General features: G+C 45.6%; 7 protein-coding genes across 16 annotated transcripts; 3 read left to right on the top strand and 4 right to left on the bottom strand.

Moving 5' to 3' along the window:
* The first annotated feature begins 2781 nt into the window (after positions 1 to 2781).
* Positions 2782 to 35850, top strand: IPP (intracisternal A particle-promoted polypeptide). Its single transcript, XM_004598940.4, has 9 exons — positions 2782 to 2845; positions 8717 to 9051; positions 13697 to 14128; positions 24595 to 24750; positions 25932 to 26099; positions 27084 to 27221; positions 28373 to 28495; positions 32485 to 32705; positions 34639 to 35850. The coding sequence occupies exons 2-9, from the start codon at positions 8760 to 8762 to the stop codon at positions 34861 to 34863; spliced, it is 1755 nt and encodes a 584-aa protein (XP_004598997.2). The 5' UTR covers positions 2782 to 2845; positions 8717 to 8759; the 3' UTR covers positions 34864 to 35850.
* Positions 35851 to 42880: 7030 nt separating this feature from the next.
* TMEM69 (transmembrane protein 69) lies at positions 42881 to 51916 on the bottom strand. Of its 8 annotated transcripts, none has more exons than XM_058680551.1 (4): positions 51757 to 51915; positions 49564 to 49856; positions 47566 to 47703; positions 42881 to 43664 (listed from the first exon to the last, which is right to left on the bottom strand). In XM_058680551.1, the coding sequence occupies exons 3-4, from the start codon at positions 47605 to 47607 to the stop codon at positions 42960 to 42962; spliced, it is 747 nt and encodes a 248-aa protein (XP_058536534.1). In that variant the 5' UTR covers positions 47608 to 47703; positions 49564 to 49856; positions 51757 to 51915; the 3' UTR covers positions 42881 to 42959. The 8 variants fall into 8 exon arrangements, with proteins under 8 accessions (XP_058536534.1, XP_058536516.1, XP_058536555.1 ...); XM_058680533.1 differs by having other exon boundaries at positions 49564 to 49726; XM_058680572.1 differs by lacking the exon at positions 51757 to 51915 and adding an exon at positions 48737 to 48791 and having other exon boundaries at positions 47566 to 47648; positions 49564 to 49800.
* On the top strand, positions 51298 to 105157 carry GPBP1L1 (GC-rich promoter binding protein 1 like 1). The gene is made up of 12 exons (XM_058680527.1): positions 51298 to 51488; positions 72464 to 73453; positions 74019 to 74133; positions 75462 to 75588; positions 75918 to 76207; positions 89863 to 89935; positions 91158 to 91351; positions 98977 to 99117; positions 99534 to 99674; positions 101507 to 101628; positions 103306 to 103408; positions 104255 to 105157. Exons 3-12 carry the CDS (start codon positions 74074 to 74076, stop codon positions 104405 to 104407), a joined length of 1404 nt encoding a protein of 467 aa, XP_058536510.1. The 5' UTR covers positions 51298 to 51488; positions 72464 to 73453; positions 74019 to 74073; the 3' UTR covers positions 104408 to 105157.
* Positions 105158 to 108069: 2912 nt separating this feature from the next.
* CCDC17 (coiled-coil domain containing 17) lies at positions 108070 to 111551 on the top strand. Its single transcript, XM_058680504.1, has 13 exons — positions 108070 to 108333; positions 108421 to 108489; positions 108667 to 108772; positions 108863 to 109025; positions 109135 to 109221; positions 109321 to 109439; positions 109669 to 109782; positions 110006 to 110121; positions 110212 to 110309; positions 110447 to 110653; positions 110808 to 111018; positions 111095 to 111205; positions 111428 to 111551. The coding sequence occupies exons 1-13, from the start codon at positions 108136 to 108138 to the stop codon at positions 111542 to 111544; spliced, it is 1716 nt and encodes a 571-aa protein (XP_058536487.1). The 5' UTR covers positions 108070 to 108135; the 3' UTR covers positions 111545 to 111551.
* A 1940-nt stretch (positions 111552 to 113491) lies between these two features.
* On the bottom strand, positions 113492 to 142953 carry NASP (nuclear autoantigenic sperm protein). 2 transcript variants are annotated; one of them, XM_058680497.1, is made up of 16 exons: positions 142647 to 142953; positions 142321 to 142418; positions 128736 to 128786; positions 127029 to 127139; positions 125769 to 125849; positions 123586 to 123695; positions 121930 to 122925; positions 118983 to 119062; positions 118515 to 118600; positions 118334 to 118407; positions 115943 to 116131; positions 115675 to 115841; positions 114919 to 114975; positions 114750 to 114827; positions 114090 to 114218; positions 113492 to 113681 (listed from the first exon to the last, which is right to left on the bottom strand). In XM_058680497.1, the coding sequence occupies exons 2-16, from the start codon at positions 142377 to 142379 to the stop codon at positions 113601 to 113603; spliced, it is 2349 nt and encodes a 782-aa protein (XP_058536480.1). In that variant the 5' UTR covers positions 142380 to 142418; positions 142647 to 142953; the 3' UTR covers positions 113492 to 113600. The 2 variants fall into 2 exon arrangements, with proteins under 2 accessions (XP_058536480.1, XP_058536482.1); XM_058680499.1 differs by lacking the exons at positions 121930 to 122925; positions 142647 to 142953 and having other exon boundaries at positions 142321 to 142500.
* A 13070-nt stretch (positions 142954 to 156023) lies between these two features.
* LOC131483164 (aldo-keto reductase family 1 member A1-like) lies at positions 156024 to 167714 on the bottom strand. Its single transcript, XM_058680494.1, has 9 exons — positions 167610 to 167714; positions 160888 to 160977; positions 159020 to 159139; positions 158697 to 158848; positions 157967 to 158162; positions 157489 to 157688; positions 157224 to 157296; positions 157004 to 157090; positions 156024 to 156116 (listed from the first exon to the last, which is right to left on the bottom strand). Exons 2-9 carry the CDS (start codon positions 160969 to 160971, stop codon positions 156051 to 156053), a joined length of 978 nt encoding a protein of 325 aa, XP_058536477.1. The 5' UTR covers positions 160972 to 160977; positions 167610 to 167714; the 3' UTR covers positions 156024 to 156050.
* Positions 167715 to 185586: 17872 nt separating this feature from the next.
* Positions 185587 to 200553, bottom strand: LOC101526623 (aldo-keto reductase family 1 member A1). Of its 2 annotated transcripts, none has more exons than XM_058680486.1 (9): positions 200306 to 200553; positions 193621 to 193710; positions 191804 to 191923; positions 191481 to 191632; positions 190773 to 190968; positions 190295 to 190494; positions 190030 to 190102; positions 189810 to 189896; positions 185587 to 185742 (listed from the first exon to the last, which is right to left on the bottom strand). In XM_058680486.1, exons 2-9 carry the CDS (start codon positions 193702 to 193704, stop codon positions 185677 to 185679), a joined length of 978 nt encoding a protein of 325 aa, XP_058536469.1. In that variant the 5' UTR covers positions 193705 to 193710; positions 200306 to 200553; the 3' UTR covers positions 185587 to 185676. The 2 variants fall into 2 exon arrangements, with proteins under 2 accessions (XP_058536469.1, XP_058536474.1); XM_058680491.1 differs by lacking the exon at positions 200306 to 200553 and adding an exon at positions 199600 to 199622.
* Between the last annotated feature and the right edge of the window lie 14836 nt (positions 200554 to 215389).

The raw sequence follows: 215389 nt of genomic DNA, 5'->3' as shown, positions 1-215389 counted from the left end.
TAAAATTATATGGCTCCAAAAAGTGAATTTATTGTATGTTATGTAATTTATGCCTCAATAAACTCATTTTTTACATAGGTGCTTTGGGGGCACTGTGGCATAGGGAGTTAAACCATCTCTTCAAAACCAATCCTCTGTATGAGCACTGGTTTGAGTCCAGGCTGCTCCACTTCCAATTCAGCTCTCTGCTAATGTGCCTGAGACAGCAAGATAAAATGATGCTTGGGTCTCTGAACCCATGCGGGAGAATTGGATGCAGTTACAAGCTCTTGGCTTTTTCCTGGCCTAGCCTAGCCCATTGCAGTCGTTTGGGGCAGAAACCAGTCGATGAAATATTCTCTCTCCTCTCTCTGTAACTTTGCCTTTCAAATGAATATAAATAAAACTTTAAAAATAACCCTCTGCCTTTTGATAAATAAATACAGAGATCCTTCATCTACTGGATCACAACTCCAAATGATAATAGCTGTGGTTTTTCAGGCTGAAGCTGGGAGCCTGGAATTCCAGGTGCTTTGGTAAGTAGTTGGATCAGAAGTGGAGCAGTTGGGAAAAGAACCAGTGTCCATATGGGATGCCAGCACTGCACGTGGTAGCTTACCCTGTTAAGTGAAAATGCTGACCTCTTCCCAGTATGCCACTCTTTATCCTCTTATTTATTCTTCATGATATCATCCCATGATATATCATAGATTTCATCATTTGTTTATTTTCTGTCTCCCCAACTAGAATGTGATTCCACAAGAGCAGGAACTTTGTTTCACATCTCAGTATATTGCCACAACTACCAATGCTGTATTGCCACCTTCTACGTTGTTGACACTAAGCACTTGTTGAATAAATGAAGTTCACTTTCAAATCAGCCTCTTCCTTTCTCAGTTTATTTCAGAAAAAAAAAAAAAACCTAGAAATTGGTAAAAGGAGAATATAGGCAAATAGTAGTCTTGAGCCACAGGCTCATCTGAGGCAAGTTGGCATGTTGCACTGAACACATTTTTGGGGGGCTTTTCAGGATGTCTCTCTTAGTCCATCACTTCAATCACTGTGTTTATAAAATCTTTGGCTCTGATCTGTCTTTCCAATGACAATAAATAAATATTTTTTAAAAATTTAACTGACTTGGGCCCGGCGGCGTGGCCTAGCGGCTAAAGTCCTCGCCTTGAAAGCCCCGGGATCCCATATGGGCGCCGGTTCTTATCCCGGCAGCTCCACTTCCCATCCAGCTCCCTGCTTGTGGCCTGAGAAAGCAGTCCAGGATGGCCCAATGCATTGGGACACTGCACCCGCGTGGGAGACCCGGAAGAGGTTCCTGGTTCCCGGCTTTGGATCGGCGCGCACCGGCCCGTTGCGGCTCACTTGGGGAGTGAATCATCGGATGGAAGATCTTCCTCTCTGTCTCTCCTCCTCTGTGTATATCTGGCTGTAATAAAATGAATAAAATCTTAAAAAAAAAAAAAAAAAAATTTAACTGACTTATGTCTCAGTGTATTTGAACTATTCTAAGAAAAGAGTGCTGGCTTACACAGCAGAGAGTTCTCTCACAGTTCTGGAGACCAAGATATCCAAGACAGGTTTCTTCCTGAGACCACTTCTTTGCTGGTTGGCAGCTATAATCTTACTGTGTGCTCCCACGATATCTTGTCTGAGAGCAACAGACAAGCAAAGCAAGCAAGAAGCTGGCTGTATTTGTTACAGGGCATCAATGCCATCATGTGGGCCCTACCTTCATGAACCCGAATTACCTCCCGAGGGTCCAGTCCCCAAATGCCATTACATATGCTGGGGGCTTGAGTTTCATAAAGTGATTTGAATTCAGCGCATAGTATCCTGTAAATACCTTTTTACTGTCCAACTTCATCAATAATCAGGGAGTACAAATGCAGATAAAAATGAAACGCTACCTTACACCTGCCAGGTCGTACAAAATTGAAACATCTGACAGGAAGAGTATAGAGCGAAGGAACTGTCCCCGGTGAGCATGAAGACTAGAACAACTGGCAAAGAGCTAAGTATTTTCGAGAGCAACAGAAGATGCAGCTACCCATGTTACTTAGTGTTTTAAACTAATGTTTTTCAGATTGCTCATTACAACCTAACAGGAAATCATAAAATTAATGTTAGTGGTGCTATAGTTTTTTTGGGGGGAGGGGGGAGAGATTAGCATCACGGCTTTCACACAAATATAAATACATAACACATTTTATTTATCTCCTTAATGACGGAGCCAGGATAATGTCTCCGGAATGTTTATACATTTTATAAGAGTCAGGAACGTTGAATTAGTTAAGAGCAGTCAAATAGAAAGCAAAGGCTTGGTGTTGTTTTCTACTGGAGGGACAAGAATGAAATAACATTTATTTTCTTGTAAAACAGCTAAGAATAAAGTCATGGCCTCAATGGATTCAAATCCTCCCAGCGTCTACTATACCATGCCAACCTTCTGGTGATAGGAGGGCACCGGGTAATCTTTTTCGTTCATTTCTAAATCTTTAACATGGCTTCCCGCCCTGAAGCGATGCAAAAAACGCTCTGAGACAAGCCCCGCGCTTCAGATGAGGCGATACCGCGGCGAGAACCTAGGCGCAATGGCGAACGCAAGCCCCGGGGCCGCAGTAATGACCAACCCGGACGTGCCCGCGGTCCCGCTACCCGCGAGCGGAAGAACCCCGCACACGCACGTACAGCAGGCCCGGGCAGGCCGAGCGCACGGACACGGCTCCCAAGGCCCGGCGGCGCCTCTGTCTTCCGGGCACCCCGGGAGGCTGAGCCCAGCCCTCTCCGCGATCGGGAGGCTCGCGCCTGCGCACAGAGGGCCTGAGCGGGCGCCCGCGGAAAGGGGCGACAGCGGGTAAGGAAGGCCTGCGGCCCGCGCGCGCGTCTGTCACGGGGGTGGGAACTTCCCTCTTCACCTTTCCCGGGCTCTCGGGACCCTTAAGGACGAGAGAAGAGCCCCCTTGGAAGTGGTTCGGCCTTCTGCCGTCTCGGGCGCTGCTCAGGCAACCGCAGTGTTTTCGCCCTCACGGAGCTGACTGTGCTCCACGCCTCCGCGGCCTCTCCCGCCCCCGGCCATGACTGGGGATCCCGGAGGCAAGGTCCCCGAACCCCGTCACCCTCGACCCCTGTGCTGAGACTCGCCCTACCCCCACCCCGCCCTTTAGTAGCCTAGGGCGGCTTTTTAGTGTAGCAGCAGTTTAGGACAGCCTTCTACCCACCCACCCCCAAACCAAGCACAAAACCCGGGGTGTTTTGCAGCTCCTCCTGGGAATTCTTTCCGACATCTTTGCCGAAGCAGCTTCCAGAGGCTCTCGGCCGCGAGTTCAAGGTCACACACCCAACAGATGGCCTTTGGTTGCTCGGGACATGCCCACCGTTTCGTAATAATCCACTTCTTCAAATTCGGGTGCCATAAGTCCCTGTGCAATTCCTCCTAGCAGCGGGATCCTATCAGCAGCCAGTGAGAGGCGGGATATCAGACTGGGAGGTCAGCTGGCAGAGTGAAGGCTCAGGGAACCTTGGTTAGTGTAGCAGGAGGCTGCATTAGTAGCTGCAGGTTCTCTTTCTGTGTGGAGACAAATACACGGTCTTTGTAAGCGAGTTAAATGTAATATGCTGACACTCTGGATGCTCAAGTTTTAGCAGCTACATTAGAACCTCGCGGATTTTCCCCCCATTTTTTCTTTATTTTTGGTAATTTTTACATAGTTAATTAGGGCACAAAGGTTCAAGGGCTATAGGAAAATGAGTAAGAGTATTATTTCCGCTTTTTTCCCCTGTATCTGGAGTACAGGGGGAGACAAAGGAAGAAGACCCACCCAGTCTCCCACCCATCCCAGGTCCCTGATGTGGGGCATGCTCTGAGGGGCTTGCTCAAGTGCTTTTGGTAGTTCAACAGTTATGAATTGCTGTCAATCTTGCCATTCCAAGCACCTTGAGGTCGCTGTAGAATCCACTGATTGACGTAGTCCATCTTAGAGTCTCTGTTTGCCCTGTTTTTCATTGCCAACATATGGCTGGGGTAGTTGATTGATTTGTTCTGTCCTCTGTTGTGGTGCCAGGTATCCTCTGCAGGTTCCGATAGACTGCCATATCTTCCATGTGCACCTGATTGTGCTGTCCACTGCTCCATCTGAGCCTCTTAGGAGGCTAGGCTCTGGCACTTGCATTCCATGGCAGACCATGGAACCTGCACTTCTCTTCATGGTTAGGGTTCTGAGTCCGGCAGTTCGATTGGGGAGATCCCAAAAGAAATTTTATTTGAGGTGATCCCAGACCAGATTCATTTTTTTAAAAAAATTTATTTATTTTTATTGGAAAGTCAGATATACAGAGAAGAGAGACAGAGAGGAAGATCTTCCATCTGATGATTGACTCCCCAAATGACCACAACGGCCGGTACTGCACCAATCCGATGCCAGGAGCCAGAAACTACTTTCCAATCTGCCACACAGGTGCAGGGTCCCAATGCTCTGGGCCGTCCTCCACTGCTTTTCCAGGCCACTAGCAGGGAGCTGGATGGAAAGTGGAGCTGCCAGGATTAGAACCGGTGGCTATATGGGATCCCGGCGAGTTTAAGGCGAGGACCTTAACTGCTACGCTATCCTGCTGAGCCCAGAGACCAGATTCTTTTTTTTTTTTTTTTAAGATTTATTCATTTTTATTACAGGAGAGACAGAGAGGAAGATCTTCCGTCCGATGATTCACTCCCCAAGTGAGCCTCAACGGGCAGGTGCGCGCCGATCCGAAGCTGAGAACCTGGAACCTCTTCCGGGTCTCCCATGCGGGTGCAGTGTCCCAATGCATTGGGCAGTGCTCAACTGCCTTCCCAGGCCACAAGCAGGGAGCTGGATGGGAAGTGGAGCTGCCGGGATTAGAACCGGCGCCCATATGGGATCCCGGGGCGTTCAAGGCGAGGACTTTAGCCGCTAGGCCATGCCACCGGGCCTAGAGACCAGATTCTGGTGTGTACTTGCAAGTACAGGGCCCGGCACAGTCCATCTCCCCAATCAGCTGGTGGTTGCAATTGCTAGGTCAAGAAGCTCGCAGATTTCTCAACATTCCTTCTTTGTCAAGACAATCAGCTTAGCTGTTTTTGAGTTTGATAAACTTGGATGCTCATAAACTTAACCGATGTTTCTCTAACATCACCTCCACACAAATTGCTGTCAGTTTTGTTGCCTTTTTGCCTTGATGCCTAAATTGTGAAACTGAAGTCATTTTAGACTTCTCCACAGCACAATATTACAGCATCTTCTGGTTTCTTTGTCAAAAGGTAATTTGGATTTATCTCTTTGATCCTCATTGCTGAAGCTGTACGCTGTTTAAAAATACTGCATTACCCTGTTCCTCATCCCCCCTGAAGAACTAAGTACAAATTCTGAAATATGACTGTTGAATTTAATCTTGAAAATCTATGAAGATGCAGGGCCAGACTTCTATGCCTAAGTTGCAAGATGCCTCCCCTTTTTTAATAGCATAGCATTATAATTCCTATGCAGTATGATACAGCAGAAAAAGCCTTTGAGGGCCTGGCGGCGTGGCCTAGCGGCTAAAGTCCTCGCCTTGAGAGCCCCGGGATCCCATATGGGCACCGGTTCTAATCCCGGCAGCTCCACTTCCCATCCAGCTCCTTGCTTGTGGCCTGGGAAAGCGGTTGAGGACGGCCCAATGCATTGGGACTCTGCACCCACGTGGGAGACCCGGAAGAGGTTCCAGGTTCCCAGCATCGGATCGGCACACATCAGCCCGTTGTGGCTCACTTGGGGAGTGAAACATCGGATGGAAGATCTTCCTCTCTGTCTCTCCTCCTCTGTGTATATCTGGCTGTAATAAAATGAATAAATCTTTAAAAAAAAAAAGGCCTTTGGTTTAGAGTATTAGTGATATTCAGGTAGTGTGGCTGTCATTGTAATAAAGTTGTCTCCTTGGGGAGCACAGTGATCTGGGACAAGATTGTCCTATTTTCTTGCCTCTTAATTATGGTGAGAAGGACATAGTTTGTGGAAATGGTAATGATGTAAACATGTTTATTATTTTTCATCCATTTCACAAATGTCTGAAAACCTAAAATATGTTAGAGACTGGTGTTATAACTATGAAAGATAGTCTCTGATCTCAGGGTTTGGGTTTTCAAGGAGCACGTGTGCTGCACATAGGATGCTAGTGTCCAAAAAAGGCAGGACGTTATAGAGGCTGTAAGGTAAGCTTAGAGTAAAGTAAGCCCCAAGTTCTGCGAGAGGAATAAGGCAAGGTTCCTGGAGGGAGTTACGTTTAGACGGAGTCTGGAATAATAACAAAGATTCAGAAGGGCTGTGTGTGCTATAGGAAGCACACAGTTTGAAAGTTTTGTTTTTTATTAAAGTTTATTTCTTTTTTTTACAAAGTCAGATATACAGAGAGGAGAGACAGAGAGGAAGATCTTCCATCCCATGATTCACTCCCCAAGTGAGCCGCAACGGCCGGTGCTGCTCTGATCCGAAGCCGGGAACCAGGAACCTCTTCCTGGTCTCCCATGCGGATGCAGGGTCCCAAGACTTTGGGCTGGGCCCGGCAGCGTGGCCTAGCGGCTAAAATGTCCTCGCCTTGAAAGCCCCAGGATCCCATATGGTCGCCGGTTCTAATCCCAGCAGCTCCACTTCCCATCCAGCTCCCTGCTTGTGGCCTGGGAAAGCAGTCGAGGATGGCCCTATGCATTGGGACTCTGCACCCGCGTGGGAGACCCGGAAGAGGTTCCTGGTTCCCGGCTTCAGATCAGCGTGCATGAGCCCGTTGCGGCTCACTTGGGGAGTGAATCATCAGACAGAAGATCTTCCTCTCTGTCTCTCCTCCTCTGTGTATATCTGGCTGTAATAAAATGAATAAATCTTTCAAAAAAAAAAAAACTTTGGGCTGTCTTCCACTGCTTTCCCAGGCCACAAGCAGGGAGCTGGATGGGAAGTGGAGCTGCCAGGATTAGAACCGGTATCCATATGGGATCCTGGCGTGTTCAAGGCGAGGACTTTAGCCTCTAGGTCACGCTGCTGGGCCCTATTAATGTTTATTTCCAACGCAGAGCAACACATACAGAGATGTTCTGTCTACTGGTTCATTCCTTTAATAGCTGCAACAGCCACGTTTGGACCAGGTAGCAGGAACCCAAGCACCAAAGCTGTCACCTCCTGCCTTCCCAGGAACATTAGCAGAAAGCTGGATGAGAAATCAAATAGCTGGACTTGAATTTGAAGCAGCACTCCAATATGGGATGTGGGCATTACAAGCAGCGACTTAATTAGGTGTGTCACAACAGAATCCCTCTCCCTGCAGCCAGTTTGAAGGATTTTAAGCAACTGAGCTGGTAACAATTACTTTTTTTTTTTGAATTTTAATTCTGGCTGTGATGTTTGCTTGCTTATTACAGTGTACAAAAAGTTTTTTGTGCCATTTTGTCAAATATTCTTTTCTGTATCCACAAGGATGTATGACCTCTCCTTGTGCTTTAACTCTATCTTTTTTAGAAATAGCTTATTTATTCGAAAGACAGAGACAAATAGAGGAGAATAAGAAATAAAGACCTTCCATCTGATGGCTTACACTGCAGATGCTGGGAACTCAATCTGGGGTCTTCCAGGGAGGGACCCAAGTATTTGAACTGTCACCTGCTGCATCCTAGGGTGTGAATTAGCAGGAAGCTAGAATCTGGAGTTTATCTGGGACTCCAACCCAGATACTTCTGTATGGGTCATGGTTCCCTAGCTGCTTAACCAAACACCTGCACCCATTTGTCTTTTAGTAGTCGTTTTAGATCTCATTTCTTCTCTGAAGCATCCTCCAATTTTTTTTTTTTTTAAGGTTGCCTAATTTGAAAGGCAGTGTTATAAAGAGAGCTTGTGAGGCCCGGCGGCGTGGCCTAGCGGCTAAAGTCCTTGCCTTGAAAGCCCCGGGATCCCATGTGGGTGCCGGTTCTAATCCCGGCAGCTCCACTTCCCATCCAGCTCCCTGCTTGTGGCCTGGGAAAGCAGTGGAGGATGGCCCAAAGCCTTGGGACCCTGCACCCGCGTGGGAGACCCGGAAGAGGTTCCAGGTTCCCAGCTTCGGATCGGCACAGCACCGGCCCGTTGCAGCTCACTTGGGGAGTGAATCATCAGACGGAAGCTCTTCCTCTCTGTCTCTTCTCCTCTGTGTATATCTGGCTGTCATAAAATGAATAAATCTTTGAGAAAAAAATAAAGAGAGCTTGTGGTTGGGGGGAGACAGAGAGATGGAGAGGCACAGAGAGCTTCCATTCACAGAGTCACTCCCCAAATGGCTAAAACAATCAGGGATGGGACCAGCTGAAGCCATGAGCCAGGAATGGCATTCAGGTCTCCCATGGAGGTGACAGGGGTCCAACTACTTGGGCCATCTTTGCTGCTTTGCTAGATGCACTGCGAGGAAGCTGAATCAGAAGTAGAGCAGCTGACTCTCTAATCAGCAACTTTCGCATGCAGCAACACAGGTAGTGGCTTAATCCATTACATCACAACACCAGCTTTTCCCCCTTTCTTCACCCTCGAGTGGTTTAACTTCCACTATTTAATTTCTTCTCTGAAGCCGTATTAGATTTCTCATACCTTATTTGTTTCAAGTATGTTTTATGTCCATAGTAGACTGTTAAGAACAATTGATGTTTGCTGCGTATATAAGTAGACCTTTTCTTTTTAACATGAAAAAATGTTACTGGGCATCTTTGTATTTTGTTTTTCAGGTGGAAGCAGATTATGGATAATAGTCTTTTATAATCTGTCATCATGGCTACTGAATGTTGTTCCAAGGCTACTGATAGTCCTTTTTCATCAGATAAACATGCCCAACTCATCTTGGCTCAGATCAATAGAATGAGGAACAGACAGAATTTCTGTGATGTGCAGCTGCAAGTTGGACAAGAAACTTTTAAAGTTCATCGGCTGGTTTTGGCTGCCAGTAGTCCTTACTTTGCAGCTTTATTCACTGGAGGAATGAAGGAATCCTCAAAAGATGTCGTTGAAATTCTAGGGATTGAAGCTAGAATCTTTCAGATACTTCTAGACTTCATTTACACAGGTATGTTATAAGAACCTGTTGCTGCAAATGAAGAATGACGCCATCACTCATGCACTACCGTGTGACCATAAATTGATCTGACTTATTTAGATGGTAATTGAGCAACATGTTATAAGGAGACTTTGAAAAGTTTGTGTCTTTAATGCATAACTCATTTTTCAGTAATCCTAAAGAATTAATTGATGTAGGTCAGGATTTTGTACTTGTTGCTTATAATAATTTTTTCTAATAATTTGTAACAATACAATCAAACTGTCTCAATAGGTTATAGTTAAATAATGACACCTGTATAAGTAATGGAATTTTTTTAGACCTTGTGAATAATTATATGCATATAATACACACTATCATAGAGAATATTCATAATATGTTAAATTTAAAAAGTGGAACAAAACGCAATTCAATGTTGTAAAAAAAAATAAAATAATTTATATGTATTTATGCATAAAAAGGACCTAAATGATGAGACTGTTTATCTTTCAGTAAAGGAATATAGGAGCTTCTTTCTTTCTTTTTTTAAGGTTTATCTACTTATTTTCTAAGTCAAATCCGTTTGTTGATTTATTCCACAAATGGCCACAAAAGCTTGGGCTGGACCAGGCCAAATCCAGGAGGCAGTCAGGATATCCCACATGGGTGACAGGAGCCCAAACACTTGGGCAAACTTCCCTTTCTTTTCTCAGCATTAGCAGGGAATTGGGTTGGAAGCAGGGCAGCACTGTGTAGGATGCCAGTGTCACAGATGGTGGTGTTACTAGCTATACCACAGGTCTGGCCACAGGGCAAATTCTTTTTTTTTTTTCCTGTTTTCCTACTCCAAAATCGTTATAATTAGCATATATTATTTTAGCCAAAATATTTGTTTTTCTGTTTTATAAAAAATTTAGTAACATTAGGGCCTGGCAAAGTAGCCTAGTAGCTAAAGTTCTTGCCTTGTATGTGCTGGGAGCCCATATAGGCACCGATTTGTGTCCTGGCTGCTCTATTTCTCATCCGGCTCCTTGCCTGTGGCCTGGGAAAGTAGCCGAGGACAGCCCAAAACCTTGGGACTCTGCAGCCATGTGAGGGACCCAGAGGAGGCTTCTGGGTCCTGATTTCTGATTGACTCAGTTCTGGCTGTTATGGCCATTTGGGGAGTGAACCAGAGGACAGATCAAATCTCTCTTGCAAAGTCAGAGATATACAGAGATGAGGAAAGACAGAGAGGAAGATCTTCCATCCAATCACTCCCCAAGTCACCGCAATGGCCGGTGCTGCGCAGATCTGAAGCCAGTAGCCAGGAACTTCTTCCAGGCCTCCCACACGGGTGCAGGGTCCCAAGGCTTTGGGCCATCCTTGACTGCTTTCCCAGGCCACAAGCAGGGAGCTGGATGGGAAGTGGAGCTGCCAGGATTAGAACCAGCGCCCGCCCACATGGATCTCAGTGTTTTCAAGGTAAGGACTTTAGCTGCTAGGCCACTGTGCTGGGCCTGATGATTAGGACTTTCATCAAAGAAGTAAAAGTGGTAAAACATAGTGAAATGAAGCCTCATGAGCATATTCTGGGAGAAATAACATTACAGAGAATTGGCATTTAAGGCAAAATTGATATCAGCTAAGAACAGCATTTGGCTGCTAGACATAGTTACTATATGGTTTAACAAGATAAGAGTTTATGTTTCCATAAAAATTCGTAAGTTTCTAAGCCTCTATAGTGGCTTCATAATATCAGTCTGTGTCCGGTATTCTTTCAGTATTTTGTTCCATAATCAAGTTTTTAGCTGCTGATCTCATGCTCACTGTGCTCCAGCCAGGGGAAGGAAGAAGTTAGAAAATCAAAAGGGTCTGTCATCTCAGGCTGTCGTTAAGCATTTCTGGTCCTCTGTGACCACTGCTTACACCCTCCTGACCATACTCAGTTCAGAGTTTACTGCTAAGAAATGTTATGTTCACTAAAGCACACATGACACCCATAATAAAATCAAAATTCTGTTGTCAAGGGTGAAAGGAAAGTGAATATTGGGTGTTTATTGGGCAGGAAAATTTGTAATGGGGGTAGCAAAACCTGTTATTCTACTTATCTCTACTTTAGATTTGTCATTAATTATTAACAGTTCATTTATCACCTTAGTTTCTTTTTCTTTTATTTTCCTTTAAGACTTATCTATCTGGGGCCCGGCGGCGTGGCCTAGTGGCTAAAGTCCTCGCCTTGAATGCCCCGGGATCCCATATGGGCGCTGGTTCTAATCCTGGCAGCTCCACTTCCCATCCAGCTCCCTGCTTGTGGCCTGGGAAAGCAGTCGAGGGCGGCCCAAAGCTTTGGGACACTGCACCCGCTTGGGAGACCTGGAGGAGGTTCCAGGTTCCCGGCTTCGGATCGGCGCGCACCGGCCGTTGTGGCTCACTTGGGGAGTGAATCATCGGACGGAAGATCTTCCTCTCTGTCTCTCCTCCTCTCTGTATATCTGACTTTGTAATAAAATAAAAAAATAAATCTTAAAAAAAAAAAAAAAAGATTCTCCAGGAAATAGAAGATCCTTGTGAGTTGCTTGGCATTGACTGCAATGTCTTTAAAAAAAAAAAAAAAAGACTTATCTATCTGAAAGGCAGAATTACAGAGAAGCCAGGAGAGACAAAGAAAGGGAGATCTTCCATCTGCTCATTCATTCTCCAGTTGGCCACACATTCAGAATCAAGTTACATGGATTTAAAATCAGGCTCTGCCTTTAATTGGTTGTGTGACACTAGATATTTTATTTAACTTTAGTCATTTTTTTTTTTTGAAATTTCCTTATTTATTTGAAAGGCAGAGTTACAGCTGGATGAGACAGAGAGATCTTCTATCCATTGGTTTATTTTCCAAATGGCTGAACAGGCAGGCTGGAGCCAAGAAGTTGGACTTCTATCCTGGTCTCCTGGCTGGGTGGCAGGAACCCAAGTACCAGGGCCATCTGCTGCTGCTTTCCCAGGCACAATAACAGGGAGCTGAATTAAAACTATAGCAACCAGGACGCAAACCAGTGCTCACGTGGGATGCTAGCGTTGCATGCAGGTAGCTGCTTAACCCCTTGCACCACAGTGTTGGCCCTGGCCAGTCTTTTTTTTTAACAGACATTTATTTAGTCCTGTTTTTCTTTTTCTTTTGATTCAGATATTGGTGACATGACAGTGAAACAGATGGACATTGTCTCTGTCTTCACAAAGCTTTATGAATGATACAGGTTAGATACTTATGAAAGAGAAATAAATGGAAATAGCACTTTATAATTCATGTGAAAATGAATTATAAGAATAAAGAAATTATAAGAATTATAACAATGAAGTTTTATAAAGAATTATAAGAATAAAGTTAGAGCCAAGTATAAGGTCTAAAGAAGAGCTTATCTTTCTTGGCAAGAGAATTATAGTGATTTTTTTCCTTTTTGTCTATTTGATGTTTTCCTAAATTCATCATATAAATTATGAAATGAAGCCCTCTGGGGGGAGGACAGGAAATCAGTGTGTGTAACTTAAGATTTTAGTAGCTTCTACTATGTTTTCTTCCTTTAAAGATTTATTTATTTTTATTGGAAAAAAAGATTTACAGAGAGAAAGAGACAGGAAGATCTTCCATCTGCTGGTTAACTCCAAGTAGCCACAACAGCTTTAACTGAGCTGATCAGAAGCTAGGGTCCAGGAGCTTCTGGCTCTCTCACGTGTGTGCAGGGTCTCAACACTTCGGGCCATCCTCTATTACCCTCCCAGGATCAAGCAGGGAGCTGGACTGGAAGTGGAGGAGCTGGAATACGACCCCACCCCATATGGTATCTCAGTGCGTGCAAGGCAAGGATTCACCCACTGTCCTCATACTTGAACAAATAGCTTCTATTATATTACAGACTTTTAATATTAAAAATGAAATTGTGCCATAGTAGGCTAAGTTTCTGCCTCTGGTGCCAGTGTTCCGTACGAGCACTGGTTCAAGTTCCAGCTGCTCCACATCCAGCTGTCACTTATGACCTGAGAAAGCAGTGGAGAATGACTCAAGTCCTTGGGCCCCTGTTACCCATGTGAGGAAGCTGCTGGCTCCTGATTTTGGATCAGGTTGGCTCTGGCTATTTTGGGTAAACCAGCAGAGGGAAGACTCTCTCTTTCTCTCTCTCTCTCTCTCTGTATGTATATATGTACGTATGTATGTATGTATATGTCTCGTCTCTGTAACTCTGCCTTTCAAATAAAAATTTAAAAAAAAAACTTCTAAAATTGCAAGTTACTTTGACATATTGAATGATCTTACTCTCCCCTGTGCCTCAGTAAATCTTTATATATACAACCTTATGTTAAAAAAGCATGAAGTTTGGTGTCAATCTCTATCCTGCAACGTGCTTAACCATATGACCTGAGAACAAATTAATTAAGTTTTTTGGGAAAAAAGTGAATATCTATCATTTGGGTTTGTAGTGATGATTGGATTAATGTATAAAACAATGTTGTGTATAGTTTGTTGTCACCATTCCATAAGTGTTAGATATGTTATTGAATGTGCTCTTTCCACAAATTCCTTGTTGCCTTTTTACTTTAATATCTGTCTACCCTGCAGGCAGGAACTTATCCAGTATACGACTTTTGAGTGGGTTAGGTGCAGTGTCTTTATTCTGTGGACATTTTTGTCTCCCCACTTCCCTAGGTATCGTGAACATAGGCGTGAATAATGTCCAGGAGTTGATTGTTGCAGCTGACATGCTACAGTTGACTGAAGTTGTTCATCTTTGCTGTGAATTTTTGAAAGGACAAATTGATCCTCTGAACTGCATTGGGATCTTTCAGTTCGCTGAGCAAATTGCCTGCCATGATCTTTTGGAATTCACAGAAAACTATATTCATGTCCATTTTCTGGAGGTTCATAGTGGGGAAGAGTTCCTGGCACTTACAAAGGATCAGCTGATCAAAATTTTGCGCAGCGAAGAGCTTAGCATTGAGGATGAATACCAAGTCTTCTTGGCTGCAATGCAATGGATTCTGAAAGATCTGGGGAACAGAAGAAAACATGTGGTGGAAGTGCTAGATCCAATTCGATTTCCTTTATTACCTCCTCAGAGGCTTTTAAAGTATATAGAAGGTAACTTTTTTTTTTTTTTTTTTTTTTTTACTGTTTTATCAAATTAGTTGATTCATTGTCCAAGGGCTTTTTCTCTGAAATGTAAGAGTGCTTTGATTTTTTGATTTAGTAAAATTTTGTGAGTGATAACTGTATACAAGATAACTTAGGGTTTATGTGTGAATATTAGTATTTTAATATTAATGCCCATTACTTTAATCAGAATTCTTTATGATATTAATGACTAAGGCAATTAGTGTTATAGGTGAAATTACTGATGAACTTAATATAACTACTGCTATTGTTTTTTTTCAAGATTTATTTATTTTATTACAAAGTCAGATATACAGAGAGGAGGAGGAGAGACAGAGAGGAAGATCTTTCGTCCAATGATTCACTCCCCAAGCGGCCACAATGGTCGGTGCTATGCCAATCTGATGCCAGGAGCTAGGAACTTCTTCCAGGTCTCCCACATGGATGCAGGGTCCCAAAGCTTTTGGCCATCCTCGACTGCTTTCCCAGGCCACAAGCAAGGAGTTGGATGGGAAGTAGCTCAGTTGGGATTAGTTAGAACTGGCGACCATATGGGGTCCCGGCATGTTCAAGGCAAGGACTTTAGCCGCTAGGCCACGCTGCCGGGCCCCTGCTATTATTGTTAATACTGATTTCCTCTCAGGATAGTCATTTGGGACAGTGGTTAAGATATTGCATGGAAATTCTGCATCCCATGTTGGAATGTCTACTTTGAGTCTTTGCTTTTTAAAAAATTTTACGTCCTTTTTATTATTATTATCATTTCATGATACAGTTACATAGACCCTGGGATTTCGCTTATCCCCTCCCTCTCCATTGAGTTCTCCTATGTTATTACCATAACATAGTTCTTCCTAAACAGTTGTTAAGTCCATCGTTGAGGGCATGGACAATGGCAGAGATTCCAGTATCGTTTTGTCAAGTTTCACTGGGAGTTCATCATTCATCAGGAAGTAGAGATGCATACTGCATTGTATCCTCACATCTGGATATGATAACCTCCATTACACAGTTACCATGCATCCCCTTAAATAAAAAGTCACAATATAAAATCAAAAACAGGAAGAAAAAAGGAAATTAACAACACCATGAAGTTGAATAACATGCTATCAAATGACTAATGTGTCACTGAAGAAATGAAAAAAAAATCAAGAACCAATAAGAAGAAAATGTTGTTGCTGTATGACCTAGGACAGGGGCTAGGGTGGCTAGACAGAGGCATTCAACAACATCCGTGAGGGCTGGATAGCAGAGCTGGTTAGATGGAACTAAGCTTCAATACCCATTGACATGTACGAGAGCCAAATGGGATGTGGGACAGACTGAACTAGTCTGCTCTACATACTGGCAAACCAGGGTAGGGGGTGGGCCTGGTGGGGGTTATTGTGGGTCGCTCCGACTAGGCTGCAGCTCCCACTGGTTTATGTGAGGGCTGAGCATGTGCTGGGTAGAACCAGGCTGGACTGCAACACCCATTGGTTCCAGTGAAAGTCGGGGCTGAAAACAGAACCAACCCAGCAATTGCAACCACCAGCTGATTAGGGCAATGGACTGTGCCGAGCCCTGTGCTTGCTAGAACACACAAGAATCTGATCTGGGAACACCTCAGACAAAGTTTCTTTGGGGATCTCCCCAATCGAAATGCCGGACTCGAAACCCTAACCAAGAAAAGACGAAAGACAGAACAGGTCGATCAACCACCTTAGCTATATGTTGGCAGCGAAGTATCGGACAAATGGAGATTCTATGATGGATTATGTCAATCAGTGGATTCTTCAACGACCTCATTGTGCTTGGAGTGGTGAGATTGGCAGCAATTCATAATTGGTGAACTATCAAAACCACTTGAGCAAGAATCTCAGATCATGCCCCACATCAGGGACCTGGGGTGGGTGGGAGACTGGGTGGGGCTTCTCCCTCAGTATTCCCTTTACTTCAGATATATGATGGAAGCAATATGGAAATAATAGTCTTTTTTTTTTTTAAGATTTTATTATTATTGGAAAGCTGGATATACAGAGAGGAGGAGAGACAGAGAGGAAGATCTTCCATCTGATGATTCACTCCCCAAGTGAACCGCAACGGGCCGGTGCGCACCAATCCGATGCCGGGAACCAGGAACCTCTTCCGGGTCTCCCAAGCGGGTGCAGTGTCCCAAAGCTTTGGGCCGTCCTTGACTGCTTTCCCAGGCCACAAGCAGGGAGCTGGATGGGAAGTGGAACAGCCGGGATTAGATCCGGCGCCCATATGGGATCCCGGGGCTTTCAAGGCGAGGACTTTAGCCTCTAGGCCACGCCAGCGGGCCCGGAAATAATAGTCTTGCCCACTTTCCTATAGCCCTTGTACCTTTTTACTCTAATTAACTATGCAAAGGTTGTCAAAAATATAATAATAATAATAGAATTTTTAAAAATATTAAAAATAAGAAAACGTTGTTACTGTATGACCTATGAGTCAGTGAAGAATTTAATGAGAAAGTGTTTTGAAGAGATGAAACTAAAAAACGAAATGAAAATCCATGAGATATAGTTTCTGCTGATCTTGTTGGTGATATGTGTCTCCTGTAGGCAACAAATAGATGGATTTTGTTTTTTTAATCCAGCCTATTAATCTGTGACATTTGATTGATGAGTTTAAGCCATTTACATTCAGGGTTAATATATACGGGTAGTAATTTGGTTCTGTCATTTCAGCAATGGGTTGTTCATCGATTTAGTCTTCTGTTGTTATTTCACTGGGATGTTCGTCACATTTACCTTTTGTTTTGCTGGGTGTTATTCTTTTCTGTCAAGAGACTATCTTTAAGTAATCTTGGTAGGTCCGGTTTCAAAGAGGCATATTCAAGAATGGAAAAATTTTATTTCATTTTCAAAGACAAAGTTTTGCTGGTACAATATCCTGGGCCGACAATTTTTTGCTTTTAGAATCTGGAATATGTCACTGCATTCTTTTCTTGCCTGCAGAGTTTCCTGTGAGAGATTAGCTGCAAATTTAATTGGCATTCCTCTGTATGTCAATTAATTTTTTTCACAAGCACATTTAAGGATCTTTTCCTTATGTTCAATTGAAGAGAGCTTGATTATCATATGTTGTGGTTAAGATTGCTTTTGGTCAACCCTGATGGGAGTTCTGTGCCACTCCTGAGTGTTGTTTCCCCATTCTTTTTCTAGATTAGGGAATTTTTTTCCTTATTATTTTATTAAATACATTTTTAAAGTCAGCTTCTCTTTCTGCACCTTCTGGGACTCCCATAACTAACTCCTATATTTGGTCTCTTAATATTATCTTTTAATACTTGAATATTTTTTTTTGTAAGCTTGGCCCAGCTCTGATTCCAGCTTTTTGTTTGTTTTCCCATTGGTGACAGGAAATATCTTCTAAATCTGAGATTCTTTCTTCTGCCTCCTTCATTCTATTCACTCTCCACTGTACTTTTAATTTGTTCCATTGTATTTTTCATTGCTGATATATGAGCTTTCATTTGATTCATTTCCTGTGTGACATGTTCCTTGTATTTCTTGAACTCCTGTGTTATGTGCTTCTCATTGTTGATAAGAAGCTTTATAACAAGTGTTTTGAATTCTGTATCCCCCATTTTCTCGATGTCTTCCTCAGTTAACCCTGAGGTTGGGAAAGGGTTTTGCTCCTTTGCAAGGGGAGTCTTCAGTAACATTCATTGTGCCTCTGTCTCTTCTTTTGCTCTTGATCATTGTATCTGGTTATCAGATTCTTCTCCTTGGGACAGATTTCTTAGCTGTGTCACCAGCAGGTTTACAATTTGATTTTACTTATTGCATTTGGTACCCAGTTCTTCATTTGCCATCACTTGTTCCACTCCCTCTAATGAGTTCTAGGTGTGGGTTCTTATGTTAGATTTCCACCATGGTCTCCGTAGCCCCAGCTCCTGGCTCACCACTCTACCTCCTGTGATACCATGCTGAGGCTGCACCGTTGTCTGTACAACCTTTCTCCCTCTTCCGATTGGAGCAGGTCCCAGGATTAGGGAGACATCAGGAGTCCAATACAGATAGGTTGTGTTTGGGGCTAATCTTGCCAGAACCTGTTGGCTGTTAGTTCTGAGGGCCACACAGACATATTTTGACCCATACTATACCTAAGTAGGTATCATATTCCCTGTGGTACCAGTGCAATGCACTGAACTCAGTGAGTTCGCTCCGAGCTCAATGCATGTGCAGTTCAATGTTGTCCCTGCAGTCAAAGTTTTTGCCTTGCTTTACAAGAGGGCACCTGATGTGCCACTACTAGAGTTCTTGATTTGCTGGTAATCAGGTCTGAAGGCTACCCAAAGCTATCTTGGGTGGAACCGGTAGGATGCCATTTTGTTGCAGTTCACATAGCCAGAAATGAGTTCAGTCCCAGCTCAGTGCATGCGCAATACTGTCCCATGGCTTTTGCCTCCTTAAACAAAATGGCACCTGATTCGGGTTTAGGGGGCAGACTTGGTTGTGAAATCCACCCTGTTCTTGCACTGCTTGCCTGTCTGGGCTCTGTGTCTCTGCTCCTGGTCAAATCAAACAGACCAGCAGGATGGGTGGTTCTTTGTCTTTGTTCACCTCCTGAGCTCCTGGTGAACACACATTTCCACCTTGTTGCTGGTGGAATTTTGGCCACTGGTGCAGTTCAGATTGCTGTTTGCTGAATCCCTAGGATCTTGGTTACTGCAACACCACACCGTTATGTCTGCTGCTTTCCTGTGTCTGTCAGCCAACAGGTGCCCATCTGCTGTTCTTCTGTCTTCTGTTTTCTAGAATGTGCCCTCTCTGTTTCACACTGGCTGTTGTGTCTCCATCTGTTTAAACGTGTGCTTACCCTATTCCACCATCCTGATTCTTTGCTTTGCTTTTGATTATAGCTTCGTTGCTAATGCATCACTTGAGAGGCCGAGGGTGATGGACTCAAGTACTTGAGTCCTTGACACCTTCATTGCAGACCTGCTTGAGTGCTGAGTTCCTGGCTTTGGCCTGGCCATCCCCAGGTTGTTGAATATGTTGGGGAGTGACCCAGCAGATTAACGATCTCTGTCTCTCAAATAAAATGAAGATAAATAAATAAAAACTTAAATACTTAGTGGCTTAAAGTGATTTACAAACATTTATTTCTTTATTTGGAAATCAGATCTATAGAAAGAGAGAGAGAGAGAGAGAGAGAGAGAGAGAGAGACAGACAGACAATGCACCAGAAAGGACTCCCATCTGCTGGTTCAACTCCCCAAATGACCACATCAGTGGGGGCTGAGCTAGGCCAAGAAGTGGAGCCAAAAGCCAGGAGTTTCCTCTGGTTTTCCCATGTGGGTGGCAGGGCCCCAAGTACTTGGGCTATCCTAAGTTGGTTTTCACAGGCGATTAGCAGAGACCTAGATTGGAAGTTGAACAGCTGGGACAGGAACTAGTGCTAATATGGGGTGCCTATGTTGTAGGGACAGCTACACCCACTATACCACAATGCTGGCCCCTAAATTGTTTATCGTTTTTATTGCAAAGTCAGATATACAAACAAGAGGAGAGACAGGAGGAAGATCTTCTGTCTGATGATTCACTCCCCAGGTGACCACAATGGCTGGTGCTGAGCCAATCCAAAGCCAGGAGCCAGGAACTTCCTGTAGGTCTCCCACATGGGTGCAGGGTCCTAAGGCTTTGGATCATCCTCAACTGCTTTCCCAGGCCACAAGCAGGGAGCTGGATGGGAAGTGGAGCTGCCGGGAATTAGAACCAGTGCCATATAGTATCCCGGTGTGTTCAAGGCAAGGACTTTAGCCACTAAGCCACCACATTAGGCCCTAATTTTTAATTTTTTTAAAGATTGATTTTATTTTTAATGCAAAGTCAGATATACAGAGAGGAGGAGAGACAGAGAGGAAGATTTTCTGTCCGATGATTTACTTCCCAGGTGACCGCAATGGCTGGAGCTAAGCCAGCCAGGAGCCAGGAGCTTCTTCCAGGTCTCCCATGCAAATGCAGGGTCCTAAGGCTTTGGACCATCCTTGACTGCTTTCCTAGGCCTCAAGCATGGAGCTGGATGGGAAGTGGAGCTGCCGAGATTAGAACCAGTGCCCATATGGGATCCCAGGTGCGTTCAAGGTGAGGACTTTAGCTGCTAGGCTACCATGCCAGCCCCTGTCCTGAAAATTTTCATTAAAATCCTCTTTGGCTTGGCATGGCAACATTTGCCCTCTCAAACCTTTCCTCTACATCATTAGTTTGATTTTCAGCCATTTTGGTGTTTCTTGTTTCTACTCTCTTAACTGAAAACACTGTTGGTCAGTTCTCACACTCACATCTTTCCGTTAGTAAGGCGTATCTTTTTTTTTTTTAGCTCTTGTTTTACAGGATTTATATTTTTTAGTAATTTTATTATGTGAGGCACTCACAGAAAATCTATTTCTGTCTGTAGCTAAGATTTTCTTCTATACTGAATGCTTTCATCTCTCTTTTCCCTTGGAATGTACTTTTTTGTTTGTTTGTTTTTTAAAGATTTATTCACTTTATTACAGCCAGATATATAGAGAGGAGGAGAGACAGAGAGGAAGATCTTCCGTCCGATGATTCACTCCCCAAGTGAGCCACAACGGGCCGGTACACGGCGATCCGAAGCCGGGAACCTGGAACCTCTTCCGGGTCTCCCACGCAGGTACAGTGTCCCAATGCATTGGGCCTTCCTCAACTGCTTTCCCAGGCCACAAGCAGGGAGCTGGATGGGAAGTGGAGCTGCTGGGATTAGAACCGGCGCCCATATGGGATCCTGGGGCTTTCAAGGCGAGGACATTTTAGCCGCTAGGCCAAGCCGCCGGGCCCATGGAATGTACTTAAAAGGATGTGATGCTTACTGGAAATTCTACTTGTTCATTAACAGGGCAGCTCCATATGCATTCTGGCCTGATAATGTAAGAGCTAGCTCTCTATGGCATCACTTATACCTTAGTATGATTACTTTGTTTTCTGTAGTATAAAGTTTGAGGGCTATATATAATATTTCCATTAATTTTTTTTTTCTAATTGAGATTGGGGGGTGGTAAACCCCAGATGCCTACAATGGCCAGGATCAAAGTCAGGACCCAGGCACATAATTTAGGTGTCTCATGAGGGTGGTACGAACCCAATTATTTATATATACCCATCATCACTAAACTCCCGCTGGAGTCAAAGCTGGAATTGGAAACTAAACTAGGCAGTCTAATATGGGACACAGGAGCCTTGCCTGTTGAGCTAAATAAATGCCCATTCTGGACTTTTACTTTTAGTAGTTGTTCCTCAGCCTCTCTTAGTTTTGCTTTCACTGTCCATTTTGTATCTCTCCAAACTGTTAATATTCATGAAAATTCTAAATATTTTTGTTATTGACCATCTTTCTTCATTAGTCTTTTTGGAATATAAAAATAAGGCTATGGTTACAGGGACAAATTTAAGAGCTAGGAAGTATATCCCTTGTAAGCATACATAGTACTTGTGTACAAATTGGAAAATAGTACCCAGGGTTAGGACTTGTATCATAAGACAGATAGCTTTTCATTCCCAATTCACTTCCTCACCTAAGCACCCTTGAACAGTGACAATCTACCTAACCATACTTGATGTCCTTTGTTTATTTAAAATCTATCTGAAAGCCAAAACTAGAGAGATTTTCCATCTGCTGGGTCACTTCCCAGTTGGCCACAATGGCCAGCACTGAGACAGGCTAAAGCCATGCTAGAAGAGTTTCATCCAGTCTCCCACACTTGGGCCATCTTTGATATCATTAGCAAGGAGCTGGCTTAAAAATTGACAGCCAGGACACAAACTGTTGCCCATGTTAGATGCTTGAATTGCAGGTGGCCACTTTACGTGCTATGCCACAACCCTGGTCCTTTGGTCTCCTTTCAAAGGACAATCCTGGGAGAATCAAGATGGCAGAATAGGGTAAGGACACATTTAAATGGAAAAATATTTAATCAGGATGAAGCAGAGAGGACATATTTCAGGAAATAGGAAAGGACAGAACAACAGCAGAGGGGTACCTGGAGACTGACAGACACAGTAAAGCAGCAGGCACAGCAGTGTGGTGTTGCACTGACTGATACTCCAGCACGACGATCTGAATGCCACCAGCAGCCAGAACTCCACCAGCAGCCAGGTGGGAAGGGACTTTCACTGGGAGCTTGGGAGGTGAACAAAGACAAAGACCTGTCCGTCCTGCTGGTCTGTTTGATTTGACCAGGAGCAGAGCAGGAGATCTCAGACGGACAGTGCGAGAACAGAGTGGATATCATAGCCCAGTCATCCCCCTAGAGCTGAATTGGGCGCCAATTTGCGTAAGGGGGAAAGGGCAAGGGAAAGGACTGAGCATGCGCTGAGATGGGAGTAAACTCATTTCTGACTGGGTGAACTGCAACGATGTGGTATTCTACGGGTTCCACCCGGAGCAGGTCTGGGTATCCCTCGGATCTGACGGCCAGCAGATTAAGAACTGTAGTGGTGGTACATCTGGCGCCATTTTGCGCACTGTGGCAATAGCTTTAGGACAGCAGGCGACAACAGTGAACTGCGCATGTGCTGAGCTCATGCGAAGTCACTGAACTCAGTGGATTGCACTGGTCCTGCAGGAAAATAATACTGACTGTGGCATGCCACCGGCCAAAATAGGTCCGTGTGGCACCCAGACCTAACGTCCAACAGGTTCCGACAAGATCAGTGCCACCAACAACCTAATTATATAGGACACCTGGAGTCTCCCTAATCCTGGGACCTGCTCCAACCGGAAGGGGGAGAAAGGTTACAGAGATAACAGTGCAGCCTCAGCACAGTATCACAGGAGGTGGAGAGTGGTGAGCCAAAAGCTGGGGCTGTGGAGACCACGGTGGAAATCTAACATAAGAACCCAGACCTGGACTCGCTGGAGGTTGTGGCATAAGTGGCTGCAAGCCAAGTGTTGTGTATCAACCTCAATAAGCAAAATCACATTGTAGACCTGTGGGTGACACAGCTTAGAAACCTGCCCCAAGGAGAAGTCTCTGCTAACCAGAAGTACAATGATCAAGAACAAAAGAAGAGACAAAGGCACAATGAATATTAATAAAAACTCCCCTGCAAAGGAGCCAAAACCCTATGCCAACCTCAGAGTTCACTGAGGAAGACATCGAGAAAATGGGAGACTCATAGATCATGCAGTGGCATCATTTTCTTCAAGAAGGTTCTTTTTTTTTTTTTTTAAGATTTATTTTTATTACAAAGTCAGATATACAGAGAGAGGAGGAGAGACAGAGAGGAAGATCTTTCGTCCAATGATTCACTCCCCAAGTGAGCCGCAATGGGCCGGTGCACGCCGATCTGATGCCGGGAACCTGGAACCTCTTCCAGATCTACCACGCGGGTGCAGGGTCCCAAAGCTTTGAGCCATCCTCAACTGCTTTCCCAGGCCACAAGCAGGGAGCTGGATGGGAAGTGGAGCCACTGGGATTAGAACCGGTGCCCATATGGGATCCCGGGGCTTTCAAGGCGAGGACTTTAGCTGCTAGGCCATGCCACCGGGCCCAAGAAGGTTCTTGATTTTCATTTCTTCAGCTACACATTAGTCATTTAATAGCATATTATTCAACTTCTTGGTGTTGTTAATTTCTTTTTTCTCCCAGATGTTCATTTTATTTTGTGGCTCTTCATTTAAGGGGATGTATAGTAGCTGTGTAATGGAGACTGTCATATCTAGTAACATGCCATTTAACTTCAGGGCATTGTAAATTTCTATTTTTCTTTCTATTGTTGATTTTGTATCATGACTTTTCATTTAAGGGGATTTACAGTAGCTGTGAAATGGAGACTAACATCCAGATATGAGGCTGCAGTGTGGTATGCATTTCTGTTTCCAGACAAAGATGGACTTACAATGAGACTGTTTACTGTATCTTGACAATAGGATTCTGGACTCTCTGCCATTGTCCATGCCCGCAATGATGGACATATGACTGTGTATGAAGAACTATACTTCAGTAATGATATAGAGGAACTAGGTGGGGGAGAGGGAATTAAGGAGGGGATAAGGGAATATGGAGCTGTATCATAAAATGACAGCAATAACAATAAAATATATATTAAAAAAATACAAAAAGGACAATCCTTATCCCATCAGAATGTTAGTTTCTTGCTTTGTAACTCTGTCTTTTTATAACTAGGTTGTAAAGATAGGATTTTTGACTATTTTTTTATTTCATTAGACAATTGCGGTTACTTTCATTTTACTGTATTTGGAAATCCTCATATTTATGTTTTCATATTATACAATATTTTCTAAAGATCAATAATTGATGTAAGGAAAGTATGCTTTTCATTAGCAATGACAAATCTTTGGTGTTATAGGAAACAAACACCATTGTTTAATGATGTGTTTTTATTTCTTAATTGTTTAATGGATCTTATCTTTAGAGAAATGTGACTTTAATATTTTATGTTCTTGAATATTGCTTTTAGGGGTATCTGATTTTAATCTTCGTGTTGCCTTGCAAACACTTTTGAAAGAGTACTGTGAGGTGTGCAAATCTCCCAAAGAGAGCAAGTTTTGTAGTTTTCTACAAACGTGGAAGGTTCGACCTCGAAAGAAAGCAAGAAAGTACCTGTATGCAGTAGGTGAGAGCCTTAAAAAGTATAGACATTTGAAGATTAAAGTCTTCAATATTTTGATGTTTAACATGTTGGAATACATAGTTGCTTCAAAGAATTATATTTAATTGCATATACTAACTGACAATTTTATAAATTATGTTTATATATTAGGTTAAAAACATCCCAAAATAGTTACTTGTTAGACATCTATTCCAATAGATGTGAGCTAATTCTCTGAGTTTTTTAGAATATATAGTCAAATAACTGACTAAAGAAATGGTGAAAATGACAGCATTTTAGAACATTCCAAACCACTTGGACAGAACCCTTGGAATATGTACACATTGAGACTCTGGGTTGATATAAGGTGGCAGTTCCTCATCCCTGGGTACTGGGACGTGTGGAAAGTCATGAGCGGTTTCCCCCTTTGTCTCAACAAGAAGAAATAGCAAATTTGGAAGCAATGAGTTCACCCAATTTTCCCTAAACCTCAATCCTTCCCACTTGATCAACCATGTAATCATAATTTAAAAATAAAATTTAAATATATAGGAAAAAGAAACACAGCTTTAAAAGTTAGAAGTTGAAATCAGGTGAAAAATAAGAAAATCAGATCTCTAAGTTTTGAACTACTCTCACTATCTTAGAGGGTCATTATGATTGATAGGAACCAATGATCTACAAAGTGTCAGTGTGCAGAATGGTCCATGAGACTATCAGAGGAATCCATTACAACTGCTTTTATTTCTATTATTAATATATTATAGCATGTAAGTTTATAAGTTTTAAGTTTATACCATTTTTATCCAGTTGGGTATACAGTCACAGCAAGGATTTTAACTCTTTTTTCATTGGAAAAGATATTAGGAAAATCATAGTGAAACTTAGTAAGTACACAGATAACTAGTGGCTAGATTCTTTTTCTAACATTCTATCATAACCAAGGTCATGTAGTAAAAACACTGAAGTTAGCCTACTCTTTTTAAGCCATAATCTTATAAGACTTGATTCATTTAATAATGTGATATTTGCACACATTATAAATATCTCATATATGTATGCCATAAGTAAGTGGCAGAGTCTAAATCATTTACTTCATGATATATTATAGTTTTATGAAATGTAATTTGAGAGGGCTAGGTTTTTCTCATTACTACTATGTCCATATTTCAGTGAGCGGTTTGTTGTGTTCTTCCTTTGTTTAGGTGGATACACTCGGCTCCAGGGTGGTCGTTGGAGTGATAGCAGAGCCCTCAGCTGTGTAGAACGTTTTGACACCTTTAGCCAGTACTGGACCACTGTGTCTTCACTTCATCAGGCTCGAAGTGGGCTGGGAGTAGCAGTCCTAGGAGGGATGGTGTATGCAATTGGAGGTAATGGTAGAAACATTTTATTTCCATTATTAGGCTAGTTGGTTACATTCTCACATGTCTTTATTGCTATGTGCTATGGTACATTGTTTTGGTGTGCTCAATATTTATTAAATAAATGAGTGAATGAAATTGGAGCGTATGATGTTGAATATTTCATACCAAAGCAATATGCAAAGTAGAATTCTTAAGGTATTTTTTTAAAGATGTATTGTATTATGAATCTGAAATATTATATACTATAATATTTAACCATGACTTACTATAAATATGATTGAAACAATTGTTTAGCTGAAACATCCTGTGCTCAGGAATATATGAAAGTAAATTCTTCAGTTATTTGCTGGCTCAATAACATTTTCAATTAAATGGAGTTTAAGAGGGGAAAAAAAAGATGTATTGTATTGTATTGTATTTATTGGAAAGGCAAATTTATAGAGAGGAGAAACAAAGATTTTCCTTCTGCTAGTTTGCTCTTCAAATGGAGCTGAGCTGATCCGAAGTGGAAGCCAGGAGTTTCTTCCAGTCCTTACATGTGGTTGCAGGGTCCTAAGGCTTTGGACCATCCTCAACTGCTTTCCCAGGCCACAAGCAGGAAGTCGGGTGGGAAGTGGGGCAGCTAGGACAGGAACTGGCACCAATATGGGATCCCGTCACCTGAAGGTGAAGGATGAACTAATTGAGCCATTGTACTGGACCCGGTTGTTTAACTTGGCATTGTGGCCTGGTAATAGCCTATACTGGAGTTCCGATTCCAGTCCCAGGAGCTCCACTTTCAATTTTACTCTGTGCTAATATGCCTGGCACAGCAGTGGAAGATACCTCCAATTACTTGGGCCTGTGCTACCCAAGTCGGAGACCAGAATAGAGTTCTGGGCTCCTGGCTTTGACCTTGCCCAGACTGACAATTACTGCCTTTTGGGAAGTGAATCATTGTAATCAGAAAAGATGACTAAACCTGATGTATAACTCTTTTATTTAACTCAGGTGAAAAAGATTCGATGATCTTTGACTGTACTGAATGCTATGATCCAGTTACTAAGCAGTGGACAACTGTGGCTTCAATGAATCACCCTCGCTGTGGTTTGGGAGTGTGTGTATGTTATGGGGGTATCTATGCATTAGGTAATTATACTGTGTAAAGTAAGAATAGTTAATATATTTTTTAATCTTATATATAATTGCATTACAGGTGTTTCTTTCCTCCTATAAGAAATGTTTGTCTCTTCAGTTCTGCAAATTGTTATATAATATGTGGGAGACATTGTCAAGGATACAGTCTTTAAAAGGAGATGGAACGGTCAGCATTGTAGTTGTGGGTTAAGGCCGCCTCCTGCAACACTGGCATCCCACAAAAGGGCAGTTTTGAGTCCAAGTTGTTCCACTTCCAATCCAACACCTAGCTAGTGCGCTTGGGAAGACAGCTCCTGCTACCTACATGGGAGACCCCGGCCCAGCCCTAGCAGTGTTGCCATCTGGGGAGTGAACCAGCCAATCAGGCAATGGAAGCTCTTACACACACACACACACACACACACACACAAATATAAACAAATATTTATTTATTAAACTTTTAAAAATTTTTGATGATGTTTACATAGCTGATCAGGGTGGAAAGGATCAAGGGTTAGGGGAAAGTGCATGAGAGCATTATTTCCAAATTTTCTTTTTCTTCCTTTTGTGTCTGGGGGAAGGGAAGAGATGAGGGGAGAAGCCACACCCAGTCTCCCAAGCTTCAGTATCAGGGGATGGGGAACAACCACCCGATGTCCTCCCAGGGTCCTTGATGTGGAGCATGCTCTGATGGCTTTGCTTAAGTGGTTCCGATAGTTCTGAAATCCTATTGATTTAATTTTAATTATTTCAACTTCAAGAATTGGAGAGTAATAAGGGAATGCTGTTTTGGGGTGAAGGGCCTTTTTGAAGATCCTAAAGTCACTCTGTACAGTTTACTCTGATTAGCATTGAAACTATCCTTAAATAGGATAATCATTATGAACAGATGAAGTTGTTTTAAAAGGGGGTTTTGCAAAATACTATGTTCCCCATGTGGTAATGCAGAAGTTTTGTTTTGTTTTAATCTCTAGTGAAAACTAGACAGAGAATTAAAACACTTGAGTTCTATTCCTGGTCAAATTATAATTCTTCCTGTGATTGTAGACAGAGAACCCCCACGTGATTCTCATCTGTAATATGAAGTGTTCATATTGGATATATTCTTAGGTCTTTGTCAGTGCCATTTTTTTAATCCACATGGTTCTCCTATTTGGTTACAGGTGGATGGGTTGGAGCTGAAATAGGGAACACTATTGAACGATATGATCCTGATGAAAACAAATGGGAGGTTGTTGGCAACATGGCTGTGTCACGCTACTACTTTGGATGTTGTGAAATGCAAGGTAATTATTTCATAAAATATTTTCCTCAAAATCTATTTATATATTTATTTTCCATTTTTTATTATAGTTTTGATAATTGTTACATAGTTAAAAAGGTTCAAGGGCTACAGGAAAGTGGGTAAGTTTATTATTTCTGCCACCTCTGTCCACATAAACCTGCCGACTGCACACCTATGGGTGCCACGAGCTGCCAGGTGCCACTCTGCCTGCCACCCCTGAGTGTCTATGTGATCAGCCTTTTGGGGCAACCTCCAACAACCTCTGGTTGCACGCCCCTGTGCTCTGCCTGTGCCCTTGGCCAGCAGCTGTCAGCACTGCCTGTCCCATGCACCTCCCGCCTGCCACTGCTGGGCACCAATATAAGACCCTTCCTCAAACTACCACCTGCCACCTGGGACCCTGCCACCTGGGACCCGGCCACTGCTGCTGCATGCCTTTTTTTTTTTTTTTTTTTTGTAGTTTTCTAGTTTTTTTTAATATATTTTTATTTGGAGTTTGGAATTATGTGATACAATTTTGTATAGGCTGGATTCCCCGCCAAACTCCCACCCCCATCAGATTTTTCCCATTTTGTTACAATAGTGTAGTCCTTCATGAGGAATCATAATTCTATCAGTCTCTTACTTAAGTGTACCCTGACATTGTTGGTACAATGTCAGACAGTCCAGCATCCCATTGTCTACACATGTCCAACAGTTTCATTGGGAATCCTTCTTTCATCTAGATGCAGGGATGCATGTTCCATTGTACCCCCATGTCTGTATATGATAGATCCCAGTATTCCATCACTATACCTTACTATATGTGTGAAGCCATGAAACAAGGTCAACAAATGGTATGAGTTAGAACAGCCACAACAACAACAACAACAACATCAACAACAAATTACAGCACCACAAAGAAAAATGCACCACTGAGTAACCAACACATGAGTGACCAAAAGGAAACACAGAAGTCTCTTGGGAAAAATGATGCCATCGTATAATTCATGAGCCTGTGATGAATTCAACTAGAGAAAAGAGATTATTTAAAATGAAACAAACTGAAATAAAAAACATCAAAACACATGGGATACAGCCAAAAAAGCAAACAAACAATCAAAAACAGTATGGATTGGACTATTGGAGTTACACTTTCCATGTTGGTTTCCTTTTATAAGAGAGAATATATGGTATTTGTTCTTTTGTGATTGACTCATTTCATTGAGCACAATGGTTTCTACTTGGGACCACCTGGTTGTAAATAGAATAATTTCATTCTTCTTAATGGCTGAATAATATTCCATGGAGCAGATGTACCACAGTTTCTTTAACCACTCTTCCTTGGAAGCACATCTGGATTCTTTCCATGTCTTTGCTATTGCAGATTGCGCTGCTGCAAATATAGGATTACAGATCCTCTTCTCACATGCAGATTTCACTTCTATTGGGTATATTCCTAGGAGTGGGATAGCTGGGTCATATGGCAGGTTTATTGCAAATTTCCAAGCATTCCCCATATTGAATTTGAAGGTTACTCAAACTACCCCCTTCCACTATTTTCCCCATACTATTGCAATAATATAGTCCTTCAGCACCAGTCACAAGTCCAACATTTTGCATTTAAGTGTATCATGGCATCGTAGGTATAGGCAACGGTAGAAAAATCTAGTATCATATTGTAAAAGTATATTTAACATTGGGGTAGAGAAGAATACCTTTATTATCATGGAAGATAATAATGAAAGAATTATTTATTGAAAAGAAGTCAATACTTTTCAGCAACTCTAAATTCTTTTTTTTTTTTTTTTAAGATTTTTATTTTATTTTTATTGGAAAGTCAGATATACAGAGAGGAGAGACAGAGAGAAAGATCTTCTGTCCGATGATTCACTCCCCAAATGGCCACAGCAGCCGAGCTGTGCCAATCCGAGCCAGGAGCCAGGAACTTCTTGCACGTCTCCCACACGGGTGCAGAGTCCCAAGGCTTTGGGCCATCCTCGACTGCTTTCCTAGGCCACAAGCAGGGAGCTGGATGGGAAACAGGACTGCCGGGATTAGAACCGGCGCCCATATGGGATCCCGGCATGTTTAAGGCAAGGATTTTAGCCACTAGGCCACGGTGCCGGGCCCCAGCAACTCTAAATTCTATGCTTTTTAGTTGTTTCAGTTTTCTGGAATGTTTTTTATAAAAAGACTCCTGCTGATTCACCATCAGACGTTTGTGAATTGCTCCTAAATTACCTGTCATTCTTCTAGGAACTTCTTCCAGGTCTCCCAAAATAGTTGAATTCTCCCAAAATAGTTGAATTCTGTCCCCCCTAATAAGCATATCTAGAATTAAGAATTCCTTGTAGCTGGTTAGGAAAATAAATATTTGAGATATCATCCATTATTGTTATTTTCCCTTCTGTAAACACCTGAGTTGGTATTTATAAGCAGGGAGAGGGTATCAAGACTTGTTTTAACTGTCGTGTGGACAGGCTTTCTTAGGATTTTATCTTCAGTGTTTTTTTTTTCACCACAGCATGTGGAAATTCAGACCACATAGAACATAATCCTATGGCAGATTTGAAAAATGCTGAGTGTGTTTTAACATGGTGTCTGGACCTTTTTTTTTAATTGTCTGCTACTCAGAGAAATGAGTAATGGAACTGTCAAATAGAATGCAGTTCTCTGTCCTGTGTGAGGGAGTTTCATATGCACCCGTGGAATAAAAATCAGTCTGCCCATTGTTATAAAATGGCTCTGTTTTGTCTGCTTTCAGCTCAAGTTCCTTCTGCTTTTGGGACACTGTGCTTTCTCTTATTTCCACTAGCATATAATTCCATGAGATTATATTTTATTGTTTTATGTTATAGTATTCTTTGGTTATTTTTATTTAACATTTCTGTTTTTCACATATAAAGTTGCAAAGCTGGAGAAAGATCTTGGAAATGATCTATTTTAATCCTGTTCATTTGTAGATAAGGAAGCTACAGATCAGGAAGGTTTGAGTTATTTTTTCTCACAGTTGATTACTGGCAAAGCTGGAACTAGAAAACAGGTTTGCTAACATTTAGTCCTTGCTTCTTAAAAATGTCATTTTTTTTAATGACTTATGACTTCTGCTTTTAGAATATGGCAAACAACCCTAGGAATTCAAAAAGTAAGCATAGCTTTTCAAAAGCATTAATTTCAAATCAAATTTAATAAATAACTCTGTAAGTTCATTTGTTGCACTCTACTAATTGATCTTTATACCATATTCTGGCCCCATGATTGTTCTAATTTAAATTTTCTACTTTATGCTTGAACAACAAGTACTGTTAAAGAGGGCAAGGCAGCTTAACTTCATGATTTCTCTCTCTCTCTCTCTCTCTCTCTCTCTCTCTCTCTCTCTCTCTCTCTTTAACCTATGGGTAGTAGTGATAGATTTGGAACCTGAACCCATCAGGCAGATAATAAAATAGAAAATTTTTGTCTGTGGGCACACTGCTGTGGCACAGTGAATTCAGCTCTTGCCTACAATGTTGGCATTCCATATGAGTTCAGCTGCAAGTCTTGGCTACTCCGCTTCTAATTTAGCTACCTGCTAATGTGCCTGGGAAGGCAGTGAAGGATGGCCAAACTGGGCCCACGCACCCATGTGGGAGATCTAGAGAAAGCTCCTTGATTTTGCCTGACCCAGCCCATCTGTTGAAGCCATTTTGGAAGTGAATCAGTGGATGCAAGATCTCTTCCTGTAACTCTATTTTTCATTTTTTTAAATTATTTTTTTGTTTGTTTTATTTTGATTTTTTTCTTTTTTTAAAATTCTATTTGTTATTTTACTTATTAACTCTACTTTTCAAATAAATAAAATAAATATCCCTGTTTCTTTCAGCATTCTGCATTGTGAGATATGATAATCTAGTTAGAAATTTTTCTCTTACACTAATAACATGCTCTAGAATATTGTAAACCTATAACAAGCTGATCACAACTGTTACATTTAGCTGCTATTAATGTTATTTTCCATTCCATTTCCAGGTTTAATTTACGTAATTGGGGGTATCAGTAATGAAGGACTAGAGCTTCGTTCTTTTGAAGTTTATGATCCCCTTTCTAAGCGCTGGTCTCCACTTCCTCCAATGGAGACCAGGAGAGCCTATCTGGGGGTGGCTGCGCTCAATGACTGCATCTATTCTGTTGGAGGGTGGAATGAGACACAAGATGCTCTTCGTACTGTAGAAAAATACTCCTTGGAAGAGGTAGGTTGATGGTCTCAACATTTAATATGCTTTTAAAGCCTATAATATATGTGGTAGTAATCTCTCTCATTTATAAAAGTAGTCATTTATTGTTTTAAATTTTTTTGCCTTTTGCAAAAATCCAAATTTTGTTCTTTTTCTACTTATTTTCTACTACTTTGATTTCTATAATTTTTCATTCTTATTTATTTTATGTTGTTTACTCCTCTTTCTTTAGATATTTTGAAGTGGAAACTTACATGATTTTTATAATTTAATTTTTCTATGATTATAATCCTTAAAAGCAAAAGGTTTTCTCTAAGTAATGCTTAAATGGAACCCCACACATGTTATGCTTTAATCTGCATTTATCTAGAAACATTTTCTAATTTCCCTGATAATTTATTCATGGGACAACACATTGTTAGTAGTATTTAATATGTAACTATATTGGGACTTTCCAGATATATTTTAGCTATTGATTCCTAATTGAATTCTTTTATGGTTAGAGAACATATTCTATATTGTTTTTGTCTTGATAAATGTTTCATGTGCATCTGAAAAGAATGGGTATTCTGCTGCTGTTGAGAATGGAATTTAATGTACGTTAAGTGAAATTGGTTTTTCATGTTGTACAAGTCTTCCCTAGTCTGATTTGTCCAAATATTCTTTCAGTTACTAAGAAAGGAATGTTTAAATCATCATTGGTGACTATGTATTTATTTGTTTCTCCTTTCATTTCAGTCATGTTTTGCTTTATGGATTTTAAAGTTCTGTTACTAGCTGTGCACACATTGAAGTTAGGAGTCTTTTTTTTTTTTTTTTTTTGTAATTCTGTGCTTATCTTTTGTTTTTAAGGATTTATTTATTTATTTATTTGAAAGTAGAGTGACAGGAGGGGAAAGAGGGGGAGGGAGAGATACTCTCCATCTGCTGGTTAACTCCTCAAATGGCTGCAGTAACCTGGGATGGGCTTGCTGGAAGCCAGGAGCTGGGAACTACATGTTGGCCTCACACATGGGTGACAGGGGTCAAGGTACTTGAACCATCATCCACTGCCTCACCAGACACAAACCCGGGGAGCTGGCTCAGATGTAGAGTAGAAAGGACTCACTGAACTGGTACTCTGATATGGATAGCAGTGCTACAAGCTGCAGCCTAACCCACTATTTTTGAATGATACTTTACTGAGTACAGACCTTTAGATCGACTTTTTTTTTCCTTCAGTACCTTGACGATACTGTTCAGTTTCTTTCTTTTATTTTTTTTAAGATTTATTTCTATATTTACTTTGAAAGTTACAAATAGAATGGGAGAGACAGAAAGATCTTTCATTTGCTGGTTCATTCCCTAAATGGCCATGGTGGCCTGTGCCAGAATGAAGCCAAGAGCTTCACTGAAGTCTCCCAAAAGGTTGGCAGGGACACAGACACTTGAAACGTCTTGCATTATTTTCCAGAGAGCTGGAACCAAGGTGGAACAGTTGGGACTTGAACTAGTGCAATGCCAGCCACAACACTGGCCCTCAGTTGGTCAGTTTATTTTGCATTGTTTCTAATCGGAAGTCAGCAGAAATTTTTATCTTCCATGTTAATGTGCCTTTGTATCATTGGAAGCCTTTTAAGATTAATTCCTTTTCCCAAATTATCAGTAACTTGATTGTGATGTAAATTGCTTGAGTTTTATGTTTAACCTGTTTGCAAAGTCATTGAAATTTCTTAGATGTATGGGAATTCTTCAAAAAGTTTATGGGAAATTGGAGCTGGTAAGATGTCTCAGATGACTAATCCTCCGCTTATAGGTGCCAGCAAGTTCATTTTAAGATGTTCTCTAGACTTCTCTGGGGTTGTAAGTTTTGAATTTAAACACATGAAAAGAACCAGGGTATTTGTTCTCTCAGAGATTTTCTCTACTGTCATTTTATGAGTTAACATTCTTTTTCCTTCTTTACCAGGAGAAGTGGGTTGAAGTTGCTTCAATGAAAGTGCCTAGGGCAGGCATGTGTGTTGTGGCAGTCAATGGCCTTCTCTATGTTTCTGGAGGTCGGGCTTCCAGTCATGATTTCTTGGCCCCAGGCACCTTGGACTCAGTTGAAGTTTATAACCCTCATTCAGATACTTGGACAGAAATTGGTAACATGATCACCAGTCGCTGTGAAGGAGGTGTTGCTGTGCTATGAAACAGAAAGCACAATGGAGCATGATGAACATTCAGCAGATGCAATATTTTGCAAATCAACCATGTTTGGTAATAGGACCTCCTGATTCTATTTGAGTTTTATATGAATTTGGTAGATAAATGACGAAAGAGTGATTTTTTTTTTTTCCTAAAAAGTCAGAGGACCTATGAAATATATCCTACATTAATAAAGAGGTCACACAAACTTGCCAATCCTACAAACAATAGAAATGGCCTTCTGGACTAATAAATTTTCAAGCAGTCTTATTTGTAAAAATTATTTGTTAGAGGCTGTGTGAGAAATATTCCCTTTTACATAACATAAATGATGTAGGAATACAGTTTTCAAACTTCTGATCAATTTTCCATGGTTATGCTACAGAAAATTTAGCCAATGAAACAACTTCTTTTATTTCATGACAGGAGTTTTTACCAGGTACAGACTTTTTATTGCTTGCAGATATACTTGTGCGAGTTGTGAGAAATGTCTAGCTATTTACATAGATGACTGTTTGCTTGTTTGTAACAGCCTGCAAAAAGCTTTTGTTCCCTTATTTTTGTTTTGATTCTGAGAATTCAAGAAAAGAATCAAGAGGAATTTCTTAGCGACTTAATTACAACAGAATATTGTAAAGGGTAATACAGCCCAGCAGGCTGTACTAAGCATTTAGAAATTTGCTTTTGAGATAGTCACCAAAATTATCTGTATGTTTTAGGAAGAGGGCATTTTATTAGATTATCATACTTTGTGAAATTTACTTGAACCTGGGCAAGCTTGAAAACTGGTTTACTACAATGCTATTTTGTGGATTGGAGAAGGCTGTTATAGGAGCATATTGAATATCTCTAATCCAAAAATCTGAAATGTGTAGGCTTTTAAGTGTCAATATGATGCCAGAGTTCAGAGCGCTTCATTTGTTCAACCAGTGAAGTCTATGCAAATACTCCAAAATTTGAAAAATTGCTTCCTAAAACTTCCTTTCCCCCCTAGAAAACCTTTCCATTTCTGTGTGTGACCACTAACTATGAATTATTCATACTGGCCAGTCACAGTATATGAAGGTTTAACTAGCTGACTTAAGAACTGAGTTCTCATTTACTTCAGCATATTGTTGGCGGCATCAGCAATTTAGCTAGAAAATCATTAGATAACATTGATAACTCAGGTAGCAATCATATCCAAAGGATCTGTTTTGGCCCATAGGAAACATTCATAAATTATCATTTACATGTATTAGGAAAAACTTATGTAGCACAGAAAGCAGGAGTACCCTGGATGTTAAAAGGGCCACTGATACGTGCTTGGAATCTGTTAAGATGTCAGATAATGAACCATCAAGAGAATCTGTACACAATTTAAGCTCTCACTTATGTGCCTTTAATATTTCTAGTTACAATCTGTATTTTGCTTCAAAACAGATTTACAAAATATAATTCCATTCTCATTATCATATAGCACTAACCTAAAAAGGCACTGTGAAGAGAGCCGTTTTGCACTGCCATGACAGAAATGTAATGCCAGGACAATCAATGTTTGGGTTAAATAAATCCAGATCTCAATATATCCTATGTAATGACTAATGTTTTTTAAAAGAATGTATTAATAAAATATCTGGATTTTTTTCTTTACCTAGTATTATTGACTTAGTATTAGCAGCATCCCTGAATTACCAAACTGTGGTACGATACTATAAAATATTGTGTGTGTGTGTGGTTTTTTTTTTTTTTACTATATATTTTCCTTTAACTTTAGGAAAGTTTTTTTTTAACATTTAACTCCATTTTCTGAGCAACCATTAGTGTCCTTTCTCGAATATGTGTGACAGTTCAATGTTTCAAAATTATTTAATCAAATGAATTTTCACATTCTGAAAAAAGTATATCCTATGATCTACCTGCAAAATAGCAGTATTTCTTTTTTTTTTTTATTAATTATTTTGCATTATGTTACAGTTTCATAGGCTCTGGGAATCCCCCCCATGCCCCTCCCCCCTGGTGGCTTCCTCCACCTTGATGCAGTATTACAGTTCAAATTCAATCAAGATTCTTTCCTTGCAAACATATACCAAGTATAAAGTCCAGCTATTTATTGTCCAGATGGGTTGAACAGTCTCTTGGGGAGACCATTTCTGGTCCGTTGTTAGAGCTGGCAGAATATCATCCCATTCAACCAAGAGTCCCGACATAACATCAACAGCAATTTGCAACATTATGGAATTGACATGGTTGTGAGTAACCAGCGTGTTACAAAAAAAAAAAAAAAAAAAAGAAAGCAAGTTCTTAACCACAACCCATGATTAGCCCATTGACATTTCAGTTTTAGTTTTATATACAGAACCGACTGCTATATACCTTAAAATGGCTATAAGGTACCATTCAGCTGTCTCGTGTCTATTTCATTTTAGTATTTAGCCATTTGTTGTGTTGAAGTATAATTTTGCTGATCTTGGCAGATTTTAGGGTAACCTAGACTGGCTTGTAACTCTAACAAGACATTTGTCGACAATTAAGGTGCTGAACATTTTTTTGTTTGTTTGTTTTTTGGGGGGGTGTGCAGGGAAATCCCCAACACCATGGTGAGGAGTAACTAATTTTTGAGTCCCACCCAGCGAGGCATGAGCCAATCCATGCCAGCTCTTTCCTGTCAGATTCCAGGCTCTACTTTTTGTTGTTTGAATATTTATTTTAGGTTTTTTTAGTTTGTGTGATTGTTTGCTATGAGGGGTTTTCGAAGCGATCTCGATGGTCATCGCGAGAGAGGGTGGGGGTCCAGAGGTGGAGCCAGGTTCAGACCAGAGAAAGCTCTCCTCCCTGGTCCCGAAGGACGTTTATCGTTCTTCTGTTTCTGCGAACTGCTCAGGGCTTCTGGTTGTCTTTCCGATGACGTTGGCTTCTGCACGGTAGTGTTTGGACTTCTTCCATCCCCTGCGGAAGCTCCGGTTGAGGGTGGGTGACCTCAGAGTACTCGGCCTCCGAGGGCATCCAATTCCCTGTGGTCTCCTAGGCAGTTGGGATATAGTCCTTGTTGCTCGTATTAATAGTTTGTGGTGAAGGTCTGGGAGTCTTCATGGTTGGGATCCAAGCTTCCTCCTTACCACCTGCTCCATCCTGGAGTGCCCCCCTGCTCCACGCACATGACCTCCTGTTAAGAGGTTGTCAGGATCACACCCGATTCCCCCCTCATGCATTGGTATAGTAGTTTTGCTATTGTTTTAGTGCCGCTTTGAGTCTGTTGTCTATGAATTACCAGATTTGATCTTGATAGGCTATATTGTACTTTTTCCTCACTCTTTTTATGGTCCTGAAAGACTTCCCTAAAATAGCAGTATTTCTTATGAAACAGAGAAATTAGCCTAAATATGTACATTGGCCCTATTCTGGAAAATAATGCATTTAATTGAGATTAGGAAAATTAGAAACAAATAAATGAGTTTCCTTAAAAAAAGAGTTAACCTGAAAAAGATTTGGAAAAGTTGGGCTTTCTTTTCTTCCTTATTAGCCTGTAGTGGACTATTTTCTTCTTTTTTTTTTCCTTAAAGATTTATTTATTTATTTATTTATTATTATTTTTTTTTGGAAAGGCAGATATACAGAGAGGAGGAAAGACGGAGAGGAAGATCTTCCGTCTGATGGTTCACTCCCCAAGCAGCCTCAACAGCTGGAACTGAGCCAATCCAAAGCCAGGAGCCTCCTCCAGGTCTCCCATGTGGGTGCAGGGTCCCAAAGCTTTGGGACTAGGGGCTAGCTAGGTCGGCCCAGCTTACAATATCCAAAGGCAAAGGCTAAGACAGATGAGGGTCTATGCCAAGCCAGGTCAGAGCAACCACAGGCATGCACGAGATCTGTGGATGGGTTCAGGCCTAGTTGGGGAGCAAAGAAGATGCCCTGGTCGGGGCGTGATTCCCACTGGAGAGCGAGAGGGCTGCGGTCTGGTCTCGATGTGGCTGCAGGATCCCTTGGCATGGGTGTGGACTGAGTATGGGATACGCTGAACTGGGCTAGACCCTATACCTACTGTTGCTCATGAGAACAAGAGTGGGTGTAGGACTGGCTAGGCTCGGTCTCTGCCCCTGCTGAGTTATGCATGAGCCATGTCTGGGTGTAGGCCAGGCATGGCTGGGCTGCAGCACCCAGTAACAACTGGAATCAGTCAGGAACAACAACTGAGGGCAGGTCAGGAAAGACCACTATTCCTGTGAGACAGGAGGTAAACTAAGTAACACTGGCCCATGGATCCAATGGTGTGCACGAGATCTGGCATTGGGAGACTTTCTGATGGAGGAGCTTGGGGAAATTCTCTGTTGGGACACACACCCTGCAGGTGAATGCAAGAACCAAGGCATGGGAGCAGCCTAGACCAGGCCAAAATACGGTACTCACCAGCATACATTTGGCGCAGGTCAGGGGCAGCCCAGGCTGGGTCAGTTCATATCACCCACTGGTAAATCCAAGCACTAGAATGGAGTGTGGGTCAGATCAGGTTAGGACACAATACCAGCCGGTCCACATTAGGGCCAGGACTGGGGGATGGCAGGGTTGGGCTAAGCTATAGTTCCCACCAGCATGAGCTGAAATTGGGGTTGGGCTGGGCTCAGGCTACAGCACCCACTGGCAAAAGTTGAGGTGAGGCAGGCTGTACCAGATTGGGCTGCAGCACCCAACCAGCACATGTGAAACCTGGGGGAGGGGTGGGGACGGAACCAGTGGGAGGGGAGTCCAGGGACCCTCCTACTGGGCCACTACTCAGTGGGAGCCATGATAGCTAAGATGGGGGCAGATCAAGCCGGGTAAGGCTACAATACCTGGTGGCCTGTAAGTGAGCTGGATCAGGGAAAAGCCAGGCTAGGCTGACTGTATCTTTTGATTTATATATATATATATGTATATGTATATATATATATGTATATATATATGTATATGTATATATGTGTGTGTGTATATATATATATATGCCAGAGTGGATGTGGGTGGGTTGCTGGCATGTGGAACAAACTGTCAGGCGTAGGCATGGCTAGACATATGTGGCACTCTCTGAAACCAGTGTGGACTGGAGAGTGAGGCTGGTTGGGATGAACTGGACTTCAGTGTCCATTGACATGTATGAGAGCCGAATGGTATGTGGGACAGATAGGACCAGTCTACTGTATATACTGGCAAGCAGGCTGACCTGGTGGGGGTTATTGTGGGTCACTCCGACTGTAGCTCCCATTGATTAATGTGAAGCTTGAATATGTGGTGGGCAGGATTGGGCTGGACGCCAACACCCTTTGGTTTGCATAAAACACGGGGCTGGAGACAGAACTGACCCAGCAATTGCAACTACCAGTGTGTATGTAGGCCAATTTGGGTGATGGACTGTGCCAGACGCTGTATTGGTAAACACACACACAAGAATCAGGTCTGGAATGGCCTCAGATGAGGTTTCTTTGTGATTCTCTACCAACTGAACCGCTGGACTCAGAACCCCAACCATGGAGAGAATTCCAAGTTCCCTGGGCTGACTGAGACAGTGGATGTGTCAGAGCTGGGACTCCTCAATGGCTCAGAGGAAGCAGTGGATGGCATATCTAGGTGCCCGTGGATATATACTGGAGCCTCCAGAGGACACCTAATACCATGGCAGAGGACAGAAGACAGAAAAATTGATCAACTACTCCAACCAAGCATTGGCAATGAATATCTGTGCAGATGGAGACTCTAAGTTGGACCATAGCAGCCAGTGGATTCTGGAGAGATTTCATCATGACTAGAATGACAGGATCACTAGCAATTCAGGACTATTGAACTAACGTAACCTCTTGAGAACTTCATGGCATTGAAATTTATATTTTTCTTTGTTTTACATTGTAGCTTTTAATTTAAGGGGGTGTATAGTAACTGTGTAATGGAGATTATCATATCTAGATGTGAGGATACAATGCAGTATGCATCTCTACTTCCAGAACAAAGATGGACTACCAATGAAACTTACTATATCTTGACAATAGGATACTGGACTCTGTCATTGTCCATGCCCACAATGATGGACATATAACTGTTTTTTTTTTAAGATTTATTTATTTTTATTGGAAACACGGATATACAGAGAGGAGGAGACAGAGAGAGGAAGATCTTTCGTCCGATGATTTACTCCCCAAGTGACCACAATGGCTGAAGCTGAGCCAATTCGAAGCCAGGAGCCAGGAGCTCCTCCGGGTCTCCCACGCAGGTGCAGGGTCCCAAAGCTTTGGGCCCTCTTCCACTGCTTTCCCAGGCCACAAACAGGGAGCTGGATGGGAAGTGGAGCTGCCGGGATTAAAACCAGTGGCTATATTAACAGTTATATGTGGGCCCGGCGCGATAGCATAGTGGTTAAAGTTCTCGCCTTGCACACGCCAGGATCCCATATGGGCGCCGGTTCTAATCCCGGCAGCCCTGCTTCCCATCCAGCTCCCTGCCTGTGGCCTGGGAAAGCAGTGGAGGACGGCCCAAAGCCTTGGGACCCTGCACCCGCGTGGGAGGCCTGGAAGAAGTTCCTGGTTCCTGGCTTCAGATCGGTGCAGCACCGGCCATTGTGGTCACTTGGGGAGTGAGTCATCGAATGGAAGATCTTCCTCTCTGTATATCTGACATAGTAATAAAAATAAATAAGTCTTTTAAAAAATATATAGAACTATACTGGGTCTGGCACCGTGGCCTAGCGGCTAAAGTCCTCACCGTGAACACCCCGGGATCCCATATGGGTGCTGGTTCTTTTTTTTTTTTTTTTTAAAGATTTATTCATTTTTATTACAGCCAGATATACACAGAGGAGGAGAGACAGAGAGGAAGATCTTCCGTCCGATGTTTCACTCCCCAAGTGAGCCGCAACGGGCCGATGCGCGCCGATCCGCGCCGGAAACCTGGAACCTCTTCCGGGTCTCCCACGCGGGTGCAGTGTCCCAAAGCCTTGGGCCGTCCTCAACTGCTTTCCCAGGCCACAAGCAGGGAGCTGGATGGGAAGTGGAGTTGCCGGGATTAGAACCGGCGCCCATATGGGATCCCGGGGCTTTCAAGGCGAGGACTTTAGCCGCTAGGCCACGCTGCCGGGCCCTGGGTGCTGGTTCTAATCCCGGCAGCTCCACTTCCCATCCAGCTCCCTGTTTGTGGCCTGGGAAAGCAGTCAAGGACGGCCCAATGCTTTGGGACCCTGCACCCACCTGGGAGACCCGGAAGAGGTTCCTAGGTTCGGATCGGCTTTGAATTGGCATAGCATCGGCTGTTGCGCTCACTTGGGGAGTGAATCATTGGACGGAAGATCTTCCTGTCTCTCCTCCTCTCTGTATATCTGACTTTGTCATAAAAATAAATAAATCTAAAAAAAAAAAAAAATATATATATATATAGAGAGAGAGATAGAGAGAACTATACTATACTTATAGGGGAACTCCATGGAGGGAGGGGATTTGGAGAGGGAGAAGTAAAATATATCCCAAAGCCTATGGAAGTCTATCATAAAATGATAATAATAAAAAAATTGTAGGGTCTGGGGCAGTGGTCTAGTGGCTAAAGTCCTCGCCTTCATGTTTTGGCAGCCCTACTTCCCATCTAGCTCCCTGCTTGTGCCTTGGGGGAGCAGTTGAGGGCAGCCCAAAGCCCTGGGTTCCTGCACCTGCCCGGGAGACCTGGAAGAAGCTCCAGGCTCCTGGTTTCGGATAGGCGCAGCTCCGACCATTGTGGCCATTTAGGGAGTGAATCATGGGACGGAAGATCTTCCTGTGTCCCCTCCTCTCTGTATATCTGACTTTGCAATAAAAAATAAAATACATCTTTAAAAAACAAATTGTAAACACGAGTAAGTCTTAAAAATAAATAAGTGACATAATTCATTGAAAGAATAAATGTAAGCCATGAGATATTTAAAGATCCTGGAAGGGTTTTCGTGTTCTTGTTCAACTAATTAGTATAAAATATTTTCTAGAAATGAAAAATAACCTATGTAGAATACACTAGCACTCGTGGGGTGGAGGGGCAAAGATCCGAATAAAAAGCAAACAAGGTGATGCCAAAATACAACTTTATAAGGCTTATAGACAATACACTAACGTTATCAACAAAGTAGTTTTATATTTCTTCTATTTAACCAGCTCTCTTGGGTCCCTTCTCTGGATAAATATTTTCAACTACTAAAGTTATTAAAAATGATAAAAAAGCCACTAAAGTAGCCAGTAACCTCAGGGCTCTGAACCACTTGGGATAATGTGGCAGGAGAAAGAGTTCAGCGTGTAATGCCATGCCCAAACCTATCATGACAGTGACTATGGCTACATTGAGCCTTTCAAAAGTAAGGAAGGCCAACCAGGAAAACACAACAGGACCCATACTATTAGCTAAATTCAAGAAGTCTGGTTTGGCTGGACTGTCTTGTGGCAGAGCAAAACCCCATCTGACCCCTCCCAAGAAAGATAGGAAACTGGCTCCATAAGCCATCTGTGTTAAAGCTAATATGGGAATATAAGTCTTTGTCATCACCATGACCAGTGGGGGAGCAACAAAGGGGATTAGTCCTGCCAGAGTTATGTATAAGGCTGGTTTGGGGCTGTCAGTCAGGTAAGCGATAGTGCTTGGTGGCCTGGGGGAGAGTACTGCTTGCTTCTCCTTCTTAAAGCTGCAAGGGGATGTATGATAACAGTGTGTCTTGTTAATATACACTGGAAATGATGAGGAGACACACCAAGACCTTGAAAACAAAGAGGAAAAGTTCTGCTGCAGAGATGACTCCAGGGCAAGTTTTTCTATTTTCCTGCTGGTTCCTACTCCCAATGTAAAAGTGTACTTAAGCATCTGTAAAGAAAACAGAAACAAAAGACAAAATAAAATAACCACCAGATATTTTTTTTAAGATTTATTAATTTTTTATTACAAAGCCAGATATACAGAGAGGAGGAGAGACAGAGAGGAAGATCTTCTGTCCAATGATTCACTCCCCAAGTGAGCCCAACGGCCGATGCTGTGCTGATCCAGAGCTGGGAGCCAGGAACTTCCTCTAGGTCTCCCACACGGGTGCAGGGTCCCAAACCATTGAGCCGTCCTCCACTGCTTTCCCAGGCCACAAGCAGGGAGCTGGATGGGAAGTGGAGCTGCCAGGATTAGAACCAGCACCCATATGGGATCCTGGGGCATTCAAGGCGAGGACTTTAGCCGCTAGGCCACGCTGCTGGGCCCCATATTTCTTAATTATTCCAAAAATGATACAGTAGGAACAAAACAAAAATCTGTTAGCACATCAAAGTTCACTTTACTACTTCATGTATTTTTTTTTTAATCTATGTGAAAGGAACAGTGGCAGAGAGCCAAAAATGACAATTAGAACTATTTTTCATGTGCTGGTTCATTCCCCTAATGCCCACAACAGCTAGGGCTGAGCCAGGCTGAAGCTAGGGGCTCCATCTGGCTTTCCCACATGGGTGGCAGAGACTCCAGGTACGTGAACCATTATCTGCTGCCTAGGATACACAGCAACAGGAATGCTGGATTGGAACTTGAGATGGGACTTCAACCCTGGCAAGTAACGTGGAATGTAGGTGTTCTAAGCAGTGGTTTAACCCACTGTACCACAATGCCTGTCTCATAGCACATCAAACTCTATAGACAGGCTCAAATGACTACAGAGTAATATCAAATAGTATTATAGCCAAATAGTATAACCACGTATTATTAAGATGCATTGGTTAGGAATAAAGAATAAGTGTGGGTGTTTGACACACCTGTTAAAGACACCTCTTGAGGCACCTGCATCATATTGGAGTTCCTGTGATACAGTCTTGTATCATGCAATTGCAGCTGACAACCACGTGGGTCTCTGCCACTCAAATGAGACCTGGTAAGTTAGCCTGGCCCAGCATCAGCTGTTGTGGGCATCTGAAGAGTGACCCAAAGATAGATGTCTCTCAGCATTTCAAATAATTTAAAAAATAAGAACTAAAAATAGGGCCCGGCGGCGTGGCCTAACGGCTAAAGTCCTCACCTTGAACGCCCCAGGATCCCATATGGACACCGGTTCTAATCCCGGCAGCCCTGCTTCCCATCCAGCTCCCTGCTTGTGGCCTGGGAAAGCAGTGGAGGAGGGCCCAAAGCCTTGGAACCCTGCACCCGCGTGGGAGACCTGGAAGAGCTTCCAGGTTCCTGATTTGGATCGACACAGCACCGGCCCGTTGCAGCTCACTTGGGGAGTGAATCATCGCATGGAAGATCTTTCTCTCTGTCTCTCCTCCTCTCTGTATATCTGACTTTGCAATCAAAACAAATAAATCTTTAAAAAAATTTTAAAAAAGAACTAAAATTATATTACTAAAAAAAAGAAACAGCTGTAAAACATGCAAAGCAAAATACTGTACTGAATTGAAATCAGCCATACATACACTAATCTTATCCCACAAGATACATACCTGAAAGAGGAGCAGGTAGAGTTAGGTTCTTAACAATATGGCTTTTTTTTTTAAAAAAAAAGATATACTGACTTTGGGGCCCGGCAGCGTGGCCTAACAGCTAAAGTCCTCGCCTTCAAAGCCCCGGGATCCCATATGGGCGCTGGTTCTAATCCCAGCAGCTCCACTTCCCATCCAGCTCCCTGCTTGTGGCCTGGGAAAGCAGTGGAGGACGGCCCAAAGCTTTGGGACCCTGCACCCGCGTGGGAGACCCGGAAGAGGTTCCCGGCTCCGGATCGGCTTCGAATCGGCATAGCATCGGTCCGTTGCGCTCACTTGGGGCGTGAATCATCGGACGGAAGATCTTCCTCTCTGTCTCTCCTCCTCTCTGTATATCCAACTTTGTAATAAAAATAAATAAATCTAAAAAAAGAGGAGTAGAAACAGAAAAATCTTCCATCTGCTGTTTCACTCCCCAAGTGGTCACAATGGCCAGAGCTGAACCAATCCAAAGCCAGGAGCTTCTTTGGTGTATCCCAGGCAGGTGCAGGGTCCCAAGGCTTTGGGCTGTCCTCGATTGCTTTCCCAGGCTACAAGCAGGGAGCTGGAAAGAAGTAGAGCAGCTGGTACACAAATGGGCACCCATATGGGATCTCGGCGTGTTTAAGGCAAGGACTTTAACTGTTAGACTACTGTGCTGGGTCCAACAATATGGCTTTTTTTTTTTTTTAAGATTTATTCATTTTATTACAGCCAGATATACACAGAGGAGAGACAGAGAGGAAGATCTTCCGTCCAATGATTCACTCCCCAAGTGAGCCACAACGGGCTGGTGCTGTGCCGATCCGATGCTGGGAACCTGGAACCTCTTCCGGGTCTCCCACGCGGGTGCAGGGTCCCAATGCATTGGGCTGTCCTCAACTGCTTTCCCAGGCCACAAGCAGGGACCTGGATGGGAAGTGGAGTTGCCGGGATTAGAACCGGCGCCCATATGGGATCCCGGGGCTTTCAAGGCGAGGACTCTAGCCGCTAGGCCACGCCGCCGGGCCCCAACAATATGGCTTTTAAATTGCCTATTTATTTATTAATTGGAAAAGCAACATCCCTGGGACTGTTGTTTTTGTGTTGTGGTATAGCAAATTAAACTGCTTCTCTATGGCTGCTGGTTCCAGTCTTGGCTGTCCACTTGTGATCCAGCTCCCTAATGCACCTGGGAAGCAGAAAGATGATCCAAGTGTTTGTGCCCCAGCCACCTACATGGGAGACCTGCATGTTCCTAGATTCAGCCTGATCCAGCCCTGGCCAATAAGTCGTTCGTTTGGGGGAATGAATGACTGGATAGAAGATGCCTCGCTTTGCCTTTTAAATAAAGTAAAAAAGAAAAAAATCTTAATTAAATAAAGGGAGGATGGCAGGATATTGGCTCAACTGGTTAATCCTCTACCTCCAAGTGCTAGCATCCGATATGGGCGCCAGCTGCTCCACTTCCCATCCAGCTCCCTGCTTGTGGCCTGGAAAAGCACTCGAGAATGGCCCAAAGCCTTGGGACTCTGCACCTGTGTGGAGACCAGAAAGAACCTCCTGGCGGGCCCGGCGGCATGGCCTAGCGGCTAAAGTCCTCGCCTTGAACGCCCGGGGATCCCATATGGGCGCCGGTTCTAATCCTGGCAACTCCACTTCCCATCCAGCTCCCTGCTTGTGGCCTGGGAAAGCAGTCGAGGACGGCCCAATGCTTTGGGACCCTGCACCCGCGTGGGAGACCCGGAAGAGCTTCCAGGTTCCCGGCGCGCATCAGATCGGCGCCCACCACCCGTTGTGGCTCACTTGGGGAGTGAAACATCGGATGGAAGATCTTCCTCTCTTTCCTCCTCTCTGTATATCCGGCTTTCCAATAATAATAAATCTTTAAAAAAAAAAAATTAAAAAGAACCTCCTGGCTCCTGGCTCTGTACTGGCTCAACTCTAGCTGTTATGGCCATTTGGGGAGTGAACTGGAAGAGGGAATATCTTTCTCTGTTTTTCCCTCTCTCTGTAAGTCTACCTTCCAATACAAATAAATAAATCTCCTACTACTTCTATTTTGTTAAAAAATAGACCCTATATCTGTTTTTTGACATTCCCTATTCCCCTTCCCTGAAACATTGCTCTCCGCAACACAACACTTCCCATTGGATTTTTTTTTTTACTTACTTGTGTTTCACCCAACTCTTCCCCTCTGACCTGAATACAGGAAGAAGGCATTTTTGTCCCATGCTACTACCACCCAGTTGGAACAAACAGTGGCAAACAGTGGTCAAGTATTTGCCAAATAAACCCACCTTCGGAGATGCTTGAGAAAGCCTCTGGATGAAGTGAAACATCCTGGGCCCTGGTAAATCTTGTTCAGAAAGACGTCAGGCAGCTGGGATTAATGTATTCTTAGAGCTAAGTGGAGGGGCCGAATCAGAAGCATGCTGCTGTAGAAAGACAATTACCACTTAATTTTTGTTTTTATTCATTAATTCTTGACTCACGAGAATTTCTTCCATGTAACAAAGAACTAGTGATACATTAAAGAAACAAACACTTTCTTCTTCAAACTGTTCTTTTAGCTTTGGCTGACTGATCTCAGAGGAAGAATGGTACAGAGACAGATGATCTAGGTGTTATGAACACTCCATCACTTCCCAGTAGGTGACACTGGGCAGCTACTTCCTTGGAATGCTAGTTCTCTGATCTCTGGCACTGAATGGCATAGCTTCTTTGTGCGCCTTCTTTTCTACCTTAGGGCTTAAGACTTTATACCTCAAAATGACAGTAGAAACCTACACATATAGATGTGAGTTAATGGCTGAGCTATGGGTTTTCTATGCATTCTTTTTTTTTTCTTTTTGTCTTTTGTCTGTTTTTTAATTTTTTGTCTTTTATTAGACATTTATTCTTAATGCTCATAATAGCCTCATCCATGACATCCTGGGAGACATCACAACCTGTCACAGTGCAGATTTCAGCATCAAAAAACTGGGGTTGGAATCAGCACTCCACTACTTACTAACTACACGACTTTGAACCTGTTAGTAAATCCTCAATAACAACTACTTCACAGGACTGCAAAAATTTAAATGTGAAGACATGGGGGACAAAACACATAGGTTAAGTTACTGCTCACAGCATCAGTACATCCCATACAAACAACTTTTCAAATCCAGGTCCCTTCTAATGCACCTGGTACAGCAGCAGCAAAAGGCCAGAGGCTGGGACCCTTGACACCCACAAGGGATGCAGCTGGAATTACTGCTCTTGGCTTTGGTCCGGCCCAGCCCTGACTCCGTTTGGGGATGAGAGATCTGTCTCTCCCACTATCATGCTGTCATTCAAACAAACCAATCCAACTAGCTATTAGTCCTGTTAAGACCCTGTCTGAGTATATCCAGATGCACATGGAGGATATGCAGTACACTGCAGACTGCAGAGGACACCTGGTATCATAACAGAGGAGGCACTAAATACCTGGGCAAACGGCGACTCTAAAGTGGACTGTGTGAGCCAGTGGATTCTGGAGAGACTGCAATGTGAGAGGCGTGGCGAGATCGGCAGCAACTCAGAACTGTTGAGTTATCAAAATCACCTGAGCAGGAGCCTCGGCGCATGCTCCATGTCAGGGACCCCAGGGATAGTTGGGAGGTTGGATGTGGCTTCTCCCCTTCTCTCTCCCCTACCCCCCAGATACAGTAATGAAAAAAGAGAAAGCAAAAACAGTGGTCTCACCCACTTTACCCTAATCAAATATGTAAAAAGTATCAAAAATAAAATAAACATTTAAAAAGAAGCCTGTCTAACGTGACAGACTAGGTATCTATATCTGACAGTTCCATTATTAACCATGAGAAGCTAACTGTCGAAACACACCTATAGTGTTCATTTAAAAAAATAAATTCATTGAAAGAATTTCTTGATCACAGACCTGACCATCCGATTCCATACACACTGCAGCACCTAGGGAGTGAGTTCAGCTGATTTCTGTTTGTATGACACTAACACACTTGCCTTTTGCTTAAAATCATCATCCCATTCAAAATCTCACTCCGCTTCTTTGAACAGTTCGTAATTTGCAACAATGAGTATTAAAGGAGGAAAATAACAGCCTCAAGCTTAGAGGTGGCAGTTGATGCCTTAGGGTTAAATCCTCCCTCCCCTCCCAGCTTAGGTGAAAAACGCTCCAATTGCCATTCCCCCGGTGGGGAGGCAAACCGCAAGCCTTATAAGGACAGCCGCGGAAAGGAGACTCGGCTGAGACGCAAGGATCCTCAGGAAAACAATGCCCAACGGTGTCGCACCTGCTACTCACTGCCCAGCCGCACTGGTGGCCCTGACACTCGCCAGCTTCTCGGGTAGACGCCACAGCCCGAGACTTGAGAAAGGCACTTCCGGCCGGTGCAGGTTAGACCACTGTCCCTACTTCCCGGAGAGCAAAAATAGGAGTCCGGGTGGAGATGTGACCTGCAAACACACGGGTTCCTAGGTCCTGCTCTCCGTCCGGGTGACACTGGTTAATTCTCGTTGAAGACGGCAGTGGGGCAGTTGATCGCCATGGCTGCTCCCTTCCAGGGTCCCCACTGGGAGCATCTGCCTGCAGCGTGGGGGAAGGTAGAATGCAAGTACTGGAACACTCTCAGAGTGACTGAAGGAGCAAGATGGAAAACTGGGGGACTCCAGATGGCCAAGTCGTGTGTCCTCTCTGGAATCCTTGTAAACCAACAGTTTGTGAATTCGACAGGGTATTGGGGTCCTCAGCTATTAACGACAAAGAGTAAAATCCCGTTTCAATTACCATCTTCTTGGCTGGACCCTTAAGCCTTTACCGAAAAAAAGAGCCCGAGGGGTGGGATCCTGTTTCGTGATGAGCCCATGGCGAGGAGATGGAGTGTGGAGAGTGGACTCCCTGTCACCCTCGGCTGTCTGTGACCCTTTCCTCAGACACGGCACCCTGTGATCAGGGTGATCTAAGGACAGAGCCGAAGGCAAATGCCAGCTCTCCGGGGACCCCGCCGTTGCCCCCCATTTCTCCTCAGTCTAGGTAGTCTGGCGTCGGAGCTGACAGCCATCCCACAGGCTTGGCTTTCTGTGCAGCCGGGAAGCCACAGCAAAATCTTCCCACAGTAAGCACTGCTGTCGACCGCGGCGTTCACTGATAGCTTTTAGTACTTATGTGAAAGACCAAATGACAAGGATAAAACGACCATGTTTTGGCTCACTCCTAGTCTTCTCCCCTCCCCCCGGAAGCTAGGAACTGTGGCTCTCTGGCAGGAAAGCTCAAGAAGCCCGCGGAATCGTTGTGATTTGAACACTTCCCCCCCGCACCCCCACCAGGTTTTTTCACTTTTATTTCCTTCTCCATCCCGGGAGTGCCACCCCTTCCCGTTCTGTGAGAAACGGCTTCGGGGCTCAGGGCCAAGGCTCAGTCGGGGCCAAAACCCCGCCCCTACACCGGGAACTACAACTCCCAGCGTGTAGCGCGCCAGGTCCGGCCGTGCAGACCTGCGGCGCCAGACGCGCGGGGCCCGCTGGGGGCTGGAGTCTCCGCGACACACGCGCACACGTGAAAAGGAAGGTGGAGAAAAGCCTCGGTAAACACGAGCGCCTCCGAAACCGGTTGGCTGGCGCTGCTAGAGGGAGTTTGGGAACGCAGGCCGTGCCCGAGGCGGTGTGTGTGGGCCAAGAGGGGGCAGGGTACGCCTCTACACACACACACACCCAGCTCAGTCACACGCACTCTGGCACTGGGCTGCAGAATTAAGAGGGAGCGTATATGTGTGCTAAACTCGGCCGTTTCCGCGTCTGTGAAAGGCTGAGCCCCGTGGAGGGTCTCAGCACGCCTCGCCTCGGCCCGCGCTAGGAGGAGCTGGGGGCGGGGTGGCCGGACGTTGGCAGCTTGAGGCCCGGACCGTCTTCCGCAGGGTGCCCGTCGCAGGCCCGTGCGCATGCGCGTGCGCTCCTGCGGGTGAGCGTGCGAGGCGGGGCCGGCTGGGGGAGGGGGCCCGGGCTGGTCGTCGCTCCTCCTCCTCCTCCTCCTCCTCCTCTCCTCCTCCTCTCCTCCTCCAACACCCGCTCTGCCCCTTCCTGAGCCTTGTGGGCCGGGCAGCCATTTTGGGAAGAGCTTTGTTATGGTTGTGGGCTAGTCACCTCTGCCAGGTCAAGGAAGCTGGGGCCCCGGTCCCCAGACGTCGCGTCTTGTCCCCCGGTGTCGCCCCGCTGCTGCCCGGTGAGTGGAAGTTCCGGACAATCCGGCAGTAAAGGGGTTGGGGGGCTTGAAAGTCGTCCCGGCTCTGGGCTCCGCCCGGTACCAGACCAACCGCCCAGTGTTGGAAACTAGTTGAGGGAAGCTCTCACACAGGTGGTTGGGGTGCAGGGCCGGCAGGGCGAGGGCGAGCGGAGCCCCCGGGCTGTGCGAGTGGGCCGGGCAGCGGCCGCCGGCACGGGGCTGCGCGCGAGCTCGCCCCTCCGTCAACTTTGCGAGTCGGAACGCTCACCTGCGGCTCTCTGGCTCCTCTCCAGGCGGTCGGTTCTGGTGCTGCTTCAGAGGGTTGCTTTGCAGCTTTCTTTTTTTCTGGCCTTATTCTGAAACCCAAGTCAGAGCTTTTGTTTTCCAAAGACAAACCTTAGGAGGAAAAAGTGTAAGTCAGAAGTAGCAGGGAAGGGAAACACACACACACACACACACACACACACACACACACACACACACATTAACCCTTCGTCGCCCCGGTTCTCTGCTGTAGCGAAGTGTTTACGTTTAGGTGAAGACTTTGCACTATCTGCCCGTGTCCTCTCCCCAACCCCGAGCCCCTTAAAAAGCAGCTGGTAGATCTGGACGAGTTTTTCTTCCTACTTTAAATCTGATTCTTCCTCCAGAGCCCGTGAAATTAAAAAAAAAAAAAAATGACGCTAAAATGGCTGTTATACACCTTGGGAAAATAGGCCCTACAGTGTGATAATTTAAATCACATTAACATGCCTGTAAAAGTTTTGGCTGTTTTCAGTGATGGGTGTAGGTTGACTGAATCTTCTGGTTGTTTTGTTTGCAAGGAGTGTTGTTTATCTTGAAGACTTCTTTCACAAGGCGAAAACAACAAATAAACTCATAGTTTGCCCACTCTTAAAGTTTATGTAAAAATGGATGCTTTTTTTGTCTTTTCGCTTATAGTTCTGAAAATGTGCGAATAAGTCAGTTTTATCTGCCAACTTTGTGCTCTGAAGTTGGCTGGTAGCAATTTTTTGGAAATAACATAGATATTTTTATTCTCTACCCGGAAAACAAGGAATTAATAGTGTTTCATGTTTTCGTTCTGGAACACAAATCAGGGCTAGGCGTAAGTCCTTTCACTCGCAAACTGGAGATCCTGGTAACTTCGAATAGATTTAAGCTATACTTGGATGAGTTCATTATCTCTTCTAATGCTTGAAATAGGGGTGCTGTTAAGCTGGGAGAGTGGGACATTCTTCAGGTGTGGAGTGCCTGCTTGTATTGTTTTTACGAAAGGGCTTTCTTTCTGCTTTTATTTCTATCTTAGTATCTGTCTTTCTGCTTTTATTTGTAAGCCATCAAAGCCAGAAGTTTAACTAAAAAAGGAAGAGGTATAGGTTACGAACCAAGAATACTAGTTTAGTTTTTGAAAAGGTGATTTAGTTGTGGATTAGTCTTAAGCTGTTGCCTTTCCTGAGGAATCACTTTCAATTTACCTTCCTGCATTTTTTTCCAACTAATTATTTTTGTCAGTTCCTCTAGGAATTTTTTTTTTGCTTACATTATGTATATGAATACATGTTTTTACAAGAAAAGCATTTAAAATTCTTCATAGAAATTATGTGGTAGTTGCTTTGTGTTTGGACATTTGTCACTGGCTGTACATGAGCGTGGTCGGAGATGTGCACCTGTAGGTATCAACATTCACTTCTATTAGTTTTGGGTGGAGTTAGTTCATATTCCGTTCATATTGAAGGTCTTCATATTATGGAAGAAAATGCTGGGAAGCAGTTGGAGTTTTCTCATAAGCAACCAAAAACTTAGTTGAAGGCAAATTGAACCATTTTAACAAGTTGGGATGATAAGTATGGGGCTACATTTCTAGTTATAAATACTTGTTAGTGCCCAGTTAAAGATAAAACATACAATTCTGAGTCATGCTTCAGCAGATTGTATATCTGTTTTATGGTTCTAAGTCTAATGTGTCAGGAACAAGCTGTTGCTCAATGTGCCTTATATTTATTAACTTACAGACACATACATGTAGAGACTGTTTGATCACCTGTTTTGTAGTTGAGTAGAGCAGGTACAGAGACTGAGCTAGTGTAGGTAGCAACCTATATTCTAACGTGAGCATTGTGTGGGAAAGGAGAAACCCAGACTGTTAAAAGATTCTAACTAAAACAGAGGTTCAGGAAAAAGGAAAACATGAGGGTATTTTAGCAAGAGATGGTTGGTCTAGGTGATCTGTAGATAACTTACTCTCTTATGTGATTATGGTTGCTGTGTTTGGAATTTAATCTGTGTATTTTGTGTAAGTTTTTTCTAAATAGGACTTAATGGTCTCTATTCCTCTGTGAAGTCTTCCCCAAGTAAATTTTATAAATAGTAAGAAACTTGATAAAATAGTAAGAAGAATGGAATAAAAATTAAAATTTTATACATTATTTCAGATGTATAAGGAAATATTTAAAGGAACCAATGTTACTAAAACAGATGACCTCTTGATTTAAAAAATATTTTGATGAGCTGTCAATTTGTTGCATAAGTTCTTTCTCATTTTCAGCAAAACAGGACTTTAAAAAAATTTGTATTTGCTTATTTGAAAGAGTTGGAGGGCCCGGCGGCGTGGCCTAGTGGCTGAAGTCCTCGCCTTGAACGCACCGGGATCCCATATGGGCACCGGTTTTAATCTCGGCGGCCCCACTTCCCATCCAGCTCCCTGCTTGTGGCCTGGGAAAGCAATTGAGGACGGCCAAAAGTCTTGGGACCCTGCACCAAGGGGGACACGGGTTCCTGGCTTCTGGCTTCGGATTGGTGTAGCACTGGTCGTTGTGATCACTTGGGGAGTGAATCATTAGATGGAAGATCATCTTCTCTGTCTCTCATCATCTCTGTATAGCTGACTTTGCAATAAAAAAATAAAATAAATAAAAAAAAGAAGAAAGAAAGAGAGTTGGAGAGAGAGATTGTCCAGCTGCTAGTTAGCTCACTTCCCAGATGGTTACAATGGCCAGCTCTTGGCCAGGCTGGGATAAGGAGCTTTTCCAGGTCTTCAACATGGGTGTCAGAGGCCAAAACACTTGGGCCATCTTTTGCTGCTTTCCCAAGCCGTCATGGGGAGCTAGATCAGTGTTGACCTTGAATGAGTTGATTTTAGGGCTCCAAGGCTTAGTGGTGTAGCATACTGATTCTCTGATAGGAGTGCCAGGTTATGTCCCGGCTGTTCCACTTGTGTTCTAACTCCCTGCTAATGGCCTGGGAAAGCAGCAGAAGTGACACAGGTCCTTGGGCCCCTGCATCCACGGGGAAGATCTGAAAGAAGCTCCTGACTCCAAGCTTCTGACCGTCTCAGCTCTGGCCATGGGAGCCATTGTCAGGGGGTGAACCATTGGATGGAACAAAACTCAGTAATTCTTTCAAGTGAAATAAATGGGAGGAAGCGTTGATTTTTAATAGTCATTAAATTTACCTTTTCTTTGATAAAATTACTTTCTCTTATGTTAACCAGACTTTGGGCTGGAGAATCATCTGCAGAAATGGTTTTAGTACTCTTTTCTGAATTTACTTATTTACTGAATTTACTGATGTACTTGTGGAGCAAGTTTTTTTTTTTCTTCAGGAAAAATATTAATGATATAAGCTTGGCCCTTTAACTTTCAGATCCTTGTTTCTGATTACCATAAGTTTAAATTTTCAGTATATAAAATTCTGCTGAGTTTTTACTATCCTTGAAGCTTGTTAAGTAGAGAAGTTAGTTTGGGGGGTTTTGGATTAGTTAACTAAAAGTTATACTTAAATATACGTAGTTAACTAAAACTATGTCAATTTGTGTGCTGTTTATAAAACTTTTGTTAAGATTTATTTACTTATAGGAAAGTAAGATATACAGAGAGAAGGAAAGAAGATTCACTCTCCAAGTGGCCACAAACAGTCTGGGTCTCCCATGTAGGCACATGGTCCCAAGGCTCTGGGCGGTCCTCTGCTGCTTTCCAAGGCCACAGCAGGGAGCTGGATGGGAAATGGAGCAGCCCAGATACAAACTGCTGCCCATGTGGGATGCTGGCATGGAGACAAGGACTTTAGCAACTAGGTTGCCACCCAGGGCTCTTACAAAACACTTTTCTTTTCCTTTCAAGTTACTATTTTATTTTTTTTAATTGAAAGGAAGATTTACAGAGAGAAGGAAAGAGAGGAAAATCTGTCCACTGACTTACTCCCCAAGTGACTGCAACTGCTGGAGCTGGGCCACTCTGAAGCTAGGACCCAAGAGCTTCTTCCAGGTTTCCCACACTGGTGCAGGATCCCAAAGTCTTCGGCCACCCTCTACTGCTTTTCCAGGCCACAAAGAGGAAGCTAGATGGGAAGCAAGGCTGTCAAGACACATATTGGCACTCATTTTGGATCCTGGCACTTGAAGGGAGACATTTAGCCAGTTGAGCCATGGCACCAGACCCAGTGTAAAATACTTTTTAGTCTTACCAAGTATGCAGAGAAGGGCAATGGAAATTATTATGGATTTCATTAAGTCGTGTTGTAGTTAAGTCATTTGTATCTTTTAATATACTTTATATGTGTATATGTATCATCTCGTTCCTTCAAAAAGTTAGATAATTTGTGAAGCAATATTGCATGGGGCTTCAGGCAGCATTTGTGAATGCAGTGCACATTTTGTACCGAGCCATGTTAAGGTATACTAAAGGCCGGCAACTTTGAGCAGACTACCTGGGTTTGAATCTTAGCTTTTCTTTTCTTTTTTTTTTTTTTTTTTTTAATATTTTTTTAAGATTTATTTATTTTTATTACAAAGTCAGATATACAGAGAGGAGAGACAGAGAGGAAGATCTTCTGTCCGATCATTCACTCCCCAAGGGACCGCAACGGCCAGTGCTGCGCCAACCCAAAGCCGGGAACCTGGAACCTATTCTGGGTCTCCCATGCAGGTGCAGGATCCCAAAGCTTTGGGCCGTCCTCAACTGCTTTCCCAGGCCACAAGCAGGGAGCTGGATGGGAAGTGGAGCTGCCAGGATTAGAACCGGCACCCATATGGGATCCCGGGGCATTCAAGGCAAGGACTTTAGCCGCTAGGCCACGCCACCGGCCCTGAATCTTAGCTTTTCCACTTACAGCTTTGTGGCCTTGAATAAGTTATTTAGGTGATATATGTTTCCTCGATGGTTTAAAGGGGGAAATAGTGGCATATCCTAGGGTTGTTGTAATAGGCAAATGAAATAATACAGATAGGGTTTTTAAAACAATGTCCAGCAATATTAAGCACCTGCTGACTGTTGAATGAATTTGTCTCTTGTCTGTTTTTTTTTCCCCCCAGGATTTACTGATTTGACAGGGGAAGGTAGTGGTTGTCTTTCATTTGCTATTTCACTCTCCCAAATGCCCACAGCAGCTAGGGTTATAAGCCAAGCTGATACCAGGAATTTGGAACTCCGTCCTTGTTTCCCACTTGAATGGCAGGATCCTAACACTTGGGCAAAGTCCGTCTCAGCTGTGTTCCTAAGCACTTTAACAGGGAGATGTGTTGGAAGTAGTACAGCCAGGACTTGAAGAACCTGTAATTGTGTGGGATGCCGGTACTGCATGCAACAGTTTAAATAGTTGCACACAGCTTGCTATGTTTATAGATGTTCCTGATTTCCTAGAAGTTGGTAATTGGCTCATACTGTGATTTGGTTTGGGATGGAAGGGAGCGTGAGTGATACTGTGTAGTAAGGCTATTTAAATTTGTTTTAAAGGCAGATAGAGCATTTCATCCAAGATTTCACTTCCCCAGTGTCTGTGGTGACCTGGATTGGCCAGCCTGAAGTCGGGTGCCTGAAGCTCAAGTCAGGCGGCAGAGACTTCCTGCTGGAGTCATCACCTGTGCCTCTGTGGGTTAGAATTAGCAGGAAGCTGGAATCAGGATCAGAGCCAGGACTGGAGTTAAATGTATTAGAAGGGTGTCTTCGCCGCTGGGCTAGATGCTCACCTCAGGAATTTCTGTTTTGTAATTTTTTTCATTGTTTTTTGCCTGTATTGTTTCCTAGCAAATTTCCTGTGGAATTGCATAGAATAATTATGTAGATTGTTTACCCTCCTGAAATGTTTGGCTTGCCCTAGTGCCCAATTCGACATTAACTTTTCCAGGTAGCTTATTTATTGTCCTGTCTTTCCTTTTAGTTTTATATTGGACTATAAAATTGAGCTAAGAGTGATTGGATTTTCAGCGGTTTTTTTTTTTTTTCCCCCTCTTGGTTTTGGTTCCTGATGAATGATTTTCTCAACTGCTTTAGTCTTGAAATTTCTGTTTTCAAAACTGGAATTTTCTTCTGTTTTGCTCTCTGTTAACATTTTATTGCTTCATGAATTTTCATTTACTTGTTTATTTTTACTTGAAAGTGAGAGATTAATTGGTTGGTACTGCATCCATGATTAATTTCCTAGGTTGCCACAAAACCTGGGGCTGAGTCAAACCTGGGGTTGAGTCATGCAGAACCCAGGAACCCAGAACTCATCAGGGGTCTCCCACATTGGAGGCAGAGATCCAGGTATTTGAGCCATCATCTACTGCATGCTGTGTGGCGTATTAACAAGAAGCTGCATCAAAAGTGGAGTAGCTGGGACTTGTCCCCAGACACTTAGATAGGAAATGCTCGAGTCCCCTGTTGGGGGGGCGTTATGCAACATTCAATGACAAAATGACAGAGATCTTCCATCTGCTGGTTCACTGCTTAAATACCTGCAGTAGTTGGGATTAAGCCAAACTGAAGCCATGAGTCAGGAACTCCATGTAGATTTCCCCAATCAACTGGCAAAAAATGAGCAGTACATGGGGCCCAGCATGATAGCCTAGTGACTAAAGTCTTCGTCTTGCAAATGCTGGGATTGTGTCCCTGCTGCTCCACATGGTTGCAGCTCCCTACCTTTAGCCTGAGAAAGCAGTTGAGGGTGGCCCAGAGCTTTGTGACCTTACCACTCATGTGGCACCCCCAAAAGAAGCTCCTGGTTCCTGGCTTCTGGCTTCAGATCAGCTCAGCTTCACTCCTGCCATTGTGACCACTTGGGGAGTGAACCAGTGAGTGGAAGATCTTTCTCTCTGCCTCCTTTTCTGTAAAACTGCCTTTCTAGTAAAAATAAATCTTAAAAAAAAAAAAAAGAAATGAGCAGTATGTGACTCATTACCTGCTACTTGCCAGGTGCATTCGTAGACAACTGTGTCAGAAACAGTAGCTATAACCAGGTAATCTGATAGGGATGCAGGCTTTGCAAGTGGCAGCTTAACCCACTATGACAAAGCTGTGATTGTCTTTTACTTTTTGTTTCCACAAAGATTTGTTTACTTATTTGAAAGAGTGACACCGAGATCTTCCATCCATTGGTTCACTCCCCAGATGATTGCAACAGCCAGGGTTAGTCCAGGTCAAAGCCAGAGCTTGAGCTCCAGCTGGATCTACCACATGGGGCCATTGTTTTTCAGCTTTTCCAGGAGCATTAGCAGGAAGCCAAATAGAAAACAGCAACCTGGGCTTGAACCAGTACTTGTAAGGGGATGCCTGTATCACAAGTGGTGCCATAACATATTGTGCCACAACCTCCCTTTCATATTCTCTATTTGAGTCAAGAGCAAAAATTCAGTAGTTTTCCAATTACAGATACGGATTTGAAGCAGGAATAATTGCCTTGGTTCAGGCAGGATGTGGCAGAGCCAACTAAGTTGAAAGCCTGCTTCTGTAACTTAAAAGTAATAATACAAGGAGAGAGAGAGCTCATCTACTGATTGGTTCATTCCCCGAATGGCTGCAACACCAGGGGTGGACCAGGCAGCATTCAAGAACCTGGAATTTCATCTAGGTCTCATCATGGGTGGCAGGGACCCATGGTGCTTTGTCAAAGATGCATTATGGGGCCCGGCACAATAGCGTAATGGTTAAGGTCCTCACCTTGAACGCCCCGGGATCCCATATAGATACCGGTTCTAATCCCGGCAGCTCCACTTCCCATCCAGCTCCCTGCTTGTGGCCTGGGAAAGCAGTCGAGGACAGCCCAAAGCTTTGGGACCCTGCACCCGCGTGGGAGACCTGGAAGAGGTTCCAGGTTCCCGGCATCGGATCGCCGTGTACCGGCCCGTTGCGGCTCACTTGGGGAGTGAATCATCGGACGGAAGATCTTCCTCTCTGTCTCTCCTCCTCTCTGTATATCTGGCTGTAATAAAATGAATAAATCTTTAAAAGAAAAAAGGGGGGTGGGACACATGTAGGCACTGCAAACATCGACTTAACTTGTTATGCCACAGCGCTGGCCCTGGTTGTCAGAATCATATTGCCAAAATTAAATATGTAAGATTACATTGAGTAATAGACATATTCTGGGGTTTTTTTTTACGTTTTTTTTTTTTTTTTTTTTTAAGATTTATTTGTTTTTATTGCAAAGTCAGATATACAGAGAGGAGGAGAGACAAAGAGGAAGATCCTCCATTCGATGATTCACTCCAAAAGTGACTGCAACAGCTGGAACTATGATCCGAAGCCAGGAGTCAGGAACATTTTCCAGGTCTCCCACTTGGGTGGAGGATCCCAAGGCCTTAGGTCATCCTCAACTGCTTTCCCAGGCCATGATCAGAGCTGTATGGGAAGCAGGTCCGCCACGATCAAAACTGGCACCCGTATAAGATCCTGGTGCACTCAAGGTAAGGACTTTAGCTGCTAGGCCACTGCACCGAGCCCTTTTTCCTTGGTTTTATTTTGAACGTGTCTTCTGTTTGAAATTGTAGGGCCCGGCGGCGTGGCCTGACGGTTGAAGTCCTCGCCTTGAACGCCCCGGCATCCCATATGGGTGCTGGTTCTAATCCCGGCAGCTCCACTTCCCATCCAGCTCCCTGCTTGTGGCCTGGGAAAGCAGTCCAGGATGGCCCAAAGCTTTGGGACCCTGCACCCGTGTAGGAGACCTGGAAGAAGTTCCTGGTTCCCAGCATCGGATTGGCGCGCACTGGCCCGTTGCGGCTCACTTGGGGAGTGAAACATCGGACGGAAGATCTTCCTCTCTGTCTCTCCTCTCTGTGTATCCGGCTTTCCAATAATATTTGAAATTGTAGTGATTTAAGTCAAGTCAGCCTTTTAGCTAGGGGATAGTGAGTGCTCAAGCTTGGTTGCTTTCACAAGTGCCTGTGATGTAGCCATGGTATTGCTGAAGGAGCTTGCTTTCTGGTGCAGTGAGTTAAGCCCCTGTTTCCCTTGCCTGTATCTTATCTGCTTCCTATTTAGCTTCCTGCTAATGACCTTGGGAGGCAGCAGGTCATAGTCCAACTACTTAGGTTCCTCTTACTTGGGTGGTAGATGTGGGTGGCATTTCTGGCTCCTGGCTTCAGTCTGGCCCAGCTTTGACAGCTGGTAGCATTTGGGAAGTAGACCAGCAGATAGAAAATCTTCCTTGCTTTTCTGTCTCTCCATGTTTGTCACTCTTTCTAGCTAAATGAATAAAAAAATCTCTTAAAAAAGATGTATTTTTGTTGGAAAGGCAGATTCATAGAAAGAAGGAGAAACAAAGAGAAAGATCTCCATCCACTAGTTCACTCCCCAGATGGCCACAGCAGCCAGAGCTGAGCTGTTCTGAAAGCAGGAGCCAGAAGCTTCCTCTGGGTCTTCGTGGGTCCATTGTCCCAGGTCTCAAGCTTTGGGCAATCCTGCTTTGCTAGACCATAAGCAGGGAGCTGGATCAGAAATAGAGCACCCAGTATATGAACTGGCACCCGTATGGGGTGCTGGTGCTTGGAGGTGGAGGATTAGCCAGTTGAGCTAATAAATCTTAAGGAAAGGTCCCGGCGGCGTGGCCTAGCGGCTAAAAGTGCTCGCCTTGAACGCCCCGGGATCCCATATGGGCGCTGGTTCTAATCCCGGCAGCTGCACTTCCCATCCAGCTCCCTGCTTGTGGCCTGGGAAAGCAGTCAAGGACGGCCCAAGGACTTGGGACCCTGCACCCGTGTGAGAGACCCGGAAGAGGTTCCAGGTTCAATGGGGGCCGTTGCGGTTCAATGGGGGCCGTCCTCCACTGCTTTCCCAGACCACAAGCAGGGAGCTGGATGGGAAGTGGAGCTGCCGGGATTAGAACCGGCGCCCATATGGGATCCCGGGCATTCAAGGCAAGGACTTTAGCCGCTAGGCCACGGCGCCGGGCCTTGTAAATCTGTCTTTTAAAGAAACAAACACATTTTTGAAGAATAAGATAGGTTTTAATTCCATTTTTTTTTATCAATTTCTGAAGCCCTCTCATAGATAAACTTTCTGTCTTGGTTTCCTGGCAGCTAGAGCTGTGACATGTGACCCAGGCTGTGCCAACTTGGATGCATTTCATTGGGGACTGGCATCTGGAGTGAGAGAGGTGAAGAGACCGGGACAATTTGGAATTCATTCCAGTGGCTATTTGTGGTGGCAGTGCTAGCTGGGTGGTTTCCTAAGTAGGCGCTTTCTGTGGCATGACCTTAGCAGTGGTTTTGACTGCTTAGTGTCCCTTGATTTTGCTTGCTTGCCAAATTAGGGAGTATTTCATTTGTTCTTTCAACTCTTAGTGTTCTAATAAATTTGTTTTCTGTTAGGTTACCTAAATATGAATTCTTTTTTTTTGTTAATCCAGCTTAGAACTCTGATTTGTAAATTTTGCTGTTATAATTTTTTTCCTTAAAAAAGAATTATTTTTATTTGAAGGGGGAATTTAAAGAGAAAAGGAGAGACAGAGATCTTCCATTCGCTGGCTCACTTACCAAGTGTACCTAGTGTCCAGAGTTGAACTAGTCTGAAGCCAGGAGCTTATTCCAGGTCTCCTGTGTGGGTTCAGGTTCCCAAGGCTTTTGGCCATTCTTCATTGCTTTCTCAGGCCACAAGTAGGGAGCTGGATGAGAAGTGAATAGTGGCAATATGAAGCAACACCCACTGGCCCTATAGGCTGAGGCTTAGTCTTCTACACCACAACTGTAGCCCCATAATGTTATTTCTTTATTTTGTTTTTTCTGTTTAGAATACTTTCCTAATACATGAAAAATACGCATGAGGAGGCAGCATTGTTGTGCAGCCAGTCACACCACTCCTTGGGATACCGACATTCTGTATTGAATTGCTGGTTTGATTCCAGCTGCTTCCACACTGTTCTGCTTCTCAACTAGCCTAATGCTGATGTGCCAGACAGCCAATACTGGCTCAAAAACTGGGATGACCCCATGCCCCTCCGCACTCAGGCCTACTCCAGCCCTGACTGTTGCAGCCATTAACAAGTGAACCAGCAAGTGAGAGAGAACCCATCTCTTCCTCCACTTCCTTGTTTCTCCCCCAGCCTCCTCTCTTACTTGCTCCTCTCCCTTCTCTTTCTCACTTTTTCAAATTAAAAAAAAAAGAATTTTTTTTCTAAAAAGCTGTCATTCCTTAGGTTTTTTTTTTTTTTCTTATTTGAGAAATGACAAAAGCTGTTAATTGAGTCGCCCCCCTAAATTTCTGTAACTGTCCTCCAGTTGCTCAATCGGGGTCTCCCATATGGGTAGCAGGAAACCAGGGTGTCCCAAGGCTTTGGGCCGTGCTCTACTGCTTTCCCAGGCCACAAACGGAGCTGGATGGGAAGTGGAGCTGCCGGGATTAGAGCCAGCATCCATATGGGATCCCGGGGCGTTCAAGGCGAGGACTTTAGCCGCTAGGCTATGCCGCCAGGCCCCATGCACAGTTTTATAGACATCTTGTAAGATCTAGATTCACTATTGATTTAAATAATGTAATAATGAATTTTTCTGAGTTTTTAACATTTTTTTTGAGGCATCCAATTTAGCCAAGGCCTTCAGTAAAGTTCTATTGTAAAAGTATGGCCTTGAGCTGCTACAAAAGCCAAGATAGATAATACACGTGGTAGTAGTGTAGGAATAGAAACCTGGAAAAAAGCCGCGTATGTAAGTGTGTGTATAACTTAAGTGAAGGAGTGTTCTGGGACAGTTAATAATTTGATCCAAACTTCATTCCATAACCATATCAGTTCACAGGCTGATTAAAGTCTTCTCATATACTTGGAATAACTTTGGGGATTGGTGGGGAGGCATGATGAAACTGGGAGCACAGAACTCATTCTTGGTCTCACACATGTGTGGAGGGACTCAAACAGTTGAGCCTCCCAAGATATTCATTACCAAGAAGTTGGACTGGAGTGGAACTTGCATTTGAACCTAGGCAATCCAAACAGCAGCTTTACCACCATGTCAAATGACTATGCCTGTAGTTTTACATGTGAAAGTTAAAGCCATGAAGCTTAGAATTAATATAGGTAAATTCTTTGGACTTTGAAGAACAAAGGCTACTATAAGTAACATGTAAAAATGTAAATCATGGGCCCGGCGAAGTAGCCTAGTGGCTAAAGTCCTTGTCTTGCATGCACCAGGATTCCATATGGGCGCTGGTTTGTGTCCCGGCTGTTCCATTTTCCATCCAACTCCCTGCTTGTGGTCTGGGAAAGCAATCAACGGCGGCCCAAAGCCTTGGGATCCTGTACCCATGTGGGAGACCCAGAAGTTGTTCCTGGTTCCTGGCTTCAGATTGGCTCAGCTTCGGCCATTGTGGCCTTTTGGGGTGTGAATCATTGGACAGAAGATCTTCCTCACTTTCTCCTCTATATAGCTGGCTTTCAAAAAAAAAAAAAAAAGTAAGTCCTAGGGCCCTGCATTGTGGTGTAATGGGTTATTCCACATCTTAAATAGGAGCATTCATATTGCCAAGCCGATTGAAATTCCAGTTATCCTGCTTCCAGTCCATCCAGCTTCCACTAAAGCCCCTGGGAAGGCTGCAGTAGTTGGCTTAAGTACTTAGGTCCCTGCAGTACATGTGGAAGACAAGAACGGAGTTCCTGCTTTGGTCTGGCCAGAAACTGAATTTGTACCCATTTGAGAAGAAGGAGATCTCTTTATTTCTGTTGCTCTGTCTTTCAAATAAGTCGATTAAATTTTTAAAAATCAGTTAACAACTTTCACTAAAATGAAGAACTTTTATTCATCAAAAGACATTAAAAGATTTTCAAAACAAGTAGTCAAAACATTTTCATGCTTCAAATAATAAGAAATCAACCTGAAGAATGAGTATTTTATAAAGAAGGAATCACTAACAGCTGATAGTTTAAAAGGCACAAATGAAGTCCACAGTAGGTCATCACCATCTCATGCCCCCAGCAAAGCGGAGAGTATCTTGCTTCCTGACAATACTGTCTTAGTGAGGAGAAGTAAGCACTATTTATGACACAAATAGCTAATTCCTGATTTGAACACAATATGAGATTGCTTCATGGAATTGAATACGTTTTACCCTACTAGTCAATAGTCCATTTGTTTATACTTACTCAGCAAATACATGACAGTGTTCTGTGTTTTTGGAATTGGTGAGACAAAGAAAAAGTGATATCAGTATACTGAGAGTCGTGTTTCAGTATTATGGGCTATACAACTGTTCAGGACTTCCTTACTATGACATTGCAGATTTTATGTCTGGGATCAGATCAGTATCTGAGTTAGGGGATTGAAAATGGTGTATATATCAGAAAACTGGATAATTGTTTACATTTGTGTGTGTGTGTGTGTGTGTGTGTTTAATGGGTGAATCCTTTCCCTGCTTTGAATTGTAGATTCTGTAAATTTGTTAGAAAAAATGCCCTCCCCAGAGTCTGTACACAGTCCTGTTAGAAAAAAAATTTCTAGACTGGATTGCAGAAGCCAGGATCAAGGAATTACCCTTCAACTGTTCTTTCTTTCTGCAAACTGGCCTGAAACTTCAAGTCTGAGCCAGTGTGCAAACCTGTCCTATCCCAGCTCACCAGAGTTCATCTATCCATGTGGGACTGTTGGTAGGAAGGTTTTTCTGATTCGTGTTTAAATGTCAGTGGGGAGTACATAGTTTATATTCTGATCTATCTGAGTTTTCTTATTTAAATTAATATCCAAAGAATATCCTGAGGTTGTTACCTGAGTGGTAGATGGATAAAACTGACGGTTGAGAAGACTTTTTTTTTATGCAGTTGGCTACCACACACCTGCAGCAGTGAGTGGCTCTCATGGACCACAGAGCATTTATTTATTTATTTATTTTTTATTTCACCCTTTTCTTTATTATTATTATTATTGTTTTAATATATATTCATTTATTCATTAAGTACATTGTATTACATGACACAATTTCATAGGTACTGGGATTCCCCCCACCCTCTTCACTCCAAACCCTTCCCCCATGGTGAATTCCTTCACCTTGATGCATAACCACAGCTCAAGTTCCGTTGAGATTCCCTGATTAAAAGTTCACACCATACAGAGTCCAGCATCCCACTTGTCCAGTTCAAGTTCGACGGCCTCTTAGGGAGGCCCTCTCAGGTTTGAAGGCAGAGCCAGCAGAGCGTCACCTCAATCAATTAGAAGCTCCAACATATCAACAGCAACAGTCCAGGTATGATGAGGCTGGTGCAGAGTCCACTGATTGACATAGTCCATCTTAGAGTTTCCCCTTGTGCATTTTTCCGCTGGAAGCATATAGCTGAGGTGGTTGATTGATCTACTCCATTTTCCATCTTTTCTTGGTTAATGTGTTGATTCCTCCATTTTGTTCAGGGGAATCCCCTAAAAAACTTTGAGGCATTCCCAGTCCAGGCTCCTACATGTACTACTAGTAAGCACAGTGCCCGCCACCGTCCCTACAGTCCTCCGCTCTACCAGCTGAGCTATCGAAGGGAGCACCCAGAGCATTTATTTTAAAAATTTTTTTAATTTATTTTATTGCAAAGTTAGATACACAGAGAGGAGGAGAGACAGAGAGGAAGATCTTCCATCCAATGATTCACTCCCCAAGTGAGCCACAACGGCCAGTGCGCGCCGATCCGAAGCCAGGAACCAGGAACCTCTTCCGGGTCCCCCACGCGGGTGCAGGGTCCCAATGCATTGGGCCGCCCTCGACTGCTTTCCCAGGCCACAAGCAGGGATCTGGATGGGAAGTGGAGCTGCTGGGATTAGAACCGGCGCCCATATGGGATCCCGGGGCGTTCAAGGCAAGGACTTTAGCCGCTAGGCCACGCTGCCGGGCCTGAGAGGGCTTTTTTTCCCATGCTTGTGTAGTTGACCGCATTCTGAGGCTCAGGTGATGTGTTCTTATTGCTGGCTGGAGGCTTTCCCTTCAGCTACTACAGCTGTGTCCCCTGCATCATCTTGATTGCTCTAATACGTTGTTGCATTCATTGTATAAGAGGTGACCCATTCCATCTGTCCTCACAGTGGCCTTCCTTATTAAATTTTTTTTTTAATTTAATTTTTTTTTTTTACAGGGAAGTGGGTAAGACTGTTATTCCCACATTGTTTCCTTCATGCATCTGAGATAAAGGGGGTTTTAAGGGCAAAGCCCAACCCAAATTCCCACCCACCCCATGCCCCTGATGTGGGGCATGCTCTGAGATTCTTGCTCAGGTGGTTTTGATAGTTCAGCAGTTATGAATTGCTGCCAGTCTTGCCACTCCAAGCACGATGAGGTCGTTGAAGAATCCACTGATTGACATAGTCCATCTTAGAGTCTCCGTTTGCCTTGTTTTTCACTGCCAACGTATGACTGAGATAGTTGACTGACTTGTTCTGTCCTCTCTCTTTTCTTGGTTAGGGTTCCGAGTCCGACATTTTGATGGGGCGATCCCAGAAGAAACTTTGTCTGAGGTGTTCCCAGACCAAATTCTTGTGTGTACTAGCAAGTACAGGGCCCGGCACAGTCCATTGCCCCAATCAGCTGGTAGTTGCAATTGTTGGGTCAGTTCTGTTTCCAGCGCTGTCTTCCACTGGAACCAATGGGTGTTGCGGTCCAGCCTGATTCTGCCCAGCACACACTCGGCCCTCACATAAACCAGTGGGAGCTGCAGCCTAGTCGGAGCGACCCACAATAACCCCCACCAGGCCTGTCCCCTACCCTCGTTTGCCAGTATGTGAAACAGACTAGTCCAGTCTGTACCACATCCGTTTCAGCTCTCATACATGTCAGTGGGCATTGAAGCATAGTTTCATCTAACCAGCTCTGCTATCCAGTCCTCACGGATGTTGTTGGGTGCCTTTCACTTGATCTTGGCCAAAAGGCTGAGAAGCGATGTTGGGTGCCTTTCTGTCTAGCCACCGTAGCCCCTGTCCTGGTTTCATGCCCGCTAGTGGGAGTGGTAACCCAAGAGGAGGTGCCCATTATTTCCCTTCTAGGCCACTCCCATTTCCGGATTATGTACTCTCCAGGTGGTTCTGCAGTTTAGCTTGACAGAGGTAGCTCCCAGTGCCAGTTTCTGCCAGCTGATGCTGTGGCTAAGCCCTAACAACCTTCCCCACTCTAATTTTGGTTTACACTAGTAGGAACAATCAGCCCAGCCTGGCTTTTCCCTGATCTAGTCCACATGAGGCACACAGGTGTGATAGCCCTGCTTGGTCTCGTCTGCCCCCATCCCAGCTCACGCACTCCAGTGGTAGTAGTTGTCCAGCAGGGGAGCACCCCATATTTCCCCTGCCGGCTCTGCCCCCTCCTTTCCTGGTTCTCACATGTGCTCTTTTGGGTGTTGCAGTCACATCCGGTACAGGCGACCTCACCTTGGCATTCCATAATGTGCACTGGCTTTTGCTGCAACCAAACCTGGCCCGACCCACACTCTGTTCTGGTGCTTCGATTTGCCAGTGAATGATGTGAACTGATTCAGCCTGGTCTGCCCCCAACCCATGCCAAATGTATGCCAATGGGAAACTTTCCATGGCCTGTTTTGGGCTGTTTGCTTTCATTCCTCTTGAGCTTACCTGCTGGGTCTGTGTCCTGCCAGAGGAGTTGCCCAGGTTCCTCCATCAAAACCTCTCCCAATGCTGGATTTTGCATATACCAGGGGGTCCATGAGCTAGCCCTACTCAGTTCATCTCCTGTCCTAGCAGGAACAGTGGCTTTCCTGACTGACTTTCAACCCAATCTGATTCTTACTGTTGGATGTTTCAGCCCAGCCACGGCTCGTCCATACCCACATACAGCTCAGACATGGTTCAGTAGGGGCTGAGACCTAGCCTAGTCCATCCCACATCTGCCATGGTCTTCCAGAGCACCAGATGGTATTGGAGTCTATCCTGGCTTGGTGCGTCCAGTCCCAGTCCACACTTGTGCTAAGTGAAACTGTAGCCGTATCTTGGTCAGAACACAGCCCCCATTCCAGCCCATGTGCTCCTTGGTGGGAACCTCACCCAGCAAGGGTGTCCCCTTAGCTCCCCAACCGGACCTGTTCCCAGCCATAGATTGCACACATGCCAGTGGTTGCTCTGACTCGTCTTGGCACAGCCCCTCACCTGTCCCGACCCTTGCCTTAGACATTGCATCTTAGCGTCCCTGGCTCACACAGACCAGTAGGTGCAAGAGCCTATCTCAGCATGACCTGTGCTCTATCCTGATTTCTAATTTTGCTTGTGGGCTGAGGTTTGCTCATTCCTGCCCGGTCCACCCCGTTCCATTACCAATTCACACATTAGCCAACCATTGGAGCTGCTTTGTCCAGCTTGTCCGACCCCCAGGTCTGGACCATGTGTTCACCAGCAGGCGCTATTACTCGCCAGGGGAGTTTCCCAAGTTCCTCCACTTGATCCCTCCCAGACCCAGTTCTCATACATGGGTTTTAGACCAGTGCCCAGCGAAGTCTGACCTTCCACTTGGCCATGTATGAGCTGGTGAACGTTTCAGCCTGGCCCTCCCCACACCCTATTCAGGATGCACATTTGGGTGCTGCTGCCTTGGCCAGTCCAAACTGTTGTGGGTTCCTTTACCTGTGATTGATGGCAGGCTCCTTGGTCACACCTAGTTTATTCCATCACCTCTTCAGCTCTTGAGCTAACTAGTGGGGCTAGTATTTCCACGGGGTTTGGCCCACACATCCCCCACAGAATCTACCCCTGGATATGGTTCTCTCATGTGCTCCTTAATGTCATGACCCTGTATATTGTGACCCGTCTTCTGATCCATCATCGTGTCAGTAATAGGATATGGTCCTGGTAGACAATCCCTGATCCTTGGGTTTTGCATGGACTGGTGTTCGGTGGTCATCATTGTTCAGTGATTACAAGTACTGCACAGGATTTAAAGGAGTTTAATGTATCAGTCTTTTCCATAAAGATCATCAGGTCCCTGTCCTCCAACCTATTAGATCTCATTACCCTCCCTTACCTTCAAAGGATAAGTTACTCTGTCGTTGGGAGTCTTTAGGATTGATTGACATCCCAGACGTACAGTGGGCTTAGCACGGAGATACCTAGGCAGCAATTCAAAGCCCCAAAACCCCAGAGCTGGCTGCCTGGCACCCACCAGCAACCAATAGGCCGCTGGTATTTTAAATCCCCAGGTCTAAAGTTTGTCCCCTCCCCAATCCCATCCCCAGCACCATGATGGCAACGGGTTGGGCCCCAGTCCCGCCCAGTCCTCCAAACTTCCCTTTCGGTGAACTCACCATGAAGGGAGCAGTCTCTGCAGTTCGGGCAGGCCCAGGGACAGGTCACTGTGTGGACGCGGTGGCTGGAGTTGGGGCTTGGAGCATGGAGCCGATCCCAGCCTGGCACCCACCAGCAGCCAGCAGGCTGCTGGAAGTTAAAATCCTGTGTTAAGGTCTAAGGCCTGTTAGCTGTCCTTGTCTACCTCCCAGTGTCCATAGGCCTACTTTTTATAGGACTTGTACTGAAGTGTTGTACTGTCCTAACTTTTGAGGTATTATGTTGAATCAGAGGAGCCAGTTGTCTTTAATATGCATCTAGGTATGTTCTTCATCCTTTTATGGGATTCAGAAACAGAGGTGACCTAGTCTTTGCGACATGAGCTCTCAGCATGTGTCAGACCACATGCCTATAGGATGTCCCTGAGCTCAGGAATCCTGTCAGTGTAAGATTCTCATGTGCTGCAGGGAGGGTGCTCCCAACCAGGCTCCCCTACCTTGCCTGCCTTGTCTTCTGTATTTATCTGCAGGTATGTTGACTTAGTCTAGACATCCTTGCAGAACCCCTTCCAGGCCAGCACCCAGGCCCAGATTCCATGAGCACTGTGGGTGCAGTGGCCCAGTCTGGGAGATCCCTTTCGCTGCTACTGGGCCATTCTTCAGACTTGGCTTTCATGTATGCTGTGGAAGCCTGGCTCAGCCTACAGCCAGCTACAGCCCTCATATGCACTAGTGATGTAGTGGCCCAGGCCAGTTGGCTTCCAGAACCGCTACCAAACTGGCCCCCTAATAAGCTAAGGGGTGCTGCAGGCTGTCTCAGCCCACCCCCAGGGAAGTTTTGTTTATCCTTTATCCTCCATTTTCTCACAGTAAGAATTATGGTTACCATTTTTTCCTTAATGTTTGTATTTTTAAAAAATCTGTTCTCCATTTGAACCCAGCATCCAGTTATGTCTTCTCCCCATGCACAGAGTCTTGCTTATCACACATGCTACAGCATCTGTGCAAAGCATCTTGCTGCATGAAAGCACTAGATCTCATTGGCTCTGTTTCTCTGCCAGGATGCCCTCATCTCATTCAGGTATATTTTGCTTATACTGCCACAAATGGATTCTACTGTGTGTCCTCCTTGGGACTTGTGCAGTTCCTACCTTTGGTGCCACAGATCTCTACCTTGTTTAATCTCACTTAATCATTCCTGGGCAGAAATTCTTCTGGGAGAGGAAGTAGGAACATAGAAGAATGCACTGGTAGGTGTGGCAGCCTGGCACAATCTACTGCCAACTGCAGCCCTCATGCACCACTGTGTATAGTGGCCCAGTTCACCCCGTTTTCAGAACCATTACCAAGCCGGATGGGAAATGGAGCAGCAGAGACATGAACTGGTGCCCATATAGGATCCCAGGCAGCACATACAAAGTAAAGATTTAGCCACTGAGCATTGCTTCAGTCTATTTATGTGATCTCTCAATGCATTTATAATAGTAAACCTGACGCAATAGCTCAACTGGATAATCCTCTACCAACAAGCTCCACTTCCCATCCAGTTCCCCACAATGAAGGATGATCCAAAATCTTGGGACCCTGCCACCCACATGGGAAACTTGATGCTTCAAATCAGTTCAGGTCTGGGTGTTGTGGCCAGCTGGGGAGTGAACCAGCAGCTGGAAGATCTCTCTCTGTCTCTTCTCTGTAACAATCTACCTTTCCAGTGAAAAATAAATAAATCTTGAAATAGATACTAAAAATTAAATCTCCTTAGTTGATAACTAGTTATATAAACATATACATGCATGAGGAATACTAAAGTAGCTTTTATTAATGATCTAGTTGTGGATAATATGAAATAGATTGTGATGACGTAATATGCCAGCAAATTATTTAATTTTTTTGGCCACTTTGGCAATTTGTTTCAATTGTGAAAGAAGTTTAAAACTGAAATTTTTTGCATTCTGAATTACTTTCATAGCTAATTAAAGAAATGGGTATATATAAAAAGCAAGTTGTGGGCCTGGCATGATGGTTTAGTGGCAGAATTCTTGCCTTGCATGTGCCAGCATCCCATATCAGCCAATTTATGTCCTGGCTGATCCACTTTCTTTCCAGCTCCCTGCTTGTGGCTTGGGAAAGTAGTAGAGGATGGCCCAAAGCCTTGGGACCCAGCAACTGCATGCGAGATCTGGAAGAAGTTTCTAGCTTCAAATTGGCTCAGCTCCAGCCATTGCAGCCACTTGGAGAGTGAGCCAGTGGATGGAAGATCTTCCTCTTTGTTTTCTTTCTCTCTGTAAACATGCCTTTGCAACAAAAATGAATAAATAAATCTTTTTTTTAACATAGCAAATTTTAAAGATGACTTCTATAAAATCTTTCAAAAATTTCTGTCCAGTTATATTGTTACAGGTAATGACACATTAAGTTAATGCACTGAATTTGTGTGTTTTTTGAATCTGAATAAATTGGTATGGACATTTGACCCTCATTTTAGCAATTATATATAACTTTAGCCTTTTGTGATTTTGTATGTTACTTTGTTTTTTTATTTACAGAGTGGTGAATTTTTGTGGCCTTTTTACTGATTGAAATGGATCCAAAGTAATAAGCGACTTCTATTGAAGCAGATTGCAAGATTCTTCAAATCACCTGGATTCAGTTTTGGGGAAGAAGGGCAAGTGAAATACAGAGAACGGAAGAGAAGAACCTCATTTGGATCCTTCACTATCCCTTACTCCCATCTTTTTACTTGTTTTAGTTTTCCTTTGAATTTATTAAGACCAAAGAAATAGAATATACATTTAGGAGCTTTATACAGCAATTTGCCTTGAAAGCTGCTATTTCGTGGAGGGAAAAGCATATCAAGTTCCTGTGTGATTTTTTTTTTTTTTTTTAATGTTATGAGCAAGATTCGATAGTCCTTAGCTTTTGAAGGTTAGGAAAAATACATGTCTGCACACTTTTTAGTAGTTGTGAGATAATGAGATTTGTGTTTTAAGGGCTTTGTCATGCGGATATTTTGCTACTGGAATTGACTACTTCAGGATCTTTTATAGTGCTTTAATGTTGTATTTTTCATTTGTCACCTTGATGACAGTGTTTGCCCACATATAAGCCCACCTGTCTTTCTAGCTATGACCTTGTTATGAGCAGTGCTTGTCCTCCCAGTGCAGATGTCCATGAATTACCTATTTAAGCTACATCGTAGTGCCATTACTCAAGGAAGTTGAATGAGGTGAATATAGACACAGCTCTTTCCCCTTCCCCCCTTTTTTAAATGTAACAAATACTTTTTATGTTCCCCTTCCCCCTTCCCCTTCCCCCTTCCCCTTATTTGGAAACGTGTCACAAACTAGATAGTTTAAGATGAGCAATTGAGGGGACTGAAAGTGATCTACGTGGAGCCTGGCTTTTCTGTGCTTCATCACAAGACGTGCTGCTGGCCAGGCTACTTAAGCACCCTTTTCACAAGAAAATCCCGTGAGAGACCCAGCTGGCAGACTCAAGGAGTTCGGGAAACAGGACCACAGAGGTTGTGCTCTGGGGTAAATATTTAACATATTTCTCAGCTTTGAGAGAAAGCTCTGTAAGTGCCATGAAAATTATGTGTTGCTTTTTGAGGTATCTAATTTTAGAGAATATTATTGAGATGGTTTAAAGATACCACCAAAAAACCAAATAAATAAAGATACAAGTAGAGTTCTAAGGAAAACTGGTAGTTGTTGGTTTGAGAAAATACATGTGAACTAAATAGGAAAGCTTTTGAGATGTTCTGTCTCTGCTTTTGCCAGAAGTTACCGAGGTACCTAAAGCAGATTAGGTATCTTTTCCTAAGTATCTGTAGTAAAAGTAGGCATTAATTTTGCATTCATGGATATAATTGAGTGATTTATTCAAGCTGTCTTTGCGTAACATTGCAGATCCATGTTGTTTTTTTATACGTGATCATCACATCATTTGTTTAGGGATCTTTAATTGAGAATCTTGTAGATTTATAGAGAGGGTCAGGGATCAGGTCTTTGTATAGAGAAATCTTAGGGTAATTGTAGATTGCTTTAGATGTTGCTGTAAAACTGGCAAGCATTAGTGACTGAGTTGTCTCATTTTCAGATCCTGGCCATGAGGTTGGATGCCTCCCCTTGCTAAAAGGAGACACTGGACCTAAATGGCGCAGCATGACTTTGTTCCTGCTTGGCTAAATTTCTCCACACCACAGTCATCTAAGGTACTCCACTATAGTAACTATCCACATACCAGTTTTTCAACCATAGCTGGCCTATAGCCAGGTGTTAGACAGTGTTTCAGTTTGGTTTTATTTTTTAATTTGGTTTTGCTTGGGGATTGCAAATACATTTTCATAGGCTTAGAACCTTTCTTTTGGTAGGATATAAGTAATCAGTTTCCATCAGTGTGTACACACTGCATGGTGCATTTAAAGTTTCCTGTATTATTTGCAACCTATTTTAGAGATAATAGTATGTCTACTAACATATCGTCAGTGACATCAAGGGGCAGAGGTGAGTATGAAATGCCCCTTGAGTAACCAAACCTTTAAAATCAATGCACAGTTATCTGTAGCAGATGAGGAAGAGAAAAAGAGAGACAGTGTTTGATTGTTTCTATACCTTGAGCACTTAATGGCTGAAGTACTTGGGTCCTTGCCACTTGGGTGCAAGAGAGATTTCAGCTGAATTTGACTTAGCCCAGGATGGCCGTTGCAGGCACTTGAAGAATGAACTACTGGGTGGGAGATCTCTCTGGACCTTGTCTTTCTCTGTATTTTAAATAAAAAGAAAATAACTTTTTAAATAATTTTTTGGAAAAGTACACAAATCTTATCTGCAAAGAGAAACATTTTTTTAAAGATTCATTCATTTTTATTCGATAATCAGATTTATAGAGAGTAGGGGAGGCAGAAAGATCTTCTGTCTGCTGATTCACTCCGCAAGTGGCTGCCACCGCCACTTGGCTCCAATCCGGAGCCAGGAGCCCCTTCTGGGTCTCGCACGGAGGTAGAGAGTTCCAAAAGCTTTGAGCCATCCTCTACTGCTTTCCCAGGCCACAAGCAGGGAGCTGGACGGGAAATAGAGCAGCTGGGCTACGAACCAGTGCGCCCATATGGTTTACCACCACATGCAAGCAAGGACTTTAGACTTAGGCTACTGCAGCTGGTCCAAGAGAAATATTTTTGACACAGAATGAACTAAGTAGAAAAATTGCGGCGTGGCCTAGCGGCTAAGGTCCTCGCCTTGATCCCATATGGCCTCTGGTTCTAATCCCGACACCTCCACTTCCTCTCTGTCTCTCCTCCTCTCAGTATATCTGACTTTGTGATAAAAATAAAATAAAAATCTTAAAAAAAAAAAATAAATAAAAAATAAATAAATCTTAAAAAAAGTTGTATGCCTTTTCTCCCCTTCTGGGTTAATGAAGTGAGTTGATAAGTATGCAACAGAATTTGCCAAAATTAAGTCCGAGGCCGTGGTACTCTTATGGTCTATATAGTCTTACTGTTTATCAATTACCTGCTTTTCTATACTCATGTCATCTTAGTCACCTACAGCCACCTTTGAAAAACACAGAGAACATCTTCCCCGAGGAGAAGGTAGATTTGGAGTAAGCCGTCGTCGACACAATTCCTCTGATGGCTTTTTTAACAATGGACCCTTACGGACTACAGGTGAGCCATATGTGCCTTCTCATGCGTATTTTAAACTAATCAGAGTATGGGTAGCACAGGCTGTTGGTGTGGAGATGCACATGTCAACTGGTAGTCATTATCCACCTATATTTAGAGTTTTCTAGGTTTTTATGCTTTCATGTTCCCATGAATCATCTATTCAGTTAAATAACTGGGATAGAAATTACCTCACCAAAGAAGTTTGTTTTGTGTTTGCTTTCTGTGCATTCTGTACTGAAAAAGATCCCCTGGAGGTTTTGTGGCAGCATCTGGCCCTGTTTCTGAATTTTCAGGAAGCAAATAATACCTTACCTTTCTTACTATTTCAGATTCCTGGCACCAGCCCTCCCTGTTCCGCCATGATTCTGTGGACTCTGGTGTCTCTAAAGGCGCGTACGCTGGAATCACCGGCCACCTCTCTGGTTGGCATGGCCCATCGCGAGGTCATCACGATGGTGTGAGCCAGCGCAGTGCAGGTGCACCTGGGAGCCATCGACACTGGAATGGCAGCCTGCACCCCCGGAAAGGCTGTGCCTTTCCAGAAAAGCCTCCAACAGAGATTAGGGAAGAAAAGAAAGAAGACAAGGTGGAAAGATTACAGTTTGAAGAGGAAGATTTTGTAAGTGTTAAGTTTTAGAGATTTAGTTAAATCCCAATAAATAGTGTCTTAAACATAAAGTCCTAGTAGTAATAAGAACATTCTATAATTAGAAAAATAAGTTTCTAAATTTGTATTTTTGTTTTGAGAAGAAGAATTCTTTGGTTTGAAGGCAGTGACCAATAACTTGAGAAATCTGTACAAATTTTTCATTTTTATGCTTATATATTAGATTGTCTTCATTATAAGAGATTTTATTCCCTCTCTTGATATTGCTCTCAAAATAATTGTATTATTAACTAAGCAAGTCAGAAATATTTTAGCTGCTTTTTGTGAATTCAGTAAAATTTGAGGCTAATATATGTCCAGTAATACATGGAGAGTTTTTTTTTTTTTTTTTAAAGATTTATTCATTTTATTACAAAGTCAGATATACAGAGAGGAGGAGAGACAGAGAGGAAGATCTTCCGTGCGATGATTCACTCCCCAAGTGAGCCGCAACGGGTCGGTGCGTGCCGATCCGATGCCGGGAACCAGGAACCTCTTCCAGGTCTCCCACAAGGGTGCAGTGTCCCAAAGCTTTGGGCCATCCTCAACTGCTTTCCCAGGCCACAAGCAGGGATCTGGATGGGAAGTGGAGCTGCCGGGATTAGAACTGGCGCCCATATGGGATCCCGGGGCTTTCAAGGAGAGGACTTTAGCCGCTAGGCCACGCCGCCGGGCCCTACATGGAGAGTTTTTAATTTGAAAGGCAGACAGAACTCTAACCTCTTCGTTTACTTCCCAACTGGCCACAACACCTATCCAACCCAGGCTAAAACCAGGAGCCTGAAACTCCATCCAGGTCTCACATGAGTGGTAGGGACCCATATGCTTGAGTTGTCACCTGCTGCCTCCTAGGCTACACATCAGCAGGAACCTGGAACCTGAGATGGAGCCAGGACTTAATTTGAGATTTGAATGTCAAACATTGTGTCAGTCATGTGCCAAATCCCCACGTCTCCGGTTATTTATTTAAAAAAAGGAAAAGATTTGTTTTTATTTGAAAAGGCAAATTTGCATAGAAAAGGAGAGACCAAGATCTTTCTGGTTCACTCCAAATGGGGCCACTATCATCTGAAGTCAGGAGTTTCTTCCAGGTCTCCCACATGGGTACAGGGTCCCAAGGCTTTGGGACATCTTCCAGTGCTTTCCCAGGCCACAAACAGGGATCTGGATGGGAAATGGAGCATTTGGGACAGTAAATGACACCCAAATGAGATACTGGTGCTTGGAAGTAGAGGATTAGCCTATTAAGCCACTGTACTGTCTCCAGTTATTTATGTATGTATATATATTTGAAAGGCAGACTTACCAGGGGAGAAACAGATCTACTGCTTGCTGACTCGCTCTCTAAATGGCCACAAAAGCCAGGTCTAAGCCAAGCAGAAGCCAGAGGTTTTGAAACACTGTGTGGGTCCTTGTGGGTGCAGGGACTCACGTACTTGGGCCTTCTTCCACTGCTTTCCCTAATGTGTTAGCAGGGAGCAGGGTCAGAAGTGTATCGTCCAGGATTAGGCTGGCACACATAATGGGCTTCCAGCATCATAGATGGCAGCTTAACTTGCTGTGTCACAATATTTGCCCCTATAGACATCTCTTTCTTTTTCTCTTCTCCACCCCTTTTGTCTGATTTTGTTTATTGGAAACAGATTATTTTATAGATAGAGTGATATACTTTCCATGTGCTGGATAACTTCCCCAATAACCAGAACCACTGGAACTGTTCTGGTCTGAAGCCAGGAGTGTGAATGTGAAGCTTCTTTTTAGTCTCTCGTGGGTGCAGGGCCCCAAGAAGTTTGACCATCTTTCACTGTTTTCCCAGACCATTAACAAGAAGCTGAATTGGAAATGGCACATTGGGATACCACCCATGTGGGATGCCAACACTACAAGTGCAAGTTCAGCTCTATACCATGATGCCAGAACCCTCTTCAGTCATTTCTAAGTAGCGTATTAACCAGTTACCCATTGCAATTTTGTGGGTTTTTTTCTGTTTTCTTTTTCCCCCACCCCCACTCCTATAATTTTGGTGTATTAATAAATACACAAGGGCCTGGCGTGATAGCCTTGTGGCTAAATCCTCGCCTTGCACACTCCAGGATCCCACATGAGCTCCGGTTCTTATCCCAGTTGCTCCACTTCCCATCCAACTCCCTGCTTGTGGCCTGGGAAAGCAGTAGAGGACGACCCAAGGCCTTGGGACCCTGTGCCCATGTGGGAGACATGGAAGACAGTCTTGGCTCCTGGTTTCGGATTGGCTCAGCTCTGGCTGTTGCAGCCATTTGGGGAGTAAATCATCAGATGGAAGATCTTCATCTCTGTCTCTTTCATTCAGTGAATCTGACGATCCCAACAAATTAATGTAAAATAAATATATATCAATATCTTCAAAAACTAAATACTTCCACGGAATTTAGGTATCAGTTGTTCTTCCCTCAAGTCTAGGAAATTTTTGGTATATCTTGATTTAAATGTTGGGTATTAATGTGATTAGTATACCTACATGACTTTGCCAAAACTGTATCCTTATGAAGTACATCTTTCTGATGTATGTAAATTTAATATTTTTCTTTGTTAGTGTCTTCCATTAGCTGATTCACTCTAAATCTACAACTGGGCCAGGATGGTACCCCATCCTAGTCTCCCACGTGGGTGGAACAGCCAGGACTGGAGCTGGTGCTTACTGTGCTTATGTTGCAAGTGGTGACTTAAGCCAAAGCTACAACATCAACCTCTAAAGTACATTGTGAACTCATTGGCACCTGATCATACAGGAATAAAGTTTGTTTTGTATCCCTAAATATTCCGGTTTCTTAAAGATTTTAGTAAAAAATAAGGTAGATTAGAGTGGAAAACAGTTAAGCCCTATATAGCTGACTGGCGTTCCATTACCACTCTTGTGATATTTCTAGTCAAAAAGGAATTGACAACAAGAAAAAAATAATGAAAGTAACATTGCCTTTACCTGCTAAGAGAGGGGAAGTTCTATGTCAAATTATACTTGAGGAAATTCTGTAAGCACAAATTTAGTCTGCATATTTAAAATAAAAAGATTTATTTTTCTTGGAAAGGCAGATCTATAAGAATAAGGACAGATAGATCTGCCATCCACTGGCTTACTCCCCAAATGGCCGCAGTGGCCGGAACTGAGCCATTCCAAAGCAAAGAGCCAGGATTGACCAAGCTCTTCTGTTTTCCGAGGCCACAGGCAGGGGCTGAATGGGTGCATTTCTATTTCTGAGTGTGGAGAACAGCGTACATGAAGGAAATGCCAGTGTTTCACATCCCCTAGCTTTGGGAAATGTTGGCATTTTTTTTCCAAGTATGCTGTTTGCCAGTCTTAGAAAACTGGGTTTTGCAGATTATGATTTAAGGCATCCTTAACCCTGGTCTTTTCCCCTAGAAATAATTTTGTGGATTTCAGTGTTTCAGCATACTCAGGTAGGATGATAAACTTACTCCGTGTGCATATCCATCAATATTCTATCTGTTTTGAATTTGATGTTATTCATTCTCTAGTTCTCTTATTTTATGAAATTAATAAATATGTGTGTGGAAACAGCATGGCTCAACCAGAGATAGTTTTACTCTTTAGGAGACATTAGGCATATTCTAGAGACACTGTAATTGTCACAAGTGAGAATACTAATATTATCTAATTAGAGGTCAGGGATGTAGCTAAGTACCCACTGTGCTGTGGGCAGACCCATAACAATTTACCAGCTCAGATGTCAGTAGTGCCTCTATTGAGACTGCTCTAGCATCCTGGATCTTTTCCATTGTCTGGTGTGACAGGCCCAGATTATTTATCTGTTTTCCTGTTGGTAGACATTTAGGTTATTGAAGACCTTCGTTTGAGTTCTACTTAAGAAAACAAAACATTTATTTCATTCCTTGTTGAAAGGAAGAGTTACAGAGAGAGGAGAGACAGAAAGATAATCTTCCATCCACTGGTTCACTCCTTAGTTGACGACAGTGGCTAGAACTGGGCCAGCCAGGAGCTTCTGGTCTCACATGTGGATGCAGGAACACAAAGACTCCTAGCATCCTCTGTGGCCTCCCTGGGCCTTTAGCAAAGAGCTGGATCCAAAGTGGAGTCCCATATGGCGTGCTGGTGGTGCAGCCTGAGGCTTCTCCTGATATGCCATGGCAGCAGCCCCTGAGTTCTAAATGTAAAGCATTGGAACTGAGATACTGTAATTGGAGAAATAAGTAAAAAATGAAATCTGTATCAGAGTTACTTAATAAGTAGTAGTTAATTGGTGAAAGAGAAACAAGGAATAGAATTGGTTTTAGAATATAGTGAATCTGCATGCCGGAGAGATGGGTGAGAAACATGGCACTTGGAATTGGAATAGAAAGGAGATTTGTGGATGGGTAGAATCTCAGAAGGAGCATAGCAGTCATCGGAGAGGAGGCCTAAAAGAGAACATGGATAATAGTGGAGAAGATGACTAGAAAGGGGTTTTCTGAGGAAAATGGGAATATCAGGTTAAAAATTACAAAGGTGTTTGGGGACTTAAGATTATTGATTGTAGAGTTAGTTGTAATTGTTCGTAAGTTAGAGATAGTATACCTTATAGAATTGTAGTACAGAGTAAAGATCACATTGGTTGAATACTGTATGCAAGAAAGCGCATAAATTGAGACTTATTTAAGTATCCAGACTTTGTCAAAAAGAGTTCAGCTGTGATTCAGTGAATGAGCAATTGTTGGTTCTTTGTTAAAGGAAAGAGCTAGAAACCTGCCTTTCTAGTGCCCGAGAAAACTGTTTATGGCAGTTATTACTCTTCTGGGATGCTAAGGAAAGCTGATAGCATCAGATCTGCCTTGTAACCTGGCCAGCCCAGCGCAGTGGCTAGGTTGGATAATCCTTCCATATGGGTGCTGGTTCATGTCCCTGCTGCCATGCTTCCCATCCAGCTCCCTGCTTATGGCCTGGGAGAGCAATGCAGGATGCCCCAAAGCCTTTGGAACTTGTACCCATGTGGGAAACCTGGAAGAGACTCCTGGTTCCTGGCCTCGGATCAGCTCAGCCCTGGCCTGTGGATCCATTTGGGATGTGAACAAGCAGATGGAACGTCTTTCTGTCTGTCTATCCTTCTCCGTAAATCTGCCTTTCCAATAAAAATAAGTCTTTAAAAAAGAACTACTCGGGGCTCGGCAGCGTGGCCTAGTGACTAAGGTCCTCGCCTTGATCCCATATGGCCGCTGGTTCTAATCCCAGCAGCTCCACTTCCTCTGTCTCTCCTCCTCTCAGTATATCTGACTTTGTAATAAAAATAAAATAAATCTTTAAAAAAAAAAAAAAAAAGAAAGAACTACTCTTCATAAAGAAGAAGATTCCAAAGAGCTTTAAAAAAATAAATAACCTGGCTTTGAGGAATTTTGTGTTATAGGAGCTGTTAAATCAGTATATGGGAATAGGAGCATAAATCTCCATTGACAATAGTTACCATGCCATCTGTGAAAGGGAGAATTTTGAAGTGCTCAGGTGGACTTGCACAGAATAGGCAGGAAGGGTCACTCTGAAGCTAATAGAGTCCTGCCTTCCCTATTGGAGAATCTTGTTCTTGTGTCAGTTCCTTTGCTCCCTGTTCAGTTTCTTGCTACTGTGTGCTCTGTGAGGCAGCAAGTGATGGCTGAATTATTTGAGTCCCTGTCATCTATCTGGAAAACCTAAATGGACTGTTCGTTTGGCCTGGCCCAACCCTGGCTGTTGTCGGCATTTGAATAGTGAATAGGATGGAAGAACTCTCTTTCCAAAAGTAAAAATTTTTATTTTGTTACGGTATGTTATATTATTTACCAGGATGAAATTCCTTTAATCTATTGATAAGAAAAAAGAGAATGAGCAAAATAATAAATATCTCAATAGACAATCCAATGTGTACCTTAGGACATGTTTTCAAAACAAACCAAGGTCCCAGCAAAGTGGCCTGGCAGCTAGAGTACTCGCCTTGAGCGTGCTGGAATCCCGTATGGACACCGGTTCTAATCCCGGCAGCTCCACTTCCCACCCAGTTCCCTGCTTGTGGCCTGGGAAAGCAGTCGAGGACAGCCCAAAGCCTTGGGAGCCTGCACCTGCATGGGAGACCTGGAGGAGGTTCGTGCTCCTGGCTCTTGGCTGTGGATCGGCACAGTACTGCTCGTTGCAGCCAGATGGGGAGTGAATCATAGAATGGAAGATCTTCCTCTTGGTCTTTCCTCCTCTCTGTATATCTGACTTTCCAAAAATAAATAAATAAACAAATAAATCTTAAAACTGTAACATGCTCTCTTGAAACTTACTAAGTGACACTTAGAAAATGGTAAAGAGGGCCCAGCACTGTGGCCTAGCAGCTAAAGTCCTTTCCTTGCACGTGCCGGTATCCCATATGGGCACCGGTTCTAATCCCAGCAGCCCTGTTTCCCATCCAGTTCCCCCTGCTTGTGGCCTGAGAAAGCAGTGGAGGATGGCCCAAAGCCTTGGGACCCTGTACCCGTGTAGGAGACTTGGAGGAGGCTCCTGGTTCGGATCCGCGCAGTACCCGCTGTTGCGGTCACTTGGGGAGTGAATCATCGGATGGAAGATCTTCCACACTGTCTTTCCTCCTCTGTATCTGACTTTGCAATAAAAATAAATAAATCTTTTTTTAAAAAAATGGTAAAGAACAACAGAACTCAGAAAACTTGAAATGCTAAAATGCTGCAAATGAAGACTAAGAACCTAAGAGAAGTTGAACAATAATTATTTTGATTTTATTTTTTTTTTTTTAAGATTTATTCATTTTATTACAGCCAGATATACACAGAGGAGGAGAGACAGAGAGGAAGATCTTCCGTCCGATGGTTCACTCCCCAAGTGAGCCGCAATGGGCTGATGCATGCCGATCTGAAGCCGGGAACCTGGAACGTCTTCCAGGTCTCCCACGCGGGTGCAGGGTCCCAATGCATTGGGCCATCCTCCACTGCTTTCCCAGGCCACAAGCAGGGAGCTGGATGGGAAGAGGAGCTGCCGGGATTAGAACCGGTGTCCATATGGGATCCCAAGGCTTTCAAGGCGAGGACTTTAGCCACTAGGCCATGGCCACCGGGCCCTATTTTTTATTTTTTTAATAGATTTTTTCAATTTTATTTTTATTGGATAGTCAGATATACAGAGAGGAGGAGAGACAGAGAGAAAGATCTTCCGTCCGATGATTCACTCCCCAAGTGACCAAAATGGCCATTGCTGTGCTGATCTGATGCCAGGAGCCAGGAACTTCTTCTAGGTCTCCCACACCGGTGCAGGATCCCAAAGCTTTGGGCTGTCCTCCACTGCTTTCCCAGGCCACAAGCAGGGAGCTGGATGGGAAGTGGTGCTGTCGGGATTAGAACCGGTGCTCATATGGGATCCCAGCGCGTTCAGGGTGAGGACTTCAGCCGCAAGGCCACTGTGCCAGACCCCAATAATTATTTTTAGAAACTGGAAAATGAACAGTTGATATAGGTTTGTTTGCTTGCCTGTTTCCCACCGTGGAGCAACTGGGTTTGTTTTGGCTCCACTTCAGAATCTGCCTTCCTTTTAATGCACACTGTGGGAAGCCACAAGCAGTGGCTCAAGTGCTTTATCCTTGCCACCCACAAGAGAGACTCAGCTTAGGCTTTCTAGCTCCTAACCTTGGCTCCCCCTCTTGCCTATATTTGTGTCGTGAACCACTGGGTAAAAGATCCATTTCTTCATCTTTTTTCACCTTTCAAGGAAAATGAACGTACGTTGGAAAATTTTTAAAATAAAGACAGAAAAACTGAAATGTAATTTATAACTGAGAAAGAAAGAACAGGACAGCCCTGGATGCCAGAAGGAAAGCAGAAGAAAGGAATAAGTCAGACATTGAAAAGGATAATTTGAAGGGGCTGGCATTGTGATCCAGCAGGTTAAACTGCTGCCTCCAGGGCTGTCATCCTGTATCACAGCACTGGTTTTGATCCAGCTGCTCATTAATATGCTGGGAAAGCATTGGAAAATGGCAAAAGATATTCCTCTACCCTCAACTGATATTTAGGTACAAAAAAATAAAAATTAAAAAAGAAAATATAGTTTGAGAAAATTCTGCCAAAATCCAGTAAAATTAGGAGCCAGTGCTGTGGTATGTCAGTTAAGACACTGCCTGCAGCACAGGCATCCCTTTTGAGTGCCAGTTGAAGTCCTAGCTGATTGACGTCTGATCTAGCGCCCTATTGTTGCCTCTGCAAAAGCTTTGGAGTACAAGCCAAATATTTGCGCCTCTAAACCCATGTGGGAAACCTAGAAGAAGCTCCTGCCTTGGATCTGGCCCAGCCCTGGCCATTGCTACCATCTGTAAAGTGAACCCCAGTGGTTGGAAGAGCTCTCTTATTCTGCTTTTCAGATAACTAAATCTTAAATGAGTGGATGTATCTGTTTCTTTTTCCTCTGTCACTATGGTTTTCTAATAAAATCTTCTTTAAAAATTCAGCAAGACTTAAAGGCACAAATTAAAGAAAAGCCTTAATAGCTAGCAGTGAGTCTTGTATAATACTGGGCTAGAATGAAAAAGTAACACAAAGATTAGGTGACTTGTAAGCGAAAGTCTTATGTAAACTTATAACAGAATTTTAAATGTTTTATCTCTTTAGATGTTTATTTGAAATCATTGGAAGGAGAGACAGTCTTTCATTCTCTGGTTCACTCCTCAGATGGCTAGCACAGTGAGCACCGGGCCAGCCTGAAGCCAGGAGCTTCATCTGAGTCTCCCATGAGGGTGGCAAGGGCTCAAGCACCTGAGCCATCTTCCACTTTCAGTGCTTTTTCCAAGCCATTAGCTGGGATCTGGATTGGAAGTAGAGCAGTCATGACATGCATGGGCACTAGTATGGCATGCTGGCATTGCAGGGAACAACTTCACAATGCCAGCCCCAGCAAACTTTGTCACAGAAGTCAGCATAGCAATGGTTACAGTACTAAGGGGAGAAAAAGTGAGAAAGGTTTTATACTGGCAGACTTAAGCTTTAAATGTTGTAGGCAAATGTTTTTATTTTAGGCAAATATTGTGTAAGAACTCAGGCTACTGTTTCCCGCACTTTTTCTGAGGCTCAAACTAACCAATGAGAGGTTTATGCTTAATTGTAATAGAGATAAGACTGAGCATTAAGAGTATATTGGATATAATAGCTGTGTGCTCTGCCAGTCTAGATATGGGAGAGATCATGTTCAAAAACTTTAGTAATTTGTTGCTCTTCTGTTCTGTATATCATGACATAAGCCATTGAATGTGATTTTATTTTAAGGCTTATTTAATTGAAACGTAGAACTGGAGAGAGAGAGAGAGACAGAGGTCTTCTGCCTTCTGATTTACTGGATCCACTTCTAACACTGGATTGCTCTCCACACGGCCACAAATGTCTATCCCTCTCTCTCTTGCTTTAAGCCTTTTAAGTGAAATAAATACAAGGTAAAGATTCCATAAATGCTCTAAGATACTTTGTATTTGAATTGGAACTATCAGTAAGAAATTATGAGAAGTTTTATCTTTGAATACAGAGTTCACACCTTTAAAAGTGCAGAGATTTGCCTTACATATTTTTTTTACTTTATATGATATTGCAAAAGCATATCTGTAAAGCCATTTTGTTTTCCATTTTTTTTTTTTAAAGATTTATTTTATTTTTATTACAAAGTCAGATATACTGAGAGGAGGAGAGATAGAGAGGAAGTGGAGCTGCCGGGATTAGAACCAGCGGCCACATGGGATCAAGGCGAGGACCTTAGCCACTAGGCCACGCTGCCAAGCCCTGTTTTCCATTTTTAATGTTTAATAAATGACTTGTGATAGCATTTTATTTTAAAATAGGCTTTGTGTTAGATAATTTTGTTCAAGCATAGGCTAGTTTAATTAAGTGTTCCAAGTACATTTTAGATAAGAGTGGGCTAAAGTTGTGATCTTCAGTTGTTTATGTATTCTATGTGCCTTGTCAGAAAAATTTTAAAACAGATTGTATTACTTATTGGAGTGGGTGGAGAGAGCTTTTCCTCATCTGCTGATTGACTACCCTAAGGACCACAAGGCAAGTATGGGTCTGGTACCATCTCACATCCAGGAATTCAGTTCTGGTCTCTCACATGGGTAGCAGGATTTCAGTTGCCTGAGCAATCACTACTACCTACCAGCATGTACATTAGCAGGAAGCTGAAGGTGTAAACTAGAGGCAGGTTTGGTTTTGTTTTGTTTGAAGATTCATTTATTTTCATTAGATAAGCGATTTACAGAGAGAAGGAGACAGAAAGATCTTTCATCCACTGGTTCACTCCCCAAGTGGCTGCAGTGCCTGGAGCTGAGTTGATACAAGCCAGGAGTGTCTTCTGGGTCTCCCACGCAGGTGCAGGGTCCCAAAGCTTTGGGCCCTCCTCTACTGCTTTCCCAGGCCACAAACAGGGAGCTGGATGGGAAGTGGAGCAGCTGGGACATGAGCTAGTGCCCATATGAGATCCTGGCGTGTGTAAAGCAAGGATTTACCCACTGGGCCCTGGAGCCAGGTTTTGGATGCAGATAGAGATGGTGTGCAGATGTTTTAATCACTAGGGTAGTTGCTAGGCACTTTAATGCATTCTTCATTTAGGATGTCAAGCTTGACAATGGATTTTTCAGGCTATAACTTCATCATAAATCAGGGAGATTCTGAGTAAGTGTATGTATTTCGAGACTTCTGTCCTGAACAGGAGGACTAAGGAATAGTCTCATGGCAGCAAGCAGCTAAGTGTCCATATTATGGTTTTGAAATACCGCTGCTGGACAGGATTGATACAGGATGAACTTGGAGGTGTTTTGTTGTTGTTGTTGTTTTTTATGATTTTATTTGAAAGAGTGACAGTAAGTGGAAGGAAGAGAACTTCCTTCTGCTCATCAACTCCCTAAATGGTTGCAACAGCAAGGGTTGGGCTGGGCCAAAAATGAGGTTTCCCACACAGGTGGCAAAGGCCCAAGTACTTGGGCCTCCTCTTGCTGCCTTTCCAAGAACATTAGCAGGTAGGTGAATCAGAAAGGAAAAATGTCAGTGTCACAAGTGATGGCTTAACCTCCTGCACCATGAAGCTCACCCTGAATGTTTTTATATTGCTGGATAGTAAAGAATAGTTAAGGACTACTTAGATTTCATCATGAAATTCAGAAGCTAAATAGAAAAAGGATTCCCACTTTCCAAACATGGGACCTTTTATGTGTCCATTAAAGGTAACTGCAAAGGTTTAAATCACATTCAATGTATCGCTTCTTGGCCTTTTGGCTAAGATCAAGTGTAAATCACATTCAATGTGATTAGATCTGAATTCACAGTGAGGCCCGCCTCACCTTAAGGCATGCTTGTGCCCTAACTTCTATAGGAACTAAACCATGCAATTGACTTTTATGGGCTTACACTAACAAGATACGAACTGTGAAACTGGAAGATCATCTTGTGTCATATTAGTTAATAGTTTGTCAGCATAATAAACAAGAAACAAATGCAGATAATGTGATTACTAATGGCGGAACACAAAACTACCAAGAAATTGCCTTGTTAAAATAAAAAGAAGAGATTATATAACTCCTTGAACCATAGCCCAGTTTATAGGAAGTAAAGGGGTATAAGATTTTTTTTAAGTAGCATGTAGATTAAGTGGATGACCTGTAGATTGCAAGGCATACACTTAGATAATGAAAACAGATTGTCACTGTATGTAAGAATAAGGGTTATTTTAGAAGGAGGTAATTTAATTTTTTTTCCTTATCGAGTTTGTAAAGTCCTTGACTTGGCCAATAAACATTACATAATTGTTTTCCCATTAATTGGTTTGTTTTATGTAATTTTTATTTATATTTTACCTATTTTTAAAAAATATATATTTTTCTTGGAAAGTCAGATATACAGAGAGGAGGAGAGACAGAAGATCTTCTGTCCTGATTAACTCCCCAAGTGGCTGCAATGGCCAGAGCTGAGCCAATCCAAAGCCAGGAGCCCTGAGCCTCTTCCAGGTCTCCCACGCAGGTGCAGGGTCCCAAGGCTTTGGGGGCCATCCTCCACTGCTTTCCCAAGCCACAAGCAGGGAGCTGGATGGGAAACAGGGCTGCCGGGATTAGAACCGGTGCCCATATGGGATCCCGGTGTATTCAAGGCGAGGATTTTAGCCTCTAGGCTACCGCGCTGCATCTTATGTTTTACTAATTAAATGTGTTTTCTTTTTTTCAAAATCAATGGGAAGAGACCCAAGGCATTACTTAACTAGTTTCAGTATCTCTGTTAACCCTCAAATGTGATCAGGAATGTGTAGCTTAATATTAACCAACCACAACTGTTATCAGAACTCTTCTATCCAGAGAACTGTGTTTATCTTCTCATATTGTCACTGTTTTGTTCCTTTACATAGTGAATTGGTGGTTGGATTTGCATTTATGTTTGTAGTATTATTTTGGTTTTCACCAGAACTGACTGGTTCAACGTAAGTGCCCACTCCAACAGATTGGAATTCGGAATCATTGTGTGTAGTCTGGGTATCTTAGCCTTTCTCAATGGTCTCCCAGCAATTGTGTTGGAAAAATTTTTTCCTAGTTTGTTACCAGACAAGCTTCATCAGTGTCATCTTCATACTCCCTCATTAATTATGAAGTCCAGTCTGTTGCTCTTAACTCTTCTCCATCCTTCTCATCTCTTCTTCCTGTTGCATTTATTATTCTTCTGGACTGTGGAATTGATCCCCTATTAGATTCTTAGTTGATCTATAAATCCCTCAAATCTACCCTTCAAGCTGCTACCACAGTGACTAGTGTAAGTAAATGATTGTATCATGTTAACTGCATGAAAGATGGATCTCCTTTACCTAAAGAATAAAATGTAATCTCCCTGAAGTTCTTCCTAAAGCTGGCTCTGGCTCTTAGCTATTTTGCCAGACATTCCACCGCACACACACAAAGTACTCTTTCTTCCTTAATATTAATCATGTTGAATTGTTTGAAGAGTTGTCAATTATCTGTTGTCAGTCTTACCTGTCTTGGTGGTCATGTTTAGCTGGCTGTTACCAAATCCCCTGTTTTCCAGCTTTGAAATGTCATCTTTAAGGATTCTTCTTAGTTGTCATCTGTGATGAACCGTTTCTGATAGCACCTCTCTGAAGTGGAGTTGCACATTCCTCCTTGAGGACACCCTCTTCCTTAATGTAAATTGTTTTAGTAGGCCCTGTAAGCTTTGTACACCGTGACCTTTCTGATAATTTTGCTTGTGTATCTTTAATAGTGACTCGTGGTCTGCCTCTGCCAATACTGTTCTTTAATGGACTAGATTATCCTGCTTAAATTTGAGAAAATCCTCATTCAGCTTTCTCCGCCCCGCCCCCTTATTTGGCATGTATATCCTTCAGAAATGTGGGAAGTAGCACATTTATTCTGTTTTTTAAACTATTTTAAATCCCTCTTACAAACGAAATGGAACTCGAGAGAGGATAAAGTCATCGTTGTACCTATTGATTTTGCATTTCAGCATCTCCTGCTTAATTGTGAATAGTGTGAATTAGAAAGTGCCACTAATAGGTAATTGTTGATAGGTTCCATGGTGATGGCTACTTTGTGAAAAGTGCCAAAATGATCAGCTTACTGTGTCAACCATTCATATCCCTTTTTTCCTAGCCTTCTTTGAATCCAGAAGCTGGCAAACAGAATCAGCCATGCAGACCTATTGGGACCCTTTCTGGAGTGTGGGGTAGGTAGATTTTGCCATTTTAACGGCACAACTTTTTTTCTTAACAAGAAGAGAAGCAAAGATTCTTACCTCTTTTCTTTATCTCTTGTTTCATCTCATCAGCTTGCCATAGTAACTGAAATCTATTAGTACTTCAGTTATTTAAGTGTTCAAAAATGCAAGTCACCCTGTGTCTCCAGTCACCACTAATAAGTAATAACGATAGTGGAGTCAGAATATTTGAGAGCCTGTAGAGCCCTGTATTTGGAAGCAGGTTGAAAGTAAAAGAATAATATAAAGTTCATTAATAAGTGGCATTTTAATTAATACTGCTAATTCACTTAGAATAATTTTATGTGTTAATGATCACTCCCAAATATATTAAGCATATATGTAATAATATTCCCTAAGCTTTCCTCTGTATTACTAATACTTTACAGCAGTGTCTTTTGATAAGTTAGCATATCCTAATAATATGTCATTTTGTTCCATTAGGTTCTGATTTTTTTTCTTTCTTTAAATTTTTTGACAATTGTAAGTGATGACTTGTATCGGGGCAAGGGGGAAACATTAACGCAGACATGTTTATGTGCGTGATGAGAATAAACAGACTTATATAAAATTAACAGATAGGAATCTATTCAAACCAAACCTGGTCTTCAGCAGTAAAAATGAATATCACGTGTGTTTCGTACTCAGCATCTTATTCAGAAGGCTTTAACATATCTCAGTGTTGATTTTAAATTCAGCGTTACATGGTTAAAAGTAATTGCTATGTCTTCTCATCTTTGTTAATCATATAGCTTTCGTTATTGTGCCGTGATAGCCTCCCTCCATTTCCCTTTTGACAAGGAACTGCTGCCATGGGGTATAGACTTACTTGTTCCATGTGGGACTGGTCACTCTGTGCTATAGATACCTTGTACCTCTGAAGGCCTGCTGCCATCTTTGGTTTTTTTGTTTTTGTGGGGGTTTTTTTGTTTGTTTTTGTTGTTGTTGTTGTTGTTGTGATTTATAGATTTAATAGTCATTGCTTCTCAGCCTTTTGGCTAAGATAAGTGCAGATTTAATAGACAGATATTTCATATGCTGCCCTTTTTTTTTCAATGTCAGTTTTGAGTGTATTTAAGCACATACCAGACATTTTTGTCCCTCTCTCTGAACTTTTAACTTGTAGATTGTGCACCACATTACTCAACAGATTTGATATATTCTTTTGTATCTCCACTGTTGTATTTCACAGAAAACCCACCTAGTGCCAAGCAATCTTCTAAGATGTTAGTCATCAAAAAAGTTTCCAAAGAGGATCCTGCTGCTGCTTTCTCTGCTGCATTCACCTCTGCAGGATCTCACCATGCAAATGGGAACAAAGCATCAACCATGGTTCCAAGTGTCTATAAGAACTTGGTTCCTAAGCCTGCGCCACCTCCTTCAAAGGTATGATTTGAAATCCTCATGAGAACCCTGTTAAACAGAGACTTGGAAAACATTTGTGGTTTTTTGTTGTTTTGTTTTGTTTTGTTTTTTTCCTGTCCAGTCATTCCCATGTTCTTTCAGTACCTGTTGATTATATAGAATTGAACTCTGCTGCACTCTGTTGCTACTAGCTGGATTGTTAGCCTGCCTCTCTATTCATTAACTTCACCTCATAAACCTGTTCTTCCTGTTTTACTATTTCCTTTAATAGCATCAGCATTAGTCCAACTGCCCAGCTGAACACTTTGGCTGCTTTTTTAATTCTTACTACTCATTCCCTTCAGCTGAGCAGTTAGTGTCCCTGTCAGTTACTGCTTCACTGCTGTCCTTAATCGGGTTTCCATCTGACATTCACTGTTGTAGTGTACCCTTCTATTTTCTCATCTCTGAGTACCCATTTTTCACAGAAATACCGGAAAGATCTTCCTAAAGTATTTGATCATACCCTTTCCTAAATTTTCAGTGGCTCAAAACTACTTATGGCCGGAGTTGATAAATTATTTCTGTAGAGGGCCAGATAATATCTTAGTCTTTCCTGGTTACAAAAGGGTTTTGTTTTAGTGGGTTTTGTTTTTGTTTGTTTGTTTGTTTGTTTGTTTTGCGTATTACATATATTCTTTACGCTTTTTAAAAAATTAATTTGGTAGCACAACAGAGATTTTGCATCTAGTGATCCAGTCCCCAAATGATTGCAATAGCTAGGACCCATGCCAGGAGCTAGGAACTCCAGCCTGTTTTTCCACATGACCAGGGTACTTATGTCCCTGCCATTTTCTTCTACCTTCTTGGTGTATTACCACGTAGCTGGAACAGGAAGAGAGTGACACGGACTTGGGCTAGCTTAGTAATAGACTTGAGCTATAGCTTAATTTACTATACAACAGTGACTCCAGGAGCCGCTTAAAAACTGCTTCAAGGGGCCATCATTACATATGGGTGCCTTTTTGAGTTCTGGCTGCTCTACTTCCCATCCAGCTACCTGCTTATAACCTGGGAAAGCAGCAGAGGATGGCCCAGGTACTTGGGACTCTGCACCCACGTAGGAGACCCGGAAGAAGCTCCTGGCTCCTGGCTTTGGATCAGCACAGTTCTGACTGTAGTGGCCATTTCTGGAGTGAACCAGCAGACGAAACATCTTTCTGTATTTCCTCTCTGTAAATCTGCCTTTCCAATAAAAATAAGATATTACCTTTATTATTTTTTAAAGCCTCCAAACCACTTAAAATGACTGCATACCATTAAGCGTATGTGGTTTATGTCTTTGCTTCTCTGTTTCTAGTCTAGCTTCCTGTTAATGCACCCCCTGTGAGGCATCAGGTGATGGTTGGAGTGGTTGGGTACCTGCCACCCATATGGAAGACTGGTTGAATTCCAGACGCATGGCTTAGGCCTTGCCGAGTTGTGGCTCTTATTAAACCTTGAGTTTACATTTGGCCCATGGGCTATATTTATTTTATTTGAAAGCAAGAGCTACAGAGGGAGAGGCAGAGAGAGAGAGATTCTATTCACTGATTCACTCCCCAAATGGTCCAACAGCCAGTAATGAACCTGAAAAGAGCCAGAAGCTTCTTCCAGCTGTCTCACATGGGTACTTGGGCCATTTTCCACTGCTTTCCCAGGCACATCAACGGGGCGCTAGACTGAAAGTTGAGCATTTGGGAATCGTGTGGGATGCTAGTATTGCAAGCATCACCTTTACGCTATACACCAGTGCTAGCCCCTATCTCAGCTATTTAACATGACATCTGTAATTCTTAGCTGAAGTCTAGTTCATTTTTTGCATCCTGTGGTTTTTCTCCTGAAAATTGTTCTTCAGATTCATTCATCCTTTTTGTGAACCCTCTTCTGTCGCATCCAATCTTTCAAAGATTTTTCTGCCACTTTTCCTTTTTTTTTTTTTTAATTTTTTTTTAAATATTTACTTCTTTTTACTGGAAAATAAGATATACAGAGAGAAGGAGAGACAGAAAGATCTTCTATCTGCTGATTCACTCCCCAAGTTGCTACAATGGGTGGAGCAGAGCCAGTCTGAGGCCAGGAGCCAAGAGCATCTTCTGGGTCTCCCACGTTGGCTGCTGGGTCCCAAGGCTTTGTGCCATCATCTACTGCTTTCCCAGGCCACAAGCAGGAAGCTGGATGGAAAGTGGAGCAGCCAGGACATGAACCAGCTCCCATTGGATCCTGGTGCATGCAAGGCGAGGACTTTAGCCACTAGGCTACCATGCCACTAGGTTACACTGGGCTGCTTCCAATCTCTTAGCACAATAGCCACACTGCATTTTTGCATCTAAGTCTTCACTTGATTGTAAGCTTTTCAAGGGCAGACTGCAAATTTCTTTTCTTATATTTATATAATCTAGTACTTTTATGTCAGCATGTCATGGTATTTTCACAAATTCCAGGTATTGTAAAGAAACAATTAGAATGTACTTTTTAGGGCCAGGATCATGGTGCAGCCCGTTAAACTGCCTCTTGTGACACTGACATCCAATATCAAAGTGCAATTTCAAATCACAGCTGCTCTGCTTCCTGTCCAGCTTCTTACTAATGTGCTGTGGAAGGCAGTGGAAGATGGCTTGAGTGCTTCGATACTGGTGATTCCTGTGGGATACTGCAGTGGACTTCCAGGCTTGTGGCTTCACTTAGCCCAACCCTAGCCATTTAGGTAGTGACCAACAGGTGCAGGGTCTGTATGCATGTGTCTGTCCCCTTTCTGCCTTTCAAATGAATATGTCATTTTTTTAAAAATTATTGTTTAGGGCTCGGCGTGATAGAATAATGGTTAAAGTCCTCACCTGTTCTGAACACACTGGGATCCCATATGGTCATCGGTTCTAATCCCAGCAGCCCTGTTTCCCATTCAGCTCCCTGCTTGTGGCCTGGGAAAACAGTCGAGGACGACCCAAAAGCTTGGGACCCTGTACCCACGTGGGAGACCCGATGGAGGCTCCTGGCTTGGGATCGGCGCAGCTGCAGCCATTATGTCTGCTTGGGGAGTGAACCAGTGGTCGGAAAATTTTCCTCTCTGTCTCTCCTCCTCTCTATGTATCTGCCTTTCCAATAAATCTTTTTTTAAAAAGTAAATTATTGTTTAACATTAGGAGAAAAACCAGTGTTAATCCACATTCCATTGTTTGCGAGCTTTGTATTTGGTGCTTGTACGTGAATACAAAGAAGATTATGACTCTCTGTGAACTAACAGTTTAGTTGGAATAATGGATATGTAGAAGATATATCTGGTGTGTAATGTCAAATAGTATCAAATCATAATCAGATGATGAAGAAATTTGAGTACACTTAAGTTTGCTTTATTTTATATAGTTGCACACTATGCTTATCAGGAAAAGCTTTATCAAAAAAATTATGATTTGAACTGATTTTGGAGGCTGGTTTTTTTTTGTTTAAGATTTGTTTTTATTGAAAAGGCAGGCTTACAAAAAGAAGGAGATACAGTAAAATTTCTTCAATCCTCTGGTTCACTCTCCAAGTGGCTGTAGTTCCTGGACTTGAGGCTTTCCAAAACCAGGAGCCTGGAACCTGGTTCTTCTGGGTCTCCCATGTGGCCGCACAGTCCCAGGACATAGCAGGGAGGTGAATGGGAAGTCGAGCAGCTGAGACATGTACCAATGCCTAGATAGAATCCTGGGTTGTGGCCTGGGAGGGCAGTGAAGGATGGCCCAAAGCCTTGGGACCTTGCACCTACATGGATAGACCCAGAAGAAGCTCCTGGCTCCTGGCTCGGATCAGCTCAGCTCTTGCCATTGCGACCACTTCAAGAGTGAAGCACTTGACAGAAGATCTTTCTCTCTGTTTGTCCTTCTCTCTGAAAATCTGCCTTTCCAAGAAAAATAAATAAATCTTTTTTTTTTTAAATGAGTGAGATTCGAGTTTTGCAGGTATGTTGAATATGATTACTAACATACTCTAGTTACTCAGAAGTTTAAAAACAGTAGGAATTTTTTTAAACAGCAAGTAAAGGCAAGTGGAGCATTCTTGGCAGGAGGAACTTTACACCAGAAAGTAGGTGGAATACATAAGTGTTTCATTGTAGCTGACATATATGAAGTATTGGGAAAGTCAGACTGCTTGGTAGCTTTTGTAAAAGCTCTGGGAGAAGGTAAAGTGTAGGAAGAGAGATTTACACACGTCTACACATAGATTTTGTAATGTAAGTTGGCATATTATAGCATAAATGGCACTGAAGCTAAGACACTGTAGAATGGCTCCATCCACTGTAAAACCTGTTTCATACCACCACATCCCACACTGAAATACCTTCAGGTAAGTCCCAACTCTGACCCAGATAAGGCTTCCTGTTAATGCATGCCCAGTCAGGCAGTAGGTAATGTTCCCTGCCACCTGCATGGGACGGGTAGAGTGAATTATCTAACCCTCCCCACACAGTTATTGCAACAATGTGAGATTTGAACCAGTGGATTACAATATGTATTCATTCTCCCTTCCTCTGTACATTTCAGACAAAGAAGGGAAAATGAGCCAATTCAAGTAGAAAAGTTATAGTCAATCTCTTGATTCCTCAAACAAGTCAGGTTTTTAAGAACTGGCCTTTGAATGTGATATGAATATGAGACTTTTTTTTGATGACTTAAAAAGCTATTGTGCAAACATGAGTGGATCTAAGTATTAAAGGAAACTAAGTAGTAAGCCATAATAAGCCATTTAAAAATAGCTGTTACTGACTTTAAAAGATTGACAGTAAGAAGAACCATGGTAGGGTCAGCTCAACAAGCTAATCCTCTATCTTCTAGTGCTGTTGTGCCGTATGGACACTGGTTCAAGGCTTGGCTACTTCCCTTCCCATCCAGGTTTCTGTTTGTGGTCTGGGATAAGAATAGAAGATGGCTGAAAGGCTTTGGAAACTCTGCCTGCGTGGGAGACCCAAAGGAGGCTCCTGACTTTTGGCTCCTGTCTCCTAGCTATGGCTTGGCTCTTGGGGAGTGAATCGGCGAGTAGAAGAACTTTCTGTCTGTCTCTCCTTCTCTCTGTATATCTGCATTTCCAATAAAAATAAAATAAATCTTTTTGTTTGCTTTTTAAGATTTATTGATTTTTATTACAAAGTCAGATATATAGAGAGAGGAGAAGAGACAGAAAGGAAGATTTTCGTCCGATGATTCACTCCCCAACTGGCTACAACAGCCAGGGCTGCATTGATCCGAAGCCAGGAGCTCCTCCAGGTCTCCCACGCAGGTGCAGGGCCTCAAAGCTTTGGGCCGTCCTTGACTGCTTTCCCAGGCCACAAGCAGGGAGCTGGATGGGAAGTGGGGCCGCCAGGATTAGAACCGGTGCCCATATGGGATCCTGGCGTGTTCAAGGTCAGGACTGAGGACTTTCACCCGCTAGAGCACTGCGTTGGGTCCATATCTTTTTTTTTTTTTTTTTTTTTTTTAGAAAAAGAAAAACTATCCAACATGCAGGTCAGTTCACTTTAGTGGAGTTTTGCATACGTAACCAATATAATGAGGCATAATGATTTTCTCACTGGGCAGCCCATTGTGACCCCTGTGGCGGAAGCACAGGTTGGAGGTGACAGTGTTAACAAGACAGAGTGCCTAGTGATAATCTACTGCAAGGAGGCCATGTGACTGCAAAAACAAAAACTTCATTAGATTGGGTCATTATATTTCTAACTTGCTTGTAATATTCTTTTTGGAGGTATTATAAGATGGTAAAACTCAGTGTCATAGAGTTAGCAGAGTAATTATGAACAACTTTATCACTCCCTTTCATAAAAATATCTTAATCGGGTCCGGCGCCATGGCCTAGCGGCTAAAGTCCTCACCTTGAACGCCCCAGGATCCCATATGGGCGCCGGTTCTAATCCCGGCAGCTCCACTTCCCATCCAGCTCCCTGCTTGTGGCCTGGGAAGGCAGTCGAGGATGGCCCAATGCATTGGGACCCTGCACCCATGTGGGAGACCTGGAAGAGGTTCCTGGTTCCCGGCATCGGATCGGCGCGCACTGGCCGTTGCGGCTCACTTGGGGAGTGAAACATCGGATGGAAGATCTTCCTCTCTGTCTCTCCTCCTCTCTGTACATCTGACTTTGTAATAAAATAAATAAATCTTAAAAAATATCTTAATCATACCTAATGGATTCAAGAATTGAACCTTGGGGGCTGGTGTTTTGACATAGCAGGTAAATACACTGCCATTCCATATGGGTGCTGATTGATGTCCCAGCTGTTCATTTGCAATCCAGCTCTCTGCTGCTGGCCTCAGAAAAGCAGTAGAACATGCCACAAGTGCTTAGGTCTCCGCATGCACGTCCTGTCTCCTGATCTGGCCTCGCCTACCCCTAACTGTTCTAGTCATCTGGGTAATGAACCAGCCAACAGAAGATTTCTCCATTTATCCCTCTTTGTTACTCTAAAATAAGTGCGTGTGTGTTTTAACTTGTTTTCTTGATTTATGAAAGACAAAGATCTTTCATCTGCTTTAGTCCTGAAAAACACACAGCACATGGAGCCATGTCAGGTCAAAGCTAAGAACTGGGAACCTCAATCCAGGTCTTTTGTGTAGGCAGCAAGGACCAAGATTGTTAAGCCAGTGCCTGCTGCCTCCCTGGGTGCACATCAGCAGGAAGCTGTAACAAGAAGCAAGACTCAAATCCAGGCATACTTAGAGTGAGATTTAATTCTTAGAGCAGGTGGTTGCAGTGAAGACACTGATTGGAATGCCTGTGTTTCCAGATCAGAGTGCCTGGTTAGTGACCAGCTACCTTGCTGCCTGTCCACTGTGCTCAGATCCTTCCTTTGTCCTGGGGAATTTCTTGGTTTCGATTGTTTCATTCTGGGGCGGGGATGCGACTTTACTGTTTTCAGCACACCTGTCTTAACATCCCTCATCTTTCTTGATCTCTCTAGATGCTGTTGTTGATTCAGAAAAAACATGGTCTTTTAGCTAGGGTTATTAGCAGAGTGACAGATTATGCCGCTACTCAAGAAAACTGAATACAAGAAGGCTGTTGGAACTAAACCAGCCGTTGTCCAACTATTTGCAATTCCCACTGAGGAGTGGAACGTATTGTCTTGCAAGTTCCTAGAATACAGCATTTTCTGATATGCTATATTTTTTATTATTTTTATTGAAAAAGCAGATTTACAAAGAGAAGGCAAGGCAGAGAGAAAGATCTAACTTCTGCTGTCTCACTCCCCAAATGGCCACAACAGCTGGAACTGAGCCAATCCAGAGTCAGGAGTCTCCTCCAGGTCTCCCACATGGTTCAGGGGTCCAAGGCTTTGGGCCATCCTCCATTGTTCTCTAAGGCCACAAGCAGGGAGCTGTGTGGGAAGTGGAGCAGCATGGGCACCAAATGGCGCCCATATAGGATCCTGGTGATTGTGAGAGGAGGATTAATTGATTGAGTCCTAGTGTCAGGCCAAGAGCTGTCTTCTTGACTGTTGTCCATCTGCCTTTTTTACTTTAAGTAATTGACCTCAGAAATAGATTGCATACCCCCATAACAAGATAACCTCTGGGAACCTACGGTTTCCATGTAACATTTCACTTGTTGATTTTGTTTGTGTGCTTGTTTTGATCCGTTTTTTGCTTCTTCCTGTGTAGCCCAATGCATGGAAATCTAACAGAATGGAACACAAGTCGGGCTCCCTTTCCTCTAACCGGGAGTCTGCTTTCACCAGTCCTGTCTCTGTTACTAAGCCAGTGGTACTGGCTGGTGCTGCACTTCTGAACTCTCCCAAAGAGGTAAGTGAAGATAAAACTGGACAACCTTTTCTAAAGTTACTATTTCCTGTTAGACTAATGCATGCAGTATGACAGGCATAACTGTAATAGCCCTTCTTCCAGCTGTTCATAACTGAGTGCTTCCCATTAACACCAGAAGAGGACAGTGGCTGTTGTGGAGATAGATGCTTTTTGGTAGAGTAAGGTTGGCCTATGTTACAGTGATATTTTACTGGTGTTTGTAGAACGATCCGAGGGATACTGTATAAGCCAACCTGTTTTAACTGTAACAATTCTGCAAAGCTGGTGTCTGCTTAAACAAAAGGATTGAGTGATAGGCAGCCAGATTTTGGAAATTGGTGCCATTTAGAAGTGACCTGGAGAACCTCAGTTTTGCTCTTTACTGTCTGGTTCAACCTGTTTGTGTATTTGCCCAGAGTCCCTCCAGCACCACTCCTCCAATTGAGATCAGCTCCTCTCGTCTGACCAAGTTGACCCGCCGAACCACTGACAGGAAGAGTGAGTTCCTGAAGACTCTAAAGGATGACCGGAATGGAGACTGTGACAAACCTGAGGGTGTAAGAGCATTGTTTTTCTGGGGCAGCATAGGTATTTTCCTTTGCAACTTGTGTGCTTTTTGTTCTTGCTAAGTGAGAAAGATGAAGCTAAATTTTAAAATACGTAGAAACACTGTCTATAGGAGAAAGGGCCTTTGAAGCGAGTTTAATCCCTCTGTTTACCAATAATTTTGGATTAGGGTATTTTCACTTACTTGGAAATCAAAGTGAGTGATCTTCCCCAAATGCCCCAGAGCCAGGGCAAAGACATGAGAATTCATCCAAGTCTCTGACATGGGTAGCAGAAACCAAATGACATGGGCCTTCTCTGTTGCCTCCCAGGAGCATTAGCTGGAAGCTGGATTAGAGCAGAGTTGCAGATGCTTCATTCCAAAAACTCCTACATGGAATGCAGGCATCCTGAGTGTTGACTAAACTATCCCAAGTGTTGGCTTAAATCGTCGTGCTACAATGCCACCTCCTAGTTTGCTTTATGTTTTTTGTCTCTTCTTATAGATGGTTCAGTGGATGGTTTTATTTTTTCCAAGATTTATTTTTATTGGGAAGGCAGATTTACAGAGCAGGAGAGACAGATAGCTCTTTCGTCCACTGGTTCACTCCCCACGTGAATGGCCAGAGCTTAGCCAGTTTGAACCCAGGAGCCAGGAGCTTTCTCCAAGACCGAGCAGATGCAGGGTCCCAAGGCTTTAGGCCATCCTCTACTGCTTTTCCAGACCACAAGAGTGCTGAATGAAAAGCGGGGCTGCTGGGATACGAACCAGCGGCCACATGAGATCGCAGCGCATGCAAGGCCATCATGCTGGGCCCTCAAGTTTATTTCAGTGATTCCTACTGAAGGGAACTTTGATGGTTTCCACATTTTGGCCATCATGAAGAAAACAGTTTTGAACATTCATGTGCAGGATTTTTGGTGGGCATGAGTTATGAGGTCCTTTGAGTAAAAATCAAGGAGCACAAATTGTTGGGTCCATATGGCAGAGTATGTGGTTCATTTTGTATGAGATTGACAGACTGTTGTCTAAGATGGCCATTTCATTTTACATTCCCACCAGCAATGAATGAAAATTCCTGTTGCTCCATATGTCAATATTTGATGTTGTCAGTGTTCTGGATTTTGGTCCTTATGATAGGTGTATAGTGGTATCATTGTTTTGATGATTTTTGCTGGAGGATATATGAGGAAGAAATTACTTTCATGCTTATTTGGTGATATGTTTATTAAGGTATGTTGCACATTTTTAAATTGCTTATTTTCTTAGTTTAAGACTTAATATATCTTGGATAATAGTCTTTCATCAGATTATGTCTTATGTACAAAGACATTCAAGACCGTTTGTTTTCCCCTTTGTTACCTTTGAAGTTTTATGGTTTTTGCCTTTTAAATTTATGTCTGACAGTTTTGATTTATTGTTTTTTGTAGAGTGGAAGGTCTGTTTAGATGGATATTTTTTGCATATTCCACGTCGTTTGTTGAAACACCCATCTTTTCTGCCTTTTACTGTTTGCCACCTTGTCAAGGTCAGACCATGTCAGGCTGTTTCTGGACTCTTCAGTGAAATATTTGTTTTTTTGTTAATTCCACAGTATTAATCACTTTACTTTTATGGCAAGTCTTATATTCTCTGTCCTGGGTCTTTTGCCTCTCCATATAAACTTTAAAATCATTTGGTTGACAAAACAGATCCTCAATTTTTAAGTGAGGCTGTCTTCTGGAAAGTAGTTTCTTTCTTAAGTCCTGACTTCTGAATCATCTTGGAGGTTGCTTACCCACAAGATCATTGCCTTTGCCACAAAGGATCATTAAATCAGGTATGTTCTTTTACTTACTGCAGTCGGAGGACAACAGCACACCTGAACCAAAGGAAAATGGAGAAGGCTGTCATCAGAATGGTCTTTCTCTCCCTGTGGTAGAAGAAGGGGAAGTCCTCTCACACTCTCTGGAAGCAGAGCACAGGTAAGAATGAGATCACAGGGGATTCTGTGTGCGCTGTTGAACATATTTAACAAAACGTCTTAGAACAGTCTGGCATGCAGAGAGAAGTCCCATAAGCACCACAACCTATTCTCCCCAGGATTGGCCTGTTAAGCCTGCTGGTCATCCCTTCACAGGCTTAGATTTTTCCCACAATCTCCTGTCCCAGGCTTACCTTTTTTTCCCATCTTTTTAAAATATTTCAAACGTAGAACTTTCATCCACTGGTTCACTCCCCAGATGCCTGTAAATAGCCAGGATTGGCCTCTTGTCTCCCTTCTGGATGTCAGAGGGGCCCCAAGTACTTGAGCCATCTTTCCACTACCTTCCTTGGTGCATTATCAGGAAGCTGGATTAGAAGCAGAGTAGCCAGGACACAAATCAACACTCCAATATGGAATGCCAGTGTTCAAGTGCCAGTTTAGTATGCCACACCACAATGCTTGCCCTTTTCATGTAGCTTAATTTCTGGCTCAGTTTATGCCTTCTGCCAAGAGATGGTAAGAAAAAGGAATCTGGGACTCTGTGCTGGCCCCTGTGCCCTCCTAGTATAACTCCTAATATAAGTGAATTCTTAATGTGAGATTGTTTTAAACAAAACTTAGGAAACATGAAAGCCACCCCATACATTTTATCTTGGTTAATGAAGACTTTGAGTAAAGAGTGTCCAGATGTGTGGGCAATGAGTGGAGCCTGGCAAATATAGTTGTGCCTTCCTTGAAGCAGGCTGCTGTACAGCAGGGCTTTCAGGGCCAGGTCAGTCAGATTATGAGAGATTGTATGATGTCATCTATTTAAGAGAATATTGGCTTGGCTGCCACAGTAGCCTTGTGGTTAAAGTCCTCGCCTTGCATGCATCCGGGATCCCACATCAGTGCTGTTTTGTGTCCCAGCGGCCCCGCTTTCCATCCAGCTACCTGCTTGTGGCCTGGGAAATCAGTAGAGAATCGCCTAAAGCCTTGGGACCCTGAATCTGTGTGAGACACCTGGAAGAAGCTCCTGGCTTCGGATTGGCTCAGCTTCAGCTGTTGCAGCCACTTTGGGAGTGAATCAGCTGATGGAAGATCTTCCTCTCTATCTCTCCTCTTCTTTGTATATCTTACTTTCCAATAAAAATAAATAAATCTTTAAAAACAAAAAAGGAATTTGGGTGCATGTGGAAGTAGGTTATTAAGCTTACAGGTAGCACTAGTGAGATTTTCTCTGTTGTAACCCATGTGAAAAATGATCTGGTGGATTGATTGTGTTTTCTGGTTGGTTGATTTAACCTACTTTTCTATAGCTATTGTTCTCAACTGTGGAGATCCCCCTAATTCAGGGGTGAGGATCATCAGTATTATTTGTTTTGGCCCTGCCAAGGCAACCACAGGAGAAACTACTCAAAATTCAGTATGTCAAAAGCAGGCTAATTTTTTTTAAATTGACAGCTTTGTTATGGCCTATGAATGATGGGAATGTCCGTATGCCCCTTAGCAGATAAGAGGTTCCACACCCGTGAAATTACAAGCACCGAAGTAGCCATAATTAATGCTTCTCCCACTGAGACGTTAAAGTGTTTGTTTTTCTAACATCCATTTTCCTGGGAAGAAGAATATTTTTTTGAAAATGGTTGGCTGCTCTTCAGGGTTAACAGTCTTTCTTTGCTTTTGCCTCCACCAGGTTATTGAAAGCAATGGGATGGCAGGAATATCCTGAAAATGATGAGAATTGCCTTCCTCTAACGGAAGATGAACTCAAAGAGTTCCACATGAAGACAGAGCAGGTATGTCGTAGAGTTCATTAACTGTAGAGAGAAAGGAGTTAAGAAGGACAATTGTTAGCCTTTAGGACCCATAACATTTTTCTGAGAGAAAGGCCTTGAAAAAGAATATGTAAGTTGTCAAAGTGGAAATGAACAAGACCAGTGCTCTAACCACTGAGCTATGGAGCCCATCTCTTATTATAAAGTGGAAATATAGAAATTGCTTGGCATGGCGTCTCCACTGGTAGATAGAAAAATCAGGTCAGTGAGCTATAGGTCCTGGAGCAGAAAGCAGTGCATTGTTTTGTCCTTATAGCTGTAGTTCCTTGTGGAACCACAAGGCTGTGTCCATGAGTTAGAGTCTCAGCTTCTGTCCTTCAGGAAAACGGGCTCATCTGTCACCTCTGCTTCCAGCCCTGTAATTTTCTACTGACATTCTGGCCAGCATGTAAATTTATTCAAAAAATGTTGGGATTTTTGTCATGGTAAGCACTCCCAGATCCTAAAAACTACAACATTGAATGCGACAAATGGGATCTGTATAAACCACCTTAACTGACAAGTATTTAAAGCAGAAATTATAGTTGGTAAGTCCTTTACAGTGCCATGAAACCTGCCACTTAAGGCTCTGTTAGAAATAGGGAGCACCAAGCCCGCCCTTGACCTTCTGAGATGCGAGAATCAGCATCTGTTTTTGAAGAGACTCAGATGATGTTTGCAGATTAAAATTTGAGCATCACTGCTCTTCTCTCATAGCCTGTTTTGCTTCACATTGAATTGGGGTCTGGGCTGTCCCAGTGTAGCGACTGATGGATTTTCTTTCTTTCTTTCTTTCTTTTTTTTCCTGTGCAATGCTGCTAACCACAGTTAAGAAGAAATGGCTTTAGGAAAAATGGTTTCCTGCGGAATCGCAGTTCCTGCCTCTTCTCCCCTTGGAGGAGCACCGGTAAAGCAGAGGTGGAGGACTCCGACACAGAGACCAGTAGCAGCGAAACATCAGATGACGATGCCTGGAAGTAGACACGCAGAGACTCACGGTTCCATCTGACCCAACAACCTCGGCTTGTGTGTTGAGGGAGTGTACGAGAGATGGCTCTTTTCCTTTCCTTACCTTTTTATTGAATTCATGCACAAGGGAAATAATCAACCCAAAGAGAAAGCGATTGGCTTGTTTAGCTTTTGTTGTTGTTTTCCATGTTATCTGCTTAATAGAAAGAGGTTGGGGGTGATTTGTACAATGTATGTATGCACCCCCCCAGTACATGTGGGGCAATGCACAGGTGGGAGCTGGCAGTGTGGGGAGGCAGGTCAGCCCCTGGTCTGCAGCAGCAGCTTCTGCTCCAGCCCTGGGGCGCTCACTCTGTGCTCAAGCAATCATTGTCAATGACAAAGTGACTATTGAAGTTATAATTGTATTAAATTAATGCTAATAATTTGGATATTTTATTTTATTTTTGGCTGCTCGGGTAACTTAGCCCTTAACCAAGCATATGTGGGTTTTTTTGTTTGTGTTTTTTTGTTTTGTTTTGTTTTTCATTTTACTTTTTGGGTACAGTTGTAAAATATTTGGATATAGGAAATGTGTTATTCTTGCAGCCTTGATATTCAGGGTGGATTGTAAAATATAAATTTTGTGAGATTTCAAAGATTAAGATTATTTTGATAACATTATTTACAGATTTAAAAGATGTGGTTATCACAAGTCTGTTGAGGGGAAAAACTACTGCATAAAATAACTAACTTGGAATAAATATTTTGCATCAGTTTGGATTGTCATGTGTAAGAGAAGTGTTTTCTTTAAAATCAGATTTGGATTCCTTTTTAGGGAAAATAATGTCTATGGTGTCTGTGGAAATCTGAATTCAAATATACCCCTTTCCTTTTAGGAGACATTTCTCTATGCAGAATTATATGTTTAGCAACTAATTTTCCTTCCTGAACCCATTTTTCATTGATTACTAGAAGGCATATATACATAAAGATTCACTGTTTATTAGAAAGGCAGAGTAACAGAGAGAGACTGAGAGAGATCTTCCATCTACTGGTTCACTTTCCAGATGGTCACAGCAGCTGGAGCTGAACTGATCCAAAGTCAGGAGCAGCTTCTGGGTCTCCCACATAGATGCAGAGCTCCAAGAACTTGGCCATCTTCTGCTGCTCTAAAGCAGAAAACTGTATCAGAAGTGGAGTAGCTGGGACTTAAATCAGCCCCATAGGTGGAAACTAAGTCTACTATGCCATGGTGCCAACCCCTGGTGGCCATATTTTAAAGATGGTCTATATCCAATAAATTAGTTTTCCTACTAACAAGAGAAAATATTTGAGCCAATGCTGCTTGGACAGCCAGTGAAGGAAACAGCTTTATTCATTCCAAAAACACTCCCGAAGCCCCTTTAGCATGTCCCCAGCACTGTGCAAAGGCTGCCCAGTGTTCTGTAAGGGGAGACGAACAGCAGTTAACATTAGCAGAGCAAAAACTTCAACCCAAGATCCTACTGACAAAGACCAATTTTTAACCAAGCAGCATCAGGGACTGGCTATGCCTCTGCTAATTACTCCCTGAAGGATGCAGAGCAGCAAGATCCTGATCTGATGCAAGATCAGTGGAGGTTTAAGATGCTTGTGAAATGTCAGGAAGATAAAGTAGTAACAGGGTGTAGACTCTGAAATGGAGGGAACTGGCAGGACAGTGGATTCACTGGATTCCCAGGGCCGGGAAGGCAGACTTTTGTAATGCAGTATGACTTCCTGCGGCTGATGATGTAACTAGTCATGTGCCGGCCAACCAGCAAGTGGAACAGTGAGAGGGAATTTACTGTGTTGAAGGAAAAATGGCATCTTTTTCCCCCTATGAATTTGCATGTATGAGAGCTGCCATGTGGTGACCCAAGCCAAGGCTTCCACGTGAGTGGCAGAAATCAGCCATTCCAACTGTACCATCCGCTGCTTCCTCCCAGCATCTGCAGTAGTAAGCTGAAATCGGGACGCACATGTTGGCCTTGACCTCAACCTGACACTCCCATTTGAAATACAGGTATTTTAAACTAATGCTTAACCACTAAGCCTCTCTCCCAAGATGGCAACTCTTTAAGGGTTATTTACTTTAAAAAGTCAAAAAGAGAGGGCTCGGGGCAGTAGCCTAGCAGCTAAAGTCCTTGCCTTGCACATGCCAGGATTCCATATGGGCTCCAGTTCTAATCCCAGCGGCCCTGCTTCCCATCCAGCTCCCTGCTTCTGGTCTGGGAAAGCAGTTGAGGACGGTCCAAAGCCTTGGGACCCTGCACCCACATGAGAGACCTGGAAGAGACTCCTGACTCCTGGCTTCAGATAGGCACAGCTCTTGCCTTTGCAGCAGCTTGGGGAGTGAATCATCAGATGGAAGATCTTCCTCTCTCTCCTCTCTGTATATCTGACTTTGCAAGTAAAAAAAAAAATTTTTAAATAAAATCTTAAAAAAAAAAATGAAAAAGAGGATGTGCTCACCCATCTGCTGGTTCACTCCCCAAATGTCCACTCTAGGAATATAGGGCTGGGCACTGGCCTCCTATATAATACAAGGGATTTTGTAACTTACCACCCTCCCTCCCATGTCGCAGTGCTACTTCATGGTCTGCATGCTGAGATTCTAATCATCTACTAATGCGCCTGGAACGGCAGCTTCCACCTACATGGGAGACCCAAATGGAGTTCCTGCTCCTGGCCACTACCTGACCCAGCCATGGCTGTTTTGGCCATTTGGGACATGACAAAGTGGCTAGGAGATTCCTGTCTTGGGCCCAGCGCGATAGCATAGTGCTTAAAGTCCTCACCTTGAAGCCCCAGGATCCCATATGGGCGCCAGTTCTAATCCCCACGGCCCCACTTCCCATCCAGCTCCCTGCTTGTGGCCTGGGAAAGCAGTGGAGGATGGCCCAATACCTTGGGATCCTGCATGTGCGTGGGAGACCCGGAAAGAAGTTCCTGGCTCCTACCTTGGGTTGGCTCAGCTCCATCCTTTGCGGCTACTTGGGGAGTGAGCCATTGGATGGAAGATTTTCCTGTCTTTCTCTCCTCCTCTCTGTATATCTGCCTTTCCGCTAAAAATAAACAGATCTTAAAAAAAAAAAAGATTCCTGTCTCCCCCTATGCCTACCTCACAACAACAAACAGTGCTGCTTAAAACTTGATTTGGCCACCAGGAAAGCGCCTGGCTGGCCCCTGTCCCGCTTGAGTTCCTTCTGTACCTGATTGCCAAATCAGAGAGCTTCATTTTGTCCTCCCACAGCTTTCATTCCTTGGCCTATGCTGGCTCTGGGAGTGAGGTTAGAGCCCACTGTCCCTGCCGTGACATGGCCTGTGGCAGGAGTTGTGGTTGCATTGGGAGGGGACTTGTTGCTGGGAAAAGCTTAGCCTGGGGAAAAAGTTGGGACCCTGGGATGGAGAGCGACATTGTGTTCTATCCACTTGGTGGCAGCACAGCAATGCAGAAGGTCAGGGAGGCCTTGCCAGACCAGTGAGGAGTAAGGCGAAAGGGCTGAGGGAGTCCTGGAGGCCTCCTATGGTCCCCTTTGTAAATAGAAATCGAACAACCAAGTACACACAGTGACGTGGGGCCAGGCTTCCGGACACGGTTCCAGCACGGGGCTTCTCCCTGAGGTGGCTGCCCCGCCCGCTTCTCTGCCCCGTCCCAGCCTGTGGTTGCTACCCAGGGGACGCGGCTCCTCCCCAAACAAACGCCCGTCTGGGCCTCGCCTGCCCACCACTCGCTCATGCCGCGACACGCTTCCCGCTCTATGGCGTCCGTCCCTGGGGAGCCAGGGCTCCTGGCCTGCAGGTCTTGTGACATGGTTTTCCGCTCTTGGACCCTGCTGGACAACCACGCTCAGCGCTTCTGCATCGGTCGCCTAACCGGGGAGCTGACGCTTGGAGCCCAGCCCTCAGCGGCTAGCCAAGAGCCGGGCGCCGAGGTAAGGCCCTCCTCCCCACCCTGGGACCGCTGGCATTGAAGCCGCTGGGTTTTCTGCAGGACTTCTTGCGCTACACCCTGTCCCCAGACGGTGTCCCAAGAACTTCAGGGCCAGCAGGAGACCAGCAAATCTGCATTATGGAAGTTAACGGAGCAGGTAGTCACCCGGCTGTCCCCCTGGCTCCTCGGCGCCCTCCCCACACCTGTAGGCCATTCAGGGACAGGTCACCCCATCCCAGCAGCCGCGGATCCGTGTCAACCCCCCCAAATGCAGTGGCTTCGGCTGTCCCTCCAGAATATGCCACCCGCGGGGCCTCAGGACTCCACCAGCGAGGCTCGGGGAAGCCCGGGCGAGCGGCTGCGGGCGCTGCAGAGAGCTCGCGCCCAGCGCCTGGCGGAGACGGAAGCGCAGCGACGGGCCCTGGAGCGGCGCGGCCAGGGTGAGGAGAGCCGGAGGACAGGGGTCAGCTCCGGCCCTCGGCCTCAGGGTTCCTCGGACCGTTCGGGAACTCGACCTCTTCCTCCCTCAGAATTGAGCCTGCGTCTCCAAGGCGCAGCCGGGACCCAGGGCGGGACATCACGCCTATCCGGCCTGGAACGGGAACTTCGAGAACTCCGGTCGGAGGCAGGGCGGACGCGAGGAGCGCTCGAGACCTTGGGCGCGCGCGTTCAGGAGCTGCAGGCGCCGCGTGGGTGAGGGAGGCCGGGAGCCCGAGCGCCGCCGGCGGCCGCGGGGCGGGCGGGGCTGTGACGTCACACATGGCGGGCCTGACGTCACGCCGCGCGCCGCCTCTCGCCGCAGGAGTCGTCGGCCCGCCTGGTGGGAAGCGGAGCTGTTCGGTCCCGCGCTTCCCGTCGCCTGCCCGGGAACTCTGACTGCCGAGATTGGGTGAGGGCAGGCGCCCTGACAGGCAAGGGACGAGGCGCTGGTCAGTCCTGGAAAGCGTCCCCTCCCCATTTCTGTCCCTGTCTCTCCGCTCCAACTTAGAGCCCTGCGTGAGGCCTACCTTCGAGGTGGGGGGCGCGACCCTGGCATTCTGGGCCAGATATGGCAGTTGCAGGTGGAGGCGTCAGCCCTGGAGCAGCGACGGTCGCGGATCCGCAGGAGGGAACAGGAAGGGCCGGCCCGGAGAGCGTCTGGCAGCGGAGGTCTTAGTCCTGAGGGGTTGAGGGCCGTGGGAATGGGCGTCCCTGGCCCCAGAGTGGGAGACTGGGTGGTCAGTAGCTGGGACGTGAGGCGATAAGCCAAGGAGCCCCAAGGTTGCGTAGCAGCTCACAGCCAGACCTGGAGGGTCCCCAGAGGTCAAAGGTGATAGGTCAGACCTGTTCATTCCAGGAAAGGCAGCGGCTGCTTCGGAGGAGCTTCTAGTGGTGGAGGCAGAGAACCGGCGGCTAGAGGCAGAAATCCTGGCCCTGCAGATGCGGAGGGGTCTGGGTTGGGTACCCCAGGGTTAGTAAGCAACCCAGTGCCCCTCCCACCTTGCCTCGCTAGGCATGCCCAGCTCAGAGTGCCTGAGAAATGAATGAGACCCACAACTGTGCCCTGTTCCTGTATGTCCACACGCATCTGTGTGAGTGTGTATGCCTGAAACTGGATGCCCATCTGTGGGCTTCACTCTCAGAGGAGGGTTGGTCTGCCTTTGGGAACCCCAACTCTCTTGCTCTGCTTCCAGGGCCACAAGAGGCGCCTTCCCTGTCTAGTCCCAGCGCACCCCTAAAGGGAAGGAGAAAATCTCCAATCCTCCCACCATCTCCACTTCCAGGCTCCATGGACATCCCGCGGAAGGCTGTGAGGCCCTGGGCTGGGCAGGACAGCTGTGTGGTGTGCAGTGGGGAGCACTCCGGAAACTTTGTGGAGAGTCAGCTCTTTTCTCTACAGCAGCAGTTTGCTGGAAGCATACCGGGGAGCCTGGTCCTGAACCCACATTTCCTGCTGCTTGCACATGATGCCCTGGACCCTGCACCCTATGACCCAGGGTGAGGCCTGCTCCTTGCTTGGGCATCCTCAGGGAGTGGCCACACCTCCAGTTAAGGGGACCCCCAGCATCAGCTAGGGTTGGGGAGCTCTGTGGGAGAGAAGGGCTGTGTGGACGTGTACTCACTTGTGTCCCCAGGGCTGGCCTGGTCATTTTCTATGACTTCCTGCGGGGACTTGAAACTTCTTGGATTTGGGTGCAGCTGCTGACTGGCTTGTCCAAAGATGGACATGGTACAGGAGGGACAACAGCGTTACCCCCTGCCCTTTGCCTGCCCTCACCACCTTCAGCTTCTGGGCCTGTGGGCAACTGTGCCATTCTGGCCAGCAGGCAGCCTGTGCTCAGGTCAGTGGGTGGATATCCTGTTTTGGGTAGTCTTTGCCACAACTGAGACTTGTTTATCCCTCATCCTGCTCAAGTTTCTCATCTGTTGGTTCTGAGTGCCAAGTCCCAGAAGGGACTATGACTCTGGCTTCCGATCCCTTTGGTCATTCTGCAGACTGCTACCCTCACCAACTCTTTCCTTGGTCTGTGAGCTGCAGGCCTGGCAAGGGCTGGCAGGAGCTGGGGCACCACAGCCAAAGGCTTGGACCTCTCTGGTACTATTTGACCGAGCTCAACGGGTGTTAAGTGGCCGCTGGCGCCTCCCGCTTCAGGCCCTTCCCCTGGACTCCAGCCTTAGCTCCGGGCAGCCAATTGAGAGTCCCCAGGTGAGTGTGGGGAAATGAGGGTTACAGCTGTTCCTTCAAGGTACTTAAGTACTAGCACAATTTGCCTTCCCCCCAGGCAGTTCATGCTGAGCTGTTTGTGCGGCTGGTGAACGCAAGGGATGCTGATGTTCAGACACTGGCAGTGATTGATCCCTCATGTGCCCACGAGTACCAATACCCACCACTGGTGAGACCCCAGCTAGAGGGATAGCTTTATTGACTACTGGGTGCCAGTAAGTACCAAATACTTTCTGGGCTGTAATTCACTTGACTCTCACATCTTATAGGTAAGTACTCATGGAAATAAAGCCAGGTGAGGTTGACTGGGTTCACAGTAAGTAGTTTAGTCTCTGAACTTGTGCTCTCCCAGCTGCAGTCTTGCTAAGACCTGCCCGCTCATGTTCCACAGGGGTCCATCTCGCCTTCACTGGAAGGCAACCCCCTCCGCCCTGTGGCTGCTTTTGCTGACCCTGCACCTCCTACCGAAGAGCCCCAGGGTGGAGTTGGGCCCTCATCAGTGCTTTGACCCACCCCCACTGCGGGAGTTACTATGCTTGCACCCAAATAAAAGTTCATTTTCCCCATGAAAATCTTAAGTTTCTGCATACACTATTCCAGGTTAGGGCCACAGCCCATGGCAGTTCCTTCCTTGAGGGGACAGATGTGGGAGACGTGACAGACTGTCGCTTAGGAAGCATGTACGTCATGATTATTCTGACCAGGAAAGAGATGGAAAAGCCGAGAACCTGGAATACACAATTGATCTTCAGGAAATTGATAGCCCCAATAGGCCAGATTCTGCAAACCCAACTTATAAGTGTGACCATTTTGTGTTAAAACTGAGAACATACTGACTTGCAATATCAACACTGGAAGGTTGGCAGGTTCAGCTGTAGCAGAGTAAGCCCACAAGTGTCAGAATTTCTAAATTATAAGTACAGGCAGAGATTCTGGTAAATGGGTTAAGACCATGGCCTAGAGTGCCTATGTCAGTGGTGTTTCTTCTACTTCCAATCTTGGGAGGCAGCCGATGGCTCAGGTTCTTGGGCTCACACCATCCATGAAAAAGATGATGGTCTTGGCTTTGGTCTAGTACAGCTTTAGCAAGAACTTATAAATGAGCAGATGGGAATGTTGTCTGTCATTGTATAGGCATATTTTATGGAAAAGGATAGAAAGTCTGATATCTGATGGTGAAACAAGTAGGATTGCCTGATGAGCCAAGAGGCAGAGAAACAGTGCAGCTAAGCCTAACTGGCTTACATATCCAACTGTCTTCCAAGGCCATGTCCTCAGTGACCTGAAGGGTCTTCCACTGGGCCACCTCCTAATATCTTGATCAGGCAAAATCTACTATCCACTAATGGCTTTGTGGAATAAAGGTCCACATAATTTGGGGAACTAAATCATATTTACACTATATCAAGGTGAGAGTGGAGTAGGGATTCCATCCACTGGTTGACTCCCCAAGTGACCAAAACGGCCAGAAAGCTGAGCTGGTCTGGAACCAGGAGCTTCTTCTGGGTCTTCCACATGGTTGTGAGATCCCATAGACCATCCTCTGCTGCAGGATGGGAAATGGAGCACCAGCAGGGGAACTGGTCATGTGGGATGCCTGCACCACTGCACCAGTCCCCATTATTGTGACTCTATAATGAAGCACACCCAAATTGTGCCTAGTCCTTACCAGGCTATTTAAGGCTTAAATCTAAGGCAACTTGGTTGGCACTTTACACAGATTCCCAGAATTTCAAGCTTGCATCCCATACCGAAATCTACCAGCACCCTAGAACCCCACAATGGAATCTTCAAACACAATTCCAGATCAGCTTTTTAGCATCTTTATTCAAGAAGTCAAAGCTGCAGACAGGTAACAAATCCAAGTATTGACGTATTTCAACTTTTTTATACAGAAAATAGTATAACTTGGCCTCCCTACAAGTTTTTCCAGTCACATCGTTAAGTGTCCATTGCTGTTTTAAATCCTCTTTCAAACCAAAGTTCAGTTTTCCAATATTTAACCAATAAACTGATTCCTCAGGGAAAAGCCCCCTTAAGTCTTCTTCAGAGTTCTTTCTCTGGGTCAGGATCTCGGCCCTAGTTGCAGACTTAGGGGAGTAGGTAGGAGACAAGTGTCCCTCAAGGCCTGGTGCAAAGTCAAAGTCCAGAATTCACTTTCAGCACCCCAATGACAGATGCTCTCTCCAGGTTTTGTGTAGCTCCCAGCAAGGGACAGCACCACTGAGGGCTTGCAAGAGAGCAAATTCAGTCCAGTATTAGGTAGAAAGAAATACAGCACCACTGGAAGACAAAGGGCCTGCAGCCGACCTACATGCTGGGCAGCCACTTCCAAAATAGAGATCAATACAGAAGGCAAGATACAAGAACCTCTGGCCACTACGTAAAATCTGGAGTGCCGCCAAGGCAGGTTTAGCTTAATATTTAAGAAAAACAAACAAAATACAACGCTTCATCCTTTGCTTACAATCTTTATTGAAGTTATACAAAAAGAATCCCCCAAAAGTGAAAAAATACATTATGTACAAAAAACACTTTCCCGTGAAGGAAGGCTCTACACCCTCTTAGCATGCAGTGCTTTCAACTGTGGCTCCAGCCTCCACTGTCCCCTCCATTGCTGCTCGGCTTTCGGGTCGATTCTCAGGCTGAAAAACAAGAAGCCTGGGGTAGGTGACCCTAGCCCAATTCATACTTTCACAACTGAGCAGGCCTGTCAGGGGAAGTTAACACAGGCCCTCAAACTCTGCTCTGCTTCCTGGACAGATGGCAGTAACCAGAAAATAAGAGATCAATTCCTGTACTCTATGCTCAGAGGGCTGAACCAGTCATACTATGGAAGGGCGCAATCTATTGGTCATGCCAATCAAGTGTCCTCTCATAGGTTTACAGACAGGAACCCACATAGGTCCGATTTGTCAGTAGAGCCTAGACTCCAAAACCAATTTCCTGCACAATTGTTATTTTTGTAAGGGTTGCACTCAAACAAGCCAAACAGGCTCACACACTTGGGAAGACTGTTTCCCCAACAGGCCAAGCCCTGCTTAACTGCCCACCTCCTCCACGTTTTCCGAAACTTCATTTCCACTGGGGACTGCTGCATCCCCGCTGCCTCCGTTCACCTCCGGCTCCTGTTTGGCTTTTTTTGCATCATCTTTCCGGGGGCTCTCTTCCTCTGGTTTCCTCTAAAGATAGAATTGTGAAGGCTTAATAAATGTGTTTTGTTTTTAAAAACAACTGCAAAAGACTTAACCCACGAGTTAAGATTCTGAACACCAGGACACACAGTCCTAACGTTCCTGCTCCCTCTCACCCTAGCCACTCCATACTCTAAAATAGATTGATTCAGACTCCCTCCCAGGAGCCCATTGGGCAGGAGGCTGAGGAGCAGATGTTAACAGCAACCCAAATACAAGCCTGAATGTCCGAGTTTGAGTAGAAGCTAAGAAACTACTGGGATTACAGTCAGAAGCCTGACTCAACAGGGGCTTTACATGTCAACAGGCCTATAGCCGAGAGACTATTGTCAAAGAACATCCACCGACCTCATCTGAGCAATCTTCCGAAGAAGCTTTCCTAATACTCCCTGTGCTAAGAAAGCCCACAACAGGTACTCAAGTGGAAAAACTTGTTTTCACTGCATCTATTTAGGAAATGCTTATATAAATCATTTGGAAAAGACTGGGGAAAAAAACACTCCATGTATGTTTACTTACCTTCTTTCTAACAAGGTGGGAAATATCAGTCACACAACTTGATGAAGAAGCACCATCTGTTGGCTTTCTACTGGCAATCTGGCAGAAACAAAAAAGCCCAGGTTAGCAATGTCAACTATATGAGACCAATACTGAGACTAAAGTAACCAAAATCCACTTGAATACCCACCATGGAGACTGAAGAGCTTCCTCCACTCGAAGTGAATCCTGAATTAGAGCTCCCCACCTGTGCGAAAAACAACCCCCAAGGGTGGGGGTAGAGGTGGTTCCAGGCACACAGTTTTACAGCAGGTATAGAGCATCCTAACACCTGAACAATCCCTGATGTGCTAGTAGGTCCAGACACAGACACAAAACCCACCTCATTTATACCTCCCGACCTGTCACTCAGGCCACAGGTAGAAAAATTCCTGATATCTCAGCAGCCAAACAAAAGCCAGAAGCAGAGGCCTGAGATGGAAACAATAGCTGATATTTGTTAATCACAATTTTTCTGGAGGTGTCCCAAGTATGTTACACATACCATTATTGGCCCACTTTCACATGGGTAAATGTGCAGATCTAATTTGAACCCAACTTGCTGCAGAACGTACTGTATTCTTTCAAACAATTCCAGATTTCACAGGAACGATTAATTTGATGAAAGCTCACATTTCCTCTGTTCCATCAACTCTCTCAAAACCCAAGTCATGTTTTCAGTAGGCTAAGCTGCAGCCAACAGTGTCAGCACCCCACATGGATACCAACTCATGTACTGGCTCCACTTTTGATCTCGCACTAATGGCCTGGGAAAGTACTGGAAGATGGCCCAAGTCCCTGGCACAGACATGGCTATTTGAGGAGTGTACCCACAGATGAAAGACCTATTGCTCTCCCTTTCAAATATAAGGGTAGAGGAGGGAACGCGGCGCAGATCTGAACTGACCAGAGCAGCTTTTAAAGCCAATTCAGCTACATTCCCACTATGCTGAGATTCCTTTGCATCTTCTATCTTCTCTCTGATTTCGGGAAGCAGTTCTTTGAGCTCCTCAATTTCTTTCTCATATTCAGCAGGTGATCCTTCAGCCTCCTTCATCTGCTCATTGAGCACAGCTATAAAGAACAGGCTAACATGATGAGTAATCACCACAAAAAATTTTAACTTCATCCATTCCTGAAGCCACCCGCACCAGAAGCACCTGTTGTTCACTCACCCATTCTCTTCTCAATGACTTCAATAGATCTGCTGAACTGTTCCACTGCTTCATCATACTGAGAGTTGTATGCGTAAGCCAACCCCAGCTGGTAGTGGGTCTCTGCAAGGAGCCGGTCATGGGCTTCCAGGTACTGTTGTTGCAGGTTCAGGCAAGCCTGGAACTCTTCTATAGCTTGAATGTAGTTTTCTAATTCAGAGAAAGTAAATGGATATTTAATGTCAAGTGCTTCCACAGCCCAGACCCATTCTGCAAGAATGTTCTCCCATTTAAACTATCAATGACTTCTGTATTTTTACAGACTGTTCTAGAAGTTACAGGAACCAAAAAATCATTTTTTAAAACCCAACCACCCACCAAGTCAGCCTGTGGCAGGGACCAACCAGTGTGCATGAGATCTGCCACTGGGAGATCTGAAAGAGGAGCTTTGGGAACTCTTCTGTAGGACACAGTCCCTGCAGGCGAGCTCAAAAACCAGACAAAGAACAGCTCAGACCAAGCTAGATTACAAGTACCTACTGGCATACGTGTGGCTCAGGTCTGGGGGCAGGCCAGGCTGGGCCGTTTATAACACCCACCAGCAAATCTGAGAACCAGGGTGAGGGCCAGTTCTAGGTTGGACCACAGCGCCAGCCAGTAAACATTAGGGCCAGGACTGGGGGCTGGCTGGGCCAGGTTGGGCAGCAGTACCCACCAGCGCAAACTAGAACGGGGGGTAGAGGACACATGAGGATGGGCCAGACAAATGCCGAAATGAAATGGGCCATGCCAGACTGGGGCCACAGCACCCACCAGCACACACAAGACCTGGTAGAGGTTGCAATCAATCCTAGTAGGGGAGCTGTGGCAAACTCTCCTGCTGGGTCACTACTCCTGCTGGTGAGAGCGCAGACTGGGAGCAGACCAGGCTGGGCAGTGCTACACCTGTCAGCCTAAATATGAACTGGGTTGGTGGAGAGCTAGGTTAACTGACTATATATTCACTGGTACAGACATGAGCCAGAATGGGGGCAGGCTGGTTGGGCTTTGCCACAGCATCAGCTGGCAAGTGCTGGAAAAGGGAACAGGTCCTGTCGAGCTAGACTGCAGAACCACCCAAAGAGGAGTGCAAGATCCAGGTCTGGGAGTGGGACCCGCCGTAGGGAAACTGTGGCCACCCTTCTGATGGGCTACAACTCCCACTGGCAACCATGAGAACCAGGACTGCAGGCGGGCCTAGCTAGACAGGCAGTGCACCCGCTGGCATGAGCGTGGGCTGGAAGATGGAGTTGGCTAGGATAAGTTAAGCCCCAATGCCCAATTATGTGTACGAGAACCGAATGGGAGGTGGGACAGACCAGACTAGATCACTGCACATGCTGGCAGACACAGAAACCAGGGCTGGGGGCCAGCTCAGTGGGAATCACTGGAGGTCACTCTGGCTAGACTGCAGCTCCCAAAGGCGCACATGAGGGCCGACTGTGTGGAGGGCAATGGGCCCCAGCACCCACGGGTTTGCATAAGAAATGGAGCTGGAGATAGATCTGACGTAGCAATTGCAATTACCAATGTGGACATAGGCTGATGTGGGTGACAGAACCAACTAGACCCTATACAGGTGGACACACACACAAGAGATAGGTTTGAGATCACCTTGGACGAGACTGCTTTGAGGATCCTCCCAACTAAACTGCTGAACTCCTAACTCTAACAATGGGGAGACTGACAGGACCTGTGGTCTGACAATGCAGTGCATCTGTCAAAACTAGACTTCCTTAATGGCTTTGACAGAGCAGTGGACAGCATACCCAGAGGCACATCGAGGATATGTCAGACCACTGGAGCCTACAGAAGACATCTGGTACCATAGCAGAGGAAAGAGGGCAGAACAACCTGATCAACTACTCCAGGGAAGCACAACAGCAAATAGCTGAACAAATGGAGACTCAGAGGTGGACTGTGCCAACCAATGGACTTTGGAAGGAGAGCCTCATCCTTGCATCTGCAAGATCATCAGCATTTCAGAACTACTGACACCACTTGAGCAGAACCCTAGAGGCGTGCTCCACACCAGGGACTATCAGGGACTTTGGGATGATATCGGGTGACCATTCCCCATCTGTGGGTGCTGAGGCAGTTAGGAGATTTGGTGTGGCTTCTCCCCTTGTCTCTCTCCCTTTCCTCCAGATATAGGAAGAAGTTAAAGAAAATGTACAAAGATCTCACCCATTTTCCCTGATCCTGGACCCTTCCCACCCTAATCAACTATAACATCAAAGATAAAATCTAGAAAACACACACCCACACACACACCCCAAAAAAGCCAACCATCCAACTTATAGCCAAGATAGATTTAGAGAAGCTACAACACGGAAGGCAGGGTAGATTACAGAAAAATGTAAAATTCATTACCAGATTCAACACTAACTTCTCCAAGTTTAAGATGTGCCTGTGCAGCATAAAGCTGGGCTTCTTTTGTTTCTTGCCTAAAAGGGAAAGACAATCAGAACCCTAAGAATATTCTGAGCCCAACTGTGTCCTACTTCCAAACACCAAGCTTCCAACCTCTAGAAGAAAGCACTCAGAACCTTACCTTTTAAAAATGATCTTTGCTAAATCCAACATATCCCAGGCAAGTTCCAGGTTCCCAATCTCCTCTTCCTCATTTTCTGTAATAGACTAGAATACAGCCAAATCTGGTATTAGCCAGAAGTAAGACACATTTTCAGTGTACAAATATAAGTATTGAATTTCAGGATGGCTAAAAGAAAAACATAGTAATAAAAACTTGACTTTGATTCAAAATTCAGACTTTCTCCCCTAAAAGTATGATACAGAATGGGTCCCTACAAAGTTTCCATCCTTTGTGATCAGCAACATGTGAGGTGCAGTCCTAACAGGACCCCCTGGAATCCAACAAATGTGTCTGCCCATTACAGACAAGAATAAAGAAAACTCAAGCCTAATTTCAAGAAATGAGCGTCAATAATAATCCCACCTTCACTAGTAAAATGCAACTCGATAGTAAGGAAGCCGACAATAGTAATGAATAAGAACTTACTTTATTTTCAAGAACTGAGTCATTCAGTGTTTCTTCAGCTTTGTCATTTTCTTTATCCTCCTCTTCTGAGCCTTCAGCTTCTACAAGCAAAAATTCCTGAATATTGAGAATACAGCTAAGGACTCATCAAAGATGCCAGTAAGCATGTCAGTTTATATTGATAGGAAACATGCGAATCCAAATCAAAGAGCTGGGCTGAATGTGAAACTTCATGTTTGCAATCTAATTCACATGGGGATATAATCTTATCTACAAATCTGACCTTCAATATTAAAAGGCTGAATGTTTTCCTTATTAAGTCACCCTGCATGATCTAGAAAGAGAGGAAATTAATTGCTGTCTCTTACTGGCTTCAAGTTCCTAGTCACTTAGCCAAAAGCAGATGGACACTTAGCCAGTGGTTCTGGTGTCTTTATTCCGTTGGTTAGATGATAGGCTTAGGAAAGTACCCAAAATTGACTTACTCGAGTCCACTGAGAACGACACTCAAGAGACTAACTTTCTCACAACAAAGCTGTGAAGAGGAAAGCATAATCCTTAACTCTACCCAGTGAGCACGCCACAGACTCCAGCCAGCTCTAGCACCGAAATTGGAGTGAGCAAACAGGTTGCATTAGCCTGGTAATGATTCCTTTGTCAATTTACAAGCATGTTCTAAAACTCCCACAATTCCACAATGTTCACTGACGAATCACACTGAAATGGAACAGACCAATCAGCTTTACTACAGGATATGGCAAGATGTCAAAGTGTGGCAGTAAAGAAACAATTTTAATTTTTAAGTAAAACCCACTTGCAAGATTTCTGTGGGTTGGTGTTGTCACATCAAGAGGAATGAAGCATAGAAAGTAGGCATCTAGGGGAGAGCACTGTGGCACAAGGTGTTAAGTTTGCTGTCTCGGATGTCTGCACCTGGAAAATAGGGCATGGTGGCTCAGTATTTTTGCACTGCTGCCACCTACATGGGAAACCCAGAGTCTGTAACTTCTGGCTTCAGTTTGGCCAAATTCATGCTGTTGCAGACATCTGAGTGTTAACCAGTAGATCAAGACTACGCTTTCCATCTTTCCATCTTCCTCACACTGTCATCTGCCTTCTGAATACATAGAAGAAAAGCAAGCAAGTAGCAGCTATGCCCTGGAGTCAGTACCCAGTCTTCTCTTTAGTGGCTAAGGTATGACTAAGGCAAATTAATTAGTAACCTTTTCCTCCCATTTCACTGCTTGCAAAATTTGGGAAAGTATACTTTCATAACTGCACTGACCCAGAATATTAAAAATTGCAGCTTGTGAAAAGCCAAAGCTTTAGAAGTATTTTAAAAATAAACTTGAAAATGACTAAGAGGTAAATAAAGGGAAACAATAAATGCAACCTCCTTCATGGGAGCTATTGGGAACAAAAATATATTCCAGGCGGAACAAAGTTCAGATTCAGTACTATGACTTACCGCTTTGACCCTAACCCAGTTACACATATGATAATATGTCAAACTCTTCCTCACTACTGCTGGAATAATACAAGGAAACTTTTGAGAAGTTCATGGAAAAATGGATTAAGTCTTTTTATGCAAAAAACTGAAATACATGTATGTTTCCTCAAAATATGCACTTTCACACTAATTACTAATTCATACTAATTACCACCAATAGTATTTTGGAATCCAAAGTAATAATGTACCAAAATATCTCTAATAATGGTACTTAGGACCCAAATGAACAGTCTGTGCACAAGCTAGGAAGATCACATCTATTACAGCCCATCAAGGTCCAACCTAAAGAGCCAGCAAAGTCTTACTGTCCTTACCATCATCCAAATGAAGGCCTGAAGTTGTTTTTTTGTTTTTTTTGTTTTTTTTTTTTTTTTAAACTAAGGTATTCAGTCCTATGTTTTTTCCTAATACCCAATAAGCCCAGTGGTGCTGTTGCTTAGCCAGTTTATTTCTGGTTACCATGCTTGTGTTGGCTGGAGTGTGAGGACCTGCACGTGGGTGAAAGGGAGTTCACAGAAAAATCTACAAGAACAGAAAATAGTAAAGAAAATCTAACATGTAAACTCCTGAAGTGGTCTGGCAATTACATAAGAAATATCTGGTATATGCCTAGAGTTATATAAAGCTATTAAAGTTATTAATGTTAGATTAACCTTATCTACAGTAGAATCCTCAAATGACAGCACAACTCAAGTCAGACATGCCAATTATGGATTACTAATTAGAAGCTTATATAATTTTTGATGAAACTGAATCATAATGTGGTGAATTTTAATATACAAAGCTTCCATGTTTTATAGAATTCTAAGTAATAAAAGTTCAGTTTACCAGCCAAGGCAAAAGGAGAGGGAAGCAGCAAAAGAGCTGATAGCTAAGCTTAGTTATTTTGGGGGGGGCGTGCTGATATCACGAATAGGACCAATCTCTATTCTTTAATGTTAAAGTAGAGGGGTACATTCAAGGTCAACTGCCTTCTTTTAAATGGCATGCCTGCTTAAGTGTACCAATTCAGTGGATTCTACTGCTGTGCTCCTGCTTCCTAAAGCAGAGAAGAAAAACGGTGAATAGTAAACTAAAAATCCAGGGGCATGCAAGTGAACATCCATTCAGCATTCTCTGCCAGCCTAGCGTGCCGTTTCCCTTCCTTCCTCTACCCTCCCCTCATTTACCTTTTCATCTGCCTTTATATTGGCCAGTATGGCGCAAATTACTGATAGCTAGCCAAGTCTCAGGAATCAGAAGACCTGCTGTGCAGTTAGTCAAAGTGTTAGTTTATAAGCCAGGTAAAGACTTGCTGCTTTTGGTTGAACTTTTCACAACCCCATTTTCCACTTAGCCCTTTCCTAATCTGCAGGCAGACGGAAAATCCTGAATGGAAGGCAGACCCTACCCATGATTAGTGAGTGATCAACTCCAGAACGTCCTCCACCCACTGCAGCTCTTGCACATCCCGGTTACCTTCTCCCTCTTTCATCTGTTCTTCTCTCTCTCGAGTTTCTTCATTAGCAGCTATCTTAACTTTGTCTTCAGGTGATTGCTCAGTAAGCCCTTGGGCTACCTTTGCCTCAACCCCATCACCAGCTGCCTCAGATTCTTCTAGGGGTAGCTTAGCCACCTGGCTGGCAGCCAGTTCAGCCCTGACCTCCTCTAGTTGTGAGCCATCTTTTGTTTCTGTCAATCTTTCTGCAGGAGGCTGTGGGTCAGCACCAGTCTGATCTGCTGTGACTGACAGTCCATTCACTGCTGCATCCTGGGGGACGACTGTGGCCTCCTGCGCAGGCTTCTCAGAGACTTCTGATCCCACATCTGTATCTGGGACCTCCACAGCCTCTGATGTCACCACTGGTGACTCTTCTGCAGGAGGCACTTCTTGCCCTAACAGCTGCTCCTTGAGACCAGCATTCCCTAATTCATTTGCAGAGGTAGCTCCCTGCTCCTTTGGTTCATCCCCACCCACATCCGCTGGCTTGACTGCGGGGTCTACAGGCTCTGCCTCTACCTCTATTGCAGTGTTCTGCTTTTCTAAAGTCCCAACAGGCTGCTCTTCAGAAACTTCTTTTTGTTTCTCCTCTATGCTGTCAATCACTTCTCCCTGTGTTTCCTGAACTTTTTCTCTACACTCTTCTGGGATGTCAGTTTCTTTCTCAGCATCTGATGTTTCCTGTTCTGGTTTCCCAGAAGTAACCTCAGCTTCACTTAGACCTTCTGATGTTGCTGTTCCTTTGGCCTCTTCGGAGGTTTCAGTTAACTGATCAGGGATCAATTCAACTTTTTCTTGTCGCTCCTCTGTAGGCTCACTTATATCCATATCTTCTCTTCCACCCTTCTCCATTTCACTCTCCTGTTCTTTAGCAGTTTCAGGCTTTGACAGAGACTTGCCTTCTGTTTTTTTGGATTCTTCCTTCTCTCCCATGGCGTCATAAACCTGTTCTCTCAACTCTTCCCTTGCTTCCTCTACATGGTTAAAGAACATGAAGCATAAACATGTCTTCGAATATAATGATAAAGGAATAAATGGAAACTAAAAACACATTCCCTTAAACCCTCAAATGGCTTGGCTTAAGTTTTAGCAGATGACCTAAAAACTACCTGCCCCCTTGAGAAAAGCAATGGGAGAGTCTTAGCTAGCAGAATCCCTAATGCAAAAGAAACCCACAGTCCTTACACTGGTTCCATTCTGAGCATCTGGACTACCAGTTAGGTAAGAGGTGCCAAGCTCTCACTCACTCTTAAATACAGACCCCTGACTGACACCTGCTGCTCTATAGCAAACTCAGTCTAGAAATTAGTATTCTTAAGCGCAAAAATGTGAAAAGGCTCCAAAAGTATTGCCATTAAAGTAACTGAGCTGCAAGCTATTTTAAAAGTTTACACTAGAAAAAAAATTTAGTTATAAAAAATACTTAAAACATCAGATCTAAGAATACCCAGATCTAAGAAGTTACCTTTTAACAAAAAGACTGCTGTCACTTTCAACCACTGCAGTCTCTTACCAGATGCAGGCATCACTTCAACTGTCTTAGATCAGCCAAGGCAGAGAGACAGCCCCATTTCCATCACTTGTATACAAGACACACAGCACATCTCTTAAATGTCACATGCAGTTTTACATACCATCCATGTTCTCGTTATTTTCTACTAGGGATTCCTCTTCTGTTTTTTCTCCTTCTTCCTCTTCTACATGTACACCTTCCAAAGCATTTCCCAACACACCATTCTCCATTCTAGAAATGAGAAACAAAGAATGAAAGATATAATATTATAAAAGCCAACAGAAGGGACGGCATGATGATGTGGCAGTTGGGGGTCCTCGCCTTGAGTGCACTGGGATCCCATATGGCCACCGGTTCTAATCCGGTTGCCCCACTTCCCATCCAGCTCCCTGCTTGTGGCCTGGGAAGGCGGATGAGTATGGCCCAGGGCATTGGGACCGTGCACCCACGAGAGAGACCCAGAAAGTTCCTGGCTCCTAGCTTCATATTGGCGTAGCACCAGCTGTTGCAGTAACTTAGGGAGTGAATCATCGACGGAGATCTTCCTCTCTGCCTCTCCTCCTCTCTGTACATCTGCCTTTCCAATAAAAATAAAATAAATATTAAAAAAAAAAAAAAAAAAGCCAACAGAAAAGTTATGAAGCTCCTGGCTTCTACCCAGCCCATATCAGGCCATTGCAGCCATATGGGGAGAGAAGTAATGTGAAACATCTCCCATATCTCCGTCTCTAACTCTGCCTTTCGAATAAAGAAATTTAAGAGAAAAAAAAGCGAGAGAGAGAATGAATAAGACCAATATGTTTCTTATCATGGTCAAAACATTTCCCGTTTTGTCCCTACCCTTTTACACAGCCATTGTAACATTCTGTCAACATTTTTATGTAAAATCTTGCCAAAAAATGATTAGAACTTACTGAACATGAGTTTAAATAGAACACAGACAGTTTCTTGTATGCATACGCTCCATATTTTTATTTTGATTAATGAGTTCTGTTGGGGCTTATGTTGTTACATAACATAAGCCTGTGACACTAACATCCCATATAGGCACCAGTTTCAGTCCCAGCTGCTCATTTCCAATCTAGCATCCTGCTAATGTACCTGGGAAACCAATGCAAAATGACCCCAGGACTTGAATTAATGAATGCACCCATGAATGAAATCTGGAAAAAGTTCCCAGCTCCTGACTTTGGCCTGGCCCAGTCCTGGCCAGTGTCCATTTAGGAAGACCTATACCTCTGCCTCTCCCTCTTGGTAACTCTGCCTTTCAAATAAGTAAAAATAAATATTTTTAAAAAGCCGTGGTAAAAAAAAAAAAAATATATATATATATATTTAAGACCTTTCCATTATTACCTAAAAGAGAGTCTCACTTATTAGACATGCTCACTTGCCGGTTCTTTCAAACTGTCCCTGTCCAGCCCTTATTCAGGACTGTTTTGAAACAGTGCTCATTCTGGGGTAGGTGCTGTGGCTAAGTAAGTGATGTAGCCATTTGGGATGCCCATACTGCTTATGCTGAAGTTAGATTCAGTCCTGACTGACCCACACTTCTGACTCAGCTTCCTGCTAATGCACCTGGAAAACAGATGATACCCCAAGTACTCTGGTTCCCGCATCTATGTGGCAGACTCATATTGAATTACTGGTTCAATTGGGAAGTCAACAGGTAGAAGCATACTGTCTCTGTCCATCATGCTGCCTTTAAATCTGTTTCTTTTAAACTTCTCTGTCATACTTTAATGACTGGCCATTCACTATTGAGAAATCTTTGCTTCTAATCACCCACAAAATGAAAACTTAAGGAGCTGGCACTGAGGCATAGCAAGTTATTCCTCCATTTGAAGTGCTGACATCCAGTTTGCTTCCAGGCTACTCCACTTCCCATCCAGCTCTCTGCTTGTGATCTGGGAAAGCAGCGTAGAATGGCTCAAGTCCTGGGCCCCTGAACCCACATGGGAGGGATTTGGGTTAGCCCATCTCCAGCCATTGTGGCCATGTGTAGAGTCAAATAGCAGATAGAATACCTTTCTCTCTTCTCTCTGTAATTCTGCCTTTCAAATAAAACAATCCAAAAGAAAACTTAAAACATAATTATAGTTTCTGCATTAAATTGCATCCACAACTTTCATCAAAATTTTATACTCCCTCAAAAAAAATCTTCTCAGTAAAACCAATCTGAATCAACTGATGTAAAAATCTTAAAAGCTAAAAATCTTAGCAAGCAAGCAACCCTTACCTTTTAAAATTGACCATGAAAATAAAACATTCAATCTATTTATAAATAAGGCTTGAAAGATATACCTTGCTAATTCCAAAAGTGATTTCCCATAGAAAAAGAAGGCTTCTCCACACTCGTTAGCAGTCTCGCCGTACTTCTTTCCTCTACAAAGAAAATAAAGATCTGAATTAACAACTGGTCTAAAACTTTCATCTCTGATTCTTTATAGACTAACATTTCTTCAATAAAATTAAACCTTTTGAGAAACCAATATACCCCTCTTCTTATGCAATACACTTTAAGAAAGAGCACTGGGCATGGGGCCCACTGTTGTGGCATAGCAAGTAAAATTGATGCTTGCCTCAGCATTCCTATGGGCATCAGTATCAGATGCTCAGCATCCAATCCAGCTCCCTGCCAATGTGCCTCGGAAACCAGTGGACAACAGTCAAAGTGGCTTCTGCACTCGCTTAGGAGACCCAGAAGCAGCTCCAGACTCTTGGCTTTATACCAGTCCCCTACCACTGCCAACTTGGTGCGTAAACCAGTGTAGGAACAATTTCTGTGTCTTTGTTGCTCTGCCTTTCCAATAAATAAATCTTACAGGGGAGTAGAGAAGTGTTTTGCTATAGTGGGTTAAGTCAAGACCAGCAACAACAACATCTCACGTTGAGTACCTGTTCAGTCCTGGCTGCTCCACTTCTAATACTGCTCCCTGTGAGATCAATGGAAGATAGCCAAATACTTGGGAGCCCTGCCGCCCAGTGTGAGAACCAGATGGAATGCCCAACTCCTGGTTTCAGCTTGGTCCAATTTTAGTCATGTGGCCATTTGGGGAATAAATCACTAACAGATGGAAGATTCTTTTCTCACTTATTTCTTTCTCACATTAACTAAATAAATGTTATATCGATAAAGCTAATGCTGTATGTTCTTCATCTATGAAGTATATTCCAAATAACATTAATTTTCTTTAGTTGACACACACAGGTATTCCTCCTGCCACAAGATGAATGTCACTATGGGCCAGAACAGTTACAAAGCCTTTGGATCTAGAGGATGAATAAGGTGGGGAAAGCACTGTAGATAGAGCTGTAGCCTGCAGTATCAGCATCCCATAAGGGTGCCAAGTTCAAGTCTTAGCTCTACCATCGACACCACCAATTCCTGCAAAATCTTAAAAAAAAAAGTGATTAAATTTCACAAAAGTGAAACACCTTGTGTTTAGAAAGTTTGAAAAGTTGGGTTATAAGGAAAAACACTGAAGACCAGATGTTTAAATTGTCATGACTCTTCGTGTATTAGAAACAATAGAACAGCATAGTAGAATACACAATACTTACAAAAGACTAGCCGCTTCCTGGAATGCATTAACAGCTGCTGGAACATCGCCCATCACCAGATGCTTCTGTCCTAAACCTAATAGCTTCTTAGCTTCATTATCCACATCCAGACTGCAAGAAAAAGGGTACCATTTAGTATCAAATACTGTTTAAACCAACATCAGTTGAATATATTCAAAAACTATGACTAATTTTTTTTTAAGCTTTTGAACCACTCTGGAAAGGTCTACCGTTATTTACACTTATTTACCACTGCAAAACCAAAAGAAATTCCAAAAATAACATTCTCAGAAGTTTATTTAGAATATTTTGGTTTTTTTTTATCTTTAAGATTTATTTATTGTTATTGCAAAGTCAGATATACAGAGAGGAAGATCTTCCGAGTGATGATTCACTACCCCAAGTGAGTGCAACGGCTGGTGCTGTGCCAATCTGAAGCCAGGAGCCAGGAACTTCCTCCAGGTCTCCCACACAGGTGCAAGGTCCCAAGGCTTTGGGCTATCCTCAACTGCGTTCCCAGGCCACAAGCAGGGATCTGGGTGGGAAGTGGAGCAGCCAGGATATGAACCAATGCCCATAAGCAATCCTGGCACATGCAAGGGGAGAACTTTAGCCAGTAAGCTAACCCACTAGGCCCTTATCTTTGAAGTTTTTTCATTAGTGTGTTGGCTTTTTTTTTTCTTTCATTTATAAAGGACCCAATATTATGGGTTCAGTGCCTAAAACCTTACCTTGTAAGCACTGCAGCACTATATAGGCACTATTTTACTTCCCACCCAGCTCCCTGCTTGTGTCCCAGGAAAGCAGCAGACAGTGGGCCAAAGCTTTGGGACGCTATACCCACATGGGAGACCCAGAAGAAACTCCAGGCTCAACTCCAGACATCACTGCTGTTTGGGGGAGTGAACCAGCAGATGGAAGATCTTTTTCTCCTTCACTCTGTATCTGACATTCCAACGTCAGATACATAAAAAGGAGACGGAAAGATCTTTCATCTGTTCATTCACTCCCCAAGCAGCCTCATTGGGCTGGAGCTGCACCAATGCAGAACCCCACAGCATGGAACCTGTTCCGGGTCTCCCATGTGGGTGCAGGATCTTTTCCAGGCCACAAGTAGGGAGCTGGATGGAAACTGGGGCCAACAGGCTTAGAGCCGGCCTCACATGGGATCCTAGCATGTGCAAGGCAAGGACTTTAGCCACTAGGCTACTGCACTGGGCCCAAACATAAACTACATCTTAAGAAAAATAATAGTAAAAAAGGAAATGAAGTATATGCCACTTTCAATCGCTACCCGGTAAAAGAGTAATTAAATAAAGTAACGTCTAGCACAGTAGCCTAGTGGCTAAAGTGCTCGCCCTGCATGCACTGGGATCCAATATGGGTCACAATTCACACCCACTTCCCATCAGGATCCCTGCTGTGTGGCCTGGGAAAGCAGTAGAGGATGGCCCAAAGCCTTGGGACCCTGCACCTATGGGGGAAACCCGGAAAAACTTCAGGATTCTGGCTTCGGATCAGTTCAGATCTGGCCACTGTGGCCATACTGGATGGAAGATCTTTCTGTTTCTCCTTCTCTCGGGAAATCGTACTTTCCAATAAAAATAAACAAAGCTTTTTAAAAATGTAATCTATTGCCTTTCAGTTATACTGTCTTTAGCTTACATCCCATATATGAGTCTAATGGTACCATGTCAATGTTCTCACCTCTCCACTTTATCTGCAGAGGTAGAAGGAGCAGGAGCTGCTTCTTCAATTCTGTAATGAAAAATTAAGGGGGGAAAAGTAAAACTTTAGACCATTTTAAGCCTGGAAATTAAATTCAGAAAAATATAAAATAAAGAACTATCACTAAATATTCAGTCTAAGCTAAGTATTACTGATTTATTTAAACTATCAAACTGAATCCTTATTTATCCAAATACCAGGGACTGAAAATAAGCAGTTCCTTCAGGTAAAGAGCCACAGAAATAAGCATATCTCCAAACTCTGCACATTCTGCCTAGAATCCGGGAGCAGTCATAACTCCTTAGGTATAAATCCTTTCTTCCCCAACCAATTATCTGTAAATTCTGTCAAGGGGTTATTCTTAGCAAACGGTCTAGTATACTGCTTCTTAAACAACTTCTAGTGAAGAACAATTTCCAATCCATAAGAGATAACTTTTGTAAAATGCAAGAGAAATGTCAGAGTAATGTCAAACTGCTTTATGTTTAAGCGCTTATTCCAAATTTTTGTTTACAGACAATAACAAGAGTTCACAAACACTACTGTTTGAGAATCCGCCAATAGGGGTAGACCCATTGGCTCAATGGCCCAATCCTCAGCCAGCTAGCACTGGCATTCCATATGGGTACCAGTTACTGTCCCAGCTGTTCTAATTCCCATCCAACTTCCTGCTTATTCTCTGGGAAAGCAGCAGAGGGTGATTCAAGTCTTTGCAATGCTGCATCCACATAGGTGTCCTAGAAGAGTCTCCTGGAATCTAACTGCCTTTCAAATGAAAATAAATTTTAAGTGCCCAGCAATGTGGCCTAGCTGCTAACATCCTTGCCTTGAACATTCCGGGATCCCATATGGACTCTGGTTCTAACCCGGCAGCTCCACTTCCCATCCAGCTCCCTTGCCTGTGGCCTGGGAAAGCAGCAGATGAAGGCACAAAGCCTTGGGACCCTGCACCTGCGTCAGAGACTCAGAAGAGGCTTTGGGCTCCTGGTTTTGGACTAGCACGTTCATTGCGGCCACTTGGGGAGTGAATCAGTGGATGGAAGAACTTCTTGTCTCTCCCTCTCTCTGTATATCTGAATTTGCAATAAAATAAATAAATCTTAAAAAAAAAAAAAAAAGACACTCTAGGGCCAGCACCATGGCTCATTAGGCTAATCCTCTACCCTCAGGCGCTGGTATCCCATATGGACACTGGTTCATGTCCCGGATGCTCCACTTCCCTTCCAGCTCTCTGCTTGTGCCCTGGGAAAACAGTAGGGCTCAGCCCAAAGCCTTTGGACCCTGCACCCATGTGGGAGACCTGGAAGATGTTCCTGGCTCCTGGCTTCAGACTGGCTCAGCTTCAGCAGTTGTAGCCACTTGGACAGTGAACCAGCAAATGGAAGATCTGTCTCTCCTTTTGTCTGTAAATCTGACTTTTCAATAAAAATTTCTAAATTTTTTTTTAAATATTTCAACTGCAAGTTTTATTTATTTTTTTAAAAGATTTATTTCATTTTTATTTTTATTACAAAGTCAGATATACTGAGAGGAGGAGAGACAGAGAGGAAGTGGAGCTGCCGGGATTAGAACCAGCGGCTGTATGGGATCAAGGCGAGGACCTTAGCCACTAGGCCATGCTGCCGAGCCCTCTAAATTTTTTTTAAAAGATTATAATATTCTGTTGTAACTAGGCAGTGTTACACTGCTAGGAGAAAGCAGCCAATAACTTTAAGACAAGTAGGGAAGGTGGGGAACTCCAAGATAGGACATACCCCAGCCCCCAGAGACTTTCTGGAAAAGGGATCTGGGATGTAAAGCAGAGTACCTTACAGCATGTTTGACAGAGAAGGAATGACTTCTGGGGTATTCCAGACAGCGCCATTGCACTCACAGGTAGGCAAGGGAGCTGAAATGGAGGTTTATAAGGGGTAGAAACCGGAGAGCATGTTCATATGGGAGTCCTGGGTGGACTAAATAACAATGCTTCCTGCCCACTGACTCACAAAAACTGCAGCTCAGGGACATGCCTGGCTGGGCTGGGTCATAGTACTTGCCCTTGCAGCAGGGGGTGGGTCACGTCAGGCTGAGCCACAGCACCCATCACAACATGAGAAAACCAGATTTGGGGGGGCAGATTCTGAGATGGGACTATAACGCCTGCCAGTTTATGTACAGCTGTGGAAGATGTCAGCCCAAATGAGGGCAGCCTGCAGCACCTCCAGTGCATGCAAGGGCCAGAACTGAGGGTAGACTGTGCCAAGCAGTGCTGCTGCCCGTGCTGGCATGCATGAGATCTGGGGGTAGGAGCCCTGGTAGGGGAACTTGGGCAACTCCCCTATTAGTCTGCATTTCCCTTAGCGGAGCACAAATGCCAGGGCTCAGAGAAGGCCAGGCCCGGGTGTAGGTCACACCTGGCTGGGAAAGGCTGCAACATCCTCAGCTAGAGCTGAGACTGAGGGGAGGCCATGCAACTGGGTCAAAGCAACTGCCAGCATGTCCACGACCCAGGGCTGGCAGTAGATCTGGAAGGGAACTTGAGGTCTCCCTGCTAAGCTGCAGTTACTGCTGCATACAAGAGTCAAGGCTATTGGTGCACCAGACTTGGCAAGGCTGCAGCAACCATTGGCTTCTGTGTGAGCTAGGTCTGAGCCAGACTGGGGTAAGGTACAGCACCCACTGGAGCTCCAGAGCCAGAATGGGTGTGGGCTACTTGGGGCAGGTCACACACAGTACCCACTGGTGAGTGCCAGACTGGGGTCCAGCATGTCAGTCTCGAAAACAGCATCCATTGGCACATGGATTCACTGCTCAAAGTGGGGCTGATAGGGGAACTCCCCTGGCAGGCACAGATCCCGTTAGTGAATGCAAGAGACAGGGCTGTGAGCAGGATAGACCAGCCTGGGTTACAGCACCCATTAACGTGTGGCCTCAGTCTGGGCTGAGCTAGGCCAGGCTGCAGCACCTGCTGGTGAATAGACTGAGGGTGGGCTATCTCAGGCTGACACACAGAAATGGAGCAGGCCCAGTAGGGGAACTTGAGGGACTCGCTTGCTGGGTTAATGCTTCCACTGGTGAGTCTGAGAGCTGGGACTGGGGTAGGCTGGTCTAAGGGTGGGCAAGGCTGGGTTAGATTGCTGCATTCACGAGCATGTACAAAAGCCAGAATGTGAGTAGGCTAGCAGAGCTAGGCTACAGCACCTGCTGGTAAGTATCAGGACGGGTGTGTGTCATGTCAGGCTGAACAATAGTACCCCCTGGGAGGGGAACTGTGGGCACTCCCATGCTAGGATGTACCTATCACTGGTGAGAACCAGGGCTGGGGCCAGGCCAGGAAAGACAGTGCCACCTGTCAGCACACGTGAGGGCAGGTTCTAGGGGCAGGTCAGGGTAAGCTAAGTTGCAACACGAATAGATGTACACAATCACCTGGATGAGCACCAGCACCAAATGGGATATGGGTTGGGCCAGGTTAGGCCACAGCACCTGTCTTCATAATATGAACACTGATGTAAAACTGACCACGAAGAATCTACCGGTATGTGCATTGGCAGGTGCCAGTGACAGACTCAACCTAAACCTGCACTGGCTGGCCCACACAAAAGTCAATTCTGAAGTCACTCCAGGTGAGGTTTCTTAGGGGGTGGAGGAGTTCCCTATTAGTCCACTGGACTCAGACCTTGGCCACAGGGAGTCACAGGGTGTGGTCCGATCTTGGAGTGCATGTCAGGACTGTACCTCCTCAGTTGCAGGTGCCTGCATATGGCAGGATCCCATATGGGAACCAGTTCATGTCTGGACTGCTCCACTTCCCATCCAGCTCCCTGCTTGTGAAGGCCCAAAGCCTTGGCACCCTGCACCAGCATGGGAGACCAGGAGGAAGCTCCTGGCTCCTGATCGGCTCAGCTCCAGCCATTGCAGCTACTTGGGGAGTAAATCTCAGACAGCTCTTTCTCTCTGCCTTTCTATAAAAAGTAAATACATCTTAAAAAAAAGATGGAAAGCAGAATACAAGACAACTCTCCAATGAATAAAAATGGGGATCCCATTCATCTTTCTATTCCTAAAACCTAACAAATTAAACCATAGATTAGGGGACAGCATTGTGGTGCAGGAGTAACTACATGTGAGGACAGTGTCCCTTATCAAGCGCCATAGTTGAAGTCTCAGGTGTTTCACTAATCCAGTTCCCAGCTAATGTTCCTGGGAAGGCAGTCAAAGATGGTCAGTGTGTGGGTTGTTGCTACCCATGTGGGAGACCAAATGGAGTTCCAAGCTCTTACACTATGTCCACTGGAAAATGAAATCAGTGGACAGAAGATCTCCTTCATACCTTCGTTCCTATTAACTCTGCTTTTCAATTAAATGAATATTTTAAATATACAGACATAAAAATTGTTAAATTTAAGTGGGCCCAGCAGCATGGCCTAGCAGCTAAAGCCCTCACCTCCAACGCGCTGGAATCCCATATGGGCACTGGTTCTAATCCAGGCAGCTCCACTTCCCATCCAGCTCCCTGCTTGTGGCCTGGGAAAGCAATCGAGGACAGCCCAAAGCCTTGGGACCTTGCATCCATGTGGGAGACCTGGAGGTTTCTGGCTCCTGGCTTTGGATTGGCACAGCACCGGCCGTTGCACTCACTTGGGGTAGTGAATCATCGGACAGAAATCTTCCTCTCTGTCTCTCCTCTCTGTATATCTGACTTTCCAATAAAAATAAATCTTTAAAAACTTGCTAAATGCACAATCAGGGGCCAGCATTGTGGCACAGATTAAGCCAGCAAGTCAGTTGCTGGTTAGTCCCAGCTATTCCACTTCTGACTAAAGTATATTCTGGGAGAGCAGCAAACCACATGGGATGTCCAGATGAGGTACCAAACTCTTGCCTTCAGCATGGCCCAGTACCAGCTGTGGTGGACATTTGGGGAGCGAACCCATAAATGGAATAACCAGTTGCTCAGTCTTTGTTTCTGTCACTTTAAAATAAAATCGGGGGTCCCAGCACGATGGTCTAGCACACAAAGTGCTTGCCTTGAACGCGCCTGGATTTCATATGGGTACTTTTTTTATTTGCTTTTAAAATGGGCGCCAGTTCTAATCCCGGCAGCTCCACTTCCCATCCAACTCCCTGCTTGTGGCCTGGGAAAGCAGCTGAGGATGGCCCAAAGCCTTGGGACCCTGCACCCACATGGGAGACCCAGAGGAGGTTCCTGGCTCCTGGCTTTGGATAGGCACAGACCAGCCATTGCAGTCAGTTGGGGAGTGAATCATCAGATGGAAGATCTTCCCCTCTGTATATCTGACTTTGCAATAAAAATAAATTTTTCAAAAAATAAATAAATGAAATGAAGCTTTAAAAAATAAGACTTTTATTTGAAGAAATAAAGTCAGCAGTCAGATACAATGGTTAATGTTTTTAACATTCATCTACTTAAAGGGCTGGCAACATAGTATGCTAATCTTCTTCCTGTGGTGCCAGTATCCCATATGATCACTGGTTCAAGTTCCAACTGCCCACTTCTGATCCAGCTCTCTGCTGATGGTCTGGAAAAGCAGTGCAGGATGGCCCAAGTGCTTGAGCCCCTGAAGCAGCAAATCAAAAGCTTTGTCTCTCCCTCTCTCTGTATCTTTAGCTTTCAAATAAAATTTAAAAATAAAAATGCATATGAAATCAAATGAAATACAGTCATCACAGGGAAGGACTAAACAGCACTAGAAGGACTAAACAGGTAGCAGCTGGTAGAGAACTACGTATCAAAAAAAATGACAATCTAGGGCGCAGCATCCTGTCTTGCATGCACTGCCGGAATCCCATATGGGCGGCAGTTGATGACCCAACTGCTCCTCTTTCCCTTCCAGTTCCCCTGCATGTAACCTGGTGAAGCAGTCATGGATACCCAAAGCCTTGGGACCCTGCACGCTCATGGGAGACTGGGAAGAAGCTTCTGGCTTTGGATTGGCTCAACTACAGCCACACAGCTACTTGGGAAATGAAACAGCAGATAGAAGATCTTCCTCTCTGTATCTCCTTCTCTCTATAAATCTGACTTTTCAATAAAAGAAAACGGCTAGTTGATCTATTTAAAAAAATCTTTCACACTTAAGATCTATTAACATAAATACAAATTTCAAAAAGTGTTCTCCTTGATTTTTCTTCTGGAAAATTTTCTGTTCCACAAGAAGCTTGAACTCTTTTTTTTTTTAAAGATTTATTTATTTTTATTGGAAAGTCAGATACAGAGAATAGGAGAGACAAAGAGGAAGATCTTCCATCTGACTCCCCAAGTGACCACAATGGCCGGTGCTGCACCGATCTGAAGCCAGGAGCCAGGAACTTCCTCCAGGTCTCCCATGCGGGTGTAGGATTCCAAGGCTTTGGGCCATCCTCTACTGCTTGCTTTCCCAGGCCACAAGCAGGGAGGTGGATGGGAAGTGCGACTGCTGGGATTAGAACTGGTGCCTATATGGCGCGTTCAAGGTGAGGACTTTAGCTGCTAGGCCATCTTGCCAGGCCCCAACTCTTTCTTTAATATATCCTGTCTACAACAAGCAGCTGGATAAAGCACCCAACAGCAACGTCTACACCCATGTTACGTTTTTGGTGACAAATCTATAAGCAAGGACTCAAAACTGACAACATTAACATCTCCTAGCATAACTGCCACTGATTCACCAATTTGACTATCTGCCACCTCTATTATTCTATTTAAATTTTATTCTCTATACTGTATCCTTCATTTCCTAGTAGCCTCACCTCACACTCCACTGAGCAACTAAAGTCTATCACAACTCCCAACTACTTGCAGCTGCTAACCAGTCTTCACTGTTATCCCTATTTCCAGTTTCCATGTAACAGCTAGCCCCTCCTTCTCCTTCAATTTCAGTACTCATTCCTGACTGCTGCCCAATGTAAATAATCAGTTACTCATACTAGTGTAAAATGACTTAATCACTTATTGTAAGACTTGTCACATTCTTTCATATTTGTTGTAATACCAGCAATGGGAATTCCAGTTGAGAACAGGAATTACTGCAATGCCCTCAACCAGTATCTGAAAGCTAACACAAAAACTTAATGTAGGTGATAAAACACTCAAAAGTTAGAGGGGGAACAAAACATCAAAAAAAATTCCCAATGAAAAGAATTTTGTAGTATCTCCTAACTGCCACCATTTTACAAATGAGCAACTGAGGCCCACAGTGGCAAAACAGGACCCATTTTCCTGACTCTTGTTCATCACATAGTAGCACCCTACCTAGATATAGTACCCTTATAAACAAACAGAATTTGAACACTCAGTCATGATAGAAAGCATGGTGTCAAATGCTATATATCATTTACAAAACTCAAAACCTGATAAAACTAGTCTGTAGATGTCTCTTCCCCCTCTTCTTCAAGAGGCACCCCCTCCTCCAGCTCTCTCCTGGCAGATGCTTTCCCCTTCCCTTTTCTTTCCACTTTCACCAGGTCACTTTGCAAATAAAACTCTGAAACATTTAAAAAAAATTAAAAACCAGTCTGTGATGTAAAAAGAAGAGGGGGACCAGTGCGATGGCTCAATCACTAAATCCTCACCTTGCAAGCACTGGGATCCCATATGGGAAGTGTCTTGACTGCTCCACTTCCCATCCAGCTCCCTGCTTGTGGCCTGGGAAAGCAGTAGAAGGCGGCCCAAAGCTTTGGGACCCTGCACCCACGCTGGAGACCAGGAAGAAGCTCCTAGCTTGTGGCTCCAGCTGGGCTCAGCTTTGGCCATTGCAGCCAGTTGGGGAGTAAATCAGCAGATGCAAGACCTTTTCTGTCTCCCCTTCTCTATAAATCTGCCTTTACAGTAAAAATCAATTAAAATCAAAGAACAGAGTTCCAACCTATTTTCAATCAGTACCTGACTTATTACTTCTTGTGCCAACTCAAAGTTTCACTACAGATTTAAATGAGAATAAACATAGAATGGATAGTGCCTGAAATGCAAATGATTATTGCGTGTTGAATTTGTTCACTATTCTAACAGCTTTTTTTGGTGGAACCTGTAGTGATCCTGTTTTTAAGGCAAAAAATGAAAAATACTCCTGGAGATGTGCATTAAGTAAAGCAGAGTTTATTCTATCCACTGGTTCACTGCTCAGGGTCTCAAGTGGAGACTCCAGGCAAATGTCCACCTCTTATTTATGTTCTGCCTTTACCCTCCCTCTACCTCAAAACAGCACCTTAAGAGATGTAACATCCTCAGCCCCTACCGAGCCATGTGTGAGCTGTATGTGGGTATGGACGAGCCTTGGCTAGGCTGAAACATCCAACAGTTAGAACCAGATTGGGTTGAAGGTCAGTCAGGAAAGGCCACTGTTTCTGCTAGCACAGGGTGAACTAAGTAGGGCTGGCTCATGGACCCCCTGGTATGTGCGAAATCTGGCAGAGGTTCTGATGGAGGGGCCTGGGCAACGCCTCTCACAGGACACAGTCCCCGTAGTTAAGTGCAAGAAGCATTATAGGAAACACCCAGAACAGGCAATGGAACGTTTCCCACTGGCATACATTTGGCATGGATTGGGGATAGACCAGGCTGAACCAGTTCTCATGTCACGTACTGGCAAATCCGAGCACCGGAACAGAGGGTGGGTAAAGCCAAGTTCAGTAGTGACAAAAACTAGTGCACATTACAAAATGAAGTGAGGTGACCCGTACCAGATGTGGTCGCAGTGCCCAACAGCACACGTGAGAATCGGGGAGGCAGGCGGAATGTGGAAGGCTTCCCTGCTGGACAGCCACTTACACTGGACAGTGTGGGTTGGGATGGGGGCAGACCAGGCCATGCAGGGCTACAACACCTATTAGCCTCATGTGGACTACATCAGGGAAAAGACGGGTTGGGCTGATTGTTCTGACTGGTGCAAGCAAAAATTAGAGTGGGTGAGTGTTGGTTGGGCTTAGCTGCAGCATCAGCTGGCAGGGGATGGCACCAGAGGTTAAATCTGTCAAGTTAAATCCCAGAACCATCTGTAGAGTGCATAATCCAGGAGTGGGAGTGGCCTATGAGGGAAATAGTGGGCTCCTCCCTCTTGGGTTACCACTCCCACTGGAGAGCACAAAAACCAGGACTGGGATAGGAGTGGCTAGACAGAAAGGCGCCCAACAGCGTGTGTGTGAGCTGGATGGTGAAACTGGTTGGGTTGAGCTAGGCTTCAATGCCCGTTGACATGTATGAGAGCTGAATGGGATGTAGGACAGACTGGACCTGTCTGCTGTACATATTGGCAAGCCTGGTGGGGGTTATTGTGAGTCGCTAAGACTAGGTTGCAGCTCCCACTGGGTTATGTGAACGCCAAGTGTGTGATGGGCAGAATCAGGCTGGACTGCAACACCCATTGGAAGACAGCGCTGGAAACAGAATCGACCCAGCAATTCCAACTACCAGCTGATTGGGGCAATGGACTGTACCGGGCCTGTGCTTGCCAAGCAGACACAAGAATCTGGTCTGAGATCACTTCAAAGTTTCTTTGGGGATCTCCTCATTCAAACTGCCGTTCTCAGAACCCTAACCATGAAAAGACAGAGGACAGAACAAATCAATCAGCTAACCCAGTCATATGTTGGCAGTGAAAAACAGGGCAAACAGAGACTCTAAGATGGACTATTTCAATCAGTGGACTCTTCAGCGGCCTCATGGTGCTTGGAGTGGTGAGATTGGCAGCAATTCGTAACTGCTGAACTATTAAAACCACTTGAGCAAGAATCTCAGAGCATGCTCCACATCGGGGACCTGGCATGGGTTGAAGACTGGGTGGAGCGTCTCCCTTTACCTCCCCCTTTTCCCCATATACAAAAAAAGAAAATGTAGAAGTAATACTCTTACCCACTTTCCTGTAGCCCTTGAACCTCTGGGTCCTAATTAACTATGTAAAGATTGTAAAAAATTTAAAAAAAAAAAAAAGTGTGACATACACCCATGGGTTGGTTACTCAGTGGTGTGTTTTTTTTCATGGTGCTGTAATTTGTTGCTGCTGTTGTGGCTACTGTTCTAATTCATACCAGTTGTTGATTGTTGCTTCTCATTTATGGAAATGTATAGTGATGGAGTACTTGGGTCCACCATATCCAGATGTGGGGGTACAATGCAACATGCATTACTGCTTCCAAACAAAAGATGAACTCCCAATGAAACTGTTGGAAATGTGTAGACAATGGGATGTGCTGGACTGTCTGACACGGTACCAGCAATGTCAAGGCAAACTTGAATAACAAACTAAGGAATTATGACTCCTTAATGAAGGATTATATTATTGTAGCAATGTAGGGAAAACCTGTCCCGGGAGGAAGTCCCAAATAAAAGAAAAAAAAAAAAAAAAAAAAAAAGAGGTGTGACATAGGGTCGGGGACAGTGGCTCAATTGGCTTATCCTTCTCCTTGCAAATGCCTGGATCTGGAACAGGAACCAGTTCATGCCCCAGCTGCTTCATTTCCCATCCAGCTCCCTGCCTGTGGCCTGGAACAGCAGCAGAGGATGGCCTAAAGCCTTGGGATCCTGCGCCTGCTCAGGAGACCCAGAAGAGTCTCCTGGCTTCAGTTTGGCACAACTCCAATTGCTGAGGCCATTTGGGAAGTGAACCAGTGGATGGAAGAGCTTTCTGTTTCTCCATAAATCTGATCTCCCTTCCCAATAAAAATAGACCTTATTAAAAAAAAAAAGGTACAACTTGGGGCCCTGCGTTGTGACATAACAGGTTAAGCAGCTGCCTGCAAACCAAGGCATCTCATATGGGTGGTTGGAGTGATGCTGCTCCACTTCTGACACAGCTTCCTGCGAGTGCCCCTGCAGAGCAGTGGAGGATGGCCCAAATCCTTGGAGACCCAGATGAAGATCCTGGCTTCTGCTTTTGACCTGGCCCACTGATAGCTGCCCATCTGGAAGACCTGGATTGAGTTTCAGGCTCCACGCTTTACCTGACCCAGTCTTAGCCACAGCAGGTATTTGAGGAATAAGCCAGCAGACAAGATTTTTCTGTGTCATGTGACTTCCAAATTTTACAGCATATCTTGGGACAGGTGTTGATATGTCACATTAAGGTTCAGCACACTGTCAAGGGTTCCAGGTTAACATTCCAGCTTACCCTACTTCAGACCCAGCTTCCTACTTGCAAATGCACACTAGAATGCAGCAGATGATAACTGTAGAACTTAGGTCACTGCTACCCACATTAGAGACCAAAATGGGAGTAACAGACTCCAACCTTGGCCAGGCCCAGACCTGGCCGTTGTACACACCTAAAAGGCAGGTGTATGTGGAAGATAGAACAGAAGATCTTCCAGCTACTAGTTCACCTAACACCCCCCTTTCTCCCTGCCACACAAAACAAGTTGGGCCAGCCTAAAGCCAAAATATGCGAACTCCATCCAAGCCTCTCATGTAGGTGGCAGTAAACCAAGGCCCTGCACCATCATCTGCAGGACACAGGTGTCCCAGGAAGCAGCTTGACACCACATGCCAGCCCCAAAATCTTTATTTCCATGTTGGGGGGGTCAGTAGCTCAACACACTAACCCTCTGCCTTGTGGTGGCTGAAATCCCAAATGGGTGCCAGATGCTCCCTCCACTTCTGATACAGCTCCCTGCTTACAGCCTGGGAAAGCAGCAAAGGATGACTCAAGTTCTTGGGCCCGTCCGTGCACCTACATGGCAGACCCAGAAGCTCCTGGCTCCAGATCAGCCCAGTTCAGCAGTAACAGCCACTTCAGAAGTGAATCATTAGGTGGAAGATCCTGTGTCCTCTCTGTAAACCTGCCTTTCAAATATAAATAAATTTAAAAATATGTATTTTTATGTAAAAGAGCTACAGAGAAAAGACACAGATCTCCATCAGTTCATCTGCTGGTTCACTCCTCAAATGGCTGCCAACAGCCAGAGCCGGAATAGCTTTAGGCCTGGAAGCTGCCATTACCAGTGATAGGGGTCCAAGCACTCTTGCGTTCTTAGGAACATTAGCAGGGACTGGATCAGCTGGGACATGGATGGGTGCCCATACAGGATGCTGGCACTGCAGATAGTGGTTTTAGCCACATAGCTAGGCCCCAAAGCTATATTTCTGAACAGCCCCTGCCTTCAAAGTCCTCACAGATTCAGTTGTTATGCAATTTCTTCCCAAGTAGTACTTGGGATTTAACCCAGACTGTTCCACTTATTTAGGTATCTTTGTTAACACTTAACATTCTAATCTAGAAAAAGCAGATAAAAACTTCTTCAGAGCATACTCACGTGGCTCTAACAAAAACTTAAAAAATAAACACTATGTACAGTTGCTCAGTTTTTCTCTAGTCACATATTACCTCATTCTAGTGCACCAGCAACTGCGCTAGACCAAGATGTCACCTGAAAAGTTACAACTATTTGGGGTATGCTTTTATTGAAGAAAAGCACTTTTTTCACTTTAAGTCTTGGACAGAGGCTTCTTCTACATGGAATAAGGACTAGCAGCACCGTAGAAAACAGCCCTTTTTAACATACAAAAGGGCTCTCAAACCCCGTGTATTCCATCTTGGTTGGTCCTATCTAATCAATGAACTGTAATATAAACGAAACGTACTAACAATCGATATCAAAGCGTATGCCTACACAAAACACATCACTAAAACTTCCTGGCAACTTCGCCTTTCACAGTGGAGGAGGCGAAGAGGGACTAGAACCGGTCATCTCCAAACCGCCTCCCAAAAACAAGGCAACCCTGGAAAAACCAGAAGTAGTGCAGGGGAAAAAAAAAAACAACAGTGCTGGTTTCCCTCCACTGTTCAAAAACTAGTTCACGTCTCAGGTGGCACTGCCGCCGCGTCCAGGAGCCACACGAGCTGCCCGCTTCCCGCCCACCTCCCACGCACGCCCCTCGCCCGGGGCTCCGACCCCGCTGCCAGGTGAGGACGACGCGACGGGGCTGGCTGCTGGCGCTCGGCGACGCGGTCCCGGTAGTGGCCAGCCGCGGCCGCAGCCCGGACGGGAGGCACAGCGGAGCACCCCACCGCCGCAGGCCCAAACAATGGAGTTTTCCCGCTCCCTCCAGGCTCCACCCCCGCGCCCGAGCCGGCGGCCGCACGCGCCCAGACCCCGCCCCTCCGACCCCTCGTGCCGCGTCCTTTTTCCTCCTCTGGCTTTTTTGGCGCCAAACCTCGTGTTGGTTTAAAAAAAACAAAAAAAAACAAAAAACCCGGACTAAGGACTCGGCGCGCGCCAGCCGTGCGGGGACGGTCGCCGTGGAGCGCGGCCAGCCTCTCCGCGAACAGACCCGGGCCGGGCTAGCCGGGAGACCGGGCGGGCAGCAGGGAGCCGCCGCCGCTGCCCCCGGCAAGATGGCGGCCGCGGAAAAGCGGGCAGGGGGCGCCCGCCGCTACCCGCGAGCGCGCGGGGGTCCCGGGCAGGAGCGGGGCGCTTCTCGGGGGTCCTGGGTCGGCCCCCTCCCACCGCCCCCAAGCAGCTGACAGCGGCTGACACGGCAGCCCGGGTCCTCCCGCAGCCCGCCGTCCCTCCCGCGCCCAGCGCCGCTCCACCAGCCCTCCCCGCCGCCTGGTCGGTGTCTCCTCAAAAGCTTCTCCGCGGTCTCGCTTACTTGTCGGCCGAAACCAACTCGGCAGCGACGGCGGCAGCAGCTGTGGGCTCCGTGGCCATCGTTCCCCTGAGGAGGCGGGCCGCTGAGCGGAACGGGGTCTGTGAAGAAAGCAGCGGAGACGTGGGACACCACACACGACTTAAGGGACAGAAAATGGCAGATTGGAGACTCCGCGCGGCTCGGGCCCTCTTATGTAGCGGGACCGTCGCCCCGCCCATCCACTTCCGGACCCTCCCCCTGGAGTTTAAAGGGCCAGCACTTCACCCGTCTCCAAGCAATGGCATCACCGCTCCACCGCCCACTCCACGGCGGCTCCGCGAGGGTACCTGCCCACTCCTTCGCCCACCTTCCCCTATGAAAGCAATTTCCCGTTTCTCTCGTCAGTCGCACCAGGAGAAGTAAAATCTTGGTAGGCCAACTCCTGAGAGACTGCCAGTCTGCAGGCTTCCGCAAAGAGAAACCGATGCCGTTTTACATATCTGAAGCAAGTTAGCCGACGGTCTCGTTCCTGGCCTGGACCCTCCGAAAGGCGACTGCGACTTTCTGTCCGTCCTCTCCAGCCAAACGGAAAGACGAGGCGAGAGCCGAGCGCGGGTCCCAGCTGCAACGGCTAGAACCGATCTCGGCAAGAGACGCGTGGCTCCGGGCCTCCGCAACTGCTGACGCAAGGACATGCTGCTCTGCGATTGGCTACAACTGAAACTACCGCGCTTCAGTGGGAGGCGGGGCCGGCCGCTGGCCCCGCCCAGCCCCGCCCCCTCCGGCCCGCGGGCTCCACGGGTGCGGCTGCTCGGTGCGTCCACGCCCTGATGGGACTGATCGGGTGCTTATGGTACCCCGGGTCCTGTGCTGCAAGCTATCAGCACGCATTTCATCTTAAAAAAATAATAATAATGACACAAGTGCACGACCCCATTTAGCAGGGAAAGAAAGCAAGTTTCAGGAAAGGCTATGACTTCCTTCAGAAAGTTGTGGCACAAATTGACTAGAAAAAGCAGCGTGCCTCATTTCCTGCGGCTGGTGAAGGACAGCCGGCTTTCTCATATCTGCCATCCATCCTTTGCCATCCACAGTAGTGTAAGACCCATCTCATAAAGGGCAGGCAGCCTGACTTTTTTTTTTTTAAGATTTTTTTTATTACAAAGTCAGATATACAGAGAGGAGGAGAGACAGAGAGGAAGATCTTCCGTCCAATGATTCACTCCCCAAGTGAGCCGCAACGGGCCAATGCGCGCCAATCCGAAGCCGGGAACCTGGAACCTCCTCCAGGTCTCCCACGCGGGTGCAGTGTCCCAATGAATTGGGCCATCCTCAACTGCTTTCCCAGGCCACAAGCAGGGAGCTGGATGGGAAGTGCAGCTGCCGGGATTAAAACCGGCGCCCATATGGGATCCCGGGGCGTTCAAGGCGAGGACTTTAGCCGCTAGGCCACGCCGCCGGGCCCAACCACTATGCTATTGCATCGGGTCCAGCTTGACATTTTTTAAAGCCCTTAGAGCCAAACCTGAAAATGTCAATTCCCATAGCAAACCAATACTTTTTCCCATTGTTGGCTGAACAAAGTTATGAAACCTTTTAAAATGAAGTGCAAAACAAGGGGGCCAGCTGTGTTACAGAGAGTTACGTTGTGGCATGGAGCCCCACCATCCCATGTGGGGATGGTTAACAGCTGCACCACTTGTGATCCAGGTTCCTGCTGATGCACCTCGGAAAACAGCGGAGGGTAATCCAGGTACTTGGGGCCCTGCAGTCATTTAGGAGCCAGGGAAGAAGCTTCCGGCTTTGGACCAGCCCATCTCCGTTGCTGCCATTTGCGAATGACCCTGCAGGTGGAAAACATTTTACCTTTTTCTCTCCTCTTTCTGTAACTCTGCCTTTCAAATAAAAATAAATAAATCTTTAAAAACAATTTTAGATAATCCCCAAAACAATACTGTTTTTAAAAATCCTGTCCTCTTTTAAAATAAAAAAGTAATAATAATAAAAAAATTTTTAAAGATTGTTGGTCACAGTTAGGTGGTGATTATTACTGCTGCCCACCAAGTATTGTTTCTATATTTATTGTTATTGGAAAGGCAGATTTACAGAGAGGCAATGCAGAGAAAGATCTTGTACCTGCTAGTTCACTCCCCAAGTTGCCATGACGGCTAGAGTTGAGCTCATCTGAAGCCAGGAGCCAAGAGCTTTTTCCTGGTCTCCCACATGGGTGCAGGGTTTCACCCCACCTTTTTTTTTTTTTTTTTTTTAGATTTATTTATTTTATTGGAAAGTCAGATAGGCAGAGAGGAGACAAAGAGGAAATCTTCCATCTTCCAACGGATGGAGCTGAGCCAATCCGAAGCCAGGAGTCCAGAGTCTCTTCTGGGTCTCCCACATGGGTGCAGGGTCCCAAGGCTTTGGGCCGTCCTTGATTGCTTTCCCAGGCCACAAGCAGGGAGCTGGATGGGAAGTAGAGCAGCTGGGACAGGAAGTGGTGCCCATATGGGATCCTGATGCATGCAAGGCAAGGATTTGACCACTGAGTCACTGTGCCAGGTCCACACTAAATATTTTTAGTGCCTTGTATGGTGAAGTTGTATTTGCCCATACGGAGTTAAATGTGGTCACAAGAGTTGTTTTGGACAATGAAAAGAGAAAGAAGACAGCACCTGTTGGTTCCAGGAAAAAGCTATGTAGGTTCCAGCACATTCTCTCTTTCCCTCTGAAGCAGTGTGAACCAGTGCCCTTGGTTTTCTCTGTGGTCACTATTTCATCAGCCTGCAAGTCAGAATGAGGATGAGTCAGAGCAGGGTCTCGAGCTGATGAAAGATGAAAATGAAGGATATGTGGAAATTGAACCTCATTGTATGAAAGCATGGAGTGTTGGAGTTACTATAGCAAAACATAGAGCTGGCATTTTTGGCATAGGGGTAAAACTTCTGCCTGTAACTCTTTCATCCCCTGTGCGCATGGGTTCATGTCCAAGCTGCTCCACTTCCCATCCAGCTCCCTGCAAGCAAATTGGGAAAGCAATAGAAGATGACCCAAATACTTGGGCCCATGCCATCCATGTAGGAGATGCAAAAAAAGCTCCTGGCTCCTTCCTTCAACTTGGTCACCCCCCAGCAGTTGCAGCCAATTGAGGAATAAAGCAGTGGATGGAAGATGGATCTTGTTCTTACTCTGTAGGTCTGCCTTTCAAATGAATAAATGTTTTTTTTTCTTTTTCTAAAAAATTGATTTATTTTTATTACAAAGTCATATATACAGAGAGGAGAGACAGAGAGCAAGATCTTCCATCCAATGATTCACTCCCCAAGTGAGCCGCAACGGCCGGTGCTGAGCTGATCTGAAGCTGGAAACCAGGAACCTCCTCCAGGCCTCCCACACACATGCAGGGTCCCAAGGCTTTAGGCTGTCCACGACTGCTTTCCCAGGCCACAAGCAGGGAGCTGGATGGGAAGCAGGGCTTCCGGGATTAGAACCGGCGCCCATGTGGGATCCCGGGGCGTTCAAGGCGAGGACTTTAGCTGCTAGGCCACGCCGCCGGGCCCTAAAATAAATGTGAAAATAAATAAATGTTGGGCCCGGCGCAATAGCATAGTGGTTAAGGTCCTCACCTTGAACGCGCTGGGATCCCATATGAGTGCCAGTTCTAATCCCGGTAGCTCCACTTCCCATCCAGCTCCCTGCTTGTGGCCTGGGAAAGCAGTCGAGGACGGCCCAAAGCTTTGGGACTCTGCACACGTGTGGGAGAGCTGGAAGAGGTTCCTGACGTCAGATAGGCTCAGCTCCAGCCTTTGCGGCCACTTGGGGAGTGAGTCATAGGATAGAAGATCTTTCTCTCTGTCTCTCCTCTCTGTATATCTGCCTTTCCAATAAGAATAAACTAAATCTTAAAAAAAAAAAAAAAAAGAAATAAGTGATCTGTGATGCTTAAATAAAATATGCATCTGCTTTTTAATATAAATTTCAACATATTACTTGAGTATATTAATAGTATTCAAGTCTTCAATATTTCCACCTAAAAATAAATTTTACTTGAAAGAGTTACAGATGGGCCTGGTGCGATAGCGTAATGGTTAAGGTTCTTGCCTTGAACACTCCGGGATCCCATATGGCCACCGGTTCTAATCCCGGCAGCTCCACTTCCCATCCATTTCCATGCTTGTGGCCTGGGAAAAGCAGCCAAAAATAGCCCAAAGCCTTGGGACCCTGCACCTGTGTGGGAGACCCAGAAAAATGTTCCTGGCTCCTGACTTCGAATCGGCGCAGCACCAGCAGTTGCGGCCAGTTGGGAAGTGAGCCATTGAACGGAAGAGCTTCCTCTCTGTCTCTCCTCCTCTCTGTACATCTGCATTACCCATAAAATAAATATTTTTTTTTAAAAAAAAGAAAGAGTTACAGAGAGGGAGACAGGGAGAGAGAGATATCTTCCATCTACTGGGTCACTCCCCAAATGGTTGCAGTAGCGGAGCTGGACTGATCCAAATACCAATTTGGGAGTAAGCATCCTAAAGCTGGTTGGTGATTCTGTGATGCCAGGAACCTAGGCTCCTTCTAGCTCACTGCTTTACCATTCCTGGATCATTACCCTGATTCACATTTCCATCAGGGTCCACCACTGTTTCTGCTGAAAGACCACGCCGTTCTTATGATTTGTACAAGAAAGTTGCACACATTGGTTCTGTGTGGTTTCCATAGACCTAAATGTCATGATGTGGACATTTCTAAATGCAAGGGACACTAACAATTTTTTTTTAAAGATTTATTCAGTTTATTACAAAGTCAGATATACAGAGAGGAGAAGAGACAGAGAGGAAGATCTTCCGTCCGATGATTCACTCCCCAAGTGAGCCGCAATGGCCAGTGCTGCGCCAATACAAAGCCGGGAACCAGGAACCTCCTCCGGGTCTCCCACGCGGGTGCAGGAACCCAAAGCATTGGGCGGTCCTCAACTGCTTTCCCAGGCCACAAGCAGGGAGCTGGATGGGAAGTGGAACCGGTGCCCATATGGGATCCCTGGGCTTTCAAGGTGAGGACTGTAGCCGCTGAGCCACGCCGCCGGGTCCGGGATACTAACACTTTTCACTTTTATTCTGCTGGCTTTGCATTCAAGTAAATATATACATAAATAACAAGCAAGGTTTTATAACTATACCAGAAGAAGAGAATAGATATTGACAAACAACCAGCCATTTGTTACTAGATTTCCACAGCCTTTTTAAGATTTTTTTTTTAATCAGGAAGTCAGATATATATAGAAAGGAGGAGAGACAAAGAGGAAGACCTTCTGTCCGATGATTCACTCCCCAAGTAGCCGCAACGACCGGAGCTGAGCCTATCCAAAGCCAGGGGCCAGGAACTCTTCTGGGTCTCTCCTGCAGATGCAGGGTCCCAAGGCTTTGGGCCGTCCTTGACTGCTTTTCCAGGCCACAAGCAGGGAGCTGGAAGGCAAGTAGAGTAGTCAGGATATGAACTGGCGCCCATACGGGATCCCAGCACATTCAAGGTAACGGCTTTAGCCGCTAGGCCACTGTGCTGGGCCCTGCCTTTCCCCCCACCACATGTTTTTATTGGAAAGGCAGAGTTGCAGAGACTTGAGAGACAGAGAAGGAGTTCTTCTGCTGCTTCATTCCCCCAAAACCAAAAATGCTTGGGTTGGGCCAGGCCGTAGCCAGGAGTCAGGAGCTTCTTCTGGGGCTTTCATGGGTGGCAGGGGCCCAAGCGCTTGAGCAATCTGTCACTGTTTTCACAGGCTCATTAGCAAGGAGCTGGGTCAGAATGGAGCAGCCATGACTCAAACTGGTGTCCATATGGATTTTGACACTGCAGGCAGTGGCATAGTGTGCTATGCTACAGCACCAGCCCCTAATTCATCCATTTAATAGTCATGTTGCATATCTAGCATGAGTCAGACACTATCGTATATGCTTTGGGAATTTAGTCCTAAGCAAGATGGAAAAGGGACTGAGATAAAAGCAAAAAGGAGGCCTGGCACAGTGACCTAGCATCTAAAGTCCTTGTCTTGAACACACCGGGATTCCATATGGGCACTGGTTCTAATCCTGGCAGCTCTGCTTCCCATCCACCTCCCTACTTGTGGCCTGGGAAAGCAGCCGAGGATGGCCCAAAACCTTGGGACCCTGCACCCATGTGGGAGACCTGGAGGAGGTTCCTGGCTGCTGGCTTCGGATCGGCACACAACACCAGGAGTTGCAGTCACTTAGGGAGTAAATCAGCAGATGGATGCTCTTCCTCTCTGTCTCTCCTCCTCTGTGTATATCTGAAATTGCAATAAAAATAAATAAATCTTTAAAAAAAAACAAAAAGGAAACAACTTTTGTTAGGCTACATCCTGGATGTAGGGAAGTCAGAAGAAATGTAATTAAATTTTTTGGCACAGATACTGCTCAAGACACCTGTATCTTGTATTACCTGGTTCGAGTCCTAGCTTCCTGCTGATGCACACCTACGAGGCAGAAGGTGATAGCTTCAGTCCCTGCCACCCAAGTGGCACATGGGGATTGAATTCCTGACTCTTAGTCCTCATGGCATTTCTGGAGAGTGAAACAGCAGATGGGAACCCTGTCTGTCTTGCTCTGTGTCTCAAATTAAAATAATTAATATGTTTTTGTGAGGTGAGGCCAGGTGACATTGAACTGAAACGTACTGTGTAATGCAGAGGTCCCTGAATCAGCTGCTAGCTACCAAGCTTTCTCTGGACATTTTTTTTTAATGATGATGTTTATATAGTTGAGAAGATGCATGCCCATGTGGACCAATGATTAGAGTGGGAAGGGTAGCGGAATAGGGGAAAGTGGATGAGACCATTTTTTCCAATTTTCTTTTTCTTCTTCCTGTATCTAAAGGAAGGGAGGAGAAAGGGAGAAAACACACCCAGCCTGCTAATCACATAAGTACATAAGGATCGGGGATAGCCACCCAGTGTCATCCCAGGGTCCCCAAAGCGGAGCATGCTCCAAGGGTTCTGCTCAAGTGGTATTGATATTTTAAAATGCTACAAGGTTGGGGCCCGGCGGCGTGGCCTAGAGGCTAAAGTCCTCGCCTTGAAAGCCCCGGGATCCCATATGGGCGCCGGTTCTAATCCCAGCAGCTCCACTTCCCATCCAGCTCCCTGCTTGTGGCCTGGGAAAGCAGTTGAGGACGGCCCAGAAAGCTTTGGGACCCTGCACCCGCGTGGGGGACCCGGAAGAGGTTCCTGGTTCCCGGCTTCGGATCGGCGCAGCACCGGCCCGTTGCAGCTCACTTGGGGAGTGAATCATCGGATGGAAGATCTTCCTCTGTGTCTCTCCTCCTCTCTGTATATCCGGCTTTCCAATAATAATAAAATCTTTTAAAAAAAATGCTACAAGGTTGAGAAAATCCTCCCAATATCCATTAGCTGATGTGGTCCATCTTAGAGTCTCCATTCACCCAGATACTTGCTATCATCCAGACGCTTGGCTGGGAGAGCTGTCCAAGTTGTTCTGCCACCCATCCTCTGCTATGGTACTCCTCTGCAGGCCCCAATAGACTGCCATATTCCTCATGTGCATCAGGGCATGTTGTCCACTACACCGTCTTCAACACTGAGGAAGCCCAGTTCTGACAGATGCACTCCATGGTCGGATCACAGATTCTGAGATTCTCCTGTGGTTGGAGTTCTGAGACCAGTTGTTCAGTTACAGCGGTCCCCAAAGAAATCTCATCTGAGGTGACACCAGACCTGACGCCTATGTGTGCTAACTAGTACAGGGTCTGGCTCAGTTCATCACCCACAGCCTACACACACACACACACACACACACACACACACACACACACACACTGGTTGTTTCAGTTGCTAAGTCAATTCTGTCTCCAGCCCCATCTCTTAAACAAACCAATGGATGCTGCAGCCCAGACCAACCCTGCCCACCACATATTTGGTCCTCGTGCACAACAGTGGGAACTGCAGTGCAGCTGGAGTGATTCCCAATAACTCCCACCAGGCCTGTCCCTAGCTGTCGTTCCTGTGCATGCTGGCATATGCAGATTTGTCCAGTCTGACCTACATCCCATTCAGCTTTTGTAAACACCAATAGGTGCCGCAGGATAGCTAAGTCTGACTGACCACACTATCCAGCCCACGTTTATGCTTATGGGGCTACCACCTGTCCATACAGGTCCACCCCCAGCCCTGGTTCTCATGCTCATTGGTGGGAGCTGCAGCCTGTCAGAGGGGTGCTCACAATATCCCTACTAGACCCACTCCCAGCCCCAGATCTTGCACTTTCCAGGTGGTTCCGCAGTCTAGCTTGACATGGCTTGTCCCCATTCCCAGCACTTGCTAGCTGATGCTGCAGCAAAACCTAACCAGCCTGCATGTACTCCAGTGCACATATGCACCAGTGGATACAGTTGCTTAGCCCAGCCTGGTTCTCCCCCTTTACCTACTCAGATGCAGGCCAGCATGCCTTGTAGCCCTGCAAACCAGTAGGTGTGATAGCCTACGCAGCATGGCCTGCACTCATAGCTCCTACACATGCTAATGTGCTAAGATTTGGCCCTGCCCTGCCTGATCTGAATCCCCCAGAACCAACCAGCACACTTGCCAACAATGCTTGCCTGGCTAACCAACACCCAAGCCTGTTTCACATGCTCAGTAGCAGGAGCTATGGCCCACCTGGGGAGTTCCCCAAGTTCCCACATTAGGCCCACTTCCAGACCCAGCCCTCACGTGTACCAGCCGGTGCTAGGCCCTTACCTGGAACAATCTGCTCCTTCTATCTTGGCTCTGTGTGTGCTGGAGGATGTTATGGACTGTACCCTAATCTTGGGTACAACTATGGGTGCTCAGCCTTGACCAGCCTGGCCTGTTCCCAACCCCAGTACCCATGAGTGTCATGGGGTTCCATGGCCATGCCTAGCTCAGCTTGTCATTCCCCCAGCTCTAGAGCAAACCTGTGGATATTGCAGTTCTACAGCTGTGAGTCCACATATCTCCCACAGAATCTGCCCCCAGACCTGGTTCTCTCATGTGCTGGTGTCATGGCCCAACCTAACATTACCTATCCCCTGTTCTGACACTCATTGGTTGGGTACTATGATCTAGGCCTGCCAGGAAGGCCCCCAGCCCCGGCTTTAGTGTGGGTTGGTAGGTGGTGGTCAGTGGTGGTTGATGATAACTAGCCTAGCTCAGATCGCCCGTGTGGGCAGGTGCATCGATCTGACCCATAAAGGTCCTCCAGTTTCCCTCCTCCAAATTGCTCCATCTTAGCCCCCTTGCTTACCTGCAAGTACAGTAACCTTGTCAGTAGAAGTCCCCCAAAAGTTATTCCTCACCTGCAACATACTCCCTCAGTGGTCCTCCCTCCCACACATTCTCATACTCCCTTCCATGAGCAATCCACAGTCCCTGCACCCAGAGCGCATGGGTTCCCCAGCCCAGTCTTCCCAAGCTCAGTCTTCCAGTGGGGTGGCATGCTGGCCTGGAGCTCTGCCCATCTGCCAAGGACTCAATATCCCGGCACGTGTGCTGGCCTGGGACCCTACCCCTTTGCCCGCCCAAGATCCAAGCACGGTCATAGTTTCCAGGATCGGCCCAGCAGCATACCAGGCCAGCATGCTAACCTAGGGTTCTCCCCTCCCTTCACCCCACCTTCCATTCCAGTATCAAGCATGTATGGAAATCCTCAGCTTCTTTCTGCCTGCCAGGGCACAAGTCCACAGGTCCCGGCACACCCCTGCTAGTGCCCCAGGTCCCCTGCAAGCCCGCACCCCAGCCCCCATGAGTGTGCCAGCGCCATCAGATCCTTGCTCATTCTTGCCCAGTAGATGTTGCCAAGCTCTTCCCCAGCTTCCCTTGCCTTCTCAGCACCTGGGCACAGGTGTGCCTGACAAGGGGAGACCTGCAGATTGGATTCTGGATCAGGACTCACCAGCAGCTGAAACGACCACCCCAGCCCATCCCTGCTCAGCCTGGACCACAGGACTGCTGAAGGCCATGGCACATTCAGTCAGCCCCAACATTGAATTTGAAAGGCAGGGGAGAAAGCCTAGGCAGGTGGTCTTACAGAGCCTTCAACATTTCCTCAAAGATCCCTAGGCTTGCTCTTGGCCTGTGTTCCTTCAAGGTTGGAAAGCCAAGGTTCTAGATCAAAAAGTGGTTTATGTTTTCACATAAATTACCATTGTTTTTATATGACTAACCTCATCCTCCTTGCAACATTGGTGAGTTGCTTATGAGTATGAGAAATAATGTGTGATATATCCATAGTACAAACTGAGGTACCAAGGGAAGAGACATAAGCCCAGTCTACAGAATTTCTTGGTCATAGCATTAAAACTCATTGCTTTTGGGCCCGGCGGCGTGGAGTAGCGGCTAAAGTCCTCGCCTTGAAAGCCCCGGATCCCATATGGGCGTCGGTTCTAATCCCAGCAGCTCCACTTCCCATCCAGCTCCCTGCATGTGGCCTGGGAAAGCAGTTGAGCACGGCCCAATGCACTGGGACACTGCACCCGTGTGGGAGACCCGGAAGAGGTTCTAGGTTCCCAGCTTTGGATCGGTGCGCATCAGCCCGTTGCGGCTCACTTGGGGAGTGAATCATCGGATGGAAGATCTTCCTCTCTGTCTCTCCTCCTCTGTGTATATCTGGCTGTAATAAAAAATGAATAAATCTTTAAAAAAAAAAACAAACCTCATGTCTCTTGAAGTGGGCATTCAACTTAAAATTAAAACAACTGTGTCTCAGTGTCAGCTGTGCTTCCAAACCAGCTTCCAGGGCTGGTGCTGTGGCTCAGCAGACTAATCCACATGCAAGTGTCAGCATCCCATACGGGTATGCTGACTTCCAGTTTGTGTCCGGGCTGCTGCACTTTCAACCAAGTCTCAACTTACGGTCTGCAAAAGCAGCAGAGGATGGCTTAAGTCCTTAGGCTCCTAAATCACATGGAATATCTGGAAGAAGTTCCTGGCTCCCAGTTTGGATTGGCTCAGCTCTGGCTGTCGTGGACATTTGAGACTGAACCAGTAAATTAAAAAAATAAGTAAATCTTACAACATATAACTCTTGGGGAAAAAAAAGGCCAGGGCCTGGCATGATCTTCACCTTACAAGTACTGGAACTCATTTTTTTCATAAGTACTGGGATCCTATATGGGCATTGGTTCATGTTTTGGCTGCTCCACTTCCAATCCAGTTCCTTGCTTGTAGCATGGGAAAGCAGTTGAAGATGACTGGTACCCAAGGGGAGGCCAGGAAGAAGCTCCTGGCTTTGGATCAGCTCAGCTTCAGCCATTGTAGCCACTTGGGGAATGAACCAGAGAATCAAAGTCTCCCATTCTCTCCATAAATGTGATTTGCGTTTCAAATAAAAATACATACATCTTTAAAAAAAGAAAGAAAAAACAGGACCAGCTTCTCATGCTCAACCTGCAGCCAACACATGATAGTTCAAATAAATGGGCTGCCCGCATGAAAGACCTGGATTAAGTTCCGGGCTCCTGGCTTATGCTGGCCCAGCTCAGCTGCTGCGAGCATTAGGAGGAATGAACAGGCAGGTGAGAACCCTGTCTGAACCCATAATACCATCCCTGAAATAAATTTCAAAATAATTTGTTTAAAGATTTATTAAATTTTATTGCAGAGTCAGATATACAGAGAGAAGAAGAGACAGAAAAGAAAAGTTCTTCCATCCATTCATTCACTCCCCAAGTGAGTGCAACACCCGGTGTCGCGTGAATCTGAAGCCAGGAGCCAGGCACTTCCTCCAGGTCTCCCATGTGGGTGCAGGGTCCCAAGGCTTTAGGCCATCCTCGACTGCTTTCCCAGGCCACAAGCAGGGAGCTGGATGGGAAGCGGAGACTCCAGGATTAGAACCATCACCCATATGGAATCCCGGCGCGTTCAAGGCGGGAACTTTAGCCGCTAGCCCATTGCGCCAGACCCCAGGACTGTACTTCAAAGACACAAATCATGCCATGTAACTGCTGCTAAAACCCTTAGGGATTCCAATTGATTTAAGGAGAAGAAATCATGGCATTTATTGTAGCACAGGGTTAGGCCACAACCTGTGATGCTAGCAACACATGAGGCTGTAACTTTGAATCCCAAATGCTGCACCTGCAAAACAGCTTCCTGATAATGATCAAGGAAAGCAACTGAAGATGGCCCAAGTGCTGGGGACCCTGCACCTGATAAGAGAAATGGATAGAGTTTCTTGCTCAATCTTTGGCCTGACCACATCCCAGCTGCTGCAGCAACTGGGCAGTGAACTAAAAAGTGACAATCTCTCCCACTTCACCTTTTCAAAAAAATATTAATTTTTAATGGAAAGGCAGATTTAGGGAGAGAAGCAGAGATGGAGAAAAAGATCTCATATCCGCTGGTTCACTCCCAAAGTGGTCCCAACAGCCAGAGCTGAAACGACCTGAAGCCAGGAACAAGGAGGCTCCTCCAGTTCTCATAAATAGGTCTAGGGTACCGAGGCTTTGGGCTATCCTCTATTGTTTTCCCAGGTAACAAGTAGGGAGCAGAATGCAAAGTGGAATAGCGGTGACACAAACCAGAACCCAAATGGAATCCGGGCATGTGCAAGGCGAGGATTCAGCCACTGAGCCATTGGACCAGGCCCCAATACATCTTTATTTATTTTTTTGGAAGTCATGATTTACCTATATCCTCTATTACCACTCTTGCCATTACCAGCATCATTTCCTACTCCCATCATATCCCCCCACATCACTGACTGTTTCTGTCACACAAATCTCCAGGTTTCTCCAAAAGCTTCTTCCACTTTCAAGGCTTTTCCCATAAGCTGTCCAATTTACATAGAACACTATCCTCTCCTTTAACCAGGGAGGCCCTACTCATCCTTCAGAGCACAGCTGATTAAGCAGGCTCCTCATGCTGCACTTGTAACTGTAATTAAGCCAATTATGCAATTACAGTCTGTCGCTCCAAGCAGACCGCAGGGAACTATGTCTGCACAACAGCTCTATCCCCCGGGTCCAGCACTGTGCCCGATGCACAGCTACCCAAGGGATAGTTGTGGGATGAACAGCAATAGCTCAATGGGGAAACTGAGTTTTGCATGGTGGGAGCTTGTAGCCAGTTTAGCGATTTGCCTAAACCTTCTCATCAGTGGCCTCTGGGGGGACTCTACAGAAGACAAGTGTGGAGTGAACAGCATTGGCCTAGACTCTGCCGCTGCCATGTATCCTGGGCACATTAGCCACAGTGTCACAGAGTAAAGCCTGGTGCCCACTCACATGACGAATACATGACGACCCCAGACTTCTGAATCTTCAATATTCCTACATGTAGGCATTGGTCAGGGGAGGGGTTGGAAATACAAGGCCCAGGCCTAGCTCTGCCCTGAGGCCAGGAGACAATCACTGACCTGATCTCACTCCTGAGGTGCCCAATTTCTGCAAGGCTTGGAAACTGGAAGGCAATAGACAGTGTTCACAGCTGCCACAAGGGGGTGCTCCTTCCCTAATGTGCCTAACAGGAATGCAAAATGGGATTCAGCCGCCTGGCAGGCCCTCCACAACCAAGCAAACTAAACTAGGCCAGCTGGACTGCATGAGCAGGCATCCCGCAGCCCAGGGTCAGCCCTTCCTGAGATGAACAGCTTCCATCCCAGGATTGGCCACACAAATGAGACGAGCAGCTCTGCGCTTGCTCCTCGGCTTTATTGACTCCTCTGTCTCAGGGTGGCAGGAACTTGCAGCTGGAAAGCTGAATGGGGCCTGCAGGCATGGGTTCAGTATGGGTCATTAAAGGGGTACAGAGGGTGCCCGGCATCTCTGGGAACTCTCTTGCCGTCCACCTGAAAAAGAGACAGACAGGGACCTCATTAGCAGGCGCTGAACTGACAAAGACTCACGGCATCGATCCCAAATCCCCTGGATAACCTCATCTTTCACTAGCATTACCCAAAACGCAGGGGCCAGACTGCTGCCACGGAAAATGCCACAGAATCAGCAGTCCTGCAACACCACACTGACAGGACAGCCTGGGACATGGCTGCTGCTGTCCTTAAGAATTCATTCCACTGGGAGTAAGAACTACCAACTATTTCTATTCCCATGTGCACTTGGCTTCAAATCCACCCTGATCACTCTAAGGTCAGGAATTGGACAAGACAGTCAAAGAGCGTGAAGCTGACAAATGGGACGCCCACTGCCCACTGAATACATGACGTCGGTCCTGGTTGTCCCATGCTTCTGATGCAGTGCCTGCTAACATGTCTGGAGGCAGCAGATGATGGCCTATCACCCACATGGGAGACCCAGATGCAGTGTCCTTGGCTCTAGTTTGGCCTGGCCTAATCCTATCTACTTACTGTTGCCATTTCTAGTGAAAAACTAGGTGAACAATTATGCCACTCTGCCTTGGAAAAAAATAAATCAATGTTTTAACAAATTTAGAATTTTCTTCTGGGTTCAACACGTCATTACTGTTAACATGCTATATGTCAGGAACTGGCCCAGTAACTGGAGTGACAAGCATAATACCATTTTAAATTACAAAACACTGAGGAGAAAGACAGGAACTCACAGCCTGGAAACCTTATCCCCAAGACACAATCAATTTCTGAGCTCAAGACAAACAATAGCAAACCCAGCGATATCGTCCTTTCCCACACACAACCAGCAAGCCAGATGCCACCCAAAGTCTCATATTCCAACATAATGACAGTGAATCCATCCTTACCGTAAGCATGGGCACAATATATCGCCAATTTCTGTTCAGGGCATCCAGCTGCTTCATCTCTTCTGGGCTCAAGGTGAAGTCAAGCACCTAAGGAAGAGGACGGGATTGCGGACAGCCTTGTGAGTGGACACAGGGCTTCACAGCATTGCCCGCTTCTCTAGACAGAGCTGGGCCAGCTGCAGCACAGACAGCTAAAGCACACAGACCCATCTGCAGGTACCTGGATGTTCTGCAGGATGCGGGAAGGAGTGACACTCTTCGGGATGCAGATGACTTTCCGCTGCACCTGCCACCTACAAGGGGGATCGGTAGAGGTGGAAGAGAAGTCAGTCTCCCTAACCACTGCCTATCCTCAGCTCCTGGAGCCTCTGGGCCGCTGGAGTGTGAACAGCCCTGCCATCAAATCTGGAAGCCCTCAACCCTCGCCTCCCATCCCTGAGGCTTTCTTCCCAACCACAGCCCCTGTTCCCCAGAACACCGTGTACCTGAGCAAGATCTGAGCTGGAGATCGGCCATACTTCTCAGCCAGTGCCAGCACCGTAGGTTCCTCCAACAGGACAGGTTCATTAGGATCGCACCAAGCACGGTCTGGAGAGCCCAAAGGGCTATAGGCAGTCACCTCAAGGCCACGTGCATGGCAGTGGGCAATGAGCTCATTCTGTGCCAGGTATGGGTGGCATTCCACCTGAGCCAGGATAAAAGACATCAACCATGGTGGCTACAAGCAGCATGGCTGGCCTTCTGCATGTCAGTGCTCACAGGCCAGAGCCAGTCCTCATGTCAACACAGTTCACTTTTATTCCCACGTCCCACTGCCGTTTCATCACCTCCATGGCCCTGTGCAGAGCAGTCTGCACCGTTTCTGAGCACATGCTAGTCACCCTCACACGGACACCATCACCAGCTCACTCATGCCTCCGCACACACAGTCCTGCACACCTCTGCTCTGCTTGCTGTGCTCACCTGCAAGACAGCCGGGCGCACCGAGGCCACGCTGAGCACGTCGTCGATCTGCCGACTGTTGAAGTTGGACAGGCCCAGCGCCCGCACCAGCCCCTTCGCCACTAGCGCCTCCATTGCTTTCCAGGTCTCCTTGTAGTCAATGAAGTCATAGCGCATAGTCCCATCAGCGTTCTTAGGAAAGGGGTTGTCTCCCCGTCTGAGTGAGACACAGCTTCCTAAGTGTGAGCTCAAAGGCCAGGCTTCTGCCCTACCTGCCCACTCTGTCCACATCCCCAAGCCCACAGAGGGCAAAGTGCCATCACTCAGAACAGCTGTGCTTCCTCACCCTAGGCTCACAATGCCAGTGTCAGGTCTACATGGACCTTCCATTCTTTGCTCACTCCCCAGCAGTTAGCTGCTCTTGCATTCTCCCTCGTGGGCAGGCTTCTCTCATTGCCCTTGTTGGTACACTCTCATTACAAAACCACAAGGCCTGGTTCAATGGAAGCCTGAATGAGTGAAGAGAAAGAAAGGACCACTAGTGTACCACTGGTACACATTCATGCAACTGCATACCCGGTCTGCAGCTGAATGCCAGGCTGCTGCGGCAGAAAAGCAGAGATCCCACTCTTGCTGAATTTGCCACACAGGTGACTGTTCCATTGCAGTGTTGCTGTCCTGACTCACAATACGTTACTAACACATCCCACCAAATCCTAGCTCCCTGGGTGATGGTCCTAGCAAGGCTTACTCAAAAGCAAGAGGCCAGTGCATCAGGTACAGGTCCAGATACTCCAGCTGCAGGTCAGCCAGCGTCTTCCGGAGGGCAGGCTCCACATCCTCGGGATGGTGCTTGGTGTTCCATAGCTTGGATGTCACAAAGAGCTCCTCCCGAGCCACTGCCTGGGGCAGGGGACAAAGTGTAGGGTGAGAGGAGCCAAGGGTCCCCTTTCAACCAGCTGCACTTTTGGGAGAGAATGCAGAGGAGATGAATGCTAGATTCCACTAGCCAGGCTCATGCCCCATCAAGGCTCTGGATTCTCTCACTCAGCACTCCGTAGCCTTACCACTCACCTTGCCTGGTCCTACGTTCTCCTTCAGGGATTCTCCAATCTCAGCCTCGTTGCCATACGCAGCAGCACAGTCGATGTGGTGGTAGCCCACACTAAGGGCATACTTCACAGCTGCTTTGACCTGCAGGTGAGAGAACAAGAAGTTTCTATTCTGCTGATCTAGTGTTAAACTCCCCTGCCACCACCCCTTACCAACATTGAGGGTTACAGTTAAGGCTTATTTATGCCAGAGCCTTTAGCCAGTTGGGGACCAGAAGCCTCTTCAGAGACTTCAAATCTTCATTTTGCCCCCAATGCACCTGTTGCTAAGGTGTCAGAATAAGGCTCAGAAAAACCTAAGAGTATGTTCCCATCATTTATCATCTATCAGGAGATGGACTGACGCTGGAGTTGTACCACAGTGGCTTAAAGCTGCCACCTGCAATACTGACATGCCAATGGGCACTGGTTCAAGTCCCAGCTCCTCCACTTCCAATCCAGCTGCCTGACAATGGCTTCAAAATGCATTCAAAGACTCTCTGGGCCCTTGCACCAGTGAAGGAGACCTGAATGAAGCTCTTGGTTCACCTTGACCTAGCCCTGACCGTGGCAGCTAGTTTGGGGAGTAAACTAGCAGACAAAAGAGCTCTTTCTGTTTCTCCTCTCTCTTTGCAACTCTGCTTTTCAAATTATATATATATATATATGCGCACACACGCACATATATGTACATATACACATATGTAACAATGGATGGATCCCACTTCCAGTGTGTTAAGCATCTGAGGGAAAGAAGAAAGCGGGAAAAAAAGACTGAGATTATCCAACCATATCACAAACATGAGTCTAAAGTCCAGACAGAGGCTGCTTGCCTCCTAGAGTCTTTCCCATACTTTACTGCTCTTAACTCTGAGTAAGACTTCCAAGAACATAACGTGAATTGTTCCTCACCCCCAAGTAGGAACCCAAGGTCATAGCAAAGCAAATCATAAGAACACAGGTCTTGGGGCTCCCATTTAGTGCAGTGGTTGAGGCTGCTGGAGATGCTTGCATATTGGCCTCAAGTCCCAGCTAACCTCCAGATTCCAGCTCCAGCTCCAGCTAATGCACATCCTGGGAGGCAGCAGTAAATGGCTCTAGCCACTCACTGGTAGGCCTAGGCCTTTCTCTGGTCCAGCCCTGCCTGTTGTCGACATCTGGAGATTGAACTGGAGGTTGAAAGATCTCTGTGTTTCAATTAAATTAAAATAACCAAATAAAATGCAAAACAAGTTTCTGTTCCCAGGACCTGCTTGCCTGGAAGGGTTTACCCCAAGGGTTATAGCCATCTTAAAAAATACTCCTTGAGCTAAGAAAGACTTTTAAGCCACCACTTATTTGTTCTATGAATAGATCTCCTCCATTTAGTAAATGGACAAGGAAATCTAAAATATTAACCATCTGGTTATTTAAGAAAAAGTGCCTTAGCCTTGGTCTACACAGCTGAGTGAGTTAGTTTCTCTGCAAAGATTGACAGCTCCTATGGGTCCAACTCTGGACACACTGCGGACAAGTCCAGGTCTCAGGGAGCCCATAGGACGAGAGGGGACACGTCACAGCACAGGCTGGTAACTGCCATCTTAGGACTCACAACATGGTGCAGATCCAGAGAAAAGGGTGCTCACTGTGCCCTTGGCCTTTTTGAGCCCTTCGGCCCCTCCTGTGTGCCAGCCAAGGAAGCCAAGAACGCAGTGTGAGTCCCTTCTCTGACCTGCCAGTGCTCCCCAGCTGCATTCCCACCAGTAGATTATAGGCCTGTTCTGCTGAGGGAAAAGGCAGCATTCCTCCACCAAGTCCTGCCTTGTCCCTAGCAGAGGTCTAGAAATCCTTCGCCTCTCCCCTCAGCCTCACCTGGCCAGGCTCACTCTTCCAGGTGCCCAGACCAATGAGGGGCATCTTCTGCCCAGTGTGCAGGAGGACACTGGAAGTCGTCATTGTCCCCTGAAACAGATGGGAAGAGAATGGTGTAGGAGTTAATGCTCTTGTCTGGCCTTAGTTACTCACTGGCCAACAACCTTATAAAACACGGGCCAGGAATTGGGTAGACAATAGAGGACATCTGTGGGTAATTCGCACATGATTGTGTACACGTGCATACAGGAGAGGCAGGGAAGACAGGGTGTTTAAAAGCACCCAAAAGGCAGTAAGAAGCTCCTGAACAAACACTAACCAGACCATCTTGCTGGCTTCCCTTCCAGGAATTTGTTTTTTTTTTTTTTTTTTTTAAGATTTATTCATTTTATTACAGCCAGATATACACAGAGGAGAGACAGAGAGGAAGATCTTCCGTCCGATGATTCACTCCCCAAGTGAGCCGCAACGGGCCGATGCGCGCCGATCCGAAGCCGGGAACCAGGAACCTCTTCCGGGTCTCCCACGCGGGTGCAGTGTCCCAATGCATTGGGCCGTCCTCAACTGCTTTCCCAGGCCACAAGCAGGGAGCTGGATGGGAAGTGGAGCTGCCGGGATTAGAACCGGCGCCATATGGGATCCCGGGGCTTTCAAGGCGAGGACTTTAGCCGCTAGGCCACGCCGCCGGGCCCAACTTCCAGGAATTTGTTAAAGAGCTCCAACATCTACAAAGGTTGGCACCTTTAGCCACTAGGACTTTAGCCTAGGCTACTGCATCGGGTCCGAATAAATAAATCTTTAATGGCTCAATTGGCTATTCCTTGACCTCCTGGTGCCAGGATCCGAAATGGGTGCTCGTTCTAGCCTTAGCTTCTATTCTTATCCAGTTCCCTGCTTGGGGTCTGGAAGAGCTGTTGAGGATGTTGTCAAAGCCTTTGATCCTGAAGCTGTGTGGAAGACCTACGAGAAGCTCATGGTTCCTATCTTTGGATTATTCAGCTCTGGCCTTTGCAGCCTTTTGGGGAGTGAAGTGGCAGATGGAAGACCATCTCCGAAGCTCTTCTCTGTCTAAAAATTTTTTTGTAGATTTTTATTTATTTTTATTACAAAGTCAGATATACAGAGGAGGAGAGACAAAGAAGAAGATCTTCCATCCGATGATTCACTCCCCAAGTAACTGCAACGGCTGGTGCTGTGCCGATCTGAAGCTGGGAACCAGGAACCTCCTCCAGGTCTCCCACGCGGGTGCAGGGGTCCCAAGGCTTTGGGCCGTCCTCGACTGCCTTCCCAGGCCACAAGCAGGGAGCTGGATGGGAAGTGGAGCTGCCGGGATTAGAACTGGCGCATATATGGGATCCCGGGGTTTCAAGGAGAGGACTTTAACCACTAGACCACGCCACCGGGCCTCAATTCTCTGTCTAAATTTGCCTTTCTAATAGAAAATAAATAAATCTTTACTAAATAAGAAATAAGAAAAATACAACATGGGTAGATTTGTTCCCCTTTATGTCTCCCCCTTTAAAAAAAAAACATTGATTTATTTTTATTGGAATGACAGATTTGCAGAGACTAGCAGAAACAAACAGAAAGATCTTGCATCCCCTGGTTCACTCCCCAAGTGACCCAACAGCCAGAGCTGAGCCGATCCAAAGCCAGGAGCCAGGAACTTCTTCCAGGTCTTCCATGCAGGTGCAGAAAGAGTTCCAAGGTTCTGGGCATCCTCAGCTGCTTTCCCAGGTCATAATCAGGGAACTGGATGGGAAGCGGGACCGCCGGTACAAGATCCAGCACCCATGTGGGATCTCAGCACATGCAGGGTGAGGACTTTAGCCACTAGGCTATCGCATTGGGTCCAAATAAATAAATCTTTAATAAATAAGTAAATAAATAGGCATGTGTTGTGGTGCAGCAAGTTATGCAAGTTATGCTGCTCCTTGAAATGCCTGCACGCCCTATCAGAGTGCCAGCTCAAGTCTCAGCTACTCTACTTCCTATTCAGCTTTCTATTGGTGCATCCCAGGAATGTAGCAGAAATGGCTCAACTGCTTGGGCACCTGACAGCCATGTGAAATACCAGGATGGAGTTCCAGGCTCCTACATTTGGCCTTGCCCAATCCTGAGTATTGTTGGCAGTTAGAGAATGATCAAGGACAGAAACTGCTTTTTGTACGAGTATGTGTGTTCTCTAACAATCTGCTTTTTCGGTAGATGAAAACTAAGCATTTAATTAATAAGTTTTTACAAATGGCCTAAAGATATTATGTTAACAAATGTTGTATATGCCAGGTGCTAAAGCCAAGAAACACACATTGAAATGGATCTCTGCTTCCTCTAGCTTATAGTCTGATGTGAGTCAAAATGAGAATAGAACAGCATCAGCACAATATGATAAGTGTTTGACCAGGATTTGCATGGGGGATGAAAAAGAAACAGGGAAGGAATCATCAGCCAGGATGGCATCTTGTCGGTGATGCCAAAGGCAGGAGGGAATGAACAGAAATTAGCCAAAAACAAGGGAAAAGGAGACTCACCCAAGAGATACTGGGAAAAAATTAGTAAAAAAAAAAAAACAAAACAACCCTCTTCTCTTGATCTTTATCAGTCTTTTAGGGTTGACTTCATCACCAACAGTTTCTTAGGAAAAATGTGATCTTTTGAGGTCAGCACGGTGCTGTGGCAGGCTAGGCCTCCCCCTGTGGGTCCCAGTCGTTCCACTTCTGCTCCAGCTCCCTGCTGATGACCTGGGAAAGCTGCATAGAATGATATAACTATATGGGCCACTGCACACACATGGGAGACCTAGAAGACTTTCTTGCTCCTGGCTTTGGACTGACAATTCTAGCTGTTACAGTCATTTGGTGAACGAGCCAACAGATAAAAGATCTCTCTGTAACTCTGATTTTCAAGTAAAAGTAAAATATATCTGAAAAAAAAATTAACTTTTGTTTCCAAGTTCTAAAAAGGGATTATAAAGCAGCTAATAAGTTGTGCCTATAATCAATATGTCTAACTTACCTTCCTTAAGACAAAAGAAGAATTTCACAGATTACAACAACCTAGTTAGAGAAACTATTCTTTTCTGCTAGAACACAAACAAACCGTTTAAATCTGACCAGAAAACTACAGATAGTTGAGGGCAATGCTTTTATAAAGAATTAATTTCTGTTTTTTGCAAAGGCAGATTTTACAGAGAGTAGAAGCCAAGATCTTCCATTCAGCTGGTTCACTGCACAAAGAGCTGCAATGGCCAGAGCCAATCCACCACAATCTGAAGCCATGAGCCACAGATACAGGGTCCCAAGGCTTTGAGTCATCCTCTACTGCTCTCCCAGGACATAACAGGGAACTGGATGGAAATGGAACACCTGGAACACAAACCAGCACCCACAGGGGATCCTGAAATGTGCAAGGCAGGGATTAGCCAATTGAGCCATCGCGCTGGGGGCAGCCCTCTTTATAATCAAACTGCCTAAAGGTTAAGCAAGGCCATCTCTGGACTTCACAGGTGCAAGCTGGTGGGGGCCTGTTGCCAGCAGGGTCTCTGGCTGCTTCCCAGGGCTTGATGGCCACACAATAACATGTCTGCCTCTCCCTGATTTCCCAGCATGCAAGAGAGCACTCTGAAATTACACCCAGGGAAAGAGTTCAAACAAAAGCCAGCCCAGAGAAGAAGCCTGAATACTGATTCTTCCTTTTGCAGGTAAAAGTGAAAACCACAAAAATGATGGGGTTTGTTGGACAAAGAGATAGAAAGCCCCAACAAAGACCTTCAAAGAACAAGAGCTCTAAGTGGGGACGGAAGGACAGCAGCAGCAGACAGAGTTCTCTCCCTGGGATAAGCTCATTCTCAGCCAGCTCAGGACTTCCTGCTCCACCTGAGGCAATGGCTCTGCAGCCTACACCTGAATGAACAGACTCCAGGCCTGCTGGGCCTTGGGCAGCACCCACTAACCCAGCAGTGGGGGTGCAGAAGCACCAAGGATCAGGTCTCCCAGCTCAGAGCCAGGCTCCTTCTCTCTGGGGTTATGCCTTCCCTGTCTAGGGGAGCCTCTGCAAGTGTTGCCTGGAAGTGGGGAACCCAGAGTCCCAGACCAGGGGCACTGTGTCTCTAAGGGCTTCCTGGCTGATGGGCCTGTTCCCATCGCGCACAGTTGCTGCTGGCCCTGGTGGGGTTGGTCCTAGTCTCTACTCACTTTATCCTTGAGTTCATACCTGCAGTTACTACCTGAAACCCTGATGCTTCCCTCTCTAGTTCTATACATTCAACCTGTATTCCACCACTAACTGAGACTCACCAAGTCCAAAATTACACTCCTCAAATCTAGCAGCAGCAGGGCCTAGTGGTTAAGATGACCATATCAGAGTGCCTGGGCTTGAGTCCCATCCCTGGTGCCTATTTCCAGTTTCCTGCCAATCCTTATCCTACTGGTACAGCAGGGTAAACCAGTGACTGTAGCACCAACAACCTGAATTCTAGTTCAAGTGCTGGCGCCTCCACTTGTGATCCAGCTGCCTGATATGAAACCTGTGGAAGATGGTCCACATCATTGTGTCTCTGCACCCGTGCAGGAGACCTGATGGAATTCCACATACCTGCTTTGAACCTGGCCCAGCCCAAACTGCTGCATTCACTTGGTTGTGAACAAGCAGACAGAAGATCTGTGGATGTGTGTGTTGCACGCACACAGGTGTGCGTACACAGCTATCTTCCTATAACTCTGCCTTTCAAATAAATAAATTTAGCAGCAGCAGCAAACCCTAGAAAGCTCAAGTGTTTGGTGAACTTAGTCCTGGTCTCACTGTGACAGCTCAGTACTGACCATTATGATCATGAGAATCAGCATAAACCAATGGCTGGGAGTTCTTCGTTTCTCTCACCATTGGTCTATCAAAAACTAAAATAAATTAAGTCAGCAGCAAGTAGAGTGCAGAGTAAACATTTTAGGCTCTGGGTTCACACAGACTTGGGTTTCAATCCCAGATCCACTGTGGGCAAGCGATACTACATACAGAGACACTGCATGGTGCCTGACTCACTGTCTCACCAATGACGCTCGGCTTTGTATAACAAGGATTAAAGCAAACCAGACACCATGCCCACAGTATAATGCCTTACCAGCAAGCTCTCCAAGGAAAGTATTTGCAGTTCTCAGAGGCATTTCTGAGTGTCCTCTGGTTATCTGGCAGGCAATGGGGGGAGGGAAGTGGGTCTCCTTCTCTATTTGTTAGGTTGCCTGGAAAACCACCTTAATTAGGCAATGTTGGCACACATTTGGGGTATTTGCCTAGATTAAAAATCTTGTTCATACTTATAAGTATAGAAACAAGTGATGCCTGATTTAAAACATAAAGTAGTATTTAATTATTTTGATACTTCTTGTAAATGAATAAATAATCATAAAAAATAAATTCCTGGGGCTGACACGATAGCAACTAGCTAATCATCTACCTTGCAATGCCAGGGTCTGATATTGGTGCTGGTTTGAGTGCCAGCTGCTCCACTTCCCTTCCAGCTCTCTGCTTGTGGTCTGGGAGAGCAGTGGAGGATGGCCCAAAGCCTTGGACTCTTGCAACCACAGGGGAGACCCAGAAGAGGCTCCTGATTGCAGATTGATTCAGCTCTGACCATTGTGGCCATTTGGGGGGAAGAACTAGTTGACGGAAGATCTTTCTGTTTCTCTTTGTAAATATTTCTTTCAAATAATAAATAAACTCCCCACGTCTATCCATTTATACCTCCGCTAACACTACCCTGGTTCTCACCAACATTATCTCTGACCCAAACCATGGGTCTCTCTGCTTCCAATGTGGCTCTGTACTCCATTCATCAAACACAACCATGTGACAACTGAGTTCAAATTCCTTGGCAGCTTTCCCCTACCCTCAGGATAAAGTTCAGATTCCAAAAGCTGGCCCCAGGCTTCATTTTCTAGACTTTGCAGAACCAGCACCTTGTACTTGACTCCAGCTCTCTATCCACTCTCCTTTCCCAAACCCCATACTACCTCTGCCAACAGCTGGTGCATATCATGCATTTGTGTGCCCATACCTTGTGCACAATGCTATATTTTTTTCTGTTTAGATAGATTTCCTCCAGAAATTTAGTACTCTTTGAGGTTGAGGCCTGACATCTGTCAGAATCCCTTACCAGGGCCAGTGTTGTGGTGCTAAGCTAAGTTGCTACCTTTAATGCCATCATCCCACTTCAGAGCACTCGTTCAACTCCTACTTGCTTCAATTCCATCCAGCTCCCTAGAAAACCTGACAGGATCAGGATGAGCAGTGGAAAGGGAAGCATTATCTCACAGTCCCACCCCGGGAAGGTTAGCAGCAGAATTACAAACTCAGCTTTCCTAGACCCAATGTAGACGCCTCAGCAGGCAACTTCTCCCCACTTCCCGCTCCTTCTGAGGTGCACACCCTGCACCTCCAGAGGAAAGCCAGAGCGCTTGGGAAAACTTCGGAGGTGAGCGAGCCAGGGATGCAAACAAAACTCACAGAGCGACTAAGGCCAGCCAGCCGCTTGCAGGGCTTCCCCGAGTGTGATTCTCACGGCTCCCAGGCAGGGAGTCCTCTGACCCCCGAGGAAGCTGAGAAGTTATCCGAGATCTCACGGAGAAGATAGGGAAGGGCCACTTCGCGAGCCCACGTGATCGCCCTCTGCGTCCTCAGTTTTCCCGCGGGAGATGGGCCGGTAGTCAAGGAGACTCACCTTTACTCACCTGAGCAGAGCACAGCCAGAACACACTAGCGTCACCGGGACTCAACCCCACACCTCACCACCGCGGCGAGCCGCCCCAGCTTAAGTGTGGCGGTGAGGAGGAAGCTCCGCCCAGAGGGAAGTCCAGGGTCCGGGGATCCGGGATCACGCGCAGTGGACCCCGCCCCACATTTGGCCCAGCCTTCCCGGAAAGCAGTCGAGGGATTGGAAAACATTACTGGAAGCGTGCCCTTCCCCTCCCCTGAGCTCCGGACATCGGATTGGTGGGAATCTCTGATATTCGCTGGACTGTGGGGTTGACGGACCTCTAGGTGAGAGGACCACAGACTTAGCTGGCCATGTGGGAGGGCCTGGGGGCAGGGCCAAGCCACGCCTCTTACCCACTGGCAGGGCACCGCGCTGGAGCTCTAGACCAGTGAGGATGGAGGGAGGGCCTAGGTGCTAAAGCTTGCTGCCTCCTTAACTGACCTGGTTAGTGCAGGCAAACTGAGGCCCAAAGAGCATTCAGTATAGGAGGGAAGGGCGGCCGCGGGGGCTCCAGACCACAGACCCTAGAAAGTTCCTGGTCTATGAACCGTGGACCTTGGCCCCACATTCACTGCTACACGTGGTGGCAAAAAAAATTTATGAAAAAGAGGTGGCAAAGAGTTCATAAAAAATACTTTGAGTCCTCAAAACAATCCTCGAAGAACTTTACAGTATTTTTTTTAGAATTTATTCATTTGAAAGGCAGAGTTAGAGAAGATAGATTTCAACCTGCTGCTTCTCTCTCCAAACGGCTCAACAGCCAGAGCTGGCCTAGACAGCCTAGAAACTAGACCACCATCTCAAGTCTCTCACATGCATGGATGGGGCCAAGTCCCGGGGCCCTATTTCCTTGCTTTCTCAGGCAGAGGACAGGATTCCAAGTGGAGCAACCAGACTCTAACTTACCCTATTTAGGATGCCTTGGTTGCAGGGAGCAAGATCAGAACAGGAACAACACATACTCAAACTAGCACCCATATGAGATGCTGGCACTGCAAGCTGCAGTTTTACTTGCCTTGCCACAGCATACAAAACATGTATGGAAACATATAGCGCACAATTTTCTACAGCTTTATGAATTTTTATACCCCCATCAGTTGGTAAAATGTCACCTGCACACCAGAGGTCTGTAAGGGAGATGTTCGTGATCCATTTTACAGATTGGGCAGAAGCAGCAAGGTTACAGCTTGGCCAAGAGTCACACAGCTACTAAATTGATTTCAGATTTGAAATAACCTTTGCTGGGGCCAGCTCAGTAGCGTATCAGGCTAATCCTCCATTTATGGTGCCGTCATCCCATATGGACTGCAGTTCATGTCTTGGCTGTTCCACTTCTGAGTCAGCTCCCTGTTTATGGCCTGGGAAAGCAGCTGAGGATGGTACAAGTCCTTGGGGCCCCTGTACCCATGTGGAAGACCCAGAGGAGGCTCCTGTATCCTGGCTTTGCATCAGCTGAGCTCCAGCTGCTGCGGCCATTTGGGGAGTAAACCAGCAGATGGAAGATATTTCTCTCTGTCTCTCCTTCTCTCTGTAAATCTGTCTTTCCAATAAATAAACCTCTTAAAAAATAAAGAATCTGCCTTTGCTGGTTTGGCCTGAGATTTGTATTGCATTTATGCACCTCCCTGAACAGAGGTCAGCAAGATACATGGTTGTCCCTTGTGGCTTTATCTCCGCTTACTCACTACTCACTCAGCAACACTGTCCACATTCTATTCCTGCCCCCCCACCCGCTTAGGATTATGTCCCACTGTCTCTCCAGTATGAGTGGTGTCCTGATAAACTATGCACAGCAGGTCACATCTTCTATCCTCAAAGACATATGGATCCAGCTATGGGATCAGAATTCAGGATCCTTTAAGCACATCTTCACCCAGGCAACACCATAGGAACCACATGCTGGGCGCTGCATTATACTCCACCCCCCATATTCTGCAAGGTCTGATGGACTCCATTGGTCTGTCATCTTAAAAGTCCGAAGTACAGCAAACAAGTGAACTAGACACCTGAAGAACTGCTGAGTCACTGCTGTAACTCAGATCCCTTCTTCCCCAACTCTCCAGCTTTGGTTCTTTGTTCCTGCCACAGGGATTACAAACACACAACCTGAGGCCTCCAAGAATTAAAAAAAAAACATTGATCTTGAAGGTGATTTTTAAAACTAATCTGCTTGAGAGAATATTGCCCCTTTTACATTCTTCCCATTTTTTTTTTTTTAAAGATCTAATCATTCTGAAAGAGCTACAGAGAGGGTGTTGTGGAGTGTGAGAATCACACCAGACACAGTGTTGGCTGTTAGGAGGTGTCTATTGGCTCCCACCACCCTCCAGGAGCCACTGTCAGGGCAGTTGGGCAGGGATTTTTTTTTTAAACATTTATTTTTATTGGAAAGTCAGATCTACAGAGAGGACAGAAAGATCTTCTGCCTGCTGGGGCCACAACAGCCACAGCTGAGCCAATCTGAAACCAGGAGCCACAAGTTTCTTCCAGGTCTCCCACATGGGTACAGGGTGCCAAGGCTTTGGAGTCATCCTCTACTGCTTTCCCAGGCTACAAGCAGAAAGCTGAATGGGATGTGGGATAGCTGGTACACAAACCAGTGCCCATATGGGATCCTGGCACATGCAAGGCGAGGACTTCAGCCAGTAGGCTACCGCGCCAGGCCCCAATGTCAGGGGTTTTAAAGTTCTCATCCTCCAGTCAGGTTGAGAGCCATACAAAGTTTCCATGCATTCAATTAACTAAGTGGTAGGAGGCAGTAAGGAAATTGCCAGAGCCCAAAGTTTCCCTGTGGTGGTTAGTACCACAGTAGGAAGCAGGAGGGGCCAGGTGTACAAATCCTTGAGTCATTTCCCCCCACCCCCCCGCTGCCAATTAACTTGAATGGCACGGGAAGCAAGAGGGGCTGAGTGCCCGAGGAGCCTCTGTAGCCTGTTTCACATTCTACTCACCTTAATGGCACCTCACACAAGATGTAGTGTTGTGCCGGTTCCGGCTTCAAGGCAGCAGAATGGATCCGGTCCCCCAGACAGTGGTAACAGCAAGCGGCGAGCTGCGAGCAGGCGGGGCTTCCTGGACCACAGCACGGCCAGATACCGCAGGTGGGCAGCAAGCAGGCGAAGGCGGGGTCGGGATATCAACTCTTCAGGTCCAATTGGTGTTACAGCTCAGCAGTCACCAGCCAGTAGCCGGGGTTGGTGTTGCAGCTCTACAACCAGGGACGACCTGTGGCAATAGCAGGCCTCCACCGCTATGATCCAGGTCACTGCTTGCTACCGCCGCCGCTCCTACCGCTGCCGCCCCCTGTGCCGGTGCAGCCTATGCGGTCGTGGTCAACACTGCCGCTGATGCTGCTGCCGCGGTCACATTCACCACCGGCGGTGCCGGTGCCGCTGCTGGGATTCCCCGAAGAATCACCACAAGTCAGCCGTCCACAGGAGCGTTTATTCGAGCATGCGGCTAAGAAGAGGAAAGACTCCGAGCTTCAAACTTCAGGGTTTTTATACAAAAATCAGCCAATCAGAGGGTTAGTTTTCAGTATTCTGCATTTGCATGGGATCTTACACTATTGGTTAATTCAAAAGGTAAGTGGGGGCTTTCTATCGGGGTGATGGGACAAGTGTCACGTAGGCAGGATGGTCCCCTCAGGGTACCTGGGCAAATGTCCCTAGATTGTCAGGCCTGGGATCACCCAATCTCTTAGCAGAACAGGACAGAAGTTACAGAAGCAGAAATACAGCAATTAGCTCCAAGCAGGGGCAAATGGTTAAAATTTCGGACTGTAGGTTCCTCAGTAGAAAGGGGGGAGCACATGCTATCTCAGCTATTAACCCAGCTAGCATGTGCCAGTTAATCAGACACAGTTAATCAGCCAGCTACACACCATTACAAGGGAGAGACAGCAAGATCTTTCATCTATTGGTTGACTTCTTAAATGGTTGCAAATGCCAGGGCTGGCCCAGGCCAAACCCAGAAGTCAAGAGTTTCATCCACATCTCCCATGTAGGTGGCAGTGGTCTAAACAATTCAGCCATCGTTGGCTACTTTCCCCAGGCCATTAGCAGGCAGCTAGATTGGAAATGGAACAGGTAAACTTGAACCATCACCTGTATGGGCTGCCAGGCTTGAAAGCTGTGGCTTTACCCACTGCACCACAATGCCAACCCATCCTTCTCATTTTTTAAAAGATTTATTTATTAAAAATTTATGTATTTATTTATTATTGGAAAGTCAGATATACAAAGGAGGAGTGACAGAGAGGAAGATCTTCCATCCAATGATTCACTCCCCAAGTGACCGCAACGGCCAGTGCTGCGCCGATACAAAGCCAAGAGGCAGAAACCTCCTCCAGGTCTCCCACATGCATGCAGGGTCCCAAGGCTTTGGGCCGTCCTCGACTGCTTTCCCAGGCCACAGGCAGGGAGCTGAATGGGAAGTGGAGCTGCCGGGATTAGAACTGGAGCCCATATGGGATCCCGGGAATGCAAGGCGAGGACTTCAGCCACTAGGCCACACCGCTGGGCCCTAAGATTTATTTATTTTTATTGGAAAGTCAGTTTACAGAGAGGAGAGAAAGATCTTTCGCCTGCTGGTTCACTCCCCAAGTGGCTGAAATGGCCAGAGCTGCGCCAATATGATGCCAAGAGCTAGGAGTTTCTCCCGTGTGGGCTCAAGGTTTTAAGGTTTGGGGCCATCCTCTACTGCTTTCCCCGGTCACAAGCACGAAGCTGAATAGGAAGTAGAATAGCTGGGACACACACCGGTACCCATAAGGGATCCCAACATAGGTTTTCCTGGAACTGGGGGAAGTGGAGAAATAAGGGGAGAAGCCACATCCAACCTCGCAACCACCTCCATACCCTGGGATGGGGGACGGTCACCCAATGCCATCCAAGGGTCCCCAATTTGGGACATGCTCCAAGGGTCCTGCTCAAGTGGTTCTGAAAGTTCAATAATTCTGAAATATTGTCAATCTGGCTACTCCAAGCACAATGAAATCCCTCCATGATCAACTGGCTGACATAGTCCACCTTAGAGTCTCAATTTGCCCAGATAGTCACTGCCAACACTTGGCTGGGGTAGTTGATCAATTTGTTCTGTCCTCCGTCCTCTGTAATAGTATGTGTGTCCTTTACAGTCTCCAATGGACTGCCACATCCTTCATGTGCATCTGGATATGCTGTCTACTGCTCTAAGCCACTGAGGAAGCCCAGTTCTGACACCTGCACTCCATGGTTAGATCATGGAACCTGCAATTCTCCCCGTGGTTGGGCTACTAAGACCAGTGGTTCAGTTGGCAGGGTTCCCTGAAGAAATTTCATCTGAGGTGATCCCGGACCTGATTCTTGTGTGTGTGTGCTTGCCAATACAGGGTCTGGATCAGTCCATTACCCACATTAGCTCGCATGCACATTGGTCATTGCAATTGCTGGGTTCGTTCTGTCTAACCCCATTTGGTACACAAACTAATAGGTGTTACAGACCAGCCTGATCCTGCCCACCACACACTCAGCCTTCACGTAAACCAGCAGGAACTACAACCTAGTAATAGCAATCCCCAATGACCCCCACAAGGCCCACCCCCTACCCTGGTTCCCATGTTTACCAGTATGTACAGCAGACTGGTCTGGACCAGTGTGTCTCACATCCCATTCAGCTCTCATACATGTCAATGGACATTGAAGCCTAGTTCAACCCAACCAGCTCTTTTATCCAGCCCACACTCATGCTGGTGGGTCCCATTCTGCCTAGCCATGCCCAAACCCAGCCTTTGTTCTCAGGCAACCCACTCTCCAGATGGTTCTGCAGTTTAGCTTGACAGAATTTGACCCCAGTGCCAGCATCTGCCAGCTGGTGCTGAGGCAAAGGCCAACTAACCCGCATCCACTCTGGCTTATGCGTGTAATAGTGGGTACAACAGCCCAGCCTGGCATTCCCTTTAACCCAGTTCACATGCAGGTCAAAAGGTGTTGTATCCCTGCCTGGCTGAGTCTTCCCAAATCTCAGCTCTCACGCTCACCAGTGGGAGTGAAGCCTCTGCAGCACCCCTTCCCCTGGGTTTCATATGTGCTGGTTGGTCGCTGTGGCCCAGTCTGGCATGGCCTGCTCACCTTGGCATTTGCCAGTGGATGCTGTAGCCTGGCCGGGCCCAGCCCACCCCTAATTCCAGCTCATGCTGCTGAGGGCTACAGCCTAGCCCAACCCAGTCAGCTCCTAGTCTTGGCCCTAATGTGAACTGGCTGGTATTGTGGCCTGATCTGGCTTGACCCGCACTCCATTCTGGTTCTCAAATCTTGGGTGATATGAAATGGTCCAGCCTGGCTTGTCCCAGGCCTGTGCCAAATGTATGCCAGTAGATACTGTAACTTGACCTGGTCTGGACTGCTCCCAACCTTGGTTCTTCCACTCACCTGCAGGGAGTGTGTCCTGACAGAAAAGTTCCCCAAGCTTTTCCATCAGAAACTCCCCAATGCCAGATTTTGTGCACACCGGTCGATCCATGGGCCAGTGCTACTTAGTCCACCTCCTGTTCTAGCAGAAACAGTAGCCTTTCAACCAGCCCTCACCCACGCCAGTTCTTACTGTTGGGTGCTATAGCCCAGTCAAGCCTGGTCCACACCCAGACACAGCTCATGTTTGGCTCCGCAGGGGCAGAGTCCTAGCCCAGCCTGTTTCTCATGAGCACCAGTGGGTGCTATACTCTAGCCCAGTCTGGCACCCCAGATCCAGTCCACACCTATGCCGAGGGACACTACAGTCATGTCCAGATGAGATAGCAGACTCCACTCTGGCCCTTGTGCTCACCAATGAAAACAACCACCCAGCCAGGGCGTCCTCTTGCTCCCCAACCAGGCCTGTTCCCATCTACAGATCTTGTGTTTGCCATGGTTGCTCTGACCCAGCTTGGCATAGCCCCTCCCCTGTTTTGGCCTTTGCCTCTGGATGCTGTAGCCTGGCTTGACTCGGCCTGCCCCCAGTCCCAACTCTTGTTGGTGGTGCTGCAACCTGGCCCTGCTCAGTCTGCTCCCATCCTTGGCTCATTGCTTTTGAACTGATAGGTGTGATAGCCTAGCCTGGATGACCCACACTCCAGCCTGGCTCATTCACTTGCCAGTGGGCTAAGGTTTGCTTGGCCCTGCCTGCTCTGCCCCCTTCCAAAACCAACCCACACACTTCCTGACGGGTGGAGCTACTTTGCCTGACCTACCCAACACCCAGGCCCAAATCACATGCTCAACAGTGGGAGCTGTTGCCCACCGAGGGAGTTTCCCAAACTGCCCTGCCAGGAACACTCTCAGACCTAAACACCCTGCCTCCTCCGTCCCGGCCTTTGTATGAGCTGGTGAATGTTGCAGCCTGGCCCGTCCTACACTTCCTGTTTTAGGGTACACATGCAGGTGTTGCAGCCTGGACCTGCCTAGCCTGTTCCCAGCCCCAGTACCTGTGAGTGTCAGTGGGTTCCATGGTCATGTGAGGCTCAGCCCATCACCACCCCAGCTCTTGAGCTAACCAGCAGGACTTGTATTTCTATATATCCCTGCAGAATCTAACCCCGGAAATGGTTCTCTTGCATGCTGGTTAGTGCCATGGCCCAGCCTAACATTAACTGTCCCCTATTCTGATACTCACTGTCAGGTACTGTGGTCCAGCCCTGCCAGGTAGGCCCCCAGCCCTAGCTTTTGTGTGGCTGGTGAATTGTGGTCAGCGGTGTTCCATGCTAATGAGCCCAGCTCAGATCTGCTATGTGGGCTGGTGCATCAGTTTGACCCATAAAGGACCACCAGCTTCTCCCCTTCAAACTGCCAAGTCTCAGTTCCCTCACTTACGTGCAAGTACAATGGCCTTATCATTGGGAGTCCCTCAGGAGACATTCCTCACCTGCAACGTACTTCCACAAAGGTTTTCCCTCCCCCTTATCCTCTTACCCTTTTCCCTAGTCAATCCACAATCCATGTACCCAGGAGCACATGGGTTCTCCAACCCAGTGTTTGGAAGCTCTGCCCATCCACCAGAGTCCCAAGCTCCTGGCACATGTGCTGTCCTGGTGCCTTGCCCCCCCTCACACCCAAGATCCAGATCCACTGAAGTTCTGCAGGACTGGACCACCAGCACAGCAGGCCAGCTTGCTGACCTGGGATTCTCACCTCCCCTCTCTTCACCTCACCTAGGACCAAACACATGGGAAAATCCCTAGGCTCACTCCACTTGCCTAGTAGCGAGCTTCTGGTCCCCAGTGCTCAGCCAATGCTAAGCCCCTAGCCTTCACCTGCAAGCCTGCATCCGTAGGCCCCCACTAAGTCCATGCCTCCCCTAGCCAGCCCTGCATGGGAACATGGCGGTGGTTGCCGACCCTCAGCTGGCCAGGCCCTCTATTACCTTTTTAAGATGTATTGTTTAAGGGCCAGAGCAGTAGTCTAGTGGCTAAAGTGCTTGCCTTGCAAGCACCAGGATTCCATATGGGCACCGGTTCTAATTCCAATGGTTTTTTTTTCAATTGATGCAACTCAGTCATTTTTTATTGCAACTGGAAGACAATACATCACAGAGACTTTATGGTAGGTCTGGGGAAAAGTGTTATTTACAATAAATGATGAAATAGTTTGTCTTTGGCAATATGATTACACATGAAGAATGCAAGATGCAAGTATGGATGCCTCCGAAGCAACACCACCGAGTCCCTAGGGTTCGGCTGCTGGCACCTGTCTGTCTCCACACTGCTTCTTTAGGTTAACACAAACACAAGTGAGCATCACGTTCCTGTTCCTTTATGGTTCTCCCTTTCTATTCATGATATTGGCAGTTTCATACAGAAAAAAAAAATTATTGACTTTCGAAAAAAATGATTACTCCTGTAAATTTACTTGGCCACATAGGTCTATTGGCCAGCAAAAGTCAGATGACTCTGAGCTAATTCCAGCTGCTCCACTTCCCATCCAGCTCTCTGCTTGTGGCCTGGGAATGCAGTTGAAGGCGGCCCAAAGTCTTGAGACCCTGGGCCTGGCGGCGTGGCCTAGTGGCTAAAGTCCTCACCTTGAAAGCCCCAGGATCCCATATGGGCGCCGGTTCTAATCCCGGCAGCTCCACTTCCCATCCAGCTCCCTGCTTGTGGCCTGGGAAAAGCAGTCGAGGACGGCCCAAAGCTTTGGGACCCTGCACCCGCGTGGGAGACCTGGAAGAGGTTCCCGGTTCCCGGCATCGGATTGGCGCGTACCGGCCCGTTGCGGCTCACTTGGGGAGTGAAACATCGGACGGAAGATCTTCCTCTCTGTCTCTCCTCCTCTCTGTATATCCAGCTTTCCAATAACAATAAAAAAAAAAATCTAAAGAAAAAAAAAAAAAAGTCTTGAGACCCTGCAGCCATGTGGGAGACCCAGAAGAAGCTCCTGGCTCCTGGCTTAGGATCAGCACAGCTCCAGCCATTGCAGCCTTTTTGGGAGTGAATCATCGGTTGGAATATCTTCCTCTCTATCTCTCCTCCTCTCTGTATATCTGATTTTGCAATAAAAATTAATAAATCTTTTTAAAAGAGAGAGGTTTATTTATTCTTTATTTGAAAAGCAAAGCTACACGAGAGACATACAGAGATATTCAAACATCTGGCTCACTCTCCAAAAGGCCCCATTCACTGGAATAGGGACAATCTGAGGCCAGGAAACTGAAGCTTCTTCTAAGTCTCCCACGGGGGTATAGGGGCCTAAAGCCTTGGGCCATCCTCTGCTACTTCTCCAGGCCATTAGCAGGGAGCTGGATTGGAAGTGGAGCAGCCAGGACTTGAAGCACCACCTATAAGGCATACCAGTGTCACAGGTGGACAATTAACTTGCTATGCCGTAACACTGGCTCCACAACTTGCTTATATCTTAAGCAGATACGCAAATGTTTGGTCTTAACACTTTAATACACATATACACACATATTTAAATTTCGCTGATTATTTGAAAGGCAGAATAACACAAATCTTCCATCTGTGAGTTACTCTTCAAATGCCTACAACAGCCAGGGATACACCAAGTTAAGTCAGGAGCCCAGAACTTCATTTGGGTCTCCTATATGGGTGGCAGGGATTTGAGCACTTAAGCCATCACCTGTTACCTCCCAGGGTACACATTATCAGAAAGTTGAATCAGAATTAGAACCACAACTCAAATCCAGAAACTCTGACATGGGAGGTGTGGCCCAAGTGGTAACCTAACTGCTATCCAAATGCCCACCCCTAGGGTTCAATACATTTAATGGAGGTTAACTTTTTAAAAATGATTTATTGGAACAGGTGCTACAGCACAGAGGCTTAAGCCACCATTTGGTACACAACATCCCATACTGGCTACCAATTTCTGATCTAGCTTCCTACTAACACACTTTGTAGGCAGTGCATGATGGTCCACAAAATGGGTTCCTGCCACCCACAAGAGAGCTCGAGATGGAGTTCCTGGCTTCTGGCTTTAGCTCCTACCTTTTGTGGTCATTTCAAGAATAAAATCACATGGCACAGCTCTTTCTCTAGCTTAGCTTTCTGTCACTTTGCTTTCCAAATAAACAAATAAACATGGGCCAGGCGCAGTAGCCTAGTGGCTAAAATCCTTGCCTTGAACACACCGGGATCCCATATGGACGCCAGTTCTAGTCACGGCAGCTCCACATCCTGTCCAGCTCCCTGCTTGTGGCCTGGGAAAGCAATCGAGGACGGCCCAATGCTTCGGGACACTGCACCCGCGTGGGAGACCCGGAAGAGGTTCCAGGTTCCCGGCATCGGATCGGCACGCACTGGCCCTTTGCGGCTCACTTGGGGAGTGAATCATCGGACGGAAGATCTTCCTCTCTGTCTCTCCTCCTCTGTGTATATCTGGCTGTAATAAAATGAATAAATCTTTAAAAACACACACACACAAATAAACCTTAAAATAATTAGTAAAATTTGGAAATATGTATTTATTTATATATTTAACAGGCATAAACAAATAGGAATACCTCTATCCAGTTCATGTTACAAATGTCTGCAGTAGCCAAGACAGGGGCAGGCCAATCGCAGAATCAAACAACCTAATGAAAGTGCTCTCTACTGTTTGAACCATCCCGTACTGCCTCCAACAGTGCTTATTAGCAGGAAGGTGGAATCAAGAACAGACCTTGCACACAAACCTAGTCACTTGATATGGGATGTGAGTGTCCAAACTGATGTATTTACTAAGTCAGTCAGATGCTCACTTGCTGGGGTCCGTGCAGTAGGTGTGGATAGCACAAAGGTGTGAAGAGAACAGCTCCCCTGCTTGGCAGGGCCCGGGGGAGCTTCCAGCTGTTTGGCAGGGTCCGGCAGATTTCTCTCTGACCACCTTGATGCAGTCTCACCACCTTTTGGCATGGAAACTCAAGCACCCCACTAAGAATTCTGTAATCTGTTGAGGCATTGTTTGCCCCTGTGAGATGGCTTTTGCCACCAACCTGAGCTTGAGAGTTAATGTCACTGATAATGTCTTGGTGAGTGGGCCTTTGACAATTTACACACAGGAGCACAATTAAGCCCATGCCATTTTTGGACACCTTATTGGGTACTTAACCATTGCCTCAGAATTTGGTCCAGACATGTAGCACTCCTTCTGGGAAGGGGCTTGAAAATATCCTAAGTATTAACGTAAGTGATGGGAGTGAGAGCTGAAACTGCTACGGCAGTAAATATAGTTATTGTGATCTCAAAGGCTAGCCTGTCTTTGCAATTTTTTGGAGCATAGAAAATGTAACTGTTTTAGCCGCTTTTATAATTTTTAGCTAGAGGAACTAAGGATGCTTTTATTAAAGAAAAATGCTTTTGATTATTGTCTCATTACTTATGGGGTTGTAGAGTCTGTAGTTGTAGGGGTGTTTTATATTTGAAATTTCTGTTTTGGATTTTAGGTTTTTTCCCTTGTAACCTATTTTCCCATTAAATGATGGGTAAATTGTAGAAGTAGAAATGTGGTAGGAATGTACTACTGATTAGCAGGTAATCGCATGTGCCTTGGCCTTGGAGTCCTGGCTGCTGCTCCATGGCTACTGTTGAAGAATAAATAATGGCTTGCTTTGAAGAATATGAATACAGTGTTTTAAAGAATTATCTCTAGGGACACCTGCTTAGCCTTGAAGTGCAGACGGAGTGACCAAATGTCTGTGCATGCCCCCTTAGTCTTGAAGTAAAAATAGAATAATTAGTTGCTTGTGCAGAAGCTTGTGAGGTGTCTGAGTAAATAAAAAGGACAGCTTTTTCTTGGGTTGTTGTGAGAACGCACCAAGTGTCAGTATCTGTGTCTTTCTTTATCGCCGACTCTACGCACCCTTCCTGAGCTCCGGACTCGGCTGGAGCTGGACTCTAGTACTCACTCCTAAAAAAAAAGGTTAACTTTTTTTTTTAAGATTTATTTATTTTTTGGCCCGGCGCGATAGCGTAATGGTTAAGGTTCTCACCTTGAATGTGCCGGGATCCCATATGGGCTCAGGTTCTAATCCCGGCAGCTCCACTTCCCATAAAGCTCCCTGCTTGTGGCCTGGGAAAGCAGTCGAGGACGGCCCAGAACATTGGGACCCTGCACCCATGTGGGAGACCCGGAAAGAATTACCTGGCTCCTGACTTTGGATCGGTATAGCACCAGCTGTTGCGGCATCTTTGGGAGTGAATCATCGAACGGAAGATTTTCCTCTCTGTCTCTCCTCCTCTCTGTATATCTGCCTTTCCAATAAAAATAAAATAAATCTTAAAAAAAAAAACAAAAAAAAAGAAAAAAAGATTTATTTATTTTTATTGCAAAGTCAGATGTACAGAGAGAAGGAGAGACAGAAAGGAAGATCTTCCGTCTAATGATTAACTCCCCAAGTGACTGCAACGTCTTGTGCTCTGCTGATCCGAAGCCATGAGCCTGGAACTTTTTCCAGGTCTCCCACGCGGGTACAGGGTCCCAAGGCTTTGGGCTGTCCTCGACTGCATTCCCAGGCCACAAGCAGGGAGCTGAATGGGAAGCAGGGCTGCCAGGATTAGAACCAGCGTCCATATGGGATCCCAGTGCGTGCAAGACGAGGACTTTAGCCACTAGGCCATGGTGCCTGGCCCAAAAAAGGTTATTTTTAAATATCAACATATTTTGGTAAATAAGTGATAATAATTTTCCAAACCATTTTCAGAGAATAATTAAGCAGAAAGTTTAAGGATAAAGAAGACTGGGCCTGGCACGATGGCTCAGTGGCTAAAATCCTCACCTTGCTTATGCCAGGATCCTATGTGGGCAACAGTTTGTGTCCTGGCTGCTCCATTTCCCATCAGGATCCCTGCTTGTGACCTAGGAAAGCAGTAGAGGATGGCTCAAGGTCTTGGAATCTTGCACCCATGCTGGAGACCCAGAAGAAGCTCCTGGCTCGCCACCCCTGGCTTTGGATCGGCTTAGCTCCAGCCATTATAACTACTTGGGAAGTGAACCAGTAGATGGGAGATCTTTTCTTTGTATTCCCTATTCACTGTAAATCTGCTTTTCCAATAAAAATAAATAAATCTTGAAAAAAAAAGGACAGAAAGGAAGGAAGGAAGGAAGAAAAAAGTGAGTTAGTTAGTTCAGACTATGCCAGAAGGGGCATGGCACAATAGCTTAACTGGGTAATCCTGCCCCTTCCTTGAAAGAAGAACCAGGATCCTATATGGGTACCAGTTGTAGTCCTGGCTGCTCTTCCCATGCAGTGCCCTGCTTATGGCCTGGGAGAGAAGCAGAGGATGGCTCAGTGCTTGGGCCTCTCACTCATGTGGAAGACCTGGAAGAAGCTCCTGGCTCCTGGCTTCAGATCAGCTCTGCAACGGCTGATGCAGCCATTTGGAGACTGAGCCAGTGCCTGGAATATCTCGGTCTCACCTTCTCTGTAAATTTGCCTTTAAAATATAAATAGTTGCATAAATAAATCTTGAGAGAGACAGAAAGACAGACAGACTTGCTTGAAACTCTCCTTAGAGAAACACCCCTTTGATTGGGCTACATCCTGGAGGTAGGGAAGTCAGATGAAATGTGATTTAAATTTTTACATTAAGCGTGAGCATTTGGCACAGCAGATAAGAAACTGCTTGAGACACCCACATCTCATATTACCTGGTTCAAGTCTTTACTGTACTTTTCACCCAGCTTCTTGCTAATGTTTATCTGGGGAAATAGAGGTGATGGCTCAAGTTCCTACCACCCAGTGGGAGACATGGATTGAGTTTCTGGCTCTCAGCTGCCACATTTGGGGAATAAAGCAGCAGATGGGAACCTTTTCTGCTTATCTATTCCTTCCTTTCAAAAAATAATGAAAAATAATTAAAATAGGTTCTGTGTGACCAGTGAAGCTGAGCTGAAAGGCACCTTGCAATGTAGAGGTCCTGAGTTAGCTGCCAGGCACCTAATTTCCCCTGCTGGTCCATGTCCACCTTTCCCAGCAGTGCTTTTTCCTCACTTTTCTCTGTCTCTTCAACACCTGGCTACAAGTAAGACTGACCAAGGGATGCCTGAAGGTAGGGTCCCTGACATATATCCAGTGCTCATAGCATCTGCAGCTTGATTTACCCGATTCCTGCCTTACCTGGATGACAATGCTGCTCAATACAGACTGAAGACGGTGGTATCCTGAAGCAGGCCTGACATTAGGCCTCAGGGCAGGGGACAAGACCTGTTGTGGTTGCCTCACAGAACCTCCCAATTCACTCCCAAGCCCCTCAAAGGGTCTGCTCTTGGCCTGTCCACTTTCAAGTAGCCAGGGGTCTAAATTCAAATGAAACTTGTGTTTTCATACAACTTTCCATGGTTTATTATAACTCATCCCATTGTACGTGAATGAAACATGTTATAATCTCCACAGTCCAAATGGAGGAACTGAGGGTAGAGATATAAGCCAAGATCATTTGTTTGGTCAGATCATTAAGATTCATTGCTGATGGGTTTGGCACGGTGTTGTAATACACCAATCCTCTGCCTGAAGTACCAGCATCCCATATGGGTGGGCCCTGTTTCTAGTTTCAGCTGCTCTGTTTATGACCTGCTCCCTGATAATGGCCTGGGAAAGCCATGGAAGATGGACCAAATGCTTGAGACCCTGAACCTACCAGGGAGATCTGGAAGAAGTTGTCAGCTTCCAACTTGGATCTAGCTCAGCTTTGGTTATTGCGGCCATTTGGGGAATAAACTAGTGGATGGAAGATGTCTCTATTTCATCCTCCACCTTGTAAGGGTTAATTGTAAAGGTGACTGTACTCCTGGAAGTCTGGAATCTCCAAAGAGACACCTGCATCCTGCTACAAGCAAAGCTCCTATTTCCTGAAAGACCAGGAGGCAGGCAGGAGATAGGGATAATCTCGGGAGTTTTTGGATTTGCGGGAAAACAGCTACCTTCGAGGCATGCTATTTTATTACTGTCTGCGTTGAAGTGATATGATCAGGACCCCCAAGCCTACATGTTGTAAATTCCTGTCATCATCATGTACTTGCTCACTGTCATGTAGCTTTTTGATTCTGTTACTATAAAAACCCCACAATCATTTCATTCGGGGCACTTCTTGCTTATGGCAAGAGGTTGCCCCCTTGGACTAGGCAATAAAATCATCTCACTGGCATTGGAGTCTCGCTTGGATTCATCGAACTACAACACCACCTCTCATAACTCTTTCAAGTAAAATAATTAACTTTCTTTTTAAAAAAATTCATTCCCGAGGAAGTAGGCATTTGACCTAGTAGTTAACATGACTGAGGCACAGGTGTTTCAGTCCCAGCACCACTCCCAACTCCAGCATCCTGGGAGGCAGCAGAGGATGGTTTACTCTACAAGTGAGACCTGTATTAAGTTCTGGGCTACTGGTTCGACATGGACCAGCCCACCTCTTACAGACATTTGGAAGGTGAACTGATGGATAAGAGCTGTCTTCTCTGGCCCTCCACACAATCTCTGAACAGAATTTAAAAAAAACAAAACAAAACAAAACAAACAAACAAAAAAACTTTTGGGCCTGGCACAGTGGCCTAGCAGCTAAAGTTCTTGCCTTGAACGCACTGTGATCGCATGTCGGCATTGGTTCTAATCCCGAAAGCCCTGCTTCCCATCCAGCTCCCTGCTTATGGCCTGGGAAAGCAGTTGAGGATGGCTCAAAGCCTTGGGACCCTGCAACCGATTGGGAGACCTAGAAGAAGTTCCAGGCTCATGGCTTCGGATCAGAGCAGCTCCAGTCGTTGCAGTCACTTAGAGAGAGAATCATTAGACGGAAGATCTTCTTCTCTGTCTCTCCTCCTGTCTGTTTATCTGACTTTGCAATAAAAATAAATAATAATAATAATAATAAAAACCCATACAGGTCTTAGACTGTACCTGGGTGCTAAGAATTTTGGTGTGAGGAACTGAGATAATGGTACCAATCTCTACTGAGTACTGCCCTCCTTCTACCTGCAATGTAATTTTTCGGAGGTAAATGCTGAGTCTGAAAAATATAAGGAGAGCTGGGCAGCATCCTAGGCGGCACCTAATGGTGCACTAATCCAGGCTGACAGTGTGAGGAAAGGCCAAGTTGTGCCCTAACTCCTCCACTTCAAATCCAGCTCCCAGTTATGACCGTGAGAAGCACTAAATGATGAATATTTACAGAGAGCAGGAGAGACAGAGAGAAAAAGCTTAAACCTGCTGGTTCACTCTCCAATTGGCTGCAAGGGACAAGGCCAAGAAATCCGAACAAAGGAACAAAGAGGGTCCACCAAGAATCGCAAGAGGGTGTAGGGTTCCAAGGCTTTGGGTTATCCACTATTGCTTTCCCGGGCCACAGGCAGGGAGCTGGATGGGAAGTACAACAACAGTAACATAAACCAGTAACATAAACCAGAACCCAAATGGAATCCGGGCATGTGCAAGGCGAGGATTCAGCCACTGAGCCATTGGACCAGGCTCCAATACATCTTTATTTATTTTTTTGGAAGTCATGATTTACCTATATCCTCTATTACCAGACTCTTGCCATTACCAGCATCATTTCCTACTCCCATCATATCCCCCCACATCACTGACTGTTTCTGTCACACAAATCTCCAGGTTTCTCCAAAAGCTTCTTCCACTTTCAAGGCTTTTCCCATAAGCTGTCCAATTTACATAGAACACTATCCCCTCCTTTAACCAGGGAGGCCCTACTCATCCTTCAGAGCACAGCTGATTAAGCAGGCTCCTCATGCTGCACTTGTAACTGTAATTAAGCCAATTATGCAATTACAGTCTGTCGCTCCAAGCAGACCGCAGGGAACTATGTCTGCACAACAGCTCTATCCCCCGGGTCCAGCACTGTGCCCGATGCACAGCTACCCAAGGGATAGTTGTGGGATGAACAGCAATAGCTCAATGGGGAAACTGAGTTTTGCATGGTGGGAGCTTGTAGCCAGTTTGGTGATTTGCCTAAACCTTCTCATCAGTGGCCTCTGGGGGGACTCTACAGAAGACAAGTGTGGAATGAACAGCATTGGCCTAGACTCTGCCGCTGCCATGTATCCTGGGCACATTAGCCACAGTGTCACAGAGTAAAGCCTGGTGCCCACTCACATGACGAATACATGACGACCCCAGACTTCTGAATCTTCAATATTCCTGCATGTAGGCATTGGTCAGGGGAGGGGTTGGAAATACAAGGCCCAGGCCTAGCTCTGCCCTGAGGCCAGGAGACAATCACTGACCTGATCTCATTCCCGAGGTGCCCAATTTCTGCAAGGCTTGGAAACTGGAAGGCAATAGACAGTGTTCACAGCTGCCACAAGGGGGTGCTCCTTCCCTAATGTGCCTAACAGGAATGCAAAATGGGATTCAGCCGCCTGGCAGGCCCTCCACAACCAAGCAAACTAAACTAGGCCAGCTGGACTGCATGAGCAGGCATCCCGCAGCCCAGGGTCAGCCCTTCCTGAGATGAACAGCTTCCATCCCAGGATTGGCCACACAAATGAGACGAGCAGCTCTGCGCTTGCTCCTCGGCTTTATTGACTCCTCTGTCTCAGGGTGGCAGGAACTTGCAGCTGGAGAGCTGAATGGGGCCTGCAGGCATGGGCTCAGTATGGGTCATTAAAGGGGTACAGAGGGTGCCCGGCATCTCTGGGAACTCTCTTGCCGTCCACCTGAAAAAGAGACAGACAGGGACCTCATTAGCAGGCGCTGAACTGACAAAGACTCACGGCATCGATCCCAAATCCCCTGGATAACCTCATCTTTCACTAGCATTACCCAAAACGCAGGGGCCAGACTGCTGCCACGGAAAATGCCACAGAATCAGCAGTCCTGCAACACCGCACTGACAGGACAGCCTGGGACATGGCTGCTGCTGTCCTTAAGAATTCATTCCACTGGGAGTAAGAACTACCAACTATTTCTATTCCCATGTGCACTTGGCTTTAAATCCACCCTGATCACTCTAAGGTCAGGAATTGGACAAGACAGTCAAAGAGCGTGAAGCTGACAAATGGGACGCCCACTGCCCACTGAATACATGACGTCGGTCCTGGTTGTCCCATGCTTCTGATGCAGTGCCTGCTAACATGTCTGGAGGCAGCAGATGATGGCCTATCACCCACATGGGAGACCCAGATGCAGTGTCCTTGGCTCTAGTTTGGCCTGGCCTAATCCTATCTACTTACTGTTGCCATTTCTAGTGAAAAACTAGGTGAACAATTATGCCACTCTGCCTTGGAAAGGAATAAATCATTGTTTTAAAAAATTCAGAATTTTTGAAGAGAAGGGAGAATCAGGATGGTGGAAATGGTTATGGACACGTCCAAACGGACTGAAAACAATTTAATCAGGATGATGTCCGTCCTGCTGGTCCGTTCATTTGACCAGGAGCAGAGACAGAGCAGCAGATCTCAGACGGGCAGTGCAAGAACAGAGTGGATTTCATAGCCCAGTCAGCCCCCTAGAGCTGAATTGGGCGTCATTTTGCGTAAGGGGTAGGGCAAGGGAAAGGACAGAGCATGCGCTGAGCTGGGAGTGAACTCATCTCTGACTCAGTGAGCTGCAACGATGTGGCATTCCATGGGTTCCACCCGGGGCAGGTCTGGGTAGCCCTCGGATCTGACAGCCAGCAGATCAAGAACAGAAGTGGTGGTAATCTGGAGCCATTTTGCACACTGTGGCAATAGCTTTAAGACAGCAGGCGATAACAGTGAACTGCGCGTGTGCTGAGCTCATGCGAAGTCACTGAACTCAGTGGATTGCACTGGTCCTGCAGGAAAATAATACTGACTGTGGCATGCTACCGGCCAAAATAGATCTGTGTGGCACCCAGACCTAACGTCCAACAGGTTCCGACAAGATCAGTGCCACCAACAACCTAATTATATAGGACACCTTGTGTCTCCCTAATCCTGGGACCTGCTCCAACCAGAAGGGGGAGAAAGGTTGCAGAGACAACAGTGCAGCCTCAGCACGGTATCACAGGAGGAGCAGAGCGGTGAGCCAGGACCTGGAGCTGTGGAGACTACAGTGGAAATCTAACATAAGAACCCAAACCTGGAACTTGCTGGAGGTTGTGGCACAATTGGCTGCAAGCAAAGTGTTGTGTACCAACGGCAATAAGTAAAATCGCATTGTAGACCTGTGGGTGACAGCTTAGAAACAGGCTCCAAGCAGAAAACTCTGCTAACCACAAGTACAATGATCAAGGGCTAGAGAAGTGAAAAAGGCACAATGAATATTACCGAAAACTCCCCTGCAAAGGAGCAAAACCCTATGCCAACCTCAGAATTAACTAAGGAAGACATCGAGAAAATGAAGGACACAGAATTCAGAAAATTCATTTTAAAGATTCTGATCAAAAATGAAAAGCTCATGCAAGAGTTCAAAGAATTTAAGGAAGCAACAAAGCAAATCAAGGCTGGTATACCAGAAATTAAGAACACAGTAGAGCAAATTAAAAGTACAATGGAGAGTCTCCAAAATAGAATGAAGCAAGCAGAAGAAAGAATCTCAGAATTGGGACTCGGCAGAATGGCCTAGTGGCTAAAGTCCTTGCCTTGAACGCCCCGGGATCCCATATGGGCGCCGGTTCTAATGCCGGCAGCTGCACTTCCCATCCAGCTTCCTGCTTGAGGCCTGGGAAAGCAATCGAGGACGGCCCAGAAGGCTTGGGACCCTGCACCCACGTGGGAGACCTGGAAGAGGTTCCTGGTTCCCAGACTCGGATTGGCGCAGCACTGCCCGTTGCGGCTCACTTGGGGAGTGAATCATCGGATGAAGATCTTCCTCTCTGTCTCTCCTCCTCTCAGTGTCTCTGACTTTGTTATGAAATAAATAAATCTTTAAAAAAAAAAAAAAAAGCATCTCAGAATTGGAAGATATTTCCTGTCATCAGGGGGAAGCAAACAAAAAGCTGGAAGCAGAGCTGGAGCAGGACAAAAAAAAGTATTCAAAAATTGAAAGACACTATTAAGAAGCCAAATATAAGAGTTATGGGAGTCCCAGAAGGTGCAGAAAGAGAAGGTGGGATTAAAGGTGTATTTAATGAAATAATAAGGGAAAATTTCCCTAATCTGGAGAAAGGATTGGGAAACAAGATCCACGATGGGCACAGAACTCCCAACAGGCTTGATCAAAAGTGATCTTCACCAAGACACATGATCATCAAGCTCTCTTCAATTGAACATAAGGAAAAGATCCTTAAATGTGCACGTGAAAAAAATCAATTGACATATAAAGGAATGCCAATTAAGATCACAGGAGATCTCGCACAGGAAACTCTACAGGCAAGAAGAGAATGGAGTGACATATTCCAGATTCTAAAAGAAAAAAATTGTCGGCCCAGGATAACAGATCCAGCAAAGCTTTCTTTTGTCTTTGAAAATGAAATAAAATTCTTTCACAGTAAAGAAAAGCTAAAAGAATTTGCCTCTTTCAAACCTGCCCTACAAATGATACTTCAAGATGTTCTCTTGACAGAGAAGAGGAATAGCACCAAACAAAACCAAAGGCAAACGGGAAGAACATCCCAGTAAAATGACAACAGAAGACTAAACCAAGGAACAACCCATTCCTAAAATGACAGGAACAAAGTAACACCCATGCATATTAAACTCTGAATGTAAATGGCTTAAGCTTAATCAAACCTCATAGATTAGTAGACTGGATTAAAAAAACAAAACCCAACTGTTTATTGTCTGGAGGAGACACACTTCAACAAAAATCAGTGGAAACTATATCACATGGGTTTTGTTGTTTTCTGTTAGTTTCATCTCTTCAAAACACCGTCTTCTAACTAAATCATTCAATGACTCATAGATCATACAGTAGCATCATTTTCTTCAAGAAGGTTCTTGATTTTCATTTCTTCAGCTACACGTTAGTCATTTAATAGCATGTTATGTAACTTCATGGTGTTGTTAATTTCTTTTTTCTCCTGGATGTTGATTTTGTTGTGTGGCTCTTCATTTAAGGGGATGTATAGTAGCTGTGTAATGGAGACTCCTATGTAGTATTATGTCATTTAACTTCATGGCATTGTAAATTTCTATTTTTCTTTCTATTGTTGATTTTGTATCATGACTTTTCCTTTAAGAGGATGTACAGAAGCTGTGAAATGGAGACTAACATCCAGATGTGAAGATGCAGTGTTGTATGCATTTCTGTTTCCAAAGATGGGCTTACAATGAAACTGTTTACCATATCTTGACAATAGGATTCTGGACACTCTGCCACTGTCCATGCCCACAATGATGGACATACGACTGAGTATGAAGAACTATATGTTAGTAATGATATAGAGGAATGAGGTGGCGGGGAGGGAAATGGAGAGGGAATATGGAGCTGTATCATAAAATGCTAGCAATAATAATAAAATGTAAAAAATAAAAAAATAAAAATAAAAAAGGCAATAGAAAAAAAAAGAAAGAAAAAAAAATAAAAACTTCAGAATTTTCTTCTGGGTTCAACACGTCATTACTGTTAACATGCTATGTCAGGAACTGGGCCCAGTAACTGGAGTGACAAGCATAATACCATTTTAAATTACAAAACACTGAGGAGAAAGACAGGAACTCACAGCCTGGAAACCTTATCCCCAAGACACAATCAATTTCTGAGCTCAAGACAAACAATAGCAAACCCAGCGATATCGTCCTTTCCCACACACAACCAGCAAGCCAGATGCCACCCAAAGTCTCATATTCCAACATAATGACAGTGAATCCATCCTTACCGTAAGCATGGGCACAATATATCGCCAATTTCTGTTCAGGGCATCCAGCTGCTTCATCTCTTCTGGGCTCAAGGTGAAGTCAAGCACCTAAGGAAGAGGACGGGATTGCGGACAGCCTTGTGAGTGGACACAGGGCTTCACAGCATTGCCCGCTTCTCTAGACAGAGCTGGGCCAGCTGCAGCACAGACAGCTAAAGCACACAGACCCATCTGCAGGTACCTGGATGTTCTGCAGGATGCGGGAAGGAGTGACACTCTTCGGGATGCAGATGACTTTCCGCTGCACCTGCCACCTACAAGGGGGATCGGTAGAGGTGGAAGAGAAGTCAGTCTCCCTAACCACTGCCTATCCTCAGCTCCTGGAGCCTCTGGGCCGCTGGAGTGTGAACAGCCCTGCCATCAAATCTGGAAGCCCTCAACCCTCGCCTCCCATCCCTGAGGCTTTCTTCCCAACCACAGCCCCTGTTCCCCAGAACACCGTGTACCTGAGCAAGATCTGAGCTGGAGATCGGCCATACTTCTCAGCCAGTGCCAGCACCGTAGGTTCCTCCAACAGGACAGGTTCATTAGGATCGCACCAAGCACGGTCTGGAGAGCCCAAAGGGCTATAGGCAGTCACCTCAAGGCCACGTGCATGGCAGTGGGCAATGAGCTCATTCTGTGCCAGGTATGGGTGGCATTCCACCTGAGCCAGGATAAAAGACATCAACCATGGTGGCTACAAGCAGCATGGCTGGCCTTCTGCATGTCAGTGCTCACAGGCCAGAGCCAGTCCTCATGTCAACACAGTTCACTTTTATTCCCACGTCCCACTGCCGTTTCATCACCTCCATGGCCCTGTGCAGAGCAGTCTGCACCATTTCTGAGCACATGCTAGTCACCCTCACACGGACACCATCACCAGCTCACTCATGCCTCCGCACACACAGTCCTGCACACCTCTGCTCTGCTCGCTGTGCTCACCTGCAAGACAGCCGGGCGCACCGAGGCCACGCTGAGCACGTCGTCGATCTGCCGACTGTTGAAGTTGGACAGGCCCAGCGCCCGCACCAGCCCCTTCGCCACTAGCGCCTCCATTGCTTTCCAGGTCTCCTTGTAGTCAATGAAGTCATAGCGCACAGACCCGTCAGCGTTCTTAGGAAAGGGGTTGTCTCCCCGTCTGAGTGAGACACAGTTTCCTAAGTGTGAGCTCAAAGGCCAGGCTTCTGCCCTACCTGCCCTACCTGCCCACATCCCCAAGCCCACAGAGGGCAAAGTGCCATCACTCAGAACAGCTGTGCTTCCTCACCCTAGGCTCACAATACCAGTGTCAGGTCTACATGGACCTTCCATTCCTTGCTCACTCCCCAGCAGTTAGCTGCTCTTGCATTCTCCCTCGTGGGCAGGCTTCTCTCATTGCCCTTGTTGGTACACTCTCATTACAAAACCACAAGGCCTGGTTCAATGGAAGCCTGAATGAGTGAAGGGAAAAGACTGTCACAGCCATGCAGCTGCATACCCGGTCTGCAGCTGAATGCTTGGCTACTGCAGCAGAAACGCAGAGATCCCACTCTTGCTGAGTTTGCCACACAGGTGACTGTTCCATTGCAGTGTTGCTGCCCTGACTCACAATATGTTACTAACACATCCCACCAAATCCCAGCTCCCGGTGAAGGTCCTAGCAAGGCTTACTCAAAAGCATAAGGCCAGTGCATCAGGTACAGGTCCAGATACTCCAGCTGCAGGTCAGCCAGCGTCTTCCGGAGGGCAGGCTCCACATCCTCGGGATGGTGCTTGGTGTTCCATAGCTTGGATGTCACAAAGAGCTCCTCCCGAGCCACTGCCTGGGGCAGGGGACAAAGTGTAGGGTGAGAGGAGCCAAGGGTCCCCTTTCAACCAGCTGCACTTTTGGGAGAGAATGCAGAGGAGATGAATGCTAGATTCCACTAGCCAGGCTCATGCCCCATCAAGGCTCTGGATTCTCTCACTCAGCACTCCGTAGCCTTACCACTCACCTTGCCTGGTCCTACGTTCTCCTTCAGGGATTCTCCAATCTCAGCCTCGTTGCCATAGACAGCAGCACAGTCGATGTGGCGGTAGCCCACACTAAGGGCATACTTCACAGCTGCTTTGACCTGCAGGTGAGAGAACAAGAAGTTTCTATTCTGCTGATCTAGTGTTAAACTCCCCTGCCACCACCCCCTACCAACATTGAGGGTTACAGTTAAGGCTTATTTATGCCAGAGCCTTTAGCCAGTTGGGGACCAGAAGCCTCTTCAGAGACTTCAAATCTTCATTTTGCCCTCATTGCACCTGTTGCTAAGGTGTCAGAATAAGGCTCAGAAAAACCTAAGAGTATGTTCCCAACATTCACCATCTATCAGGAGATGGACTGACGCTGGAGTTGTACCACAGTGGCTTAAAGCTGCCATCTGCAATACTGACATGCCAATGGGCACTGGTTCAAGTCCCAGCTCCTCCACTTCCAATCCAGCTGCCTGACAATGGCTTCGAAATGCATTCAAAGACTCTCTGGGCCCTTGCACCAGTGAAGGAGACCTGAATGAAGCTCTTGGCTCACCTTGACCTAGCCCTGACCGTGGCAGCTAGTTTGGGGAGTAAACTAGCAGACAAAAGAGCTCTTTCTGTTTCTCCTCTCTCTTTACAACTCTGCTTTTCAAATTATATATATATATATATGCGCACACACGCACATATATGTACATATACACATATGTAACAATGGATGGATCCCACTTCCAGTGTGTTAAGCATCTGAGGGAAAGAAGAAAGCGGGAAAAAAAGACTGAGATTATCCAACCATATCACAAACATGAGTCTAAAGTCCAGACAGAGGCTGCTTGCCTCCTAGAGTCTTTCCCATACTTTACTGCTCTTAACTCTGAGTAAGACTTCCAAGAACATAACGTGAATTGTTCCTCACCCCCAAGTAGGAACCCAAGGTCATAGCAAAGCAAATCATAAGAACACAGGTCTTGGGGCTCCCATTTAGTGCAGTGGTTGAGGCTGCTGGAGATGCTTGCATATTGGCCTCAAGTCCCAGCTAACCTCCAGATTCCAGCTCCAGCTCCAGCTAATGCACATCCTGGGAGGCAGCAGTAAATGGCTCTAGCCACTCACTGGTAGGCCTAGGCCTTTCTCTGGTCCAGCCCTGCCTGTTGTCGACATCTGGAGATTGAACTGGAGGTTGAAAGATCTCTGTGTTTCAATTAAATTAAAATAACCAAATAAAATGCAAAACAAGTTTCTGTTCCCAGGACCTGCTTGCCTGGAAGGGTTTACCCCAAGGGTTATAGCCATCTTAAAAAATACTCCTTGAGCTAAGAAAGACTTTTAAGCCACCACTTATTTGTTCTATGAATAGATCTCCTCCATTTAGTAAATGGACAAGGAAATCTGGTTAAGAAAAAGTACCCTAGCCTTGGTCTACACAGCTGAGTGAGTTAGTTTCTCTGCAAAGATTGACAGCTCCTATGGGTCCAACTCTGGACACACTGCGGACAAGTCCAGGTCTCAGGGAGCCCATAGGACGAGAGGGGACACATCACAGCACAGGCTGGTAACTGCCACCTTAGGACTCACAGCATGGTGCAGATCCAGAGAAAAGGGTGCTCCCTGTGCCCTTGGCCTTGCTGAGCCCCTCAACCCCTCCTGTGAGTCCCTTCTCTGACCTGCCAGTGCTCCCCAGCTGCATTCCCACCAGTAGATTATAGGCCTGTTCTGCTGAGGGAAAAGGCAGCATTCCTCCACCAAGTCCTGCCTTGTCCCTAGCAGAGGTCTAGAAATCCTTCGCCTCTCCCCTCAGCCTCACCTGGCCAGGCTCACTCTTCCAGGTGCCCAGACCAATGAGGGGCATCTTCTGCCCAGTGTGCAGGAGGACACTGGAAGTCGTCATTGTCCCCTGAAACAGATGGGAAGAGAATGGTGTAGGAGTTAATGCTCTTGTCTGGCCTTAGTTACTCACTGGCCAACAACCTTATAAACAATGGTATAAACAACAACCTAATAATCAGCCTTATAAAACATTGGGTAGACAATGGAGCACATCTGTGGGTAACAGACACATGAGTGTATACATGTATCTATAGGAGAGGCAGGGAAGACAGGGTGTTTAAAAGCACCCAAAAGGCAGGAAGAAGCTCCTGAACAAACACTAACCAGACCATCCTGCTGGCTTCCCCTCCAGGAATTTGTTAAAGAGCTCCTACAAAGGGCTTGGCGCAGCAGTCTTGTGGACCTTGCGCCTGTGTGGGAGACTTGGAATAAGCTCCAGGCTATTGGCTCCCTGCTTCAGACTGGCTTAGCTCTGGCCATCGTGGCCACTTGGGGAGTGAATTAGTGAATGTAAGATCTTCCTATCTGTACCCCTTCTCTGCAAATCTGACTTTCCAATTAAAATAAATAAAATCTCTCTCTTTTTTTAAAGATTTATCTTTTATTACAAAGCCAGATATACAGAGAGGAGAGACAGGGAGGAAGATCTTCCATCCGATGATTCACTCCCCAAGTGAGCCGCAACGGGTCAGTGTGCGCCGATCGGAAGCCAGGAACCAGGAACCTCCTCTGCGTCTCCCACACGGGTGCAGTGTCCCAATGCACTGGGCCGTCCTCAACTGCTTTCCCCAGGCCACAAGCAGGGAGCTGGATGGGAAGTGGAGCTGCCGGGATTAGAACCGGCGCCCATATGGGATCCCGAGGTGTTTAAGGCAAGGACTCTAGCCACTAGGCCACGCCACCGGGCCCATAAATCTCTTTTTAAAATGAAAAATTAGGGCCTGGTGGCGTGGCCTAGTGGCTAAGGTCCTCGCCAGGATCCTATATGGTCGCCGGTTCTAATCCCGGCAGCTCCACTTCCTCTCTGTCTCTCCTCCTCTCTGTATATCTGACTTTGTAATAAAAGTAAAATGAAAATCTATAAAAAATAATAATAATAATAAAATGAAAAATTAGATGAAATTTGCAAATAAACCAAGAATATTGATTATACTGAAAATGTTGAATATGCCTGATCTTGTGCTAAATCCAAGTGCCACATGCTTAAACAGTATCTGCTTTCCTTGAAGGAAAAGGAGAATAGAAGGCACTCGCACAATGTGATATAACCATTAATCAAAAACTGTACAAGGGTTGCTCAAAGACTACAGGAAAAGAGCCATTGGCTAGGACGGCTTCTTGGAGGTGATGCCAGAGGCTGGAGGGAAAGAGCAGGAGCCATCGAAATGGAAGAGAAAGCAGCAGATTCACTCCAAGTGCCATGAGATACAAAATAAATCAGGGCCAATATGACGGCTTAATCAGCTAATTCTCCACCTGCAACTGCCAGCATCCTAGATGGGTTTTCATGTCCAGCTGCTCCACTTCTCATCCAGTTTCCCAGCTTCTAGCCTGGGAAAGCAGTGCAGAATGGCTGAAAGCCTTGCAGCCCTATTCCCAGAAGAGGCTCTTGGTTCCTGGCTGGGAAAAGATTTGTTTACTTTAATTGGAAAGGCAGATTTAGAGAAAAAGAGAGAAAAATTTTCTTTCATCTGCTGGCTCACTCCCCAGGCGGCTGCAATGGCCTCAGCTGAGCCGAATTGAAACCAGGAGCCTCCTCTGGGTCTCTCATGCAGGTTCAGGGTCTCAAGGTTTTGGGCCATCTCCTACTGCTTTCCCCGGCCACAGGCAGGGAGCTGAAGGGGAAATTGAGCAGCCAAGATGCAAACTGGAATCCCATAGGGGATTCCAGCGTGTACAAGGAAGTATTTAGTCACTGACCCATCACGCAGAAACCAAAAAATCAATCAATCAACCAATCAACCTTAAAAGAAAAAAAAAATCCCTCTTCCCTTGGTCTTATCAGTAGCATATATATCACTCTCTTAAGACTAACTTCATTGCTGGGCCCGGTGCCGTGGCCTAGCGGCTAAAGTCCTGGCTTTGAATGCACTGGGATCCCATATGGGCGCCACTTCTAATCCTGGCAGCCCCACTTCTCATCCAGCTCCCTGCTTGTGGCCTGGGAAAGCAGTCAAGAATGTCCCAAAGCCTTGGGCTCTGCAACCGTGTGGGAGACCTGGAGGGGGTTCCTGGCTCTTGGCTTTGGATTGGTGCAGCACTGGCCATTGCGCTCACTTGGGGAGTGAATCACTGGACGGAAGATCTTCCTCTCTGTCTCTCCTCCTCTCTGTACATCTGCCTTTCCAATAAAATAAATAAATCTCTTTGCAAGTATATGTATGGTTATGCAACAAGGTGGAGGAACCCACCATGGGGGGAGGGTGGGGGGAGAATCCCAGATTCTATGTAATTACAACACAATGTAATTAATGAATAAATTTAATAATAAATAAATAAATAAATAAATCTTTAAAAAAAAAAGACTAACTTTATTGCTAACAGTATCTTTAAATATGTAACCTTTGTTTCGAAGTTGTAAAAGGGCATAAGATAAAGCAAGTAACAAGATTAAGCTGTGAATATAATGAGCACATTAAACTTATCTTTCCTATTGTAAAAAGGGAGTTTTATAGAGCAATATAACGTACTTACAGAAATCATTCGCTTTCTGCTAAAAACAAAAACAAACAAACAACAACAACAACAAAAACTTGTTTAAATCTGCCCAGTTAATCACAGAGAGCTGCGGGCAACACTCTGAAACCAAACTGCCCAGAGGTCAGACAACCATCTCTGGACTTCACAGGTGCAAGCTGGTGGCCTGTTGCCAGCAGGGTCTCTGGCTGCTTCCCAGGGCTTGATGGCCACACAATAACATGTCTGCCTCTCCCTGATTTCCCAGCATGCAAGAGAGCACTCTGAAATTACACCCAGGGAAAGAGTTCAAACAAAAGCCAGCCCAGGGAAGAAGCCTGAATACTGATTCTTCCTTTTGCAGGTAAAAGTGAAAACCACAAAAATGATGGGGTTTATTGGACAAAGAGAAAGCCCCAACAAAGACCTTCAAAGAACAAGAGCTCTAAGTGGGGACGGAAGGACAGCAGCAGCAGACAGAGTTCTCTCCCTGGGATAAGCTCATTCTCAGCCAGCTCAGGACTTCCTGCTCCACCTGAGGCAATGGCTCTGCAGGCTACACCTGAATGAACAGACTCCAGGCCTGCTGGACCTTGGGCAGCACCCACTAACCCAGCAGTGGGGGTGCAGAAGCACCAAGGATCAGGTCTCCCAGCTCAGAGCCAGGCTCCTTCTCTCTGGGGTTATGCCTTCCCTGTCTAGGGGAGCCTCTGCAAGTGTTGCCTGGAAGTGGGGAACCCAGAGTCCCAGACCAGGGGCACTGTGTCTCTAAGGGCTTCCTGGCTGATGGGCCTGTTCCCCTGTCTCGCACAGTTGCTGCTGGCCCTGGTGGGGTTGGTCCTAGTCTCTACTCACTTTATCCTTGAGTTCATACCTGCAGTTACTACCTGAAACCCCGATTATTCCATTCTAGTTCTGTATATTCACCTTACATTCCGTAAGATCCTGAGATTGGGGCCTGGCACAATTGCTTAATTGGTCATCTCGTATAGGCACTGGTACATGTCCCAGCTGCTCCACTTCCCAAACAGCTCACTGCTTATGCTTGGGAAAGCAGTGGAGGATGGCCCAAAGCTTGGGATCCTACTTTTGTGTGGGACGCCCAGAGGAAGCTACTTGCTCTTGGCTTCAGATCAGCTGAGCTCTGGCCTTAGCAGCCACTTGTGAAGTGGACCAGTGGATAGATGATCTTTCCTCTTGTCTCTTTTTCTCTCAATAAATCTGATTTGCCTTTGCAACAAAAATAAACAAATTTTTAAAAATATAGATTCTGAGACTCAACAAGTCCAAACTTACACGTAAATACAGTAGCAGTAGGGGCATGAGATTAACCTGTTAAAATACCAACATCTCACATCAAAGTGCCTGGGTTTGAGTCCCAGCCTGGGCTTCTGATCCCAGCTGCCTTCCAATCAAAACACTGCACAGGGTTCAGTTATATGACACATAATACGAAATCGCTGCCTGCAACACTGGCATCCCACCTGAGCTTGGGTTCGAGTTCCAGTGGCTCCACTTTGGATCAAGCTCCCAAATATGCCTGGGAAAATATTAGAAGATGGCCCAAATCCTTGGACACTCATCCACATGGGAGATGCAGCTAGAATTCCAGACTCCTGGCTATGGCCTGGAAAGCCCTGATCATTGCAGACATTTGGAGGGCAAACCAGCAGATTGAAGATCTCTGAGTGACTCCCTCTCTCTGTATTTCTGCTTTTCAAATAAACAAAGAAAAGGGGAAAAAATTCCTGGAAGAAAGTAGATGACAGCACAAGTATTTGAGTCCCTACAATAAACTGGCAGACCTGAACTGAGTTCGTGCTTCCGGTCTCAGCTTTTGTACAGCTCAGCCCTGGACATTATGACCATGTAAATGGGCATTAATGAGTGGCTTGGAGTTCTTTCTCTCCCCATTGGTCTACGAAAAACTAAAACTAAGTCAGCAGCAAGTAGAGTGCAGAGTAAACATTTTAGGCTCTGGGTTCACACAGACCTGGGTTTCAATCCCAGATCCACTGTGTGGGCAAGCGATACTACATACACAGACACTGCATGGTGCCTGACTCACTGTCTCACCAATGACCCTCGGCTTTGTATAACAAGGATTAAAGCAAACCAGACACCATGCCCACAGTATAATGCCTTACCAGCAAGCTTTCCAAGGAAAGTATTTGCAGATCCCAGAGGCATTTCTGAGTGTCCTCTGGTTATCTGGCAGGCAATGGGGGATGGAAGTGGGTCTCCTTCTCTATTTGTTAGGCTGCCTGGAAAACCACCTTAATTAGGCAATGTTGGCACACATTTGGGCTGTCTGCCTAGGTTAAAAATCTTGCTCATACTTATAATTATGGTGGCCAGTGTGGAGGCATAGTAAGCTAATCCTCCACTTATGGCACTGGCATAGCATATGGGCGCTGGTTTGTGTCTCAGCTACTCCACTTCTGATCCTGCTCTCTGCCTATGGCCTGAGAGAGTAGAGGAGGATGGCTCAAGTTCTTGTGCTCCTGTACCCACATGGGAGATCCAGAAATAGCTCCTGGCTTTAGATTGACTCAGCTCTGTTGGTTGCAGCCATTTGGGAAGTGAACCCAACAGACAGGAGATCTCTGACACTCTTTCTCTATATAACTCTGCCTTTCAAATCTTTAAAAAATACTTACAAGTGTAGAAAACTGCTGTTTGACTTAAAAGATAAGGACAAAGACTAGTTGTAGTCTCCTATGCTTTTTAAAAATAGGAAATAAACAGAAATTTCCGTAATCTTCTTAAGTCCATTTGTATTTCCCTCCACTGTCCCTATCCTGGCTTTCACCACCATCATCACTCAAACCATGGATGTCTCAGTTTTCAGTGTGTCCCCTCTGACCATAACCCATTCAACAGATGTAACCAGTGACTCTGGGGCTCAAACGCCTTGACAGGCCTCTCCCACCCTCAGCATAAAGCACACCTTCCCAAGCCTGACTGTGGCTTTCCTTATCTCTCTCATCTCAGATTCCCATTTTCTAGAACTTGCAGATCCAGCACCATGTACTTGACTCCACGTCTCTACACACTGTCTTTTCCCAAATCCCACCCTGGCATGGCCAGCCACCTCTTAGCTGGTGTACTTCACTGATGTTTTTGCCTGTGTGTGCACCTATTTCTTGGGCACACTGGGCATTTTCCCCCCAAACGTGACACTCTTTGAGGTCCAAACCTGTCTTATGTCAGAACATAACACTGTACGTATCTGTAGTGATGCATATACACACATACATGAATAAACAGCAACACGCACAGAGGACACAACGGCTGTTAATGAAGAGCTGAAGCTAACCCAGCTGAAGGGGTATCTGAGGAAGTCACTGCTTCCAGCACCTACTTCCTTTATTTCTTGGGAAATCAGTAAAGAATCAGTATAGAGAACAACAAAGCACTTCACTAGGATCAGCAAAAAAAAGTTCCGGCTGACAACAGGATCCTACCGAGATTGCCCCAAGAACAGGCCTGGTGAGAACCTTCAAGGCCATTCTAGGGGGGATCCAGTTGCCACTAGGATGAGCAGTGGAAAGGGAAGTGTTAACTCACAGCCCTATCTCGGGAAGGCTGGCAGCAGAATTACAAACTCAGCTTTCCTAGACCCAATGTAGACGCCTCAGCAGGCAACTTCTCCCCACTTCCCGCTCCTTCTGAGGTGCACACCCTGCACCTCTAGAGGAAAGCCAGAGCGCTTGGGAAAACTTCGGAGGTGAGTGAGCCAGGGATGCAAACAAAACTCACAGAGCGACTAAGGCCAGCCAGCCGCTTGCAGGGCTTCCCCGAGTGTGATTCTCACGGCTCCCAGGCAGGGAGTCCTCTGACCGCCAAGGAAGCTGAGAAGTTATCCGAGATCTCACGGAGAAGATAGGGAAGGGCCACTTCGCGAGCCCACGTGGTCGCCCTCTGCGTCCTCAGTTTTCCCGCGGGAGATGGGCCGGTAGCCAAGGAGACTCACCTTTACTCACCTGAGCAGAACACAGCCAGAACACACTAGCGTCACCGGGAGTCAACCCCACACCTCACTACCGGGGCGAGCCGCCCCAGCTTAAGTGTGGCGGTGAGGAGGAAGCTCCGCCCGGAGGGAGGTCCGAGGGCCGGGCATCCGGGATCACGCGCAGGGTGGACTCCCCGGGAAGCATCCGAGAGGTTGGACGGCTTTGCCTGGAGGCTGCTCCATCCGATTCTCTGAGCGCGGGTTGACTGACTTGGTTGGGTGGCGCTAGTGGACATTATCTCCCGGTCAAAATAAAGCCAGCGCCACCGGTTACGCGGGTGCGTCTTGCTGGCCCACAATGCACTGTGCCGGCGCTCTACACCGGCGATTTCGCTGTACTTCCGGAGGGATGGAGCCGCTTAGATGCCAGGGTGTGTTTCGCCAATTGCGTTAGTATTTCATAGAGTCGAGTCGGCGATTTTCAGAGTTCAGGGAAGTTGCAAGCTGAAGCCAAAGAGTAGTCAGAATACAAAGAAAGCCGAAGACCGAGGGTCTCCAGATTCCAGACCCTAACAAGTTTTTGCCTTTGAGAATCCATGCACTCTGGGCAGGAGGGGGTCCTGCTTGTGGTTGCAGGACTTGGTGGCAGTAAGTTCATAACGTTGATTTATCTCGTCCTCATAACGGCCCTAAATAGGGAACTTTTTTTTCTTAAAGATTTATCATCGAGGACCAGAAATCTAAGCTGAGGAAAATCTATACAAATATGACCCTATTGGGCCCGACCCCAATAACTCAATAGCTAAATCCTTACCTTGCATACACCAGGATCCTATATCAGCGTCGGGTTGTGCCGTGGCTGTTCACTTTCCATCCAGCTCCCTGATTGTGAGCTAGAAAAGCAGAGGAGGATGGCCAAAGCCTTGGGACCCTGCGCGCCCAACTGGGAGACCAGGAGAAGGCTCCTGACTCCTGGCTCTTGGCTTCGGATTGGCTCTACTCCAGTTGTTGCAGCCACTTGAGGAGTGAACCAGCAGAAGGAAAATCTTTCTTTCTTTCTGTATTTCTCTCTGTATTTCCTTCTGTCAGTAAATCTGCCTTCCCAATAAAAATAAATAAATCTTTAAAAAAGAAAACCTCTACTGAACTAACCCTTGGGGTAGTGGTTACTGCATGTAACACTGACATCCTGGATTGAAATGCTAGTTCAAGTCCCGGCAGCTCTGCTTCTAATCCAGCTTCCTGTTAATTCACCTGGGAAGGCAGTAGAAAACAGTGAAGTACTTGTGTTCCTACTATCACGTGGAAGACCCTAATGAAGTTCTTGGATCCTGGCTTTAGCCCAATCCAGGCCATTGTGGCCGTTTGAAGAGTGAAGCAGCAGATGGAAGTTGTGGCTCTCCATCTCTCCCTCTATGTATAATACTAAATAAATATTTTTAAATAATTAATTGTTATTTTCCTAGTCACTTCTCTACCCAATTAACTACCTTAGTCCAAGCTATTCTTTTATATATTCACAACTTACTGTTTTTCCAATTTTTTTATATAAGGTGACTGACTCTAAATTCTTTGGGCTATCATTTTCTTTTTTTTTTTTTTTAAAGATTTATTCATTTTATTACAGCCAGATATACACAGAGGAGGAGAGACAGAGAGGAAGATCTTCCGTCCGATGATTCACTCCCCAAGTGAGCCGCAACGGGCCGATGCGTGCCGATCCGATGCCGGGAACCAGGAACCTCCTCCGGGTCTCCCACGCGGGTTCAGTGTCCCAATGCATTGGGCAGTGCTCAACTGCCTTCCCAGGCCACAAGCAGGGAGCTGGATGGGAAGTGGAGCTGCCGGGACTAGAACCGGCGCCCATATGGGATCCCGGGGCTTTCAAGGCGAGGACTTTAGCTGCTAGGCCACGCCGCCGGGCCCTATCATTTTCTTTTAAAGGGGACCCATGCCACATAAATCTTGTATCAAGTAAATATGTAGGGTTTCTTCTGTTACTATGCCTTATGTCAGTTTCATCTTTGGGCCCAGCAGGGAACCTAAGAGCAAATGAGAGTTTTATATCACCTATAAGGACTTCTGATTCAAGGAGCCAGAATATTCTACACAAAATGGGACTGGAAATATAGGTCTTGTAAAGAAGAAACTATTGAATTGTTTTTCTCCTTGTTTTTTATATTTTAGTATTATTATTATTATCCTTTTATGATACAGTTCCATAGGCTCCTGGCATTTCCCTTATCCCCTCCCCACTTCCCTCCACCAGACCTAGTTCCTCTATATCATTACTAAAATATAGTTCTTCATACACAGTCATATGTCCATCATTGTGGGCATGGACAATGGCAGAGTGTCCAGAATCCTATTGTCAAGATATAGTGAACAGTTTCATTGTAAGCCCATCTTTGGAAGTAAAAATGCATACTACATTGTATCCTCACATCTGGATGTTAGTCTCCATTTCACAGCTACTGTACATACCCTTAAATGAAAATCAACAATAGAAATACAATAATCAACAATAGAAAGAAAAATAGAAATTTACAATGCCATGAAGTTAAATGACATGTTACTAGATATGACAGTCTCCATTACACAGCTACTATACATCCCCTTAAATGAAAAGCCACACAACAAAATCAACATCCGGGAGAAAAAAGAAATTAACAGCACCATGAAGTTACATAACATGCTATTAAGTGACTAACGTGTAGCTGAAGAAATGAAAATCAAGAACCTTCTTGAAGAAAATGATGCTACTGTATGATCTATGAGTCACTGAATGATTTAGTCAGAAGACAGTGTTTTGAAGAGATGAAGCTAACAGAAAACAACAAAACCCATGTGATATAGTTTCCACTGATTTTTGTTTGTGAAGTGTGTCTCTTCTAGACAATAAACAGATGGGTTTTGTTTTTAATCCAGTCTACTAATCTATGAGGTTTGATTAAGCTTAAGCCATTTACATTCAGAGTTTAATATACATGGGTGTTACTTTCTTCCTGTCATTTTAGGAATGGGTTATTCATTGGTTTAGTCTTCTGTTGTCATTTTAGTGGGATGTTCTTCCCGTTTGCCTTTGGTTTTGTTTGGTGCTATTCCTCTTCTCTGTCAAGAGAACATCTTGAAGTATCATTTGTAGGGCAGGTTTTTTTTTTATATAAATTTATTTTATTGTATTTTTGCTGACAATCTTTACGTAGTTAATTACGGTTAAAAAAAAGGTTCAGGGGGTATAGGGAAGTGAATAATACTATTATGTCCATATTGTTTCCATTGTGTATCTGAGGTAAAGGGGGATATTGAGGGAGAAGCCCCACCCGGTTTCCTGCCCACACCAAGTCCCGGATGTGGGGCATGCTCTGAGATATGTGCTCGAGTTGTTTTAATAGTTCTCCAATTATGAATCGCTGCCAGTTTCGCTCAATGAGGTCGTCCACTGATTGATATGGTCCATCATAAAGTCTCCGTTTGCCCCATATTTCGCTGCCAACATATAGCTGAGATGAATGATTGACCTGTTCTGTCTTCTGTCTTTTCTTGATTAGAGTTCTGAGTCCAGCAGTTCGATTGGGGAGATCTCCAAAGAAACTTTGAGGTATTCCCAGACCAGATTCTTGTATGTTCTAGCAAGCACAGGGCCCGGCACAGTCCATCATCCTGATCAGCTGGTGGTTGCAATTGCTGGGTTGGTTCTGTTTTCAGTCTCGAGTTGCACTGGAACCAATGGGTGTTGCAGTCCAGTCCAGTTCTGCACAGCACATACTCGGCCCTTACATCAACCAGTGGGAGCTGCAGCCTAGTCGGGGTGACCCACAATAACCCCCACCAGGCCAGCCCCCTACCCTGATTTGCCAGTATGTGTAGCAGTAGACCAGTCTGTCCCCCATCCCATTTGGCTCTTGTACTTGTCAATGGTATTAAAGCTTAGTTCCATCTAACCAACTCAACCATCCAGCCCTCACGGATATTGTTGAGTGCCTCTCTGTCTAGCCACCCCAGCCACCATCCTAGTTTTCATGCCCTCCCACGGGAGTAGTGACCCAAGAAGGGGGAACCCACTTTTTCCCTCCCAGGTCTCTCTCAGTCTCGGTTTATGCACTCTTTAGGTGGTTCTGTGATTTGACTTGACAGAATTAGTCCCCAGTGCCAGCTTCTGCCATCTGATGCTGCAGCTAAGCCCAAACATCCCTCACCCACTCTACTATATGCTTGCCCCCGCAGGAATAATCAGCCCAGCCTGGCTTTTCCTGATCTAGTCCACATGCAGCGCACAGGTGTTGCAGCCTTCTTAGTCTGGTCTGTCCCCATCCCAGCCCACACTCTCCAGTGGGAGTAGCTGTCCGGCGAGGGGACCAGTGTAGGGCAGGTTTGAAAGAGGCAAATTCTTTTAGCTTTTCTTTACTGTGGAAGAATTTTATTTCATTTTCAAAGACAAAGGAAAGCTTTGCTGGATATGTTATCCTGGGCCGACAATTTTTTTCTTTTAGAATCTGGAATATGTCACTCCATTCTCTTCTTGCCTGTAGAGTTTCCTGTGAGAGATCTCCTGTAGGTTTAATTGGCATTCCTTTATATGCCAATTGATTTTTTTCACGTGTATATTTAAGGATCTTTTCCTTATGTTCAGTTGAAGAGAGCTTGATGATCATGTGTCTTGGTGAAGATCGCTTTTGATCAAGCCTGTTGGGAGTTCTGTGCCCCTCCTGGATCTTGTTTCCCAATCCTTTCTGCAGACTAGGGAAATTTTCCCTTATTATTTCATTAAATACACCTTTAATCCCAACTTCTCTTTCTGCACCTTCTGGGACTCCCATAACTCTTATATTTGGCTTCTTAATAGTGTCTTTCAAATCTTGAATACTTTTTTTTGTCCTGCTCCAGCTCTGCTTCCAGCTTTTTGTTTGCTTCCCCCTGATGACAGGAAATATCTTCCAATTCTGAGATTCTTTCTTCTGCTTGCTTCATTCTATTTTGGAGACTCTCCATTGTACTTTTAATTTGCTCTACTGTGTTCTTAATTTCTGATATACTAGCCTTGATTTGCTTTGTTGGTTCCTTAAATTCTTTGAACTCTTGCATGAGCTTCCCATTGTTGATCAGAATCTTTCAAATGAGTTTTCTGAATTCTGTATGCCCCATTTTCTCGATGTCTTCCTCGGTGAACTCTGACGTTGGCATAGGGTTTTGCTCCTTTGCAGGGGAGTTTTCGGTAATATTCATTGTGCCTTTGTCTCTTCTCTAGCCCTTGGTCATTGCACTTCTGGTTAGCAGAGTCTTCTCCTTGGGGCAGGTTTCTAAGCTGTCACCCACAGGTCTACAATGCGATTTTGCTTATTGCAGTTGGTACACAGCACTTTGCTTGCAGCCAATTGTGCCACAACCTCCAGCAAGTTCCAGGTTTGGGTTCTTATGTTAGATTTCCACTGTAGTCTCCACAGCTCCAGGTCCTGGCTCACCGCTCTGCTCCTCCTGTGATACCGTGCTGAGGCTGCACTGTTGTCTCTGTAACCTTTCTCCCCCTTCTGGTTGGAGCAGGTCCCAGGATTAGGGAGACTCCAGGTGTCCTATATAATTAGGTTGTTGGTGGCACTGATCTTGTCGGAACCTGTTGGACGTTAGGTCTGGGTGCCACATGGACCTATTTTGACCGATACGATGCCACAGTCCTTTCCCTTGCCTTTGCCTCCTTACACAAAATGGTGCCCAACTCACCTCCAGGGGGCTGACTGGGCTGTGAAATCCACCCTGTTCTCGCACTACCTGTCTGGGATCTGTTGCTGTGTCTCTGCTCCTGGTCAAATCAAATGGACCAGAAGGACAGATAGTTCTTTGGGTTTGCCTCCCAAGCTCCCAGTGAAAGTCCCTTCCCACCTGGTTGCTGGTGGAGTTCTGGCTGCTGGTGGAGTTCAGATCGCCATTAGCTGAATGCTGCTGGAGTATCAGTCACTGCAACACCACACCATTGTGTCGGCTGCTTTCCTGTGTCTGTCAGTCTCCAGGTATCCCTCTGCTGTTGTTCTGTCCTTCCTGTTTCCTGGAATATGTCCTCTCTACTTCATCCTGATTTAATGTTTTTCCATCCATTTAAACATGTCCTTACCCTATTCCGCCATCTTGATTCTCCCTTTTCTCCTTTTATTAAAAAAGGATTAATTTGCTTAAAATACAGAGTTACAGACAGCGAGGTCTTCATCTGCTGGTTACTTACATGGCTGCAAGGGTCTAGGCTACACCAAAGAGAGGGGCCAGGAATTTCATCCTCATTTTCAATATGGATGCAGGGGCCCAAGCACTTAGGCCATCTGCCACTGCTTTCCCAGACCCATTAGCAGGGAACTGGATCAGAAATGGAGCAGTTAAGATTTGACCTGCATAAGGGATGCTGATGTTGCAAATTGCAGCTTAATCAGTGCCTGTAGGGAAGTGCTGGATTCCGAGAAAGACATCAGGCATTCTCCATTCACTCTCAACATTGGACTCACTTAAAGAGGTTGTTGTGTGTGAAGCCTGTGCTCCCTGGAGAGCACCAATATTTAAGAAATGGGAGATGGGGAGGTGTTGTGATGCAGAGGGTTAAGCAGCCATCTGGAACACCTGCATCCGATATGAGTGTCCTCACTACTCTGACTTCTCATCTGATTTCCTACTTCCTAGGTGGCAGTTTTTGGCGCCTGCCACCCAAATAGCATACTTGAATGGAGTTCATGGCTCCTGGGTTCAGTCTGGCCCAACCCTAGTTGCTTTAGAAATTTGATGAGTGAGGGCCCGGTGCGATAGCGTAGTGGTTAAAGTCCTTGCCTTGCATGTGCCGGGATCCCATATGGGATCTGGTTCTAATCCCGGCTACCCCACTTCCCATCCAACTCCCTGCCTGTGGCCTGGGAAAGCAGTGAAGGATGGCTCAAAGCCTTGGGACTCTGCACCTGCGTGGGAGAACCAGAAGAAGCTCCTGGCTCTGGCTTCAGATTGGCTCAATTCCATCTGTTCCGGCCACTTGGGGAGTGAACCATGGACGGAAGATCTTCCTCTATGTCTCCCCTCCTCTCTGTATATCGGCCTTTCCAATAAAATAAATAAATCTTTAAAAAAAGAAATTTGATAAGTTAACAAGTGGGTAGAAGATCTCTCTCTCTGTAACTGTACCCTTCAAAAGATTTTAAAAATCACAAATAAGTCATACCCCAAAATGTGAGAGAAGCAAAAAGACCCTTAAAGGAGGCAGACAAGAAAAAGCTTGGAGATGAAATAAGGGAATCAGAATCCAGAGCTAACGGGTAGCTTGGGAAGAAGGAGAGGAAAATGTACTGCTTTCTCCCTTTAGGGTAGAATTTCTAAAAATCTTAAAAACCAAAAAGGAGTGAAAATAGTTTCAGATACTTCAGGAAGAAGGTTAAGAAAATAAATCATAAAGGACACTTTAAAGTTATTGTTTATTATTTTTTAAAGATTTACCTATTTTACTTGTAAGAGTTATAGAGAAAGAGAGGGCGGGAGAGACAGAGAAATCCTCCATCATCTCTCTCACTCCCCAAATAGCCACAATGGCCAGAGCTGAGTTGATCCAAAGCCAGGAGCTTCTCCCAGGTCTCTCCACAGGGGAGGATAACTTGGGCCTTCCTCTGCTGCTATCAGGTTATTAGCAGGGAGCTAGATCAAAAATGGAGGTGCTAGAACTGAAATCCACATTCACGCAGAAATCTGGCATCACAGGTGGAGGCTACTATGCCACCACACTGGCTCCCCAACAGGGGACTCTTTTTTTTTTAAGATTTATTTATTTTTTATTGGAAAGTCAGAAGAGACAGAGAGGAGTATCTTCCATCCAATGACTCACTCCCCAAGTGACCACAGCAGCCGGTGCTGCGCCGATCTGAAGTCAGGAGCCTGGAACATCCTCCAGGTCCTCCCACGCAGGTGCAGGGTCCCAATGCTCTGGGCCGTCCTTGACTGCTTTCTGAGGCCACAAACAGGGAGCTGGATGGGAAGTGAGGCTGCTGAGATTAGAACTGGCGCCCACATGGGATCCCAGCGCGTGTTCAAGGCGACGGCTTGAACATGCGGGGCCCAGGAGACTCTTTTAAAGGAAGTAATCAGGGAAAGAAGTCAAATTGAAATGCTATGGAAAAAAAATGTGAATATGCTTTTTCACATCTCTGTTATCCTTAAACTAAGACAATAAAATGTCCTTTTCTGTTTAAATCTACAACTCAGACTTTTGTGATCTTTATAGCTGGACGCATAATCATAAAGACTTACAGTCCTTGAACCTAAGCAAGTGTTACATGCTAGGAGAAAAGCAGCCAATAGCTGGCAGACATGACAGTGTAGTTACGTATTCTTTCTTTTTCTTTTTTTCTTTTTTTTTTTTTTTTTTTAAGATATACGGGTGGGCAATGGGAGGACTGCGGGGCCCCACTATTGGGCCACTACTCTCACTAATGACCATGATAGCTGGGATGGGGGCAGGCCAGGCTGGGCAAGGGTAAAACATCTGATGGCCTACATGTGAGCTAGATCAGGGAAAGGCCAGGCTGGGCTGATGTACCTTCCAATACATGCATAAGCCAGAGTGGGTTTGGGTGGGTTGGGCTTTGCTGCAACATCAGCTGGCAGATGCTGGCACAGGGGGCAAATTCTGTCAGGCACAGGCATAGCTAGACAGATGGTGGCACCTGCTGGGACCAGTGTGGACTGGATAGTGGGGTTGGTTGGAATGAACTGGGCTTCAATGCCCATTGACATGTACGAGAGCTAAATGGGATATGGGATAGACAAGACCAATCAGCTGTACATACTGGCAAGCATGGGAACCAGGATAGGGGACAAGCCTGGTGGGTGTTATTGCGGGTTGCTCCAACTAAGCTGCAGTTCCCACTGGTTTGTGTGAAGGCCGAGTGTTAGGAGCCACAGACTTACGGGCCTTAAATTTGGCCTACCTGACAACCTGGTGCATTGCAAAACCTACCTTGGGCAAGCAGGACCACAACAAGCAGGATATTGTGGCCAGTCCATCCCGCACAAAGCAAGCGAAACAGAACCTCCACCCTTGTTCCTGTTCAAATAATTATTTCCTTCCCTGTTTCAATATAGATGATTAGTTCCGTCCCTGCTTCAATGAAGATAATTAGTTCCAGGAAACCCCTCCCCTTCTCCTCCTCCCCCTAGAGAAGACGGTATATATATGAGGAGCAAAATAAAGAGCATGAGGCACTCTTTTCCACCAAGTACGTGTGTCCATGTGTTTCTTGGGCCAACAGCCCGGGGGCTAGCAGCCCGGCATTCCCAGTCCACCCTCAGGGTTTGAGCGTTGTGTCCTGCAGGTCGGGAAAGCCGAGTATGTAGTGAGCAGGATTAGGCTGGACTCCAACACCCTTTCGTTTGCATAAAACACAGGGCTAGAGATAGAACTGACCCAGCAATTCCAACTACCAGTGTGTGTATGTAGGCTGATTTGGGTGACGGACTGTGCCGGACCCTGTGTTGGCAAACACACACAAGAATTAGGTCTGGGATGACCTCAGATGAGGTTTCTTTAGCGATTCCCTACCAACTGGACCACTGGACTCAGAACCCCAACCATGGAGAGAATTGCAGCTTCCATTGGCTGACTGTGGGAGTGTATGTGTCAGAGCTGGGACTCCTCAGTGGCTCAGAAGGAGCAGTGGACAGCATATCCAGGTTCACATGGAAGATATGGCAGTACATTGGGGCCTCCAGAGGACACCAGATACCATAATCGAGGACAGAGGACAGAACAAATGGGTCAACTACGCCAACCAAGCGTTGACGGTGAAGATCTGGGCAGATGAAGACTCTAAGTTGGACCATAGCAGCCAGTGGATTCTGGAGAGATTTCATCACAATTGGAGTGACAGGATTGACAGCGATTCGGGACTGTTGAATACCAAAACCTCTTGAGAACTTCCTGGCATTTTAAATTTCTATTTTTCATCCTGTTGTTGATTTTGTACTGTGGCTTTTCATTTAACAGGATATATTGGTAACTTGAAATGGAGACTATCATATCCAGATATGAGGATACAATGCAGTATGCATCTCTACTTTCAGATCAAAGATGGACTACAATGAAACTGTTAACTGTATCTTGACAATAGGATGCTGGACTCTGCCATTGTCTATGTTCACAATGATGGAATTATGATTGTTTATGAAGAATAATATTATAGTAATATAGGGAACTCAGTGGGGAGGAGGGAATTTGAGGTGGGGGGTAAGACAAATCCTAAGGCCTGAACTATATCATAAAATGATAATAATAATAATAAAAGAAATACATTTTTAAAAAAGATATGTGGGTGGGACCCTGGTGCAGTAGCCTAGGAGCTAAAGTCCTTGCCTTGCATGTGCCAGGATCCCATACGTGCGCCAGTTCTAATCCCGGCAGCCCCACTTCCCATCCAGCTCCCTGCTTGTGGCCTGGGAAAGCAGTCAAGGACAGCCCAAAGCCTTGGGTTCCTGCACCCACATGGGAGACCAAGAGGAAGAGGCTTTTGGCTCCTGGCTTCAGATAGGCTCAGCCCCAGCCATTGCTGCCATTTGGGGAGTGAATCATTGGACGGAAGACCTTCCTCTCGGTCTTCCCTCCGCTCTGTAAATCTACCTAACCAATAATGGTAAGTGGCTAGCAATGGTTCAGTGACTGGATTCTTGCCTTGCACATGCCAGGATCCCATGTGGGCACCAGTTCATGTCCTGACTGCCCCACTTCCTATCCAGCGCCCTGCTTGTGGCCTGGGAAAGCAGTAGAGGATGGCCCAAAGCCTTGGAACCCTGCACTCACGAGGAAGGCCCTAAAGAAGCTCCTGACTCAGCTCAGCTCCGGCCATTGTGGCCACTTGGGGAGTGAACTAGCAGATGGAGGATCTTTCTGTCATTCCTTCTCCAATAAAAGTGGATAAATCTTTATTAAACAAACAAACAAAGATGTGGGAAAGGTGGGGCATTCTGACTAACACATGACACTTTGGCCCCCACGCTGGCAGTTGGAATGGGGAGTCAGTGGAGGAGGTCTGGAGACATATTGGAGTAGGAGCAGTGGAGGGCATGTTTGACAGGGAATGAGTGAATCTGGGGCTTTCCACAGACTGGGCTACTGCACTTGCAGGCAGGCAAGGGAGCTGTGATGAGTGGTTTAGAAGGGGGAAACTGGAGGACATGTCTGGGTCAGGCCAATTCACCTGTCCATGTGGGAGACCTGGGCTGGGCTAAATAGCATTGCCCAGTACCCATGCCTGCTGATGCTTGCAAAAGCTGGGGATGGGGGTTATGTACCTGCCTGCGAGTGTTGGTGTAGGGGGTAGACGACATCAGGTTGGATCACAGCACCCACTGGAATGTGAGAGAACTGGATCTTGGGGCAATTCTGTAGTGGGATTCTGAAGGAATACAGTACCCACTGGTTTATGTGGAAAGCTGGGGGTGATGACAGGCTGAGCCAGGATAGACCACAAAGCTCACCTGACAGAAACTCATCTGACACTCACGGGGACTGGGGCTGCAAGGAGGCCTGGCAGGGCCAGGTTGCAGCGCCTGATGGCATATGCAAAGGCAAGGACTGAGAGCAGACCATGCCAAGCAGGGTTGCTGCACCTACTGCCACAGATGAGATCTAGGGCTGGGAGTAGGTCTAATAAGAGTAGGAGAAATTGGGGCACTCCACTACTAAGCTGCAGCTCCAGCTAGGGAACACAATAGCTGGGGCTGGGTGTAGGTCAGGTGGACAAGGTGGCAACATCTTTTAGCATACATGTGGATCAGGTTTGGGGGCAGGGTAAGCTGGACTAAGCTGCAGCACCCATGGGCCTGAGTGCCAGTTGGGTTGAGCTTTGCTGGGTTAGGCCACAGATGTTGGCACATGCAAACACCAGGGCTGTGGATGGGACTGGTGGAGATTATTTGGGGTTACTCTGACTATACCACAGCACCTGCTGGTATGTGTGAGGACTGCGTCTGCAGTGGGCTGGCTGGGCTGCAGCATCCATCAGTTCTTGTGAGATATGGTGCTAGCAGAACTGACCAGGCAGTTGTATCGATGGGTTTATGCGTATTGGCTGGTACAGGTGACAGAGTGAACCTGAGCCTGCACTGGTTGACACACACAAGAGTCAAGTCTGAAGTAAACCCAAACAAGGTTTCTTTGGGGACTCCCCAGCTAGACCACTGGCCTCAGATCCTCACCACAGAGAAAATCACAGGATGTGTGGTCTGACCTTGGAGTTGCAAGTATTAGGACTGGGTCTCTTCAGTTGCCAATTCCTGTGCAGTGGACAGCATGCCCAGAAGCCACAAGGGAGATATGAGGGGAAGCTTATCTGGGCCAGCAGGGGATGCCAACTGCCTAGTCAGAGAATAGAAAGCAAAACAGATTAGACTACTTTCCTGGCCAAGCTTTGCAGTAAATTTCTGGGTCTGTGAATGTACTATGGTGAACTCAGAACATAGAAGATAAAAGAGAAAGTGAAATAATTGTTCCCCCCACCTTCCTCCATATCTGACCCTCCCCACCTTAATCAGAGGCCCACATGGGCATGCATTCCTCTCAACTATGCAAACAATTATATATATACACACAGAGAAAGGAAGAGAGACAGAGAGGAAGATCGTTCTTCCACTGATTCACTCCCCAAACAGCTGCAACAGCCGGTGCAGTGCCAATCCAAAGCTCTTCCGGGTCTCCCACTCAGGTGCAGGGTCCCAAGGCTTTGGGCCGTCCTTGACTGCTTTCCCAGGTCATTAGCAGGGAGCTGGATGGGAAGTGGGGCTGCTGGGGTTAGAACTGGCACACATATGGGATCCCAGCACATGTAAGGCAAGGACTTTAACCACTACTAGGATACCGTGCCAGGCCCATAAATAGTATTTAAAATAATAATAATAAAGACTTGCAGTCATTTCCTCTGAAGATGGAGCAGGGCATTGCTTGCTGGGTCATCCTACCAAAGGGTCAGAGCCCAGCAGGTGGCTTAGAATCACCGTGTCAAGGTCCCTAGGAGGACAGTGTGAGATCTATGATAGAGGCCAGGCCCATGTGCCAAGACAAAAAGCTTAGCATATAGCCTGAAGAAAAAGGGGAAATTCAAAGAAGGGTACTGTCATGACCAAAGGTCATTCTAACTGCAGGGAAAGGAGTGACCAGTAAAAATGCACTCCTGGATACAGGCACACTTTGTTACAGCCAGCTGTGATGTAGGCATGAACCTCTTAATTTTAAATCTGGGTTCATGTCTCTAATAGAGGTAAGAATTCCAAGTGGAGACAGAGCAGCAGGTACTGAGTCATCTACCACGCCCATTTAACAGTGAGAAAGCACACATGTGTGCACGAGTGTGGGCTGCTGTACATGGAGAAACCCTTTAGTGTGGGGGGGCCAGAGGGTTCCCCAAAGAAACAGAGAGGGAACGCCTGAAGAGCACCCCAGCCACGTTCCATGGCACAAGACAGCCTCCCTGTTCTCAGCCATTTCATGAGGTATGGGCAGTGCGGTCCCTGTGTAAAGCCATCTGGGAATTCTATGCTCCCTGCCACATAGAATTAAATATCCATGTAATCACAGAATATTCCCCCTTCTGGGGTCCAGAGGAGACACAGGAGCTTATTGGGAAGGTGGGCATCTTCCACAGGTAGAGATAACACTGCATGGTAGGTTAAGCCGACTTAGACCTAACCAGCTGCCTGCCTATTCACACCACATCAAAAGATGATGTGTCTGCCAGGACAGTAGCTTGCACCCTCATCATGGAACAGAAAGGAGAAATTTAATAAATGCTTGGTGATTCATTTGCCATGCGAGTTTAAAAAAGAATAAGCAAGGTAGAATCAGGATAACTCCAGGTTTCCAGTTTGGGTATTTGGGAGGACGGAGGATAGTTTCCTTTCCACCCCATGCTGCTCTCACCTTTGATTCATTATACACGTTTCCCTGACCTAAAGCATTCTTTCCTTCAAATGTACTGTGCCCCAAACATCCTTCTGAGCAGCTGCCGTGAACCAAGAGCTCCTCTTCTACACACTCACATTCTCCTGCACTCACTCATAGGTAAATTAGGACTCTTGGCTGCCCTTAGGAAACCTGACTTAGCCTGGCATTCAATGATGAAAAGTTTGGAGACTTAACACAGGTAAACCTCAGGATTTGATTGGATTTATTAGCTTATTAATTAATTATTCAGGGTTTGATTGGATTTATTGGCTCATTGGATTAATATCATCAAGATCCCACTGTAGGGGCTTGGCTTCAGCTTGGCCCAGCCCTGGCTGTTGTGGACAATTTGGGTGTAAACCAGCCATGAAAGATCTGTGTCGTTCTCTGTCACACACACTCTCTGTCACTCTTTATTTTAAATACATAAAATAAGTCTTGAAAAGAAAGCAAAAATTAACACAACAAAAAAAGAAATTTTGATTAGACAAATAAATACTGAAACAGCTGGGGCATGTGCTTGACCTGGCATCCCTGAATCAGAGTACCTGGGTGTGAACCCCAACTCTGCCTCTCAATTCGCATTTGCAGCCAGTGCAGACCTTGGGAGACAGCAGATGATGGTTCCACTACTTCCAATCCTGACACCTCTGTAGAAGACCTGTACCGAGTTTTAAGCTTAAGGCTTCAATGCCTGATCCACACCTGGCGGCTGCAAGCATTTGAAGAATAAACTAGCACATGTGTGTGTCTCTCCTCACTTAAGAAATCAAATAACTGAAAATGATGATCACAGGCTTCCCACTTTCCCCCCAAAATAATTAGATTTTTAAAAATATTAATTTTTTTGGGCCTAGCGCGATGGCGTAGTGGCTCAACTCCTCGCCTCGCATGTGCCGGGATCCCATATGGACGCAGGTTCTAATCCTGGCGACCCTGCTTTCCATCTAGCTCCCTGCCTGTGGCTTGGTAAAGCAGTCGAGGATGGCCCAAAGCCTTGGGACCCTGCACACACGTGGGAGACCCGGAAGAGCTCCTGGCCCCTGGCTTTGGATTGGCTCAGTTCCAGCTGTTGTGGTCACTTGGGGAGTTTATCATCGGACAGAAGATCTTCCTCTCTGTCTCTCCTTCTCCCTGTATATCCACTTTACCAACAAAAAATAAATAAAT

Source organism: Ochotona princeps, chromosome 2 (assembly GCF_030435755.1).
Source record: "Ochotona princeps isolate mOchPri1 chromosome 2, mOchPri1.hap1, whole genome shotgun sequence".
NCBI lineage: Eukaryota > Metazoa > Chordata > Mammalia > Lagomorpha > Ochotonidae > Ochotona > Ochotona princeps.
The sequence above is the reverse complement of the archived record's forward strand: the minus strand, read 5'-3'. Positions and strand labels throughout refer to the sequence as shown.

What these genes read in the sequence shown, in the direction of transcription:
- IPP (XM_004598940.4), top strand. Translation starts at nt 8,760, where the DNA reads ATGGCTACTGAATGTTGTTCCAAGGCTACTGATAGTCCTTTTTCATCA. An exon ending in TCTAGACTTCATTTACACAG is followed by an intron (nt 9,052 to 13,696) that starts GTATGTTATAAG and finishes CCACTTCCCTAG; the next exon opens with GTATCGTGAACATAGGCGTG. An exon ending in GCTTTTAAAGTATATAGAAG is followed by an intron (nt 14,129 to 24,594) that starts GTAACTTTTTTT and finishes TATTGCTTTTAG; the next exon opens with GGGTATCTGATTTTAATCTT.
- TMEM69 (XM_058680565.1), bottom strand. Translation starts at nt 47,607, where the DNA reads ATGTTTCACTTCATCCAGAGGCTTTCTCAAGCATCTCCGAAG. An exon ending in TTTCTCAAGCATCTCCGAAG is followed by an intron (nt 43,665 to 47,565) that starts GTGGGTTTATTT and finishes TTTTCTTTACAG; the next exon opens with ATGCTTAAGTACACTTTTAC.
- GPBP1L1 (XM_058680527.1), top strand. Translation starts at nt 74,074, where the DNA reads ATGGCGCAGCATGACTTTGTTCCTGCTTGGCTAAATTTCTCCACACCA. An exon ending in CCACACCACAGTCATCTAAG is followed by an intron (nt 74,134 to 75,461) that starts GTACTCCACTAT and finishes ATGTCATCTTAG; the next exon opens with TCACCTACAGCCACCTTTGA. An exon ending in TCTCTGGAAGCAGAGCACAG is followed by an intron (nt 101,629 to 103,305) that starts GTAAGAATGAGA and finishes TGCCTCCACCAG; the next exon opens with GTTATTGAAAGCAATGGGAT.
- CCDC17 (XM_058680504.1), top strand. Translation starts at nt 108,136, where the DNA reads ATGCCGCGACACGCTTCCCGCTCTATGGCGTCCGTCCCTGGGGAGCCA. An exon ending in TATGGAAGTTAACGGAGCAG is followed by an intron (nt 108,490 to 108,666) that starts GTAGTCACCCGG and finishes TCCACCAGCGAG; the next exon opens with GCTCGGGGAAGCCCGGGCGA. An exon ending in CCTGCACCCTATGACCCAGG is followed by an intron (nt 110,310 to 110,446) that starts GTGAGGCCTGCT and finishes TTGTGTCCCCAG; the next exon opens with GGCTGGCCTGGTCATTTTCT.
- NASP (XM_058680497.1), bottom strand. Translation starts at nt 142,379, where the DNA reads ATGGCCACGGAGCCCACAGCTGCTGCCGCCGTCGCTGCCGAGTTGGTT. An exon ending in TCACTTTTGGAATTAGCAAG is followed by an intron (nt 123,696 to 125,768) that starts GTATATCTTTCA and finishes TCTCATTTCTAG; the next exon opens with AATGGAGAATGGTGTGTTGG. An exon ending in CCCACCTTGTTAGAAAGAAG is followed by an intron (nt 114,219 to 114,749) that starts GTAAGTAAACAT and finishes TTCTATCTTTAG; the next exon opens with AGGAAACCAGAGGAAGAGAG.
- LOC131483164 (XM_058680494.1), bottom strand. Translation starts at nt 160,971, where the DNA reads ATGACGACTTCCAGTGTCCTCCTGCACACTGGGCAGAAGATGCCCCTC. An exon ending in AGAACGTAGGACCAGGCAAG is followed by an intron (nt 158,849 to 159,019) that starts GTGAGTGGTAAG and finishes CCCCTGCCCCAG; the next exon opens with GCAGTGGCTCGGGAGGAGCT. An exon ending in TGCGCCCGGCTGTCTTGCAG is followed by an intron (nt 157,689 to 157,966) that starts GTGAGCACAGCA and finishes ATCCTGGCTCAG; the next exon opens with GTGGAATGCCACCCATACCT.
- LOC101526623 (XM_058680486.1), bottom strand. Translation starts at nt 193,704, where the DNA reads ATGACGACTTCCAGTGTCCTCCTGCACACTGGGCAGAAGATGCCCCTC. An exon ending in GGAAGAGTGAGCCTGGCCAG is followed by an intron (nt 191,924 to 193,620) that starts GTGAGGCTGAGG and finishes TCTCACCTGCAG; the next exon opens with GTCAAAGCAGCTGTGAAGTA. An exon ending in CACTGGCCTTATGCTTTTGA is followed by an intron (nt 190,969 to 191,480) that starts GTAAGCCTTGCT and finishes TGTCTCACTCAG; the next exon opens with ACGGGGAGACAACCCCTTTC.